Source organism: Lepidochelys olivacea, assembly GCF_965140295.1.
Source record: "Lepidochelys olivacea isolate rLepOli2 genome assembly, chromosome: 3".
NCBI classification, from domain to species: domain Eukaryota; kingdom Metazoa; phylum Chordata; order Testudines; family Cheloniidae; genus Lepidochelys; species Lepidochelys olivacea.
In genome coordinates this window covers 95,022,158-95,244,146 of record NC_140413.1, presented here as the reverse complement: position 1 = coordinate 95,244,146, position 221,989 = coordinate 95,022,158, and the positions used below count along the sequence as shown (strand labels likewise).

Below are 221,989 nucleotides of genomic sequence, written 5' to 3'. Positions count from 1 at the left end.
GCCCCACCCAACCCACCCTGTTCCCTGATGGCCCCCCTGGGACCCCTGCCCCATCCATCCCCTTGCTCCCTGTCCCCTGACTGTCCCCAGAACCCTGTCCCCTGACTGTCCCCTGACACCCCATCCAACTCCCCCTCCTTCCTGACTGCCCCCCCAGGATGCCTGCCCCCAGTCAACCCTCCTGTGCCCCGTCCTCTGACCGCCCCGAATCCTATCCATACCCCTGACCACCATTCTGAACTCCCTTGCCCTCTGCCCAACCCCTCTTCCCCTCCTCCCTGCCCCCTTACCGCGCTGCCTGGAGCACCGGTGGCTGGTGGTGCTACAGCCGTGCCGCCGGGCTGGAGCCAGCCACACACCGCGCAGCACAGAGCACCCGGTCAGGCCGGGCTCTGCGGCTGCGCTGCCCCATTGCGCCGGTGGTGCACTGAGCTGAGGCTGCGGGTAAGGGGGAATAGCGGGGGAGGGGCCGGGGACTAGCCTTCCAGGCTAAGAGTTCAGGAGCCAGGCAGGAGGGTCCCGCGAGCCAGACGTGGCCTGCGGGCAGCAGTTTGCCCACCTCTGTATTAGAGAGTGACTAAAGCAGATGCGGGGCCTGGCAGATGGCTGACTGGGAGCAGGGCTTAACGGGGTGCTAAGACCTATACAATGAACAGCAAACTTCCTCCCCGCATTTTTCTTTTGAAAATGTGAATGATCGTTGAGAACTTCCACATCTTCTCTTGCAGGGAGCAGTTGGGTTCCCCCTAATTTGCAAAGGCCTCACTAGACTCATCTCCTTGAATAAGTAGGTAGCTGTACATCAATTTCCAAAGAATGCTGGATTGATGGAGCACTTGTTGATGTATTCGCTCCTGCTGATGACATAATTGGGGATGATTTGATGACACAAAGCTGTCTTTTACTCCTCTAGGAACCTGCTGGGATAATTCTGAACACACTCTAAAATAGTCTGAAAGGGAAGAAATACTAAAGAGTAATTTAAATACCTACATGAGAAGCATGGAAAATTAAGGCTTAATCATTGAATAATTTCTGTCTAATTAGGTGTTATTTATTAATAAGCCATTCTTGCAATAATTTCAGCTGTCAGAACCAAATATTCTCTCTTTAAATTTCTGATTCAATTATGCAAAAACCTAGAGAAGCTATTTAAACTGGGTTCTTCTCTCTGACGCCCTGCAAAGGCTGTATCTGCTTGGGAGGTCTCTCACATGACACAGATCCCTTAATGGAATATTATCAGTGCATGATCCCCACACCATCCCACAGAGACAAAACAGACACCCATTATTCCCTGCTTATGTCATTCCATCTTGAATCCAATCCAGATGCTAGCACGCTAGGCCATAACTATCAGCACTCCCATGGCACTGCTGTGTAACGATGCCAAAATTCCCTAAATTACTTTCACTGTTTCAGAAGCAACTACGCAGGGAATCTTTCACATCCTGCTTCCGTAGAGGAGAACGATCTCTTGCTTTAATAGTTCACTCTGAGAAGTTCAGAGCTTTCTGTTTATGAGTTAGCAGTCAGAGAGAGAAATTCTTTGTTGGTATAAATTGTTGCAGCTCTATTGAAGTCAGTGGACATACAACAATTTACGTAAGCATGGGATACATGCCAAAATAAGCATAACTTATTAAATAAATCATATATATAGATATAGAGATATGATATGATAAATCACCTAATAAGGAATATTGAAATTCAGGGTCACATTTCAGTTAAGATTAATTAACAATGGCATAGACAACAAAACATTGTGAACAAAATATGAAAGGCCTCAAAAATCTTGGTCTTTAAAGTAAATCGTTTAGGAACATAAGAACAGCCATACTGGATCAGACCAATGGCCCATCTAGCCCAGTATCCTGTCTTCTTACAGTGGTCAGTGCTTGATGCTTCAGAGGAAATGAACAGAACAGGGCAATTGTCAAGTGATGATCCATCCCATCACCCCGTCCCAGCTTCTTTAGAAAGAAGGGGAGGAGGAGGACGGTAAAAGGAGAACAAGTGCATATATATATAAAATATAAACCAAACCTTATAAACCAAAACCAAACAAACCATAAAGCTCTAGAAATAAACAATTTCTGTGTTTACATTAAAGAGATTAAATAATCCTTGACAATCGCCATATAAAGTCACCGTTAAATTTAAATAGTTATTCATTCTTAGTACTGCTTTCTGGCAAGAAATATTAATACAAATAATAATAGCATTTCAAATGGATTAAAAAAATCAATCAAATGGAGGCACCAATGAGCTAAATTGCTTGTCTTCAATACCTGACTCAGTATTATCTTGACAGGTTAATTGACAACAGAAAATAGCTGTAGCTTCATCAGATTTTTTAAAAGTTATTTTTTTCCGTATTCACTCAGGCAGAGTTTTCAAGGAAACAAAATTGAGGCCATAAAACCTTAAGATAGAAATTTCACTTAAGATCATACATTTCTTTTCACAAATCTGAGCAGTCTTCAGTATATTAGGAAACATATGACCCTTCAAAAGAAATATTACCTCTTTTTCTATCCCAAATCTGGTAATATTTCAGGATTAGTAGATTGCCAAAAACCCCCAACATCAATAGTTGTGGTGTGGTGCACTTTGCTGCCAGTGTCCTTGTTTGGAACACAAAAGTTTTGATATTTGTAGGACTGGAGCATGGTCACCAATAGAATTTAAATTGGGCATTAGTGGCTGGGCTGGTAGCACCATTTATTATTAAAGTTGCCAGATACTATGCAAAACTTTAGCAATTTGGGCTGAAATTTTCCACGTCAAGTATTTGCTTCAGGCTGATTATTTAAAAAATAAAAAAAAGATTCAGTCAAAATGGTCCAGGTAGTTCTGAGAATGAGGATAATGAAACAATGTTACTTTTTCCTGTGTGACAAAAATGCTGGAGGCCTTTTCTTTGAAATGTTGTAGTGCTCTCAGGCATGGTGGTAGGACTTGCAGTTTGGCAGGCCTTTGTGTCGGGGATGTGTCCTTTGCCATTCATGTGAAAACCCACACAAATCTGGCCAAGTTATAAGCCTTTAAAAAAATCACAGTTGCACATGCTCAGTCAAGACTTGAGAAGCAGCTAACATTTCTGAAGAGTCCGTCCTCCTTGAGCATGATCCATCGACTCACAGCTCCTGGTGCTGACCAGATTGGTGTGCAAGTACCAATCCCACCGAGCAAACTGAGTACAATTCCAACCCAGGGCTATGAGGGCTCAAAAGGGCGTCTCCCAGCTGTTCCAGGTCAAGGTGAAGCCAAGCATAAGATTCACAGCAGGGATCCTGTCCCTCCTCTGCTCTCAATGACTCTCTACCCAGGTGTCCCGGCAATATGCAGGAGAAAGCCATCTGATTTGAATGCAATGGGACAAGAGATGGACTGGGAGGAGGGAAAGATGTTGGTGGGACAAGGCATCAGGTGAAACTGGATGGCAGAGGAGAAACTGATGAAGTTGGAGGGGGAGACTAAGAGTGGTTGGACAAGACTAAGACTGGGGACAAACTCAGATTGGTTGAGTAAGGAGACTGGGACTGGGAACCAGTGGAGGGATGGGGTGGGGGAAGGAGAGAGAGATTTGACAAGATGTAAGGCTATTGAGGGGGAACTGGGACTATCTGGGCAAGGAGACTGGGACAAAGGGCCAGAGAACAGGTGGGGGGAGATTGAGATTGGGTGAGGAAACTGGGAAAGGAGATTGTAACTGGGAGGCAGAGTGGGGTGGCGGGAGAGGCAGATTGAACGAGGAGCTGGGAAGTGGGAACTGGGCTTGGGTGGGCAAGAAGATGGGGACTTGCATGAGTAGCCTAAGGCATGGAGACTAGGAATGGGTAGAGAAGGAGAATGGGACTGGAACAAGGAACCAGAGATGGGAAAGAGACAGAACTGGGAGAAGTTCGATGGGATGGGGCAAAGAGATCCAGATTAGGGAAAACTGGTAAAAGAACCTGCATCTACTAATGCACACTCCCCTTCTAGAGCCTGGAATGGAACCAACGATTTCTGAGTCTCGCCATGCCTCTTCTGTCAACAAATGCCTGTGAAAGTGTGTGTATTGTCCTCCTCTAGTACTGGATTACTTAGAGGATGAAACCTACTACTGTTATCAGTTACTCTGTTAGCTCAACTGGCAGAGGTACATGTGATGGATCTAAAGGTTCCAAACCTGCCAATGAACCTTATGGATGTCAATACAAAGCTACATGATGGAATTTTGGGATGAGGGGAGGGAGGTGGATGTTTTTTTAAAACCTCGGAAATTACATACAAACAAATTAGAAGAACATTAAGTTTATTAAGTCAAACAATTGAATGTTAGAAAATGCCAGAACTATGATTGTCTGTACAACTTTAATTTGACCCCCTTATGCGTATGCATTTTGATAATCTGTAATTACATGCTCACGTACTAATTTTTCCATGGAGCCCTGCCTCATTCTGTGCACTGGATTCATCTGCTCTGAGGATGTAGTAATGTAGTAAAGGAGGCTGTTGTCTGTAGATCTCTGCTTCATTTGTTGGAAATTGGAAGGTGTGTACTATTAGTACTACCAGGACAGGTGGGTCTAGGCTTTCCCATAACTAAAGGGTTGGAAGGTGTGTGGTGAATGAGGCAGAGAATGGATGATTAAGACAGCTGAATACTACCCTGGAAAACTCAATTCTATCTCTGCCGCTGCCACAGAGTTTCTATGAAATGCTAAGCAAGTCACTTAAGCCATTCTTTTCACAGATGATCATAATTGCATGCTCTGCATTTTATGGATGGCACTCACAATTGCAACTAAAGTCAATGGGAGCTCTGCTTCAGTCTATACAGTGCTATATAATGCTAAGTACTTTGAAAAATCGAGTCTTAGGTGTTCCAAATTGCCCCTCCCCAGCCCCTGAAAGTAGTGGGTACTTTTGACCTTATTCTCTGTGCTTTGGCTCCTTATCTGTAAATTGAGGATAATCCCATCCTCTCATCTCACTGGGGTGTTGTGAAAATAAATAAATTTATGTTTGTAAAGCATTCAGATACTAAAGTGATGAGTGCCATGGAAAAGCCCATGAGGAAATTAATAATTCTGTCTTCATAGCAGGGTTTGAATAGTGTTCACTAAGGGTTGGGGCCACACACTGAACTATGAGGATAAAACAAAATATTGAATAGCTGCTCAGGAAGTGAACACTGTATGTCCTGTGCACTGAACGAGGCAGGGGTTTTGTGGAAAAAATAATTTGTGAACATGAAAGACTGTATCATAATGTATACCCTCAAGGGGGCTGAAGTAAAGTTGCAGAGGCAACCTTAATTCTGACATTTACTAACTTTTGAATTATTGACATTTCAACCATAGTCATATTATTTTAACACAGTTCTTTGAATATAATATATTTATACCAAACTTCCCCCCTAGAAATCCTCAGGAAAACACAGCATCTGCATGTTATTTATCTGAGAAAAAATTCTTAATAATTCAACTTTTCTATGAAGGAATATATTTTCTTTAATTGAAATGCCAATGTACATCTCTGAGTAGTCCACCTTTGCTTCTACACCTTTGAATTTTTCTTGCTATTTCTACATCTTTTAATTTTTCAGCTATTTTGGATTCTCTCTAACCTGATGGCTTTATAATGAGTGGTCTAGATAGTGGCTGTGCTCATGTAAGAGATCCTGAAATGGCTGTACACCAGGCTGGTCACTTTATGTGAATGAGAGTTGCCTGAGGGTTGCTCTAATTGACACTAACTGTGATTGGTCTCAGAGGCTCATAGTGGCACCTGGGATTGCTGAGATTCCTGGGTCTGGCTCTGTGAACTTTAGATCATAGTCATGCTTTCTGAATGGCTTTCTGAGATCAATAATTACATTAAGAGCAGCTAGCTGAAGTTGAGGTGATACTGGTAAGAAGTAGGAAGTGTTTCGGAGAACTTGTCCATAATAACCCCATCCATTGGCAACATCTGCCGTCAGATTGTTAAATAAATTTTGATAGTTATAAGCTATGTGCTTGTGGCCAGAGGACATATGTACGCTCAGGAAGCTTAACCTTTTAAGTCCTTGTTTTGTGGTAGGTATGTTAGTGTGTAACCTACACTATTTCACAACTACATTTTGTGTATGTTTGTGACAGCTGCAGTGCACCAGGAATTGAACTGGGGACTTCATGAGCTGCTAAAGCTTGCCTTAAAGCTCCATAGGTGGTGGCTGTGACAACTCATATCCTCTGTGGATCAATATAGAGGGGCACCTAAGACACACTCACTAGTGGGCTACATACATGTATATCCATACAGTATTCTCTGAAGAATATTGGGTCATTAGGAATTTGTGAAAAAAAAGTATATGGAAATTACAGAATTTAGACCGTTTTCTAGAAGAATAATGTAGAGAGAAGAAACGTATCCAGAAACTGAGAAGAAAATGCAGGCAAATCTTGCCTAAAAAGGTAGGTGAGGTCATGACAAATCCAATCCATTAACTTTGCAACTTCATGCTGAAATTGACTTAAGGAAGTTCAGCTTCCTGATGACACAAGGTCTCCCTCAAGTTGAATAGGGAAGAAGATTGCTAGAATCTAGGCAAATTTATCTTTAAAGCATGTCTTTCAAAGCCAGAATATTGCGGGACAGCATGAAAAACGTAGACCGCACAGCTACCTGCTTATAATTTCCCATTGGCCTTGTTCACAGCCTCAGCTTACACAGGCACATCCTACATTTTCATTACTGCATGAAGAACCTGATTCTTCATCCATTTAAGTCAATGGCAAGGCTTGCTTTTTCCTTGCTGGTGTAGGGTCAGGCCCAGAAGGAACAGCACAGAATATGGTCTCTGTTCACAGGGCCAGAGAGCTGTCAATTAAAAAGGGAGAGGTATAATACATGGGTTTAACTTTGAAGGGGCGAAATCCTGAAAAAGGAATCTGACATACGGTTTTGCCAAACCAAATACCATCTTTTGTGCTTCTTAAAACATTTTCCCTTTGTACAGAAATTCCTCCCTTCTTATCCTGTGGGGGCGTGCCATCCAAAGAAAATGAGTTAGGAAAAATTACCCTGCCGAAGTAACACATTCTTTCACTGCCTTGTCTTCTGTTGCTTTCATCTTTGTTTTAAAGGTCTCTTCCTCCTACATCTGTCCTGCAGGCTTTATTATTGTTTTCTATCTGTCACCCACTCGCTCTTCCATTCACTTTTTAGGAGATGTCCAGCTACTCTCTAGCACACATGCTTACATCAGCCTCTTGAAATGAAAGTCACTACAGCTTGATACCTATCCAAAAAATGTCAAGTTTGTTTTCATCTTCTTCACCAAATGCTGTCCTCCTCCTCAGTACTTCAGTGTCCTTACTCTTCCTGTAAAACACTCAATATTACTACACGCAGTTAGCATCCTGCACAGTTCAAAAGTTCCTTACACCCACACATCGCATTAGACCTAAACAGTGCTTGTCTGTTTGACTTACGCTTAACAGCAGAACCCTGTCCTTCCAAATGCTATTGATTCATGTAGTTGCTAGGGGGGTTTTGTATGCACTGTGGTACTAGGCAACAGTTATACTGTGCAAAAATGATCCACTTCCCTCAGAGTTTACTCCTGTAATATTTTGACACCACATAATGGTTTTGGGTAGGGCCAAAGAGTGAGGCCATATTTCCAGTACTGTATTCATTTATTTAGATGAAGTGTAGTAATGGTCACACCCAGGAAGTAAGTTTAAAATCATGTTCAACCAAAGGAAAATGTTAAAATTGTGAGAGGATGCAGCAGGTGTGTGGTGAGATAAGGTCCTTTAATATATCTAGGGGACTTACCCACTTTATTGGGTAATCTTGCCCAAATAAAAGAGCTTCAAAGCAAATCAAGATTCAGAATGGATTCTTCCATCTTGGGAACTTAGATAGCCCCCATATTCATATTATTTGAGCTCATCACAATCTTTAATGTATTATCCTTGCAACAAGGCTGTGAGTTAGGAAAGTGCTGCTATCCCCATTTAATCAATGGGAAACTGAGGCACAGAGAGGCTAACTGAGTTTCTTAAGGTCACATCATCAGTGTTTGGCTGAGCAAGGAACTGAATTCCAGTCTCCTGAATCCCATGCTGTGCCTTAACCACCGAACCGTCCTCCTTAGTGATGGGCCTTTGTAGAAAGGAGAGCTCTGCAAGAGGAAGCTTAGCAGCACATGGAGAAATTACTATAAACTCTATTGCAATCAAGTACCATTTATATCCTCAAAGAGCTATTTCTGTGCCTTTACATTTCTCCTTACCCTCCCTACCATTCAGAGTACAACTTTTTCTTTTTTATGGGTGGGTATATATCCTGTAGGCAGCAGCAATGCATGTATGGAAATAGTCCTGTCTGAAAGATTCAGGGAGAACACATTCTACTTCTGCAATCAATTCTAAAAAGAATTCCGTCTCAACTAGCACCACGGCATTTTTTCCATAATCTGACTCCTACACGGCACTTAAACAGAGCTTGTAGGGTTGTCTGTAACACTGCCATCTGATGATTTCCAATAATACTATAACCCTAGGTCTTTCAGAAGCAAAAGAATGCTTACTGAGTCAGATCATTGCTATTTAACTCAAAATTGACATTTTTGAAATACTAATTTCAGAAAATTATTCAGATTATAGATTCAGTCTCTCAGGTAGTTTTAAAATATGGACAGAATAGGTGACATGATTACCATTATCTTTTGGTTCCTCTCTTGCTTCTCGCAACTAAGCTTGGTCAGAGATGTTGTACAAACCGTGTGAACAGTTTTAAAAATAGAAATTCTTGACATAATCAGAATCACATGGATTCAAATTAACTTATTTTGATTTGAGAAAATGTTGCTTATTACCACTAAATATTCCTCCATTGTTCAGCGGTACCAGTCAGGATTTGGTGTGCATCACTTGGCTTTGATAGTGCCAGGCTGGCATTGCCCATCAGGAATTCGTAGACAAACTCTTTCTTCAGGGTGAGGTAAGGCTTTAGAGTTCCTGGGGTAATACTGGATTTGGTGCATCTGTTTAGCATTAAGCTGTTTCTGAGTTATGACTGGACTAATGAATTGTGTTATTAACTGATGATATGCGGAAGGCAAACTCAAATGCAAACAAATCATTAATTGTTAGGGAGGTGATTTTGTAGGATATCAGTTGATGTATATTATACCGCATCACAGCAAGGCATGGGTCTCCTCCAATCTGCTTATTTTTTACTAGTTAAGTATTTCAAGACTGTCTATTATTTCTGCTTTACTTATTTGATTGCTGATAGTGAGTGCTAGATGTCATATAATGAAAAGTATGCATATGTGCAAAGTGCTGAATTTCTTGTGTTTTATACGATGGCTCATTGTATGATGCCAAATCCTCAAACATCCTGTACTGGGCAAAGGTAACTTTTCACTTACCAATCACTGTGTGAGTTTTTGTGTGTTCCTCCCCTCTGACCAACACATCATAATGACTTTAACTATACAAGCACAGAGTTTTCAGTTTCCATGTTTTTTATTTCTCCAAGATCTAACTGCAAATGCATTGCTAAACATAATTTGTAAGACTCTCTTCTAAGACCAGCTAAATTGTGCAATGGTTTTGTGATATGGTAACTGGGATAAGACAACCAAATTAATTTTAACTTGTGTGCTATGAACCAAGATTGGAATATAATATCTCAACAAGTGAGATGCTAACCCAGTGCAACACCTGTCACAGAAACATGTGTACTTTTCCTTTAAAAGTGATACCTTGACCTTGTTAGTCAATTTCCAAGAACCCTTTCCTGGATGTCTGTATCAAAGTCCTCATATAGGACCAGTTCTGTCACCCTGACTCATGCTGAGTAATACCTTACTCGGTAAGTAGCTAGATTGAAATCAGTATAAAATAGTTACTTGTGGAGCAGTCATATTCAGCTTGAGTAATGGAGACAGAACTGGGCCCACAGGATGCTAGAAATGTGTATGTCTCTCAGCAGTTTGGCCTTATTTTTTTTTAAGGTCAAGGAAGGATGTATGATTTGATACTCCAATATCTTGACAAAAGCCCTCCTCAGAATTCTGCACTCTTTTGAACAGCAAAATCTCCTACAGCTTTCACAATATTTGATTTGAGCCAAGGAAGCACTTTGGAAGCTCGGTGTTAAAAACCTCAGGAAAAAAGTAGCTCTAAGAACATACTGATCTAAGGAGATTTAGCTGCACAACGCTGTACTGATTAGATATTTTTATGGTCATGACTGATGGCACTAGCTAAAGGCAGGCTTGGTGAAAGGTTCATCTGAAGGTCTGCCAATGCATCTTAAGCCTGTCTTTCTTAAATACCCTGAACCTTGCCTTTGCAGAGTCTGCCAAACTGTATGGGATAAATGTCCATTGGAGAGTAGGATGAAACCACCAAACTAATTCCCATTAATCAGTATTTGTGGCTAGGTGAAAGGGTAGTGCGTTGACCTCCTGGACCATCTAATGTGCATATAAAGGCCAAGTCAGATCTGTGGGAGGGTGGAAACTTATGCCCATTCAGATTGCAGCATGGTGGGGGAGGAGGGTTCCAATAAAGTATTTCTGTTTAATTCAGTATGTTTGCATTAAAAACATATTTGAAAACAAAAATTGTACAATATCAAAACTAGAAGCTGGTCTTGTTGCTACTCCTTTCTACTCTCAGCATATTGTGAAATGACTATAAAGGAGATGATCACTGAGGTTTTCCCTTCCCTCCTCCCTTAAAAAGCATTCAGCATATCACATTTCCAAAACTGCACACGTCTTTCCCATACCATCTGCCCCTTGTTTTTAGCTTAATAGATGGATGACCTCCCAAGGCTGTTATGTTATTTATATTAGTTTTTTTTTAAATTTTGGTAGCATGCTTTAAGTAAAAGATATCTGCTGGACTCTATGCAGCATCCCAAAGCTGAGTGTGGTGTTTTAAATTAATTTTAAACTAAAGTGGAATATATTGAACATTTAGATTTGATACTGAATGTATAATCACTCTTTTGACACATCATAATAGTTCTGTTTGGTAGATAGCCAATGAAACATTATGAAATTTAAAGTATTAATTATATTGCTACTGATAATTGCTGAAAATACTAGTCCTATGACAGTGTTTATCCTCCAGAAACATTGACCTCATACTACATTAGAGGCTTACTGGCTGTTGGGCAATTACGTATTTAATTAAGAGCCTGATCCTGAGTGGTATTGAAAAATTGGACTCCTAATGGCTGCAAGAGGGGGTCATATGTGCTCAGCAGCTCTGAGGAGCCAACCATAAATACAGGACTTCATTCTCTAACCCATCACTCCAGTTTTACAGTGCTGTCATTCCATGCAACGTTGTGCAGAATCAAGCTCATGGTGTATTATGGTCACTCATTAAAAATGTGATGTAAACTGTTGCATTTTCTTTTTAGTGTAATGTTAATGCCAGTTAAAGCCTTGCCTGTTAACAGAAGTATGGCCATTTAGTGGACCTCTTATTACGTTTCATTGGCTCCCCTCCCTCCTGTCCTCTCCTCCCCCCAAATCTATACATATATATGTTTTTCTAAGTAATTACATACTTTTAGTGACTTCTACTTGCCTGTACTTTCCTAAGGCTGATCCAAATTGCCCCAGTCACTTTTCCCAATGCACACATGTGCTGAATGGAGAAACCATTCCTCAGAACAGTGACAATTCTAACATTCAAGGAGAAAATACTAGCCTTATGAAGAGAGTTTAAGAAACTTGCAGGTCAAAACTAGAAATCCAGTGAGAACAGCAGGAGTCCGTCAAGATTTCATTGCTCTCTAGTTCTAGCATGTCTAATTCCAAGCATCGGCAAACATTTGGTGTGAGTTTTGCTCTAATAATGCCTGATGGTACAAGGTGAATGCTTATGTCAGTTAAACTGGATCACCTGTTTCCACAGTGTTAAATGTAAAATGTCCCCGGTGGGCAAAGCACAGATATATTTTAAAACTTTTTACCAGGCTTTTAAAGAGATTTTGTGCCAAAGCCCTGATTTGGTGACCTGTAGGGCACACTGCAAGGTTGCATCTGTTGGGCCGAGCATTTGCCTGAGTACGAGAGAGAGAGAGAGAGATGGCAGGGCAGGAGTAGGAGAGGTGTTTTTTAACACTGCTTTACTTGTGGCATTATTGGTGCTGGTGTCAGCTTTTGGGAGTGATGGATTCAATAGCAATGCTCTCTGCTGTTGCCTGTTCTTAGGAGAAAAGATTCTTTGGTTAATTATATTTTGAATTAGGTAGTACTTCTAGAGGCTGCACTCTGCGCCAGCTAAGGCCCATGTGATGGAAAAGGGACTGGCTTCACACAAGAACAGGGTAGGCAAAAAACAAATTTCACTACTATCATAGGAGGTAAAGTTTGGCATCATTGCTTTGGACATGAAATGTTTTCACACATCTAGGAAGCTGTTCCCTAGATTAAGGAAATTAGTATAATTAAATTATGTCTTGTATTTATTACTTAAATTTAGAAATAGTCATAAATCCAATCACAGACATCTTTTTATCCTTTTTTTTAACCTTAAAAGTCTTTATAAACTATGAAGTAGGTGCTTGAACTGTAGAGTACAGGACTCAGCTTAATCAGACTGATCCACCCATGTTAGCATCTTGACATCTCTAATTACATTTGCAGTAGTATTTCTTCCTTTCAGTTAGTGGAGAAGGACATTCTAATGTCTTGATGTTATTGCTAAATCACAGTGTTTCTGATAGGTGAGTTTTATGTGAATTTACAAGAACTCCACTGCATGCAGGAAGTTAGAACCCTTCACCATACTCTGGTTTCCGCCAACTATAACTGGTCCTTGAAAAATTATTACTGGTCTGATCAGATATGACCAATTCTGCATTACTGTTTCTGAGTTCTCTGTGCAGTAGCAAAATTTCTGTTTTATGTCTTGCCACAGAGACAGAGAAAAGAAGAAATTTGACTTAGATTTCTCTTTAACATATTTCATCAAAAGAATGGATGAAATATTTATTTGGCTACTGTCCTTTGCCTTCCCATCAAAGTGAATAGATAGACATTTAATAACACATGGAAACATTAAAGTAGCTTTTTATCAGGATATATGGAAATCTGCTTGGAACAAACATTCTGGCCTCAGGGAGACTTTCTGATTTGTGGAGTTGAAGCTTTGGTGTTTTAAACACCCTCATACATAGGTCAGGTGGTCAATTTTAATAACTGATTTGCTTAAAACTTGTAAAAAAGAACTTGACGAGTCATTAGTGGTAAATGGTATAACATTGGGATTGTACTAACTAACATTGGTGCAGTCATTAGAACTTTTGGTAAAACAAGGAACAGTGAAGAAATAGGACTGTCCTGCAGAGGCGGATTTACCATGAAACAAACAGTGTGGTGGCATGGGGCCCCCAATGACAGGGCCCCCCCAAAATGCAGGACAAATCTCATTTGACAACCTGCCCGCAAGTCCCGGCTGGTGGCGCAGCTGGTGGCCCCAAGCCTCTCCCGGAAGCAGCTGGCTGCTGGCATGTCTGTGCATGCCCCTGGCAGGGGGAGGTGGCTCCGCGCGCTGCCCTGGCCTCAGGCAGCGCACAGAGACCCGTTTTCCCCCTCCTCTTAAAGGGTGCGCTGAGACATGCCAGCTGCAGCACAGCAGGGCTAAGGCAGCTCCCTGTCCATGCTGCCTCCCTCTCTCCACGCTGCACCACTCCCAGCAGTGGCCGGCATGTCTCTGCAGCTCCTGTGTGGGGGCATCTCCTCACATTGTCCCCGCCCTGAGCGCCGACTCCGCAGCTCCCATTGGCCAGGAACTGTGGTCAATGGGAGCTGTGGGGGCAGTGCCTGTGGGCCCAGGGGTATTAGAGAAGAGGATTATAGTAAGTAGCTAATGTAAGGGTATAGGCCATTTTAGGCTATATAACTGCTATTTGGTGCTATTGCACAAAACATTCTTAATAACCACTACTTGTTGTAATCTTAGAAACAAAGTCATACTTTCCTTGTTTAGCACGGTAAGGCTGCAATACAGTCACTTTGTTATATATCCAGTGGTACCCATTCTGCTGAGAGTAAGTTAACTTTTTCTTTTTAGAAGTAACAGCCGCAAAACACCTTGTAAGGTTGACTGGTGCCCCTGCACAGTCTACTGTATCTGCACTACTGAAAGGTGCTGATAGGCTTGTGAATTTTGACTGGATGTATTCTTGTAATACATGTCCATGTGCACCCTGCTAGTACATACTAAAAGTTCCCTGGTGAACGTTGACGTAGTACTCTTTGAAACAGTACTACATCAACATGCGTTAGGGAACTTTAGTGCGCACCATCAGGGTCATCATGGACAGTTAGTGCACACTAGAATTTACACCTCAGCTGGCATGCGCTAATGCACTGTGCAAAGAAGGCCAAAGTCTCCATGTCCCATGCAGTTCTTGGCTTCTCTTCTGAATCTATCAATTAGTGCAACGAGTGGCTGTGAGTTGTCACGTGGAAGCTGGAATGGAGACCCACCCAACTCATCTTACCTAAGGGGCCACCAAGTATCCAATAGAAGGAACAACTTTTAATCCCTACTGAGCTGAACTAGATTAACTCTTTATAGCTCATATAGCATTGCCCTGAGACACCCTGTCCAAAAGGAAGTGCTAAGGTTACAGCTCCATAAGGCTGGGCATCTTAGCAATGAATGGCTGCTGATATGCTAATTGAAGGGGGATGTGCCCATGTAAGTATTATAATATATTTATTTATTTTGCACAATACAAAATCAAAGGGGTTTTCACAATTATTATGAACTAGTACAAAAAAAACCAGTTCTAGGAATATGTACCTGGAAAAAGCAACAATGGGGTAAAAAGCAAATTGAAAACAAATATTGCAAAACAAAAGATAAAATATAAGTAATAACAAGGGGAGGAAAATCGTGTTTGGTTGTTAATGCTTGTTGAAAATAAGTTAGGTCTGAGAAAAACTTTGACAGAACACTATCTGCACACAATAAAGTAGACTTACTCTTAGTTCTATGCCTACCTGTTAGGCATAGGACTAAGAGTAAGTCTACTTTATTGTGTGCAGATAGTGTTCTGTCAAAGTTTTTCTCAGACCTAACTTATTTTCAAAAACCTTAGTGAAGGTTTTTCAGTAGGCAGTAAGGATCAAAAGCTAGATAATGTTTACACTGCATGACCCAACTGATGTTGGTTAACTGAGGATAAAATACACAATATTTTTGAACAGTGTTTCAAACAGTTTTCATAACAAGTGGACATGAGGAAACAACTGAGGATCATTTGTTTTGTAGAAGAAGATATGTTTTTACTATAGACACAGGGTTATGAATATATGACCTTTTCATTAAAGTTTTAATCTTTTGTGTTGTTTTTAGTCTAATGAAGAAGAATTGAACTGTAAATATTGAAAAATATAGGATTGCACTCAGCTAGAATGACATCACCCTCAGAGACTTAGAATGTCTCTTTCAATAGATTGTTGTGTTTGTTAAGATATGCTTTTCCTTCAGTGATGTCTGTCGGGTATGCACAATTTTTATGCAAAATGCAATATTTTAGCTAGAAACAGCTCTGAAGAGAAATTAGTTTGCTAGTGGCTCTGTTAAAATGTCAGCTTATACCCCAAGTTACGAATAATACACACTGTGAGGGGAAACATGGTGGTTAAAGACCCAGATGCTAAATAATATAAAATAATGTTTTGATTCATTTTCTACACTGTTTAACTCGTACCCCTTCATGTGCAGGACAAAAGGAAACAGTGTCTCCTCATCTACTTGTAGAACAAAATCCAAGAAAGAAGCCTGCAGCACCAGCTGTTGAAGGCAAGTTTGATTCTTTTCTTCGTCAATTCACTCACTGGTCTTGATTCTACTGTCCCATTGACTTTGATGGAGCAGGTTCAAGCCTATAGACCAAAATCACTCAAGGGATTAAGTGTTTGCAGGATTGGGACCTAAGACTCTGACTGTGTGTAATCAGATCTGCATGGATTGGCCCAGGGCCCTGTGTGGAGGATCATTTACTTCAGTGAGTCTACAAGAGGGCAGCAGGGGCTTCCTGCCTGAATCAGATTGCAGGAGTGGGGCTAAATTTCTAAAGTGCATTGGGGTGTTTCAGGAGGTAAGGTGCTGTATAAATGTAAACAAGCATCCTTATTATTAAATGACAATGGTGGATTACTATTTCAGCAATTGTTATTTAGGAATGTTACTATATAATCCATTGTAGTTGAGAACAATATATCTTGCTCTATGTTTATTAAATTTACAGACTTACACATCAGCTGCCTCCCCATAATGCTAACCCCACTAAGTAAAAGTAAACTGTCAGCCCCCCTAAAAAAAGATCATCTTTAATTGTTCTGTCATGGCATTTTGTAATTTACTCACCTAATAATAATGTTAGTAAAATTGATGTAATACTAATTCTATTATTAAAATGGGACTATATTCAATCACTTTGAAAATATTACCATAGCTTGCATTTCTGGTTCTATACCACTTCTCTGTCTCCCCTTCTAATTATTGTCTAAAGCCTCTGAAACCAGTAAACTCCATGTCATTGGCTTCTGTTGCCTGATATAGCATGCTAAAACTGACAAGGCAGCAAGACCATAACAGCATTCACAAAATACTGTGCAGTCATTCAGTCACACCATGGCACTTCCTGATAATCTCTCAAAGGGGATTTACTTTTATACTATCTAGAAGTTTCACAGTGTAAGAGAAAAACAGATGGGACTGAAGCCTCATGACTTACAACAACTACAAAATCATATTAAAATTTACCTAAATTTAGTAAATAGAAAGCTAGGGAATGGTTTCTGTGGAATTTATGGCTAGAACAAAGAGTTAAATTTGATTAGACAGATACTTGTAATCTTATGATTAGTCTTAGTCAAAACGATTGGCCAAAAATAGTCAAGTGACTTGTTATCTCATTGCCCCAAATGAAGTTGGATGAATATTTCTCTATAAATACACTGTTCCCTTGTTTGACAAGAGTATAAATCTGTGGTTATTCTGAGACACATTATAGTGTATAAATGGATTGCAGTCCTGCCTACTTGAGTCAAAACATTTGAACCCTGCTTATCAGCAAAAAGAGGTTCCTATTGTGTTAAGCACTAAATGCCCTAATCCACCAATTAACAATAATGGAAAAAAGATATAATGGAAAAAGACTGCTCCATTTGTTGTGTGATAAGGGAAATCTTTAAATATAACTGTTGTACAACATGAACTAGGATCAAATTAATATTAAGTTCCTCATTTTCAAAATTATGAGCAATTACTGAGATTGCACATGGAAATGATCATTTATGTGTCTCACCGGTCATTTGTGTGTGTCATTAGATCATTTATGCATACAATTACAGTAACTGTGAGTGCAAATTAGGCACCCATTTGGCAAACACAAATTGGGGACATATTGTATGCACAGAATTGCACAACTCATTTCTTTTTAAGGCTTAGGTTCTGGTCACCAGGACTGAACGGTATTCATTCAAGAATTTTTAAGGAAATGAAGAAGGAAGAGCTACTAACAAAAGTCTGATATAAATAGCTGATATTTTGCCACCAGTATGGTATCTATGTTTGAGAAAGGAGACAGTGGTGCTCAGGGCGACTGTAGTCCATGAAATCTTATTCCAGAACTGGGAGGAAATCGTTGAGTAATAAACCACTGACCTAGGTGACAGTAAGAATAACTAGTACAAATTTAGGACTTTAAATTTGCAAAGCACTTGAATAAGCACTAACCAATTCATGAGTGTTATATGATAAGGAAAAACCAGAGAGGCCTTTGCAAATGATAATTAATTCTTTGAAATCAAGTGTTAACTAAGATGTTGGCGTAAACAAGAATTAGTGCATCATTTATTTAATGTAGGACTTCTGATAAAATGGTACGCAGGAAGCAGATTAGGAAATTTGTTAGCCAGTTAGCAGGAATATACCTAAAAACTGGTTGACAACAAAGAAAAAGAGTAGAAGTAGAGGAATACATCTGTCAAGGCTCATTCCCCACTCTGGCACTTTGAGTGCAGAAGGTGGGGACCCGCAAGGATTTAAAAAATTAATACTGGCCACTCCAGGCTTGTATTAAACTCCCAAAGTTACAGCTTCTCTCTGACCTTGGATGGGTAGATGCTGCCACCATCCAAGGGCAAAAAACCGCTTAGGACCCAGGAAGGAGCACTTGGGAATTCCTCCTTGTGGGGTACCCTCAAGCCCTTTCACCTCCCCCCGCACAACCCCCCCACCCCCGGGGAAGAGCTGAGAAAGAAACCAAAGGAAATCAGCTGTTGCCACCAGCTAATTAAACAACATCCACAAACCTCTTAAGACACCAAAAATCCAACCCTGTTCTTAAAAAAGGTATATTTTATTAAAACCAAAAAGAGAGAAAATACATCTGGAACTTAGGCTTTTGCTAGATTAAAAATACCCCACTTACAAAATTTAAACATGAAGAATAACCTTCTTGAGATCTGGTTTAAAGGTTACAAGCAAAGCAAAAGCATTTGGGATTAGCACAGAGGAGTCCACAAACCAATAAGAAATAAACAGAAATAAACCTAATCACATCTTTCTAAACATTCCTAATCTACTTACATATCTGGGTTGTTAAATAAGTAGTTCTAGATATGATCTGATGATTTGTATATCTGGCCTTCAGTTTCTCACAGCATAACTGCTCCCTGTTCCCCTCTTTCCAGGAGACCCACAACACCCAGACAAATGGAAGATTTTCCCAATTTTAAAAAGTTCTAGCTCTCCCATTGGCTCTTTTGGTCAGGTGCTGAGTCCTTTCCTTTTACCTTTTGGTCAGGTGCTGAGTCCTTTCCTTTTACCTGTGGGCTTGTTAACCCTTTACAGGTAAAGCAAGTAGAGAACAGCTACTAAGAGGAATTTTATAGCTAACTGGCTGGCTGGGCATCCATAAAAGGATCTCCCACCCTACCACTTCATTTATCACAATTTCTCAGGATGTAAAGAGAGCACACTGTAGGGCTGAGCACACTGGTTCAGAGAGACTGAGAATCCACTCATCCAAACTATTATTTATGCCTGGAAGTAGATTAGCCATTGTTCAGGGCTTGAAATGTCAATGTTAGGATAAAGACAGCACCGGAAGAGGGGCATGGGGCAATCCAACAGTTGATGGGAAGTAATATGGTTTATGAATTCCCTAGATTGAGGTGGTCGGTATGTATCTATGTTCTGTCCCCAGTTTTGCCACTGACATACTATGTGATCTCGCCCCAGTTTCAACCTCTTTGTACTTCAGGTACCTCACTGGAAAAAATGGATGTAGCTACCCCTCTTTGTCAAGCATTTTGATCTTTTCAGATGAAAATCTGTCTCAGCCAGATCCAGTGTCCACTGGAAAAGAATGACCACTTTCTTCAGTGGACCTTGGATAATTACTAAGTGTTATTATATATTAAATTCTATCCATCCCTGCCTGTCACTGCCACCTCTCCCGTCCTCCCCTCCCCCGACAAAAATCTAACCTGTTGTTGCAAGTCTCAGATGTGGGGGAAATAAGGCTAGGCATTGCAAACCCTTCTATGTTCTTCAAGGGTGGGCATTGCTAATCCCCTCTGATATTAACTTCTGGGTGCAACTGACCAGGCTGCTAATCCAGTCTGGAAGGGAAAGACCAAATAATTACTCTGCTGATTTGGCTGGCTCTTTTTAAAAAGTTAATGCTATTATGGATAATACTCCCCAAAGTGCAGTGGGGGATTTTGAAATTGACAGTTTCAGGCCAGTTTTACAAAGGCAGTGGAGCAACCAGGACTGAGGAACAAAAAACAACACTGAGTTTTAAAAAAAAATCAGAAAATATGAAGGTCTTGGTAGGTACATAGTCAACTAGTGTTATGTACTTCAAGAGCTTCCTCAGCCATGGCATGAAATGACAAAGCCCCTTTTAAATCTTATATTTTATCTGCCTTTGGAATTTTCATATGGATTTGAAGCATTGCTCTCAACTCCATATATTGCCATCTAGAGAAAGTAGGGGCACTGGTTGTGCTTTGAACAAGCCCATTATCCATAGCCCTGTTTGCTCTGACCTGAGTATGCTTCTGTCTCTTGTATTCTCGCCCACTTCCTCTAACTCTGTTGCTTTACTTTCTTCTTCTGTGCATCCTCATTTGAAATAGAAGTTCTGCCACATGTGTTCAGTTCCCTGCTGTTCTGTGTGTGGTTTTCTTGTTTCTGCTCACCAGTTTGCTTTGTTTTCTTCCCACAAATTGCATTTCATAGAATCATAGAATCATAGAAGATTAGGGTTGGAAGAGACCTCAGGAGGTCATCTAGTCCAACCCCCTGCTCAAAGCAGGACCAACCCCAACTAAATCATCCCAGCCAGGGCTTTGTCAAACCTGGCCCTAAAAACCACTAAGGATGGAGATTCCACCACCTCCCTAGGTAACCCATTGCAGTGCTTCACCACCCTCCTAGTGAAATAGTGTTTCCAAATATCCAACCTAGACCTCCCCCACTGCAACTTGAGACTATTGCTCCTTGTACTGTCGTCTGCCACCACTGAGTACAGCCTAGCTCCATCCTCTTTGGAAACCCCCTTCAGGTAGTTGAAGGCTGCTATCAAATCCCCTCTCACTCTTCTCTTCTGCAGACTAAATGAGCCCAGTTCCCTCAGCGTCTCCTCATAAGTCATGTGCCCCAGCCCCCTAATAATTTCTGTTGCCCTCTGCTGGACTCTCTCCAATTTGTCCACTTCATTTCTGTAGTGGGGAGCCCAAAACTGGATGCAGTACTCCGGATGTGGCCTTACCAGTGCCAAATAGAGGGGAATAATCTGCTGGCAACGCTGGCTCGATCTCCTGGCAACGCTCCTACTAATGCAGCCCAATATGCCGTTAGCCTTCTTGGCAACTGCTGACTCATCCAGTTTCTCGTCCACTGTAATCCCCAGGTCATTTTTGGCAGAACTGCTGCTTAGCCAGTCAGTCCCAGCCTGTAGCGGTGCATGGGATTCTTCCATCCTAAGTGCAGGACTCTGCACTTGTCCTTGTTGAACCTCATCAGATTCTCATGCTGAAACTCATGCTTGAGTTTCAGCATGAGAGTGGCTTTTGTTAGAAATGTGCATCTAGCTAACATACTGTATATGACATATGGCATCTAACTGGCTCAAGGAGAAATTCCAGTTTACAGCCTCAGTCCATGAATATAACACTGGCAGAAATAACTAAGGATATCTACATTACTAAAGCCAATACAAACTTTGATAAATCTTCCTTGATATATGGAAGTGTGGTTCTCTTGTATAAATCACCGTGCTGGTGTCTGGGCACCATCTATCAGTGACCTTTTTTTCCTTCAGACACATGGTACTTCATAATACAGTACATCATTTTTTTCCTTTTGTACAATGAAATCATTTACGTTTAAAACAAGTGGATTCTAATGGAAGTGAACCAACAGTTTAAATACAACAGAAAGCATTCCAAATCAATATACTGTATGTAATGTGTGCTCATATCAGCTAGTATTTGTTGTGGTTCATATTTTCCTCTCTATTATGTGGCACAGAAGACAGCAAATGAGTCTAAGCTTGATCTTAAATGTTCCAGGCCAAGAGATAGTGGAAAGTCTCTGTTGGAAATACCATAATGCAGTGTGTTATGCTTTAGCCCACCTTTCACAAGGAATCTGTTGGAAATAATCTAGAAATCTTTAACTAGATATCCTGTAGCAATATCTTTTACTAAATAAATGTGATTTTTAAAAGGTTCATTTGGGGGTTTTAGAGTATATAAAACAAATTATTTTAATAACTCCCTGAATCCACTGTAAAGATAGCAAAAACTTTGAGATGATATGAACAAGGTTTCAAAGCAATATGCTCATTGGTTTAGATTACAAGTTTTAGCTATGAACACTAATGATTTAGCTATGATGAGGAAAAGTCTAACTCTTCACTGTTTCAGAAAGCCCTTGACATTTTATCTAATGAAACGAGGCACTTCTGCAATTCTTCTATTTTAGTGATGAGAAGAAAAAAAATTAACCAGTCATTGGAAAGAACCTACTAAATTTTAGAACACTGGATTTAAATACATATATATTTGCATAGGGTTTCATTATGCAGATTTCAATCATTTAACTTTATTTTTGTTCAGATTAGCATGGCAGACAAACTACATTAAAAATAAGCATTCACCAAAATTTACCTAACAAAGCCAAAACAAGTATTTTAAATAAGTGGGATTTTTTTTTAAGTTTTCCAAATCGCCACACGTAATTAGCAGCTCCTTCCATGTAAAAGCACCATGACTGAGAAAAACTTACTTGGATAAAGATGTGTTGCTCTTTGAGATACAATTATGCCATATTTCCTTAGAGAGGCAAGGATAGCACCATTTCAGACGGAGCAGGAGTCAAGGCCTACAATTCCTCTAGTGGCCAGGCATCTCCTTTTCCCAAACCACAGAGATTCCTAATCAGATGCATACACCCTCCAAGGGGTCATTCCATACCCTTCCCAGCCTGTCCCCTGTGCTGCCCAAATGCAGACAGTGTTGATGTTGCCTCACTTACTTGGCCGTGCGCTCCTACCCCTCCTGAGTAGGAGCTGTAGCCACAAACAAGGTGAATGCAAACCCAATCAGCATTAGCCACTGCAGCAATTTTCTGTGTACTTTATGATCATGGTGATCATGCCACACACAGTGGCTCCTCTCTGGCTCTTTCCCCCACCAGCCACACACCCTGATTTCCCATTGTGCAAGTAAAGGGGCTGTTCTTGGCTACATAGTTGAGGCTAGCATGCCACCTATCTTTTTCCCCTGTGTGTACTGTCTAGCTTCATTAAACTGGTATTTGTGTTCTTTTGCTCCCCTCTGTGTTCTTTAGTGAGGAGAGCATATGGCTCCATGTTATTAACAAACAGTTTTTGTGCTTAATTCAACACAGGCATGAAATGGAAAGTCTGTCATCACCCCATGGGGAAATCACGAACTCTTGTGTGGGTCACAGGAAAGCACCAAGAATTTCAGATGTGATAGTGCTACTTGCATACTTTCCACAGCTCTAGCAAATGTCTACATGTAGCAATCTTCAAAGCTTCCAAATAATATTTGAGATTTGGGTTTGAGCACAGTAAAATAGCTTCAAAGACAAAATCAGTACAAATTCACCAGGAGCTCAAGTTTTACTGTGTCATCAGTGACCTCTGTGCCTCATTATTCCTTCACTTGCTTAGTCTAAGAAAACATTATATTGTGCTGGTTGACTGAAATGAAAAGGTACAGTGTAAAAAAGATTTGCAGTGGTTACTGAACTTAATTCTGGCCCAGACATGCCCAGGTAAGCCAAACAAAAAGGCTTACATGTTAAAAATAGCAGTTCTGCAAACATCAGATCAATTTGATTTGGATTTTTGTGACCTTTATGGACTTTTCAGTAACTTGATCAACACAGACAGTGTTACTTCCCTCAGAGAAAATAATTGGATCAAAAAGGACAAACTCATTTAAGAAATGGCTTTTTAAAGGGACTTTTCAAGTCAAATTTGACCCCAAATTTAGATTTCATTTAAAAAACCTCTAAGTGTCCATGAAACTTAATATCAATAGAAATGTTACCATGAAGTTTCTTTTAATTCCCCTTCAGTGTTTCAATCCAACACTGCAGCATTTTGCAGCTAATGCATGTGAAAACGACTAGAACCCAAAGTTCATCTGACCAGTCTAATTTTATTCTCCATGTTAAGAGAAATGCAAAAAAGGAATGGAACAGCATAAAGAGCAAAAATATAATTAGTCTTTTAACCTTTAGAGTGAAATCTTGGTCCCCACTAAAGTCAATTGTAAAATTCTGATTGACTTTACAAGGGCCAGGATTTCACTCTGGTTTAAAGAAGGAAAGTATTCTTAACAGATAAGGAAATTTGCTTTATTTTTAAAATATACTTTTTTGTTTCTCATGTCTCTTTAAAAACATAAATTATGTGAATTTAAGGTGTGCAAGTTGGTTTGCATAAAATTAAGTGCAGACTTTTACCCAAAACTTATGTTGAAACTGAATGAAATTTTCTCTGAGGTTCCGATAAACTAAATTAACTTTTGTTTTAGTCAGTTTGGTTTTCTTTTTTCTGTACATCTCTGTGTACTTCCTCGTTTCTTCCAAGACCAGAATCATTAGACAAGAAAGGCTGTTGTAATATTTCACAAAACCAGACAATATCAAGTCTCCCATGAAAGCTTTTATCCTGGGATTTCCAGACAGCAGGGATTTTGATAAGTGCAGATAAGCTTTGTATAAGCATCTGAACTTTAGGTATGTTATCTGAACCAAACCATTTCCAAACCTTTTGACATTCACTCCCACTAGTTATTTTTACTTCTACATATTCCTCTCCACAACACACAATATGGATGGCAGTATTTTGGCACTTTCCTTACCTCCTCTTCTTAGAGGTGATGGATGGGCAGACAAGTTCTTTCAGAGTCAGCACTAATGTGACTGTTTGGAGCATCTGGGAAGGTATGTGTGGATAAGAGACGCTCACAATATCTTCCTCCTCCAGACAGACTGCATCGCTTGTGTAACACCAGGCCTTGTAACTCAAGTGCATTCCTAAATTTAGATCTCCCCAGCATTGGCACAGCAACAGGCTGTTGTTACTCCCAAACCTAGTTTGAAGTGGTACACTTTTTGCATGTTAATAATACTGTAACCTCTCCTCCCCCTGCCTTTCAAGAAGTACTTGACATCACAGGTAGAGAACAAGAGAAGTTGTAGAAACCGATGAAGGCAATTCAACCCACTATATCTTTTTTTGTTTGTATTAAATCTACCTTCTTGCTTTTTCAGCAAATCTTTCAGTCCCCTCCTCTTCAGAAATAAATCTAAACTAATACTGAATTTTTCTTTGCGTCAATCAATTTGCATCAATCAATTTTCCAGTAACCTGTTCCGTATGTTGTTTATCCTTCATATGTAATAGTTTTGCCTGGGTTTCCCATTTAATGGTATGGGGGCTAGTGCTGCAGATGACATTCCAGATGGGGTCTAAAAAGTACTTTACAAAATAAATTCTGAACTTCATCTCTCTGAGAAAATCTACTGTCTGTCTTCGGTAGAGTAGTGCTGAACTACTGTTTAGTAAATGATAATACATAAGTCATTTTTCTTGGTCAGTCTCCTGGAGGATTGTTTCTTGTAGCATAAATTTCCTAGGTTGACTCCTGATTTTCCAACTAATTATTTATATTTGTCTATATTGAATTATATTTGAGGACAGCTAGAGTAAGCTTCTGAATGATCAAAATCCTTCTGAATTTGATTGTGTAACTTGCTGTTCAGTGTCTATTACATATCCCCCATAAGTGGTTGGTCCACAGAGGTTTATGAGCCTGCTATAGCTTCTAGTTATAGGAATTAATCCTTTAGATTAACAGAAGGGGTTCATTATTTTAGTGCTAAAGGCCATGAGTTCAAACCCTGCATACAGCCTGAACAGGGTTGGCTAGTTTCCTTTATTTTCTCTGCCTGCTATGTTATGGTACGTCTACATGGCAGATTTTCCACGTCTTACCATGTGTTTTTGTATCAAGTTTAGATAGTCCTCCATTGCCATTCTCACAATTCCCTATATCTCTATTTTCTGGGCCATGTACCAAAAGCTACCTGTTGATTCATATACCCTCGCGCGGCATTTAGCCCTTCATGTTCCATTTAGTTAAGTTTATGCTTGGAAGAAGCTCACCCATTCTATGCTTCAGATGTGGCAAGTTTTCTGTTGGCATTAGACATACTTCTTAACTTGTCATGGTCCAAATGTGGAATGTGATACACAAAAAAGACAGTATGTAGGACACAGAAAATGTACTCATGCAGGACACTTAAAATTAGGTGGGATTCCTTCTTTTACTGTAAATAACTCTTTCTATAACCTCAGTTTAATGATTCCTTATAATTTGCAACAATAATAGTAAGGGACATCAAATCTGTGTGAAACTTAGATAATGTTGGGGCTACAATGAATGACATCCCTCAGAATGTGGTACGCTGGAGAAGGGTGGCAGTGGCAATTTATTATAGTAGAATACATTGGTGGAATGACTTTGCAAAGCAAACAGTTGTGTTCAGTATGGGATTTCTCCCAGTCCTCCAGGCCCCCATTGTGAAACCGGACTTCCCAAAGGCGTTTCCCTCCCTTTTTTATGCAGATATTCTAAGGGCCCTTCCTCTGAAACCTGTGCAAGGGGAAAGGAAAGCTGAGCTGGAGTTAACTCCTTTTCCATTGTGGAGCAGTTACCCTGCACCCTATCACAGGAGCACATTTGCATATAGTTTTGATTTGGTAAGAATTCTAGAATTGGGATCTGCAGTTGGGGCTCGATTATTGTTTCCTGCCTGTCAAGGCACAGGTTGCCTTTTCAGAGCACTGCAGGAATCTCTGAACATGGCAGATCTGATTGGTGCGCCGCTTACTCTTCCTGCCCTCAGGAACAGTGAACAGAGCACCAAAGACAGGGGATTTTGTGCTGTCTGATGCACTGATAGCACTGATAGCACTGATACATGGTGAAACTGAGTTGCAGCCACACTGTGTCATCTCACAAAGGAAACATTAACACAATGGCTGAACATGATTTTTTTTTTAGTCTTTTCTCACTTCATGTAGTGCTCAAGTCACTTTCCAGTGCTTCCAAATTGAGCATCAGTGGTTTCGATAATAGGCCAGATCCTGAGAGGCAGCCTGATCTCCTTTGGATCATTCTGGTGGCTGAAATGAGGCAGCAAGCAACCGAGTTTCCCTAGTGAGGGGTCCCACTTGCCCCTGTTTTAGAGCAGAGGGAATGGGACTAGTAGAGAACCAGCCCCAGGATCAGTGGAAGCTGGGCACAGATGAGGATGTGGCCCAACATAAAAAGTCATATGCTCACAGTTTTTATGTTGTTATGCATATTTTCTTTACCTCTACTAATGCCCATATTGCTGATTGCACACAATTTTTGAACTTTGCATTGCTTGATCAGTGCCCTGGTTAACCATATGCGTACGTATAAGCAAATCATTACTTTGTTTGTAACCAATGGTCAGCTTAAACTTAATCATGATTAACTGGGGACTAAATGGGGGAATATGAGGCACATAAAAGCAGCTGGGTGAAACAGTTTGTAGAAGAATCACTAGGGACTCGTCTTTAGTTTTCCTAAGCTAATAAAAAGGGTGAAAATGACCAAATATATTTAAAATTGATTAAATCTTGAGATACTGCTCAACATTTAACCAGGGATTTATCATGTCTGCTAGAAAGTCAGAGCCAATTTGGTTCAGTAAGATTCCTTCATGTTGATAAACTAGTCCCCCTATTTTATGCAATGTACTCGTATTTGTGAAACCAGTTCACAAAGACCAAGGGGTTTATAACTTCTAAGAAAGTGTCTATTTTTGTATCAGTCACACATATTTTTGTTTGCTTCTTTAATTTCTGAAAGCATGCTGTGCCGTATTGTAATTAACTTTTTTGCATTCCCTGTTTTAAGAATATTCTTTTTATATATGTTTTCATGCAGAAGAAAAGCCTCTTGTGATAGCTAAGGAAGTGAAAAGTAAGTAACTTAATTTTTTCTTTCTGTTGATGTGAATTTATGCAAGGGCTAATAGCATATTTGTTGCTTGGATTTGCTAGCTTCAGAAAAGCTTCTTCTACCCCAGAACAATTTTCAAGGAAAGAAAGAGTCTCACTTTATGGACTCATGATCTTTTGCATGTGCTATTCTGTATAACAATATAGGCTAGCTTCTTGTACATATTCATAATAGCAAAGCATCACAAAATAAAAAGCTATAGCTCTGCTAACTCAGCTGATACCCATAACTACACAACTTGAAAGGCCAAACCTGGATGGCTGTGGGGTGGGCAATACAAAGGGCAAATATGTTTGCTGTTATTTTACTAGCATTTAATGGGAATTCATTCCCTAACAAAGAGAGAGAAAGACAACAGGAAAGGAGTTTCCTGATGGCTCATACCTAATTCTATTCTACCAATTAATAACACTTATGCAATAAGTAATTAAATTGTTGTGGCCTTCATAGAGAAAAAGCTAATTTCCAAGTTTCCCAGTGAATCCATAAAATAGAGACAAATGAATTTAAAAGATAGTCATGTTCTTTAGTAGACAATGGTTTAACTGCAATTCACCATGAATAGCAGATATCTTGTAATGACACGTTTAAAGGTCCAATTCATAAAAATGTTATGAGGGTATATTATTTATATAGGCTTTTGATGGTATTCTGCACTTATTGCTGAGTATCTCTTGCAAGTTTTTCTATTGTCAGTCAGGATTTATAGGGGAAGCACTAAGTCAGAACAAATGCAGGGTTACTGTATCACTTCAAAAATTGTATTTATAATAGGTTAATTGGTATAATTGATTGAATAAGTGCCTATTTCTTAAATAATTACCTGGTGCACACACTGGCTCCAATTCTATCCTCAGCTTTGTGTGGACTTGCTGGAACATAGAGCATGTTTATATATTTGAGGGGATGACAGTAGTGTTTTTAATAAGTGACTAATTGGTCCAGATTTGCATGTCTTCTCCATTGCATGGACTGATCTCCAGATATACGTTTTCTGCATTGTGATGGCAAATCTTCCAAAGCATACTTCAGTTGGTCAAAACTGGGTAGATTTAATAAGACACAGCACGGAGGGAATATGTACCATCTGAAACAGGTTGATCTACCCAATGGCACGGTTTGGCCTAATATAAGTATAAACATCTGTCACAAGTAGTCATGGTTTACCAGTGTGGGTGCCATAGAGATGAGACACATCTGGGTAGACAAGTCCTCCCACAACTATGCTGTCTTTTTGCCTCACTCTCTGTTTAAGTATTGGGCCTTGTTCAAGTCTCTTACCTTATTGTTTTATAAAATGTGGGTCATTGTTCTTTAGTAAGATATAAAAAATCAACTGAACTTCTTTTAAATCTTTTCTTAGGAACAGAAGAGGAAAAGAGGATAACTCAAGAGAAGAGAGCTGTTCCTGAAACTAAAAAGAAAGGCATGGAATTAGAAAGTTTGTTGAGAGGCTGATCCAGCTCCCATTGAAATCAATGGCCAAATTCCCATTAACTTCAATGGTGGCAGATCAAACCCTAAACTTGCAGTACCACAATGCTCTCCTATTGGACGATCTTCCCATACCTTAGTAACATCACCATCCCATGTTTTACTACTTTTTCAGTTAGTGTCAATATTTTAAGGCTTTTCCTGGTTGACAAGCCAGAGAACCAATGGCAAACCTGGTGGTTTAGCCCCCTGGTTGTGAAGCTGTCCATGGCAATTGTAATGTTTGTCCCTGATATAACAGGACATGGCTATATTGCCATATGTGAAAATGGTGGGACATATAGCTTTGGACTCTGCATGCCAGTTTCAATGACATCAGTACCATGTCGTTTTGATAGTAATGAATAAGATTTGCAGCTACCACTGGTAACTTAAATTAAAAGGTACCACATTCCTGCACTGATGAGTCTTGCCTGGCCTTTCATGAATTATTAAGTATCCAGATTATCCAAAATTGATGCTGACTGATTAATTTTCATTTTTTATCTGATTGCTTTGTGACTAGGTGTGGGCAATGGCTAGAATCATCTGATCTAAATTCAAAAATAAGTCACATTTTTTCAGTATGTGCCCACCAGGGCTTGGCTGACTGCATATTTGAATGTGTGATTCATAGTTCTATCATATCAAATGACTTTCTTTAATTAAATTTTAGAAAAAGAAGAAGAAAAAAAGAAATCCCCTGAGACGACTGTCCCTGAAATAAAAAAAGCAGGTAAGAAATTGAAATATGTCGGGTTTTTCAATAGACGTTTGATTATTTAATATATGTATTTTCAGTGTTTATACATTTAAAGTAGGTTAATATTTAAATTCCCATTACTTAAGTCTGCGGGGTTCTCCCTTATTCTGTGGATTTGGACAGAAATAAGTCACCCTCTCCCCACTCCTGACACCAAATTAAACTGTGGCATAAGTAACCCCACTCAACGTATTCCATGTTTGGGATAGCTGGTGGATGCTTGATTTTTTTTAAAAAAGTAGTATATGTAAAGTGGGGTTCAGCTCTGGCCATAATTTTTTCAGGGATAGTTATTTCACATTCAAATAATTTTAGGTCCAAATGGTAACAAGTAGCAGGGGAAATAGGTAGTTAGTTGTCTAAGGCTTTCTCTATGTTGGGAGAAATGAGTTGTGTTAGAAATAATATTAACAAACATGCTTTAACATGAAATCATAGAATATCAGGGCTGGAAGGGACCTCAGGAGGTCATCTAGTCCAACCCCCCTGCTCAAAGCAGGACCAATCCCCAATTATATCATCCCAGCCAGGGCTTTGTCAAGCCTGACCTTAAAAACTTCTAAGAAAGGAGATTCTACCACCTCCCTAGGTAACGCATTCCAGTGTTTCACCACCCTCCTAGTGAAAAAGTTTTTCCTAATATCCAACCTAAACCTCCCCCACTGGAACTTGAGACCATTACTCCTTGTTCTGTCATCTTCTACCACTGAGAATAGTCTAGAACCATCCTCTTTGGAACCACCTCTCAGGTAGTTGAAAGCAGCTATCAAATCCCCCCTCATTCTTCTCTTCTGCAGACTAAACAATCCCAGTTCCCTCAGCCTCTCCTCATAACTCATGTGTTCCAGACCCCTAATCATTTTTGTTGCCCTTCGCTGGACTCACTCCAACTTTTCCACATCCTTCTTGTAGTGTGGGGCCCAAAACTGGACACAGTACTCCAGATGAGGCCTCACCAATGTCGAATAGAGGGGAACGATCACGTCCCTCGATCTGCTCGCTATGCCCCTACTCATACATCCCAAAATGCCATTGGCCTTCTTGGCAACAAGGGCACACTGTTGACTTATATCCAGCTTCTCGTCCACTGTAACCCCAGGTCCTTTTCCGCAGAACTGCTGCCTAGCCATTTGGTCCCTAGTCTGTAGCGGTGAATTGGATTCTTCCGTCCTAAGTGCAGGACTCTGCACTTATCCTTGTTGAATCTCATCAGATTTCTTTTGGCCCAATCCTCCAATTTGTCTAAGTCCCTCTGTATCCTATCCCTACCTGCCACCGTATCTACCACTCCTCCTAGTTTAGTATCATCCGCAAATTTGCTGAGAGTGCAATCCACACCATCCTCCAGATCATTTATGAAGATATTGAACAAAACCGGCCCCAGGACCGACCCTTGGGGCACTCCACTTGATACCAGCTGCCAACTAGACATGGAGCCATTGATCACTACCCGTTGAGCCCGACAATCTAGCCAACTTTCTACTCACCTTATAGTGCATTCATCCAGCCCATACTTCTTTAACTTGCTGACAAGAATACTGTGTCAGCACTACTGAGTGTAGACAAAAGCAGGGCTGTTTTTTTAAAGTGATAACTAGGAACAAATGTTAATGTCCTGTCTACACTAGAATTTGCAATCATTGTAGTAATGATTTAGTGTTGACACATGTTCAAGCATGTTTAAAATTCAAATGAAGCTTCTTCCCATGTCATTTTAATATCTTTCATTTCTGCTTTTATTGTGCATTTCCAAGTTTTCCTTGGTCTATCGCATCCCCTCTTGCCCTGGGAATTTCTGTCCAGTGCCTGTCTTATGTTGTTTGATTCTTTCCTTCATGTGTGTTCTCGCCATCTTTATTTTTGTTCCATAATTTTCTGTCCTATCAATTTCTGTTTCTTCCTCCTCCAAAGCTCTTTATTTGTCTTTTTTTCTTTTTTTTTTTTTTTTTTGGCCATCTAATGTTGAGGATTTGTCTAAGGCAGCTGTTCAGAGAAACTTGAAGTTCAGATAATAAGGTCTTGATAAGTCTCTAGATTTCAGCACCATTCAGTAAGATAGACTTTACAATGGTGTTAAATAGTCAAAGCTTAGTTAGGAGGGAAAAGACTCTGTTTCCCTAGATTGGCTTTGGGGTTGCAGAGGCATGTCTGGTTTTTGCTATTCCATCTGTTCCATCGTTTTTGCTCATGGTGCTGTCAAGAATTGCAAAGTGTTGGACCTCTTCTATGCCAACCTCATAAAGTGTTATTGGTATTTCTTGTTGGATGTTGATTCTCATGATTTTCATTTTCTCTGTGTTGATTTTCAGCCCGACTAATTGTGCATAGGTTGGAGATAATTTGTGTTAGCTTGCTTTTCTCCATGAGTATGGGTCAGCAGGTTGATGATCTGTTACTGTCTCTGCTCCATTCCTGTTATGTAAAGACTCTAAAGTTCTTATCCATTTGCGCAGAATTGCAATGTGATCAATTTTGTTCCCTGTTCTGTGGTCTGGCTACCTGCCAGTTATCTTGTGAATAGTACGGTGAGGGGAAATAGTTCCTCCAGTGACCAGATCATTCATTCCACAAAAATCAGCAAATATTTCCCCATTTTTGTTCATTTAACAAAGGCCTTATTTTCCCATAATTACTTCCCTGCCTGTATTGTTGCTTCCCCCCCACCCCCACTTTCGTGTTCATGTCTCCAGTTACCAGGAGGACATCCCTTTTCAGGACCTTGGCTACTTCTGTTCACGGAAGTTTTCTTATTCCCATTGGCTAGCTAGATTTGTTAGAGAGTAGCACTGAATAATGGGCACTTTCTGAAACTTTGATGTAAATTGTGGTGTTATAAATCTGTCAGGCTTTTAGCTGCCCTCCTTGACAGTATCAGATTATGCCATCTCTATGTACATTACCCGCTGCCAGGAATGAGGACTTGCCGCTGTACCTGCCCAGTCTCCTGGGAGCCTATGAGCACAGCTGAGCCACAGCAGGGCTGCCTGATTGACTACTCCGCCTCTTTGGCTGAGAAAGTCAGCAACCCTGCTCTTAAGCCTAACAGCAACAACTGATCTGTGGCTGCTCTATACATACCCCCACAGCTGCAATCTCTCCTTGCCTCACTAGCCTTACTCCAGCCCTGATCCTGGCTTATTCCCAACCTTGCTACTGTCCTTCCAGTCTGCTCCAGCCTTGCTTGGTCCCTGGGTCCTGACTCTGGCTCTGTTCCTGGCTTGTAACTCCAGCTCTGACCACATCTGTGCTAGGCCTGACCATTTCTGGTCTGACTGCTAAGGCTGACCACCCATATCCCGGTTCATGACATTGGCATTCAGTAGCCCGGAATATAGTAGGATGTGTCCAGGTGACAGTTATTTGTCATGATGTTACCCATCTCACTTCACTTAGGCCTAGTATATCTAGTTTATATTTGTCCATTTCTTTTGTTACTTGGGCTGTTTTACCAGACTTATATAGCGTTTACATGTTCCAGATACCCATTTTAGTTACGGATTTAGGATGGAGAAGATTTGTCAGAGGAGTAGCTTCCTTTCAGGTTTGGCCACTTTGTATCATCTTCTCTCTTTTAGGTCTAGATGAGTTAAGTTGAATTAGGTTCGGTTTGTTGAGCTGAGCAGTAGTGTAGGTTTCCATAACAGCCTTGTTTTTTTATGGGAGCAGTTGTTAGCCCACTCCCAACCAGGCCCTACCAGGAGGATTGGTGGACTGCCTTTGGTCTGGTTTCTAGTCTTCAGCCTGGCATAGGTGACCTTACCAGTTATATTCCCACTAGCATAGTTTTCAGGGTCATGGCACCATGCAAGCTGTCCCACCACATCAAGGCATAGTCCTTGGGGAAGGAAACTACATTACATGCCATGTAATTCAGAAATGAAACATCTGGTTTTGATGCTATCTCCTTTTGAACCCCTAAAAGCAGGAAATCATAATGGAGGAGACAAACTACAGTTTACAGTGTTGCCAACTCTTATTATTTTTATCACACGTCATGCATTATTTGGTGTTTTTCTTAAAGTCCCATCTGCTGGAGTCATGTGATTAAGGGGGTATCTCAGCTTTTTATTAAAGAAAAGGTACTTTTCTATTCTCATGATTAGGGAGAAAGGCTTGAAAACAGGAACCCTAAAGGCTCAAACACCAGAAGGCAAATAAAAAGAACCCACAATTTATTATTTTAACATTATTGTAATTTCCAAGCTAATCTCATGAGTTTGGGGGTCTAATTTATGATTTTTGAACACTTGGGACAACTAACTCTAGCAGTATTGTTCTAGTGTACACATAAGGATCTTTAATGTTTGCAGTTTGTGGATGTAAGCTAATGTGATATAATAGGAAGGAGGTTACTGATAAGGCTTCTGAACTCCAAAATGCAAAGGATTAAAGTAACAAAGACAGAAACTTTTATACTAATTCTTAAAGAAGACATATCCACTCAAAAGACAATAGTAGAACTTACAATAACATCTCTATTAGTCATGTATACAAATAGGGCTGATCTATTCATGCAAAACCTTATGAGGAGGAGCTCAGAAAAAAGCATTTATGAATACTCATCTTGTGATAGCCAGGGTTGATTTTTTTTTTTGAGAGGTGTTGAGTACTCGCAATTGTAATAACAGTTAATGGGCATTTAGATCCAATGGTGATGATCACAGTATAGGAATAGAATGGAACAGAGCCTAACACCACACTGAAAGGGTTAAAACCAGGATCACAGGAAGCATTATCAGAGCCAGGCCTACAACTCAGGTATTCCTGGCATGATCTATGCTTTCTAATTATTCAGATCTCATGTTAAATTACATCATAAACTGAGAGGATATATATTCCATAAAGTTTACTGAAGTATAAAGTTAAATTGCATCTTTAAATGTATAAATATAGATTTAAAAATAAAATATCATAACTTAAGATGGTGATTCAAAATGACCCTTATAACTTTATCCTGACTCTAAACTTGCTTTTCATATAGAGTTTTAAAAGATTACATTTTATGGTCAAACTGCAGTATAAAGTTATTAACATGTTCATCTTCTATTACTAAACCTTGTGAGTCATCGTAACGATGCTGGAGAGAGAGATATTAAACAGAGCAAGACAGTCCCACATTTCTGTCCTTTTTTTTTCGCTCCCTAGTTTGATGCATTTTTGAAGACTTTACTAGTCTCTGTGTTAGAAGATGGTAATCCATAATATATTCTAGTTACACATGTCACTGTTATGTATCATTGGACTTGCTCTTTGAATTTATGTTCTCTTTTTTAGCATTGAGTGGCAGCATATATTGTTATCCCTAGAAGGTTTTAAACCTGCAATAATTGCCACATTTGATTAAAATGAGCAATCTCAGTGTGTGGTTGTATTTACATGCTTTGGGCAGAAACAGCAGAGTTTGCAGAGTGGTGAACTTTGGAAGGCTTGAACTTTCAGTCTGAATAAGCAACCAAAAGCAGGATTATTTAATTATTTTTACCTTTTCTAATTAAAAGGACAGGCAGTGTCTATTGCATTAAATATAAGCTCCTTGCCCAGGCCTTCAAAGCCCTGCTTTACCTCTCTTAGTGCCTACTTCTCTGACTTTGTCTCTCTCTGTTTCCCATCAACTCTTTCATTTCCCTTTGTGTCCTCCATGCTTGTTTCTGCACTGTCTGCTCTACAAGGCCCCTTTATACCTGGAACTTACTTCCTGAAACCCTATCCCCCAAGCTGGGCTTCATCCTGTCATTCAAATCCCTCCATAAAACTCACAGCTTCCACAAGGCCTGTTAACACAGTCTCTTCCTATAGTGAAATGATGGTCTGCATGTGTGGTTGACTGAGAGGCAGAGAGAGCCTCATAATAATGCTTTGAGGGCAACTCTGCCCCTCCCTCCCACCTTTTCCCCATCTAAAGGGAAAACATTTTACACCTCACAGCATATCCTTTATATTTTCTGATTAATGTTTTAGATTAATGCAAATTAGCAAATGAAAGATGTTGTGGGTTTTTTGGTCCGTGTTGCAATTTTACCCCTTGCATTACGTGAATGTACTTTTGCACAGCTCTGTACTAACCGCCAGTGGTGTTGGAGCCGTTTTTTAGCAGGGGTGCTGAAAGGCCAGTGAACAAAACCTTAAACCGTGCTGCATCCCCAGCACCCCTAATTACAGCACCCCTGCTAACTGTCTCTCTAAGGTGCATTTGTTTGCAGGCAAATTCTCTCTCTTTCTGAACCCCCTCTTGTCATCTCTCTTTCTCTCTCTCTCTCTCTCTCTCTGCTGCAGAGTAGACTAATATTGAATGTGCTCAGTACAAAATGAACTGGAGGATTCTTAATTAGCTTTTAAAAGTGTATTGTAGATAAAACACATTAATCCTCTGACCTTCCGTTAGTACAAAAACATTGTGCTAATTGTTCTGAAAAACAGATAATTCTGTTGTTATAAACTCAGAGGTCTCTCTTAAACAAACATAATTGGCAGAAATAAGGGTCTGCAAAATCCTGTTTAAAAACCCCTACTCCACGAGGCTGGACAAATATAGAGCCATATCTGCACACATTCATGAAGGAGTCTTGCTGAGAGAAGTCTGGATGGGGTAACAAGAGCAATGGCCAAGATTTTCAAAAGTGAGCGGTGATTTTGAGTGCCTCCGTTTTGGGGTATCCAACTTGAAACGTGATTGAAAAAGGGGCCTGCTTGTTTATTTTTATCCTTTGGAAGGTAGGTGTTCAGTACTTTCTGAAAATCCATCCTTTTGGAAGAAAGCCTATTACACAGAACGTACAAATGGCGTTTAGTGAAAACAGCTACTGCTTACAAATATAGGGACTGATCTGCTCAGGAAGGGCTTAGAACCTCTCAGGATCTGGTCTGTGCAGACAAATCCTTTGTGCATGGCATGCACAGGTACCCACCAAAAAGCAACAACAACCCAGGATGGAACAAGGGAGGTCCTCAGTGCAACAAGCTGCTTATCATAGATCAGTGTGTGTGATGTGCCTGTTTGTACTTGGACATCCCTGACACGGCAGCGGTCCCTCTAAACTCCTGTACTGGACAGGGATAATCTGGTGTGCTGCCTGCTCTCAGAATACCAATGTCTTTTAGTCCTGCCTTTGTTGCATTCAAGTGAACCTGCTTGGGGACATTTAAACGATGAGGCTGCATTTGCCCTCAAATGTAAAGATTAAAATTATTACCTTGACACTGTCATGTATCTGAAATATTCACCTATGCGGGTTCAGTGAGGCACTCTACCAGCGCCTGGAGGTGACATGCCTGATAGTCCGTGGGAGGAATGGCTGTGTCTTCTGTGTTTGGAGGAGGGATGTTATTATAGCCGTGCAGGGAGTAGAACTGAGATACTCAGGGATGAGGGGACAGGGCCTCTCTGCTGCCTTTTTTGCATGGTCTGATGGCAGGCGTATTGTCCTTCACTCTGTGCTGTTTAATGCCAGTCTTTGCAACTTGCAAAAGGGCACAGATCCAGGGGAAATGAGGAGAAAAGGCCATTCTATTCTCCCACAGTTTGGCCTTTGCTACTCTGCTTTATAGAGGCAGACAAAGAAATCCCTATGACCAGTTTTTAAATTCCTGATCTGCACAAAAACCCTTCATTTGTATGGCTTCCCTGCCCACATTTACCTGGTGCATTCCTCATGTTACATAGTTGTTTTCTACTGATAAGAGAAATAGTGGTGACATCTGGTGGCCAATTATCTATTCTTTTCTTTTGTCTGCCTGCTTTTTCTCCTCCTGAACATTACCATATGTAAGTGTCCTTTCTTAAAGGAATGAATTTGAGATCTGTAGCTATTATTTATATCTGTTCCCCTCCCAGCCAACCATGCTGCAATGGTCACTCCTGGAAGGTGGTACACTCTGGAACAATGTTAAAATGCCAGCCAAACATGAAACCCTTCTCAGAAGTATCACCTTCCTGGGCAGTACTTCCAGTATAGCCAGCAAACAACAGCGAACTAGCCATGGTTGAATGGCATAATATTGTACTTGATAGAAACACTCTTGGCACCACCGATGGAGCCAAGACACAGCACACTACTACAAGAGGCTTGAATGGGGGGCAGGGGCTTTTGGTCCCAGATCAACTGAAAAGAAAATAAGCAGAGAAAACCTTATGCACAGTTGAAAGGAGAGATGCCACTAAACGCCAACGTCATACTATCCTACCAGAAAATAACACTTCATACCATTCACTGGTCCATGGATGCTTAACAGGCCTGTATATTGATAGTACTGAGGCCAGAGTTAGGCTGTTTTTTTGTTATAGTGCGACTGTGAAGAATATGGGATGTACATGTGTTACTGTACATTTTGGAGCTGCATGGGACTTATCTGTAGAGCAGCAAATTCTATCTGTGAAATTGATGAAATATGATTGTGGAGGTTAAGGTGTGTTAAAGAAGGATAGCTTAATTGGGCATTTCCTCAAATTGGCCTTTACAGGGTTTTTACAAGTGTGGACTCTTCCCCAAGAGGTGGCTGGTAGCTGTATATGGAGGAAACTAATAATGCTGGAGGAGTGGGGCTTACTGGGGATAGCTTAGGAGAGAGAGAAATGGGGGAAACAAATATATAAATAAAATAACAGAAAGATAACCAGCAGTGAGTTGCCTAGGGTTGCCTTACTCAGAGATGTATATGTGAAGGGCAAAAGTTAAGGGAGGACAGAAGATTATGAATTGATAGGGAATTTTTAAAATTATAATTTTAAAGCCAAAAAAATATGTGAGTCAGAAACCTGGAGTTGTACACATTGTAAGAGTATGCACTTGCAGTTGCTTATTGCTTTTACCCTGGTACTCCCTCAACAGCTTCCCTCTGATTGATTGTTTGTTACACTCACTTGTGTCTTGTCTCTATACCCTATGCATATTGGAGCAGAGCCAGGATGTCCTGTGTGTTTGTACAGCCCTCAGCAAAAAAGGGCTCTGCTTCTGCTTGTGGTATTATATCATCATCATCATCATCATTATTTTATTATCCATGGAGCAAAACCCACAATTCTCATTTTGAACATCTGGGTTCCCTGTCTGGTTTACTGGAGCTCTAGGCTTCGTCTCCTGTGTTGCAGACTGATTCATTCCTAGCTAATAACTTGCTCCTGGCATTATTAGCATCTCAGACCCATCCTTACTTCTTTTTCTATCCTCCCCTGGGTTCTGTTTATGACTCACCTGCTGTTTCCTGGCATTCTCCACTAATAGCTGCTTTTCCCTTCAGACACAAGCTATGCAGGCTACCGTGAAGATGGGGCTATGGTTATTAACCCATAGAAAGTCTGAGTTAAGATTTACATTGTTGCCAGCTGGTGATGTTATGTGCTGGTTTTCCTCTATCTTTCAACGTTGTTTAAAATTTCCTGTTTGTGGGGCTTTGTATAATAAAATCATAGAAAGTGGAGATGGAGATGACCTATTAGGTCACCTAATTCATCCTTCTCACAATGCAAAATGATTCCATACTGTATCTCTCCAAGTTCTTTATCTAGCTTAGTTTTAAATGTCTGAATCGCTTTAGAAGATTATTCTCAGTCTTAATAGATTTCAAAGTTAAGAAATTTTTTATTAAATTCCACCTAAATTTTCCTTTGCTTAATTTTCCCTGTTACTCATAGTTATAGCCCCATGTGACATCCTAATTTACCCCCTAAAGCCTTAGATCCCAATTCCCTATTGCCTTGCTCCTTGTATTGCCATTTACACTTACTTGTGCAAAGTAGATATAAAACTGGTGTAGGTGAATGGAGAATTTGATTTGGTAGTATTTCATACTCACTTCGCACAGGTGTCTACATGACAATGTACAGCAGAAGGCAATGGAGAATCAGGCTCTTGGTGCTAGGTGTCTTGGACTGTAATAAATAGTGGATTTATGGGATATAAGAATATTTCCTTTTGGTTTTACTTTGCACATACCTTTGTAAACTAAATACTGGAGGCCCCTATGTAGATACTTGCTCCCTATACTCTAAGAAAATGACAAACAAGCCTACTTACCTTATTGATGCTTCCCAGCTCAGCAAGAGACAAACATAGTCAAATTTGGTCTTATGGTAAAAATGAGGTTACATGTATCTGAGCAGACGCAAACAGCATTTGGCACTGGTGTAACTATTGCATCTGGAATACAGAGTCCAATTCTGGTGTCCACAATGCAAAAAGGATGTTGATAAATTGGAGAGGATCAGAGACAAGAACGATTAAAGGATTAGACAATATGCATTATAGTGATAGACTCAAGGAGCTCAATCTATTTAGCTTAACAAAGAGAAGATTGAATGACTTGATTTCAGTCCATAAGTACATATGTGGGGAAAAATATTTGATAATTGGCTCTTCAATCTAACAAAGAAAGGTATAACATGATCCAGTTGACGGATGTTAAAGCTAGACAAATTCAGACTAGAAATAAGGTGTAAATTTTTAACACTGATCGTAAGTAGCCAATGGAACAATTTACCAAAGGTTATGGTAGATTCCCCATCACTGGTAATTTGTATATCAAGATTCAATGTTTTTCCTACAAAATTTGCTTTAGGAATTATTTTGGGGAAGTTCTATGGCCTGTGTTACCACAATAATCCCTTCTGGTGTTTCAAAAGTATCTTAGGCCCAAATTTCAAAGGTATTTAGGCATTTACAGATGCAGATTGAGATTTACAAAAGCAACTAAGATGGTTAGACACATAACTCCCATTGATTTTCAATTAGACTTATCTCCAAAGTGCCTACATAACTTTTGACACGAGCACGTAGACTCCTAAGTCACTGTGACACTGTTGAAAATTTTATCCCTACTGTCTAATGAATGGGTTCTTAAGGTGGAAATGGTGATATCATTTATGTAAGAAGCTGCTCAATTCGAGGGCCTCTTCCTCTTCCCCTCCATCCCACAGCTTACTTACTCACCTTGCAGTGACAACTAGCTCAGCATATGGCTGCTTCTCCATTGCAATTGGTATTGTGGAATTAAAGCTCCTCTAAGAAAACAAGCCTACTTGTTGAGAGGTGGTTGCTCTCTGGAAGAGTGAGCACCCTCTCAGTGACTGATTGACTGGCTGGTTTAGTCAGTTCAGCAGAGGAAGAACTTTTAATCTGCTCTCCTAATGGAGAACCTGTTGTTGAACCTTGCAAGAGCAACTGAACATTTCATCAAGATAACAGTATTGCTCTGTCACCCTTTAAGCATTGATTATTTCAGATATGTATAGTTAATTTCTTTAATCCTTTCTTGTAAATTAATCCCTGAACCTGCAGAGGTGGGAGGGATGGGCGAGGAGAAACAGGGTGATGCACATACCACTTTTGTTTCTGCAGCTGAATCTCTTGTGGGATGATTTGGATCCCCATCAAGTCAAGTTCAAAACAAAACAAGTGCTCTTGGGCTCAGTGTTCATCATTTCAGACAAGAACAAGGAATGCCAAGGTTTTAAGAATAAATGGAAGATTGAGATGAGCTGGATTTGAAATACCCAGGCACTATTTAATGTGATAGCTGGGGAATCTGCCCAAACAAAGCATATAGGCATATTTTAGAATGACATGACTGTGTCTGATAGTCAGTCTGTTTTGAAGCTACATTATCATTCTTTTAAAACCCCCTTGGGGGAATGGCAAACTGGGAATGAACAACCCTGGAGTTAGTACAAACTGAATGTAGCGACTATGCAGGTAACTATATACTCACTTTGCCTCTTGCCCTTCAAAAGTGTTGAGTGAATTATCTACACTTTCTTACCAGCTGGTTGGCCTATCTTTAATTAATTATTCTAATCTGATTGCTTCTGCACTGTTTGTGTTGGTCTGTGGAATAATGCAATGCTTATTTGTCTAGTCACATTCAGAAATAACAGGATTAGTTGTTATGCGTATGACTCAAGCAATGCGAAGTTAATCTTTTTATGAAGGGAAACAATACTGTTCCCTCAAAATAAGATGCACGTCTGAATCACCAGGCCTGATATTTAAAATAATTACTCTATACTAAACATCAATGAATATCAGCCAAGTTAAAATGGTAAACTAGTCAGTGTTATATATTTTCTGCTGGCATTGTATGGACAAACTGCAGACCTGACCCAGTTGAAGTCAGCGGGATATTTCCATTGACTTCAGAGGGCTTTGGATCAGACTCCATATGAAATCCTTTACTTTTTCCATTAAAAAAGCATCTTTCTCATTCCTAAAACTTGTCCTTGACTATGTCATTTTCCCTGAAAGTTCCCATGACAATACAAAGATGATCATTCAGCAGCTCCTGAATACTGTACCATAAATGACACATTGAATGACTTCTGGGTTCTAGATATGTTTTATTGAATTTCAAATTTGATACATTATACAGTAAAAGCTTTGTTATCCGGCATGTTGGAAGAATGGGGGGTGCTGGTCAGTCAAAAATTCCGGTTAACTAAGAGTTAGTTAACCAATGGAGGGAGGGAGTTTGGGTGCAGGAGTGGGCTCAGGCAGGGGGTTGGGGTGCAAGAGGGGTTTTGGGGTGCCAGATCCCAGTGGCTCACCTTGGGTGAAGCTGGGTGGCTCCAAGCAAACGGCTCCTAGGCAGAGGTGTGGCCAGGTGGCTCTGCATGGTGCCTCTGCCCCCAGGTGCTGTCCCTGCAGCTCCCATTGGCTGCAGTCCTCAGCCAATGGGAGCTGTGGAGCCAGTGCTTGGGGCGGGGTGGGGTGGGAGCAGAGCATGGAGCTAGGAGCAGCAGGGACATGTTGCTTCTTGTGAGGAGCCGCCTGGATCCAGCAGCCCAAAATGCCATTTTCTCAAGCTTTCCAGTTGGTAAAGTGCTGGATAACATAGCTTTTACAGTACTACAAATGGCATCAACAATATTCCATTACACAATACAACAATGAAGAATATATTTGTGTTTGTGTCTGTGTGTGTGTATACACATATATACACCTATAGAACCACATACACACACACATATATATATATGCATGTGTGTGTGTTTCTATAGGTGTATATATGTGTTTGTATGTATAGGTGTGTATATATGTATATTAAAAACACTCTTAAGGCAGACTAAAAATCTCCATAGATTTCAGGACCTGCTACAATTGCCATTCTTAACTCAACTACATTTAAATCAATATTAAAAAAAAAAAAACTTCAGGTAAGAATACATAAAAGAAATGGTCATTATTAAAATCCATGCAATGCCAGAAGTAATTACATTGTGTTTTTATTAAAGGTTTAATATTTTAAAGTGTAATTACTAGCATGAGCACATACAGTACAATCACTTCACGTATCTTTTGGTCTATACCCATTCAGTACCTGTAGTAATTTTTCAAGCCACTGATAGATACACAATATATGAAAAATCCATACTCAACATAGCTCTTTTTACCTTCTTCATGCAGGCAAAAAGCTAAGGTGAGCCTAGTATTGGTAAATCCCATAGGTCTGAGTTGGTAGGATGTTCTGTTACTTCTTGAGACCTTGCACAAAATGCTGGTAAGAGTCCACTTACATGAGTAGAGTAGGCTCATTTTCTAGGCCCTTGACCTCAGAAAACTGTCTTAAATCTTTTATTAGTCCATAATGAGCACTTCCTCAGTCTAGTCCTGTTTATCATGCATCCAGCTACACTGCAGAATTTCCTGGCTGTCTTTCTCCTAGAGAGGTTCATAGAGGTCACAGTTGCTGTGGAAACAAATGGGACATAATCTAGACCTCTTAGTTATGATTGTTTAACTTTTTAATAAAATATACCTAATGGGCATTCTTGCTCTGGTTTTTAACACGCAGAGTCAGCTTTGTGGCTTTGTTATACTTAACTCAGAGAGAAATATGGTTAAATGATTAGGATAATAGAATGGGCAGATGTTCTTGAGAGGAAGAGCCATACACAGTCATGGTTACAAATGCATTGATTTTTATCTTGATTGCAGTAGGTTCTGTGTGAAGTTGCTTCCTCATAGATTTTTGCTGCACTTTTTAGGGTGTAATTAGAGTACTGTATGTCACTGATAAAGATGAGTGAATGGACATTGCATTATTCAGATTTCCCTTTTCACACACAGTGAGAATGCTGACTATGTACATTCAGAAATACAACTAAAATGTACATCCTAGAAAACTTCACCTAAAAGTCTTTATATATCTGAACCTACAGCAAAAGGAAGTAAGGGAAATGTAATAAGGAGTATTTAAAGGGACATCATGCACAACTTGCAGCACAGAGTAAACAAAACCTAGTCTGATATTTCATGCTCAAAGAATTTGTCAGCTTCATGAGGCAGTTTGGAATATAATCTTTATTTCAGGCTCCTTTTCTGTAATGGCTTCAGACATTTTTAAGTTTGCACCAGACTTTATTCATTCCCCATAAGTATTTACAGCCAAAGTTTCACCACAAAACTGCTGAACCCATTGCAAATATACAATTTGGACTGTATTTGTGCTCAACCTGTTCAAAAGAAATGTGGATTGCCCCTGTTTTAGGAGAATTCACAAATCCTCCAATGTTTGAAAATATAGGGTCTGTTGTAAATATCTATTGAAGTCAATGGAACCATGACAATTTATAGCATAGATGATCTGGCCTGTGGTGGTTTATTTTAAGGAGTAGTGTTGTTATCTATACCAGTAGCTCCCAAATTTCATTGGTTCACATACCATCACCTTAAAAAATTGTTGCAAAATGAATGGCTAGACCATATAGCTCACGTACCACCAGTAGTACAAATAGCACTGTTTAGGAACCTCTGATCACACATCTTACAAAATACCTTTTCTTCCTTCCCCCAATTGACTGTAGCCTGTGTAAATATGTGTAGTTCTGATGCCTGTACGATTATAATCTCATATGGAAACTCTTAATCTATTGTTAACATCCCTAATGGCCACAGATGGCTGTGGACCATGCTGTTAGTGGGAGAAGCTGATTTCATTTTAATAATTCCTAAGTGGAAAAGAATTAAGCATTAAAGAAAATGAAAACATGAGTCACTGGTATATTTTCAACTGGAGATTCCCAAAGTTCACCTATACATGTAGGTGAATCACCTGCCTGCTCATTCCTCTCTCTTACTTGGTTTACATCTGACTCCTATGGTGGAACTTTTTTGAATTCTCATGGGGTCATCTGCTTTCTTTGAAGTAGCATTTACTGTAGATGGGATGCATTCACAGACATTTCACTCTGCTTCTGTCTGAAGTGTTCTACAGGCTTGAGGCTATTACCCTCCTCTGGCATGGTGCCGATCAGGACAGACAGGCTTCATGCTTGTTCACTAAAATGTAGAGCTCATTTACAAGTCGTAACTGAAAATATGGTGCAAGATGGCTTAGAATTTCAGCCACTCAAATCCTCTGATTCATTGAAGTCTTTATTTATTGTATTTAAAACTCCTGTTGAATGCTGTTCAGCTGATAATTATTGTAGTAGCTAAAGAAAGAAAAAAACTATACAATTATCTAGCCCATACCCATTAGATTATCAAGTCCATTCACCTTTGTTCCCAGTGGATTGACCCCATGGTGGGCACTGATATAGACCTGAAATTCAGGCCCTAAGAGAATATGTTGCCATTCTTAATCAACAGGAACTACTTGCAAGCAATTGTTTTGAGTCAGGGAATTATTATTGTTGGTGATGTATTGAGACATCTCAGACAACACACAGACAGATATGCTCCCTGCCCAACAACTTGCAGTTGAAATGTTTAGATGAGTGATGTGCTGTCAAAAAGTTATCAAGGCCCCATCAAAAAAATTCCACCTTCATCAGTGATGCATGTGATATTCCCTGGTTAACGTACTACCACACAATCCTAAACCACCCCCCGTGCATTAATTCTATTCTCTGTCTTTCCCAGAAATCCTATCAGCTCCATACATCCCCTCGCTAGCAAGTCTTTCCCCTGCCACTCAGTCTAATACTTCCTGACCACTCATGGTTTCAGTTCACTGAAGCCCCTCTAGAGCCCTCCTCTATCAGTTTCATCACAGCAGTAGCACTTGTCCAAGTAAGTTATCCAGGAGTTCTAGGCTGTGGGGTGGTTGGTCACTTAGATCCCCTTTGGTTTATGTGGTAATCAGGTCTCCCTAAGTGCTGGAGGTTCCCCTCGTTGATTGGTTGGAAGGAGGGAGCAATGATGGTGGTCTTTGAGAAGGAGTGGATTTTCCTGGATTGGTAGGTGAAGCAGAAGAAGTCCAGACTTACTCCAAATTGAAGCTCTTTAAACTCTGGGCTAGGGCTATGTAGGCAGTCACTGAGAGGGAGAAAGGCAGGTTCCAGTGTCTTTGGGACTTAACTCAGTGAAGCAGCAGCTTGGCCCTTGCCTTCTCCTTGTGTGTTGTTAGAGTGGCTGATGGGGTGGGAGGGGACCACTAGGACTATCTGGAACATTCCTTATGCACACCTAGAGGCACTTGGAAGGAGGCAGTTTCCCTTGCTAGTAGCCACTGAGAATGTGGCAGTAGTGGGCTCCATGAGAAAGATGTGAACAGGCAGCTCTGGCCTTAGCAAAACAATATTTTGCTGCTTCCTCCCCAAATCTCTGCTCATGATTAACACATGATTATACAGAGGATTTGAGGGAAGGTTAACAAGATTAATCTGTGAAATATATCAGAAACTTAATTGTTTTACTAAAAATTGTGTGCGCTGGAAGAAGACTGGGAATGTTTGTTTAATCACAATGAAATATACACTCATTCATAACTGCATATTGCTCAACTGTCTGAGGTGTCTTACTCTTCTACTATAGTAATTCATATTAGCTAGTAAATCTCCCTACTCAACTAATTGTTTTTAAATTCTGGTACATCTGCTAGCATGACAACAGACTACACGGAGATTGGTCTCTCAGTGACTTTAATTGTGTTTTTTTGTTCTGATGATGGAAATTCTCACACATCAGATGCCACCTGCTACCTCCCCTATTTCCACTCTTTTGAACCCTTGCTACGGGCAGCAAATGGGACTTTAATTGTCATCCATATAAGACACATTGGCTTAAAAGTCCTGTTGTTGTGTCAAATGTGCAAGACCCAAGTCAAGCAGCCAAATGCTGTTCTCAGTTACATTTTGGCCAATAATAGCATGGTCAGTAGTTCCTCTTCTGCTGATCAAGAACCATTCTGAATGTAAAATACTGAAAAAACGTCTAATGACCACTTTCAGTATGCAGCTTTCTGATATCTGACATTTCTGTTCATCTTTTCTCTCACTCTAGCTTCCAATTAGCTTTTTAATAAGGAGCAAAAGTAAGAAGAAATTATAAGATATGCAAACTGCAACTTCCATCCGAGGCAAGGTTTGCAAATCTCTGCGTGGCTTGGACAGAAGGAAGGGTTCTTTTTTGGCTTACCTGATAGAGCTTCTGCACGTTGTATGAGACCTTTGATTCTGCTGTGTTTCTGTACAAGACCCATACACAGCATAGTACAGCCATAGGACCTGGTTAAGTCCATGCTAGCATCTGGCCACCAGCTAAGGGAGAGTAAGGTATATGATTAGTGTTCATCTGGGTTTACAATGGGAAGCATCTACTTTGGTATCTTTTTATCTTAAATTTGTGAATCAAGGATCCTGTTGAAGCATCTAAAGATTATAGTGGGTCCTGCTGGTTTAAGTCCAGCCTAGTTAGCAGACCACAATATATGTCCTATACTTTGGCGTCCTTAAACTCTGTCATTGGATTGACATGATATGTGGTTAGCATATCATCTACCATATAGAGGCAGGATTCAAAGAATATGGTTATCCACAGATGCTGAGACTATAGCCTATGTTTGTAACCTCTAGGTTAGATTGTAGTAATGTTTTGTTTTATGGCCTCCCCAAGAAAAGGGTGCATTAGCTTCAGTTTATAAAATGATGCCTCCCAAAATAGAATTGACTCCAGGTGGACTTGACATGTCAGTGCAGCATTAGCATTAGAACCAGAGTATATTACATTTCCACTGAGCTGAGTTGAAAGCTGCTTTGCTTTGGGGATCTTTTTACTCCTTGATATACTTGCCTAGCTCCCACTGAAATTAACAGGAGACTTATAGATACAAACTGCATAGAGCATCCTCCTAAGAGAAGATAGTCAACAATTTGAAACCTATGTATTTACCTGAATTGCTGCCTGTGTATAAATTTAGATTGTTCAGCATATCTGAAGTTGACCTATAAGCTATTCTAAGATATACATTATGCTAAAAATCTATGGAGAAGCTGTGTAAAGTTATCACGAACCCTGAAAGTAGAATCATTCCAGACCAAGGTTTGAAATATTTAGTCAATTAACTTAAACTCAAACTTACCATGCTCTGAAAGAGAATATTGGGACATTCTTGTATAATGGTTTATTATAAACCTCCTAGGGATACAGTTGCATGAAAGGCATTATATAAGCTTAATGTTTTTTTATCACCCTGTGTGTAGTTTAGCTGTTATTTGCAGCTACTGTGTACTTCTAGTTTACTTCAAAAGAATGTTGATCGAGGCCTGAGGAAAAGCTCGAGCTACCCGTACTAGAAAGGGGTAAAAGAATAAAGCACTGCTTAGCTGTTTCACTGAGATACACCTATGCTAGCTGCCAGATGCTTATTTCTAGTTTGAATTCAAAATTGATCCTTTTAGCCAGTACAGATAAGAATAAAACCAGATCATGTTTGTTAAAATATTTGGGTTTTTTAAAAAATAAAAATGTGTTTAACTGTACTTTAATTCTTTTCAAGAGCCAGTAAAAGAAAAGCCTTCATTTCCACATTTAAAGAAAGAAGGTAAGTTGTCTCCTTACTCTACAACATGCTGGTATATTGATAACCTATACTGGAATATGTCTGCCTTTAAATATTCACTAATAACTACTGTAAACTTACAGTGGAGATGTTTCACAAGCCTCCAAAACTGACAAGTGATTCTGTTAGCTGTGGTTTATTGATTGTAAAATTTTTAAGGGGTCTTTATAGGAAAGGCTATGGCCAAGATTGTTAGAAGTAACTTGGGATTTTGGGTGCTTTAGTGTTCGGCAGGTTCCAGTGTCAGAACAGAAGGGGTTGGATTACCAAAGGTGTCCTCCGCACTTTCTGATAAAAGGCCCTTTTAAAGTATCTCAAGTTGGGCACCAAAAAAAAAAAAAAAAAAAAAGGAAAAAGCACCAATCACTTTTGAAAATCTTGCTCTATATTTTAACTGCTGCACAAAATTCTATCAAGATTTCCACTTTATTGCTTAATGTAAAGTATCAGTGGACCATCTTTTTGAAAATAATCATTTTAAAAAGAAACAAAAACTATTTTCATTATTGCTGGAGATCAATAAGTCTCTACAGCTAACATCAAAGACAGTTTGCTTATTGCTAAATCTATCTGCTGATCAAGGAATGTCCAATAGGCATCTGGAACAGTATTCCCACTCTGTGCCAGCCTGATGGCCATGGTTCCTGATGCTATTATATAGCTTCCAGGAAGCATACTCAACCATCTTCTGATGTAAGGAACACACATTCATAAGGAAAGATTTAAAGGGACCAAATGTGAAAGTTCTCCAGACAGCTCTTCCTGGGCTGATAGGCAAAGAGATCCAATAAAGGCGAGGAATATAGACGAACACCTATACATCACCTAATACTGATGGGGAGAAGTATAAGCTAATTTTTTTTCTATGAACACCTGAAAGAGAGAATCAGTCAGCCAGGGAAGATCAGTAAAAAAAGCCTATTAGGAAAAAATGGCAATTATGTTTGTGAGGGCCAGAAATAATGAAAGGCTATTTTCCCCCTGCAACAAAATACTGTCATGATCAAGGCTGACAACATCTCTATCAATAGGTTGTTCTGTATCTTTATTTTAGTGTTACATTGTTGTCCTGTTTTGATATTACGGGTTGCCTGGATACAGGGATGGAAGGGTTAGGAGGAACTTAAGTCCTGCTCCTGTGTGCTGGAGTTATTACTTGCTGTGTCCCAATAAATGTTTTGATTTCTATAAGCGAGTATTACAATACTCTAAAAGCTAACTCCTGGACACATTAAAGAGAGTGACAAAACTCTCACTTACTTCAATTGCACCAGGATTTGACCTGATTTATTGGTCTCCTTTCCATTCTCCTGTTTTCCATTCTCCTTAAGAGTTTCAGAATCCATTCATCCTAACATTTGCAGTCATATAGGAGAATTATACTTGCTTAAGAAACAGTTGGGACAAGCTTTCCAAAAATTGGATTCCTAAATCGAGGCCACAAAATGCATATTTAGGCACCTGAATAAGTGACCTGATTTTCAAAACTGCTGAGCACTTTCAGAAACTTCTGTGAGAACTATAGGATGTTTAGCACTTTGCAAAATTAGGCCACTTAGTTAGGACTGAGATTTTCAGTGTGGCCTATAGGAGTTAGGTACCTAGGGAAAAATTTTCAAAAGCAGCTATGTGACTTAGGAGCCTAAATCCCTTTTGAGAATTTTGCCTCCAACTCACGTTAACTTTCAAAATTCCAACCCAAGTGCCTGAATATGGATTTAGGAGTGTAACTTCAAGCTACCTGGTTTGAAAATCTTGGCTTCAGTATTGCTTCTGTATTGCTATATGTTGTTAAAATCAGCCATCTTGAATTTTTCTGCTCTGAAACATAAGAACAAATTGTAACAATTTCTGAATGGAAAAACAATTTAGATATTTGCTTAAATTTTACTATTTCTTACATACTTAAGATGAGTGGAAAAACACATTGATGCCTTTAACTGTAACCTGCTGCTCTAAAATATATTAAGGAATGTTGACCTAGTAAATGATGCCTTATATGGAGAAAAAATGAAAGCGAGAGCTTGGGGGCTTTATTTAGATCGTGTCTGTTGTTGTAAATGATGCTTCCAGTTTGTTTATTTTTTTTATAACCTATAGCAATGGCAGATTATGATGATAAACGATTCATATCGCTGCAATATACACCTTTTAAAATTTCCATATCTGGCAACGACTAGGCACTTCTTAAAGGCTTCAGTAGACCCCTTAGCTAGATAACATGGCTGTAAGCTGCTTCATGATTAATTTCATCTAAATGTGGTAATTATGCTTTGAAGTAACGCCTGCAAAGCACGCTTTCCCAGAAAATTAGTGGAAGCAGAGGATTAACCCAGAAACATTTTGGTTCAGAGCAGCATATCACCCAAATATAAATGTGTTTCTCTTGGAATTTTTGAGACTTTTTATTAGAATGCTTGGCAGTCACTGATGTTAGCTTATCTCATATCAACCTTCTGATGACAATTGAGACATCAATTTAAACTCAAGCAACTCTGTATTGTTGTTAGTAATGGTCTAGTCCTGTTTTGCAGCTTCAAGTCTACTCTATTTTGATGGCTTTCATGCTGGAATAATATTTCTAGTGTTAGTGTTTAAGGAAGCAATTAATATATAATTTATTTATGTTAACAATCTAAACACTAGTTCTTTCTATTTTCCTACTGTCACTCCAGCAGTTTCTTCATGTTTCATATGTCACAGGTTAATTAAAATAGCAGAGAGGGTATTTAAGTGTTACCAATCAGGTGGTCAATGGGACGTAACTGCCATAGCTGGGTGCCCAACTAAAAATCCTCAAAGCAGGTAGTTCAGTTCATTATAACCAATAGGCCACCTTTCACCAAATACCTCTCTGTCCAGCTCTCTCACACACCATACAGATCAACCCACAAGACATCCCCTTTACTCACTCATCATGAATAAAATCTTATCTGTGTGCAGAGTTGCACCAGTTTAACTAAAGGTATGACAAGCTTAAGGTTTAGATAAACGAGTGCAAAAAACTGTGTGGTCAGGCTTATTTTGATTTTGTTTAAGTCAATCAGTAACAGGTTTTACCTACTCTTAAATAGATTCGTGCTCTTAAATTAAACCAAAAAAACTGTGTTCACACCACTTTTTGCACTGGTTTAGTTTAAATTTATATCTGATGTTAAATTGGTGCAACTTTCTTGTGAAAAGGACCCTAAGTAACTCATCCCAAAGCACATCCAAACAACTCAACCCCACAGCAGCCACTTCTATTGTAATTGTCTGTCTGTCTGTGTTTGTGTGCATATACTATAATTTAAAAAAATACTTTACAGGTGAGAAAGAACCTGTCGTGTCCAAAGAACCTAAAAGTAAGACTCTCTTACATGATTTGATATTTTTTTCCATATCAACTGTTTTAAACATGTTGCAGTGTTCCCAAATAATGGTTATTAAAAGTGTTGAAGATGCAAAGAAGAAAGTAGCTTCACCATTTACCATTGAAAAATGACATGTTTAGCCTTCAGCTGCTTCCTCCTTTCTAAACCCATTCACACACTGTTTCTAATTCCATGCTCTTTCTTGCCGCTGACAGTTTTGCCTCCCTCATTTTTTTAATCACATGTCTACAGTAGCCAAGGTTTTAACAGGGAAGGAAATGTCAAAAATAATCTCAGTTGCACTGTGTTCTCAGTGGCTGTGAGCTTGGTAGCAGGCTTATGCGCTGACAGGTTTCCAGAGAAATGCCCAAGTACTCTCAAATTGCCAAATAAATGGTGCCTATTCACAACCCCATAGATCATAACCTTGCATTTGAAGGAGTTCTGAGTGCGCAATGATCTCAAAACAATGTTTCAAGAAAACAGCATAGTCAACAGGGTAGCCCAGGAACCTTTGTTTCTACAGGCTTGTAACAAGTAGTGCTCCCCCATAGTTAACACACTTATCATACATCATTATAGAGGTCAATCTTCAAGTGATCAGATTCTTTGTGTTTGTAACCCTTCTGCCCATCAGAGTTGGCAGCAACAAGGGCCGGGTTCAATATCTAGGGGATCCATTCCAATAACACAATGCAAACTGGCTCGAGCCCCCACCCAATGACCTGGGACAAATATATACCACCCCCGCTGGGCGCCTCCAAGAGGCAATACTTCCCCTCTCGCAAGCACATAGTCTGAGTGTAGCAAAAAGCCTTTTAATAACAGAGAGAAACAATGTGGCATTATGTTGGGGAAACACCACCAACAGGATTCATAACACAACCCATGAGCAAAAAAACCCACCTCAAGCAAATTGGGGCATGCCCTTTTCCCTTTGGTTCTTGAGTCCAGCAACCCCAAATCACCCAAAGTTCCAAAAGTCCAATGACCCAAAAGTCTCTGTCCCTGGTCAAGGCAGCCCCAGAGTTCGAAAGTTTATCTGCAGAGCTTTACCTCCCAGCCTGGGTGGAGATGGGGGCGGGGGTAAGGGGCACCTTACATGATCTGAAGCTGACCGCCCCACAGCTCCATAGGCCTTCGCTCCGCTCCGCTCCACCAGCCGCCCCACTAACTGCTTTGCTCAGCTCCGCTCCGTGGCCCACAAGCAGCTCCCGCTGTCCCACGAACTTCTCCACCAGCCGGTCCACGAACTGCTCCGCGTCCCACAAGCAGCTCCTGCCATCCTACGAACTGCTGCACCAGCCTGTCCACAAGGCACTCCAGCCGTCCCACAAACTGCTCCACAATATATCTTCAGGCTCCCCCACTACTTAACACAACGCTCAGTGATTTCAGCTCTTAGGTGAATTCAGCTTGTAGTAGGGGAGCCTCAGTGCTGGTGCACTGTTAGCCCAAAGTGACCTCAGCAGCCTGTAACTAGACTCCTAATGAAATCAAAATTAGCTCTGATATTCCACAGTGGAGAGAGGAGGAAGTGCAATTAGCATGTAAGGGGCCCATGCCACCAAGTATTAATACTTGTCCCCAACCTCTCTCAATTCACAGAGTTTTGGAACCCATGACCCTTGCCTAGCGAGTGCTACTTAGTTGATGGTGAGTCCCTCCATCATAACAAAAGGCCAAGTACAGTTCCAAGCACAGTTCCCATAATCAGGGTAATAACAATTTATTCTTCCTGCCCCAATAACAGAGACACTGGGGGTCCCACAGCAGCCAAAGTGACCATTTGGGCAGCTATAGCCTCATTCTAGGCGGGGTGGGTGTGCCTATGCAAATGAGATCGGCCCCTAAAGTTCTTTTCCACAACTTGCCACACCTCACCACCAGATGTCAGGGTGGAGCTCATCTGACACTGCTTAATCTTGAATGTGTGGTATATTTTTAAAGATTATAGAATATGTTAATCTCTGAAGGATCATGCTTGTCTCAAATGCTACCTATGAGTAAAAATTTCACGGATACTCATGGTTTCGGGAATGCCCAACCAGTCTTTCAGATCCATGCCTGATCTTTTCTGGGCTGTGTCGAAGGGATTTCAACCATTCTGCAGCAAGTGTCTCCCATCTTCCCAGCACCTTATGGAGGTATCTCCCTTGGGAATCAAGATCCATGCTTTGAGGAGGCCCGTTCATCATGATCCTGCCCAAGCCTGGCATGAAAACTAATCAGATAATACAAACCAAGAGTCCAGTCCTACAAATAGCAAGGCATGTGGGTAACGTTATTCATACGAGTTATCCTATTGAATCAATGAGATGACTCACAGGAGTAAAACTACTCATGTGCCTGTTTGCTGTATTACTTTTTTCACTATAACAAAGTCAGGCTGGACAGACGTAAGACAGTGGTGGAAAGGAGGTATATTAGCTCTAGAACAGTAAAGGTCCTTTTCCCTATAAGTTGAAAAGAGGTTACCTCAGGTCAACTAGGGACACCTGAGTCCAATTAAGGGTTGCCTGACACCTTTAAAAACCCCACCTCCAGTGAGAGAGGAGGAGAGACAAGTTACTGCAGGGCTAGTGACAGCACGGAGAAAGGCTTCTCCAGGGTGGAAGGCCACCCTCCTCCCTACAGGGGAAGCTACGTAACTGACTGCCTGTTTAGGGAGAGGACTGGCATAATAACCAGGCCACCTGCCTAGTGACATTGGAACAATGTGTATAGTGGAGGTGCTGAGAGCCACCGAACAAAACTGTAAACCCTATATATGATGGAAACCACTTCAAGCCATAGGATGCTGCCATGTCCCCAGCACCACTGCATATGCCCCCATGGAGGGGGTAGGAAAAAGTATCTCCCTTTGTTTTATGTTGTGAATTTGTTTCTTTTTGTTTGGCGGAGGAGTGCTCCTGGGCTGGCCCCAAGTCCTTCCTGGAAAATATTGGGAAATAAACCTAGGATGACCAGATGTCCTGATTTTATAGGGACAGTCCCGATTTTTGGGTCTTTTTCTTATATAAGCTTCTATTACCCGCCACCCCCGTCCCGATTTTCACACTTGCTGTCTGGTCACCCTAAGTAAACCTCAAGTGGGAAAATAAACACCATCTGGCATGGGGGGCCCCCACTGCCAGGGGGGAAGCGCTGAGCCTGGTGAGATGGAAGAGGTGCCTTGCCACAGCACATAGTCCCTCTGACTTGCGAATCCCCTTAAAGAGTAGTTCCAGAGGCAGCTGCCTTTATGGGATATCTTGGCAGCCTGGCTCCAGTGGAGCTGCATTGCCTGAGAATTGGAGGGAGAGCAAAGACATCATCAGAGCCCATGGGGAGGACCTATAATTCTAGTGAATCCCTGAGATCTGTAGGATTTGTGGATTGAACCTCCTCTTCTTTTGCAGGAGTGGGGACCTGGATAGAAATGCTAAGAAAACCCTCAAACAAGGTCTCCTCCTGTAGATCTTAATAAAGGAGGGATGATCCCCCAGGAGTAATTATAGTGCTCTAGAACTAATTTACTGCATAGTTTTAAATGGATACAAACAAACCAATCCCACACGCATTAAACTTTATATTTTGTTTTCATTATGTTTTACAAGGCATTCTGATGCATCTTTCATGAACTTCTCAATATACTAGAGAGGAAGAACTGGAAATTGAATTTCTGATTTAGCCATAGTTTTTTTTTTCTTTTTAATAACATTGTGACAGATGTGAAGGATTAACTAACATTTTGTTGGCATTCTGTAATTCAGATTATGATTAAAATGATTAATTATTTCCTTTTGCAATATGAAAATGTGAACTGTAAATCAGAGAATATATATATATTGTTTTAGTTGACAAACCAAATTCCATTAGGAAAACCAGTACGCTTTGGCTTATGACTATTTGTTAAATTATCTTGGTTTAAGCACAATCTGTTCTAGCAGTTGCTAAAGATGCAAAGGATTAATTAAACTCTAGTACACAGTGGATGAACCCAGTGGACTCAGTCTGGTTCTTTTGTGCAGTGTTTGGACAAGATTATTGGAGCGCTTCTAGAGGTACCCTTTCTTTTCACAACTTTGAAGTATGCTCCATGTGGGGTTCCTTTGCCCCAACCCAGAGAGAGTTTGTCCATATGCTATGAGAGGAACAAGACCAGCGGAGCTACAGTTACATGGATTGACTGGCCTTGCTCCTCTGTGTAGAGAGACTCAGCAGCTGCAGGGTCTAATGCAGTAGCAACAAAGCAGTGGCTCCAGGATCACTCTTCAGCGGGGGGAGAAGGAAGCCACTGGCTCATGATAATATATGACAGGCTACTCGAAAAAAACCCAGTTTTGCTGATTGTTTTCATGCCTGTGAATTAGTGGAGTGTGTCTGGGCACGTCTATTGTTCTGATGATCTCTTTTCTTCATTCTTCACTAAGAAATATGCCAAGGGCTATATTTTTCATTTGCAGACTTCCTTTATACTTCTGTATTTTCATGCTATAACACTTTACAGTAATTTATTTAATTTGTTCTCTTTAAGAGCCAGCAAAAGCTCCCACAGCCAAGCCAGTCACTATAAAAGTAGCAGCACCAGGTAAAGGATAAAGAATAACCTTCTCTCTCTATTTTCAGTGTATTTCACATATTTGTAAAGCTTGTTTATTGCATCATAGCACCATCTACTGGATTATACAAAAGGCCACTGATGTAGTTGCTGTGACACTAAGTATGTGTTTCAGAATAGCAGCCATGTTAGTCTGTATCCGCAAAAAGAACAGGAGTACTTGTGGCACCTTAGAGAATAAGAAATTTATTTGAGCATAAGCTTTCATGAGCTACAGCAATTCTCTAAAGAGAACAGGGCATAGGGCAGATTCCTAAGACACTAAGATCTAATGGCCTCTGATACCTACTTCAGCAGTGCTCTGAAAGTTGCAAGAATATCTTGAATCTCTCATGGCACCTACAAAATTGCAAGGATGTATTTTTAGCAGTATTAGAGAAATGGGCGGAAGCCTAGAAAGTAGATTTGGATCAGAATATAGGATGTGAAAAGCCAAAGACCAGAGATTTGTGAATTCAGGGTTTTAGAGCACTTCATCATAAAATAAAAGCTACCTGAAAACCTACTTTGAACCATAGTCTCTAAAAGTTGGGCTCCTAAATCCATGTTTAAGCACCTAAAAGAGTAGTCTAATTTTTAAAAACTGCTCATCACCAACAGTTGCCACAGACAGCAACAGGAGCTGCTGGGTCCTCAGAACTTTTTGAAAACCAATCCATTTATTTAGGTGCCTAAATATGACTTTAGGAACCCAAAGTTAGACACCCAGCTTTTTTCGACAAAATTCATATCTGAATCCAGGCTGGATGTTAAAAACCCACACATTTTGATTGAGTAGGTTTTATTTCATGCCCATTTCTAAATACTGCACCTAGAGTTTTGGGTTTCAGTTTAAATTATTAAAACCTAATAAAACTACCGCCCAACCAGGTATTTTTTCAGTGTTCACTCTTTTGAGTTATGTTACAACAACAACGAAATGGGGATTTTCAAGTGAAAACTGTAGGTAAACCAAAGTATAAAAAACAAAATATTCATTTGAATTTTAACTACCTCACTTTAATTATCTCACCCAATTTGTGTTCACTTTTCAAAAAATTTCTAATGAATGAGCTTAGTAACAGGAATGTTTGTGAAATTTAAGGTAAATATTTGATAAAAGGGAAAACTGGTACGGCTTACTATTGAGAAATAAAACCATCTGGTCAGTTCTGGTATATTCCTATATCTCTGTATTGCTCTTTTTGGTTTGTGTTGTTTCTCCTATATTTTTCCTTATCCCCACCCCACAAAAAAAATCCACTCTCTGAATATTAATTCGCATAATTAAAAGTTGATTATTTTTACAGCTTGAATCTTGTATTTTTAAACAGAAAAAGCAAAAAAATGTTGAGGTAATTTTGAAGCCTAATAGAGTTCCTCAACAGGAAATTGATGGCACTTCTAGGTGACCAAGCTCAGTAAATATACAGTATTTGATTTTCAAAGCTAATATTCCAAATTTTTCCCGGTGTTCCTTGTACAAACTCTCTTTAGCTATCAGAATTTTGTCTGGCATTTGGCTTCAAACAGGAAATGAAAACTAGTTTGATGGGTACGTGCAATTGTTGTTGCTGTGAAAGGAGAAGCAGCAGTACTTAAGGAAACTGGTTCTAAAGCAGCAGTAAAATCCCAGTTCCTGCAATCTGTCTCTGGTGTATTACATAGGCCTGGAGCATTAATATTTCTTCTGCACTGCAGAAAGGAATCTTACTAGAATTCGTTTTTTTCAATGGAAATTCACCCCGAAGGACAGGAAACCATCTGCAAAACAGATCTTTAAGGCTCCTGGAGAGTATGTTCTGAATAAAAGAAAAGGAGGACGTGTGGCACCTTAGAGACTAACAAATTTATTTGAGCATAAGCTTTCATGAGCTACAGCTCACTTCATCGGATGCATTCAGTGGAAAATATAGTGGGGAGATTTATATACATGCAAGTGTTGTTGCTGCATTTAAGTTCTCAAACATAGAGATTCAGCTGGATCAGACAGATTTGCAAGAATGGAGTTTTTACTATTGCTTGACAGTCTTCTCAATTCAGAACAACTACCAGAATGCAATACATATAGTGAACCTACAATTAACATTAACCAAACCAGCCTCTATGTGGCATTTTAAATGAAATGCCCTCACATTCCAAATGATGCATATTCTGATGCCTGCTTTGAAAACTAGTAATAGTCCTAAACCAAAATCCTAGCTCCAATTAAATTCCACTGAAATTGGGGAATTGGATCCAAATTATTCTGCTCAATCCAGCTCTACAAAGACCTGGCTGTTTTTAAAATAGCCTCTGAAGAAACTTGTTGCATATTACTCAGTAGCTTTTGTACTGTCATTTACCTGCTTGATGACTTTACTTTGTAAACCTTGATCTTTCCCATCTTCCACTTTAACCCATGTAAATGGTGTCACTTATTAAAGAGAAAATGCTGAGCTCCGATTCCCTCTTGAGTGCTGTTTTGGGGACTCCTCCCAAGCCCCGAAGTTCCCTGATTACTTAGTGCGGAATCATCAGTTCAGGTCTTTCAAAGAATAAAATAAATAAAACTCAGAGCTGGGGCCTACTTCAGATGCTCAAATATATAAATGCAGTTGGTTGCTTTTAATCTTGCCATGGTTTCTCTTGGATAATTGTTCTAAAATGGTTTTTCATTTTTTCATGCACCCCTGATTCTTCCAGATTTTGGCCCAAAACAGAAGGAAAAAGCGATGAAATATGACAAGAAAGACTGTTTTTGAGGTAGTTACAGCCTGATGGGAGGCAGGGAATACTGGAAATCTGGTAAGAGGGCCTGTTGTGACCAGATTTCCAGTTCAGTTCTATAGACTCAGATCATTCTGATAAATCTCCAGAGTTATGAGCATTTATCAGAACTGAACGTTCACTCTCTTTAAAAATGGAATATGCTACCTCTTTGTGCATTTAGCATTTCCCAGGCTAGAGTGGAAATGAGAAACTTTCTTATAAACCTGGTTTAAGTCTTTTGATAGCACTACATGTCAACAGAGTCGATACAGCACTAGTCCATCTTACAAAAAACTCTCCCCACCCCCCAGTACAAATTCTGAAATAACAACAACAAAAAGATTTACCCATATGGAACATTATCTTCCCTTAGGAAATATAAAATCAACACTTACATGTTCAAGAAAATTTAATTAGTTTTTGCAAGAATTATTGAGATGTTCAATAGCCGAACATGTCTAGATTGTAAAAGTGATTGTTGTCTAAACTGCCAAAGCTCCACTGTTGACTGATTATAGCTACATAATTATTTTATTTTTAGTTTCCAAGACAGCAGCAGCAGCTAAAACAGCAGAAGGTAAGAAAAGACATCTTTGCAGGTCATTTTCACCTGTAAAATTTTGCTTTCTTTGGGAAGAAATGTAGCAAATAAACAAAATTTATGGGACTACAAAATATGCTTTGAAGGGGAAAAAATGTCCTTTAAATATCTGAGTGCTAGCAAATATTTTTCTGCTGGTCATCTGTAGGAAACTATTAAGAGGAATGGGAAATGCTTAAAAGCATCGATAAAACACACAACTACCATTAAATGTTAAGATCTATTTCTTGTTTAAATCACAGGAATAATGTAAAAATGTATGTATAAGAGGTGCAAATATTTCAAGTCAATCATCAGCAGGTGGCTCTATAGATCCACCTGTTAATCTTACCATTTCTTACCATAACACTTCCAAGATCTGTCTTTTTTTTTTTAATCAGTCAACATCGCTACATCTCTTGTGCAGACCTTACCTCCTTCTTATATAGCTACAGCACATGGAAGAAACTGTGCTGATTGACATATTGGGTGGTGGAGTCAAGGCTCTGCCCAGTTCCTACCTATCTGCTCTTGGGAGAAGGAATAGGCCTGGGAGGCTATGCAGAGGCTCACGCCTCAGTCCCCTTATGTCTCTATGGGCAGGTATAGGGTAAGCCATGATCTGACTCTGAATAGGAAAGGAAAAATTAATATGTAATCTGTATCATAATGTATACACACAAGAGGGCAGAATTAAGGTTTCAAAGGCATTTTGTTTTTCATCTTCCAACTTTTGAATGCTTCAATTTAGAACCGTAAAATCTTTAAACATAGGATTTTTTAATGGCATGTAAACTGATTTTTCTCAGAGCAATTTAGTTTGCTAATCTGATATCCAATTCTTATTCTTCTAATTTATGACAGACTTTAAAAAAATAGAATTCAAGACATTTCATCATTTTTGCTAGGATTCTGAAACACTCACCCAGTTAGCATGGTATGGCTTATTCTGAAGCAAGCTACCACCATATCCACCCATACTTTAAAATATATTTCAATAAAATTCATTTTTAAAATGAATTTTAATAATTCCTATTGTGCTATTCCTGATTGTGAAGGTGTCTATGCTAAAATAGAATCTTACCCCTTTATAAATACCACTGATTCTTGCATGTCTGTCCTAGTCAAGCATTCAACATAACTATTATGTAGGAATGATATCAGGAGGGCCAAATCGCACCTGGAGCTGCAGCTAGCCAGAGATGTTAAGAGTAACAAGAAGGGTTTCTTCAGGTATGTTGGCAACAAGAAGAAAGCCAAGGAAAGTGTGGGCCCCTTACTGAATGAGGGAGGCAACCTAGTGACAGAGGATGTGGAAAAAGCTAATGTACTCAATGCTTTTTTTGCCTCTGTTTTCACTAACAAGGTCAGCTCCCAGACTGCTGCGCTGGGCATCACAAAATGGGGAAGAGATGGCCAGCCCTCTGTGGAGATAGAGGTGGTTAGGGACTATTTAGAAAAGCTGGACGTGCACAAGTCCATGGGGCCGGACGAGTTGCATCCGAGAGTGCTGAAGGAATTGGCGGCTGTGATTGCAGAGCCATTGGCCATTATCTTTGAAAACTCATGGCGAATCGGGGAAGTCCCGGATGACTGGAAAAAGGCTAATGTAGTGCCAATCTTTAAAAAAGGGAAGAAGGAGGATCCTGGGAACTACAGGCCAGTCAGCCTCACCTCAGTCCCTGGAAAAATCATAGAGCAGGTCCTCAAAGAATCAATCCTGAAGCACTTGCATGAGAGGAAAGTGGTCAGGAACAGCCAGCATGGATTCACCAAGGGAAGGTCATGCCTGACTAATCTAATCGCCTTTTATGATGAGATTACTGGTTCTGTGGATGAAGGGAAAGCAGTGGATGTATTGTTTCTTGACTTTAGCAAAGCTTTTGACACGGTCTCCCACAGTATTCTTGTCAGCAAGTTAAGGAAGTATGGGCTGGATGAATGCACTATAAGGTGGGTAGAAAGCTGGCTAGATTGTCGGGCTCAACGGGTAGTGATCAATGGCTCCATGTCTAGTTGGCAGCCGGTATCAAGTGGAGTGCCCCAAGGGTCGGTCCTGGGGCCGGTTTTGTTCAATATCTTCATAAATGATCTGGAGGATGGTGTGGATTGCACTCTCAACAAATGTGCGGATGATACTAAACTGGGAGGAGTGGTAGATACGCTGGAGGGGAGGGATAGGATACAGAAGGACCTAGACAAATTGGAGGATTGGGCCAAAAGAAATCTGATGAGGTTCAATAAGGATAAGTGCAGGGTCCTGCACTTAGGACGGAAGAACCCAATGCACAGCTACAGACTAGGGACCGAATGGCTAGGCAGCAGTTCTGCGGAAAAGGACCTAGGGGTGACAGTGGACAAGAAGCTGGATATGAGTCAGCAGTGTGCCCTTGTTGCCAAGAAGGCCAATGGCATTTTGGGATGTATAAGTAGGGGCATAGCGAGCAGATCGAGGGACGTGATCGTTCCCCTCTATTCGACATTGGTGAGGCCTCATCTGGAGTACTGTGTCCAGTTTTGGGCCCCACACTACAAGAAGGATGTGGATAAATTGGAGAGAGTCCAGCGAAGGGCAACAAAAATGATTAGGGGACTGGAACACATGACTTATGAGGAGAGGCTGAGGGAGCTGGGATTGTTTAGCCTGCAGAAGAGAAGAATGAGGGGGGATTTGATAGCTGCTTTCAACTACCTGAAAGGGGGTTCCAAAGAGGATGGCTCTAGACTGTTCTCAATGGTAGCAGATGACAGAACGAGGAGTAATGGTCTCAAGTTGCAGTGGGGGAGGTTTAGATTGGATATTAGGAAAAACTTTTTCACTAAGAGGGTGGTGAAACACTGGAATGCGTTACCTAGGGAGGTGGTAGAATCTCCTTCCTTAGAGGTTTTTAAGGTCAGGCTTGACAAAGCCCTGGCTGGGATGATTTAACTGGGAATTGGTCCTGCTTCGAGCAGGGGGTTGGACTAGATGACCTTCTGGGGTCCCTTCCAACCCTGATATTCTATGATTCTATGATTCTATTTACTACATTGGAAGTATTGTTGTGTTACTAACATTGGATTATGACATTCCTTCAAGAACAAGGCAGGGGGAGCAAGCTAACTGTTAAACAGAGAAGTCGCTATTCAGGCTTTTATCTTTGCTAGCCACAGTGATGAAAGGAGAACTATATCTAAACTAATTGATAATTAAAAGGGAGTTTGATTTAAATGACTTAAAAATATTAATTAATCTTTAAATATTCATGGTAAATAGGCCCAATAGCCTGTGATGGGATGTTAGATGTGGTGGAATCTGCGTTACTACAGAGAATTCTTTCCTGGGTATCTGGCTGGTGAATCTTGCCCATATGCTCAGGGTTCAGCTGATCACCATATTTGGGGTCGGGAAGGAATTTTCCTCCAGGTCAGATTGGCAGAGGCTCTGGGGGGGTTTTCGCCTTCCTCTGTAGCATGGGGCACGGGTCACTTGCTGGGGGATTCTCTGCTCCTTGAAGTCTTTAAACCACGATTTGAGGACTTCAACAGCTCAGACATAGGTGAGAGGTTTTTCGCAGGAGTGGGTGGGTGAGATTCTGTGGCCTGCATTGTGCAGGAGGTCAGACTAGATGATCATAATGGTCCCTTCTGACCTTAATATCTATGAATCTGCTCTTTATGTGAGAGGCTTTTTAATGGGCTAGCCTAGTAGCTGACAAACTATAAAAGCACTGCAAATATTCACAATGAACTGTTGATTTGTAACGTTTTGGGGACCTGTTCAGCAAAACACTTAGGCACATGTTTAAGTGCATCCCTCTTCAGCAAAGCATTTAAGCATGTGTTAAGTATTTTGCTGAATCGGGGCCATAAGGAATACCTAATGTGTGACTGGCTTCTCAGGCAGTGCATCTGCTGTTAATGCTACCTTTGCTGAGCTTGTATTAAATTGAATAAGCAGTTTGCAGAGGAATAAATGGGTCCAATCCTGCCCTGTTAAGATCACTAGCAAAATTTCATTTGACATAAGTGGGAGCAGGAGCGGAAATGGGGTCAAAAGTGGCAGGGATGCAGGAGATTTTTCTATAAGAAATTACAGAATGCACATGGTGAATTTATTATGATCTCTAGTAACTGATAGACTTTTTTGAACCAGTTTATAGCAAATCTCATTTTGTGTGTGTGTGTGGGGGGGGTGTATATCACTTGCTTTGTGACATTATTTAAACTTTACTTTCATCAGTTCATCATACTTCAGTGCTTTTTTAATATCAAATCCCTTACTTTTATATACTGAGAGTTTTGATTTTAAAGTTGAGCCCAATAACATGTCTAGCAAACAAGTTCTTTGCAATATAATGTGTAAAATCTATCATTTTCTCTTTCAAGGTGCCCACAAATAATGCACAGCATTTTGCTCTTACACAACAGTTCCTGCATCATCTTTGAATGCCCAAGTTGAGAGCATTAAATATTCAGAAATAGCTGCTGCTGACATGCTGTATTTCGTTGCACACACTAGAATGCTTCCAGCATTTTTTTGACTGTCAGAGCTGCACAGCTCTCCTGATGCTTTTTGTTGGTTTGGTAGTGTCCTTCATGTCTTTGCCCTTGCTGAGAAATTCTGTAGGAGATGTGTGCCCTGCTATGCAGCTACATAACCCTGTCTGCATATTTAACCATTAGGGGATCACGTACATGCCCTTTGAATCTAGTGTTCTGGAGCCAAGGAACCAAAGTATTAAAAAACTAGAACTGATCAGGAATTTTCCAACAAAACCTTTTTCATCAGAAAATGCAGTTTCATTGAAACCAAACCTATTCATGAAAGAGGGTGAGTTTTGATGACCATTAAACACTGGAACAGGTTATCTAGGGGGGTTGTGGAATCATCATCATTGTTTTTAAGAACAGATTAGACAAACATCTATCAAGCATGGTCCTGCCTCTGTGCAGAGGGATGGACTAGATGACCTCTTAAGGTCTCTTCCAGCCCCACTTTTCTGTGATTCAATAACTCTCCCAATTCTGTTTTGTTCTTTAATAAAGGTTGAAACTGAAACATAATGTTTTGAAATCATCAAAATATTAAAATAAAAATTGGATGATTGGCTCTCAATTTTTTGAGATTTTGACTTTTCATCTTGATTCAGGTTGGAGAAAAAAATTGATATCTTGAAAATTCTTATGGGACCGGAAAATGATTTCCCATCCAGCTCTAATAACAGTTTCTCCAGGGATCGGCAACCTTTGGCAAGCGGCCCATCAGGAAAATCTGCTGGTGGGCCGGGACAGTTTGTTTACCTGCAGCGTCCGCAGGGTCAGCCGATCGAGTTCCCTCTGGCCACAGTTCACTGTGCCGGGCCAATGAGGGCCGCAGGAAGCAGCGGTCAACACATCCCTTGGCCCGCGCCACTTCCCACAGCCCCCATTGGCCTGGAATGGCGAACTGTGGCCAGTGGGACCTGCGATCGACCGAACCTTTGGATGCTGCAGGTAAACAAACCAGAGGATTTCCCTGATGGGCCAAATGCCAAAGGTTGCCGATCCCTACTCAAATCCTTACTGTTCTTCATTCCTTCTCTTTCTACTGGCCTGAGTGGTAAGCCCTCCCCTGTGAGGGTTTAATGCTAGGTTTCTTGTTACATTTGTTAATTTTCAAATGTATTTATTTCTGAAGCAGCTTTGATCATTAGTTTTTACGATTAATTGTTTTTCCTGTAGAATTGATAGTTAATCTGCTCATCGAGTCATCACATAGCAGATGATGTGCAGAAACCAGGATTTAAGAGGGACTTCCTTGTCCCACAGAAATCTCTATTTCAGATCAGTGTTTAAAGTGCGTGGGGACACTACTCAAGTGTAAAAGAGGTATGCTGCTTGTGCAGTGTTTACACCATCACCTGAAAGATTGTGTAGAATCTAAGCCTTCCTTGTAATAAATCCTGTATGAAAGGTTTTATAAGCCACATGGACTTAAGCAAAGCTGTGTTCCAGAAGACATTGTGGGTTCAAAACAGGTGGATACAGTGCTGGGAGATTTTTCTAAATCCAATAAATTGTCCCCAAGCCCATCAAGGCAGCAATGGAAATGATTGCATCTGAAGAGCTCTAAGTCAGATCCTCAAAGGGCTGGAAATACACCAGAAATCCCTCTGCAGCTCCTCCTAAAAAGAAAATGAAGGGGAAGCATAAACATCAGGAGAGATCTACTTCTGGTCAATGATCCTCTGGTCTATGAAGGAGTTATAGCAGATTTTTATCCTCAGTTGTGCCTCAGCATAGATGGTTTGTTTAAATTGTAAGGTCTTGAGGGTGATGAGATTTGCTTATGTCCTAGATGGCTGATTGCTTTGTTGTGCATTAAGAATTGACATCTTCTTCAACACTAAGTTTGTGACCCTGACTGGCTTTAGGGAAGGATCTGTCAATGGGTAGTTCCTTAGCTGTGACCCCATGTTGTTCCCCTATCAGACCTGAAGAATTAACAGAGTTTTCTCTAGAGCCATTTCTCCTTGTTTTCCAAACCTCTGCATAGGCTTCAGACCTATGGAAATTGGTGGGAAATTAGGAAGCAGAAGGTTCCTTTTGGGGAGTAGTCTGGTGTTGCTATTTCTGGTCTGGAGGCTTTAGGCCTATGCCGGATCAGTGAGGGAGCATTGTTCTTCTAAGAGTAAGAGGGGGCAAGTATAACACACACATTTTCTGGGTTTAGTGTTCTGTCCCATCTAGTGGCGATATATATATACATATACTGGCTGTAGGGCAGAATGTATATATATTAGGGCTGTCAAGCAATTTAAAAAATTAATCACAATTAATCGCATTGTTAAACAATAATAGAGTACCATTTATTTAAATATTTTTGGATGTTTTCTACATTTTCAAATATATTGATTTCAATAACAACACAGAATACAAAGTGTACAGTGGTCACTTTATATTTATTTTTATTACAAATATTTGCACTGTAAAAAACGAGAGAAATCGTATTTTTCAATTCATCTAATACAAGTACTGTAGTGCAATCTCTTTATCATGAAAATTGAACTTACAAATGTAGAATTATGTACAAAAAATAACTGCATTCAAAAATAAAACAACCCCTGGTTTGAGAATCCCTCATCTAGAGGTTGCAAAATGCTCCTCAAGTGCCTGTTAGGACATGGATTTTGCAGAATCCCAGTCTTTGGCAAATGGACACTTTTCCTTACAAAATTCTGTCTTAGAGTTGACATAGAGTGATATGGGAAGAATCAGAAGGCATAGGTACTTGGCCTGCCATTTGAGGTAACTGACCTTGTCCACTCAAGAACTGATGAGACCTCAGAGAAGTTGAAGGTGCCCAGATTACCAGATCTTCTCTAGATTTAAGACGGCCTTTTTTTTTTTTTTTGAGCAGAAACATTCATGTTTCTGATATCAGATGGATCAGTATTAGCTTTTTTCTTGGGGCAGTGTGGGTCGGGGGGAGGGTTTCCATTTCATTGAGAGATTCAAATCCAGTCATCCTGGTAAACCTTACAGAGACGAGCAGGGCAGCAGCTTTGAGCAGGGGATTGGACTAGATGACCTCACAAGGTCTCTTCCAACCCTAATATTCTTTGATTCTATGATGTAGACCAGACCAGATGTGTGGCCATCATTTCCTGAACGCCAGGCAAAGCAGGAGTTGTGTAAGCTTGCCAAAGGACCTTGAAAGAAAGCTGTATTCCTCTGAAGAATATGTGCCGCAATTATTTGAGGCATGGCAGGAAATCTCTTCAGATTAATGAATTCTGGAGATTGCCAATCATAGGCATGTGTTTCCAGTCTGAGGATATGCAAAAACGCATTCTTCCTTCTCCATCTCTTTTCAGCGATCATTCTGAAGAGAAATTGCTATGAATGAACGTCAGCTTTCATTTACAAACAGGGAGCTATAAAGCTGGTGCCAAACCCTTAGTAGGGGAGGCGGTTCCCCCCCTCCCCCGAGTTTCTTATTTCAGAGAACAAAGGAATCCGCATCCTATATTCATGATCTTTAGAAATTGAAGAAATATGGGGTAACAAATACTTGTAATGAACCTCTCTATAACTTGAACAAGCCAACAGGAAAATTGCAGGCAAACAAACAAAAAGATTCAACGCTATTAGCTTCCCCAACCTAAGGATTTGCAGTGTTTGACTGCACAGGATTGACAGTTCTGTGTTTTACTGACTGTAACATAGGATTTATTAAAATCCTTGTATCAGAAATTGAGTATTCTAGTACAGAAAACGGTTTCCCCTTAACTGTAATGAATATAGCCTAATGACATGGATTATCGTATAATTTATACTATAGAACAGTGAACACAGTGGAGATGATAGGCAATTTCATAGAAATTCAACTTTCTCACTGGTTTGGCATGAATTTCACTTATTCACACTACTGCTTTAAGATTAGAATACTTTATCTGAATTAAATGAAAGGCATACATGTCACGAGAGAACGACAAAGAATAAAAATGGAAACATGTGACTGTTCCAAGGCTAGCAGGTGAGAGAAGGTCACGGTTTCAGAATTACCTTGCTGCTGGTGAAGATCTAAGGCACGTTGCAGGACTATGCCAGCTTCAATGTTTTGCAGCACCACTAGCAGATTAGGGAATGGAGCAGCATAAAAAATAACCTCAGAGATTCTCTTCTGTCCCACATCTGCCCAGTGAGCGCATCACTACCAGCAAAACAAAAAAATGCATTTAGGTGTTTCATGAACAATTAATAAATATTTTACTGGCTTTCACAAAGGCAAAAAATGTTTTAGTGAAAACTTCAGTGTGTGTAGAATATGGTGAAATTTCAGAATTGAGCGAATCTTGAAAAAAATCTCAATTGCACATATAATAGAATATTTATTTGTTCTCAGCCACAGGCTGTGTCCTGGATGAAGGTATTTTGGCCTGGTTGATAAATTAATAAATTCTTATGAATACATGCACAACTCTCACTGTTAAAAATCTTACAAGTGCTATAACAAATGTCTAACATGTATATTGTACAATAGGACAAAATCCTCTGTTCTGTCAGATTGACCATTAATTAATAGAAGAAAATTCTTCTAAATTAGTAAAAGTGGCATGAGTCATAAAGGCAAGATCCAGATCTGAAATATCTCAAAGCTTGTGGTTGTTGGGATCTAAGGTTTTGGTGTACCACATTATAACAGTACAGTAGAAGTGAGTCAGCCATAAATTCAGATTCTGATCCAAACTTCCTAACTAATTTTGTTAATTATTGAATAAAAACTTCCCTGTGGAAAGTTGCAGATATTTGTAAACTGGATTTCATGTTTCTGGAAGAACCTTGTTGAATTTGCTTAATGAAAATGAAATTTTAGGTCTCACAAAAATGCTTAAAGTGAAAGTTGGTAGTGTCACACAACTTCTGCCCCTGTTTCCCTTGTCTAAGGGTTGGGAGACTGTGAGAAAACAGGAAGCAGTCAGATGCCCCTGGAGTCAAAGAAACCATAATTAGATATCCTTCAGTTTCAGAGAAGCAAGCATAGGTGGGGAAAAAAAGTTTTACAAAATGTCTTTATATATAATATATATAAATGAACTCTGGAGCAGCACTTATGCTACATAAAACATGAGTGTGCTGCAATGTTGCAGATGTTACTGAGATGACTGGTTAAATCAGCCAAAGTAACTGTCTTCCAGTCTCCATTCTTCCTTTTTCCTTCCTCCCCTCCAGCCCCACATACAAAAAAAAAAGAAAGAAAGAAAAGAAAAAAGAGAGAGTTTGGTTTGTTTATGTCTTGTGATAATATATTTACTTTATTTGCAAGCAGCATTAACTCATCCCTTTTCTTATTTGTTACGAATTTTAGTCAATGATAATATGGAATGTACCATTTCAAATAGACATTTCCATCTCTTTCCCCTCTCCCTGGTTGGTTATGCCCCATGGCCTTGAATCTTTGCGAAGTGGCTATAAGTGGTCCTGAAGAGGAGGTTGTGGGAGTGGTGTTCTGGGAAAATCTCAGGGTGGAAAAGGTTGGGAACCACATCTTAGATTATCAAATAACACAGAATAAGTCTAAACATGTTTTCTCTTTAGTTGCTGTTAACATTTCCTTTCATTACCTAACAATATGACTGTGGAATTATCTTTTAGCTATCCGGTATTAGCATTTAATCTGACTCCATTAGTCACTGCATGAAAAATACTTTTTAGGAGGAGTAAATGTAACAGCAGTACCAAAAGTAGAGCCAAAATATTTTTCTTTTTTAATTTTCAGAATCACCCAAGAAGGAAAAGCTGGTGGAAACTGGTAAATGGCTCCCATTTTTTAGTCTTATTTTTCATCTGAGCTACTGAATGTTTTAGTGGCAACTCCCACATTGTAATAACCAACCTTTTCTCATTTGTTCCAGCCAAACCATCGAAGAAGGAAATACCTGTAGTACCTCTAAAAGTACCTGGTAAAACCTGTAAAAGTCTATGTTAGACTCATTTCCTTAATTTAAACTTAAACCTAAATGAATTCAAGTCACCATTAGGGGAAGGGATGGGAACTGCACTGTGCTAGAAGAGAACAGATTTGCCAGCTTACTCAAATGTATTAGAATGGCTATGGAGCATGATAACCTAGTCATTCTGTTGTACTTGAGAGCCAATTACGTGTAGCTAAGCAGGACACCATTATTCTTTTGAATGTTAGATTTTGATTTCAGCTTCCTCACTTTTTTTTCCTCCAAGGGAGGAAGGAAGTCTGGCTCTGGGATTCAAATAAATTGAGTCTGGAAGAAGAAACAGTGTGTCAGGGCTTCCCCCCCACCCCCTCCTTCAAAAACCAAATCAAATTATGATATTTTGATCAATGATGCTTTAGAAAGAAATACTATCCAATAATTAAATATCAAACACTGGCACATAAATTAGATATTTATGATTGAAATATTTATGATTGAAATAGATTGAAATATGTGATATTTTCAATACTACTTTTGTATCTAGACTTCATTGTGTGTGTCAGTATTAGAATGCCAGACTTACTGAGGTGCCAGACTTATTGAGATGTCTGTGAATTGTCTGAATTGTTTCTTCCCTTTCCTGTGTGTATGCTATATGCACATTCTAAAGCGAGTTTTCCATGCATAGTGTACATGCTTGCTGAAATAAGTGGAATTTTTCAAGCTCCATATATACCTTACTGGCTAGCCTTGCTTTCTGTAGATTTTAACCAGGTATAACGAGAATGTCTTAACAAGGGACAAATGTTGTTTGTACATATTGTAAAGTCTGTTTCTTAGAATATATTCATTTATTTTACAGCATCTGCGGAAAGTCATAAGGTAAAAGGTAAGTGACTGCATGTGTTTTTAAAATAAAAATGGAAGAATGTGTATTTATATTGTTATTAATACAAAAGTACTGCATCACTGTCATTAGAAATATATAAAGATTTGACTTCATTAGAGCCATATGGATTTTTTTTTAAAGAATAGCAATGTCTCGACTTTCTCCACCTAACAAGCTGCTCCAAGAGCCAGTTGTCTTTTCCCTGAAGACTCCATAGAGTTCCAGGTGGCGGATTCCTAAGTCTTTCAGATTCAGGAGCTATTGCCTACCCAGCCTAAATCCATAAAGGGCTAGATCCACAAAGGGACTTAAGCACCTAAAGCCCAATGTCTAAGTTCCTTTGTGAATCTGGGTCAAGGATCTTAAGGAGTGCAGGAAGTGGCTCCACCCAACTCCTTACATAGACACAAGATATTGTAAAAAGAAAAGGAGTACTTGTGGCACCTTAGAGACTAACCAATTTATTAGAGCATAAGCTTTCGTGAGCTACAGCTCACTTCCTCAGATGCAGTGAGCTGTAGCTCACGAAAGCTTATGCTCTAATAAATTGGTTAGTCTCTAAGGTGCCACAAGTACTCCTTTTCTTTTTGCGAATACAGACTAACACGGCTGTTACTCTGAAACAAGATATTGTGAGAAGGGAAACACTTCTCTAATTTTCCTGCCCACTTTTTGCATGACCTATTGACTATATGGTTGTTTTCTTTACAGAGTGGGACAAGGTTGTGTACAGAGCGAGAAAGGGGGCGTCCTATTTAGCAGCTTTGTCTTCTAATTATTATTATTGTTATCTCTGCATAAATACTGTTGATAGGTGGGTAAAAAAGGCTTAGATCCATTGGAGCTTTCTCTGTGGGTTTGCTCCTCTTAGCAAAACACAGCTGACAGGGAAGTATGAGGGGCCATAGAAACTTTAAGCACTATGTAAGTATGCTACAGTATTTCCATAAGCATGAAAAAAAATCACATCTGTACAGATTAAAAATAAAGCACAGATTTAAAGGTCCACTTTGAAGGATCTGAATCCAAAATTAAATAGTGTTTTGAACTTCTGTTTCTCTCTAGAGTCTATTTATAAGAATGCCACTTTGCATGTTTTTATCACCTTTATGCACTTTACAATTGGCAATCAATTAAAGAGCACAACACTCCTGAGAACTAAGTAGGTACTAGTAATCCTGTTTAGCAGATGGGAAAACTAATGCCCTGTGGATCAGATTCTGCTACACTTATTCATTTTGAATAGTATCATGCTTTACAGGGATAGTCCCACTGAAATGAACGGGACTATTTGTGAGAATAACTGCTCATTTATGCAAGTATGGGAGAGGGTGTCACATACTCGTGCTGCTGAGGTCACATAGCAAATCAGTGACAGAGAGGGGACTGGACCCCAGAACACCTGATTCCCAGTCCCTTGCTTTAGCCACTAGAGAACATTCCCTCAGTTAGAGCCCCAGCTGAAACCCTTATTCACAGTAAGTGGTAAATACTTGCATAGATAGTCTCACTGAACTCAACTGAATAGGGATACTCACTTCAGTGCTCTCCACTGTGAGGACATGTTGCAGAATCAGACTCTTTGTCAGTAATGTAAAGAAAATCAAAGCTGACAGAATTCTCTGTATCGGGCATATTTAACGTTTTTGGTTCAAAGGGTAAATTCTTAACGCTACTATAATTTTGCAGTTAAACAAAACAGAAACTAGACTAATTTAGACATTCTCTTTATGCCTCCAACAGCCAAACTAGAGAAACTAATGAAAACAAGTATGTTAAATAAAGCCTTTGCATTTTGGCAAATTCTAGAAAGCTGAAGTGAGAAATAAAGGTCATTTTGTAACTATGGGCAATCAAAAAAGCTGTTTTCCTCCTTGCTTGGAGCTGTTGAGCAAATGCTTTTTTATACATGATTATTGCTCCTGTGATACTGTATGTCATCTTTGGGAGGTCATTTTTATGTGAATCATGCCAACATCTTTGGGCCAGACCTGCCAGGTTCTGAACATCTTCAGCACCCATCAGCATCAATGGGAGTTGAAAGAGTGCAGCATCTGCACCTTGTGGGATTGGACACGAGGTTTTCTTCTGACGACTTTCAGAAAATGTTCTCTTGGACTCTTTGTGAAGTGCTGTAAGAACAGCTCATAGAATCATATCATATAGAATCTTAGAATCCTAAGACTGGAAGGGACTTTGAGAGGTTATCAAGTTCAGCCCCCTGCTTATGTCTTTCCTTTTCTTACTGGTTTCTTAATTTGGATTATATGGAAAGCTGATCAGCTGGCATCCAGAAAGAACACAGCTTTTGAAATAGCAGAGCTCTTGGTGCAGTACTTTCTTGTTCTAAACTGTGTTCCAAGTCTGGGTACAAAATCCTCCTGTGAACTCTGTGCTGCAAAATTAGACAATAACAGCTTGTCTGTTCACGAAAACTGCTTTTAACACTGAATTTGAAGAGGAGTGCTAATGTACGAGTGTCACTGAAACTAGATGACCACAGTGGTCATTTCTGGCTTTAAAAATCTATGCATCTATGAATTGTAGTGGAAGACACTTTCTACAGCAGATTCATGGCTCAGTGCTGAAAATATTATTGCCTGTTTTTTTTGTATTGTGTCCGTCACCAATATTTGTGTCATTTCTGCTATGAAAAGAGAAATCGATCAATCAAATAATTTAGTGAGACTCATACGTTAGTTTGATCCCAGCCATTGCACTTTTAAGTAGGTCTGAAAAATTAACATCTAGCTTGAGATGTGCATCTATACTGTTGGGTGAAAAAGCACAGTCCATACCAGTTACTAAACTTAACCAATTTAAAGCTTTAGTAAGAACATTTAGGACAATATATTACCATCTTGATCAAGCATAAATCTTAAATAAAGCAGATATGAGGATAGTATAATCATCAGTTACTGAGTTCTGGGTGCAGGTACGCTGTTTTTGTCATCAGCAGATCCATGCTGGTCCGAGCTGGTGTAAATCCTACCTTGCTCCACCCCTCTTTATTAAACACATCCTTTATACCTTGTTTCATAACATTACACAAGTGCAGGTTATGAAAACTACCTCATCTATAAACATTCTATTCTAAGCATATTTTCATATACACTAATCTGAAATCCTCTTAACTGATAATTTTTTACATATCCTCTTAAAACTATAATTCATACCTCCTTAACTATTTTTTTAGCCATTACTATCTTCCTTCTTATTCAGTCCAGCTGTATTTTCATTGCTTTCAATGACATATTCCATTATTTCTTAAAACAATTGTCTCATTCTTACTTATCTGCTTCTTATGGCCTTGGAATTGCTTGTTGGCTAATTCTGTTAGTAAATTTCTATTTTCCTGATTCAGTTTTACTAGGGAGGTCTTCATCTGCATTTGCTCCAACCCCTCAGACAGAGACAAACACCTTCAAGATCTCTATCAAGCATTCTTACAATTACAATACCCACCTGCTGAAGTGAAGAAACAGATTGACAGAGCCAGAAGAGTACCCAGAAGTCACCTACTACAGGACAGGCCCAACAAAGAAAATAACAGAACGCCACTAGCCATCACCTTCAGCCCCCAACTAAAACCTCTCCAACGCATCATCAAAGATCTACAACCAATCCTGAAGGACGACCCATCACTCTCACAGATCTTGGGAGACAGGCCAGTCCTTGCTTACAGACAGCCCCCCAACATGAAGCAAATACTCACCAGCAACCACACACCACACAACAGAACCACTAACCCAGGAACCTATCCTTGCAACAAAGCCCGTTGCCAACTGTGCCCACATATCTATTCAGGGGACACCATCATAGGGCCTAATCACATCAGCCACACTATCAGAGGCTCATTCACCTGCACATCTACCAATGTGATATATGCCATCATGTGCCAGCAATGCCCCTCTGCCATGTACATTGGTCAGACTGGACAGTCTCTACGTAAAAGAATAAATGGACACAAATCAGACATCAAGAATTATAACATTAAAAAACCAGTCAGAGAACACTTCAAGCTCTTTGGTCACTCGATTACAGACCTAAAAGTTGCAATTCTTCAACAAAAAAAACTTCAGAAACAGACTCCAACAAGAGACAGCTGTATTGGAATTAAATTGCAAACTGGATACAATTAACTTAGGCTTGAATAAAGACTGGGAGTGGATGTGTCATTACACAAAGTAAAACTATTTCCCCATGTTTATTTCCCACCTCCCCCACCCCGCACTGTTCCTCAGACATTCTTGTCAACTGCTGGAAATGGCCCACCTTGATTATCACTACAAAAGGTTCCCCCTCACCCCCCGCCACTCTCCTGCTGGTAATAGCTCACCTTAAGTGATCACTCTGGTTACAGTAAAAAGAAAAGGAGTACTAGTGGCACCTTACAGACTAACCAATTTATTTGAGCATAAGCTTTCGTGAGCTACAGCTCACTTCATCGGATGCAGCTGTAGCTCACGAAAGCTTATGCTCAAATAAATTGGTTAGTCTCTAAGGTGCCACTAGTACTCCTTTTCTTTTTGCGAATATAGACTAACACGGCTGCTACTCTGAAATCTGGTTACAGTGTGTATGGTAACACCCATTGTTTCATGTTCTCTGTGTATACAAATTTCCCCACTGTATTTTCCACTGAATGCATCCGATGAAGTGAGCTGTAGCTCACGAAAGCTTATGCTCAAATAAATTGGTTAGTCTCTAAAGTGCCAAAAAATTCCTTTTCTTTTTGTGAATACAGATTAACACGTCTGCTACTCTGAAACCTTTCATCTGGGTAGTAAGTTACACATTAGTCTGGTTTGTTTTGCTCTGTTATCTATCTACGCAGAGCAAGAAGCCACCCAGTTGATAGGACACAAACGGACCTTCTGGTTTCTTACAAGACACATAGAGAAGGTAGAAAAGTCCTCTTTTACATTTTCTTTGTTGTGGTCAGTTAGCAATCTATATTAGATTAAATTAGCCAAAATCCACCCTGGGATAAATCTATAAATTTCAGTGGAGTTTTACTTATTAACACTTAGTATGAATTTAATCCTAATTCTGAAACCCCCACGTGGTTTGTTTCATAATGAAAAGACTGTAATGATTAAAATATTGCTACTGTTTCCTTCACTGCTCAGCAAGACTCAAAGGTGGAATTCTTTTGTATCGTATGCCCCAAATCTTTGTATTGTGGGCTAAATTCCTTTAGGCTGAAGTAGATACACCTTAAACTAGGACTAAATATGGCCCTTGCCTTTCATACCTATTTATTTGCCCCTTGCTGCTCTTCATCCGCTTACTTAGCATTTTCCCATTGTGAAAACAGTTCAGGCTTAGCATCTATCAGGATGCAGTTTGGCTACCAAACTCAGTAACTGCTGCCGAAGCCTGAAAATTCTGAAGCATGTTCAGTGAGGGGAACAATCATGATGTGATTACGAGGGGACTTTTTGTTTTAACTCTCTTCTTCAGTAATTGAAAAGAGTTCCTCTGGACTCTCTCCAGTTCAGGAGATTAAGAACAGCTATACTGGGTCAGACCAATGTCAGTCTAGCTCACTATCCTGTCCAGCATGTGGCTGGAGCCAAATGCTTGAGAGGGAATGACTAGAACAGGGGAATTATCGAGTGATCCATTCCCTGTTGTCCAGTCCCAGCTTCTGAAAGTCAGAGGTTTTGTGACTTCCAGAACTGGGGTTGTGTCCCCGACCATTTTGGTGAGTTCATGTCCTCCATGAACTTATTTAATTCTTTGTTGAACCAGTTACACTTTTGGCCTTCACAACATCACCCAGCAATGAGATCCACAGGTTGACTGTGTGTTGTGTGAAGAACTTCTCCCTTATAGTTATCGTAAACCTGCTGCCTGTTAACTTCGTTGGGTGACTCATAGTTCTTGTGTTATGTGAAGGGGTAAACAACACATCCTTATTCACTTTTTTCATACCATTCATGATGTTACAGACTTCTATCATATTCCCCCTTAGTTGTCTCTTTTCTAAGATGGGAACAACACAAATGATAAAAGGATTAGAAAACTTGACCTATGAAGAAAGGTTCAAAAACCTGGGCATATTTAGTCTTTACTATTTTAGTATCTTTCTGGTGAGTTATCAGAGGGAGACTGGTCTATCTAACTTTGATACCTGGTAGGATACCTAGTAGAATACTGGAACAAATTAATAAATAATGGTTTGTAATAATAGGATAATAGGTTATAAGGAATAGCCAACATGGATTTGTCATGCACAACTCATGCCAAACCAACATAATTTCCTTCTTTGACAGGGTTACTGGCCTAGAGGATAGCAGGGAGGCTGAAGGGATGATAGATCTTGATTTTAGCAAGGCTTTTGGCACAGGCCCAACATGAAATTCTCATAAGCAAATGAGGGAAATGTGGGCTAGATGAAATTACTGTGAGGTAGATGCACAACTCAAAGAGAAGTTACTGATTGTTTGCTCTCAGACTGGGAGGGTGTATCCAGAGGGGTCACACTGAGGTCAGACCTGGGACAAGTACTAGTCAATATTTTCATTAATGACTTTGATAATGGGGTGGAGAGTTTGCTCATCAAATTTGCAGTTGAGACCAAACTGTGAGGAGAGGACAGAATTAGAATTCAAAATGCCCTTGACAAATTAGAGAATTGGTCTGAAATCAACAAGTTGGAATACAATAAAGACAGGTGCAAAGTACTGCACTTAGGAGGGAGAAAAACCAAATGTGCAACTAAAAATAGGGAATATTGGTGGTAGTACTGCTGAAAACAGTCTGGGGTTAGAATGGATCACAAATTGAATATAAGCCAACAATATGATTTGGTTGCAAAAAAGGCTAATATAATTTTGAGGTATATTAACAGGAGCGTCCTATGTAAGACACGGGAGGTAATTGTCTCACTCTACTCAGCATTGGTGAGGCCTCAGCTGGAGTACTGCATTCAGTTCTGGGCACCATACTTTAGGAAAGATATGGACAAATTGGAGAGTCCAGAGGAGAGCAACACATATTATAAAAAACTTCACCTATGAGGAACTGGGCACGTTTTGTTTTGAGATCATAAGACTGGTGGGGGGGAATGATAATGGTCTTCAAATACTGTTATAAAGAGGATGGTGATCAGTTGTTCTCCATATCTAGTGAAGGTAGGACAGGAAGAAATGGGTTTAATATGTAGCAAGGGAGATTTAGGTTAGATGTTAAGAAAAGCTTTCTAACTATTAAGGCAGTTCAGCTTTGCTTCCAAGAGAGGTGGGATTCCTGTCATTGGAGGTTTTCAAGAACACGTTGGACAAACACCTGTCAGGGATGGTCTAGATTTACTTGGTCCTGCCACAGACCAGGGTGTCCCTTCCAGCCCTACATTTCTATTATTCTAGACATGTCTGATCTTGATCTGAATATAACACGTTTTTATAAAAATTCTGTTATAATCAAACCAAAATGAATGTAGCAAACCTAGGGAATTTTATGCAACACTACGCTCTGAGCATCAGTAATGTCAGTGTCTGTCAAGTCATTTACCTATCTTAGAGTTTTATACAGCTGCCCATCATTGTAGTATCTGGGCATCTTCCAAATAAAATCTATAGAAATGGCAATATCTGTAGTAGGTTTCATGACGTCTCTGTCACCCTCCCTTTTTGTGGTCAAAACTCTGCTTGGATTACAGGGGTGTTTTGACATTTTACATTTTTAGTTTACTTTTTAAAAATTGATTTTGTTTTGATTTTTATTTGGGGCGAGATGGCGGGGGATTTAGGAGGCAGGAGGTGACTGAGAATACTTTGTTCCCAGATGTCACATGCTTTGACGTGGGCTTAGTGATCTGCACTGTCCCTGAGGAGTGCAGCCATGTTGGTGTTTCATATATCAAAATATCTCCATACCTTTAGTGGAATGTTTACATGGATTTCTTACATTCAGTGGAACACATTTAATTTCAGCATGAACTTTGTCTATGTTCTGGAATAAAAAATGTGCTTTATACCCATTTAGTATAGAAATGACAATGCAGCAGCTTTGAAAATTAATTAGCTCTGAGTGATACTTGGTAATTTTGAAGAGATTTCCCAGTGGGCAAAGAATCTTAAAGTGAAAATTATGACAGAGTAGGGAAGTTTATTACTGTTTTTGCTTTTAAGCTTTGTTGTTCAGTGATGGAGAAAAGCTAGTCTCCTAACCCAAGACAGGTCCAAACCAAACCCCTTGAGTCTAGATACCACCAAATCTTTTTTGCAGGGTGGGGACAGAATGTGGGGAAGTGGGGAAGTAAGGTTTGGCATCTGGATCAAATTTCATGATTGACCTCTATTATTTTAATGGACTTAGCCAAAACCTTCAATCCAAACGCCCTCAAATGTTGGGAGCCTGGAAATCTGGATCCGAGTTTTGCAAGTCAGGCTCATCTTTTTCTTAACACTTGAAAAGTTCTGGCACTTGCTATTCAGCTCCTTTAGGATTTATCTGACAAGGTATCAAAAGGTCAAAAGTTTCTTCTGCATAGATTTATAATGTTTTTGAGGAAACTTAAACTTGTGTCTAGCCTGTTATATGCCTGCTGAGTGAATTGAGTTAGTCAAGTCCATTTATTTTCAGTAGATGTATTTTACTATCAACTTCTTGGTTCTCAGGCCTTCATGTGCAGATTATATAGGTTAGAATGACTTCATCTATATTTTTTTTCATTTGTATGCTTTCTCATCATTTTCTTCTCTTTGCCATGTATTTCCCCTGATTCGATAAATGAAAGATTATCAGAAAGATTGTTTTCATTAACAGAAGCACTTTATATTGCAGTATATTCTACAGCTAGTTTTACTGTCCTTTGCTATTTTAGTCTTGCTCATAGCAAATGCTGTTTTGGGTTGCTGTCTGGTATCTTTGAAATATTTCTGCAGACTGTTTTTCATTCCATTATTGTTCTGAATTTTCAGAAACTGGACAAGCCAAAGAGGAAGTTGTTGCGGTTTCAGCTAAGAAAGGTAAATGTAGTTTGGAGAAAACAAGCATGCTTAAAAATTCATTTGGTCCTTATCATAGTAGTTTTGTGACTATATGTTCATTTTGAAATTCATTTAGTACCAGATTCCACTGCTCTTGTTCACAGCGAGTGGTACCTTACAATCCTGCTAAACGAGTAAAGCACATAAGCACAGGGCTGGCCTTACCATGAGGCAAACTGAGGCAGCCGCCTCAGGTGCCAGACTGTGCGGGGTGCCATAGGACCCAGAGTGTAGAAAATTGTGTCTGCTGCTGGTGCATATGCATTCTCTCTGCTCTAGATGCACAGAGATGGTGGAGTGCTGTGCTGGAGGAAGGAAGGCACAAGAGACAGGCAGGAGAAAAGGTGAGAGGGAATAACAGAAAGCAGCAGGAGCTGCAGGGAGAGAGAGGAGGAGGATCCTTTTATGTACCTCTCTAGCACCCCCAGGAGCCTGGACTGATTAACACCAGCTTCTCAGGGAGCTTCCTGTTTCCTGCTGCTTCCCTGAACCCACTTGAGGAGAACAGGCAGTCAACTGAAGTAGTAGGAGCCAGTTAGGCCCTTAAGATGCTGATATCTTCCCTCACTCAGGCCCTGCTACCAGCCTGCTTATTTGTCCCCTTTAATTGAGTGTTGAGAGCCACTATAGCTGGCACAGAACAGCAGTCATGAGTGAAAGAAGAAAACGCTCCTCTGGGGCAGCATTCAGAAAATGAAAGCAAGCAAAGGAAGCTTTTCTATCTAAGCAGGAAGGAGCTGTCCTGAGACACATAGACACAAATGTTCACGGTGAGCCTTCTGGCCCTAGTGAGGATGTGAGTGGTGAGGAGATGCCTGATCTTCCAGTTAGTCAGAGTGCAGGTGACCTGGCAGCTACTGCACCATCCATATCCCCATCTCAAATGTATGTAACCTGAAGAAAAGTGTAGATCAGAGAAGAGTGTGGTGGAGGCGCAAGAAACAGCTGCTGCTGAGTTTAGTTCCTTAAGTCTAGATGACCCTAGACTGTGGACCCACTTGAGCAGTAGCCTGAGGGACTTCTTTGTACTGCATAGGCCTAGCAAGTGAAAAACTTCATGTTCCCCAAAGACCATGAAAATAGAAGTTTCCATCCAACACGTTACTGGCGTGAAATCCCCAATGGTGACAAAGCGGAGAGGCCATGGCTTATGTACTCAAAAACCCAGAATGTTGCATACTGTTTTTGTTGCAAACCCTTCCAGTCTAATGTTCCAGCCACATTGGGTTCTACAGGAACAAAAGGACTGGAAAAATCTGGCTAGAAATCTGGCATGCCATGAGAAGGCAGCAAATTACCAGAGAGCATTCTATAGATGGAAAGAGCTTGAGATGAGACTAAGGTTAAAGGCCACCATAGATGATCAGCCTCGAGAGAAGATTGCAACAGAGTCTCTTTACTGGCAAGATGTTCTGAAAAGGCTCATTGCCATTGTGAGAATGCTTGCTACCCAAAACCTAGCACTGTGTGGAACTTCAGATCAGCTGTATGTGCCAAACAATGGAAACTTCCTTCAAATTGTGGAGCTGATGGCTGAGTTTGATGCTGTACTCCAGGAGCGTCTAAGAAAAGTCACCACCCAAGAAACGTACACACACCACTATCTTGGAAAAACAATTCAAAATGAGATCATACAGTTACTGGCAACAAAAGTCAAACAGAAGATTGTGGCAGAGCTGAAGTCAGAAAGATATTACTCTGTTATTCTGGACTGCACACCTGACATCAGCCATATGGAACAAATGACTTTAATGGTGCATTTTGTAACAACAACAGAACCTAGTGAAATGTCCCTGTAATGGTGACTGTCAGAGAGCATTTTCTAGAATTTATTGACATTGATGATACTACAGGAGCTGGTATGACAAATGTGCTTCTTAAAAAGCTGGAAGATACAGGAATTGTGATAGCTGACATGAGAGGTCAGGGTTACGATAATGGTGCCAACATGAGAGGAAAGAGCAGAGGAATACAGACACGGATCCGAGAGTTAAATCCTTGAGCTTTTTTTGTGCCATGCAGTTCTCATTCATTGAACTTGGTGGTCAGTGATGCAGCATCAGCTTCTAGTGAGGCTGCTGAATTTTTTAGTGTAATTCAAAGCATCTATGTATTTTTCTCTGCATCAACTCACTGATGGCAAATTTGGAAGCAAATTTGGAAGCAACATCTGGGAACATCCTCTCTGACACTGAAACCACTGAGTGCCACACGATGGGAAAGTCAAGTGGAGGTGATAAAGCCTATCAAACACCAAACTGGGAAGATAGATGATGCCATAGTTGCCATTATGGAGGATAATGCTTTGACAGGAACTGTTCGTGGGAGAACAGTGGCAGAGGGAAATGGAATCACCAGAAACATACATTACTTCAAATTTCTGTGTGGCTTAGTGTTGTGGCATGACGTACTGTTTGAAATAAATGTTGTAAGCAAGAGACTCCAAGGTGCTGACCTTGATATATCTGGAGCAATGGAACAACTGGACAAAGCAAAGTCATACCTACGGTCTTACTGGTCAGATGAGGGATTTCAAAACATTCTGAAGAGTGCACAGAAGTTGCCAGAGGAACTTCACACTGAAGCTATTTTCCCACCCATTTAAGAATACAAGAGTCACCGAAGAAGATGACATTTTGATTACGGGGCATGGGATAATCCCATAAGAAACCCCAAACAACAATTCAAAGTTGAATTCTTTAACCAGGTGCTAGATTGTGCAATGCAGTCAGTTGAAAAACATTTCATGCAGCTCAAGGAACACAGCAGTATATTTGAGATGCTGTATGATATTCCAGAACTCCTCACTATACCTGAAGAAGACCTACACCAGCAATGCAGGGCACTAGAGACAGTGTTGACACATGTTGACACGTGCGATATTGATGCGAGTGATTTAGGTGATATGAACTGAAAGCCCTTTTAAGATACATTTCAGCAGGATCAACTCCAAAGGCTGTTCTGGAATATATGTGCACAAGTAAGATGACCACCCTCTTTCCAAATGCTTTTGTTGCTCTGTGCATACTTCTAACACTTCCTGTAACAGTTGCCAGTGGAGAACGCAGCTTCTCCAAGCTGAAGTTAATAACAACACATCTATGCTCCACAGTGACATAGGAGAGCCTGGTCGGCATTGCAGCCATCTCAATAGAGCATGGGCTGGCCCAGACTGTGGACCTTCAGGAAGCAGTTCAAATCTTTGCAACCAAGAAGGCACGGAAAGCACCACTCTGTTTATTCAAACAGATGAAAATGCCAGGGTTTACTATGCAGACAAGAAAAGTTACATTTGCTGTTCAGGCATTTGAAAGTTAAGTGTTACTTAAATTTTTTGAACAAGGCATTTTAAGTTGTTAGTTCTCCTTTATTGGGGTAGGTAGCAGAGCAGTAGAACAGGAAGAAGGCAGAATTGAGACTTTTCAAAGTTTTAGCCCAAGCGAGGGAGCATGGGGGCGTCATTTGAGCTCCCTGCCTCAGGTGCCAAAATGTTGTGGGATGGCCCTGCATAAGTATGTGCTTCATGTTTGCTAAGTGCTTAAGTTCCATAGAAGTCAATGTTACTCCTCACATTCTTAGGCCTGGCCTACACTTAGAATTTAAATCAACATAGCTATTGTGCTCACAGATGTGAAAAATCTACAACCTGCACTGTAGCTTTGCTGATCTAACCTCCAGTGTAGATGCAGCTCGGATGATGGAAGAATGCTTCTGTTGCCCTAGCGACCATCGCTCAAGGGAAGTGGTTTTCTTACAGTAACAGGAAAAAAAACCTTTCTGATGCTGTAGGATGAATCTACACTACACCTGTGCCAGCATAGCTACAATGCCGTAGTTATGAATGATAGTCTCTGTAGTGTATACAAGGCCTTAAAGTTGAGCATTTGCTGGCATGTTTTGGTGAAGCGGGGTCAGAGTCCTCAGCATGCTGCTGGATCAAGACCCTTGTAAATAGCCCCATTGATTTCAACAGGGACTACTCAGTGTGAGTAAATATAGCAGACTGTAGTCATTAGTATTTACATTAATTTTAAAAACAAAATCCTTGCATGTGTTTTTTTTTGCAAAGTTTTATACTGAATGTTTTCTTGTGCCAGGTTGAAAAACACCAAATGAAAAGGATGCTGCTAACAACGAAAACACTATCAATACAAAGAAATAAATTTATTTCCCTATCTTTAGGGCCCTACCAAATTCACTGCCATGAAAAACGTGCCACGGACCGTGAAATCTGGCCTCCCACCATGAAATATGGTCTTTTGTGTGCTTTTACCTCCAGATTTCAGGAGGGAGACCAGTGTTTCTCAAATTGGGGATCCTGATCCAAAGGGGAGTTGCAGGGGGATCACGGCATTGCCACCCTTACTTCTTTGCTGACTTCAGAGCAGGGCAGCCGGAGAGTGGTGGCTGTTGGACAGGCGCCCAGCTCTGCGGACAGCACCCTGCCAGCAGCAGGGCCGAAGTAAGGGTGGCAATACCATACCATGTCGGGCACCCAGCTCTGAAGGCAGTGCCGCAACCAACAGCAGCGCAGAAGTAATGGTAGCCATACCACAACCCCCCACTACAATAGCCTTGTGACTCCCCCACAACTCCTTTTTGGGTCAGGACCCCTACAATTACAACACCGTGAAATTTCAGATTTAAATAGCTGAAAGCATCAAATTTATGATTTTTAAAATTCTATGACCATGAAATTGACCAAAATAGATTGTGAATTTGGTAGGACCCTACCTATGTTAGCAAAAATGCCTTAGATTGTTGAAAGTAAAATAATTTTCTGAACACAGTTTACCTCTTGCAATTTATCCTTTGTTTACTTTTTGCATTTCTCTCAACTTGTTCAATGAAATTCAGTTAAGACATTTTCCCTTTCAGTTTCTTAGTGCCTCAGATTTTGTGTTTCAAACACTGCAGGAGATTTCATTTGGCCTAAGGATTTGTAAGAACTGCATTTTACAGATGTTAAATGTTGGACCAGATTTAAACTGGCACTGCACTTTATCGCTAAACAAATTTTTCATCCCTAAATAACAAGAACTTATACATTCTATTAAATACACTTATTCCCAAATATGTCATGTTAAATTTCAGAAAACATGAAGGCCTCTATTTGGGCATGTGCCAGGAGGGATCGTAACCTTCTTGTGTGGGTGTGGCCCCATTTCCTGGCCATCCACCTGTTAGCTGATTTGCTAAATAATCACAGGGTCCAAATAATCTCTATCTATCACACCATTCTGCAAGGGAGTTAAATACGTATTTCAGTGATATAGTCCCACTGATGTCCGTAGGACTATTCACATACTTAAAGTGAAACATGTGCTTAGGCCCTGATTCAGCAAGCCGCGTATCTTAGGGCTTTGTACGGGCACTCATCATTAGTATGGAGTATAGGGACTGCTACTGGGGGAGGCCCTTGCATGACTGTGCAAAGCAGAGCCTCTGGTGTGGCTCTCTGTGCAGTCGCGCCAGGCTCATCACAACCTGGCCTGAGGTTTCTTTCAAGACAAAGAAGGAAATGTTGTATTATTCGTTTTTGAAAGAAATGAAGTATCCCCTTTCACTTTACTCCTTTTCTTTATAAGTTAGGTCAAAAATGTGTTACCAGTTGATTGTGAGGAAGAGAGGTTCTCTTGTGGTCACAAGACTTAGAAATCATTTCCTTCAAAGAAATCTGTAGACATTTAATTACTTGAGAAAGGCTTAGTGTGTGGGGCAGCACTTCTGACTGGAAGTGTTTCTTAAACCTTATCTTTGTTTTGCAGCAGTACCTGTAAAGAAGGAAGAAAAAACAGTGAAGGCAATGGAGCAAGGTAAAGAGAAACTTGAAATATTTTGACATTATCTGCTTTAGAAAGACAATGGCTCAGGGGGAAAACCAGACAGCTTCATGGCAATAACCTTTAAATTAATTACTCTATCAGTCTCTGCCATTGATCTGCTCAGTTTGCCAGAGAACAGAGAATTTCAGATAGGATTCTGGCTCAGTCTCTCGCTTATGTAATACAAAACACACTCAGACGCTTCAAGTGACTAAACCATTCTGGCGTCTTAATATTTCACCTGTCCCATAGAAGATTTCCTGTCCTGCAGGGTGACTTTCATTCAGCAACATGGGGTCCCCGTTTAAAAATAAGAGAGACAATCATGTGGTAGGGCAAGTGGAGCGTCAAACATCTGCGGACCAGATCCTCAGTTGGGATCAATGAACGTAGCTCCATTGAAATCAACAGAGCTGTGCCAGCTTACACCACTGAGGATCTAGCGCTATGTCTTGACGAAGATCTGGAGATTGCATTGCATCCTAAGAAAAACTGGAAGGCTGATGAACAGAAGAGGCACGTCTTAGGCTACGTCTACAAGTGGAGCTGGGGGTGTGATTCCCAGCTCACATAGACATACTTGTAGTAGCTCTCATTGAGCTAGTATGCTAAAATTAGTGGTGTAGCCAAGGTAGCCTGGGGAACACAAGCAGCAGCATGGATTAGCCATCCTGAGTATGTACCTGCATGAGGTCTAGGCGGTTTGTACTGGAGGTGGCTAGCCTATGTTGCCACTTGCCTCTGCCCTCTACCCTGGCTACACTACTATTTTTAGTGTGTTAGCTTGATGAGAACTATTGTGAGTACATCTGTGCAAGCTGGGAATCACACCCCCTGCTCCAACAGTAGATGTAGCCTTACACTCATGTAAAAACCCATTGAGTACAGTTCTGGTCTTTTTTTGAAAAACTTCAGTAAAAGGGCTTTGCATTGGATGCTAGGAGATATCGTTTTATCTCTCACCCTAGAGATGAGCCAAAGGCCACTTGAGTAGTCTGGTTGAGGCCTGCTGCAGGCCTCCTATGGTGGACTATGCTGTAGTAGATCTAGCAGCTCACTCGCTGCACCATCCCGCACATGCATCTAAAACTGAGCTGTGACATCACTTGTGATATTAGTTGTCAGATTCCAGTGTTCAGTAAGAAAAGGAAGGGAAAAATATCCATCCTACTGTAATGCTAGTTCAGTATTGCCAACCCCAAACATTCAGGAATTGAGGCCCCAAAATCATGAGATGGGTTAAAAATCATGAGATTTTTTGTTAAAAAAAATCATCATTTGAGGTTCTATTTATTTGCCTTTGGTTTTTGAGCCTTAAGGGTTTGCTTAGGTCATATATTCAAGCTTTTCTCCACAAACACGAGGGCTAAAAATACAGTTTTAATTTTAAGATTCTCACCTACTCGTGTGATTCTAGGGGCTGGGGCTTTAAGAGCAACACAAAATACTGGGAATCGTAATAAAATCACGAGTTAGCAGCATTGCTAATTTAACAACCCTAACAAGAATTCTGGTGTTTCAAAATAAAATGTTCAGGTATTAAAACTGTTTTGCCTTTGATGTTAAATCACTAGTATATGGAACTGGGCAAAATAGTGGTAGGAAAAATATTATTGATAATATTTACCTGTTTTCATGTCAGTAGAAATGTAGAGATTGGTGCAACCTTTGCAAAACGTTTAAAGGAGAGCAGGAAGAGCAGGGTAGTTGGAGAGCTTCAGGGAACAGGCAGAGCTTTAACTCCATCCCCCTATTCAGTGTCCAAAAGTAGCTGAGCAAGTGAGGAGCAGGGGAGAGGGGCAGGATATTAAGTTATCAGTAGAGGCTAGCAGTGAATTACTACTTACCTTACTTCCTCTTTGCTCTTGGTCTGTCTGCACTTTGAGCTGGAGGGGTAATTTCCAGCTTGAGTACGTATATGCATTTTAGTTTTGATCGAGCTAGCATACTGAAAATAGAAGTGTAGCGAGCATGGCAGGACAGCCTAGCCATCCCAAATAAAATCCTGCTCAGGACCTTAGGTATGTTCTTGGGCAGATAGCTCATATGTCAGGGCTACGTTTCTATTTTTAGCAGGCTAGCTAGATTAGAGCTAGTGTGCGTACATCTACTCAAGCTGGAAATTACTCCTTCAGCTTGATGTGTAGAAGTACCCCAAGTCACAATACTCCCTGGATTACTGGACACTGCTACAAAGGTGGCTAATTAGTAGAAAATTGTACAGGTTGTTTTGATATTTTTTGTGCGTGCAGGGTGGTTACATGTCTGCTACAAATTGGACTGAGTACATCAACTCATTTCACATATGCTGTCAAGCAATCATAAAATGGTAATGACTTTCAATCTAATCCTGAGCTGTTAATTTCTCTTGTTTGTTGACTAAAGACATTTTTATAGGTTTCTTCTATTACAGCCCATTTTTATTGAATTAAATTTTTGCTTCTACAAGAAACAAAGGTTATTCTAAAGACGTTTTTTGTTTTTGTTTTTGTTTAGATAAACCAAAGCCTAAAGAAACAAGTAAGCTCTATCATACATTTTCCCTATAACTGACTCAGTACCACTTTAAGCTCTACAGATGAAAAGTAGTATATGAGAGTCAAGTATTATTAATTATTATTATGGGAGGGGTAGATGGATGAATGGTTGATTAGATAGAATAGAATCAAGTAAACAGAGGTATTCATATGGAAATGCTAAGCAATTCTTTTCTATTTTAGTGCAGAGGATTATGTTTACTCTCTACTTCTCTTGGCCATGAGGAGATTTCTCACCCCTTTGTAACACTGCTGTGCCAAACCTAGATTACAAAAACTTATTATTTTATGGACCAAATTCTTCTCTCTGATTGTCACTGAGACTCCGTTAGTTTCAGTATATCAGCTGTGTATTCTGATGTCAGTAGATGTTTAATTCTGAGAACCAGTGTAGAATAAATAACAGAGGCCTTGGTGTGAATTAGTGGTGCTATCCTGCATACCAGACTATAATTTTGCCATAATTATAATATAGTATTTCAATGGCAACTATAGGATAGATCTCAGACTGCTCATCTAGTCACAATATGTCCTATATCTATTTATAATTTAAGCTAGTATTTCCTAGCTTTCTTCTAATTCGTGAGTGATTTCTATATCAGATCCAGCACTATCCCAAAAGTTAAGCTTTTCCTGGAGATGGCATTAATCTCAGCTGCATTTTCTGAATGGCTTTCTGGTTTATTGGATAACTTGGAATGTAAGGCCTAGTCAGTAACGATTCAGGCTTTGAATTCACAAGTGTTTGATCTCTTGAAATCAAATCATTGGTGTGACATCTTTTGGAATAATGCAATAACGGTGCTGTTAGTAATGGAGATGCACATTGCCTGAGTTCTTATAAGCAGGCTTCTGAACTTAATGGGTTTAGCAGTGTGTGATGCTGGCTGGCTTATTTTGCTAATATAATTAAATTTATTGTCATTGCTGGAATTGACCACAAAAGCTGCATTCAAATCACATAAGGGGTCTTGACAAAAGCATTCAGCAGTAAGGACACTGATTCGGAAGACAGAAACTCCATCTTTTGCCCACCCATTTGGTACTTTGGGGTGTTGCAGGATGTAGCATGGTATATAGGACTGCCGTTGGGTGACTCCTACAATATAGAGGTACAAAGATGTAGTAATAATTTTCAATCTTAGCTCTATGTTTCGTTGACGGTAACATTTATATTAGACTCAGTATTAAATATTCATATATTTAGTATTTGACTTTTTGATAGTAATATTAGATAGGCAACACTATGTTTCACAGCATTGGCATTGAATTATTTCTTTTCTATGCTTGGAGCATCAGATGGCTGAAACAGCGACTGCAGAGTTTGACATTTGAAAAACAGAAGAGGGACAGACAATTTGTATATTTAAAGGATGAAATAAAGACCTATCCCAATAAAATGATTTTTTCCCAACCCTCATTCACCAAACTTTCTCCTGACCTTTTCTTTTGTAAATGTAACTATTTGAGAGAAAGAGGCTCTTTCTCTATATGATCATGAATACACTGAAGTAATTTATTTTACAGATTATAGTTTCACTATAACTATAACTCTGGGGCACATGACTTATGAGGAGAGGCTGAGGGAACTGGGGTTATTTAGTCTGCAGAAGAGAAGAGTGAGAGGGGATTTGATAGCAGTATTAGAATCATAGAATCATAGAATATCAGGGTTGGAAGGGACCTCAGGAGGTCATCTAGTCCAACTCCCTGCTCAAAGCAGGACCGATCCCCAATTAAATCATCCCAGCCAGGGCTTTGTCAAGCCTGACCTTAAAAACATCTAAGGAAGGAGATTCCACCACCTCCCTAGGTAACGCATTCCAGTGTTTCACCACCCTCCTAGTGAAGAAGTTTTTCCTAATATCCAACCTAAACCTCCCCCACTGCAACTTGAGACCATTCCTCCTTGTTCTGTCATCAGCTACCACAGAGAACAGTCTAGAGCCATCCTCTTTCGAACCCCCTTTCAGATAGTTGAAAGCAGCTATCAAATCCCCCCTCATTCTTCTCTTCCGTAGACTAAACATCCCCAGTTCCCTCAGCCTCTTCTCATAACTCATGTGTTCCAGAACCCTAATCATTTTTGTTGCCCTCCACTGGACTCTTTCCAATTTTTCCACATCCTCCTTGTAGTGTGGGGCCCAAAACTGGACACAGTACTCCAGATGAGGCCTCACCGATGTTGAATAGAGGGGAACGATCACGTCCCTTGATCTGCTGGCAATGCCCCTACGTATACCGCCCAAAATGCCATTGGCTTTCTTGGCAACAAGGGCACACTGTTGACTCATATCCAGCTTCTCATCCACTGTAACTCCTAGGTCCTTTTCTGCAGAACTGCTGCCGAGCCATTCAGTCCCTAGTCTGTAGCGGCGCATGGGATTCTTCCATCCTAACTGCAGGACTCTGCACTTGTCCTTGCTGAACCTCATCAGATTTCTTTTGGCCCAATCCTCCAATTTGTCTAGGTCCCTCCGTATCCTATCCCTACCCTCCAGTGTATCTACCTCTCCTCCCAGTTTAGTGTCATCTGCAAACTTGCTGAGGGTGCAATCCACACCATCCTCCAGATCATTTATGAAGATATTGAACAAAACTGGCCCCAGGACCGACCCTTGGGGCACTCCACTTGATTCCAGCTGCCAACTAGACATGGAGCCATTGATCACTACCCGTTGAGCCCGACAATCTAGCCAACTTTCTATCCACCTTATAGTCCATTCATCCAGCCCATACTTCTTTAACGTGCTGGCAAGAATACTGTGGGAGACAGTGTCAAAACTATTCAACTACCTGAAGGGGGGTTCCTAAAGAGGATGGAGCTCGGCTGTTCTCAGTGGTGGCAGATGACAGAACAAGAAGCAATGGTCTCAAATTGCAGTGGGGGAGGTCTGGGTTGGATATTAGGAAACACTGTTTCACTAGGAGGGTGGTGAAGCACTGGAATGGATTACCTGGGGGTGGGGGTGGAATCTCCATCCTTAGAGGTTTTTGAGGTCCGGCTTGACAAAGCTCTGGCTAGGATGATTTAGTTGGTATTGGTCCTGCTTTGAGCAGAGGATTGGACTAGATGACCTCCCGAGGTCTCTTCCAACCCTACTATTCTCTGATTCTATAACCAGAAATGAGGTTTTATCAACTTTTGGTCAACTTTGCAATAAGCAAAGTCTCATTATAACTGAATTCCCTATATGCACATTTACAGCTACTAGACTTGTCCTACAAAGAGCACGGTACTAAAACAGAAACAAAAAGCTTCATCGTTGCACTGATAAATCACTAAACATTGGAGGTATGCCATATTTTAGAAAACTATAATGAGAACAAGTGAAGTGTGATTTCAGTCTGCCAATAAAGGTCACTGAGGTTATTCATGCCTTTCAGCAAACTTTGGGAAGTTTCAGACCTGCACTCCTATTCCCAGCACAACTTTGCTCCCTCAGTAGACCCAGGCCTGTTATTTTCTGTAGGGAAAGCTAGGCTGTCTTCTGCCACGGTGCTCTCCAGCATCTTCAAGCACTGGAACTCTTGGCCCGCTCCTTAGAGGAAAGCCAAATGACTGATCTTTCTCACACTTTCCTAGGAGGAATGGGAAGGGTGGCAGAGAGCAATGTAGGCCTGCTTTTCCTACATATTTTGTCTTCTGTCAGTGGTCTACCTCCCACCACCACTATTTGTCTGCAAATTATTATTTAATTATATAGTAACAAGGAGCCGCAGTCACGGATCAGGATCCCATTAGTCTAGGAGTTGTACAAACCACATAACAAAAAAGTCATAGAATCATAGACGTGTAGGGTTGTCAGGGACCTCAGGAAGTCATAAATTCCATCTCCCTGCACTGAGGTAGAACCAAATAAACATAGACCAGGTGTTTGTCCCACCTGTTTTTAAAAGCCTCCAATAATGGGGACTCCACAACTTCCCTTGGAAGCTTATTCCAGAATTTAGCTACCATTATAGTTAGAAAGTTTTTCCTAATATCTAACCTAAATCTCCCTTGCTGCAGGTTAAGCCCTGTCACAGGGCACCTTTGTTACTACCTAGTGAACTGCACTGCCTGGCCAGTTTGGATGGTTTCACAATCACAAACACACACTGGGCTGGTTATTTTTCACCAAGGTGTGTGTGTGTTTATTCCCCTCTTATGTAGCAATACCATGCAATATAGGCTTACAGCAAGGGTAGGCTTTCCTGCAGCCCTCACTCCCCAGCCAAGACTCATCTCCAGAGCCATCTCCTGAACTTCCCTTGCTTCCTGTTTCCTCCCTTTTTATTCTCCCCTGTTACCTTATTAGCCCAATGATTGTCACCCCGCTGCTCACAATCCCCCACCAGAAAGTGTGTAATTGTCCTCAGCTGGGCCTGCAGCCTTCCTCAGGCTGCAGCATTGTCAGTGATCAGGGTGCTGCTGATAGCACCCTTTCATGGGTGTATTACTTCATAGCCTATTTTCGGTAGACATGGAGAACAAGTGATCACCATCCTCTAATAACAGTCCTCAACATATTTGTACTCTGTTATCAGATCCCCACTTAGTCTTCTTTTCTCAAGACTAAACATGCCCAGTTTTTAAACCTTTCCTCATAGATCAAGTTTTCTAAATCTTTTATCATTTTTGGACTCTCTCCAGTTTGTCCACATCCTGCCTAAAGTTTGGCACCCAGAATTGGGCACAGTACTCCATCTAAGGCCTGACCAGTGCCAAGCAGAGTGGGACAATTAGCTCCCATGTCTTATATATGACACTTCAATTAATGCATGCCAGGCTGTTGTTAGCCTATTTCACAGCTGCATTACATTGTTGACTCCAGTTCAATTTGTGATCCATTCACACCCCCATATCCTTTTCAACAGTACTACCACCTAGCCTGTTACTCTCTATTTTGTAGTTGTACATTTGATTTTTCCTTGCTAAGTCAAGTACTTTGCGCTTTTCTTTATTGATTTCTTCTGGTTGATTTGAGACCAATTATCTGATTTGTCAAGTTTTTTTTTAATTTCTAATCCTGTCTTCCAAAGTGCTTGTAGCCCCTTCCAGCTTGGTGTCATTTTCAAATTTCATAAGCATGCTCTCTACTCCATTATCCAAGTCACAAATGAAAAGATTGAATAATACAGGGCCCAAGACTGACCTGTGAAGAACCCCACTAGATATGCCATTGCAGTGTGATGGAGAACCATTGATAACTATTATTTGAGTACCATCTTTCAACAAGCTGTGCACCCGCCTTACAGTAATTCCATCTAGAATGTGTTTCCTTAATTTGCTTATGAGAATGTCATGAGGGCCTCTGTGAAAAGCCTTACTATAATCAAGATATATCATATCTACTGCTTCCTCTCTATCCAGTAGGCCAATAAACCTGACAGAGAAGGAAATTAGGTTGATTTGGCATGATTTGTTCTTGACAAATCCATGCTGGCTATTCCTTATGACCCTATTATCCTCCAGATGCTTAATAATTCTTTCCAGTATCTTTTCAGGTATCAAAGTTAAGCTGACTGATCTTTAATTCCCTGGATCCTCTTTGTTCCCCTTTTTAAAGAAAGGTACTATGTTTGCCCTTCTCCAGTTTTCTGGAACTTCACTGATACTCCAGGTGTTCTCAAAGATAATTACTAATGGTTCTGAGTTTGCTTCAGCTAGTTCCTTAAGTACCCTAGGATGAATTTCATCAGCCCCTGCCCACTTGAATACAACTAACGTCTAAATATTCTCCAACCTGTTCTTTCCCTATTTTGGCTTGCATTCCTTCCCCACTGTTGTTAATATTACTTGCATTGAGTATCTGATCACAATTAACCGTTTTAGTGAAGACTGAAGCAAAATAGGCATTAAACATCTCTGCTTTCTTTTTGTCATCAGTTATTACCTCTCTTCCCCACTAAATAGAGGGTCTATATTCCTTCATCTTTCTCTAGTTTACAATGTTTTTAAAGAACTTCTTTTTATTGACTTTTATGTTCATTGCTAGGGTAACTCATTTTATCCCTTAACCTTTCTGATTTTGTTCCTACATGGTTGTGCTATTCTTTTTTGTTCTCCTCCTTATCAATTTGTCCATGTTTCCACCTTTAGTAGGATTCTTTTTTGATTGTTAGTCCTTCTCTTGTTTCTGCTGGCCATGTAATGTAATGCACTTTCACTAAGGGGTTGAGGCACCTCAAAGCATTAAATTAGTACTAGGAGCAGAGGTATCTTTCCTGACCTGTTAAAAAAGAATGGAGGAGGGTGGACAGACTATCTGTTCCCAAGAAGATACTGGGAGGATTCAAAAGTATCCAGCTTATTTTGCTGACCCTTTGAAAAATGAAGATGGTGAAAGTGGGTCACCAAAACATTATCTGAAGAGATGAGAGTTGGCAATGGGTCAGTTTGCTCCCTTCAGATGGCAACTAAGATTAAAAGAGTATCCTGGACCTGTGGGAGGTTGCTTATTTAAACTTTAATAAATCTTGCAAGTTTCATAACATACACTGTGACCTGAAACAGGCAGGTTTCACACAATTCTTCTATCAGTTCATCTCTTGCCATTTGTGCCATTGTATAGCTAGAGTCTCATACTGTCTAACTGGTTCATTATCTGATAAGATTCAGTCTCTGCATTTCACAAACCAGGCTTTTGCTTGTGACTGTCACTGTTTCTGTGCTAAATATTTATTTACAGAACCTGTAAAAGAGAAAGAAGTGAAACCTCCAGCTGCAACAAAGGATAAAGGTAATATAACAGCATAAAATACTATAATTGCCAGAGGTTTCGATTTTTTTTAAAATCCCCACTATATATGGATGTCTTTATTTGTAACACAACATGGTTTTGGATTGGTGAGAAAATAAATTTTCAGAATTTAAGAAATATTCAGACTAAATATTACTCCCTGAATTGTATGTGAAGAACAAAGCTGAGGCAATGCAAAATGTTTACAGTGAAACTCAGAATTACAGCCTCAGAATCAAGAAACATTTGATAAGGTTTGCAAAGGATTTCAGAAAAAATGTGACAAGTTTTAAGTGATTTTTTTCTCACATTGTAATTACATAAAATTTGTTGTTTTATTTTGTATGCATATTAAATCTGGTCAAAATCAGTGTCTTTGACTGCATTTTGAAATGGTTTTGGGGACTGTTTCAAACAATCAGTTGTCTTATCAAGCATTGTCACTGAGTTATCAGATTTTAGCCTTTAACCCTTTGGTTTGATAATTAAACACTACATATTTTTACAGAGCATGTCAAAGAAAAGGAAGTAAAGCATCCTGCAGCTTTAAAAGGTAAAGGTAATTATACACAATGTAATAGGATGTTTGTTGATTTAAAATTATCATAACTAACTTTATTATAATTATAACTGAATCTAGGAGGGGCTTTCCTCTATCTTTAAAAATAATCTGAATGTTAAAATTGTCAGAATCTTGTTTACCATATATGCCATGAAAGGAGAGTCAAGCAGTGTTATCTAACTAGTGTGTGGAAGCCACAGAACTATTAATATACAAATGCTTGTTCATTATGAAAACTATCTTCATCAGTGATTAGGATCTGTAACTTCTTCAAGATAAAGAATTGTTAGTGTCTTCTAGAGGCAAGTTGGAAAGTTCTGAATTGAACTGCTTGTATAAACCTGTAGATGTAACATGAATAAAGTAAAATATTAGCATATGAAATGGTATGAAAGTGTGATAGATAGTGACATGCCTTCAGGGCTTTGTAAAGGCTGAGGTTAAAAGCTCACTGCTTCAACCATTCAACCACCTGAGTCTTTAGAAGTGCAAGTCTGTCTATTTCTTTCTCATGTTAGTTTAAAATTTCTTATGGCATTTTTTGTAAGAATAGATGGTTAACTCAACTAAAATTTCCCTTGAGTCACTGTTTTTCAGCATGGCGTTCCCCCTTCATACACCTTATTGCTACCCTCCACTCCAGAGTTACTTGCATTTCAAGGGTGAAACAATATGTGTATGTACGTAGTTTAAAAAGTGCTTTATGTTCTTCAGGATAAGAAGTACCACCACGTATGCAAATATAATAATATCCTATATTAGATTACAGTAACTATTTTGTATTATTTCAAATAGGAGTAACTGAGGAATTTAGTTTATGTTCTCTACGTAGAGTAACACCACATGTAAATTAGTGAACTGTAGAGAAAGAGACAGCAATCGAATTGCTAGATATATACTCAAGCCCTGGTAATCATGCTGATTTACCGCTTCTTTTGGATAAGGGCCCCTATCCCACAAACACATTCACACATGAATAGTCCCTCTCTTCAAGTGATTGTCCATGTGAATTCCACTTTTAGTGTGCATGCATGGTGCATCCCATTGGACGAGATTAGAGTCTTTCAGCAAGCACTGTCCATTGGGGCCACACTTGCTCCCTGGATCCCTCATTCCCTCCCATCCAAGGTTATAAAGGGCACAGCAGGTCCAATTGTCCTTCAGTTTCTTCTCCTCATCCCTAACAGCAAGACAGAAATCTGCTTCACTGAGCATTTTTCTCTTAGACTTGTAAATATATTAGATCATATAATGAATGTAGGGTTTTTTTTCATGTCCATTGACATTAGATGTGTGTGTGTGTGTATGTTTAGGGAATTGTCCGCTACTGGGATTTAGCTGCTGTGCCTGAAACAAACTCCCCAGCATTTAAAACTTGCCCCTGTTGTGATGCAGCTATTTTGTCTAATGATGAGAGGTACCTTTTTTGCCTTGGAGACAGATGCTCTGTCAGGGACATGACTATCTGTTGCTCCTTTCTTCAAAAGGCCATGTTATACTCGCAGACTAGGGATGGTTTTAAAACTGGGGTTTTATTAAACTTAATATCCAAAAAAACCAAATGCATGCAGTGTGCACAAGTCCCATACCCACTCAGTCTCACTGGAGCGCAGTAACCCTTCAGGGACAACATTTTGCTTCCCCACTGTATTCTCTTTTGCCTGTTCAGTGCTGTCAGTTGTTGGTTGCATGTGTGTTCTTGCTGTATGTGTTGCACCAGCTCTGAATCAGAGCTTATGTGTGTGGGATGCAGTCAGTAGGTGCATTCAATAGGATCAGTAACTGTTCTTCCAGTCAGTCAGGCCGCACTCCTTTTTGAAGTTTAAGTATGTGTGTAAATGTTTGCGGGATCAGCGCCTAAGTGTTTTATTTTTTTATTACATAAATAAACAAGTAAAAGAAATACAAGGTAAAATTGTGAAAAACCCCTCTCAATTAAGAGGTAAACATCCATTTTATATAAGTACTAGCTCGTATATAAGTTTAAACATAATGAACCAAAAATATCCCTGTGCTTTCCATCCAACCAGTCTTTGATGGGATAGTGAAAAGTTTGCTGAATCTCTTTTGGAAAGAAAAAGGCAGACACTACGTAGGTATTTGGCATGCTAATGAAAATCAACTTAAGAGAAAGCAAAGGAGAGAACTGATACAGCTTTTATCAATTCAGCATTTGAAGGCCATGATTTCAAAAAAAGAAACTACTGCACAAATTCAGGTTTCAATCATATGTAGCAAAATGGCAGGCTTGAGGGACTTCAGGCCCAGTACAAATCTCTGTTATGGAGCTTGTGAGCTCCATGTTGGTGTTCTTGGAAAATGGAATAAAGGCATTGATTTTAGTTTTGGATGAGATATTTAAACATTTTTGTGATCAATACACTCCTGCAAGAAAAGAGGGATCCTGGTATCTAATTCAGACTCTTTGGGACAACAGGGTGAGTTTTGGGCTAACCAGAGAAAGACGAAGATTCTCTGAATCAAAACTCTTGCTATGAAACTGAGTCAGTATGTGTGAACGTTTTCCTTATTACTGCCACCAATAGAAAGGCAGGAAAGAGTGAGGAGGCGCATTGACTGAGACCAGCTATAGCATGAAGCATTTTTTTGTTGAAGGTGGAGGAATTTCAGGTGTGGATAGTCCGCCAGTAGGAACGTAACAGTGGTTCCCTGTCGAGTTAAAAGGCTGAATCAAATGTCCCTGACCCTTATGGTCAGGTCCACTTCTGGTTTAATAAATTCCAATTAAGGACAATACTAAAGGAACTTACTTTCTTCTCCGGAAGAAATATGTTCCTATTAGGAGCAGAATCTGAGACTTATTTAAAAATGTAACATTAAATCTTCAATTGTTTGCTGCAATAAGAAAGCCGCTTCAACAATTTCAGGTTGGTTTCATTTTGATTTGTTGGATTAGTCTGAGGCCAAAGAAACTTAGGAGGCATACTTTCCTGTGCATATATTTTATAGTTATCTAGTTATGCGATCTATTTATTTTTATGTTTCTACACAAGGAAAAAAGTCAGTAGTTTGTATCCCTTTCACAGTACTTACACTACATGTTATTTAAAGAAACAGATGTGTATTGTTTGCTGCTCTTTGGTCCTTTATCTCACTTGCTAGGCATTGTGTGTAGTTCATTTGAAGTTAAAAAAATCCTGTTTTTTGCATTCAGTGGAGTGTTTTCTCTGATAGCCTGTATTTTCCTTTAAAATGGAAACTTAGGGTATGTAAATGTAAATGTCCTCTGGTGCCTAATAAAAAGAATCAGACAGCGAGGACTTTTTCAGACTATATGTCCTATTTCTTTTCTTCTCCTGTTTTAATGCTAGAGTATGATTATTTGTATAACAACAAGATCTTTGTTCTGATGAATTTATCTACTCCTGCTGCTTGTTCCTATCCTAAAATCATAGGGTCACAGCTTCTCATTTGGAATTAATCTCTGCTTGATAGAGGACCAGTGTGGGGCAGAGAGGGGAAAGGTGGCTTTAAGCTATTTTTATGTCTCCCTGATCCTGGGGCCATCATGGACCAGGTCAGTCCCTGACACAAATTAGAGCAGCCTGAAGGTTGACATCATTTAGACCATTTGATGATATAAATTCACTGCTCCCTGTGGCTGATGGAAAGAGAGGGGAGCTGTTGGGGCCATGTGTCTCTAAAGCCCTGGCTCACGAAGAGTGAGGACAGGTACACCTTGGATAGCTCCCTGGTGCTGCTGTTAGTTGTTGCTTCTGCTGCTTAGTCCCTAATTGCTAGAGAATGCTGGGACTTTCTTCAAGGGCCATTCCGCCTAGGAAATTTCATGGAGCTCCCCTGCAGCAGGGAGGGATGGACTGTTGGGCTGTGTGTCCCCACTTCATATTGGGAGAAGGATTATCTAGCACCCTCCCTCTAACCTCTGGTGCTGCTGATAGTGTCTGCTAAGTCTCCCAGATCAGATGCATGCAGGTAATTTAAGGCTCTGTCCCCACTGGAAATGAATTTGTATTAGCAAAGCTCATGTCTTAAGTCAGGTTGAGTATAGTGGTGGATTAAGACAGATCCTTGGGATCTAGTCCTGGAAGTCTGGAGGGCCTGCAGCTGTTGAGTGTTGGAAACTAGTTTTAAATCTAGTTTAGAGAGAATTTTCTGTTGGCTTAACACAGTGGATTTAGCTAACATTGGCTTATCCAGAGCCTACAGTAATCTTTGCAAGGAGATGTAGTTCTGCTAGGCATTTAAGTGCCATATCAGCTCAGAAGGATTATGACTGACTCTAATTCGCATTCCTACAAATGATAACATTCTTTCACTCCAAACAAGTGACATTCAAAAAGGTCCAAAATTGTTTCCTCCCTTTGAAAACATCATTTCCTATTTAATCCCTGCAAATGCTCACTGACCTGTATACTTCAGAGGCCAACAGATTAGCACCAGTAGGAAATGGTTATTAATAAGATGTGTGCCATATAATATTATTTATACAATGTAATAAGTGTGCTCAGTACTCTTCCTGAGACAAAATACATATTCCCCGCCTAAGGTATTGAATTGAAGGGCCTGACTGAAAGCCAACTTAGAGTCAATGGAAAGATTCCTGTTAACCTCCAACAGGCTTTGGCTGAGGCCCTAAGAATCTGATCTTACATTCAGATCCACTTACATGGATCTCTGCATCCATGCAAAGTACCATTTACTTCAGTAGGTCTCTGCTTGGGAACAGCAGTCTGTGCTAATGAATCGTATTCAAGAATCAGGGACTTAATCTGACATAACATGAGAGGTGATTGCAGACAAAATGCCATAAGGTGTAAAGAGAGAACAAGGGTTATATTGGGTTAGCTTTTACCATGTGTTACCTGCTAGTTCTTCATTTTTTAAAAATGCATCATGTGTGCATCTATTATTTTTAGTCACTAAAACTGAAATCCACTGTATTTTGCTACAGAACATGTAAAACAAAAAGCTGTGAAGACGCCAGAAGTTCCAAAGGACAAAGGTAAGGGCACAAATTAAATATAAATTCATAGATTTAACAACTAAATGTCTGAATAGCAATATTGGAAAAGAGTCTCAAATGGAGTTACGTGGGTATGATTCATAATCTCTCATGAGATCTAAATTCACTACTTTCTAACACTCAGGTTATCTTAAATGCTCACATACAAGATATACTGTAGGTTCAGTGTCAAATAACAAAATTAAATGCCCAACAGGGTCATCAAAACTGAAATTAAAAGGCATAGCTGGTCAAAAATTGGAATCTGCATGCTGTGTGAAATTCTGATCATTCAAAATTTGATTAGTCTTAAATTGGGATGGAAAAGTTGAAATATCAAATTTTTTCAGAACTTTACATGCTGTGAGAAATTTTGAATCTCCTCATCTGAGGTGAGTGGCCTAACCACTGGGCTGAAAGTGACAAGGAGGGTGACACTGTCACTTCCTCCTCTGGTCATGTTGTCAAACTAGCCCAACAAATCTACGTGTTTCAGTGACGTCAAAACAAACAGTTTAGTTTCAACATTCCCAAAACACTTCAATTTTTTGGTTTTGGTCCAAACTATTTGGTTAACTCAGTATGAAGTTGAGAATAGTTTCGGGTTGATAGAAATGGCTTTTTTGGATGAATAAACTATTTGTTGAAAAAAAATTGCCCAGCTCTAGTTCCATATCTTTTGTCAGTCTGAGATAAAAAGAACCTCTCCTTAGCCTCCTTTGGCATCTTCTGGGTTTTAATTCTAACACTGGAACTGTAGCTGTGTGTGCTCATTTTGTATTTTAGTGCAGTGGAAAAATCCATTGCTGATGCCAACCAATGTATAAAATTACTTTCCTCTTCATAAATCATTATTATTCATTTTCTATTTGAGAGACAACCTAACAATTTCTCTGAATACAAAAGAACTAATGGCATATTATAGGTTTGTTACTTATTAAACTAAGTCTAAAAGGTTCCGTTAATTACATCTTTGTATTGTCCTGTTTACTTCCATGTTATTAAAGCCACTTGATTATCTCATCTGTCTTATTTTCTCTTTTCATATCAAAATATATGACTCACTTCCTTCTCATGTGTCATCTTTTTTCTCTAACCTGACTTCTGATAATTGTTAAATGTTTCTTTCCAGAGCCTGTTAAAAGAAAAGAAGTGAAGCCTCCAGAAGCCTTAAAGGAAAAGGGTAATGGCTCCTAGTCACATGTAAAAATGACCTATTCCCTTATTAAATATACAGTTGTTCACACTAACAAGTGCATTGTTGCCTCAGTGCACACAATTCTTTTTAACCTTAAATTACAGATCTTCTGCGAAAAGTTACAAAAACGGCACCTTCTTATTTGTTAGATCTGAGCCCTTTGTGTTTCTGAAGTCACATGTGATTAAGAAATAAAAATAAGGTTTTACTATTTTTGACTCTTGTCTGATCTGCAGAGCTAGTGCACCTACTGGAGAGAGAGCTGGTGTCTGCTGCTTCTTACGCATCACTCACTAGCAGAATTGTTAACTAAATTCCAGTTACTGGCTAAATTCATTGACACCTGTGCAAGTCCATGGAAGACAATGGGGGAGCTCAGGTGTACTAAGGGCATAGTTTATCCTATAGAATCTTTTCATGGTTAAAATGGTCTGCTAGGAAAGAGCATAGTTTGCCTTTCAGATCCCAGACTGAACCCCTTGCTGAACTAAACTGAGTTTTGGATTCTTAACAAAACCCAATGCTAATCAACCCTTGTCTAGTTTGGTATTTTTTGTGAAACTGTTGCACAGCTCCAGATACTGTATAAAGGCATGATAATATAATTACCTCCCTGCTTCAATTTTTGCTGATAATTTTTTCAGAGCCTACAAAAGAAAAAGAGGTGAAGCCTTCAGTTCTTGTCAAAGAAAGAGGTAAAAATAGAATAATATGTAATAGAAAAATAGAAGTTCTAAATGACTAAGAGTCCATATTTAGAGATGGGATTTTCTAAAGCACCTGGAGAATTTGGTGCCCAACTCATTCTGGGCTTTTCAAAATCTCACCCTAGATTCTTAATTAATCACATGCTTCTGGAAATGATACTTAGTTGGTCCTAAAGTGATTGCCATATAACCTGCAGTCTACTTTAAAGGGTAGAAATAATAATAATGGAGTACTAGATGGTAGCGATAGAAAAGATCCACAAAATCATCTTAGTTCGAGTTTTGTTCCATTTAAATGTCCCAGGCAATTAAGCTTCCACTGCTTACCCTCTGAGATTATTCCACAGTAAAAGATCTTGTTTACAACAGACTTTTTCCTTTAAAATTCTTACTGGCAAACATGTGTGTGAGGGGGAAGAATCTTAAAGAAGGCCTAATAGTCTACTCTTGGGGTTTTTTTCTCTTCCCACCTGTTCCCTTTACTACATCGTGTAATGTGCATGTTTAGATACTCCCTTTATTTCCTTTTCCCACTATTTTCTGTGCCTCCTTACCTGTGATTGGAGATCCTACGCTACTCTATGCCTTGATCCCCTTTTAATCATATTTCCACCACTCCAGCTTCTCCTTCAAACCCCTCTGAAAAAATCCTCCTTCCACAAACCCTCTAAACCCTAGTGTTTCCCTTTAAAGAACAGTGTCACATAGAATAAAAGATTTTTAAAAGCCTATGAGCTTTTGATACATGAAACATCAACCAAAGCTACTGCATGAAATTATTGCTGTACCTGGTCCTTCATTCCTTCTCTTCCCATAATGTATACAAAATTGTCACTTTTTCAGGGGCCACAAGAAAACAAGCAATGAAGACTCCAGTTGTCAAAGAAAAAGGTAAAAATTATTTGTCAAGTTATGCCATAACTGAGGCCCTGATCCTGAAATCAGATCCCACTCCCTTTGTGCAGACACAAGAGCCCCAGCCCTCAAAGGTATTTAGGTTCCTATCTCCCACTGAAATCAATGGAAGTTAAGCACCTAAATATGAATGCTTTATGGATCTGGGCCACGGACCCTTAAAATTGTGTGCTCTTTGGTACAAGGATTCGGTTTCTTATCTGTTTATTAAGTGACATGCACTTTCATGGGGTACCTACCTACTAATAATATATAGATCTCACAACCAGAAAGTTATTATTGCTCATCATTTCCCCTTTCTTAATTTTACCCCATGTTCCTAGTTGCATTTGCCATTTCATATCACTTACCCAATATAAGCACCATACCATTGTCATGTACTGTGCCTTATATATAATGATCAGGATTTACCTTCAAATAAAGAGTACTTAAGGTACACACATCCTCTCAATAAAAAGATAAATAAAAGGGATTTTGTAGGCAGAGAAAATAGGAATTATAACTAATTGAGAGCTCTCAAGTTTATGTATTCATATTAAACTAGTTCAGGCAAGAATTAGATTTATATTTAGACACTAGGTGCATGTTGATTTTGACAGAGGATGTGGAAAAAGCTAATGTACTCAATGCTTTTTTTGCCTCTGTCTTCACGAACAAGGTCAGCTCCCAGACTACTGCACTGGGCAACACAGCATGGGGAGGAAGTGACCAGCCCTCTGTGGAGAAAGAAGTGGTTCGGGACTATTTAGAAAAGCTGGATGAGCACAAGTCCATGGGGCCGGATGCGCTGCATCCGAGAGTGCTAAATGAGTTGGTGGACGTGATTGCAGAGCCATTGGCCATTATCTTTGAAAACTCATGGCGATCCGGGGAAGTCCCGGATGACTGGAAAAAGGCTAATGTAGTGCCCATCTTTAAAAAAGGGAAGAAGGAGGATCCTGGGAACTACAGGCCAGTCAGCCTCACCTCAGTCCCTGGAAAAGTCATGGAGCAGGTCCTCAAGGAATCAATTCTGAAGCACTTAGAGGAGAGGAAAGTGATCAGGAACAGTTAGCATGGATTCACCAAGGGCAAGTCATGCCTGATTAAGTCTAATTGCCTTCTATGATGAGATAACTGGCTCTGTGGATGAGGGGAAAGCAGTGGACATGTTGTTCCTTGACTTTAGCAAAGCTTTTGACACGGTCTCCCACAGTATTCTTGCCAGCAAGTTAAAGAAGTATGGGCTGGATGAATGGACTGTAAGGTGGATAGAAAGTTGGCTAGATTGTCGGGCTCAACGGGTAGTGATCAATGGCTCCATGTCTAGCTGGCAGCCGGTATCAAGTGGAGTGCCCCAAGGGTCGGTCCTCGGGCCGGTTTTGTTCATATCTTCATAAATGATCTGGAGGATGGTGTGGATTGCACCCTCAGCAAGTTTGCAGATGACACTAAACTGGGAGGAGAGGTAGATACTCTGGAGGGTAGGGATAGGATACAGAGGGACGTAGACAAATTGGAGGATTGGGCCAAAAGAAATCTGATGAGGTTCAACAAGGACAAGTGCAGAGTCCTGCACTTAGGACGGAAGAATCCCATGCACCGCTACAGACTAGGGACCGAATGGCTTGGCAGCAGTTCTGCAGAAAAGGAGCTAGGGGTTACAGTGGATGAGAAGCTGGATATGAGTCAACAGTGTGCCCTTGTTGCCAAGAAGGCCAATGGCATTTTGGGCTGTATACGTAGGGGCATTGCCAGCAGATCGAGGGACGTGATCGTTCCCCTCTATTCAACATTGGTGAGGCCTCATCTGGAGTACTGTGTCCAGTTTTGGGCCCCACACTACAAGGAGGATGTGGAAAAATTGTAAAGAGTCCAGCGGAGGGCAACAAAAATGATTAGAGGTCTGGAACAAATGAGTTATGAGGGGAGGCTGAGGGAACTGGGATTGTTTAGTCTGCAGAAGAGAAGAATGAGGGGGGATTTGATAGCTGCTTTCAACTACCTCAAAGGGGGTTCCGAAGAGGATGGCTCTAGACTGTTCTCAGTGGTAGCTGATGACAGAACAAGGAGTAATGGTCTCAAGTTGCAGTGGGGGAGGTTTAGGTTGGATATTAGGAAAAACTTTTTCACTAGGAGGGTGGTGAAACACTGGAATGTGTTACCTAGGGAGGTGGTGGAATCTTCTTCCTTAGATATTTTTAAGGTCAGGCTTGACAAAGCCCTGGCTGGGATGATTTAGTTGGGGATCGGTCCTGCTTTAAGCAGGGGGTTGGACTAGATGACCTCCTGAGGTCCCTTCTAACCCTGATATTCTATGATTCTATGATTAAAGATCACTTATTAAAAAAGCAGTATCTCAGATTAAATGGGTAAATACTTTAAGAGCAGATAATAAGTAATAGCTTAGCAATGTAATAACAGTCAATTGAAACAAAGATACAGAGGTCATTCTTTGAAACTGCCAATTGCCTTAATGCTGCTTCAGAAAACTAAATAGCATTCCCTCCTAATCGCTGGGTACTCTGTAGGGGATACTGCAAATTATGAGGTAATGTTTTCTCTGGCAAAGTTTATGAAAGGCAAGATATGTACATTTTTAAGGGCAATCATTCTACATAATATATGTAGGTAATACTTAGAATAATAGGAGAGCAAGCTATTACTCCACACACTGATTCTGATGTCATTCAAAAACAACATGAAAGTTAGGTGATGTGTAGGGCCCTATCAAATTCACAGTCTATTTTGGTCAATTTCACGATCATAGGATTTTAAAAATTGCAAATTTCATGATTTCAGCTATTTAAATATGAAATTTAACTGTGTTGTACTTGTAGTGGTCCTGACCCAATAAGGGGTTTGCGGGGGGAGTTTCAAGGTTATTATAGGAGGGTTTCAGTACTGCTACCATTACTTCTGCGCTGCTGCTGGCAGCGGTGCTCCCTTCAGAGCTGGGCAGCTGGAGAGCAGCGGCTGCTGATCGGACGCCCAGCTCTGAAGGCAGAGACACCGCCAGCAGCAGCGCAGAAATAGGGGTGGCATGATATGGGATTGCCACCCTTACTTCTGTGCTGCTGTTGGTAGGGCACCACCTTCAGAGCTGGGCGGCCAGCCAACAGGTGCTCCTCTAAATTAAATTAAAGAAGTATGGGCTGGATGAATGGACTGTAAGGTGGATAGAAAGTTGGCTAGATTGTCGGGCTCAACGGGTAGTGATCAATGGCTCCATGTCTAGATGGCAGCCGGTATCAAGTGGAGTGCCCCAAGGGTCGGTCCTGGGGCCGGTTTTGTTCAATATCTTCATAAATGATCTGGAGGATGGTGTGGATTGCACCCTCCTAAAATAACCTTCCAACTCCCTTGCAACTCCCTTTTGGATCAGGATTCCCAATTTGAGAAACACTGGTCTCCCCCATGAAATCTGTATAGTGTAGGGTAAAAGCACACAAAAGACCAGATTTCACAGGGGGAGACCAGATTTCATGGTCCGTGATGCATTTTTCATGGCAGTGAATTTGGTAGGGCCCTAGTGATGTGTAATGACAAAAGGCACCAGGGCTTAAATAGTCTCAAACTATTTTACACAGAATTAAAACCTAGCAAAGAGAAATGGTCTTGAATTATCATCCCCCAGATACATGACAAGAAAAGAACAAAGGGGGATGTTCTTCATTGCATCAGTCCATTGGTCTGCTCTTGGCAGAAGTGAGTTAGAATTAAAAATGTATTGTTTTTTAAAAAAGGCAAGTCTGATGTAGCATATTGTGCCTAAGATATTTGAACTGTTACTTTCTGCTTCTGCTCTTGTAAGGCTGTGAATGCTGTGGGAATCCATTATATGGATATAGCAGCATTTGACATGTCCCGAATGTTTGCCTTCAAGTGATCAGCCCTCCATAAATACTTCAGATCTGATCTTTGGATATTTGTTTGTTTTTTTCTATGTAAGTAATAATAAAGGAAATGCCTATACAAGAGCTGTAGGTGTCCTGACAATTAATCTAACATCATAAAACATCCCGAAGATTCAAGCAGAAATAAACTAACTCCATTTCATCAGCTAGCAGTGAATCACTTACAAAACAAAGCTCCTTCAAACCACCCATGGCTTAATTTGGCCTATTTCAAAGTCAGACTAAGGGGCATTTGAATACTCCAGGCCCCACTGACTTTTCCTGGAGTTGCTTATGTTCATCACCTTTGAAAATCAGATCCATGGCATGCTACACAGTTCACAGAAGCCAGAGTATTTGGTCAGACTATTATACGCATAGGATAAAATCTTGGCCCCATTGAAGTCAATGAAATTTTTGCTAGAATTTCACCCATAATATATATCATTGGAAAGCATCAGTTATGTCTTCAATGAACCCTCACAGAACATAGATCTAGTTACTACCTGGGTCAGGGTTATACAGGAGGTCAGACTACGTGATCACAGTCATCCTTTCTGGCCTTGGAATCTCTGTTTTTTTCCTCCCTGCAGTAGATAGGTGAAAGAGGAAATATTTTTGTTAAATCATAGCCAAATTTTGCAATCAGTCAAGAGTCATGAATGTGAGACTTACAGTATGGTGGATGCAAAATCTGAAAATGAAGGAAACACCTTATTCAAAACACCTGTTCAGTGTGCAATGGCAAGCAACATTGAAAGCAAAATGTTACCAGAATAGGACAGAAAATATTGCTGAAAATGTTACATATTATTAAAATATCATAGTATAAGTATCCCCTTGATTAATATGTTCAGTACTGATCACCATATATTCCAAAAGAAGATATAGCAGATGTAAAAGGGCACAAAGGTGGTCAACTAATGATCAGAGGCATGTAAAGGCTGCCATGTGAAAGTGTAAGATTGTTTAAAGAGAAGACAAGGAAGGGGAGAAATGAGAAACATGAAATCAGTGGTAAAGTAGAAATAAATTGGGTGCTGTTACTAACCTTTCCTTTAATACAAGAACAAGAGAACACCTATAATTAAATTGAAAGGCAGCTTATGAAACTGATTATTTATGTATTACATGAAAAGTATTATTTTTAATCTCTGAAACTCCTCTTCCACAAGAGATAAGGGTTAAGATCTTAGTAGGATTCAAAAAAAAAAAAGCATTAAATACATTTATGTCAATGAGCACATTGATAGTTATATTAGAAAAAATGAAAAAACGGAAGATACAAATCCTCATGCTTCAGGACACAACGCAACCACTAACTGCCTTAGGCAAGGCCTAAGCTAGAAAAGATTTGTCAAGGTAGCTGTACCGGTATTGCTGAGCCGCCAAACCATCCTAGTACAGATGCAGTTTACACTGGCAAGAGTACACTTTTGGTGGTATAGCTTATACCAATTCCCTGAGTGAAATAAGCTATGCTGGCAAGAATATGTATGCTGGTATAACTGCTTCTACATTAGGGCTTTTGCCCCTGTGAAAAATAGTCATCAAAGTAATCACATACTCTACCAGACATTAGTGTACCAACAAATGTTTCTTAGTGTAGACCTGGCCTAAGAATAGGGAGAAACTTCCTGTATGGGAAGGTTAATCTGTGATTGCAAATTATGGGCTTTCTTGCACCATCCTCGGAAGTCTCTGCTACTGGTCACTGTGAGACATGCATGACTAGGTGCACTGCTGGTCTGATCTGGTATGCTAGTGATCATTTGCTTATGCTGATATAATAAATACAGCATTTCCCCTACAGTTATGTGGAAATATTATAATTATCACGAGTAATAATAAGAGCTAGTTGGAAAAGGGAATTATTTCCCACAGAAATTCCTGCTGGAAAAAATCCTCTTGAAATGCGTTGAATAAAAAATTAGAATTTTTTAAGTGAAATAAAAATTTTCATTTTAATTTTGACTTCAAATGCCATTTTTAATCACAAAGTTTGGGATTTAAAGTATTTATGGCTCCTCCCCTTTTTTAAAACTGTCCCTCTTTTTTCTTTTGGAAAAGCAGTAATTAAGCAACAGTAGACTCAATTTCACAAAAAGTAATACTTTCAGCCTTGTTTTTGTTCTCTTTATTATAGGGCAATATGTTACTTGTCTTTTACTGGTTTGCTGGGCGTTATTAGCTGCTTTTGTTATTTTAACAGAAATTTACTTTGTCTTACCCCAACTTAAGTCTTGTTAGTGAATGGTGAATAGTGAATTTGACACAATGTACCAAAAAAGGAATGGCCACATTTCAAGTCTGCCAAACTTGCAACCCAAACATCATCTTTAACGAAAACAAATGACGTATAATAATATTCTATACACTTGGGCCAGAAAGAGTCCCATTTACCATTGCAGAAGCATGCGTGTTTTGGATCATTACTATAGAGCGCTGCACTTTTTTTTTTTTTTTTAAAAAAAGCAACTTTAAAGAAAAGTAGGGCAGAGCTGCATATATATAAACCCTCTCCTTTGGAGCTAGTCCTTCTGCTGTTGAAGGCAATTGCAAACCTCCCATTTGACTTCATTGGGAACAGGCTCAGGTTGTATATGTTATGCAGTGAAGCAACCCAAACAGATGAGATGAAAAACAGTCACGTTCCACAAAAAAAAAAGGAGTACTTGTGTCACTTTAGAGACTAACAAAGCTTATGCTCAAATAAATTTGTTAGTCTCTAAGGTGCCACAAATACTCCTTTTCTTTTTGCGGATACAGACTAACACAGCTGCTACTCTGAAACCAGTCATGTTCCAGCCACCCAAGTTTATGAGAAGGTAAATCTTATTCATGATGTCTTTAAAGATTGGGATTCAGTTCAATTGCTTCAGGTTCCTAAAAGTTGCTTCTGTTTTTGCTGTTCTGTGTGACAGAGTTCATAAATCATTTTTATCCTCTGGAATTCATATATAAGCAGTGCTTTCAAAAGCAAATGGAACTAACCCAGTGATGCTGAATGGGTATGGCAGGACATTGACATTTTGTCAGAAAAGTGTAACCTCAGTGTGTAAAGTGGTTTTAAGCATCCATATGCAATGCTGTGCATCATTAGCTCTTTCTTTCTTAACATGAAAAGTGACATGTAACACAGAACATACAAACAGGGTTTGAGAAAAGTCTTCGTAAGAGAAAATTGTTCCAGTGAGTTTGTGGGCCCATTGCACTGTGGAAAACCAGGAAGAGAAGTTTCCATTTACTCCTACTGATGTTCTTTCAGTCAGAGTGACAGTATTCAATAAACAGGGAACTCTTTTAATAGATAATGTCATTACAACCAAAGAAACATCATGGTTTGTGTAGCATTATGTCACATTAGATAGAAGATATCTAATTCAGTGTGTTAAGCACATTAGATGTAAGTGACTTCAATATGCATACCTTTGCTAAATTAAACTAATGATTGCAATATGGCGGTTGAATTCATATAGCGTATTAAACTGCATTATGTAATCCAGAATAATAAAGCATTACCAGATATTGCAGTAAGACAAATGGGTATGGTACATAGATATTGCCACACCAGATCAGACCATTGGTCCATCAAATCCAGCAGCCTGTCTGACAGCTGCCCATACCAGATGCTTGGCGGAAACAGCAGCTACTTCAGTGCTCAGATATTAAAGTGATAGGGTCCATAAAAGTACCTAGATAGAGATATATATATTAGAAGGTGTAAAATTCCCATTATTGCAGTCAACATCCAGCTGCGAGAAACTTTGAATATATCTTTAAAGAAAAAGAACAAGATTAGAAAGCATCCCTTTATATAGCTGGAGACTATAATAACCTCGAAAAAGAAAAAAAGGAGCATATTGAATTTTTAAGTTCCAAAAAAGTGTTGGCTCACACAAGTATAAAAAGAAAGGCAAAGAATATGTGAACTACAAATTGTATGTTAGTACTTTGATCTTCTCTTACTCTCCTCTGCAAAAAAAAAAAAAAAAAAAAGGATTCAAAACAAACAAACAACTCATGTAAAAAGAAAAGGAGGACTTGTGGCACCTTAGAGACTAACCAATTAATTTGAGCATAAGCTTTCGTGAGCTACAGCTCACTTCATCGGATGCATTCAGTGGAAAATACAGTGGGGAGATTTATATACATAGAGAACATGGAACAATGGGTGTTATCATACACACTGTAACGAGAGTGATCAGTTAAGGTGAGCTATTACCAGCAGGAGAGCGGGGCAGAGGGAACCTTTTGTAGTGATAATCAAGGTGGGCCATTTCCAGCAGTTGACAAGAACGTCTGAGGAACAGTGGGGGGGGTGGGGATAAACATGGGGAAATAGTTTTACTTTGTGTAATGACACATCCACTCCCAGTATCTCTATTCAAGCCTAAGTTAATTGTATCCAGTTTGCAAATTAATTCCAATTCAGCAGTTTCTCGTTGGGGGTCTGTTTTTGAAGGTTTTTTGTTGAAGTATTGCCACTTTAGGTCTGTAATCGAGTGACCAGAGAGATTGAAGTGTTCTCCGACTGGTTTATGCATGTTATAATTCTTGACATCTGATTTGTGTCCATTTATTCTTTTACGTAGAGACTGTCCAGTTTGACCAATGTACATGGCAGAGGGGCATTGCTGGCACATGATGACATATATCACATTGGTAGATGTGCAGGTGAACGAGCCTCTGATGGTGTGGCTGATGTGATTAGGCCCTATGATGGTGTCCCCTGAATAGATATGTGGACACAGTTGGCAACGGGCTTTGTTGCAAGGATAGGTTCCTGGGTTAGTGGTCCTATTGTGTGGTGTGTGGTTGGTGGTGAGTATTTGCTTCAGGTTGGGGGGCTGTCTGTAAGCAATGACTGGCCTGTCTCCCAAGATCTGTGAGAGTGATGGGTCGTCCTTCAGGATAGGTTGTAGATCCTTGATGATGCGTTGGAGAGGTTTTAGTTGAGGGCTGAAGGTGATGGCTAGTGGCGTTCTGTTATTTTCTTTGTTGGGCCTGTCCTGTAGTAGGTGACTTCTGGGTACTCTTCTGGCTCTGTCAATCTGTTTCTTCACTTCCGCAGGTGGGTATTATAGTTGTAAGAATGCTTGATAGAGATCTTGTAGGTGTTTGTCTCTGTCTGAGGGGTTGGAGCAAATGCGGTTGTATCGTAGAGCTTGGCTGTAGACAATGGATCGTTTGGTGTAGTCTGGATGAAAGCTGGAGGCATGTAGGTAGGAATAGTGGTTAGCAGGTTTCCGGTATAGGGTGGTGTTTATGTGACCATCACTTATTAGCACCGTAGTGTCCAGGAAGTGGCTCTCTTGTGTGGACTGGTCCAGGCTGAGGTTGATGGTGGGATGGAAATTGTTGAAATCATGGTGGAATTCCTCAAGGGGTTCTTTTCCATGGGTGCAGATGATGAAGATGTCATCAGTGTAGCACAAGTAGAGTAGGGGCATTAGGGGACGAGAGCTGTGGAAGCGTTGTTCTAAGTCAGCCATAAAAATGTTGGCATACTGTGGGGCCATGTGGGTACCCATAGCAGTGCCACTGGTTTGAAGGTATACATTGTCCCCAAATGTGAAATAGTTATGGGTGAGGACAAAGTCACAAAGTTCAGCCATCAGGTTTGCCGTGACATTATCGGGGATACTGTTCCTGACGGCTTGTAGTCCATCTTTATGTGGAATGTTGGTGTAGAGGGCTTCGACATCCAGAGTGGCCACGATGGTGTTTTCAGGAAGATCACCGATGGATTGTAGTTTCCTCAGGAAGTCAGTGGTGTCTCGAAGATAGCTGGGAATGCTGGTTGCGTAGGGCCTGAGGAGGGAGTGTACATAGCCAGACAATCCTGCTGTCAGGGTGCCAATGCCTGAGATGATGGGGCGTCCAGGATTTCCAGGTTTATGGATCTTGGGTAGTAGATAGAATACCCCTGGTTGGGGTTCCAGGGGTGTGTCTGTGCAGATTTGTTCTTGTGCTTTTTCAGGGAGTTTCTTGAGCAAATGCTATAGTTTCTTTTGGTAACCCTCAGTGGGATCAGAGGGTAATGGCTTGTAGAAAGTGGTGTTGGAGAGCTGCCCTAGCAGCTTCTTGTTCATAATCCAACCTATTCATGATTATGACAGCACCTCCTTTGTCAGCCTTTTTGATTATGATGTCAGAGTTGTTTCTGGGGCTGTGGATGGCATTGTGTTATGCACTGCTGAGGTTATGGGGCAAGTGATGCTGCTTTTCCACAATTTCAGCCCGTGCACGTTGGCGGAAGCACTCTATGTAGAAGTCCAGTCTGTTGTTTCGACCTTCAGGAGGAGTCCACCCAGAATCCTTCTTTTTGTACCCTTGGTAGGAAGCTCTCTGTGGGTTAATATGTTGTTCAGAGGTTTGTTGGAAATATTCCTTGAGTCGGGGGGTGTCGAAAATAGGATTCTAGGTCACCACAGAACTGAATCATGTTCGTGGGGGTGGAGGGGCAGAAGGAGAGGCCCTGAGATAGGACAGATTCTTCTTCTGGGCTAAGAGTATAGTTGGATAGATTAACAATATTGCTGGGTGGGTTAAAGGAACCACTATTGTGGCCCCTTGTGTCATGCAGTAGTTTAGATAGTTTAGTGTCCTTTTTCTTTTGTAGAGAAGCAAAATGTGTGGTGTAAATGGCTTGTCTAGTTTTTGTAAAGTCCAGCCATGAGGAAGTTTGTGTATATAAATCTCCCCACTGTATTTTCCACTGAATGCATCCGATGAAGTGAGCTGTAGCTCACGAAAGCTTATGCTCAAATAAATTGGTTAGTCTCTAAGGTGCCACAAGTACTCCTTTTCTTTTTGCGAATACAGACTAACACGGCTGTTACTCTGAAAAACTCATGTGTTTGTGTGCATATAGTCTATGTATACACACACACACACACTTTTGTTACATAACATGTGTTCCCACATTATCGTTAGGATGACATAGAACTTACAGTGGTGACACAGTGTAGTAATACTAGAATAGGGAAAAAAACACTCAGAATGATAAGATGGTGACAGATTTACACTATGTGAGACCTGTGAAGTTTTAGCTTATCAGATAGGAACTTGAGAGAGAGCATTAAAATTCTCTGTAGAACAGGGTAGATACTGTAAAAACATTGTCTAAATATTTGTTTGAGGTGCACAGCTGGAGACTTCATATCTGCACAGAGGAGATGCAAGCATCATGCCTCCAGGAGCTCTGGAGCAAAGGTGCTCATTAGTAGCCCTTGCTACATCTTTTGAAAAATTGTGGCATGTGGTCCTCCAGCACAGCATTCCAGATGGTGTCCAGTGTGAAGACTGGGGGTTGGCGCCTTGGCCAGGCCTCCACTTTACAGATATGCCACCTCTGAGGTACTGAATGCAGCAAGCAGTGTTAGTGTCACTTGCCAGTGCTTAAGGAGTGCTGACCATGATGGCTGTCTGCTCTGCAGAAGCAGTGAAAAGAAAAGTTCCCAGTGACCTCTCCTTCGTCTATGGCTTGATCTAGAGCTCATTGAAGACAGTCAGATTCTTTTAGTTGACTTTAATGCCCCTAATATAACCATCAGTTTGGGAGCAAAATTTGTTTCCTAAATTGAAGAATTATTGGCACACTTCCATTATTACCTAGATGCTTACAGCTCCAGGGTCACATAGTTACCTTAGCTTTGTTATTTGGATCTGCAATGCATTTGTATCAGGTGTTACTGATTATCAATTTAATGCCCATGCAATTATCATTTTTATCATTAGTGTTTTGCAGGTGCACAGGCTCATTTCTTTTCATGTTCTACTCCAGTGTACAAAATTTAGCTCTGTATATCTGGCAGTGGCAGCTGGATCTTTTAAATGATCAGAATAGGATAGTCAGGTTATGTAATGCACCACAATGACTTCCTTAGCCATAAAATGCATTGTCATGGATCAAAAACAGGTTCAGAAACAGAAAGCAAAGAGTAGGAGTAAATGGTCAGTTTTTATCATAGCCAAAGGTTAACTGCAGGATGCTCCTTGGTTCTGTATTAAATCCCATGTTGATAAATATTAATGATCTGAAATGGGCATGAGTAATGATGTAGCAAAACTTGCTGATGAAAGTTATTTAGGTTAGTCAGCACCAGAACAGACTTTGGGGAACTTCAAAGAGATGTAAACAAGCTACATGAATGGGCAACATGATGGCAAATGAAATTCATCCTAATGCACATTGGAGGGAAAACGATAGTAATTCCTGGCCCTTACATGGCACTTTTCAGCAATAGATTTCAAAGTGCTTTCCAAAAGGAGGTCTCATCATCCTTATTTTACAAATAGGGAAGCTGAAGCACCCAGTGGGAAAAGTGACTTGCCCAAGATCACTCAGCAGGCTTGTGGCAGAACTGGGAATAGAACCCAGATCCCTAGTCCTTGGCACTATCCTCTAGGCCATACTACAGCATGCTGTATTAAAATATTCATATACAGGGTTCTAGATTAATTCTATCAGTTGAAGAAAGGGACCCATGCATCATTTATAGACAGCTTGGTGAAGACCTCTGCTCAATGTGTAACTGCAGTCAAAAGGCAAACAAAATGCTAGGATGCATAGGGATGGAATGGTGAATACTATAAAGTGTATAACAATGTCTTTGAATAAATCCAATGGTGCAGTCTCATCTGGAATACTGTATGCAGTACTCATCACTGCATCTCAAAAAGGACAGTGCTGACCTAAATGGGGTTCAGAGAGAGTGAGAGGAAGGGAAGAAACACCTTCCTGTGAAGACAGAAAGGAAATGAATCAGAGAAAGGAAATGAACAAGAGGGGGCATGGTAAAAGTATATGAAATAATGAATGATATAGAGAATTGAGACCAGGAACTTCTGTTCTTCATGTCTCATAACATGAGAACAAGGGGATATTCAATGAAAGTAAAAGTTGGGAAATTCAAAACTGATACTTTTTTATGAAATATGTAAGTAAACCTGAGAACTCATTTCTGCAGGAAACCAATAACTTAAAAATATTCACAAAGGGATTGGATACTTATGCAGATATCAAGAATATCCAGAATTTTCATAATTAATTAAAACAAATTTTTGGAAGATTATTAAACTTTATGCTTCACAGTTTAAGCCAATCTCTAAATATTAGAGATCAAGATGGGATTTATGTTAGAGGTAGAGGTAAATTATCCCACATCTACCTACTGTGGATTTCTTATACTTTCCTCTGAAGTCTCTGGTACTGACAGGATACAGGACTAGATAGACCTTGAATCTGATCCAGTATGAAAATTCCCATGTTCCTAAGAAATACAGGAGGGGAGTCCTATGTTTTTTGCTCCTGAGTGGTACATGCTAGACATGCATGTAGATTAGGGAGCCTTGAGAATAGAATGTGTGCTCTTATATAAAGTTTACCTTCTTTTGTATCCAGTCTAAATTAACTGGTTCTGTTTGTATTTCCATCAATGGAGGAATGATAAGCAAGTTGTATGGTTTTGGAAGAGGAGTGAATGATTGGTGATCTGCTGGAGATGCTAGGATTGAAAGATTCCTTACCCCATCTCTACTTACTCCTTTGTGATATATATGGGGCTTGCTAGATACAGTTAAACTCAGGATTTTCTTCCTCAAAATAGTCTTATCAAGGAAGAATAAAAACAGGCAACAGCATTTCTGGTAAAGGTTTTGTATTGCCCAATTCATTATTCTGCTTTATTTAATTCCCTCCCCTGCCCTAATTTCATGTTCAGAAAAGACGTATTATCCCACATTTGCTCTCAGAAATTAAGCTGGCTTTTATCCGGTGTAGACCAAATTCCCTAGATAATCCATCCATTTCTTAAAAGATACAAACGCATTGCTCAGCTTCTGGAATTATGGTCTTTGTGCACTCTGTCATTATTCCTTGTCATTATAAGTTTAAGTGAGAGCATTTGGTCAGAGCAATGCTATTGGCAATGGTACTCAGCATGAGGTCTCTTCTGCCTCATGAGATTTGTAGAGCATTTACAGTACGTATCATCAGAGAAAAAAAAGTTGATTCCCTTATATACTGGTCACTGTTAAAATATAGCATTTGCAAACAGATACCACATCTTGGTAATACAACAGTTTTTCACTCTATATTTAGACTAGGAAATATCTGTGGTAATTGTGATAACAAACAAGGTTTTTACTATATGATACCCCATCTTTGCGGGGTGGGGGGGAGGGGAGGAGGAGGGAATAAAATCAACAGTAAGGAATATTTTCTGAAAGGCAAGAGCCTGATTTCCAATGCTTCAAAATGTGTGCAGTCAGTTACATTCAAGCAAAGTGAATAGAAACTGGACCACATTGTGCCACCCTCCATAAGGCTACTTTACACTACACCAGCAGCACTAAGCAGCCCTATAACCAGCTTTCCCTGCTACACAAACATTTTTCTTATACAGAGGAATATTCAGGTAGCTTATATCTTCTATATCTGGGATATGTCTGGCTCTAATAATGGTCCCTTGGGACAGAGGGACATTACCTGGTGACATAGCTTAGAGACATAGCTAAGGCTGCACTGAATTGGGCCAAAGGCTGATTGAGCTTTGCATTAATAGATGACCTCCTGAGGTCCCTTCCAACCCTGATGTTCTATGATTCTATGATTCATTCATTATCTCCCAGCCACAGATATTGGGCATGGAGTGCAAAAGTGGCATACAGCCAATTTTGTCCCTTCCCCTCTAGCCCTGTCCTGAGTGCTGCTCAGCCAGACTCATGGACCTGGTCTAGTGGATGTAAAAGATTGTACCCCAATTTTGCATTAGTTTTGCACTGGTGTAAATGCATGCAGTGCATTAAATGCATAGCCAGACAGACCCCAACTCAGAAGAGTCAGAGATTCAATTCAGAAAAATCCTCCAAACTTCAGATGCTTATCTGAAACTAATTTGAATTTATGCAAACATTTCTCTTCCACCTCAACACATCCATCCCTCCTTCTTCCATCCTTCTCTCTTCCACTTAAATTCAACCATATTCTCCATTAATTCATTAGCACTTATTTGTATTACAATAGTGCCTAGAGGCCCAAATCAGAATCAGGACCAGAGTCTGCTAGGCTGGTTTTACCCCCAAAGGAATTCTAATCTTAAAACAAAGTAGGTGAGTATAATACACAATAGGAGTGGATATAAGATCACATATGTACAAAGGTCATTGTGCTCACAGATTGAACCAAAGCTCTGAATCATCTGACTCTCAAAAGCCTTGAACCTGGCGGATACATTTATTCTGACTTGGTAGTGACTTCAGCTTCCAGAACCCTCACCGGCATTCCACCTCCAAACACAGTGATCATGAGCTAATCCTCCAGCCTGGCCTAGTAACTCCTGTACATTATTAATAAGGATGCTGTTTCTCAATTCTTGCCCAGCTTCCCACGCAGTAGCCAATAGATTAACAGGATATTTTTTCAGATATACACACAGTCTGCTCCAGGGTCTTGGCATATCTAATAGTCTAGGGCTGGCTGCTGTTGTCATATATCATACATTATGGGGTTTCAGCTGATCAGTGGCATTACAAGATACATCATGCTTCTCTAGCCACCTAAGTCCAGCCCAAAGAGATTTGAAGGTAGCTGCCAGCCTAGCAGAGACATTAATGCCTGCTTGGAAACCCAAAGTAGACTTCAGGATATTAGCATAGGTTGTTGGATGTTGAAGATTGGTTAGAGGGTATTTATCTGCACCGATGTTGAGCTTAAAATAGTATGTTATTTAGTTCACTTGAGTTTTTGGACAGTGATGTTTGCTTTTTCTCTTCCTCGCTTCCTTCTGTGATCTGGTTCACCCATCTGCACTATGTGACAGATTCCCAGCTGTGGTAAATTACCATTGCCTTCTGTGTAGCTGTGCTGAGGATCTGGTTTTTAGGTTCATGCCTCAAGAGAGTAAACAGTTTCTGGTTAAAAACTGTGAGTAAAATGGATTATAGGTAATGCCAAATATAATGCTCTAAATATATGAACTAATGTCTGTGGAAGAATAACTTCCCCTGAAGATTAAGCTAGTTAGTTTGATGAGATGATCCTCTCAGTTTCTTGAGAGAACTTTAATTTAGAGCTGCGTAGAAAATGGTTTTCCATCCTGTAAATCGTTTTGAGATTTTGAAATGTTTTTTCCATCTTGAATCAGGATGAAAAGTCAAAAATCACAAAAATATTTGCAAACCAAAAAATAAAAGGGGGAGTTGTTATTCTGTGGGAAGGGCTCTCCCTTTTTTGTTGTTGTTATTGGCAGGTTTCAATTTCATTCCAATTCAGAATTGGAAAACGTTTAAAATAGCGAATAACATTGCAGGCAGAAAAACCATTTCTTCCCTACTTCTAGTTGTAGGTACGTAGAATTTGCAATGAATATGGGAAATTTACTGAAAACCCTCAGTAGCAAGTTCTAATTAACTTCTGTATACTTTACTCTATCTGTAATATGGGTATAAATAAATAATACCCATTTTACAGAATTGTGTGAGATTTAATGAATTAACTGTAAAGCACTGTTGACATCCTCAGATAAGTCAACTGATAAGTACATACAATTATTACAATAGAGTATGTATTACTATTAATTAACTTACTTGAATCACTGCAGGACTGTCAGTAATAACAGACTTTTTTAGCTGAGAGATGGTATAAAAACTGAGTAACAAAAACAGGACACAAATTGAAAAGGATGAATTTTTGTTTTTGTAATTTTAACTTCTAAAAACCTTTATCAATATTTTTCTTAGAACCTGAAGTCAAAAAAGAAGAAAAGCCAGCAAAGCCAGGTAACAGTTCATAGACTTCAACGGGTGAAAGTAGCTCAAGGGAGGGAGAGTCAGAGCAGCAGCAGAAGTACTTACAGCACTTGGTTTTAAGCCATCAGAACACTTGCTGTGATCACACTCTTGAACTTATCACATTCATGGCTAGATCCTGAACTGAAAGACAGGAATAAGGCAATTGCCTTGGGAGGTAGGATACTAATGCTGTGAGACTTGCCCCTGGTTATGGATCTATCATTTAGAAAGAAATGTTCGGGGAATTTGCTATATAGAATCCCATTTCAAAGAGTTTAATATTTTCCCCTCTTTTTCCACAATTATTTTTCTCTCCCCTTCCATGGTCTCTCCCCACAGAAATAAGAAAATGTGCATTTTTTACAGACTATCCTTAAGTCAAATAAAAAACCTTCACATTTCATTTCCTTTTGTAATTTTTATATCCTGTTTCTGTTGATTATTTCCTCTTCTACTTTGTCCTCATATCTTCTCCTTCACTGAGATAATTTTTGCAGCAAGGGCAGATGGAGAAATTCTCAGATAGGTATCTGAACAAGAGCAAGCTGTTTCCACTGACCTACCTTTCATCAGTATGGAGGATCAAGTTGAAGGAGAGGCTCGTCTTCATCTTTTAAATACTCTTTTTGCTTTAGATATTTTTGGACCCCACCATTAAGTCTCTCCTCAGTTTTAGAATGTCAAACAGCTAGGGCAGCTCAGGGAGAAACAGCAGTAGGGAGAGCGGACAGGCTGTTGCTACAACTGCCAGTACTAAACAAAATTTGCAACTGAAGGAAAAGGGAGATGTTACCTCCAACAGATATCTACCGTTGCTTGAAAGAGACCACTTGGCTCTTGTCATACTTTAATTTCAGCTGCTCTGTGATGCCTACATGGAGAACATTGTCTTTTAGTGGCAACCTCCCACCTATTACCACCTTTTTGCTTATTCTATCATTCTCCAAAATTTGCCAGAGGCCAAAAATGTGTTTCTCTGACTAGCAATAACATTCAGGGGCATTTGGTAGTTTTGGCTTAAGGATAATTTTTTTCCACAGCTGTAAAAATAATAGATGTGCTTAGCCTGTGATCTAAAATCGAGGGGCTCATTACCTGACATGTATCTGGCTCCCTACACACTTGAGTTCAATTAGGACTATATCAGCTTGCATGTATGTCACGTTGCAAACATAAACCATATGTACATGCAGCCCTCTCCAATTATTCCTTATTTCAATACGCACCCTTCGTCTAGGAAAGCAAGAATAATGAGACCTACCGAGAGACGAGTAGTCATAAAAAATGAAGGGGTGAAGATGGAGTGACACTTTCTAATGATGATACATAGTGTGTATAGCATATATCAAATAGGAAGGAATAGGAAAGACAGAAAAGAGCAGAATTAGGCAGGTGAAAGCTAAAGTAATTCATCTGTGCTTCCAAGTGTGAGTAATACTGACATGGCATTCTGAGGCACAGATTGTGCATGGGAATGATGTTCTGACCACTTCAGTTCAAAAAGAAGGGATCTATCTTAGACCTGTGCGACCTGAGCCCTGGAAAATGGACTCCACTTTAGCTGTGCAGTTCACAGTTGAACTTTGACTTATTTCAGTGAAAGAGTTCCTGGATCAGTGAGATGAGCATTTAACCATGTCAGTTTCTAAAGGGAATGAGGCAACACCTCATTCCGACCCTTCATATGAAAAAGCTTCTTAATTCTCCACTTTGTCCATGTTACAGCTTAAGTCAATGTAATTTACTTTCCTCTGAGGTGTGAACTTCCCACTCCCCCCATGAGCAATGTATGATGGGGTAACATGATTTTGGTAATTAATTGATCTTGGGCTATCAGTGGTAAATAGGCCCAATGGCCTGTGATGGGATGTTAGATGGGGTGGTATCTGAGTTACTACAGAGAATTCTTTCTTGAGTATGTGGCTGGTGAGTCTTCCCCACATGCTCAGAGTTCAGATGATCACCATATTTGGGGTCAGGAAGGAATTTTCCTCCAACGCAGATTGGCAGAGGCCCTGGGGGTTTTTCGCCTTCCCCTGCAGCATGGGGCATGGGTCACTTGCTGGAGGATTCTCTGCACCTTGAAGTCTCTAAACCATATTTGAGGACTTCAATAGCTCAGACATAGGTGAAAGGTTTATTACAGCAGTCGGTGGGTAAGATTCTATGGCCTGCGTTGTGCAGGAGGTAAGACGAGATGATCATAATAGTCCCTTCTGACCTTAAAGTCTACGAGTCTGTGAGTAACTTACATCAACTTAAAGTGCTGTCTACACCATGCTGTGTTGGTGGGAGATGCTCTCCCATTGACATAGCTTCTGCCTCTCATTAAGGTGGAGTAATTATGTCGACGAGAGAGTGCTCTCCTGTCAGCATAGCGCATCTTCACCAGACTCGCTAAATCAACACCGCTGCATCGATGCAGTAGTGAAGACAAGCCCAACTTTCAAATCTCAGTGCATTGAAAGTTGCAGTTCAGGGGAACTGGGACAGTCCAGTAGATTGGTGATGGGATATAGAGTACTTCATCTTTTGGGCACCTTTCCAAATGCAGCTCAAATACAGCAAGTCTTTAGCAACTCACTTCACACAAAAAGAAAAGGAGTACTTGTGGCACCTTAGAGACTAACACACTTATTTGAGCATAAGCTTTCATGAGCTACAGCTCACTTTATCGGATGAGCTTATGCTCAAATAAATGAGTTAGTCTCTAAGGTGCCACAAGTACTCCTTTTCTTTTGGCGGATACAGACTAACACGGCTGCTACTCTGAAACATCACTTCACACAGACCACCAATCTCTGTTAGATCGGACTGGAGAAACTTTGACAGAACTATATTTTGTTGGAATATGCAGTTCCATCAGAACTGAAATGCTTCATGAAATTGGGTCAGTCTGGCCAGCAGTTTGTTTTGGAAGAAAACCAAAGAGAAAATATTTCAACAATGTCAAAACGTTCAGAATGAAACGTTTTGATTTTTCTTTTTGAAGTGACTTTCTTTAAGTGTTTTAAATTTTGTGTTAAATGATATGTATTGTACAAAAATGTGAAGTCCTTTCAAAACAAAAAATCAAAATGTTTCATTCTGAACATATTGAATTATTACTATTACATATTATAATATACAATTTCTTTAAAGAAAATTGATATCCAAACATTGTTTCAAATGATTTGAATTTCAGACAATTTCAAAAATTTCCCTTCATGGAGAATTTCCAAATTTTCAGTTTTCATTCTCATTCGGAACTAAGCCAAATTTTCAGTGCTTCACACAACAGGACTTCCAACTTTCACACAGCTCTAATCTCAGTCCATTTTATAGCACCCCCATCACTCATACATTTGTTGACAGTATTCAGGACTGAATAGGAATGGCAGCTGAATCACTGTGACACATTCACAATGTTGTCTTTCCAGGTCTTTGTTAGGGCATGATAGCAGGGCGTTTTAGGAAGTCTTGCATTGACCATCTGCGCTGCACCGGGGCTAGATTGAGTAACCCATATTCACATTGTTGGTGAGCACTTACTCTCATGAGTAGTCCCATTAAAGTCAATAAGACTACTTGTAGCTGAAATTTATCCCTGTGTACAAGGGATTGTGCAACCCCTGTGATCCCCAGTGGAGCCATATTGGAATACCTAAACAGGACACAACTGGTGCACAGGCCTTGTAAGGAGGAATTTAACAGTGTAAATGCTCAACAACATGAGTAATAGTTGCAGAATCTAGCCCTTTGTGAACAAAAAGAGGACTTCACTCTTCAGTGCTATTGGTCTAGCATCTTTCACCAACATTAAATTCATTTAAAAATAGTTAAGAAAATTAATAATTAGGCCCAGCTATATGTAACACAGAAGAGGAGGCAATAGGAAAATATGTGGGATGTAATTTTGATCCTGTTCTAATGAATATGTGATGGCATAGTAAATCTACAGAAACCACAGTTATTGTTGTTAGCTAATACCACACAAGTGAAGTATGAGGAATAGAACACAGGCACTCCAGCTCCAGAATGCAAGCCTCTGCCACATGAGCTAAAAGTCAATCCCTACCAATTACTACTAGTGGCTTTTATCCTTTGTAGGGCAACTAATCAAGATTAGTGGTGCACACTGATAAATATACATTGGTTAGACAACTGGCAAGTACACTACACTATCCCCTCTTATTATGTGGAAAAATCAAGATATTCCACAAACTGAAGAAGACCCAGACTGTAATGGATTTAGGAATGCTTAGCTCCCATGCTGACCAGATAAATTGAAAGGCAGTCTTCCTGTTATTGAAGCACCTGGCCATGACAATATGGGATACAGTATAGTTGAACATGCAGTTTAGTAATACGACTTAAGTCTACATTCTGTATAGTTTACTATATCTGTATTTACCTAACATGCCACACTGCTCTAAAAGGTGATAGATAGGAAGTTGTAAATAGATCTATAGATTATGTATATATTGATTACTTAAGAATCCTTAGTTATCACTTTGAGAGTTGACAGGTTCTTATCCCAAAATCATGCACAGTATTATTCAAATTATTGTGTAGTTGGGAACCCCGATGTGCACAGTTGCAACATTCACGCTATAGGAACTCCTCTGTATTTACAAATAGTTTATGAATATATTTAGCACAGTCACAAACACTCCAACTCAGTAAGATAGATAGAGATACTACAGAATGTACATCTGCACATCCATATACCCACACCATTCCTTGCAGAACAACCTGAAATGCTAGCCATCATCTTTCTCATCACCATCATCTTCTCCCTCAGCTTCTGTACCCAATGACTGGAGGATAGCTAATGTGACACCAATTTTTTTCCAGAGGTGATCCTGGCAATTACAGGCTGGTAAGCCTGACTTCAGTACCGGGCAAACTGGTTGAAACTATAGTAAAGAACAGAATTGTCAGACACATAGATGAACATAATTTGTTGGGGAAGAGTCAACCTGATTTTTGTAAAGGGAAATCATGCCTCACCAATCTACTAGAATTCTTTGAGCAGGTGGCGGGGGTTGTCAACAAGCATGTGGACAAAGGGGACAAATCCAGTTAGATTTTCAGGAAGCATTTTCAGGTCCCTCACCAAAGGCTTTTAAGCAAAGTAAGCAGTCATGGGATAAGAGGGAAGGTCCTTTCATGGATTGTTAACTGGTTAAAAGATAGGAAACAAAGGGTAGGAATAAATGGTCAGTTTTTGGAATGGAGAGAGGTAAATAGTGGTGTCCCCCAGGAGTCTGTACCGGGTCCAGTCCTATTCAATATATTCATAAATGATCTGGAAAAAAGGGTAAACAGTGAGGTGGCAAAAGTTGCAGATGATACAAAATTCCTCTACATAGTTAAGTCCCAGGCAGACTTCAAAGAGCTACAAAAGGATCTCTCAATACTGGGTGATTGGGCAACAAAATGGCAGATGAAATTCAATGTTGATAAATGCCAAGTAATGCACATTGAAAAACATAATCCCAACTATATATATAAAATAATGGGGTCTAAATTAGCTGTTACCACTCAAAAAATAGATCTTGGAGTCACTGTGGATAGTTCTCTGAAAATATCCACTCAATGTGCAGTGGCAGTCAAAAAAGTGAACAGAATGTTGGGAATTATTAAGAAAGGGACAGATAATAAGACAGAAAATAAAATATTGTCTCTATATAAATCCATGGTATGCTCACATCTTGAATACTGTGTGCAGATGTGGTTGCCCCATCTCAAAAAAGATATATTGGACTTGGAAAAGGTTCAGAAAAGAGCAACAAAAATGATTAGGGGTACGGAATGGCTGCCATATGAGGAGAAATTAATAAAATTGGGATTTTTCATCTTGGAAAAGAGACGACTAAGGAGGGATATGATTGAGGTCTATAAAATCATGACTGGTGTGGAGAAAGTAAATAAGGAAGTCCTTACTCCTTCTCATGACACAAGAATTAGGGGTCACCAAATGAAATTAATAGGCAGAAGGTTTAAAACAAACAAAGGGAAATATTTTTTCACACAACACACAGTCAACCTGTGGAACTCCTTGCCAGAGGATTTTGTGAAGGCCAAGACTATAACAGTATTCAAAAAAGATCTAGATAAATTCATGGAGGATAGGTCCATCAATGGCTATTAGCCAGGATGAACAGGGATGGTGTAGGGGATTTGCCCCTTTTCTTTATTTGTATTCCTTACCTTATTAATGTTGGAGTGTCTTTCTTCTATAGGTTAGTATCTCAGTGATCTCAACTTATTATCATATGTGTTGATTCGTTACCATGGCCCTCTTGTGGTTAGGTAGTTGATGTACCTGTTATATAAGTCAACTCATTGTCATGACATTCTTATGGTTGGATCATGTACCTGTCATCAGAACTTCCTCTTAAACACTCTATTTTTGGCTCCCCAATACTTGTTTCCATTGGCTGCTTATCTGTCAAAGTTTATCTGTTCAAAAGTCATAGGCCTCAAGCCTTACTCTAACTTGCTGAAGCTAATGTCTTACAGGATACAGGTCTGTAGGTTCCTTGCATTACTGCTGAATATAATGCAAAGCAGAAAATATAATAAAGGCCAGCTAGACCACTGGGCTACAAAGTGGAATACCTAAATCTACTACTGAGACATGTATTACACATGCTCATGAGAGAAAACGTGTATTCTTTTAATCATCAAGTTAAACTTTCTGGGATTCCTCTCTTAAAATATAGGCAGCATATTATTTTTTTAAATATAAAAAATAAACAAGAGGCAATAAACAACAGCCACCAGATAGAACTCATATGGTTACTTGAACTGAAGGTTAGGGTAGTCATTCTAGCTAAGTCAGAGAAAAAGCATAGTAACTCTGTCTGTACTATAAGAGGACATTTTCCAGGAAATCTATGCTATTGGCAAGGAAATTCCAGTTACCGGAACATGTTTATTTTTGCTTTTGTACAAATCTACTCATGCCAAAAGAGTTATTTCATTTAATAGGTGGCTTTTCTTATGTACTCAGAAAGTGCAAAAATCAATGCTTTTCCATGCTGAAAGATCAAAACATAGCTGTTTTCAAGAAATGTTGTTCTTGGGAAGCAGTCTAGGCCCTCACACGACACTGACTCAGGCAGTTACCTAGGAATTCACACAGTTGGGTGAGCCAGATACCTGGGTTCTGCACCCTGTACCCTGTTTGGCCACATGATCTTGACCCTCATTGACTGGTGACCATATATAAACTTCCTGCTTCCTTTCTAATCTTGTTTGAGTAATAAGCCATTGCCTTCTAGTTGCTACTCAGACCCTGTTTGACCCTGCTTTCCCTGATCCTGCCAGCTACCTCACTGTATGTTTCCCTTGGATTGGATCTTCTGGCTATTGGACTGCTTGCATGAATTCTGACCACTGATTTGGACTGCCCTTTGACCTGCCTAATCCCTGGGCATTACAGTCCAAAAGTTTCTGAGAAAAGCTTTTCACCAGGAAGTGCCAGTTCATTGAAACTGAAACTTTTCTTGCAAAAGGGTTAGTTTCTACCAAATTTTCAGAGGGACCTGAGAAACACAGATTCAAGCTGTCCGAATCCCAGATGGCCAGTTGACTCAGGAACAGATGCAGGCTGGAGCAGCAGTTGGTCAGCATGGAAACAGGCATGGGCTCGAGCTGCAGTAAGAGCAGTCTGTTGGAACTATTGGCAATAGGGGAAAGTTCCCAGCCAGGTAGGGACTGTGAGTAGGGTGGAGAAACTGCTTCCCTTAGGAGCCTAGATACCTGCTGTGGATCACCTGGGTGGGTCCTTGCCTGTGGGTTGGCTGACCCCTGGCAGAATGGTGTGGGGCTTATCATAAGACTTGCAGGTAATTGCCTCTGATGACTCCTCACACTCTCTGGTTTAGGAATGACTGATCAGCCTTAAGCAGGCAAAAGCTCAAAGGTAACTCTGGTTTAGGCAGGTTCTGAGGTAACTCATCTCATTCTGCTCTGTGTGATTCTCCCAGGAGAGTGGCTATTCTGTGGGAAGTCCCTCCCTGGATTTTTTTGTTGACAGGTTTCAATTTCATCCCAGTGCGGAATTGGAAAACTTTCATAATAGCAAAAACAATTTTGCAGGACAGAAAAAAACATTTCCTGCCTAGTTCTAGTTGTATATATGTAGAATTTGCAATGAATATGGGAAAATTACTGAATACTCTATAGCCCTCAGTAGCAAGTTCTAATTAATTTTTGTGTACTTTACTCTATCTGTAATATGGGTACACATAAATACCCATTTTACAGAATTGTGAGAGACTTAATGAATTAATAACTGTCAAGTACCGTTGATATCCTCAGATAAGTCAATTGTTATGTACATAAAATTATTACAATAGAGTATGTATTACGATTAATTATCTTACTCGAAGTACTACAGGACTGTCAGTTATAACAGACTTTTTTAGCTGAGAGATGGTATAAAAACTGAGTAACAAGAATAGGACACAAATTGAAATGAAGGAATTTTTGTTTTTTGAAATTTTAACTTCTAAAAATCTTTTTATTAATATTTTTCTCAGAACCTGAAGTCAAAAAAGAAGAAAAGCCAGCAAAACCAGGTAATAGTTTATAGACTTCAATGGGTGATACATACAGAATATCTACTCTCACCAGATCCTAAATTAGGGACCAAAGCCAAAATTTTCAGTCCTCTGTGCCTAAAGTTAGGTTCCTAAATCCATATTTAAGCATCTAGGGTAAATGTTCAAAACTGCCTTTGGGATTGAGGAGCACAGGACCCACTCTCAATGGGGCTTAAGTTTTTAAGTTACTTAGGAGCTTTTGAAATTTTTACCCAAAATGACTTAGCCCAAACTCTTGCCATTGGTTACGTTTTTGTAACCCCACTTAAATGAAAATTGAGGGCATACTTTTAAATTAAAGAAAACATGTATTTATTTAGTAACACCAGTTTAAAATAGTTTACATCTATATCATTTTAGTTACTGTTATTATTACAATATGTTAAGCATTTTTTGCTTGTGTTAAAATACAACAGTAATTTATTCAGTCCTAGTTACAGACACAGTTAAGCTTGTGTTTTAATGATGATGCAATAGCTGCGATTGCTAAAATAAGAGGCCACCAACTACATAGAACTGTATTTTCACCGTTTGCTAGGTGTAATATATGTGCACTGGCACAATGTCAGCATTTTCATCATTATTCTGCTTAACTGTCGATCAGCACAACGTATTGAAAGACTTTGGTGTGCTTACAACACATAGTTAATTAGCCAAACAAATTCCCCCACTGGGGAAACTATTACCATATTCCAACATGCAGAAAAATACTGCAAGTAAATGCTTTGAGGAGGACTGACTATTGAAATACCATTCCAAAGTTAATGAGTCTTGGATTTGACACTTTAAAAAATCCCCTACTTTAACTGTGTGATCATAATTTTCTGAAATGTGCTTTCGAAAGCTTGTAACTAATGCTGAAAAAATTAGTTAGTGGAGTTACAGACCAGTCATTATCCCTGTATCTTACCTCACAATTAATTTGGCTAGCATTATGGAAAAAAATCCCAGGAGCATTGTCAAAAGTTAATTAAATGTCAGTGTTTCAAGTAATATCATATGCACATATTTTTCCCCTGAAGTCCATCAGTATGTTCTTACTTTCCATAAATGTATGCGTTCTCCACATTTTAAAAGCCTCTATTCCACATTAATTAAATTGCCTATTGAAGCATATGCACAAAGGTGCTGTTTTTTACACTTAATTGAAATTAGTCAGTAATAGAGAAGGGTCTGAACAGTGAAGTTCAGAACCAGATCTAAACTTTTTCCATGGGGCTTGGGTGTCAGATTTTGATTTGGTGCATTATAGAGATAACTGTCAGCTGTGAAATGTGCCTTGAAATATGTATTTCATTTTGGGGGTTTGGTCTGAGCTCATCTCTAAACAATAACAATGCTTGCACAGATGCATGGGCACCCTGTAGAAGAATGATGCCTTTGACCCCAATGATGTACCATGATTTCCCTGAAAACTGTTTTTAGTATACTTTAGGTATGTTCTATATTGGTTGTATGTTTCCTGTTATATAACATCAGGAAAATTGCATCTAAAGATCAGGCTTTAATAATTGTTCTTCAGGCATTTCAACACATGCGCCTAAGTTGCGAATACAGTGCACAAAACAATCGGGCTTTAGCTGTATTTTCATCTCTCCAGTTCCCTCTATGGAAGATTTGTCCTCCTGGGAGTTTGAAACTTACAGTACTTTAAAGCCATTAACTTTTAATACCTTTGTATGAAATTACTCTGTTTCAACAAGATCTGCATTTCCCAGTGCACTTCTATTGTTCATCTGACAAACTTGAGTGTAGGAAATGAGGGAAGATTTGAACCATTATTTCCGTTCCCCACAGGCATGCAGCTCAGATTCAAGCTGAAGTGGGTCCTCTCATAAAATATCTCTAAGTAGCCTATACCTCTTCTCTACCCCTATTGTTACACTCATACCAAGAAGTAGCAGAAAGTTTCTATTTTTCTTCATATTTCTGTGTTACAGAGTGCTCCTGAGCTAAAATTGAGAATACAGCTTAACCCCCACCAAAAAACTAAGGTTTGGAGTGTATATATAAGGCAATCCAAATGGAGATGGCACAGAAATAGAAATTATATGGAATCAAATATATCAGAATTGGCTTTGCTGCTTCTCTACTCTATCTGTAGGATAGAAAAAACTATGGCTTTCATTTGAGCACTCTGTTTTTTTGTTGGAGAGCTACAGTATAAGGATTGGTTTACTGTAGTTTAATGCCCTGTAGAACCTAATAGCATTGGCCAATTATTAATTATAATGGTAAAGCAGAGCTTCTTTAAGGAGATTTGCCTTCATCACGGCACCACGTCATCGTGGTTAATGAGAAGAACAGTGGTGAAATTCTCCTCCATGGAGCTTTCTAGCTGTGCACAGGCCTACCAGAATAAACAGGAAGTAAGAGGGATGGTCTCGTGATTACAAGGCTAGCCAGGGACTTGGGAGACCTATGCTCCATTTCCTGCTTCACCACAGACTCTGTGTGACTTTAGGCATGTGCCTGCATTCCCCATTTTAATACAAGATAAATATTTCCTTCACTCACAGGGATGCTGTGAAGATAATTACCTTGAAAACTGTGAAGTGTTGAGATACTGTATTAATGGGAACCATATTAGTACCTAAGATAGATAGGAGTTGTAAGGAAGGTTGAAAGGCCATTCTATGTTAAGGAGAGCTGTTTTAGTGGGTAATCTTGCTTTTTTCAAATTCCGTCCACAGGTTTTCTTTTGTCTAGCATACCAACCACCACTCTCTTTCCCTCTTACCTGTATCCCTTCAGTTGAGTTACTATTGCCCAAGGGCTATTGGAGCAATCTTAACTAGTACAGTGAAGAGCAGGGCAAGGAGGACACAACTTCTTCTCTTTCCAATCAACCTGCTGCTTTTGATCTACTTTGTGGGTTATAATTTAGCTGCATGCGCGACAGGCAGGCCTTTCTGCAGAATCAGTCTTCCTGCTGCTTAACTGGCATCTACTTTCCTAAGGCCTGCCAGGGCTCAGAAGAGAACAATTTATTTTGATGGATCAGATCCATTAATGTTGAAAACAGAGGGAAAATGGCACATTGTGCTGCACCCCTTGAATCAGTAGGCAATAACTTTACAAGAGTGGGTAAACTGGTCTAGGATAAGGTGATAAATCCTGATGAATTCCATTCTAAAGCTTTTTTTCAAATCTATTTAGTCTGAGATATATTGAAATTGTCCAAATATAATTAATCTCATTTTCCTGCCGGTTTGTTGATAACACATGTATTTCACAATCTGAAGCACCTTGTACCAACAAGGATAAAGCTGTTTCATTGAACCTTAAATTAAAACTGTACTGAAGATTAAGCAGAATCATATGACACATGTTAACTCATACTGCTCCCTGAAGTATGCTCCTTGGAAATTTTAAAAGGAACAAATCACATTCATATGGGAGAGAAGCTTTAATTCCCTAATTCAAGAAAGCATTTAAGTAGGTTCTTAAATTCCTTTCAAGGCACTTAGACTTGATCACATGATTAACTTTAGGCATGTGCTCATGTGCTTTTGTGGAGGGGGATGGATTTGAGCAAATGCTTAAATGTTTTACTAATAGGGACATCAGAGAGAGAAAGGCATTAAAAACTCTAGGTCTTTTTTACTTTTCTCACTTTGTTTTGGGATTCTGCATAGTCTCAAACATCACATTTTATTTGGAGAAGGATTTGTTTTTGTATTGCATCTTGATATTATTTATTCATTTACAGTGATTTTAGAAGCCAAAAAGGTGAAAGATGCTAAAGTAGTCCTTCATCCTGATGCTGAAGGTATGTCTTCATTTCTTGTTTTAAAGTTTCGGTCACATTTTAAAGAGAGACTCTATTTAAACACTTGAGGATGCTTCTGACATTCTTACTCATGCTGAATAGTACCTTACTCTCTAAGTAGCCCCACTGAAGTCAACAGGACTTCTTGTGGAGTAAGTGCTACATAACATGTGTAAGGGTCTCAGAATTTGGTTCTTTTGTGCGTCGAGGTCTGAGGTGCAAATTCTAGGGAACAAGTTCTGCCTTTGGATGTCACAAAGAGACTTCTGTTGATCTCAGTTTCCCTTTTGGCCCTTTACTTGTCATTTAGTTACAGATAAATGTCAGGGTAGTGTGAGTTTAGGGTCCAATCCAAATCCCAGTAAAGTCAGCAGGAGTCTTTGTTGGGTAACTTCTTTGTTTAGAATATGCATTTAACTGTGCAGTCAAAGAATAAATTTCTCTAGCTATAAAACATCTGTATTATTTTGTTATCACTTAGTACAATAAATGGTTCTAGAATTACATCCATTTCACTTACTAATGAATTCTTTTTTATAATGCGTGTTCACAGTCTCACTCGGTCACACACAAACACAAAAATATGTTCGCTATCTGAATAGTAAACAACATGTCAAGTTTTCCATCTAGATGACAATAATCAGTAAGCATGTTCTGCTTTCAGCCTTACCAATTTATGGTTCAATAAACTGAAGGATTTTTCTTCTCAATCCTTATCTGAAGCTAATTTACAGGAATATGCAGTATATAATTAATACCCTTCTGGCATTCAGAAGAGCAGGCAAGATTCAAACATAATTTGAATTCAATGTAAAAATAGTAACAGATGAAACTGCCAAGTCTGGTACCAAGATTAATTTTGTGGTCTGCAGAAGCATACTGACTTTTTTGTTTGGACTGATTTACCTTCACCCTGCAAAGGGCAGATGGCCTGAACAGCACAGTTGGAGGGTTGTGGCCTAGACTCTGAGACTCAGTGCCCAGCCTTTCCCTAAGGGGTCACTAGAGAGGTATAATCTGCCGCAATCCAAAATCAGGAGGAAAAGTGAAAATATAAATGTTTTTATGGAATGGAAAATTCTGAAAATTTTCAATTCAGAGATTGTCAAAATGCTTCATTTCAGTTTGGTTTGACATTAATCAGTGACCACCTGAGCTGCTGAAGTGCATCATGAATGTAGTACAGTTGCTTCATTGCCCCCAGGCCTCGCTGTAGGCCAGGTTGCACAGTTGGACTACATCTCCCATGATGCACCTTGGCCATGAGACTCCTATGATGCACATGGCAGCCAGAGGGAAAACTACAGTGCATCATGGGAGGTATAGTCTGGCCAAAGAGGATGGCCTATAAAGGAGAATGTCAGTGTGGGGCATCTGAATTACAACTTCCTTGAGACACCATGGCAGCTTTGGCAGAGACGGGCTAATGTCCAGCTGTCCCATGTCATTTTGATTAAGTTTTGAGTCAGGTAAATTGTTTTGGGTCAGGTAAACTTGACCCAAAACTGAATATTTTGTTTTGATTTTTCCCAACAGAAAATTGAAACACTTCAGCAAAATCAGAATTTTCTTGTGTAAAATATCATTTTTGCAGAAACTGCATTTTCTGTCAAATAACATTCAGATGGAAAATTCCTGACCAATCTAATTATTATTTGGTGTATTTGATTAGAGAAAGGCATGATCCAAAGGTTAAAGCATAAGTCTGGGAATCAGGAATTTAAAAATTCAGCTTCCATTCTGACACTGGCTCCCTCTGGCTTTGGTTAAGTGTCATTGCCTTTTTCCATCAGTCAAATGTGGAAAAGGACACAGTTACCTACCTCACTCAGGAGACGCAAGTTCTATTCCTGATCATGACATGCAAGTCATATGAATTAAGGCAAGTCACTTAACCTCTCTGTGTCACAGTTTTTCCACATAGAATCATAGAAGATTAGAGTTGGAAGAGATCTCAGGAGGTCATCTAGTCCAACCCCCTGCTCAAAGCAGGACCAACACCAACTAAATCATCCCAGCCAGGGCTTTGTCAAGCAAAGGGCCTTAAAAACCTCTAAGGATGGAGATTCCACCACCTTCCTAGGTAACCCATTGCAGTGCTTCACCACCCTCCTAGTGAAATAGTTTTTCCTAATATCCAACCTAGACCTCGCCCACTGCAACTTGAAACCATTGCTTCTTGTTCTGTCATCTGCCACCACTGAGCACAGCCTAGCTCCATCCTCCATCATTTAAAACAGAAATAATATTTTCTTCACAGGACTGTTAAGGCTGAATTCTTAATGTCTGAAGATAATTTGAGAACCTTGGATAGACTGTGCTATAATAAACCATTATTTTTGAGATTATAGACATGGTCAAATAATGTCCATCAAATTATTTGATGAATTTCAAGAGTTCTTAAATCAGTATTTGTGTTTTATTTGCCTAGCTGTAACAATTTATTATTATTTGTTAATTATAGTACTTAGTGTTATAAATGCTGTCTTGTTATGGTTGCACCAGTCATCATTTCAGCTCCATAAATTAATATTCTAAACTGACACTTGCTCTGAATTTAATTTGCTCAGTTAAAATTCATAGCTGAGAAGGAATTTTGTTTTTTGTTAGTTTAGGGTTTTTTGCATCATACAGTCTGAGTTCCACCTTCAGAGTTCAAATGTGTCATCTAATACAGTAGAATTTATCGAAAGCTTATTTTGTACTGAAAATGGATTTTTTTTGTATTTTTAGGCAAAAAAGTTGAGGCCAAACTACCAAGTATGTTGTTAATGTACATAACAGAATAAGACAGGGGTTCTCAAACAGGGGGTTGGGACCCCTGAAGGGGTCGTGAGGTTATTACATGGCTGGGTCATGAGCTGTCAGGCTCCACCCCAAACCCTGCTTTGCCTCCAGCATTTATAAAGGTGTTAAATATATTAAAAAGTGTTTTTAATGTATAAGGGTGGGGGGGTCGCACTCAGAGGCTTGCTGTGTGAAAGGGGTCACCAGTACAAAAGTCTGAGAACCCCTGGAATAAGAGATGTGCAGCAAGCATCTTCAAAGATTGTTGTAAAAAGACTGTAGCTTAACACTGCTGGGGCCAAATGTTTTGATATGTGAATTCCACAGCCATGACAAATGGGGCCGCAGGAGTACTGATATCTTCTGTCACCATGTTAAGTTCCTTCACATTGCTGATTCTGTGCTTGCCACCACTTAGAATTCTTATCCTACGTTCCCTCTTAACACAAAATGCTCCATTATTTCTGTTGTGATCTGAGTATTGGCTCCTGTTGCTGTCTCTTTTAATCCAGGGTAACAATAGCAGGCACAAGTGGGGAATGGGTGATTGTAGCATAGCTGCTCTGTGAAGGAAGACACATTTCTGCTTCACTGTGAAATAAGCCCAGCAATCTTGGATTTCTTTTAGTATTTCACTCTGAGAGAATTTTTCACACTGAAAACATGTATTTCTCCCTCCATGTGGAAAAACTATGCTGAGTGCTGCCTGGTATCCTGCGAATCATAAGGGGCCAAGTCCTCAGTTGGTGTAAATTGAGTAGCTCCATTTACACCAGCTAAGATCACATGTTACATTCGACTCCTGGTTAGGACTTGCTCTATAGCTTGCTTTGCTGGCCTACTTAAGAGGAGCACTGTTTTCCCCCTGCCTATTTGTTGCTGGGCATTGCAGCATATAGCCTAACCAGTGGGGAAGCTAAAACCTTACATGGTAGACTATGTCCCCATTAGGATGTGAGATTTGGACCAACGTATTCGCCAGCAACCTTTCCAACTGCTCTCTTGAACCATATGCAGACATCTGATAACCCTATGACCTTGTTCTCCAATGAACTGGGGTAATACAGCACTCAGGGAAACATTTTTGCAGTTTAGTGATGGAGAGTGAACCCATGGAGGCAGAATGAAGCCACTGCTACACCCCTTTGTGGAATGAAATTTACTCCCCCACCCCTACCCCCCAATAGCTAGCCAGTAGTGTAATTGGCATAGAGCTGGGTGAATAATGGATTTTTGGATTCTTTGGCAATTCTGGGGGGAAAAAAAAGTTTTTGAGTTGAATCAAAAACAAATAATTTTGAAATGTTTGGCAAATCAAAGAGTGGACATTTTTTTGTTTAGATTTTGACCACTTTAAAATGTTTTTGGTTGTTTTTTTTTTTTAACCAAATGAAAGGACATTTCAAAATGAAAAGTCATTTCAAAATTTTAAAAACCTTGAAATTATCCATTTTGAAAATCCTGAGTCAAAACATTTTGATTTTTTTCAGAAGTTTGTTTTTGGTTTTGTTCAACTGAAACAATCAGGCAAAATTGATGTGAATTCATGAAATATTTTGGTTTTGACAAATCTGCATTTCCTCCCTCCTTCCCCCCAAAGAAAGGTTTGTGTGAAATTTTTTGCCCAGTTCTAAATTGCCACCAATTTAGAATTGTTCATGAGCTGCTAGAGTGGGTGTAATTAGTTCTAAGGGAATTTTACAGGAGCCTAATTTAGACTGTCTTACACATCACTTCATATTTGGCCTAAAATGAGTTGTCAGGAGCTATTCGGTTATGACAGTGCTCTCCTTTTCTGATTTTGCAAATGTACATGTTATTTGTACACAGTGTGCTGGCTGTTTTATACGTTATCAAAGCTCTGTGTTATTGACCCAAATAGAACAAATTCACTAAAACATACACTGTAGTGACATACATATTAAAAATATACTTTTCTTTCTCTTTTTTTTCTAGTGACAGTAGTGAAACCTCATGAACACAGTAAGTATTATATCAATGGAGAAAGTTACATTTGAATGAGGAAGGCATCTTCACATGTTCCTTGTCAGAGAAGGGTTATAAGCGTAGGAAATGAGTGAGATGGAAGGCTAAGGAGTTCTTCTAGATTTATACTGGTGTAACTGAGGTCAGAATCTAGCATGGCAATTATGGCACCAACAGTTACACATTTTCATCTGATTTTGGACTGGTTTGTTCTTGGAAGGAGCATTTCAGTTTTAAATTGAAATACCGTAATCTAGGCTAACGTATAATCTCTATCCTATGGTTCTTCTTATTTGCAGAGCATGAATCTATTAAACAAGAAAAAGCTGTTTCCCATGCCAAACCAGGTAGTCTTTTGTGTTCAGTTTCAAGGTTCATGTAAGGGTCCTCTTCTAATAGGTTTTATGTGCTATACAGAATTGGAGGGGAGGGTACTGCTGGTTCAGGGAAGGGGTTTGTTTTGCTTCAGGGGAGCGGAAAATTTATTTCCCACGGGGCCAGATTGTGAATATCTTTTTAATGATGGTGAGCTGTTGTTCACACAAGTAGTCCCATTCGCTTCAGTGGAACAATTTATGGGACTCTCCTCACCAGTGGGAGTAAAGTGTTTATAACCTGGCCCTCAATGAGCCAAGGTAAATATTTGGAATCACCCCATCTAAGCTTTTCCCTAACACGATCAGTTGTTACCTAAAATGGTCAAAGTCCAAAAGAGAGAGCACCATCATACAGTCTATGAATCACTTATCAACAAGGAGTTCAGCACTTAGTAGGACTTGTGTTGATCCTGTGCACTGGGGTGATTTGCGAATTTCACCCATTGTGAGGATCATCGTGGGCCAGATTGTGAATCCGTTTCCTCTCACTGGGCTGGAGGTACTTGCATGAATATTCCCACTGAGACACCAAGGGGATTCATAGTCTGGCCCAATAGGAGAAACTCATGGTAAGATGATTGTTTGATAGAAAACTCAGCTATTTGGTGCTCAGTTTAAGCTGCTGCTGAATAGCCTTATTGTATGCAATAGGCCCTGAAACAGCAGATATTTGAGTCTCATTGATCTTGTTTGACAGTGCTGCTGTTATCATGGGGACTAGCTTTGCATAAAAACAAACTCTTCTTGAATCAGCTCACTAATATACTTCTTACAAACATGTGTTCCTTCAGCATCAGGCAGACAGGTCTTTCTTTCTCACCTATTTGTCTGAACAAACATTTTTGTTGTGGTTGTGACAGTTTCATTGGAAATCCTCATTCTTTGTATGTTACTTTCCCCATCTCCCTTGTATAACAGTGGAGCATGCTAGTAGATGTAGAATATCATAGATATGAGTAGGATCTCCCTGAAAGATTCTACTGCGTAGAGCAACTGGTGATATTTAGAGATCTTCTATTGCTGCCTTCTTGAGGGGAGGGGCCGGCAGGCAATGTTCCTCATCCCAGTCTTTGAACATCCAGAATCTGTTTTTTACCTCATTGTCCACTATTTGTTTACTGATACTGGAGACTATGGGCCACATTTAGTGAAGCTGGTTGAGGGAGGTATAAAATACCTTTTCCTCCTCAGTCTGGTCCTGAATCCTATGGGAGGATTTATCCCAAGAGAGGGTATGCAATGGTACCACCATCCTCTCATGGATGGGCAGCTTTAAGATTTTCTCTTTGACTTAACCAGCCACCCACTTGGTAAGTAGTTCTGACCCCTGCAGGCCTCCTAGCAGCGAGGTGGTTGCTGCCACATTCCACTGTTGCAACCTTCCCCTTTGGCAGAATTTTCACCTGTATGGGCCTCCATCGGGATCTATATGGTTGGACTCCAGCATAGATCCTGAGCTGAGTTAAGCCTATGAAGACAGCAGCAGCAGCTCATGAGATAGTTGAATTAGCATGTCAGCATAAGTGGCCTCTGCTGAGCCAGTCTCCTGCCCTTGGCAATGAAAACCATCCAGTTCCAGTCCACTGCACACTGATGGAGGGTAGGAGGCTTTTTCTTGGCTGCTCAGTTGCATGTAACACATCCAGTCAGCACGAATACTTATCCTGTGAGCACAGTGAAATCAGCACTGACTTAATGGTTAGCCATATCTCCTCCAGATGTAGTTCAATTTCTGAATGCGATGGTTCTTGAATATCACACAGCCAATACAACTATCTAGTTGCAAAGTTCTGTTGGGGTGATCAGAAGCTTGCACAACTACAAACTAGGTTAGAGCCCCTGGAATTTAAACCCTTAATGAGAACAATGGATTGTTGAATTTGTTTTTGTATAAGAGATCTTTTCTCGGGTGATTCATGGTTGCTTTGGAGAAGTATGGCAGTTTGTTTGCTGGTGACTGGAAGTACTTATTTGAAAACATCAGTTGTTCTTCTTCCTGCTGTGTGCCAGTCAGGCCCAATGACAACAATTCCGGGCCCCAGGGTCATCCCTAGGGGGCTGCAGGGCCCAGGGCAGAAGTGATGAATCTGTCACTTCCAGGACCGACCACTCTGGCCAATTGTGCCAGCCCATGGGGCCCCTGAAAGCATGGGGCCCGGAGATGTCGCCACCCCACACACATACCTAGGAGCCCCGTGGCCTGCCTGGGCTATTTAAAAGTGGCTGGGGCTCCTGCTGGCAGTGGCCGGGGCCCCTGGACCCTTTTAAATAGCCCGGGGCCTGGGCAATTACCCCCTTTGTCCCCCCTCCCCCATCAGCAGGCCTGGTGCCAGTGAGTGCTCTTGCAGACTGAATGATAAGAAACCTCTCAAGGGGAGTGGCCTCTTTCTTCACTTTGATTTACAGCAGCTTCATAATGTAATTCTTATCATTCATGCCACCAAATTCCAAGGTATTACAAGACTGAGAAATCAACAGATGTACAAAAACATGTTGACCCAAAAAGGGAAAAATTTAAATTCAGATATAGTTGTGACCAGCCAAAGCAAGAGAACCAAATTCATCCCTGGTGTAACGCTGTTGAAATCAGGGGAAACATACAAGAATCAATTTGTAACTTTTTTTCGCATTTAAAAAATGGGGGAAAAAAGTAATTTCAAAATGAAAAATCAAAATGTTTCATTCCAAAAATGTTAAAACGGGACACTTCGGAATTCAGAACTATTTCCCCAAAATGGAATTTTTACTAACTCAGCATGACTTCATGAAGTGTTTTGATTTCAATGATATTAAATACCCTGACAGAAAATGGTTCCCTCAAAGTTTTTCCAACCACCTCTACTCAAAAGTTTGGGGGATGTATTGGGCTTAGGTAAGCACCCAGATATTCAAAGACTTCCCTAAACCAGTCCCTCTATCTTCCTACCTGGTTTCACTCAATGCTTAGAGATGCAGGTAAAAGGGTTATTCAGCCACCTTTTGAAGATCTGACTGGACGTGAGAAGGAGGGCTACATCCATAACAGGGAGGTCTGCCACCAGGAGTATGAGCAGATCCATAAGCTGAGGAAGACTAGGTTAAGGGCATCTGGTAGGTGGGTGACTACAGGAGAGGGGTCCTCACTCTTAACAAATCATGTTCAAACCTACACAAAGATTTGTCTGTTGTCTCTTTGTTTGCTTGTTTATCTATATCAGTTGTCTGTTGTCTTATACTTAGAGTGTAAGCTATTTGGTGCAAGGACTGTTTGTTTGTACAGTGCCTAGCACAATGGGGTCCTTGTGCATGACTGGGTCTCCTAGGCACTACAGTAATACAAATAATAATGGTTTGATTTCTGGGTACTCAATTGTTGTTTTTACGAAAATAGTTTAAACTAAGGTTTTATTTCACTTGACTGTCTTAATTCAGGTTTCAGAGTAACAGCCGTGTTAGTCTGTATTCGCAAAAAGAAAAGGAGTACTTGTGGCACCTTAGAGACTAACCAATTTATTTGAGCATGAGCTTTCGTGAGCTACAGCTCACTTCATCGGATGCATACCGTGGAAACTGCAGAAGACATTATATACACACAGAGACCATGAAACAATACCTCCTCCCACCCCACTGTCCTGCTGGTAATAGCTTATCTAAAGTAATCATCAAGTTGGGCCAGTTTGTGCTGGAAATGGCCCAACTTGATGATTACTTTAGATAAGCTATTACCAGCAGGACAGTGGGGTGGGAGGAGGTATTGTTTCATGGTCTCTGTGTGTATATAAAGTCTGCGGCAGTTTCCACGGTATGCATCCGATGAAGTGAGCTGTAGCTCACGAAAGCTCATGCTCAGATAAATTGGTTAGTCTCTAAGGTGCCACAAGTACTCCTTTTCTTTTTGTCTTAATTCAGTAACTGTCTTAATGAAAGCTTAATTCAGCTGAACTGTTTGATGTCAATATGCCATACAGCGTTCGGACATGGTGTTCTACTCTCCTGTATCAGGAGAGAAAGCTGGAGATTTGTGTATTTGTGCCCTTTGCCTTAAATTAACTTCATTGCACATCTTGCAAAAGCACTTGAATATACAGCACTGTTACAGCCATAGTCTTACTATAATCGAATGCTGTGCTAACCTCAGAATATCCCAACATACAAATGTATTAAAAGAGCTGTCCTCCCTGTATTCTTACTTGAAGAGGCAGCATATAGTGAAAGATTCATGGAGAAAATGTTCTTGTGAGATTTCCATCATAACTAGGGAAAGCAAAAACCATTCAGTTTAAGACTCACATAAGCATTGAGACTTTGGTGCTTATCCAAAGCAAATGGAAACTCCAAACTTCTGAGGTTCACCCATCACTCATCCATTTGGATGGTATAGTCCAACTTTAAAGTCAACTAGACCTTTCCCTACTGTATTGGTATATGAAACTGTTAATATACAAACCCTAGATGAATGGAAATGCACTGGAGTTAAAATGTTCACATAACATAGCTGAGATGTTAAAAAGAGCTGCTTTATCTAAAATAGCTGCTGCTTCATTGTGCCCAAATGGACCTGTCAGTTTCAAAGGTAGCTGTGAGATGGAGCTGAGTCAGTTTCAGTGTACAGTGCTCATATTCAGCTGACAGTCACATTGCAAGGGAAGAAAATATAGTTCAGTAATAAAAACTAAATTGCATGTAAATGAACAGAAATTACCAACTACTTTGGTAAAAAGTTTCACCATTCAGTTCTGTATCTTCTTTGTTTTCAGTATACAATAAAGGTATTTTTCAGAGCTAGATTTTATTCCATCAGTGTTAATTCCCTTTGAAATAAGCCAGTTATTTTATTGTATACATTTAGGGGCAAATCTCACTCACTTCTTTGTGGCCTCTCAAGGTGATCCAAAAAGAAACTGATGCAACAAAGAGGATTTGGCAAGCCAATGCTAGGGATGAACGTGCCCAGAGCACTGAGAATTTAGTTCTTTGGAAGCCAATGCTCAGCACAGATTTCGGAGGGGGGGTTCCCAAAATTGTTATCACTGGCTAAGTGGAAAAACAATTTCATTTTGAGTGCTAATTGGAAGACACTATCAAGAGTGTTATTGTTTTCCCATTGCTAAAGCTTGGGGCCTAATAATTTGTCCTGCCATGAAATATCTCACCAGGCAGTCAGAATACATATTTTACAGTTCTACAATAAAAGTGATGCAAAAAGTCATGGTGGCTTATGTAAAATATGCTGAATTTATAAATATATTGCTAGTTATACCCCTGTGCTAACATCACATGAATTTCTATCTTTTATACTTTTTTCTTAATACAGAGGAAAAAATCAAACAAGAAAAGACAGTTCCCACTGAAAAATCAGGTAAGGGAGGTGTCCTCCTTTTTAGATTTATGCTTTTTTCAATCCTGTTCAGAATTCACACTTATGTACTAAATTTACATTGCAGTTATTACTCAGAATAATTTTGAAATCTGTAACTGGTGGCATTTAGATCCAGACAATCCCCATGAGCATACTTCTTTAGGAAGATGCTATGTACCTCAGAGTTGATCAAGTATATCAGCAATTTAGATTATAAGCTCTTTAGGGTCCTTGTCCATGATTGGGGCTTCTAGGTGGTACAGCAAAACAAATAATAATAATAATAACAATAATAATAAATTATCAAACATAAAGTCTTTTGTGGATATTTTTATTGCATAATTCCTTTGTGTTATTTTGAATATGCTTCTTATTTGGTGCATGACCTATTTTGCAAATTAGATACCCATTGATATGGTGCATATTTGAAAAGAGTTCCTTTCTTTAAATAGTAATTGTTAGTTATATCGTTTGTCTTTATGTTGCACTGTTTAGGAATTTGCACAACAATGGTATTTCAACACAAAGTGATGATACATAGGTCTGCACATCTAGTAAAAATACTGTTTTGATATTCAGTATACAAATATACTACTGTAGATTTCCACAGTAAAGTCCAAAACAGTTTAACTTTTATATCAGTGTATTAATAGCTTTGGGGAAAATACAAAATACAGTACTGCGGTATTTTTATATGGAATATTGGGACCCTCATATCATATCTACAAGTACTGTTAAATGAGAAAACTTAGGGAAGGAAAACCATAGCATCCGTGTATCTTCAGTCTTTTCTACAACTAAATTCAACCTTTTTTAAAAAAAATACCTTTGTAAATCTGGCCCATAGTAACGTTACTTATGCATCTTTGCATGTGAAGGGAGTGAAAGGGTTCAGCTAAGAATGAGTGAGGAGGGAATATACAAAAGGGAGGGAGCAAAGTTAGTAGGCAAAATGTTTACAATGTATTTCTTTGTTCTTTATGCCTAAATATAACATGTTTATCTTCTTTTATCCTCTGTAGTCAAGTCAAAGCCAGCAAGTATGTAGTATATACCTTGCTAAGGATAAGTCCTTTAATATAGTTGGATTTGTGACTATTTTACTTTTAACAAATAAAAACTTTGTATTGGTAACTTATTAGTTTTTTGCTTAAAGCTACATTCTCTCTATCCCAGCAATCCTAATCTCCGCTATTGCTTTGATTTAACATACTTGTTTGTCATTCCTAATTGACAGCCCATTCAGTTTCCTGTGCATGTGGAAGGAGGTGTCATTCAGCACAAAATTAAGTTTTAGCTCATTGTTTATATTCATCACCTCCTGTGTGAAGTCCCTGGCACTTCCTGGTTTTCTAGGCATTTCCCAGAATGCATCATTCTGTGGAATCACAGTTAATCATGGAATTCCTGGTAATCTTAACAGGGATGGGACAGAGGCATTTAGCATTGATTTCTGGGAATCATTAATTTTTTTTTAGCTTTGCAGTTCACCTTTGAGTATGTCTTGGTACTCACTGTTTTCTGACAATGTCGGGGGCATCAGAGAAGGAAACAATGGCCAACATAGCACTCACCTGATCCTCCTGCTTTAAAAATTCCTCTGGCCCCTAGTTGCGTGCCGTTGGCCTAGCTACTACCATGCTGTGAGAGTTTAGGGTTGCTGCAGTTTTCATTTAGGCAGGTGTGTTTATTTCCTACAAATTATGCAATGCTAGTCGTCTGTTCTTAAATGAGTGTTTCTCTTCAGTTTTCTCTTGCCTTCAAAATGCCATGCAACTTACAAATTGATAGAAATTATCGTGCAAGTGAACAAAAAAATGGAAACGTTAATTGCTGCTGAAGAGGCTTTTTCTCCTTTATTCTCCATAGTGACATATAGTCTATTCATATGCTCTGGGATTAGGGTTGCCAGCTGTCTAACCACACAAACGCGAACACCCTTGCCTCACCCCTACTCTGCCCCTCCTCAGAGGCCCCACCCCACTCACTCATCGCTGCTTGCTCTCCCCCTCCCTCACTCACTTTCACTGGGTGGGGCAGTTGGGGGTTGGGGTTTGGGAGGGGGTGCAGACTCTGAGCTGGGGCCAAGGGGTTCAGAGTGTGGGAGGGGGATCTGGGCTGAGCCTAGAGCAGGGGGCTGGGGTGCAGGAGGGGGTGTGGAGTGCAAGCTCTGGGAGGGAGCTTGGGTGCTGGAGGGGACTCAGGGCTGGGGCAGGGGGTTGGGGTGCAGGATGGGGGTGGGGTGTAGGCTCCCAGAGGGACTGTGGGTGCAGGAGGGGGCTCCAGGCTGGGGCAGGGGGTTGGGTGCCGGCTCTGGTCAAGCGGTGCTTACCTCTGGCTGCCCCTGCCTGCCCTAGCCCTGCACCACTCCCGGAAGTGTCCGGCATGTCTCTGCAGCCCCTGTGGTGGTCTCCACACTCTACCCTTTCCAACGCGCCACTCCTGGAAGCAGCTGGCACATCCTTGCGGCCCCTGGGGAGGGCAGGGCCTGCCCTTGCAGCTCCCAGTTCCTCGCCAGTGGGAGCTGCAGAGGTGCCGTTCAGAGCGAGGACAGCGTGTGGAGACCCTCTGCCTTCCCCAAGGGCAGCAGGGACGTGCTGGCCACTTCCGGGAGAGGCATGGGGCCAGGGCAGGTGGGGAGCCTGCCTTAGCTCTGCCAGACTTTTAGTGCCTAAAATCTCCTGGTTTGGCTTCAGTAGCCTCTGGGAGATAGAGCCTGATTCTGGGAGACTCCCTGCCAAACCAGGAGAGTTGTCAACCCTAACTGGGATGTATTCTGAACTTTTGGAGTTCAGCTTAAGTATCTGATTTGCAAACATAAATGCTTGGTGAAAGGATGGTAAATTTGCACAGTACTTTCCTTTTTTGAGAATTCAGAACTTTCAATAGAATAATTACAGAGCTGATACAAACCACTGTTTGAAAGATGAGTTCCCATTGATCCCCAGGGATGTGTATTAGTCCTCAAAATACTTCAATGATCCACCTATTTGTGATCTGTGCTACTGATTTGAGAGTAGACTATATCCATAAGTACTGAATTTATACTATTAAAAAATTACCCCCTTGTTGGTTTTGTGGCATATGCTTTGAATCTCCATTTTGCAGGGTTTTTCATCCCTTGATGTATGTGCATAACTCCCGGTAACATTAATAGAACTTATACATGTGCATCATGGGGAGACTTGACACCTAGATGCAATATTACTTATTACTACTTTGCTGCAGACTTTATAATGAATAGACTGCTAGAGGCTAGTCATTTGGCTTTCTTCCACAATAACAGCATGCACAATATAAGATAAATGTTTACTCTTGAAGAAAACATGCACGCGGCTCTTACTTACTTTAAAAAAGGTATGATTGAATTAGCTTTTTCATGCTGCTGCTTTTGTATAGAGCACGAAGCTGTCAGACAAGAAAAAGAAGTTCCACAAACAAAATCAGGTAGGCTTTACTGTATGTTCAGTTATCCCTACATTTGAAACTGCTTAGATAAGTCACAATAGAACTGCATATGACAAATGCCAAAATGTACAAGTGCATGGCACTGTTTAACTTTTTGAAGCATACTGTGGCTTTGAAGTGTGGCAAATAGCCGTTACATGTTACTAGAATTCTTATGTCCATTTCTTCAGCTATATAAAGACAATTTCCTGCTTCCTTGACTCCACTCTTGTCAAGAGAGTTCATAGAATCATAGAATATCAGGGTTGGAAGGGACCTCAGGAGGTCATCTAGTCCAACCCCCCGCTCCAATCAGGACCAATCCCCAACTAAATTATCCCAGCCAGGGCTTTGCCAAGCCTGACCTTAAAAACCTCAAAGCAAGGAGATTCTGCCTCCTCCCTAGGTAATGCATTCCAGTGCTCCACCACCCTCCTAGTGAAAAAGTTTCTCCTAGTATCCAACCTAAACCTCCCCCACTGCAACTTGAGACCATTACTTCCTGTTCTGTCATCAGCTACCACTGAGAACAGTCTAGAGCCATCCTCTTTGGAACCCCCTTTCAGGTAGTTTGGTTGCCCTCCGCTGGATGCTTTCCAATTTTTCCACATCCTTCTTATAGTGTGGGGTCCAAAATTGGACACAGTACTCCAGACGAGGCCACACCAATTTTGAATAGAGGGGAACGATCACATCCCTCGATCTGCTGGCAATGCCCCTACTTATACATCCCAAAATGCCGTTAGTCTTCTTGGCAACAAGGACACACTGTTGACTCATATCCAGCGTCTCGTCCACTGTAACCTGTAGGTCCTTTTCTGCAGAACTGCTGCCTAGCCATTCGGTTATGTCAGCAGAGTTTGATCCATAGGCTGAAAAGTGTTTGTTTTGAATACTCTCACCTACAAAATAATTTTGGTAGTATTCTGCTATTCATTTGGATTTCATTGAACTCCTGCATGGTTCAAATTCTCAGGACCAGGTACACTTCCGTTTTCTTCAAGGATCGTTATTTCCCTATACTAGCATTTTATATACTAGCTTGTTCAATCCATCATATTGGACTATCCATTTTCATTTTGTTAAATGACTTTTGGATATTATCATTAGTATGAAGTATCTCTGTGTAATGTATTTACTGCAGCAGTATGAAGCAGTACAGTACAATTACACTATAAAGAGATGATCACCCCTATAAAAGAGAGATTCTGCTCTGGACTGCAGAGTGAAAGAAGCTGTGTAGATGTAAGGCGTCTGCTGTTAATAATTATATTTCATTCTTACAGAGTACATTTTATCTGTCTTTCTCAAAGTGATTATCATTATTGTTATAGTTGTAATGTTGTTAGTTACAATAGTAACTTCACTAAAAACAATGCTTAATTATATGTGAGAATTAATAAAGCAACCCTGGGCCGGGAAAATATTATACCAGCCTTCTCCATACGTCTCCATTCTGAATATTATTCTTCCCTCTTTTACTTCTCAGCCAGATCAAAAGTAACTGCAAGTATGTGCCAGAGACATTTTCTACTGAATATAAGCCTGCCTTTAGATGCATGATGCCTTGGATTGGGTTTTGATTTTTGCAACTTTGTCATGCTAGAGAATGTTATTTTTTTTTCTAAAAGTGATACATTGTGGATTTTATTCATTCTGCCTAAAAAGCGAGTGAGCCAAAGCTACAAGTGATCTAATACTGTGCAGCTGCAACACTCAGATCAGCTAGTTTGTGATTATTTTTTTATATAAGTAAAGTAAATTATCCTAGTAGCATAATTTAGATTAGTGTGGTTTTAGGTGGGTGTGGTCAGATCAATTTTTGATAAAGTATAGATCAATTAGAATTGTTAAATAATGTTTAGCATAACAGAATTAGAAGAAAATGTTATATAATTTATTTGTACTGTTTGGAAATAGTTTGTATAGTGAATTAACCAGGCATGTTTGCTAGCCTTTTCAATAGCCTGTAGTTTTTACATCTAACAGAATAAGATACCCAATTCAAATGAAGAAAAGAATGAAAGATCATGATGTTTAAGTGAGTTAGAAGAGAAATTAGACAACACACACAGAATGAGTCTTCCTTGCACTCCAGAAATTCTCCTTGTTGAGGACTATGGGAGTTTTGGTTGTGTAAAGAAGGATTGGATTAGTGTCAATTGCATTGTGAAATTAGATGTTACGTACTGCACATTGTGTTAAAACAACAATAATACTTTTAATAAAGATCAGTGTTTATGCTTATGAAATGTGAAAATTAATTAATACATTCTAAAAGCATTGTAAAATACATAGATGTAGTGCATAGAAGGTCTGATTCAAAGCCCATTTAAGTCAATTGAAAGCCAAAGCCCACTGAGGTCAAAGGCAGGATCTGGCCCATACTATATGTGGAGGTTAATCCTTCAAACTAAAATAATCTATTGACATTATTATATGATATCTCTTCAAAACTGAAAGTCATTTCAGATCACATGGACTAATGTCCATTATTTTCTAATGTAGACAATACAGATATATATTCTTTACAGAAAGCTGCACTGCTGAAATAATTTAGCAATACTTTAAAGAAATATTCAGATAAAGTAATATTTGAACTTAATTAAAACAGACTGAGGACAGAGAACATGAAAAAATAGTTACCACCTTAGGAGTGATTCTGAAACAAGTTGTCATTAAAAAAAACATGTTAATACAACTTTGTTCATGTTACAAATTGTGAACTATAATAATATAGTTTTATTGGAGGGACATGTCTGTCAGCAGAAGAGAAGGAAAACCTGTAAAAAGATGAGTGCTTGGGTACTGAGAAAATAACTAAAGTACATACCTTCGCAGATAAGGTATCAGAAAGGTCTTTGAGGCAGGATCTGTCTTTGTTCTGTGCTTGTACAGTGCCTAGCACAATGGGGCACTGGCCTCTTGCTGCTACTGTGATACAAATATGTATGAATGAAAGTTATAAAGCAAAATCCTGAGAGGTATTGACTACCTTCAACTCCCACTGAAGTCAGCAGGTGGCAGCAGCCCCTCAGCACTAGGGCTGGTAGAAAATCTACCTTTGGAACTGTTTTGTAACAAAAATTTTGTCAACAAAACAAAACTCTTGGGGGAAAGGGTCTGCTTTCTGTGGAAAAATTACAACTTTTAATTTTAAAAAATCACCCAAAGTCTAGAAGTTTTAGCAGAAAACAGACAAATTTCAATTCAGAAATGCAAGCCTTTAATTTTGGTGTGTGGAACTGAATCAAAATGTTTCATTTTTGCTCAGTTTGACATTAGACCACATCCTTCTGAGCTACTACGGTGTCCCGGGGGACTTGTAGTTTGGGTATCTGATGACTCTTTTCTCTTTTCTCATTTCTCAAAAATGATTAGGGGTCTAGAACACATGACTTATGAGGAGAGGCTGAGGGAGCTGGGATTGTTTAGCCTGGAGAAGAGAAGAATGAGGGGGGATTTGATAGCTGCTTTCAACTACCTGAAAGGGGGTTCCAAAGAGGATGGCTCTAGACTGTTCTCAATGGTAGCAGATGACAGAACGAGGAGTAATGGTCTCAAGTTGCAGTGGGGGAGGTTTAGATTGGATATTAGGAAAAACTTTTTCACTAAGAGGGTGGTGAAACACTGGAATGCGTTACCTAGGGAGGTGGTAGAATCTCCTTCCTTAGAGGTTTTTAAGGTCAGGCTTGACAAAGCCCTGGCTGGGATGATTTAACTGGGAATTGGTCCTGCTTCGAGCGGGGGGTTGGACTAGATGACCTTCAGGGGTCCCTTCCAACCCTGATATTCTATGATTCTATGATTCTGTGAGTGGGCTCTCCAGCCAGAATACAGCTCCCACAATGCAATGTGGCCATGGAATTTTCATGATGCACCATGACAGCTCAGCAAGAGGGAAGACTGTGTTGCATCATGGGAGATGTTACTAAAGCATATGCTGTTCTGACACATGCCATTGACAAACAATAGCCAAAAAGAAAAGGAGTACTTGTGGCACTGTAGAGACTAACAAATTTATTTGAGCATAAGTTTCGTTAGCTACAGCTCACTTCATCGGATGCATGTCAACATGTGTCAATGTGACTTTTTTGGGAAAAATCCTTGAATCTGCATTTTGCTGCTTGGAATGATCGTATTGATCTAGATAAATAGTTTCTAATTTAAAAATATCAACAAACAGATATCCAACTGTGTACCTAAATATCTTTATCTACAATTTATACCCTGATCCAGTAATCCCTGTGTAGCTCTAGTTAAAAGACTTTCTGGATCAGCTTTATATAGCATCTTCATTTACATGAATATCTCTTGGTTTTAACTGATCTTTTCACTCAAAAAGGAGTATTTATTCTGGATAGCAGCTGCCCAATCCTAGTACTAAGTGACTTCACTGCAAATATTTCCAATTAATTTATATGTACATTATAGCACTGTAAAGCCATGGTTACTGAGTAATCTATGGTCTTCAGGGCTTGTGTGTAGCACAACTATATGCTAAATGTGTACGGGTATTTTGAGTCAAATTTATTTCCAATTTGTACCCTGTGCTATCCCATTAGAATCAATGGATCGGGCATAAATCAGCGGAGAATTTGGCTCATTATGTGAAAGGCAGGCCATAACATAAATAAAAAACTAAGTCTGAAGTACTCCAAAATTATCTCTGTAAATTTTAATAGTAATCACCAAAATTAATTAGCATTTGATCATTAAAATAATTAGTAAACCATCCTATTTTCATCATCTCCAGTTTAGTGTGAAACGGTGTCTGTGATGGCAATTGGTCATTTATCAAATCAGAGGCTTTAATTAAATCTAAAACACAGTTTCTGCATACTGATTACTTTAAAGGCTATCAAATTATGACTGGTTACCTAGAACAGACAAAGCTGGTGGTATTTTTTCTTAAATAAGAAGTAATTGTTTAATGATATGAAATGCTAACATACAGTGGGAGAAACATTTAGTGTGGAATTTTCAAAAGATCTCAACATTGGCCCTTCACTGCCCCTGTAGAATTCAGTAGTAAAATTCCCAACCTTGGGGTACAATTTCTGTCAATGTTTTAACACTGGTTTTAATCCCCAGCTTTTCTGTCTTGGTGCAGATGAGGGGGAAGAAGACAAAGGTGACTCTAAGTCTTCTTTACGCCTGCCCCTCTTCTTCACTTTCCCCCTCCTCCCCATCCCCCCAACCTGGGCCAACCATGGAGTCAGACAGTTTCCTGTTCAACGGCCAAAGGAGAGATGTAGTCTAGCTTCAGAAAATGGACAACAGACGATAATTGGGGCATGAGGTCCCCAAACTACAACTCCCATGGGGCACCATGCAGCATTTTCAAATGTATTATAATAATAATTATTATTTGGATGTTCAGTTTTTAAACAAAGTCCAAATTTTCTAAAGAAAATGGACATCTTTTGTAAAAAGTTTTAGTTGAAGATGCAACTTTCCATCCAAAAAAAACCCAGTTTTGATGGAAAACTTTTGGCCAATCCTGTTTATGATACAGAGGGCCACCAGATGAAACACATCATTTTCAGCTGAAGCAAAAGGTGATAGCTCACCCAAAGTGGAACCTTAAAAAAAGTTTATATATATCCCTGCAACCTGAATGCATCCAGTTCTGTACTGTTCTAGTTAAAAGGGATTACGTTTCTGTCTGGCATGCAGGGTTTCTGTCTTTTCTTATCTTATCTTAAAATCCATAGGATAAAATGAACATTAATGAAACAGAGGGGAAAAGAGAGTTTCATTTTCCAGTCACCAGGTCTCAAACCATGTAAATTCAGTACTGGGTTTACAATGGTGCCATGCCGTCGGGTCCTCACTCAGAAGGGGCCCCAGTGCCTGGACTGTGGCCCCTTCCCCACCCCACCACTCGCTCCTCTCTTCCCCCCTCCCTCTGTTCATTCCTCTCTGCCCTCCCCCACCCCCATGTGAGCAGCGGGCGGGGCCTCAGGGGGAAGAGGCTGAGCAGGGGCAGGGTCTCAGGGTGGAGCAGGGGTGGGGGGCTCACAACAGATTAATCTGGCCCTATGTAAATTGGTGCAGATCCTTCACTGGAGCTATGTCAAAATTACACCAGCTAAGGAGCTGGCCTATTGTATCTGCTGTGTATTTTTTTTTTTTTTTTTTGCAGCAGTGCCTAGGGACCACAAATGATTGTGCAAGGTGCACATAGCAAGAGACAGTTCCTGCTCCAAATAGCTTACAGTCTAAAAAGACAAGGCAGATAGTTTGGGGAAAGAAAAGGTACAGAGAGGTGAAGGCACTTGTCCTAGGTCAGACAGCAGGTCAGTGTCAGAGCCCTTAATTAGGGTACATGGCTGGTAGGACAGCAGAGGTGAAAACTTAAATACGCTTTACAGAAAAAAAGATGCTAGGTAGCTATAACCTTGAGTGCTTATCTGAAAAGAATCCCATTTAAATACTTACTGGTCAGAAAAGCTTTCATTGGCACAGTATCTGCATGTTGGCTTATAGCTCTTCAAAGGGTAGGATTCGCAGCTTTCACTGTTTAATTTCTGTGTACATGTCCATTGCATGGATTTATTTATTTCCAAATTAATATCCTGTGAAGATAGTTGCAGTTGAAAGTTAAGATCTATCAAAACTGTCAACTTCTAAAAATAAAATAACATCAAACCTGAATTTCTTCATTTTTATTTATTTATTTCTGATTGTTTTTCTGAAGAACCAGCATCTGAAATGACAGTAGCAGGTAAATTTTACACTTCTCTGAAATGTCTAACAGACAGGACCAGTTGTATGCAGTGTTGTTGCAGACTTGTTCATCCCAGGATATTAGAGACAAGGGGGGTGAGGTAATATAGTTTATCGGACCAACTTCTGTTGGTGGGAGAGACCAGCTTTCGAGCTACACAGAGCTCCTCTTCCGGTCTGGGAAAGGTACTAAGAGTGTCACAGCCAAATAGGAGACTGAACAGATAGTTTAGCAAAAGTAGTTAGCACGTATTCTAAAAACAAAAGGAGGACTTGTGGCACCTTAGAGACTAACCCAATTGGTCAGTCTCTAAGGTGCCACAAGTACTCCTTTTGTTTTTGCAAATACAGACTAACACGGCTGTTACTCTGAAACCACGTATTCTAAGGGACCCTTCAAGGTGACGTGGCCCATTAACTCCTCTGTAGTCATAGGGAAATAAGGGGGTTAGTGTGTTACAGATTGTTGTTATAAGCCATAAATCCAGTGCCTTCATTAAGGCCATGTTTTTTAGCATCTAGCAAAGTAAACCAGTGAAACACAACCTCACTAAACATGATTAACCAAATCCTTGGCTGGTGTAATCTGGCATAGCTCCACTGAAATCATTAGTGCTACGCCAGTTTACAGCTGTTGAGAATCTGGCCTGATGAACTGTATTCACTTTTGTATTCACTGTATTTATTTTAAAGTGTGTGTGTTTGGGTGAGCTAGACAGAGGTGATTAGCATTAAGCCATCTTGCGTTAATCAGATAGCACATGCACCAAGAGACACTGAATCCTTATTACAGCTGGCTGGATCATATGGAATGAAAATGAACAGTTCTAAGGCATACTGCCAGATCTCTGCTGTACTCACCAGGGAATGTTGGAATGGTGCAGATGCCTGCAGTTATCCACTGTAGTTAATTTCAGTGCGCTTAGCTGAGAATAGTCTTAACTGACTAGCTGTATTCTGGGGGGTTGGAAAAGGAATGCTGAAAAAGGGCATATACATATATCATGCTAAGACAAGTATGTTTGTTTGGTGTAAAGCTTAATACAAATAATATAGTGCTCTAGACCCACAGTCCATTGAAATGGGCAAGATTTATCCCTGCTGTAAATTTAGGAACATTAATAGTCACACCAGGGATCAATTTGCTCTAGGTGTCCAAAATAGAATCCCCAATAAAGGCCTCTTAGTTAATGATATTTCCTTGCAAATCTTTCTAGCCAAGAAAAAAACAGAAAAGGCTGCAAAGGAAAGAGAAGGTAAAAGCCAACTATTAGAGAAGTGTGTGGGTATATGTGTGTGTGTGTGTGTGTGTGTGTGTGATATAAGATCACCATAGTAGTAATCTCATTGTCTTTGTTGTGAATGTTACAACTCTTATTAGTGTTGTTTGAAACAATCTCTGAAAAGTTTGCCCCAGTTTCAACTGAAGACTGACCTTGATAATCTGATTGTTACAAAGTTAAATTGTCCCTTCCCTAAACTGTTATATTTCTTTCTCCTTTGTAGAAAAAACAGAGAAGAAACATCCCAAAGAGGGAAAAGCCAAAGGTAATAAAGGGAAGAGAAGCTCCGCAAGCAGTAATTTAAAATGAGAACATCAGGTTTTATGTGGATTAGAATGGAGAGCTTTATTAGTCTTTCTAATGTGTGTAGGGGAAAGCCCTGGAGTTGCACATGAAGGCAAAGTAATTCAGCATATAGGGCCTTCTGTGTATTAGGGGGAGGGATGAAATCAACACCTCGAACCTGGAGGTAGGCTGCAATGTGGCCCTCCACAGGTAGCACATTAGCCTGTCTGCAGGATTCCCAGCCACTGTATTTACACAGGAGTGTAGTGGTCCCTTCCCGGGTGCCATAATGCTGCGTGCTGGGACAGCATATTTGGAGCTAGCGTAGGTTCCATCTCCTCAGTGCATGGGATATTTTGAATTGCTGACCTGTATATTTTGTGGTGACTGCATTTGCAATTCGAGATAATTATCATTCATGTAAAACATTTCCTGATCACATACCTGCTGGCTAAGCTGTTTGGGCTCCACAGTTTCAACCAAACACTGGTTTGTTCAACCAAACACTATAGTCATTTGTAGCTGAAATGATGGTTTACGTAATGCCAAGTAAAATAATTAGTAGCATTGGACAGACAGACTAAGGTACTGAAAGGCATAAAACCACATATATGGAGACCAATTTATGGATATTCGTGCTAGTTAAACAGAGATAATTTTTCATAGAAGTGCAGATCTGGAAGGCCCGCCTAGAGCCAGATCTTCACACACTGATCCACAAAAATCAGAGAGAGATCTGTCCAAACAAAATGATGGGGCATATTTTTTTGAGGATTCAAATGGTCGGTTTGAAGACAGCCATTAGTAATATTTTAATAAAGCAGGTTTCTTAAACTAACATCCAGAAGCACAGTTTTCCTTGTTCTGAAATTTCCCTTTTTAAAAAGTTTGTTTGCAAAATCCACTTTGATCTGTTTTGTTTCTATAAACTGTAAAGTGTTAACCAGTTCAAAACCTATCAATTGTGTGTTTTTACCTAAATGCTAAAACTTCATTACTTAGTATCTAATGTGTTTCTTTAGCAATGCCAACAGTAAAAGAAATTCTAAGACAGCACAACCTGACAACAGGTAATCAATATTTCCTTAGTCTTATATTTTTAAAGAGAGCCCAACCCTGCAAGCTCTTTATGTGCACAATTCTCATTAAAGTCAATCGGAGCTTCACAAGGGGAGAGCTGACAGAATCAGGACCATATTTATGTATTTGTAGACTGCTGTATTTGAACTGTATCTCTGTCCTTAACCCAAACATATTATCAGCTAGTTACCTTTTAGACCAAGTGGTCTGTTATGAAGTGGGAGATGTGTGATTTAGAACAAAAATACGTTCCTCCTGGGAAATCTGTTCAATAGCACAAGTGAATGAGCAAACATCTGTCCAATTCACCTGGTTTCTCAAGATGGGGATCTATCCCTGTAAAGCAAACAATGTAAAGAAGGGTGGGATATTTCAGTAGAAGTCTGCCTACAGTGTCTTGTCATGTAAGCTCTTTGGGATAGGGACCAGCTTTTTATTCGTAGTTTGTACAGCACCTAGTATGGTGGGGTCCTGGACCATGGCTGTGGTTCACAAGTGCTATGACAATACAGGTCATCAATTGGTTCTACTTGTGGCCAGATCCTTGACTGCTGTAAACCAGTGCATGTGAGTTTAGTGGAGTTACACTGATTCATGTCAGTTGAGGATATAAGCCTTTAATCTCACTAGAGAGTAATAGCTGTCTGAAGTAGAAACTGTGGAGTCAAATCCACCTTGAGTTGTACTTTGTGGACTTCAAAGAGGTTGCCCCACTTTAACTGCTAACAACATTTGGCCCAAGTTGTTTAAAACACCCTGTGGTGTCTATAATTGAGGTCAAATATTTTTAATTATAACAAAATGTGCAAGACAAGTGAACACAAAATGAACAATAAGGAAAAGCAAAACAAACTAAAAGCAAGCACATGGAATGCTGGTCCGCTTCCATGTGACTACTCAGAAGCTTAAAATTAAGCACATGTATAAATGCTTTGCTGCATCAGGACTGATCGGCTTTCACATAAGAATATATCTGTTCTTCTTTCATTGGGAATGGTGAGTCCTGGGCTCAACAAACAGACTGTAACTCCTGCTAATTCTGTAGTTGAATAAGAGATGCAGAAATTCAGGAGATAAAATCTGTGTTGCAAAACAGGCCTCATTATTTGATGCTCACTTTTGCAGCTCAACACGTAAATATAGGTAGTGCTCATAGTGCTGCCAGTTATTAACGTTGCCTGACACTTCCCATTATAAGACCCTGTTTTCAGTTGCTTATAACTTTGCCAAACTTTAACCATTTGGGTTAAAAATTTTAATGCTCCATGCCTGATTCAGGCTATATTTTTGTGAAAAACTTCAGCCAAAATTGGTTCAGCCATTTCTAAGAATGTGGCTAGGGAAATACACTGGTTTGCCCATGTTGAATCCTTTGAAAAGCACTTGTATCCCCATGCTTTCAAGCAGGGACTTGATATTTAGCAGGGAGTGAGAGTTTCATGTCAGGGATGTCTTTTGCCATCTATGTGAACATCCACCCAAATTTGGCCAAGTTACAAGCCTTTGGGGAAAAATTTAGTTCACACAGCTCAATAGAAACTTCTTGAATGTTAGAAACTAAGTTCCCTGAAGATTCTGTCCACACTGGGCATTCTTTATCTTAGAGCTGAGCAGGATTTCCTTGCAATTGCAGCTCTGGGCTCTGCTGTGGGCTGTGCTGGATCCAGAAATTGAGACTAGGAATTGGGATGGGGGAGACTGGGACTCTCTTGGCAAGGAAACTGGGAGTGGGAACTGGGCAAGAGGGCCTGGGAGCCAGTTGGTGGGAGAGAGGGAATCCTGAGATTTGATGAAGAACTGGGATTAACTAGGCAAAGACTAGGAGGAGGAGCCAAGAAAGAGGTGGTGGAGAGTCCAGAGGAGTATAAATAGGACTCCCTGTGCAAGGACTGGGACTGGGTTGAGAAGTCTGAGGAGCAGAGACTGAGACCAGGCAGGTGATGGAGAATGTCAGTGGGAAGAGGATCCATTGTTGGAATGGAGTCGAGATTCCTGAGTCTCCCCATTCTTCTGCTGCCAGCAAATCTTTGTGAAAGCCACTGACAAAGTATGAGTCTCCTCCCCATCTAGTGCTGAACCACACAGAGGATGACACCCTATTACTGCTATCACTTACTCTGTTAGCTCAAATGGCAGAGGTCTGGTTGGTGGATATAAAGGTTCCAGCACTGACGATGGCTCCTGTGGGTGTCAGGTGATCGAATTTTTCTTCAGTTTGCCCTGGGAATAAGGGGCTCAGGGCTGGGGCAGAGGGTTGAGGTGGGGAGGGCTCTGTGGTGGGGCTGGGGATAAGGGGTTTGGGGTGCAGGCTGTCCCTGGGAGAGAGGCTTCCCCCCCACCCCACCCCAGCTCTCTCTCCCTTCAGCAGCAACTGGGCTGGGAGGGAGAGGCGCCTCTCCCCGCCACTGCAGCTCCATGGCTGGGCTAGGCTGAGGCCAGGGGAGGGGAACCTCTCCTCACCGTGGCAAGTCTGGGGCTGGGGGAGAGGCATCTCTCCCTGCCGCAGCCCTGGGTGCCTGCATGGCGCTTAATAGGCTGCTGCACAGCCACGCTGTTTAGAGAGATCTTAGGCTAGAATTAAAATTGACTCTGCAATATTAATTCAGCTCACTCGTACATATGCCTTATGATACGTGATTACATACTCATTATATATACATTAATTACATGATTACATACTCATTTTTTGACAGGACCTCTGCCTCCTGGACTATGCTCTGGGAGGGAATCAGGGTTGTATAGTCAAGGAGACTGTTTCCTCTCGGACCTGTATTTGTTGCAGATGTTGGAAGGTGTGTAGTGAATAAGGAAGGGGACTGCAGGAAGAGAAAGGACAGTTTCATGATTAAGGCAGCTGAATGCTGTCCTGGAGAACTGGCTTCTGTCACTGCTACAGAGTTCTGATGTGATGCTGGGCAAGTCACTTAAACTAAACTTTTCCCAGATTGATAGTAGTTGTGTGTTCCTCATTCTCTGGGTGCCTAAGACCTACAGGTCTGGTTTGCAAAAGTGCTGACTGCTCACAGATAAAGTCAATGGGAGTTGTGCTTTGAACATATGAGGTGCTATATAATGCTAAGTACTCTGAAAACTCAGATTGGGCAGGGGATAATTGGAGGAGATTTGACTTTAATCTCTCTTTGCCTCAGCTCCCCATCATTTCACAGAGACGTATGAAAATAAATTCATTAATATTTGTGAAAGACTTAAATACTATCGTGATGAGCACTATAGAAAAACTTATGATAAATTAATATTTCTATCTTCAGAACAGGGGTTGAAAACCATGCAGTAAATCGGGGCATCAGTCACATACCAAACAAGGAAGAGAGAAAATATTGATTAATTGACCAGCATCCCTTCTGTGCACTGAATGAGGCAGGGGGTCCTGTAGAAAAAATAGTATGTGAGCATGTATTTAAAGACTGCACCATAATGCAGGCACACCAGGGGGACAAATGAAAGTTGGACAAGCTACCTTACTTCTGGCACTTTCTGACTTTGGTTTTTGAAATTTCTTATTCTTTTAACATAGTTATATGTAATGACATTAATGATTTTTTTTCTTATGTCTTGTAAAACCAAACCACATGCTTCAACAGGAAAAACTCATTATTATTATAAAATCGGGAAACATTCCAAATTCAAGATAAAAAAACATGTCAATGTATTAAAAAGCCCCTAGATTTGGAGCCCTGGCCCACAGCCCTCACTTACACAAAAATTACATTGACTATGGATAATGCAAAAATTTATTTACTACGATTATTTCTTCTAGTAACCACTTTGTTTACATTATGTGATAGATCAGTTTAGTCACATGATATTATTGCTCTCTGATTCGATAATTCTAGCCCTTAAAGAGGTCTCAGGATGGCTGTGCAAATATATTTCCATAAATACAAACAGATAATCACAAAAGTATTTTACGTTGTCTCTTTCCACTGTTTTTGTGAACAAAAATGTTTGTTGGTGTATTTGCAGACAACAAATAAAGGTTTTATAAATAACATCAAAGTGAATTATAGTCAAACACTTGTCAGTTTTGTATTTCAGTATTAGCTGAACTCTAAGAATTTAAAATCTGAGACCAAATCTAAGATTGTATAATGAGTTTGAGCTTCAGTTCTGCTTCCTATGTATTTCCAGTTAAGGCTCATACATTAAGCCCAGTGTATTAAATACTAGTACTTTGTACTGGAATAATCAAAGCTGAAAAGTATTTAAGCATTCTGGGATAATGTAAAAAATTTAATAAGAAATCTTCTGTTGGCCTCTAAAGCTTAAATAGAGTAGTTTCATGTTCTTAGAATTGGATTTGAATCTGTCATCTGTTTCTTGATATTATAATGCAATCAGATAAAGAGCAATAAGCAATTTTAAAATCCGTATATATCTTGAATTTTAGAACATTCATATATACAAGGATTTAAGCAGAACCCTGCTAAGCAAAAGCAATATTGATACTCGCAGTAGACAATAACATATTCCTTAGTAAACCTGCACACCAATTATTTAAAAAAAATTATATCAGTAGATATGGGCCTGTCTAAATGTCAAAGATGATCTTCCATAAAGTTCAGGAATATTTGGCTCTGTAGTTTTTGCTCAATCTATACAGAAATAGGCACAAGCAGGGAAGTTCAGACACACACCTAGAGTCAAATACTACTGAAAACTCAGAACTCTGCAGGTCCCAGTTTGTCACTGGGACTATTTCATTTATTTTATAAGACTGTCCTGTAGGTGTTAACATTTACAATTGAGTTTGAAAAGCTAAACAACTGTATAGGTCATTGTTATATTATAATTATTTTACTCTAATTATTTACAAATAATGCAACAATACAGTGAGGGAGAAATGGAGGGTGAGATTACAACAGTGAGACCATGAACTCTGATAATAGCTACATATAACATACATTTTTTCAATGTTCAGACTAATGGGAAGAGTGATTCTTTTCTAGGTAAAACAAATATATTTAGCAATAGAAAGGTAGCTTCACAAGCAGCCTTCATTTCAGGAGTAGAATAACAAGTCTTGTATCTTTGTTTTACAATTTTGGGAGGTCTTAAAGTCCTCATGTCAAAGAAATTTATGCTTGCTGCCCAGTCGAGGTCGAATCTCAGAGAAAACTTAAATTATCACTAAGCATGATAGAAAAATCCTTTATACAAACAAATTATACTACCATCTCTATTGAAGGAAGCATTTTTCAAATAATTTATCCTTTGCTCCTACTGTGGTAGATTGCAGTAATTTCTCAGATGTTTTCCTGTATAAAAAGGGTTGATCCAATCACATTATCACCAGAAGATATTCAAGGGCACATAGTAATCACCACTTATAATGAATTCATCTGCTGGGATTGCTGAGGTTTTTCGAGTCTGTATTAACATGTAGAGATTGACAGTTACTATTAAGTTATTTTATTGTCTTGCATTTAGTGTCTACATGTCATGTATTTTTCCCTTGCAGAGAAGATTTCTAAAGCTGCAAAAACAGCAAGTAAGTTCTATTTAGTGTTATAGCCATTTGTGAGACCATCTTTGATGTTCAGGTGACATATACTTGTCAATGCTGGAGCATATGAGATTTTTCAAAAGTTATTTATTCTGACACACTGACAAGGAATGTGTCTTTTTTCCCCTCCCCTGAAACCTTTAGAGGATTGGCGGGTGGGGGGAAGGTGTTACATACTTTATTAAATTTAAGATTGAACTTTTCTACAACAGACGAGGCAACTGCCACAAAAGAAAACTTAAACTAGCTGAGAGAGGGACAAACACCAGTATAAATAGCTCTCAACTGTGATAGCTCACCTACTGAAAATCCAGTGTTACATCTTACCTATTGTATGTCAGACTGTTTGTATATTGCAAATTTGTGATGGATTTAGTATCCTGGCAGTAGCTTCTTCTCAAAGCTCCACCCCTTTTTTATTTAAAAAAAATCAGTTGTTGAGATCAAACTTCTGAATTTGGTAACTTGACTGCAACTCGATTATAGTTCATTGAAGCTTAACAAAAAATATTGAGGAGAAAAAACATGACCTTCTCAAAAAAGGAAATGAGGATAACTAAAAAGAACACTATCAGTAACAGTTGAGACTCAGAGAAATGATAAATTCAAAAAAACGTATATTAAAGATTCCCCTGTTTCTTTTTTCACCAAAATTCATAATTAAATCACTAACATTATTTTTCACTTCTTGGATCTTGAGAGTTCACACCATTTCCTAAAAAGTAATGGAATGAGCTCATACTCTGAGGTACATCGTGGTTTTATACTTAAGATCTGTACTGCCCATATAACATATCTGACTGAATCTTTGACTGACTGTTTTAATATTTAGTACTTCATCTGACCTGTGAATACCAGTAACTTTGTGTTAGTAGTTCCATTTTTCTGAGGTTATCCTCTATGAAACCATCTTGAGAAACTAACAATCTCTGTGAGATATGTATGTAGATAAAATGAAAGATTTAGGGCCAGATTCAAAGCGCATTGAAGCCACTAGAAAGTCTCCCACTTCAGTGAGTTTTGGATTAGACTCAAAATGAACACACATACGAAAGATTAAAAACAAAAGGTCAATGCCTGGTTTAATTATAAGGAAATCAATGGCCTGTCTCTGTAGTACCATCATAGTCTATTATAAGATACACACTTAATATCTCAATACATGAGACTTGTTCTACCCTTTTGAAACATGTAAATCCCTGTGAAGACTGCAAGTTTAGTACAAATACAGCGAATGCTGGCACGGGCTGGATCCCTGCTGGATCCTTTACAAGTGCACACGCATACTGAGTTCTTGTCCAAACTAACCCCCTTTCTGGGGGTTGGCTTTATTGGTAACTAGAGCTGTGCAAATAACTGCCAGTGAACAACAACAACAAAAATCAGTTCCAAAAAGCTAGGGGGTGGGGTGGGGAGGATTGTTTTGATTTCAACTGAAACTGAGTTCTTTTCAACATTTTGGTGAACTGAAAAAAGTTGGGGAAAAAATGTTTCAGGATGAACTAAATGCTTTGTTCAACCTGAAATGAAATGTTCTGTGTTGGGTATTTTGACCTTTTTAAATAAAAGCAAAGGAAATGAAAGGCTAGAGTCACAAAACTGAAGAGCCCTTATTATACCAAATAGCCCAATGATTAGGGCACTCACCTGAGATGTCCAGGTTAAGAGCTATTATGGAATAGCAGACTCTAAGTGTATGTCTACACTGCAATTAAAAACCCACTCCAACCTGAGCCCAAACATCTACACTACAGTTAAATAGACCCTTAACCTGAGCCCTGCGAGCCCAAATCAGCCAGCCAGCCACAGGTTTTCAGTTGCACTGTAGACATACTCTATGTGCCTGTATATAAATGCAGAGCTCTTCTGTTGACTCACCCTAGACTGTGCTAAACCCCTATGTTAAACTTCAGGGTGGTCACTGCAGAGTTGTGCAGGCAGATTGGTGTAAAAACATAAGAAAGGACATACTGGATCATACCAAAGGTCCATCTAGCCCAGTATCCTGTCTTCGAACAGTGCCCAATGCCAGGTGCCCCAGAGGGAATGAACAGAACAGGTAATCAAGTGATCCATCCCCTGTCGCCCATTCCCAGCTTCTGCCCCATCGCTGCCCATCCTGGCTAATAGCCATTGATGGACCTATCTTCCTTGAATGTATCTAGTTCTTTTTTGAACCCTGTTATAGTGTAATTAACTCCAACTGCAATGAGGCCCAAGTTTGAATCCCCCTTTTGGAAGCGGGGTCTTGAACTCATGTCTCCCCATTTCCAGGTGTGCGCTCTAACCACTAGGCTATTGAGTATTCTAAGGTAAGGTGCTCTCAAACTCTTGTGCTAATGCTGTTACACTTTGCATAAATCTTTAAACAGTAATTGAAGCCAAGATGAAACACAGGTGTTCCCCTTCCGGAGGGCATGCAATAATTATGAGTCATTCCCACTCTTTCTCTCTAGCCCAATGACTATTCAAGTATTTTGATTCAACAGGAGAGATTCATTGAGACTCACTGTAGAATAGCCAAGTGTCTTGTGGTTAGGGCACTCATCTGGGGTAGAGGCAGCCTGACTTCAAGTCACTGATATAGGGTAGGGATTCAAACCTGGGTCTCCTACATCCCAGGTGAGTGCTCTTACAATGGAGCTACTGGGCAGAAAGTCCTCATCTTCCACTGTCTTGTTAATAGCTCCTGAATCCCCTTGTGATTCTAGCAAGAAAAATTGAAATATTTCATTTTGATAATGTCCAAATAATTCAGTCTGATATTTCGGAAGTTTTTCCCCCTTTTTCGTTTTACCCAAAACAATTAATTGAAATTGACAAATTCACTAAATGTTTCTGTCAACCTAATCAACATTTTTCAGCCAAAAACAAATTTTAAAAAATCAAATAAAAATTTTCACTTGGATCTATTGGTAAAACAAAAGCAATAACACAGTATCAACCACAATTTGATTGTTCCTAGGGTTCTCTAAAGGATCTTCTCTCTCCCAGCTCCATAGTTCCTTCTATCCCAAAAAGGTCCTCCCACCCTGCTTTATATCATGGTTGGAGTTAATTGAACCAGTCTGCCAGCACAACTCAGTAGTGACCACTTAGAATTTTAACATAGGGTTTTAGCATAGCCTAGGGTGAGTCAACAGAAGACTTACTGTACTCCTCTACAGGATCTCAGAGTCTGCTATTCTGTACCAGCTCTTACACCTTACTTGTTCAATCCTCCAGTCATGAAAGTACATATTAGTTACTTCCTTTAATTATTAGTTTATTCATTTTATTTTGCAATACTTACATAATACTGCTGTGAATGTGCTTTACAAAGCACATGGTTGGATCCTGCTCCACAGTGTTTAATTAAAGATAAATCATAAGGAGGGGAGCAGGCAGTAGGGTTATCATATTTGAACATTCAACAAAGAGCACACTCCACAGAAGGGGGGGATTTGCTCATGCCCCCCCACCCCCAGCATTGCCCCAACTCCACCCCTTCCCCGCCCCCATTCTAACCCCTTCCCCAAATCCCCGCCCCAGCCCCGCCTCCTGAGTGCACCACGTTCCCCATCCTCTCTCCCAGCCGCGCGGAACAGCTGTTCTGCGACGCAAGCACTGGGAGCTAGGGGGGGAAAGTGGGCACTCTCTCGAGTGATCAACATTCACTTTTTTTCTCGAATGATCAACATTCACTCTCTTTCTTGAATGGTCAAAACTTCTTTGGGGAAAAATAATAATGGCAAAATCCCGGGCATTTTTAGATATCTAAAAATTTCTCCCGGGCAGCAATTTAAGAACCAAAAAGCCAGACATGTCTTGGAAAATACAGACATATGGTAACCCTAGCAAGCAGTTGATGTTTATCAGCAATGGAAGCCTGTGTTAAACGCATACGGCCTGATAATCCGTAGTCCTGAATCTTGTGTAGTCATTTACACCACTGCAAAATGAATGTGAAATGGGTAGAAAATGCTAGTGGATGAGAGTGAATGCAATGGAAAATCAGGCCCGTGGATAGAGATCTGAAGGAGGAGAAAGAGAGGTCATTTGGAAGGAGAGGGTTTTTCAAACATATGGCACAGCATGAGAAAAAGTAAAGTTGAGTAGGGGACAAAGGTTGTTTTCAATGACTTATTCATACTAGTGATGTTACTAAGCATTACTTATAATGTTAAGTATAAAAATGAATGTCTCACCACATTTACTATAACTCTAGGGATAAACTGATCAGTTTTATAACCAAACATTGTATGCAAGTCACAGATTTAATGCTGCACAGAGAATCTGAATGGAATTATTTAACATGCAGTTTTAGATCCAGTAATGAGATTCTGATTTGCCTAACTTTGCAGAAAGAATTTAAATAGTTGTGTTGTTTATGCCTATTGGACAGTGAATTAATTTCCCCCCTTTATAACTAGGTCAAAAAACATTTCTCAGAAACAAAACTGATTGGCTATATGTATTTAATAAATATGCAGAATTTGTGGCAGATCAGAAGATAAAAATCAAAGTAACTATTTAAAAATATCTCTAGAGTTGAATGATTCTGCTACAAAAGCAAACAACAATAACAAGTGTCTTCATGTTCTTTATTACTCAGTTGGTTCTTACCCCTTTGTTTGGCTGATTAATCTTCTTAAATCACATTGGTAAATAGAGGGAAAGAAAAGTATGTATGTATGTATCCATTGTGACGTTGCTATGATGCATCTTCTGGAAGAGACACTGTGTATAAAATGTTGTTCTCCTCCAAAAGATTTCTAGGCACATAAACTAATGCCAGAGATTACTTATCTTCACTTCAGGTGAATGTCCATGAGAACAATCCGTCTGCCACCCCTGAAATGTAACTGTTCCAGTGTTTTATTCCATCTCTTCTAATAACATAACTTGTTTGGAGGTCAGAATGACAATCCAAAAAATTTCTTATCATAGATCTTGTGTCTCTACATGTTCATAAGAAATTACCTAGACCCAGGGAAGCAAGACTGATCTTATGTTTCCAAAGTTCCTATTAGTGGAAGTTGAACCCATTAGAGCCATTTCAGTTACACCATGCAACCCAATGGGTCCAACTCTGCTCCAGTAATGACCACAAACACCATTGGAGATAGTGTAGAATATTTTTAAATTATTTAAATTAGACTTTACAGTACTTTTCCCAGTATTCCTATTGTTGGAATTCTACAGTGAGAACCCAGGGTGGGGAGGCCATTTTAATTCAGTCTCACCTTTCCTTATAAGAAGGACTGAGGGTCCTCTTTGAAAGTACCAGGTCTTATCCCTGGCATAATTCCAGCACTGTTTCTTAAATTTACCTATACCTTCAAAGAGAAATGGTGTTATTGTGGGAGGAGTAATTCACCTGCATTAGAAAGTTAAAAGTGTAAGGTTTTGTTTTACATTGGCCAACAATATATCTGGTATTAACTTCCATTTAGTTGATATCTATTACTGTCACCTTGATGGGATATTTACTGTTTGATTTTCATGTTGCAAAAAAATAAATATTTAATCGTTCAGTATCTAACCGCTTTTCAGAAAATACGATGTTAATATAAAACATTAGCTGATCATGCTGGCCATAGGAATCAGCGTGCACAGACCTGTCACATCAACATGTCTAAAGTACATGATCAGAGCACAGCTTGCTCTATCAAATCAGTATAGCGCTTCTTGTGAGGAACAAATACTAATGAAATCAACAGCACTGCAAGACTGCTACAGTTAATGGAAAAACTCCCACTGACTCCCAAGGGCTTTGGCTTGGGACCTAAATTTACTTTTGTTCTGTGGGGAAATAATTCTGGGAATGATTTATCTAGTTTATTCTTCCGTTTCACAAATGAAACATGTCTGATGGCCATGTGTTGTCACTCTTGAAGAAGCTTTTTGCAAGTTTGATGTTGGCAATCATACTGTAGCACTCAGTTTCAGACTGTGTTCTCTGATCATTGGTATGCTTTGTTGAACGGTGTCTGTTTTCATCAGTTAGGTGTTACGTTATTATGTCTTGCATGGTTTATTATCTAACAGGAAGAAGTGTTTAATTAGTTTGGAGGGAGTGTTGCACTTTTGGTTCATGCACACACACACACACACACATGGTAGCTGTGTGGCTGATTATAAGAGATTGAAGGATGGAATATAGTGCATTTCTCTACACATGCAAACCATACATCCTCTGAGTTAAACCTTCATATGAAATGGTTCCAGAGTGAGTTAGCAAGCTTTAGAATCTTTTAGTCCACAGCATGACATTTTAGATACCACATGTGATGTTCAGCATTATGGCTGCTAATCAGTTAGAGATTCCCCTCTCTGTGGGGACATAAGATCTGCAGATGTAAAAAATGTATTTGCTCTCTGTTCAAATTGCTTTCTACGGTTCATAATACAGTATTAATTATAAATAACTATTATATATTTTTAAATTACAATAGTTATGAATACATTATGAAAGCATTCTCAAACCAACCCTTCAGTTTTGCTACCTCCATCAACTAGAGGCACCTGTGGTAGAATTTAGATTTTAATTACCAAATTTGTGGATGTGATTGGTAGACAGATATCTTGGGCCAGATCCTAGCCCTCTTTTTATCTGGACATGGTGAACTCTGTGGGAACCAGGGGGAAAGGGGACTGTAAGCCTCCATTAAGGCTCCCTGATCTTCATGCCACAAGGTACCAGGCTGGGTCTGAGGACCAATTTAGAGCAGCATGAGGGCTGCTCTAAATTACAGCAGCTACTAAGGGCCCCATGAGGCCAAAACTGCATCTGTGGATTGATGCAGCGTAGGGAAATCCTGTCCATGTCCCCTCTCCTGTGGCCACACTACCTATGCCAACAGCAATAGGGAGTGATGAAGGAGCTTTTTCCTACTCGGACCATACCAGGGTCATCCCACCATGATTGGCTAAAGCAGCTTTACAACTAGAATCTTCCAGTCAGTATATCAGAGAATTTCTACATCTCACTGGTGGATGTGGCTCTTAATCTTATTGGTTGAGCTGGATTCGCATATCACTTTCTTTGATGTCCACTTAGCACTTGCTGCAGTGCAGCTTTAGTAAAGAGTAATTAGTTGTTTTTTTGCAGCCTCCAGCCATTGGTTTTGTTAGAATTAATATCCCATTGAACATCTCCTTTGCTCTTTAAACAAAGCAGCTGTTTGCAACGAACATTGCCTTTGTCCTAATTAAACTGACAGCCCCTTTGGAAGCACTTATTTCTTGTAATCTCAAGTACAGTATTACTGGGAGTTACATGTATATGAATGTGTGCGTGTGCGCTGGTAAATCTGCCTTCAGGTTTTGCTGATTGATCTGCTTTACACCATGTTTTGTAGATTAAAAAAGGGTAGTCCCCTTTAAATTCCTGGCCAAGGTGTATTTTATTGATAACTGTACTACTAGTATTTTGTTGTCCCATCCTTACTCAAACTCCAAAGCTTATTTCTTCAGCTCAGTCTAGAAACTCTGCTAGGTAAGCTAGGACTGCAAACCTTTTAACTGTTTAAGAATGCTAAAACTTGTGTCTTTTGCTACCAGAACTTGATATTTGAGAGAACTTTATTGAAATGGTTGTCTCCACCATGACTATTTTTTTGAAAAATGGTCATATTACTTCCTTCATTCAGTGGTGACTTCGAACAGTGTTTGTTGCCAGCCTCGAGATTTATATCGTTATAAGCCTCAACATTTATAGAGCAACCATTAAGGGTTTTTTTACATATGCTAATCAAACCCTGTTGCATAAACCTCACACGTGTAAAGATTCCAAATGTGACCTGCTTTGAAACTTTCCTTCCTTTTCTTATATAGCTTGAAGGACACCGCTGTACTTTTGCCATGTATTCCATTGGACCCTTTTCTAGCCTACAATTTTGTTTTATTTTCAGTGTTGATGTAGCCGCATGGATCCCAGGATATTAGAGGGACAAGGGGGGTGAGGTAATGTATTTTATTGGACCAACTTCTGTGGGTGAAAGAGTTTTCAGTTTACACATATCTTCTTCAGGTGTCTGTATAAGTTAAAACTCTTTCACCCACAGAAGTCGGTCCAATAAAAGATATTACCTCACCCACTTTGTCTCACTCTTTTATTTATCATTTTTATTTTGGGTGTGGATTTTCTCTGTATGGTGCTCTCCAGAGAGTTGCCCGGTCTTCATAGGTGTACATTGCTAAGTCAAAAAAGAACACAGGATGTGAAAGCTAAAATACAATCTGTATGCTGCTATGTTACATGTGGTCCAACAGAGAGCTAGCTCAGAATTGTGGGACTTGGTAACTGACTCTTGGAGTCATAAAAACACTAAAAAACACATAAAAACACTGCACCTGATAGTGAGGTTCTGTGAAGATTTGAGAACGCTTCAGTGAATAGTAATTTTATGGGTCCCCCCCACTGCTCATCTCTGACCTCCTATATTGATGAATAAGGCTTGTAGTTGTCCTCTTGGTTCCATTCCATTTTTCCTCCATTGCTACCTTCAAACTATCATGTCACTGTGACCTTCCCTTGAGTAGAGGGTCTTGGGAGTCTAGTTGCCTCTACAGACCATTATTGTTGTCTTGGAATTGACCAGAGTGGGTACCAAACACTGAAACAAGTTGCGGTGCATCAGCCCATGCGGTTTGGAGGAGAGAGAGAGTCACTGAACATGAACATATGATTCGAGCTCTCATACTCCATGTGATAGCATTGCCACTATTCAATCACTAGGCCAGCCCAAATACCAATTTTATAGCAGTTTTTAATTAAATAAATTAAATTATCTTTAGAGTACATCTACTAAGTGGGATATGTGAACTATAGTACAGTGTTTGCCAAGATGATGGAGAGAGAGCATATAGGGAAAGTTCCAGCTGTAATTGTCATACAATATGTTACAAGGCATCAGTTTATTTTCAGGATGTGCATTCAGGTACAGCCTGCATTTCTTTTACTGTGTAGCCAAGACAGAAAATGAGATGTGGAAGAAATATACTCATGAGGGATAGTTTTTCTGCTGCTGTCTCTGATACAACATTACAGTGCTGAAAAATGTCATTTTAGAGCGGATGGGTGAACTGATTTGGAAAGCTTCTGACCTTTCCTGCTGATGTGTATGATGTTCCCCCATCCCCATTAAAGCATGTTGGTTGTTTCCTGGAGGGCAGACTGAGCTTGTTTTTATGGTATCATTGAGCAATAAGAACTAAGGGGCGAATGCTCTAAGAAGAACACTCTTGTTATTGAAGAAAATGGTGAACTCGTATGTCAAATGTTATTTAAAAAATTCCATTTTGTTTTAAATTGAGAAGCCAGTGTCTAAATATCCACCATATGCTGATCTGAAGGGAACAACATTTCTGCTATTGCATGAGCCCTTAACATTTAGCTTTTGGTATTCAAGATCAAATTTAATTGACAGTTATAAAGCCATCCTTTATGTTTAATAGGTACGTGCACACACTTTGGCAGATATATGAGAAAGCAGGTGGTGAAGTTCATGCTCTTCAAAGAGGATTCCTGACCCCTTTAGGTATCCACCTCCTACAGTGCTTTCTGTGATCAGCCTGTATTTTCATTGAGGTGTTAGAGAGAGCCCAAAGAGGCAAAGTAGCAAAACAGAGGCAAATCTCCCCCAGCCCTCCTGCACTGGGTAGCCAAATCAGTACCTTAGAAGAACCGTTAATTTTAACATGCCGTAATTAATTTTTCTACATTGTTTAATCAAAATACAGTATTTGCATTCATAATAAATGGAAAGTGATCAGTAAGAAACCAGTGAAATTATCCCTTCTTCCCTCATATTCCTAATTGCTTACTAATTAGTTGCTTCTAATGCTATGATTTCTATAATGCTATGATTTTTTGTGCTTTGTTGAATTGTTTAATATTATTAGGGAAACCACATAATGGAATAATTTGGTTCAAATGTCAGGGCTCTAGTAATGATTGTTTCCCTCATACAGTCTCTAATTTTTTTTTCTGATAAGCCTACCACCATTTCCTCTGAACAAAACTACTTCTCTTTAATAGACTATTTCTCCTACATGACCTGCTTCTCACTTTCACGCAGTGCTCTTATTCACAAAGAAATGGGACTGGAATCACAGAAAAGTAGGGCTGGAAGGGATCTTGAGAGTTCTAGTTTTTGTGTCAAAGAAACAAACATTTTGTTGCGGTCCAAATACAAGACAGCACAAAGCTTTAAGCAAGGAAGCAGGCTGGTCTGCCAACGGGCTGCTCCTGTCAGCTTTCCACCCTCTCCTTTATTCTTTCTCTCCCGCCGCGCATTACATTCTCCAACAGATAAAAGGAATACACTGGCTTTGTTTAACATTCTTATTTACCAATTTCTATCTACCGCATTCCTTGCTCTCGGGCCTTGAGCCCAGTCCTGGGAGGCTTCCCACGGTTCATGTCATCTGGGCGAGATTCCAAGGTTCATGCCCTTGAGAGGAGCCGTGTGTGCACTGCTCCTACACAACACTCCGGGTGTGCCCTGAATGTTGCCAAGTGCATGAACCTTGCATGAATGCTACAACATTTCTTCAGTTTAGGTTTAGGGAAGTTTGTCTTTTCTTCCGGTATCAACCGAACACCGAATAGACCATGAAGAAAAAATCAGTTTGTTTTATTCCACTGTAATTACACAGTGCCTGTCCTGTAGTCCTTACACAGACAAAGCTCTCATTCCTTACCTGAGTAAGGACTTCAGTGGTAGAGCTGTAGAATTAAAGTTCATGGAATCATCAGACTGGAAGGGACCTCAAGAGGACATCTAGTCCAGTCCCCTGCTCTCATGGCAGGACTATCTAGGCATCTTTTATTTTGCAGATTTTGTATGTCTCCGACGGATCAAAGTACAGAGTTAAATCTGTGTTATTTAAAATTACAATGGATTAGCATGATGGCCCAGATCCTTAACGGTATTTAGGCCCCTAATTCCCATTGGTCCAATGGGAGTTAGGATCCTAGATACTTTTGAGGATCCAGGACTGAGACCTTATATCTAGTATGCAGTGTTGTTGTCACTGTGTCAATCCCAGGACATTAGAGAGACAAGTGGGTGAAGTAATATCATTTATATATAACTTGTGTTGGTGAGAGAGACAAGCTTTTGATCTTACACAGAGCTCTTCTTCTGAAGGTAGCAGTGCACATGCCTGGAGGTGGAAACAAAGGTGCCTAGGGAATCTAGTAAACATAAATTCTGCACTGGTAAAGTTTGTAAATGACCCAAAAATTGGGGGAGTGGTAAATAATGAAGAGGGGAGGTTCTCTGATACAGAGCAATCTAGATTTCTTGATAAATAGAGCGGTCTGATTCTGGGATTTAGGTGCCTAAAGTGGCAGTTAGACGCCTAAGTCTTTCTGTGAACCTAGCCCCAAATATTCATTTAATTTCTTACTGTGTTGATTGCTTTTGTTTTCTTAATGGTAGGTTTAGTTTTAGTTTATTTCTGAAGACTACCAATAAAAAATCAAACGCTAACATGGAGGGTCAGGAACAGAATATCACATGTGGATGGAGCACCCCGTCTCATGTACTGGAGTATTACTACTAACATAGTGTCAAGTATCAGGGGGTAGCCGTGTTAGTCTGTATCCACAAAAACAACAAGGAGTCTTTGTTGTTTTTTACTACTAACATAGAAATGGGAAATGGATGTGCTGCTCCTGTGAGCAGAGCACACCAGGATATTAGGACTTAGTAGCAATATTATGGATACAGCAGCACCTGGCACAAAGGTAGAATGTTGCCATGATCTCATTTCTAGTATAATAGATATTCTGTAGCTTATAGTATTGTGTGTAGAAAAAAAGGGAAACACTAAAACAATACACCCAACAAAAAGGATCATTCTGAAAACCACTTCCCTCACTCCTGTTTTCGGGAGTAGTGTTCCTACTATAAGGCCCAGGTCCTTAAAGGTATTTAGAAGCCTAGCTCCAGCTGAATTCAGTGAGGGTTAAGCATCTAAATACTTTTGAGAATCTGAGCTTAACACTTATCTTTGCTTACACTTGCTTTTCTTGCCTAACAAATGTGAAAGATGGCGCTGTATGCAAAGGCAGAGAACTCAATTTTTCATTGATTGAACAGTAAGAAAATGTGCTATTTGCTCAACAATGGGAAAAGGAAAAGAAAACAGAAATCGCTACAGATACTTACCAGCAAAGTAGGAGGAAGAGAGATAGCAGTCATTTGCAAAATGACTATTTTAGGGCTGCTGCTGATTGGCTTGGTCAAATTTAAAGGGCCAGCCCCAGAAAGGCATGTTGGAGGGGAAAAAAGTTCCACTGGAAATATCCTCATATTGCAGTATATTAATTCAGTTGTATAGCTTCCTGGTTTATTAAACCTTGTACACTGATAAAAATATCTACTAAGTCTCCTTTAAGGTGTGAACTAGCTTACTGTATTCACACTGGAATGTATGTATTTTCTTCTAGGGGACAAATCTCCTTAATTTACTCCTGCTTTGACTTTACCCTCTGAGCAAGAGGCAGTGTGCTGCTGAAGGGGAAACCCCACAAAGCATTGTGCCAACCACTCAGAAACACAATTCCTCCAGAGAACTTCTCATATTAGTGGGGTGGAGGGTAGTCTGCAGTAGCACTTCACAGGGGGCAGCATGCTCCTCCTACTATTATAGCCAGCCACTTCTGCTGTCTGTCTGGCATGTGGGGAAAGAAAGGGAGCCCTGGCTCCAATGATTTTCTTATGGAGGGAGTGTCAGGCACAGAAACTTCTGCTCTCCCTTCCACATGCAGAGGCACAATCTGGGTATGTTTTTTTACAGTCACAAAAGAAGGATCTTAACCCGCCTAATCTTCTGCACAGCTGGGGAGGAGGGCATGCTAGCCATACCTGATTTAGAGGAACAAGAACTGGTCCTTTACATGCAAGGAGTTCCTTGATTAGCCTAAAATTTGTTGAAGCTTTTTAAACACAATAAATAACAGAACACCTGACCTCTGGTCAAAATATACAACATTTTGAGGTTGAGTACAGCATAAACTTGCTAACTAAACAGAAGAAACCAACTTAACAAGGAACTCAGGAATAACAGAATCTAGGCCATTGTCATGCTGTCTGATGCATTTGATTCAGAATGATCCTAAATATGTGACAGTTCTTCCAAGCACTTTGAGATCTTTACCATTCTTTTTTTCAGCTGCTACTTTTCATGTTTAGTACCAAGGCACATCCTATCTAACCTCTTCCTAAAGGCCAGATTATCTAAATTCTTCTAGGGGTGTCCCTCTGTCCCCCAGTAATTTAGTGGCTACTAACTATAGCTTGTAAATCAGACTTTTAAGTGAAATGACCATATAAATCGGAAGAGCTGATGATTGTAGAATGATCAGTTTTAGTATAACTTCACCAGAAAATTCTGTTGTATTATTTTCTCTGCTCCTACAAGAGCTTTGTGTAAAATGACTCTTATCATAGACCAGGGGGCCAAGCGTATTGATCCTCTGAGCCACATAGGACAATATTCAGAAGTTCGAGAGCCGGGGCACGTTTGGTGGGGTTTGGGGCTTCTGCCCCATGAGAGGCACCTGCTGGAGCTCAGGGCTTCAGTCCCACTCCTGCTGAAGCCCTGAGACCCCCCTTTCCTGTTGGCAGAAGCCCCTATCCCACCACCCTGCTGCAAGGCAGAGGTCCTGAGCTATCCCCCAAAGTGTGGTAGGTGGAGAATGGGGGAGGAGGGCATGGGGGAGGGGGCCAAGCTGCACTTTAACTGTAAAAGAGCTGCACATGGCTCGCAAGCCACAATTTGGCTACCCCTGTGGTAGACCATACTTACACCTGGAAACATGCATAAAGCAAGAGAGTTTAAATTTCAGTATTTATAGCATGTTGGGTACTTTGTCACTTTAAATATAATATTTATTGGAACTAGCAAGTGTATGACACCCTTATTACCTTGCTTGGTAAAACAAAAAGAACCAGCTATTGACTTACTTTCTTATTTTTATATCCATTAGAAGAATATGCAGAAATAATTTCCATTAAAAAAGACAAAGGTAAGTTTATAATTGGTGACTTCCTTGCTGAACATTATTTTTCCTTATAACAATCAGCGTCAACTGGATATTTTGTTGGATAGGCAATCCAGTCATTTTCAAAGCATCAAATGTATCTAGCACAGTTATCAAGTGTGGTATTGAGCTGGATAAAGAACTAACCTTCCTGTGCATCAGGCAAAAAGACCAGAGAGGGAAAAATCACTAGAGTGAATACACTTGCATTTGTGACAAACCGTGCTGTGCTCCTCCATTTGATGGGATTTGGCAGTCAATAAACAGACTTTGCATCTGAGTTTCTATTAGGGGAAGCCCTGCAGTCTGTTTCATGTTAGACAGTTACACTGAGGAGCTAAACTTTCTTATATTGAATGAACAGGAAAGAATAAGATATAGGCATCAGAAAATCAATTGTATGAGAACTAATTTCTATCTAGTGCCAGCATTTCTCCTTTCATTTTCCCAAACATGTAACTGACTAATAGTCATTCCATGAAAAACTTTAATTCCAGAGTGCAATTAACATTCAAATGCAGTTACAAAATTCAACATTCCTGACAAATTTGGTATTTCATCTTTTGACTTTGAGATGAAGACCATATTCTTCTGATCCTTTAAAAGAGCTGAGAAGGTAATGGAAAAAAAGCATGACTATAAAAGGCTGAGTCTCAAGTGGCACAAGGGTAGCAAAAATTCCCTACGTATTAAAACCCTGGAAAAGAAATACTTCCACATATGATGCCAAAGTTCTGAAGGAATGATAGGGCTGGTCATTTGGAACAGTTATTTGCGTATCTCCGACCATGAACGTTTGATAGAACTCTTCAGAGTGTTCAGAATGGGTCACTGAATTAGAGAGTCATGAAATGGATGCTTGAGTTGAAGGGCCTTTAAAGACATACAGTGAAGCCATTCCAGGAAACAAATATTCGGACAGTTAGACAGAGTATATCTAAGGGAAATAATAGATTTATGTGGGAATGTTGAATATAATATGGACCACTCTCAGTTATGCTATAAAGGTCTCAAAGCACTCAGAACATATTGACTTTAGTTAAAAATCCCATTCAGCTTTTGCTCTTGATGACTTAGAGTCTAATTTCTTACCATGTTACTCCAATGTTATGCCACTGTAACACAGTTGAAGTTAATGGAGTTACACGAGCATTAAACTGGAGTAACACAGTGGTGAGTCAGGTTTACCATCTGGAAACTGTACATATTAACAAATTGTTTGTCTTCTGTGTTTCCCTAGCTCCAGTCCGCTTCTTCCAATGTGTTTTCCTAGATGGATACAATGGATATGGATTACAATTCCCCATTACTCCAGCTCCCGGCCATGAAAAGAGTCCTGGTCATGCAAAGACTTCAGGGCGGAAGTCAAAGACACCAGGACAGTAGAGAGACATGTGACCTGTGTATTTTTGAGACTTTGCACTTTATCCCTTCTACTGAGGTCCACAGTAACTACAGTGGTACTTGGTACTGTAGAAATGTGATCCAGCAGATCTCAGGCACCTGGAAGCGTTTTTTACTCTCTGGTGCTGAGGGAAAAGCAGTGGTGGATGAACACTGTTCATCCAAACAATACTAATACTGTTCTTGAGGGAAGGCTGTGGTGTTGAAATAGTGTTTGTCAGATTGTGCAGTTTGTTTGTGCATGTGCATTTTCCTGCCTCTTCTGCTCTTCTTATTTTTCCCCTACCTGTTCATCACATCTATTTTCCATGTAGTAATTTTTAAAGAGCAAAAAATATAAATGCAAGGCTTATTTCAGTAATATTTTTTGCAAGATTACCTGGAATCCGAAGTCATATCCTGTCAATGTTCAATCAGATCTCTGACATGGAAAAAGCCTCAGTAAATCTGAAAAATGTGCTCCATGACTTGTACTATTTTTATGTATAATTGACCAGTTAAGAATGAAGCTCACATCTTACCTTTAAGCTGCTCAGTATACCATAGTAAGGTTCACTATCCAAACTATTAATGATCAGTATTTACATTTAAGTTGAAGGCAAGCAATAAAAACTTGCTATATTTTTCCCTTATGTATATGTAAAATCGTAACACCTCACTTTCCCTCTCATTTTGAGATCTGGGGAAGTGAGCCAAGGTGGTGCTGGCAAAGGAGAGGTGAAGCAAGGAGGTAAACTGTGAAGATCTCATGAGTGGGAAGGAAATTCTTTTACTTCCTCTGTCTCTTCTTGGACAAAGTCATTATCAATTCAGCACAGACTGCAGATAGATCATGCTGGCCAATCATTTGTTAGAAAAAGTCAGACAGGAAGCTATATTATCAGACACTACTTGTGAAACAAAATCAAATTTTCAAGTAAAATGCCAACATGATATAATCTTGGAGTAATCAGCAAAAACAGGGCACGTGCAAGAAATCTTTATGGTTAATTTTACTAGATGAGCTGGAAAACCTTATAAGTTAATAGCTGGGCCTCTGTCAAAGTGCACTGTATTGTCAGTTACTTTTAGGATGCGTGCTGCAAGTAAACATGCCAGTCCTCAACCATCTTGTTTATTTCTTCTGATAGTGTGGATTATCTGTTAAAGAAAATGGATGCCCTGGTACTTGACCTATGTGAAGGTGTCTGATTGTAAATCAGTGTTGTGATTGTCTGTACATGTCTAGCAATGTAAATAATAATGCATTTTTGCAAGCTGCTATTTTTCTTCCTTACTATATTTATGAATTTAATCTGTGAAACATGCAGCTGTGATCCCAGTTTCATAGTTACCATCTGAAATACCATGAATTTTAACCTGGTAACTCATGAAATAGATCTACTCACACCTGGTAACCCATATATAGCTTTTTTTTTTTCAGTATAGTGCAAGATAACATCACCATAATACCGATGCTTATCTCGATAGGAAGATTGACTTACATGGGTTTCAGATAACTATGTCCCAGAAGGACTCAGGCAATTTATAATGGGATGTGGAGTTTTTTACCTCTAGGTCATTGGGTCAGATTGGTAATGGCTGAAAGTTGTTACTTTCTGATTGATGCTCAGTGGCCTATGTGAAATGAATTCTTGGTCTTAGCACACTCTGTGTTATGCAGGTACCTGCCTCTCAAAATCTACCATCCCACTAGATGTCCTTGGCAGCCGTTTAGAAACTCAACTCCCATCTTGTGTCTGGGGGTTGTTCTTCCCAGTCAGGAAGGGGTCACACTGGGGGTGTGGGTGTAGAGTGCTCTGACTCTGCAGTAACCAGAGCTGTAAGCTTGGAACCTTCCACTATGAACAGCCAACTCCCATGATTTTTTTCAGCAGGCCTTCTCCCCCGCCCCCCTGGGTCCCCATCCCCTCAGTGTACCTTTTGTGTCTCACCACAAATTGTGTGTATTTCAGTGTGTCGTTACACAGGTTGCTGTCCTATGATTTTCCTACTAAGGCTGTCTTAATGAAGGGATTATAACTTTCAGAAGGTCAGCTCATTTAATTCATAGCTTTAGCCAATTCAAATGATCAGCATGACATTTTAATTTTTTATATAGTCACAAGCTGTTGGGTTTTTTAGCTTTTTTTGACACTTAATTTCCCTTTTTGCTCATGATGACTTGGCTGTTTCTCCCATTGTGATTTAATTTGGGAAAGTACAATGTTTTTTAAGGGCCTGTTCCTCTAGCACAGTGGTTCCCAAACTTGTTCCACCACTTGTGCAGGGAAAGCCCCTGGCGGGCCAGGCCGGTTTGTTTACCTGCCGCGTCCGCAGGTTCGGCCGATCGCGGCTCCCAGTTGCAGCGGTTCGCTGCTCCAGCCCAATGGGAGCTGCTGGAAGTGGCGGCCAGTACATCCCTCGGCCCGCACTGCTTCCAGCAACTCCCATTGGCCTGGAGCAGTGAACCGTGGCCACTAGGAGCCGCGATCAGCCGAACCTGCGGACACGGCAGGTAAGCAAACCGGCCTGGCCAGATAGGGGCTTTCTCTGCACAAGCAGCGGAACAAGTTTGGGAACCACTGTTCTAGCATTTCAATTAGATATCAGATTGGCTCTGAAGAAGTAAAACATTTGATCCTTGCTTCAATGGACAAGTGATGTAAATCTGACCAAAGACAATCACTTCCTAATCTTGGCCACTGACGTGAAAACTACTGGACGCTCCTCAGTCAAAATGGCAGTCCTTTTTCTTGGGCCTTCATAAACTGAGTTTATCTGAAACCTTAACAATGCATTACTTGAATTGCATGGCTTTACTTAAATCAGATTGAAATGTTATTAAAATGTATGCTTATTCTCATCAGTTTTGGAAAATAAAACATATCTGCCTCTGGCTATGGGATTTTTTTTTTTTTATGAATCCAAGAATGGGGAAAAAGGATTTGTAAAGGTAACTTGGTTCACCCATGTTCTGGGTGCACACAAGCCTTCTGAATTCGGGAAAGAGTATCGTTCAGCATGGGGGATATGCTTGATGGGCAGTTTCCTTTTAGAATCATAGAAAATTAGGGTTGGAAGAGACCTAAGGAGGTCATTTAGTCCAACCCCCTGCTTAAAGCAGGACCAACACCAACTAAATCAGCCTCACAAGGCATTGCAAGATGAATCCATTCTACCATACATCACTCCTGGATTCCGCTTTGGTTTGTAGAAGGCTTAATGACAGAAGGTCTACATAAGAATCATACAAATAAATGAAAAATATTATTAAAATGTTCATATAAAACATATTAAACCACACACAAATGTTCTTTCCAGTGACTAGTCAGTAGTCCCCACAATGGGCAGTATGGTCTCTCACCAGCAGACAGAGAGAGACAAGGATAACAAAACTTTGTGACATCTGCCCTTATGAAGGGAACTGTATCAATCCAGTTGACTAGGTAGAAGCTTCCACTAAGGAGGATTTTGTCTATTATTTTCTATCTTGTCAATATTGTTATTGACCAAATATAATATATATATTTTCTGTTACTTTCTTTTTTGTCAGTAAGATTAGACCTCTATTTTTAGAGGTCTCAGTCCCCAGAGCATCTGCTGAGGTTAGTTGGAGCTGTTGGTGCACAGGATTTCTGAAACCAGTCCATGAGGGATCTCTGTGAGACCTCCATACAGAGTGGGCTGCTGGTCTGTGTCTCCTGCTCCTCAGACGTGGTTATCATTCTCAACAAACAGGCCGCAAAAATTAGTCAACTTTCAAACTCCTTCCAGCACAGAGACTGGAGACTTGGTTTAGAGGACTTTTAAAACAGGCACCTCTGCAGAAGAGCAGATTAGATACAAGCGGTGTTATGGTTATTCACCGGTCCTCTCCAGGGTCTGAGTCTTTGTCTCCATCCAGCAGACTGAGTCCCCACTGATAGCTCAAAACTAGATAATCACCAATCCTTAAAGTTTGTTGTCTGCTCTTCAAGAGCTGGTATATCTGAATGTTCAGTTCAGCACTGAGCAGGCAAGTCTGTCTTATTGTCCGAGCCATATGTCCTGGAGCGTGACAGCTCGGCTTGCGCCACTGGCCATAATTACAGGCTAGGTATACTCCAAGTGGTGGGCTCTGTGCAACCTGTACCATTGGTGATCCCATACACTCACTTGCACAGGTACCCTTATCCCAACTAGGGCTGCACTCAGCCTTTCTGTCTCCTCCACCAGACTGGAAACTAGAAGTTGCAAAATGATGGGATTACCTTTGGCACCCCTTTCTCAGGCAAGAGATTTTGCTTTTAGGAGAGGGAGAGTGCTATGGACCATCACGCCTTCCTGCTGAGCAGGATTCTCCCACTGCCACTGACCTCTTCCCTCATTAGGACCTGGAATGAACAGTTGCTTTGGTAGGGCCATGCAAGTTCCACTGGTGTTAGTTCATCCTATTGCTAATGAAGTATTTTTGTCCACACATATCACCATGTAGGCTGGCCTTTTAGTCCAAGAAACTCAACTTGGTAGATGGTGGCACAAAAAAATGTTATCCCCAAGCAGAGAGTATGATGCTAATCAATTACCTAGACACCATAGCCAGGAATGCCCTCTTACTCTTTAGTCGTGAACTGCAGGGCAGGGTGGCGAGAACTGAGATTAACAGTGTGACCATAGTAATTTGTATATATAACCAAGGGAACACAACGGGCGGGGACATAGTCACTGAGGCCCCCTGTATAGTCTGCTAGGCCAAAAGCACTCTGCTCACCCCATCAGTAGTGTATGAGCACTGAACTATAGTGCACAGTGGCTGAATTCCGAACAGCTCCACCAAAACAATGAAGATGCCACATTTAGAGTTCATCCTAATATTTCAGATGCCACAAATGATCACTACGGTGAACAATAATAAAAATGGTTTTCATAAAACCATTTATTCAAGGATCTCAACGCACTGTACAGCTATCACTATCCCTAATTTACATATAGAAGATTCCAGCCTTCTGCTAGGTCTAAGAGTATCTAGCAGCAGAAGCTGCTCTACTTTCACCTATGGTGGTCAAACCTGACACCTGTCTTCCATGACCTTCTGTCTGAAGAGCAAAGTTCTCAAGGTAATAGTGCTGTCCAAATCCATGCTCAATTTGGCAGCTCTGGGCCTGGGATCATGGAACCCAAAACTCATCTCTTTTCTCTCAACAAGCAGTTCTCCATGAGTACCCACCCTGGTCATCTGTATTTGCCAGCTTGACTCTTGAGTGGTTGGGCATGAGAGAAACTGGTCCCTTGGAGCAGGTGGTAACCACAACACTGGGTACATGCAGAAGTCTATATTTATGCTACAAGACCTTTCTTGTTTTCAGGGCCTATCCAGAGAAAAACAGATGAGTCCCCTTGGCTTCTTTACTGACCTTTTGCAATTCCTCCAGAATGTCCTGGACAAGGACTGACCGCAAATTTGTTATGGTTCCAGATTTTGCTGTTAGCGTTAGTCAAGGAAAGGCTGAATAGTCATTGTATGTTTTAGCAGAGTTAATCTGGAAGTAGCCAGAGTCCTTTAGCAGTTAACAAAATTAAGTTGAGGTTCCAGACTTCAGTAGGCAACCCAGACTGTAACCTTGTCCTGAAGTCCATGAGACTAGCTTGCTATATTTTCTGGTCAGATCATTGGCAAGCCGTAATAAACTAGCCCTATAAATTCAGGTCAACAGTCTATAGGACCTTTACTTGTCATCCCTCCAAACCCTGGATTAAAGCACCAAATAAGTTTCTCATTTTAAAGAAAACATTCCTGGTGAAATCTTAGCCAGGATGGTGACAGAGTTACAGGCCCCTTTCTCCCAAATGGGTCATGGGGAGGCGGGGGCAGGGGAACGGGACTTTCAAAAGTGCCAAACTCACTTCAGAGCATAAGTCCCATTGAAAGTCAATGGAACTGGTGCTTCTAATCACTTAGATACATTTGAAAAATCCCACCCTACGAGCTTCTGGTACTGCATCTATTTGTCACTAGGACAAAGCAGTGAGCAAAAGAGCCCTTTACATCCTTTCGAAGGGGCCTTCCAACTTCAACCCAGCTCAGGAGGTGGTCTGTCTTTTTATCCATTTTCCAGAAGCAAGAAAGAGAAAAGATTCCTAAATATGAGGCAAGTGTTTTCCATATACCTGACAAGGACACGAGACATCAGGAGTTCAGACAATCTGTTCATCCTGCATGGAGGGCTCCAAAAGAGCTGGAAAACCTTTGTACAGCCACATAGGCGAAGAAGCAGATTATTCAGTTATGGGTAAAAAGCCTCCCTTAGCCATCAAAGGTCACTCAAGAGATGCCTCATACCTTGAATTAGATAAGGCAAATACATGACTATCCTTGTACACTTCCTGCCTTCACAACAGGCTTGGTGTGTGGAGGCCTGTGAAGGTCTCTTCCTGGGGAGCCACATCCTCCAGGCAGCAGTCTGTCAACATCCCTGCACATGTCATGTGCGTGCCCTATGTTGGTTATTGCACTCGATATTTCTACAGCATTTATCCAGCTAGTGACAGGAGGTTGTATTACCCTCAATCTGGACTGACAAATTATTGGACAAGATTAGCAACTAAGAGAGTGACCTTTCCTGGTGTGTGATATAGCTCATTGGTGCAATGCTAAAACTATCTCACAGTTTGTTCCTAATTGGAAGTACATTTGTTCTAGCTATTGTAAGCAAAGTGACATGCAACAGGACAAGAAAAAAAAAGAAAAATCCTTTTGAAATCAACCCCCCAAACTGAATAATTGCAGTTAGTGTGGAGGATAAACTGAAACAATCCCATCCGTTTCTTGCTTTATTCATGGACAGGCACCACACAATGATGGCCCTGCAGCATTAATCAGACCAACTAAAAGAAGAATAAAGTAGAGATGTTTACACACCTCTATTTTAAAATATTTGTATGGGGTGATGGGACTATGGAGATGGAACTGCACATTAATTATAGCAGCCATCTTCCATGCGTTTCCTTTCAGAAGATGAACAAGGCATGGTGGAAGCCCAGTACTCCATGCTGTTATATTAGAGCCAGGCTGTAGCATTCAAACAAAAAGCAAACCAACAACAACAAAAAACAACCCACCAACAAGCCAAAATGATGAGAGCTTTCTCTGCTTCTCTCTCTCTCTCTCTCTAACTAGCTTATCTTGTCAGAGTTGACACAGCCACCCTTTCTTCAAACAATGGATTGTTTTTTGGGAGTAGAGGAGGGAATGATGAGTGATGGATCTGTCTTTCTTTGATCACTGTGATGAGTCTCAATTTCCAATGAGAAGGTCTGAATGAGCCATTGCTGCATGGGAGATTTTAAAGCATGTGGCTTTTAACTGTATGTTCTGATGCTATACACACATATATAACCAAAGGTCAGCCAGTGAGAATGATGGTACCCACCTTGGCATAATGAGATATCCAGGAAGTTTGTAAAGCAGAACAAGAAAACTGTAAATTGTCAGTCAAATTAATTTAGCAGGGTCATTCTTTTAAACAAAGTAGCAAAATATAGAAATGATTTTAAGGCAGCAGAATTAGAAAGCTTCTAAGAAAAGGTCTGGGTTTGTTTGTAATTTTAAAAATATTGTTATCTTCTTGTTTAGCATGAACAAATCCTCTCCTTGTAATTGTCAAGCCTGTTTTTTTCAGGATATACCACAGAAGAGGTTAGCCTCTCCTGGGACCAATCTAGTGTCCATTGGAGTCAGTGGACTTCTATTGACTTCAGGGGTGCTGGAACAAATTGTACAGTGTGGGTGCTGAGAGCTATTAAACCAAACTGTAAACCCTGTATTTAAGGGGTGGGCAAACTTTTTGGCCTAAGGGCCACATCGTGGTTGTGAAACTGTATGGAGGGCTGAGCAGGCAAGGCTGTGCCGCCGCAAATAGCCTGGCCCCGTGCCCCCATCCGCCCCCTCCCACTTCCCGCCCCCAACTAACCCCCTCAGAACTCCCAATCCATCCAAGCCCGCCCCTGCTCCTTGTCCCCTGACCCCCCTCCTGGGACCCCCGCCCCAACTGCCGTCCCAGGACCCCATCCCCTCTCCAACCCCCACTGCTCCCTGTCCCCTGACCACCCCAAACCCTATCCACACCCCTGCCCCCAGACAGGTCCCCCTGGGACTCCCACACCTATCCAACCCCTCCTGTTCCCTGTCCCCTGACCCCACCCTCAGCACCTCCACCCCATCCAACCTCCCCCTGCTCCCTGTCCTCTGACTGCCCTGACCCCTATCCACACCCCTCCCCCTGACAGCCCTCTCAGGACCCCACCCTCTATCCAACCCCCCCTGCTCCCTGTCCCCTGACTGCCTCCCTGGACCCCCTGCCCCTTATCCACCTCCCACCCCAGCTCCCTGCCCCCTTACCATGCTGCTCAGAGCAGCAGGAGCTCGCAGCCCTGCCGCCTGTGCTGCCCGGAGGAGCAGCAGGCCAAAGCATGCTGAGGCTGCAGGGGAGGTGGAGATAGTGGGGGAGGGGCCAGGAGCTCAGGGGCTGGACAGGACGGTCCCATGGGCCGGATGTGGCTTGTGGGCCGTAGTTTGCCCACCTCTGCTGTATATGATGGAAACTACTTCCAACCAGGAGGTGCGGCATCACCCCTAGATCCAGCACCTATGCATTTGGCTCCTAGATGCACTTTTCTTTTTTTAATTATTATTTCTTATTTAAATTATTATTATTATTATTAATAAATTATTTCACTAATCATTTTGGGAAGCAGCTATAAACAAGGGGGAAGAGGGGAGAAAACTTGAGCACCAGAAAAGAACTCTGGGGTTTTTGCTTTGTTTTTTTAACAACTTTGTTCTCAAAGTTAAAATAAAAAGCACTCAGCAAATTAGTGACCATTGACAATGAAGTTACCAAATGCTAAATGTCTCAGAAAATTAAACGCTAGTGTGCTTTAGACCTCAGCAAAAAAGCCTCTTGGGTACATTTAATTCTGCTTGGAAATGCTGTAAAACTGTAATTTAAGAAAAACCAATTAAAGCAGGTTTACAGCAGGTTGCTGCTATCCTGTAGCCTCAACTAGAGAGAAGTGATAATAATGCTAAGTCATTCTAATTCAAAATTCAAAATGGAGAGGTCCTGTAAGACTGGAGAAGGGCTAATGTAGCACCCATCTTTAAAAAGGGGGGAAAGGAGGAGCCAGAGAATTATAGACCAGCCAGCCTGACTTCCATATGAGGGAAACTACCAGAGCAATGTATAAAACATTCAATCTGCGAATACCTGGAGAATGAAGGGGTAAATCACTAGCAGCAACAAGGATTTCCCAAGAACAAATCATGCCAAACCAGCTTGATTTCTCTCTTTGAGGGGGTAACTGGTCTTGTACATAGGGGAATGCAGTGAATATAATATACCTGGACTTCAGCAAGGCTTCTGACACAGTCCCACATGACATTCTGATAAGTAAGCTGGAGAAATGTGGGCTTGGCAGAATTACCATTAAGTGGCTACATAATTGGTTAAACAGCCACAAAGAGTAATTATTAATGAAATGCTGTCAGGTTGGAAGGAGGTCTCAAGTGGAGTTCCACAGGGATCTGTTCTGGGGCCGGTGTTGTTTAACATCCTTATTAATGACCTAGATGTAGGTATAGAAAACATACTGATCAAGTTTGCAGATGACACAAAGCTGAGGGTGAGGCCAATACTTGGGAGGAAAGAACTAAAATTCAAAGGGATCTTGATAACTTGGAGAATTGGGCTATAGACAACAAAATGAAATTCAACAAAGACAAATGTAAGGTGCTACACTGAGGAAAGAAAAACCAAATGCAGAGTGGGGGGAAACTGGCTTGGCAGCAGCATTGGTGAGGTGGATCTGGGAGTTGTGAGCAATGAGTCAGCAATGTGACACTGTTGCAAAAAAAGCAAATGCAATTTTAGGTTGCATGAACAGAAGCATAGCAGGTAAGTCACAGGAAGTGATAGTACTGCTCTACGCAGTGCTGGTTAGGTCTCAGCTGGAGTACTGTGTCCAATTTTGGTCACCAATGTATAGAAAGAATGTAGAGAAACTGGAAAGGATCCAGAGGTGAGCAACAAAAAAGGTCAAAGGGATGGAATGCCAGCCCTATGAGAAGAGGCTGAAGGAACTGGGTATGTTTAGTTTGGAAAAGAGGACATTAAGGGGGGATATGATAGCAGTCTTCAGGTACTTGAAAAGCTGCCATCAGCAAGATGGAGAAAAGTTGTTCTCTTTTGCCACAGAGGGCAGGACAAGAGGCAATGGGTTCAACCTACAGCACAGCAGATTTAGATTAAATCTCAGGAAAAACTTCCTAACTGTAAGAACAGTAGGACAATGAAACAAACTGCCTCGGGAGGTTGTGGAAGCTCCTTCACTGGAGGTTTTCAAAAGGAGGCTGGAGAGTGCTCTGTCTTGGATTATTAGACACAACAAATCCTGAATCTGAGAAGGGGTTTAGGCTAGATGACCCTTGCGGTCCCTTCTAACCCTCTGATTCTATGAAACCTCCTGCACATTTTTCATTTGATTCTTTTCTTCTATAAGAAGAATGTGGGCCAGAGACCTGGAATATTTTGGAGAATTGAAAATGTCATTTTGTTAGAAAAACAAGGCTCTCCATATAAAGTGAGGTTAAAAAAGACAAAAAAAAAAAAACAGACATTTTGGGTCTGATTTGTCCTGACTAGCTACTTTGTATGCAGTTCCAGGGGCATTTGCATGAAGAACGAACTACTCTCTCACTTCATTCATCGTGAATAAGGCCAGAAGAGACCATTAGATCATCTAGCATGATCTCCTATATAACACAATCCATAAACTTTCAGCCAGTTACACCTAGACTGAGCCCAATATCTTGTGTGTGGCTAAAGAATAACCTGCAGAAGAGCCTGTAGGGCCAGCCTGTGAGATATTTTTAGGGTCGTCTGCTTTTCTCCTGCCTTGCTGTCCATATTTTCTGACTAAATGAGGGATGTCAATCTGCAGAGTTCAGTACATTTGCTAGTGGGCCAGATCCTCAGCTAGTGTAAATAGCGTATTTCCATTAATTTTAGGGGTGTTATGCCAGTTTACACTGGCTGAGGCTTCAGTCCAAGAATCCCAGCTATATGTATACATTCCCAAAACTGGATTTCGCCTTTTGTGATGGCTCTGGAGAGATAAAGAACAGAAGGTGACTCATTCATGTGAACTCTTTTAGGGGAAAGGAAAGTGGGATGGCTGCAGAAGTGTTTAATTTTAGAATAATGAGATATAGGCTCCAGTACCAGATCTCAGCTTTGGACTGTGTGCACTGGTCAAGGGATTGGGCAGTCCTTTAAAATAAAGTTTTCTGTGATGCTTCTTGGGGATATCCAGGGTTGTGAGGCACCTTGCTACCATGTGCCCTTAGCATGAGGAACCCTTGTCTACCTGCAGTGGGTCAGCTCCCCAGCTCCACCAGCCACAGGTAACACCCCTCTCCGCCCATGCAGGCTCCACTGTCCCTCTTCAAGTTAGTGATAGGCACGTTCCAACCTCCAAGCCCTCCAGGTGTCTTCCTGTTCCGTTGGACATTCATAGATGTGCTGCTTCCCAAGAAGCAGTATATCCCAGCTTCACCTCAGATCACCACTTCACTTAACACACAGCACTTAGATATGATTGTAGGGAAAACAAGCAAAAACTTATTCAACAAACAGAAAAGATTCATGTGATAGCAAGTAGAAGTATTGGAAACAAATGGTTCTACATAAAATAAAATCAGAACACACATTCGAGAAGCTAAACTTATTTAACTAGATACTTTCATGTCATATACAGCAAAGCTCACCCCAAAGTCCTTCCAGCATTTTTCAGCCAGGCCTGACTGTGATCTTTTTTTCATGAGATAAAACACTCTACTAGTTTGCCCCCTAGGTAAAGGATCCTGGGTGTCTCTCTGCAACCCCAGATATATTAAAACGGTCCTTTGCTCTTTATTCATAAACCAGACACCCTCCTGCTGTGTGTTCCTTTGCGCAAATTTCACAAACTCCTCAGTTTCAGAATCTTGATTAAGTGGTGACTCAGTATCCTAAAAGACTTACAATGTGAGCCACACAATACACAATGACCAGACAGAGAGATAAGCATCTATTACCCTCATTTGCCTGAAAGGAACCTGTCCAAGGCACTACACCTCCTCATGACGTGAAATTAATTTCAGGTTTTAAGAACATAAATTCCAATATAGATACATAACTTCTTAAATATTAGCCATACATACATTTCACCTTGATTAGGGTGGCCAGTGGGCTACTGGCTCTCGCTAGAGATCTTACATGCCACCCTTTGGTGAATTATTGTGCATATATATCAGAGGTGGGCAACCTATGGCCCGCGGGCCACATCCGGCCCACAGGACCATCCTGCCCTATCCTTGAGCTCCCCGCCGGGGTGGCTAGCCCCCACTCCCTCCCCCGCTGTTCCCCCTGCCCCGCAGCCTCAGCTCACGGCGCCGCCAGCGCTCTGGGCGGCAGGGCTGTGTGCTCCTGCAGGGCAGTGTGTCTGGCTCTGGCCGGGCGGCACGGCTTCCAGACATGCTGCTCTGAATGGCAAGGAAAGGGGGCTGGGAGGTCCCGGCAGGCAGTCAGGGGACAGGGAGCAGGGGGGGGTTGGAAAGGCATGGGAGTCCCAGGGGGGCCTGTCTGAGGGAGGGGGTGTGGATAGGGGTCAGGGCAGTAAGGGGACAGGGAGCAGGGGGCTTGATGGGGGTGGGGTCCCAGGGGGGCGGTTAGGGATGGGGGTCCCAGGAAGGGGCAGTCAGGTGACAAGGAGCAGGGGGTGGTTGGATGGGTTGAGGGTTTTGAGGGAGCAGTCAGGGTTCGGGAAGTGGGAGGGGGTGGATAGGGGCAGGGCCAGGCTGTTTGGGGAGGTACAGCCTTCCCTACCTGGCCCTCCATACAGTTTTGCAACCCTAATGTGGCCCTCGGGCCAAAAAGTTTGCCCACCCCTGATATATATGATCCAGTGGACCCCTGTAAAACTCTATGCATCCCTGTGCTCTCTGCCAGTTGGCCTCAAGAAGTCCCTGGGTCACATCTTCCAAAACTCTTCCTCCTGATTCCCCTCAGAAAGTTCAGCCCAGTGGCGGCGGCTGGACTCACAGTGCCGCTGCCCAAGTCTTCTATTTGGGTATCCACTCTGCTACTCTTGCAAGCAGCTTGCAGACTGGAATCTGCTTTTGTTTTTTGTTTTTTTTTAAGTAAAATAGCTTTGATGGACATCAGCCCCAGACCAAATCCATTGACGTACCCAGAATAAATCTGCTGGTATGGTACTAGAGGCTTCTGCTCTTCTTTAAAATTAACATTCTCTTTTTCTTTCCCACTCCCTCCACACTGCACTGCTGTCATACTGATCGACAGACTTTGCCACAAAGTATTGCATCAATTGGCTGGCTCTGACCAGCCGTTATATAAGGGGTTTTTTTAAAAGGTCATTTCAATACACACTTGTAATCCCTAAACCATTCCAAGTATCCATTGTCTCAGATGCCCATATAACTAGGGGAAAAGAGTTTCTTTCAATTTGGTCTAATCACTATAGAGCAAAGAGGGGACTATTATGTTAATGACACGGCAGATGAAACGTTTCCTAAAATTAAATTAGCAAGCGCATTCAATTACACTCCAGCCCCTGTGAACTTAGTAGGCAAAATTGTTACCAACTCAGAAAACATTCATCCATGCTTCCAACCACCTTAAAGAAAATAATTTACTATGTTCAGTGTGAGGATTGGTTAAACTTGGTTATTGATTAAAATCAGCCTCCTTAAAGTGGAAGCTAATTAAAATAAAATATGTCCTACTGAGATATTTGTTAATTAATTCTGTTGGCCATTCAAGTGCTGAGTGCCATTTACATTTTCCTAGGACTTTATTTTCTCCAGAAAGATGAGAGCTCCCTCTCTCTCTCTCTCCCTCTGCTGGCTGTTCCCAATGCATTTTAGGAAAGCAAAGCTGAAGAAACCTGATAAATGCTGATGCAGTAGCTACTAGACAGAGAGTACATGATTCTGTGAGGTGTTGAGGGTCCGCTCCTTCCACTGGAAACTGAAGTTGTCCCCTTCCCTCACACCAGTTGGTCAGCATCTCTCAGGATCAGGCTTTTAGGTTGCCATGAACATAAGGAACACCATGTGTCTCTCCCTCTTAGATTGTGAGCTCTCTGGGGCAGGGACTTTCGTTTATTTTATATAGGTGCTATGTATTTGTGTCACAATGGGTCACTGATATGATTGGTCTCAAGGTGCTCCCACAATACAAATGAATTAAATCCAAACAAGGGTATCGAGATCTGGCCCTTAACTATTAGTGATTAAAATGGAAACTTCTTTAGCATGTGTGGGTCAAATTGGAGTTTTGTATACTTTGGGACAGGTAGAATGGCCAGTGATGGACTTGTCCAGCTTAAGAAATGGAAAAAGATGTGGTTTAATGTACAAATATTTGATTTCCTCTGACTGAGCTAACTCAATGTCCTGTGTGCCTATAAGTTTTCAACATGGAACCAATTTTATGGAAGTCGAAAACCTCTTAAAATAGAGGCTTGTACTGTAAATACAGAACATAGTGTCACTATAGTAGTTAATTTAATGCATTTGTGGTTTTAATGTGTTCTTTGAATGCACATTTTCCCAATGTTTAAAACACAGTGAGGATCTCTTTAATGACATCTGGGAAAGGATTTCCATTACAAAGTGATTTTTAAGGGTTTGAACTCGTTGATAAATCCAATTAAATTATTATTTATATAAAAACCTATAGTCAAAATCATGCTGACAAGAATACTCTAATAAATAAAAAGACATTTTGTATTGGCAATTTAGCAAAAGCTTGGATTTATGTGATGAAAATAAGGAATGTGTGGTGAAATTATCTTTCAGTCAGTGACTCACTGATTAACATAAAACTGTAAAGCAGACTGTAATATTTTTTGGGCCTCTACATTTATAATGTAGCAAGTAAAGAAGATCTGTTAGCTTATAGACAAGCTTTGATCATCCATTTTACATATAAAAACGGGGAGAGAGGGTTCTGAGGAACATATATGTGAAGAGGTGTTATGTGATTTGTGTTGCAACAAAGTCTATTTAAGCATTGCTAAGAGTATTGATGTGACACATGCAAGCTTCTGGCCCTCAGGCGAAGATGTTCAGAACTGGAATTTTTCATCATTCTGTCTCGCCTGTTTTATTTATTTTGTTCATTTTGTGTGCATTTTTATATTGAATTAGTCAGGGAGTCTCCAAGTCCATGTCCAAATTCATCATTTCAGAAAGGGGAACAGAGAACAGAAAGGGGCACAGGCAATGTAAGGAAATTTAAATGATGAACATCCTTTCTGAGCCTGGGAAAACAACAACTGTAGACACCTGCCCATTAACCACATTGCCACACACTGCATTTCAGTGGGAGTTAGGCACCCATTCGTCCTTTTGAAAACCTAGATCTGAATTACTTCTCCTAGACTTGTGCAAATTTGGGCTCAATTCAGGAAAGCCTTCAAGCTTGTGCTTCTGTCCATCCATATTCAGCAAAACACATGCTTAAAACTGAACATATTTGTTGACTGAGGGTCTTGGTGTCATCTTTGACTCTTCTGTCTCCTTCCATTGCAACATCTATGCTGTCGCCACAGCCTCTGCATTTTCTCTCTGTGTCTTCAAAATCCATGGGTGCCTCTGCATTTCTACCACAAAATCTCTTGCCATCACCTCATCATTTCTAACCTTGAGGTGCAGCCTTTTTCTCCCTGACCTCCTGGACTCTCACCTCACCCCACTGCATCCCGGCCATCCAAAATGCAGAAGCAATATCATCCACCCTGCTTGCTGATCTGACCATACCTATTCCCTCTTTAGATCCCTCCCTTGGATTCGCCTAGCTTAATGCATCACATTTAAAACCCTTATCTACCTTTTTCAGGCTCTGCACCATTCCACTCCCATTGTTTTCACTTCTCCATTCACTCTAGCCCAACCATTTAATTAACATTCACTTCATGTTCTCTACCAGTCTCATCTTCATGCCTACTTCCATGCTGCCCCATCCACCTAGGAAACTCTTTCCTTGGAAACTGAATATGAAAAGTACTCTAATAACATTGTCTCTGAGCTAATATGTTTGTGAGTAATTGGACTGGCATACGTGAACTGGTTTAAAAATTGAAAAGGAGCCTACAGCAGTCATTTGAGTGTTATTACATGAACGGACTATGTCATTTTACAGTTGTTCTCTTATTAGATGCCAATTAACATCCAGCATGTATTTGCGTCTCCATGAGGATGGCACTGAAATGGGCATACATACAGTGGCATAAACATTAAAATGTAGTTACTTCTCTATTAAAGTACATAACCATTACAATGGTAAATTATAACTAAGTACTAAGTGCAGTAGTGTTCCGCACGATGGTGCAATAGTGGTCTACACAATCAGAAGAATAAAACGCTTAACTATGTTTTCCTCTGAGACTTTATTGTTGCTACAGCGTGCCTGTTAAACAGCGCTCTTATTCATTCTGGATCAAATTCCACGCGTACCCATCCCTCCTCACCTTTTAATACTCTGCACAATACTCCAGACCTGCACTGGCCCCATTTATGCTTCCCTAGAAGCTTGTTGAAGCAATACCGCCAAAGAGGTCTCACCTCAAAAGTTGCCCCAGCGGCCCCTGGTGAAGCAAATCCCTGTGGGCTATATAGGGGTGGGGTGGACATAAACAGCTAATAGGCTATTTAGCACCCATGAAACCAAAACATGTTTCAGAAGAAATATCTGTTAAGGTATATTACCTCTCTGTGTTTATGCATTACCACATTAAACATTCTATATTACCTTGTGTTTCTATCTTACCTGAATGGTATTGAACAGTTGCTGATCATTAAAAACCCTATGAGGATTTAACATGGAAGCGTTGTCTCTTCTCTGTCCAGATGACATGACTACTGCTGAAATCCCCCTGGTAGAGCTGCATGCCTTAGATATAACCCACTACTTCTTTGATACAGGAAGAAATTGAGCTATATTCTTCTTCTTCCTCTGAAGCACCTGGCAATGGCCACTGTTGGAAGACAGGATACTGGGCTAGATGGACCATTGGTCTGATCCAGTAGGGCCATTCTTATATCTTCAGAATTGGACCTACAGATGTCCATGGAAGTTAGCTGTCCATCAGCCTGGGGACTTAGTGATAACAATTATACATTTTTATAAAGATTGAGGGCTCTAGTTTCCATTAGGCCCTTCAATATATGGAGAATTTTCCCTGCTAAGCCAGTGGAAGTCTGAGAGGTGAGGTAGAAAGGTGAGGTAGAAAGAGCCTACTTTGTGTCAGCACAGGACCTTGTAGTTGAACAGCCTGTAGGTTTCAGAGGCGTGGTAATAACTTCCAGGTCACTAGTTCAAATCCATGTCTGGCTGACAGTGAATGAACATTATTTCCATCTGACTGCTGCTTAGTGGCCAGTGTGAAATGAATTGTCTTCTCAGTTTGGCTTCCAGTGGAATGAAGTCCACATCACATTACCACAGTCTCAGCAGCAAAGCCAAAGACTAAATAGGCAAAGAGGCTGAACTATTGTGCCAGTGATCCCTCTGGGATCTGGCATAAATTGCACTGGTGAGCTAGTATGGCAAACTTGCATTGTCATTGTAGTATCTGGTTTTGTACCACTATTGATGCTTCCCCTGAATTGCTTCAAGAAAAGCCCAGACTCAAAAAATGCTTGTTGTATTGTATCTCAAGAGCTATCAAACTGGCATCACTGAAAAATACACCAGGCTGTTCTTGCTGGAGAGTTAAGGCTGAATTTATAGGAATAGTGCTGTGTTAGGCATATGACATTTAATTAAAGCATGGCTAAATCTAACATCACTTGGTTGCAGTTCTGTAGCCGCTGCACAGATGGAAGTGCTGTTTATTTGAATAGGAATTCTGGGCATAGAAAAGCCCTTTATGTGTATGTGCACTGCTTTAATGATCTCCAGAGCTTAAAAAGATTGTTGTGATTCATTTTTAAAGACTAAAGTAACATTAATATTCTCTTCATATGCTTTCCCATATGAGAATTTTAAACTCAAAAAACCCCACAGCGCCCTGGTTGAACTTTATTTTATCTTAAAATTATTTAAATTGTTAATGAAGAGCTGAGAGAGCAAAGAACACTCCTATTTGGTTTTAATTAGGGCTGTCAAGAGATTAAAAAAATTAATTGTGATTAATCGTGCTGTTAAACAAAAATAGAGTACCATTTATTTAAATATATGTGGATGTTTTCTACATTTTCAAATATATTGATTTCAATTACAACACAGAATACAAAGTGTACAGTGCTCCATTTATATTTATTTTTATTACAAATATTTGCATTGTAAAAAACAAAAGAAATAGTATTTTTCAATTCACCTAATATAAGTACTGTAGTGAAGTTTCTTTATCATGAAAGTTGAACTTACAAATGTAGAATTATGTACATAAAAGCCTCATTCAAAAATAAAACACCATAAAACTTTACAGCCTACAAGTCCACTCAGTCCTACTTCTCGTTCAGCCAATCACTAAGACTAACAAGTTTGTTTACATTTGCAGGAGATTATGCTGCCCATTTATTATTTATGTAACCTGAAAGTGAGAACAGGCGTTTGCATGGCACTGTTGTAGCTGGCATCACAAGATATTTACATACCAGTTGTGCTAAAGATTCTTATGTCCCTAATGCTTCAACCACCATTCCAGAGAACATGCTTCCATGCTGATGACGGATTCTGCTCGATAATGATCCGAAGCAGTGTGGACCGACGCATGTTTATTTTCATCACTTGAGTCAGGTGCCACCAGCAGAAGGTTGATTTTTTGGTGGTTTGGGTTCTGTAGTTTCTGCTTAGGAGTGTTGCTTTTTTAAGACTTCTGAAAGCATGCTCAGCACCTCGCCTCTCTCAGATTTGGAAAGGCACTTCAGAGTCTTAAACCTTGGGTCGAGTTCTGTAGCTATCTTTAGAAATCTCACATTGGTACCTTCTTTGCGTTTTGTCAAATCTGCAATGAAAGTGTTCTTAAATCAAACAAGGTGCTGAGTCATCATCCGAGACTACCATAACACAAAATATATGGTAGAATGCTGGTAAAACCAGGGAACAGGAGACATACAATTCTCCTCCAAGGAGTTCAGTTACCAATTTAGTTAACGCATTTTTTTAACAGTATGTACATTAGGAAAGGGAGAGATAAGTCAGAAGCATGTCCTCTGGAACGGTGGTCGAAGCATGAATCAGGCATATGCATGTTGAGCATATCAGGCACATAAATACCTTTCAATGCCGGCTAGAAAAGTGCAATGTGAATGCCTGTTCTCCCTTTCAGATGACATTGTAAATAAGAAGAGGGCAGCATTATCTCCCATAAATGTAAACAAACTTGTTTCTCTTAGTGAAGTAGGACTGAGTGGCCTTGTAGGCTCTTAAGTTTTGCATTGTTTTGTTTTTGAGTGCAGTTATGTAACAAAAAAATCTACATTTGTAAGTTGTACTTTCATGATAAAGAGATTGCACTACAGTATTAGTATGAGGTGAATTGAAAAATACAATTTCATTTGTTTGTCATTTTAACAGTGAAAAATTTGTAATAAAAAATAAAAAAGTGAGCACTGTACACTTTGTATTCTGTGTTTTAATTGAAATCAATATATTTGAAAATGTAGGACAACATCCAAAGTATTTAATAAATTTCAATTGGTATTTTATTGTTTAACAGTGCGATTAAAACTGCTATTAATCGTGATTAATTTTTTTGAGTTAATCGCGTGAGTTAACTGAGATTAATGAACAACCCTACATTTAATTTATCATCATATTTTCATCATGTTCAGATGGACCTTTACATCCCTGAATGATTCATTTTAATTACCCCGTCAATTTGTAATTAGCCACAACATCGTCCGTGCTATTAATTACCGGGATGAAGATGTTTAAGCTTGATCCAAGTTCTTTTAAATGTTGCTCGTATTCCTATACTTCACTGAGTAACAGGACTGATGACCATGCCACAGGTGAAGTATTGAAATGAATTCTTCTGCTCATTGCACCAAAAACACACACATTTTTTCCTCACATTTTTGAGTGTTTCTTTCCCTAAGGATCTCATCTGTGCAGGATTCTGACTCCTGGGTTCTAACTGCAAGAAGGTGGAACTCCCCTGGTTCTCAAGGGGAGAGACCTTGGAAAGGAATGGTGTGGGAATTGGGGTGGAGAAGGGTACCGAACACACCAAGCCTTGTATGGATCATCAGGCACCACTCCTGCTGAGTGTAAGTGCCCCTCCATCAGTTATTTCTTGACCACAGTTGGCGAAGAAGCTCCCTGGCAGGAGATGCAGAACAGTGGCTATTGCTCTAGCAGGTTTTCTCAGCATTCTACTGTCACTTGTCATGTGTCCTTGCTTGGTTTCCACCATGCCTTCCAGTCAGCTATGGTCCAGAGTCCTAAATTCCTGAGGCTTTAGCTTTAAGTGCTCCTACAAGTCCCTTTGATACCTGTTTTCAGTTCGGGCTTCCGTGCCTAGTTTTTGTTGGTGATTCAGTGCCTGCCTTGGATCATACAGATCTGATGCTTGGCTATTTTTTTACATCCCTATGTCAGTGTTTTTCAGCCTCAAGTATGAGCTCCATGTTCTCCAGGTGGTTGGGTGTTTTTTAAACACTTCCCATCCCCTCCCAATGAGCTGTGATTTAAACTTAGATAATTATACTGCTATTTAGCTTCCCTCCACGTAGACACTCTTATGCCAGTATAAAAGGGACTTTAGTGAGTTTAGCATATGTCATTTGGGAAGGGGTTTAAGCTGAGCTAACAAAAGCCACTTTTATATCAGAAAGAGAGTGTCCACATGGGAGATTATACTAGTATAACTATGCTGATACCACGGCTACATTTTTCCCTTTGCTTTTGTTAGGCAACCTCAAAATCCAGTTGGTGTATTGGTGCTTGCTTTAGTGTTTCATTTCTACATTTGTCATCTCGGTGCCTGCTTTGGCTTGCAGCTTGTCTCAGTGACTTGTGCTTGTTTATATTCATTGACAAAAAATACGCTAATGCAGAATTAAGTTGCTTGGTGGTATGTTGTCCCCTTGCAGAATATGAAGTCAAGCAAAACTCAAACTTCTGAAAACCAGGAAATACACAGCTAATGTTGCCCAGGCAACCTTAATTCTGCCCTCTTTCAGCAATGCCCATTGATACAAACATAGTCTGCCAACCCCATAGTTGCTTAAATGTACAAGTGATTCACCTCCTTTTACAACTGATTCACACTCACCCACAGAATTCCATCTAATACTGTTAAAAGACAAAAAAAAGCAGGTGTGTGTGTGCGGGGGGGGGGGAGCAGAAGAATGCCACACAGTACTCTTTTTCCAGTCATCCAGGAACCCTCCAATTTCCCAGTTAATGTACTTCCAATACTTATTATTAGCTTTCACATCGCCGCTGTAGTGATTCGTCAGATACTCAACCAAAACAGCAAAAACTATCAGAGCCTGAATGCAGATCTCCGATGCGGGACAAATCTGCTGTCATAGATTGTATGAGGTGTACATCAGGAATAAGGCCCTGAACAAGCCCCTCAAAATGAATCACCACAATGTCTGGTAGATCACAACCTCTTAAGTCACCAGGTAGACGCCAAAGAGTGGGCAAAAATCAGTTCCCATATCACAGTGTACTCCATGCTCTCCTGCAATCTAATGATCCAGGAGACACCCAGAAACCACACATATTTCTTTTCCCTCCGTGGTCATGGTACTTGCACTGTTACTTCCAAGCCTCCAGGCTATGTGTCTTTGGAAACACCACAGTAATCTGCGCAAAGATCAGAAAGTGGATTCTTTGCCACTCATCCCACCCCCGGGTCTAGTAAAATAAATTTTCTTGAACAATGTGTTCTCATTTCCTACCTCCTCCATGGCTACTGCCCTATCCCTCTGTCCCAATCCCACCCTCACACAGAAAGTCCTCTTGCTCCTTCCAACCCAATATAAGAAAAATGTTGGTTAGACCAGCTGCTGACTATTCAGCTCCCAGTAACATCCCCATAAAATAACAACACATTGTAACAGACAACTTGTAGTAAGCAACATGAGTTATTACTTTTTTTTTGCATAGGTGTAGGAAGGTTCAGACTAGACATTTCAGTGGCAGGGTGTCACCAGGGCAAAGGCGTTGGTACATTTCCTTGAATTATGCAGGTAAGCATAAATTAGCTGCATAGAACTCCTCTCGTGGGTTTTTCTCTTTATTAGCACATGTGCACTGTCATCCTTCCAGACTGCCCATATACGCCAGCAAAGAAGTGAACATGTTGTTAAATACTGTTCACAGTTTGGGTCCCCCAAAGACTTAGTGGGTGTCATGCGATACCTTGGGTAAAAAATGACTAATTGAAGCCAATTTGACCTGCATCACAGCAACAATTTGATCTCTAGCTCTGCAGGGGAGTGGGGACCTTGTGGCTTATGTCTCTGGAACCTCTGGCTCAAATGACCTCACTAACCCTACTCTGCATTCCCATGAGGGTAGCTAATTTGAACTAAAGCCCTAAAGTGTGGATTTTAGAGCACTTGGCAGCATAAGTGAAGTGTAGCGGGGGGCATGTAGGGTTAAGTGTCCTTCCAGATTTCTGCTCACCCTGCAGGGTAGGGACAGGGAGAGGGGCTCTGTTCTTCTCCTGCCATGCCTGCACCCCCTGGCATGTTCCTGTCCCTGGCAAACAGGTCTGGGATGGGGAGGAGGGGGAAAGGGTGGGACCAGCTGCTTCTCATGCTGGCTGAAGGTGGCTGCTCTGGGTTGCTGCTCTGTGCAGTGTGGTGGTTGCCTGCAAGAACCCAGCTGGGGTGGTGGCAGGGGCCTGCCCACTCTGTTCCCCACCTGGACCTGGCTGCTGGGGAGAGGGGCTGAACAAGCCTTAAATATGCTGGGATGGAGAGGGAAACAGGCCAGGAGCCAGCAGGATTGGCTGTCCTGGCCCAGGGAGGTGAAGCTGGAAGTTCCTCCCAGAGGTGAGGTGTGGGGGTTAACATGTGTCCCCCTTTACATTGTGTCCTCCAAATATCAGGAGGCACCAGTCATCTATGCTTGGATACGTCATTCTTTAAACAGGAAGGATAGAGGGACAATGGAGGGAAAGGGCTCCTCTACCCATCCATCTGCAGCATCAGAGGCTCTGAAAGGTGTGAAGTGGCCTATTCATCTCAATGAGAAGTTCTCAGCTGAATGAGAATCACAGAAGATTAGCCCTGGTCTACACTAGGACTTTAGGTCGAATTTAGCAGCGTTAAATCGATGTAAACCTGCACCCGTCCACACGCTGAAGCCCTTTATTTCAACTTGAAGGGCTCTTAAAATCGATTTCCTTACTCCACCCCTGACAAGTGGATTAGTGCTTAAATCGGCCTTGCCGGGTTGAATTTGGGCTACTGTGGACACAATTCGATGGTATTGGCCTCCAGGAGCTATCCCAGAGTGCTCCATTGTGACCGCTCTGGACAGCACTCTCAACTCAGATGCGCTGACCAGGTAAACAGGAAAAGAACCGCGAACTTTTGAATCTCATTTCCTGTTTGGCCAGCGAGGCAAGCTACAGGTGACCATGCAGAGCTCATCAGCAGAGGTGACCATAATGGAGTCCCAGAATCGCAAAAGAGCTCCAGCATGGACTGAACGGGAGGTACGGGGTCTGATTGCTGTATGGGGAGAGGAATCCGTGCTATCAGAACTCCGTTCCAGTTTTCGAAATGCCAAAACCTTTGTCAAAATCTCCCAGGGCATGAAGGACAGAGGCCATAACAGGGACCCGAAGCAGTGCCACGTGAAACTTAAGGAGCTGAGGCAAGCCTACCAGAAAACCAGAGAGGCGAATGGCCGCTCCGGGTCAGAGCCCCAAACATGCCGCTTCTATGATGAGCTGCATGCCATTTTAGGGGGTTCAGCCACCACTACCCCAGCCGTGTTGTTTGACTCCTTCAATGGAGATGGAGGCAACACGGAAGCAGGTTTTGGGGACGAAGAAGATGATGATGATGATGAGGTTGTAGATAGCTCACAGCAAGCAAGTGGAGAAACCGCTTTTCCCGACAGCCAGGAACTGTTTCTCACCCTGGACCTGGAGCCAGTGCCCCCCGAACCCACCCAAGGCTGCCTCCTGGACCCAGCAGGCGGAGAAAGGACCTCCAGTGAGTGTACCTTTTAAAATACTATACATGGTTTAAAAGCAAGCATGTAAAAGGATTAATTTGCCCTGGCATTCGTGGCTCTCCTGGATGTACTCCCAAAGCCGTTGCAAAAGGTTTCTGGGGAGGGCAGCCTTATTGCATCCTCCATGGTAGGACACTTTACCACTCCAGGCCAGTAACATGTACTCGGGAATCATTGTACAACAAAGCATTGCAGTGTATGTTTGCTGGCGTTCTTTATCTCTCTGTGTTATCCTCAGGAGAGTGAGATATCATTCATGGTCACCTGGCTGAAATAGGGTGCTTTTCTTCAGAGGACACTTAGAGGCGCCCGTTCCTGCTGAGCTGTTTGCCCGCGGCTGAACAGAAATGTTCCCCGCTGTTAGCCACGGGGAGGAGGGAAGGTTGAGGGGGTAGCCACGCAGTGGGGGGAGACAAAATGCGACCTTGTAACGAAAGCACATGTGCTATGTATGTAATGTTAACAGCAAAGTTTACCCTGAAAGAGTGTAGCCACTGTTTTATAAAATGTGTCTTTTTAAATACCGCTGTCCCTTTTTTTTTCTCCACCAGCTGCATGTGTTTCAATGATCACAGGATCTTCTCCTTCCCAGAGGCTAGTGAAGCTTAGAAAGAAAAAAAAAAAAAAAAACGCACTCGAGATGAAATGTTCTCTGAGCTCATGCTGTCCTCCCACACTGACAGAGCACAGACAAATGCGTGGAGGCAAATAATGTCAGAGTGCAGGAAAGCACAAAATGACCGGGAGGAGAGGTGGCGGGCTGAAGAGTGTAAGTGGCGGGCTGAAGACAGGACTGAAGCTCAAATGTGGCGGCAGCGTGATGAGAGGAGGCAGGGTTCAATGCTGAGGCTGATGGAGGACCAAACCAGTATGCTCCAGTGTATGGTTGAGCGGTAGCAAAGGCAGCTGGAGCACAGACTGCCACTACAGCCCCTGTGTAACCAACCGCCCTCCTCCCCAAGTTCCATAGCCTCCATACCCAGATGCCCAAGAACGCAGTGGGGGGGCCTCCGGCCAACCAGCCACTCCACCACAGAGGATTGCCCAAAAAACAGAAGTCTGGCATTCAATAAATTTTAAAGTTGTAAAATTTTTAAGTGCTGTGTGGCATTTTCCTTCACTCCTCCACCACCCCTCCTGGGCTACCTTGGTAGTCTTCCCCCTATTTGTGTGATGAATGAATAAAGAATGCATGAATGTGAAGCAACAATGACTTTATTGCCTCTGCAAGCGGTGATCAAAGGGAGGACGGGAGGGTGGTTAGCTTACAGGGAAGTAGAGTGAACCAAGGGGCAGGGGGTTTCATCAAGGAGAAACAAACAGAACTTTCACACTGTAGCCTGGCCAGTCATGAAACTGGTTTTCAAAGCTTCTCTGATGCGTACTGCGCCCTCCTGTGCTCTTCTAACCACCCTGGTGTCTGGCTGCGCGTAACCAGCAGCCAGGCGATTTGCTTCAACCTCCCACTCCGCCATAAACGTCTCCCCCTTACTCTCACAGATATTGTGGAGCGCACAGCAAGCAGTAATAACAGTGGGAATATTGGTTTCGCTGAGGTCTAAGCGAGTCAGTAAACTGCGCCAGCGCACCTTTAAACATCCAAATGCACATTCTGCCACCATTCTGCACTTGCTCAGCCTGTAGTTGAACAGCTCCTGACTACTGTCCAGGCTGCCTGTATACGGCTTCATGAGCCATGGCTTTAAGGGGTAGGCTGGGTCCCCAAGGATAACTATAGGCATTTCAACATCCCCAACAGTTATTTTCTGGTCTGGGAATAAAGTCCCTTCCTGCAGCTTTTGAAACAGACCAGAGTTCCTGAAGATGCGAGCGTCATGTACCTTTCCTGGCCATCCCATGCTGATGTTGGCGAAACGTCCCTTGTGATCCACCAGAGCTTGCAGCACTATCGAAAAGTACCCCTTGCGGTTTATGTACTCGGCGGCTTGGTGCTCCAGTGCCAAGATAGGGATATGGGTTCCGTTTATGGCCCCACCACAGTTAGGGAATCCCATTGCAGCAAAGCCATCCACTATGACCTGCACATTTCCCAGGGTCACTACCCTTGATATCAGCAGATCTTTGATTGCGTGGGCTACTTGCATCACAGCAGCCCCCACAGTAGATTTGCCCACTCCAAATTGATTCCCAACTGACCAGTAGCTGTCTGGCGTTGCAAGCTTCCACAGGGCTATTGCCACTCGCTTCTCAACTGTGAGGGCTGCTCTCATCTTGGCATTCATGTGCTTCAGGGCAGGGGAAAGCAAGTCACAAAGTTCCATGAAAGTGCCCTTACGCACGCGAAAGTTTCGCAGCCACTGGGAATCATCCCAGACCTGCAACACTATGCGGTCCCACCAGTCTGTGCTTGTTTCCCAAGCCCAGAATCGGCGTTCCACAGCATGAACCTGCCCCATTAGCACCATGATGCATGCATTGGCAGGGCCCATGCTTTCAGAGAAATCTGTGTCCATGTCCTGATCACTCACGTGACCGTGTTGACGTCGCCTCCTTGCCTGGTATCGCTCTGCCAGGTTCTGGTGCTGCATATCCTGCTGGATAATGCGTGTGGTGTTTAATATGCTCCTAATTGCCAAAGTGAGCTGAGCGGCCTCCATGCTTGCCTTGGTATGGTGTCCGTACAGAAAAAAGGCACGGAACAATTGTCTGCCGTTGCTCTGGCGACTGACGACATGACTTACAGGGTTGGCTTACAGGGAATTAAAATCAACAAAGGGGGTGGCTTTACATCAATGAGCATTTCAGGCAGGACTTCACGGAGGGTTCCAATAAGAAATAGTGCACATAAGTAATTGTTCTTATTGGAACAAGCAGGTTGGTCTGGCCTCTGATTGATACATGGCTAGATTTACCTCACTGCACCTTCTCTGTGAGTGACTGCAGTGTGACCTAGAGGAATGAGTCCCCTAGACGGGGGAGGGGGGAAAGCAAATGAGTACAAAACAAATCTGTTCTATTTCTTGTTTTGATCCACTCCATCTATCTTTTACATCTTTGGCTGGCAGCAGATGGTGCAGAAGGACTGCAAGCCATCCACATCTCATGGCTGCTCGGCAGAAGATGGTGCAGTAGGACTGCTAGCCATCCTCATCTCTTGCCTGCCTGGCAGAAGATGGTACAGTAGGACAGCTAGCAATCCGTATCGCCTGCCTGCTCACCAAAAGATGATTCAATAGGACTGACTGCAGGACTAAAGAGAATGACCTGGCCAGGAGCACCTCAGACATGACGATGACGGCTACCACTCGTACTGTACTGTCTGCTGCCACAAGACAATGGGTTGATGCTGCTGTGTAGCAATGCAGTACCACGTCTGCCAGCACCCAGGAGACATACGGTGACGGTTATCTGAGCAGGCTCCATGCTTGCCGTGGTATGGCATCTGCACAGGTAACTCAAGAAAAAAGGCGCGAAACGATTGTCTGCCCTTGCTTTCACGGAGGGAGGGAGGGAAGGGGGGCCTGACGATATGTACCCAGAACCACCCGCAACAATGTTTTAGTCCCATCAGGCATTGGGATCTCAACCCAGAATTTCAATGGGCAGCGGAGACTGCAGGAACTGTGGGATAGCTACCCTCAGTGCAACACTCCAGAAGTCGACGCTTGCCTCGGTACTGTGGAAGTGCTCCACCGAGTTAATGCACTTAATGCACTTAGAGCATTTTCTGTGGGGACACACACACTCGAATGTATAAAACTGATTTCTAAAAAACCGACTTCTATAAATTCAACCTAATTTTGTAGTGTAGACATACCCTTAGAGTTGTAAGAGACCTCAGGAGGTCATCTTGTCCAACCCCCTGCGGAAAGCAGGACCTAATCCCCAACTAAATCATCCCAACCAGGGCTTTGTCAAGCCAGGTATTAAAAACATCTAAGGATGGAGATTCCACCACCTCCCTAGGTAACCCATTCCAGTGCTTCATCACCCTCCTAGTGAAATAATGTTTCCTAACAACCTCATGGGGAGAACACCCCATGGGGATGAATACTGCCTGAAACAACAGCTCTGAGATGTGTGAACTGTTCCATTCATCTCAGTGGGTGTTCCCATCCCCCTCCTGAGTGCTGTAGAGCCTGTGACAAGCATGAAGTATGCCCATTCTCAGCTCCCCCACCCAGGGGGCAGGACTTCCTGAGATCCTGGCTCATATGAAGGGCGTGTAGGGGAGCCTCAGACTCTCCCAAAAGGGCATGTCTCCCCCTTACCCCAGCTCACATGAGAAGGGTAAGGAGGGGGACCAACTCCTGTAAATGGGCACAGGTTTCCCAGATCCTGGGACACACATTCGGGACAACAAGAGAGTCTCAGACGCACCCAGAGGAGCAAGGGCCCCCAAGATCTGGGTGCACACATCTGAGGGGAGAATGTGTGGCTGACAGGTGCTTCTGCCCCGTTCTCCCTCAGTTCCCCTGCCTCTCAATCCTATGTCCTCCTTCCCTGTTTCCCACCTCTCCACTCCCCTAACCCCCATGCCTCTGTCATCAGAGCACACAACCTCTCTCCCATCCCTTCCTGATAACCCCTTCCCCTTACTGCAGCCCCTAACCCCTCTTCCACTGCTCCTCTGCCCCCTAATACTGCTCCCCTCTCAGAAATCATTCACCTGTCCATTCCTTCCCAATACTTCGATTATATTTTCCCCAAAATAAAATTGCCACCCATGAGTGAGGCCTTGTATGAATCACAATTTCATGGATTGACCAGAAATTGTTAAATTAGCCTATTACTGAGATTTTTACAATAGCGAGGAGGAGGAGGAGGCACCAAATTTCAAAGCAATCTGAGTAAGCATTCAGTTTTTATAGCACTTACAAGAGTCAAGGTTTAAAGCAACAGTTCTCAACCCGTGGCACATGGCTGCACGTGATCCCGCTACGGCCCGGCCCTGCAGGATCTGGGGTTGAGTCTGCCGGCCAGCCCCGCGGGGTCAGGGTCCAGGCTGCCACCCGACCATGTGCAGCGAGGTCCAGGATCAAGGTTCCCGCACAGTGGGGTCCCGCGTCCCTGCCACCCATCCCCCTGTCCAGGGCTCCGCTCCTGGCCCCACTCTGTGGAGGGGTCCTGGACATAGGGGTCTGGGGAGGAGGAGTCTGGGGAGGAAAAGTGGGCACACTGTGGTTCTCAACCTGCATATGCAGCCCACAATGTTAAATAGGTTAAGAACCACTTATTTAAAGCATATAAACTGGAGGGGTTTGAAACCCTCTAGCCATTTTCTTCATTGGCCCATGCTCACTGTAAATAAATGTACATTTTCTGAAATACCATTCTCATTTTAATTCCCCCAAAGATGTAGTGGTGCCATGCACTACTTTGGATAAATCTTGACAGATTGAGTGAGACCATTTTGACCTGCAATAGTCTCTAGCTCTGGGCAAAAAGAAACCCACTTTGAAACATTTTTTAAAATGGCTCTTTTTTTCCAGGGCTTATATCTCTGCAACCTCCAGCTCAAAGGATCCCAAATCTGGGTCACTATCCATACTCTGCATCCCCTGAGGCACACCAAATTTCATAGGAAGGCAACCAAACATGTTGATTTTAGAGAATTTAGAATGGTCAATCTTTAAATAGAAGTACTCAACTTAGGAAGGACCAATCAATTGCACACATACAAAATGGGAAATGACTGCCAAGGAAGGAGCACTGCAGAAAGGGATCTGGGGTCATAGTGGACCACAAGCTAAATATAAGTCAATAGTGTAACACTGCTGCAAAAAAAAAAGCAAACATCATTCTGGGATGTATTAGCAGGACTGTTGTAAGGAAGACACGAGAAGTAATTCTTCCACTCTACTCCACACTGATTAGGCCTCAACTGGAGTATTGTGTCCAGTTCTGGACACCACGTTTCAGGAAAGATGTGGACAAATTGGAGAAAGTCCAGAGAAGAGCAACACAAATTATTAAAGGTGTAGGAAACATGACCTATGCGGGAAGATTGGAAAAAATGGGTTTCTTTAGGCTGAAGAAGACTAGAGGGGAGATAACAGTTTTCAAGTACATAAAAGGTTATTACAAGGAGGAGAAAATTTGTTCTCTGAGGATAGGACAAGAAGCAATGGGTTTAAATTGCAGCAAGGGCCATTTAGGTTGGACATTAGGAAAAACTTCCTGTCAGGGTGGTTAAGCACTGGAATAAATTGCCTAGGAAGGTTGTATAATAGCCATCACTGGAGAGTTTTAAGAACAGGTTAGACAAACTGTCAGGGATGGTCTAGATCAGGAGTCGGCAACCTCTGGCATGCGTGCCAAACACGGCAAGCGAGCCAATTTTTAATGGCACGCTGCTGCCTGCCTAGAAGACTCTCGAGGTCCCTTTCAGTCCTACAGTTCTATTATTCTAACCTTAGCTCAAGTGTCACTGCTGCGTCAGTCTCATAGTAATGCTTCTATTGATGCACCACGACTCTTTTCACTCTTGAAGCAAGACGTCACACCTCCAGAGTAGAGACAGGCTCAAGTCAAAAAATACATATACCTATCTGGATTTGGATTAAATTGTTTGAATTAGCTGGTTGATCTATCTTATTATAAAGCTATGGCTGTCTTGCAAAATTTGACCCGCAGTACAGATTCATATTTTTCTAAAATCCAGGGATGTTCGGATCCAGAGGATTAGTTCAGGGCCATTTCTGATCTACAGACAGGTAACTGTCACAGTAATGGGTAACTCACCTCTCTTGGAGTATTTATTAGCAAAAGTCATAGATACTAAGGTCAGATGGGACCATTATGATCATCTAGTCTGACCTGCACAACGCAGGCCACAGAATCTCACCCACCCACTCCTGCAAAAAACCTCTCACCTGTGTCTGAGCTATTGAAGTCCTTAAATTGTGGTTTAAAGACTTCAAGGAGAGAGAATCCTCCAGCAAATGTCCCATGCCCCATGCTACAGAGGAAGGTGAAAAACCTCCAGGGCCTCTTCCAATCTGCCCTGGAGGAAAATTCCTTCCTGACCCCAAATATGGCGATCAGCTAAACCCTGAGCATATGAGCAAGATTCACCAGCTAGATACCCAGGAAAGAATTCTCTGTAACAACTCAGATCCCACCCCATCGAACATCCCATCACAGGCCATTGGGCCTATTTACCATGAATATTTAAAGATCAATTAATTACCAAAATCATGTTATCCCATCATACCATCTCCTCCATAAACTTATCGAGTTTAATCTTAAAACCAGATAGGTCTTTTGCCCTCACTGCTTCCCTTGGAAGGCTATTCCAAAATTTCACTCCTCTGATGGTTAGAAACCTTCGTCTAATTTCAAGTCTAAACTTCCCAATGACCAGTTCATATCCATTTGTTCTTGGGTCCACATTGGTGCTGAGCTTAAATAATTCCTCTCCCTCTCCGGTATTTATCCCTCTGATATATTTATAGAGAGCAATCATATCTCCCCTCAACCTTCTTTTAGTTAGGCTAAACAAGCCAAGCTCCTTGAGTCTCCTTTCATGAGACAGGTTTTCCATTGCTCGGATCATCCTAGTAGCCCTTCTCTGTACCTGTTCCAGTTTGAATTCATCCTTCTTAAACAGAGGAGACCAGAACTGCACACAGCATTCCAGGTGAGGTCTCACCAGTGCCTTGTATAACGGTACTAAAACCTTCTTATCTCTACTATAAACACCTAGCCTGATGCATCCCAAGGCCGCATTAGCTTTTTTCATGGCCATATCACATTGGCGGCTCATAGTTATCCTATGATCAACCAATACTCTTAGGTCCTTCTCCTCCTCCGTCACTTCTAATTGATGCATCCCCAGCTTATCACTAAAATTCTTGTTATTAATCCCTAAATGCATAACCTTACACTTCTCACTATTAAATTTCATCCTATTACTATTACTTCAGTTTACAGGGTCATCCAAATCTTCCTGTATGATTTCCCAGTCCTTCTCTAAATTGGCAATACCTCCGAGCTTTGTATCATCCGCAAACTTTATTAGCACTCTCCCACTTTTTGTGCTGAAGTCAGTAATAAAAAGATTAAATAAGATTGGTCCCAAAACTGATCCCTGATGAACTCCACTGGTAACCTCCCTCCAGCCTGACAGTTCACCTTTCAGTAGGACCCGCTGTAGTCTCCCTGTTAACCAATTCCTTATCCACCTTTCAATTTTCATATTGATCCCCATATCTTTTCCAATTTAACTAAAAACTCCCTATGTGGCACAGTATCAAACACCTTATAGAAATCTAGGTAAATTAGATCCACTGCGTTTCCTTTGTCTAAAAAATCTGTTACTTTCTCAAAGAAGGAGATTAGGTTGGTTTGGCACGATCTACCTTTTGTAAAACCATGTTGTATTTTGTCCCGTTTACCATTAACCTCAATGTCCTTAACTACTTTCTCCTTCAAAATTTTTTCCAAGAAAAACTTGCATACTACAGATGTCAAACTAACAGGCCTGTAGTTACCCGGATCACACTTTTTTTCCTTTCTTAAGAATAGGAGTCCTGTACAGATAGAGAAGATATTTGAATAGTCATAGGTATATTTCCTATTATCCATTCCTTGTGTTGACATTGACACATTTTTGTTTTATTTGTTTCATTATATGTTTGTAAAATAATGTAATATACTATAGCAAATTCTGACTCTTCTTTGGCACCATTTATTTGGCTTCCTGAGAGAGTATTAACAGAAGTGACACAGCCAGTTACTGTACAAATATCAAGCCACACTAGCACTAATATAACTTTTTGAAGGCACTTAAATATGACATAGGAAACCAGTATATCATGTGAAACAGACAACAATGTCATACTGCCAGGAAAAGATTGTTCATTTGTATGAAGGATGTATCTTCTTGAGCAGCCTCCAAGGTCAAACGAGTCTGGCTTCTGATTCATCTTGATGTTCTCAGACAGATTGGAAAGTCTTCATATTTATCCCCTTATACAGCAGTTGGGATGTCTTTAAATGAAGAACATTTTGCATTTGACCTTGCTATTGGGAGATCTTGAGTTCCATCACCCAAGGGTATATCAAACTGCAATCGCTCAATTTTGTTTACACATGCCAAACCTTTCTTTGGTTCACTGTTAGAATATAGTTAAAGTGTAAAGGGAATATCAAGGAAAAATACCTAATGGTGAGATTTATCAGACAATACAACTATCTCCCCCAAAGTAATAAGAGCCTCATTGCTTGACACATGTAAGGATGGATAGAATAGGAGACACTCCTGCATTGGCCCTTGAGGGGTGGATGAGATGACCTAATGATGTTTCTACCTCATACTTGGCTTGTCTGAGACTTAACATCCCATATCTCACCCTGTCTGAGGGCTGCACTGCCCCAAGAATAGTCCAAAGAAGGAATGTGACTTTCAGAGTTACCATTCCTTTCCTAGCTTCCCTGTTCTGGGGGAGGGAGTTCTGATTGCCTTTTCATAGGGAGCAACATGTCCACTTCCCTCCACTCTGAACCAGCTCAGCTGTTAAACTTATTGGTGAGTGGAGCCAAGGCACTCCCTTCCTCTCCTGTTTTCCACCCACCTACAGGGAGAGTGGGGAAGAAGGAGCCCTGTTGAGCCTGTTTCCTATCCCAACCACACAATGGCAATCTGGATAGGCTTTGCAGGGAGGTGGGAGAGCACCCATACCTCTTTTCTCCCCTGTACAACTTCATTAAAGCCAGTTGCAACCTAGCTCTCTGTATCTAATTTTAGAAGGAGAACAGGGAGAATAAAGAAAACCTGTCAGAAGTTTTGTAAAAACAGTAACGATGCATTCACCAGTATGGTTAATTGAATATTGTTATTCCAGGCTGGTTTCCTTTGAGTTTTATACCTACATCTGATGCCTGATACCCCTATACAGACCTGAAGAAGAGCATTATGTGGCTTGAAAGCATGTCTTGCTCTCTCTCCAACAGAAGTTCGTCCAATGAAAGCTATTACGTCACCCACCTTCTGTCCATACATTCAGTTCTTTCATCAGCTGCTCATGTTCTTTCTGGTACTTGAACAATTCAGGTTGCTCTGCAATAACCATCATTTTCTGTATGCAAGAAAGCTTTAAGAATATACATTATTGCAAAGTGGATAGTTTCATAAGATTCTTACAAGCATACACTTTTAAAAATAGTCCTGTGACATACAAACTATTTAGGTTTCATGTAAGATCTCCAATCCTAAACTGTGCCAATGTCACCTTTACACACTTGTAAATATCTCTAATTATTCTTCCCTTAATCATATTTTCGAGGTGTTAGTAATTCATTGAGAACAATTTTATCTGTAGATCTCAGTGCTTTTCAAAAGAAAGCATGATTTCACAGGTAGGAAATTGAGGCACAGAAAGATGAAGTGATTTGCCCGAGGTCATACAGCAGGGCAGTGGTAGAATCAAGAATTAAAAAAACCCAAACAGGTCTCCTGACTCCCAGTGAAATGCTCTGTCCACTGGATCACTCTGTTTCTGAGTCCAGACAATAGATATCTCAGACAGCTAAAGTAGGTTTCCCAGCATGCACTACTAAATCTATTCCAGCATAGTGGTTCAGTAATGATCCTCTGTAAATCTGGATATTTTTGCAGACGTAACATGATACGGTCAATCATTCAATTCTTTTAATGTTATGGGTCTCTGTAATTAAGTCATTATTTGATAGGTTCAAGTCTACTCACTCAACCTGAGCAATGACATGGCATCCGTTTTTCATCAAAATGGTTTATTTTTTCCACTCTTCAGTGTGGGGCCATCCAGATCACTTTAACCTTTCCCTTAAGCTATTACATTGTAACCTTCTTCTTGGGTTTCCTGCTTATTATTTAGGACATTCAGCAAATAAACCTCCAATTACCTAATTTTGTTGAACATGCACATCACGTGCACTTTAACTTTTCTATTGAAGGAGGTTTTTGGTGTATTTTTCACCAGTTAAATAATTCAGGGAAATGGTTCAAGCTGTGCTAGGTTTCTTGCAACTGAGAAATTTTCTTGAGACAATGTCTTTTGACTGCTGCTTTTCAACAGAGATTCGATCTCCCCCTCCCAACTCCCCTTTTTTCTTGCATATCGTTCAGCTGCTCTGTCAAGATCAAAGTGCCAGACTGACAACGCCTGGAGACATACTGCTATTAGCCTTACTAGCAGAGCTGTTGACCTAAATTGACAAAGCAGCCTGAGTCAAAAAGTCTTAAGCGAGGCCACCTTCACTCTCAGAAGCTTTATACATTGTTCTAATAGAGCTGACTAATGAGCATTTTTTCTGTCTGGGTCATGAGGCAGACTTTTCTTTGCCATCAGTATGTTCTTTCCAATAGTTGGGATTTGTTTCATTTATAACTGAACTGCCAGGCTTTGCAGTTCTAGCAGCCTAAGAACAAAAGAAACAAAATTATTTATGAGCCAAGATGTGACGCATCTATTGAAACACTTATGGTAAAATGGCCCAAAGTGGATTTCATGTGATTCGTAACTAATGGCTTGTCTACACTTCAAACACTGCACCGCTGCAGCTGTGCTACTGTAGCACTTCAGTGAAGACACTACTTACACCAAAGGGAAGTCTCCCGTCAGCGTTGGTACTCCACCTCCCCAGGAGGCAGTAGCTGGGAGAATTCTCCCATTGACCTAGCACTGTCTACACTGGGGGTTAGGTCAACTTAACTATGTCATTCAAGGATGTGGATTTTTCAAGCCTCAAGAGACATAGTAATAACCACCTAAACCAGATCGAAATGGTGAGTTTTATTCATTAAATTACTGATCGTAGGCTTAAGCCAAGTGCAGAATAAGTATTAGTTCCCATGGTCTTCCCCTTCCTCATCTTATGGTCTTGAGTCCTAATGGGAGTTGATGCTTATATTATACAAAAAAGGTTCCTTTGTTACCCAGGGTTATCTGAACCCAAAGCTCTGGCAACTAGTCTCTGTTTTCCAGGTTGTATAAGAAAATAAATCAGCAGGGTACACAGCACCTCTGTCTAATAAATGATTGGTACACACAAGAGTGGTTCCACCCCCAAATACTTGTGTTTATTGAGTTCAAAGCACACATCTAACGTAGCAATAGTCTAGAGAACCATAGAATATAGTTACCGAAAGTCTGAGGTGGTGCTGAGTGGGAGCAGCAGATTTCTGGTGGTGAGCCTTCCTCTGAGCTGCTGGGGAGATTGTTGGTGTCTTCTTGCTCATAGAAAATCCAAACTCTTTCCAATTAATCTTTTAATAAGTAACTCAAAACAAATAATAACTCAAAGTAACTTCTAATAAGCTGACCATTTCCCTAGCAACAGCAAAGAACTCATAATTTCTACATACCAGTAAAGCAACTGAAGTAAGAAACTTATAATTACAGACACCCAGGCTTAAGGTCAGCTATCCGTGTTAGTAATACTGCAACTGTGCAGCTGTTTTTGTCTGTCTAAGCAAGACCAAATTCTTCCTTGCTACATCATGTCCTCGCTTTCAGCTTATGGTGGCTAAGTGCACAAGATAGCTGCAGGTCATGTCAAATCCAGTTCTCTCGTAACACTTTCTTTCAGTTGATGGTAGCCTCTCTCTCTCTCTCACACACACACACACTGGCTTTCCATTTTAAAATGACTCCATGATTGAAATTAAAATCCAAAACAAAAGAATCCTTCTGGATTCAACATATCACAAAATGAGGATGTCAACAAGCAAAAAAAAAAAAACCCTCAACTGAAATATATATTGAACTGTCAAGGGGGCTTGATGGGATCTAAATTAGCTCAAGAAAGAGATCTTGGTGTCATCATGGATAATTCTCTGAAAACATTTGCTCAATGTGCAGCAGCAGACAAAAAGGCTTACAGAATGTTAGGGACCATTAGGAAAGGGAGAGATACGTCAGAAAATATCATAATGCCACTACAGAAATCCATAGTATGCCCATACCTTGAATACTGAGTGAGGTTCTGGTCGACCCACCTCAACAAAGATATATTGGAATAGGAAAAGGAAATGAAAAAGATGAGGGGTATGGAATAGCTTCCATAGAAGGATTAAAAAGACTGAGATTCTTCATCTTAGAGAAGAGACAACTAATTAAGGGGGATATGATAGAGATCTGTAAAATCAGGACTGGTGTGGAGAAAATGAATTAGGAATGGTTATTTACCCCTTTGCATAACAGAAGACATAGGAACCACCTGATGAAACTAATAGGCAGCAAGTTTAAAGTAAACAAGAGGAAATACTTCTTCCTACAATGCACAGTCAACCTGTGGAATTCATTGCCAGTGGAAGCCAAAAGTAGAACAGAGTTCAAAAAAGAATTTGATAAGTTAATGGAGGATGGGACCATTAGTGGCTATGAGCCAAGATGGTCAGGGCACAACCACCTGCTCCAGGTGTCCCTGAATTTGCAGAAATTGGGACTGGGCAATGGGATGGATCACTCAATCCCTGATCTGTTAATTCCCCTCTAAAGCATCTGGCACCAGTCACTGTCAGAGACAAGATACTGAGCTAGATGGACCTTTGGTCTGACCCAGTATGGCTCTTCTTATGTAAGTTCCATCGAAAATTACTCCTGAATAAAAGCAGCAAAGAGTCCTGTGGCACCTTATAGACTAACAGACGTATTGGAGCATGAGCTTTCGTGGGTGAATACCCTCTTCATTGGATGCATGTATTCACCCACGAAAGCTCATGCTCCAATACGTCCGTTAGTCTATAAGGTGTCACAGGACTCTTTGCCACTTTTACAGATCCAGACTAACACGGCTACCCCTCTGAAGCTTGACTCCTGAATAAAGAAACTATGTTTTCATTGAATTAAGAGAATGGGAATGCACTGGCTTGGGGAAATGTAAAGGACATGGGATTACTGTGATCTCAATTCTCAAATTATCTTAACCGACTAATCAAAACACAGAATCTTCAGTACCGTTTTGGTTGTTAAAGAGCATAAACCACCACCCATATGATAACCTGTAGATATCAGATTTAATTCTGCATATCAGAATAATCAGTTATCGTGCTTACGGATGCCAAATTTGGGGCCTGATTCTCCACTCCATTACACCAGTTTGATTATGGTGTGACTCCATTAAAGTCATTTGGGAATCAAGGCCACAAAGACTGCCTGTAAGGGGGAGGGGAATCTCCTTCATTGTACCACAATTTCATATTGGTGTACTTTCATTGCCTTAATCAAGTTACTCCCTATTTATACCACTGTGCGCAAGAGAGGAATTAGGACCCAAATCTATAAGATACGTGGTAAGTTAAGCAACAAAAGCCCCTAATTTTCTGGTACAATCAGACTGCATGTGTTCCATGTTCAGAGTGGGAAATCTCCATAAACCATGGAATCTGCCTAAAACAGAGTTTTTAGAAGCTCCCTCCACCTCAGAAAACCCTCAAACACAAATAATAAAATACCCATGAAGCATGGAGTGAACTAAAACAAGAGCAGTCACAAATGTGTATTCTAACTTTGCAAATGCTAAATCACACTCTGGTGAGTGCATAACACTCAACATATAGTAAGACATGTTCCCTGCTTGGAAGAATTCAAATTTGAAGATCAACTCAAAATAGGACACAGATCTGTAGGCTAAGAAAGAGAATTCATGGAGAACATTTGGTGATGAAAAGCAAAGTAGGAATATTTGTCTGAAATAATCAGTTTTAAGAAGGGAGATGAGGGAGAAAAAAAGAAGATTGTTGCAGACAAAAAGAGGGACGTATGATAGAATGTGTGAAGCCAACAGACAAAGGCAGCAGTGAAACAGAGTAGAAACCTAGGGATGGAAAAAGAGGATATGGGAGCAGAGATGAAGGTGTAGGAAAGATTATTTGGGTCTTGATAATGAAAATGAGGAACTTGAATTTGTTTTAATGAGAGATAGGAAACTAATGAACACATTTAATTTGAGTAGGTGGGGAATGTCACAAAACAGTGGAAGGGGAAAATGTTAACATTTGGTCAATCTATATTTGTTCATATGTGTCATGAACTAATTGGATTCTTTGCTCCTTGATCAGTGGCTCTCAACTTTTTCTATACCATGACCCCATGTTGCAAAAAGTTTCAGGATTTCCCTCCCACTTAACTAAAAAAGAAAGAGATGGCAGACATACCCCCAAGATATATTTGTGACCTTGTCAGGGTGATAGCCTCTGATCAAGAGTACTGGGCAGGTGCACTTTTTGTAAATCATGTTAATGACTTAATTTAATATTGGGAAGAAGAAGAAGAGTTGAAATTAGGCAAGCTTTCAAGTCGGGGAGAAAGGAGGGATCACACATTTGTTCATAGCAGTAGATAACAGAAGCGGTGGAGAGGGATCAGGAGTGAAAGATATCAAGTTTTGTTTTTTAGGGATTGCATTTGAAATGCTAGATGGGTATCCAAGAGGAGATCTGTGAAAGCAGATAGTTGGAGAGAGGGGGTGAGATGTCAAACTCAAATGAGCAGTCATTGGTCATATTTAGTCATTGGTCTGAAGTGGATTTTTAACTTTAAGCAGCATTAGGAAGTGCCCTTTGGAATCCTCCATTTTTCTGCCCATTACTATGGTGAACTTTGCTTCAATGAAGAAGGGCCCATCTCATAGACTCATAGACTTTTCAGCCAGAAGAGACCATCATCATCTAGTCTGACCTCCTGCACATCAGGAGCCACAGAACATCACCAACCTACTCCTGTAATGGGCCCATAACCTCTGGCTGAGTTACTGAAGTCCTCATATCTTGATTTAAAGACTTAAAGTTACAGAGACTCCACCATTTACTCCAGTTCAAAACAGCAAGTGACCCATGACCTATGCTACAGAGGAAGGCAAAAAAACCCAGGGTCTCTGCCAATCTGACCTGGGTGAAAATTCCTTCCCAACACCAAATATGGCAATCCATTACATGCTGAATATGTGGGCGAGATCCACCTGCCAGACATCTAGGAAAGAATTCTATGCAGTAACTCAGAGCCCTGCCCATCTAGTGTTGCATCTCTGGCCATTGTAGATATTTTCTACTAGCAGTCACTGATGTGCCATATGCCATAGTAGGCAATCTCATCATACCATCCTCTCCATAAATTTATCAAGATCAGTCTTAAAACAAAATTAGGTTCTTTGCCCCCACTACTCCCCTTGGAAGGTGTTCCAGGACTTCAGTCCCCAGATGGCTAAAGCCCCATTAATGCTGTTCTATGTATTGAACAGATGAGGTGATTTCCTCCCTGGAATCCAAGCATCCCTGCCTCCCTCTCCAGCCTTTGCATCTCCCACCAGGCAAGGAAGCAAAATGGAAAACAAACACTAAGGTCTGGTCTACACTGGGGGGGCGGGGAAGAATCGATCTAAGTTACTCAACTTCAGCTATGTGAATAACGTAGCTGAAGTTGACATACTTAGATCTACTTACCACAGTTTCTTCACTGCGGTAGGTCGACTGCTGATGTTTCCCCATCAACTCCACCTAAACTTCTCGCTCTGGTAGAGTACCAGAGTCGATGGGAGAGCGCTCGGTGGTCAATTTATCATGTTTTCACTAGACACAATAAATCGACCCCCGCTGGATCGCTCGCTCTGGAGGTAAGTGTAGACAGGCCCTAAGATAATTTCCCTAACAGCACCCTGCTCCTTTCATGGAAAAGAAAGATTCAGCTATTAGATTCCTAGTGTGACATTGCAGTTCCTTTCCCTAAAATGTGTGTTTTTTTCTGAAATATTTAACAGTCTAACTGGAACACTTTCTTGCTTTGGGTCTTAAAATGATAATAGCAGCTAAAATTTCTCCCAGATCCTGTACCTTAAAAATAGTTCTTCATCAGTCCCCATCTATTGTTTTCCGGAAAATTACCCAAAATGTGTGTCTGGGATTATGGTTTTGGCTCCTAGGGGCAAGGCAATTTGATCACAGAGATAAAGTCTTTGCCAGAAATTTATTTCACCTATGTCACATCGTTCAAGTCAATTTCCCAGGAACGGATATGTAGGACACCTTTCCTAAGGTCTATTACTCCGTGATTAACCATAATGGAATCCAAACCTGTTACAATTTCTCTGAAATATGAACCTGTCTCTCTCTCTCTGCTTTCCAGAACTAGGGGAACATTTTCAAAGAGAAGAATACATATCTTACTGAAAATACACTTAGAGAATGAAAAGAGAGTGAGATACCTGATAAGTAAAATCTATTTCATTTAAGTGACCCAGTAAAAATTGCTAAATCTATTCAGAAAGGAAGGTAGGTTAATTTAAGTAATTATATTATATATTATGTTCTAATATTATATAGTTTCACCTGTGCACTTCACAGGTTGCTATAAAAGTTCTTAGTGCAAAGCCTATCTCAGTTGAAAATTGGTGTCACTATTTCTTCAAACCCTTTGTTCCAACCTTACCTGTGAAAAGAAAAAGCCCAGATACTACATACATGAGGAGCAATTCAAACTGCAGGGGAAAAGGAAGAGATCTACGGAGATATAGTATCTTATTCTGTTTTCTACAGAGAGGGAAAAATAATTTTATCCAGGGATGCACTGCCAGAATTTTAACAAAGGACCCCCTCAAAACTTTTTTCCAGTGCAGTGTGTGATATGTGTGACATTCCCTGGGTAAAATATGCTTTCCCCTCCCATCACAAAAGATCCTTCAGCCTTTGGGCTTCTGTCACTGATCCCATGACTGGAGCTGAACTAGTGGTAGCAATGGTGGGACATATTAGGGGAAATGCTTTGGTATATGGAATGTTAGCTTTTCTAGCTACAGACTCTTCCTAGGTTCTCTGCCTGCTTTACTAAAAGTCTTTAGTTAGTTTTTAGTAAGATTTTTTCTGCATAATTCACTTCTATTTGCATTTTCCTCTACGGTAACTCCTCACTTAAAGTTGTCCCGGTTAATGTTGTTTCGTTGTTACGTTGCTGATCAATTAGGGAACACGCTCATTTAAAGTTGTGCAATGCTCCCTTATAATGTCATTTGGCAGCCGCCTGTTTTGTCCACTGCTTGCAGGAAGAGCAGCCCATTGCAGCTAGCTGGTGGGGGCTTGGAACCAGGGTGGATCGGCAGCCCCCCATTAGCTCGCCATTCCCCGTGCAGCAGCCGCCCAGCAGGCTATCAGTTGCCGTCAGTTCAGCTGTCCCTCCCCCCACTACCATGTGCTTCTCCTGCCCTCTGCCTTGGAGCTGCTTTCCAGAGCCTCCTGCTTGCTGTGGGTGGGGGGGAGGAGAGGGAGAATAGTGTCAGGGTGTCCTCCTCCCACCTGCTCCTGCACCCCACTTACCCCGTCTCCATAGAGCAGGGGACTCACACCACAGGGCTCAGGATGGAGGGAGCTTCCTGGCAGCAGCTGCCCTCTCAGCTTGCAGATTAGCTTAAAAAGGCAGTGTACTTAGAGTGGGGTCAGCGTACTTAAAAGGGGAAATGCTCATCTCTCTCTCTCTCTCTCTCTCACACACACAGGGTGTGTGTCTCTGTCTCTGTCTGCCATGCTGTCTCCCCTCCCTCCATTCCTGCTGCCCTGTAGAGTGTGAGGCTACATTAACAACAATGAGTTAACCCTTGAGGGCTCAGCCAATTGCTAGCTCATTATTTAGCAGTAAGGCATCCCCTGGGAAATATCCCACCCTCTGACTCCACCACCTTAACCAAGCTTCACAATCATCATCACTGTGTATAGTATTAAATTGTTTGTTTAAAACTTATACTCTGTGTGTGTGTATATAGTCTTTTGTCTGGCAAAAAAAAAAAAATTTCCCTGGAACCTAACCCCCCCATTTACATTAATTCTTATGGGGAAATTGGATTCACTGAACATCATTTCGCGTAATGTTAAGTGAGGAGTTACTGTATTGGGTTTTGACCTCTTTTATTGTAAAATAAATGCCATGGATTAGTTTCTTCCATGAATTACATAGGTGCAGCTCCCTGAGGTTAACAGAATAGCACACGTGGTATAGCAGAATTTGACCTTTTAACTATAATCTTCTTTGACTGTATAATATTTTGTAGGAGTTCACTCAGTGCAGCTCTGAAAAGCAGCTCACCATTACCATTATCTACAGATCAGTTTGCTCCTCATTAGCTGTGACTAACAGGAGACTTTGAATCAGGGTCCTATTGCCTAAGGGGTTTCATTGTGTACATTTAGTACAAGCCTGTGGGATAACTATGAATATCCTTTCAAAGTTTTAGCTGTTCCATAAAGGCCTGAACTGAATAGGCATGGGAGTTGGAGATCTGGGAGAGGAGTTTGTAACATAAACGTGAAAGGCGGGCAGAAGCAGCAGTTAAACAATATGCAGAATCCCATAGCTTGATAGACAGATATACTGTGCACTGGACAATACAGATAAATATGGTTCATGAAATAAAATTAAGGTCCAGGACTCACTTTCTCCATTATCACTTTTTTCCACAAAGTACAGTCTTGAATTTTACTGTCCATTATCTTGCAGGACATTAAAACAGACCCAGAAATATTCTGGGCCAATAGAGCATAATGACAAAATAGCGTTACACAGAAATCATACTATAATCATAAAAAACTTAGTTCAAGCAGCAAGTCTTAAAGATAGCAAGCAGAGCCCTCTGTAAGGCAGCAGTTTCAATTCACAAGGTAGTATGAACATGTGTTTTGGTTTGTTTTTAAATATGTGCAGGATTAACACTGGTTTTCTAGCTTTATTCAGATTCTAGGTTTAAAAATTCAAAGTGAAACACGAGTGCAAAGGTTTTACTTGGTTTCGGATCAAAGCCATGTAAAGTCATTGGTTTCAGGATTTGTACAGCTAGCCTATTACAACAGGCTTAGGGCCCCACAACCTGCTCCCATTGGGAAGTCTTTTGGACATTTACATTGTATTAGAGCTCCTGAAAATTCCCCTAGAAGAAACAACAACATAATAGACTGTACTGTATTAGTATTATTATAACAAACTCTTGTTAAAAACCGAAGTGATTTTCTTGGAGTATGGAATGGAGACAATTTCTAACAAACATTCGCACTCTTGGATGAAATATATAGGTCTCTATGCATGCATTCCTCTGTCCCTTTATATAATTATTTATTATAAAAATATAACAAATATCTAACAATGCTATTACAAGCAAATGCTATTTTGATGGTCTGAAGACACAAGTTCTACTTTTGTGGTTTGTCACCAGGATACACAAAGGTGTTATATCTTTGTACTACGCTGTTGCTGATTTGCTGTTATAAAATCTGATCAATATTAAAACTCCTATTGATTTCAATAATGCAGGAATTCAACAGGAGTAGGATTGGACGGCTATAGAAGTACATTTAAATTTTCCTTTTTCATATTGCCTAATGTCTTAAACTCTTACTTCCTAGAGGAATGAAAGTTAAAAACTGACAGAGCAAAAAAACTTTTGCCTTTCATTTAACAATAAAAGTGTTCTTATTTCAATACTGCAGTAAACTCTGGGCCAGATACTTCCAATGGAATCAATGGCATGATACCAGGTTACTCCAGTGGGTGCAGGATTGGGCCCTGAAACACATCTTCCCTGAACTCTGTATAGCACATCATCCAAAGTTACAGCAAAAGGACTCAGGAACTATACTCAGAATTCAAATGAAAGTGAAATACACCTACTTTTAGCAATAAAGACAATGTTATTGATAACTAAAATAGGCTGTTAATTAACAGAAAGCTTCCTGCACTGAAGGGAGATGGTGCAATAGGAGTTTTATCATTGATTTCAAAGGGAAGAGGAGCAGACCTTTACTGCA

At 40.6% G+C, this 221,989-nt stretch overlaps 1 protein-coding gene across 7 annotated transcripts; it reads left to right on the top strand.

The window, feature by feature from the left end:
* Positions 1 to 27,212: 27,212 nt before the first annotated feature.
* LOC311519000 (uncharacterized protein) lies at positions 27,213 to 179,275 on the top strand. 7 transcript variants are annotated; one of them, XM_084625114.1, is made up of 35 exons: positions 27,213 to 27,346; positions 27,587 to 27,622; positions 29,025 to 29,087; positions 29,811 to 29,870; positions 48,606 to 48,650; positions 51,977 to 52,012; positions 56,541 to 56,594; positions 59,896 to 59,931; positions 70,178 to 70,210; positions 70,314 to 70,361; positions 71,215 to 71,241; positions 80,175 to 80,222; positions 86,015 to 86,059; positions 88,565 to 88,588; positions 95,280 to 95,330; positions 95,839 to 95,883; positions 100,826 to 100,876; positions 102,009 to 102,059; positions 102,719 to 102,769; positions 103,625 to 103,672; positions 120,319 to 120,357; positions 128,904 to 128,942; positions 132,679 to 132,738; positions 135,472 to 135,498; positions 137,482 to 137,508; positions 137,811 to 137,858; positions 143,182 to 143,226; positions 146,626 to 146,673; positions 153,377 to 153,403; positions 154,623 to 154,661; positions 154,912 to 154,953; positions 155,996 to 156,043; positions 161,533 to 161,562; positions 175,565 to 175,603; positions 176,859 to 179,275. In XM_084625114.1, exons 1-35 carry the CDS (start codon positions 27,313 to 27,315, stop codon positions 177,002 to 177,004), a joined length of 1,590 nt encoding a protein of 529 aa, XP_084481240.1. In that variant the 5' UTR covers positions 27,213 to 27,312; the 3' UTR covers positions 177,005 to 179,275. The 7 variants fall into 7 exon arrangements, with proteins under 7 accessions (XP_084481240.1, XP_084481239.1, XP_084481242.1 ...); XM_084625113.1 differs by having other exon boundaries at positions 86,012 to 86,059; XM_084625116.1 differs by lacking the exon at positions 135,472 to 135,498 and having other exon boundaries at positions 86,012 to 86,059.
* The last annotated feature ends 42,714 nt before the right edge of the window (positions 179,276 to 221,989 follow it).

Coding starts and splice junctions, on each gene's coding strand:
- LOC311519000 (XM_084625113.1), top strand. CDS start 27,313: ATGTCTGCTAGAAAGTCAGAGCCAATTTGGTTCA. Junction 59,932..70,177: donor AGCAGCTAAAACAGCAGAAG/GTAAGAAAAGAC, acceptor TTTAATTTTCAG/AATCACCCAAGAAGGAAAAG. Junction 153,404..154,622: donor ATCTGAAATGACAGTAGCAG/GTAAATTTTACA, acceptor AAATCTTTCTAG/CCAAGAAAAAAACAGAAAAG.